The sequence below is a fragment of the Macaca mulatta genome, chromosome 6 (genome assembly GCF_049350105.2).
Source record: "Macaca mulatta isolate MMU2019108-1 chromosome 6, T2T-MMU8v2.0, whole genome shotgun sequence".
NCBI lineage: Eukaryota > Metazoa > Chordata > Mammalia > Primates > Cercopithecidae > Macaca > Macaca mulatta.
The window spans coordinates 153,664,946-153,953,303 of record NC_133411.1 but is presented as its reverse complement, the minus strand read 5'-3'; the positions used below and the strand labels follow the sequence as shown (position 1 = coordinate 153,953,303).

The 288,358-nt window shown below is 36.4% G+C and overlaps 1 protein-coding gene across 3 annotated transcripts; it reads left to right on the top strand.

Moving 5' to 3' along the window:
• Positions 1-121,038: 121,038 nt before the first annotated feature.
• LOC144341334 (uncharacterized) lies at positions 121,039-241,489 on the top strand. 3 transcript variants are annotated; one of them, XM_078004486.1, is made up of 8 exons: positions 121,039-121,133; positions 129,518-129,571; positions 156,945-157,021; positions 168,652-168,724; positions 169,717-169,844; positions 220,365-220,579; positions 237,264-237,448; positions 238,980-241,489. In XM_078004486.1, the coding sequence occupies exons 6-8, from the start codon at positions 220,468-220,470 to the stop codon at positions 239,037-239,039; spliced, it is 357 nt and encodes a 118-aa protein (XP_077860612.1). In that variant the 5' UTR covers positions 121,039-121,133; positions 129,518-129,571; positions 156,945-157,021; positions 168,652-168,724; positions 169,717-169,844; positions 220,365-220,467; the 3' UTR covers positions 239,040-241,489. The 3 variants fall into 3 exon arrangements, 2 of the variants coding, with proteins under 2 accessions (XP_077860612.1, XP_077860611.1); XR_013418201.1 differs by lacking the exons at positions 168,652-168,724; positions 169,717-169,844 and adding an exon at positions 229,677-231,499 and having other exon boundaries at positions 237,264-241,479; XM_078004485.1 differs by lacking the exons at positions 168,652-168,724; positions 169,717-169,844.
• Positions 241,490-288,358: the final 46,869 nt, after the last annotated feature.

Below are 288,358 nucleotides of genomic sequence, written 5' to 3'. Positions count from 1 at the left end.
CACCAGTGAAGTTGTTCTGAACCTCTTCTGGTTGGAATAGTGTAGCGGGGGGTGGTGCTTAATTTGTTAATTGTTCTTTGGTCAATTAAATTCTGATAAATTTAATTTGTCTTAAGTTCTTATTTTAACATTTATACTTCAGTGTCCAAATTGTTTAATTAGTAAGAATCTATCTACCTATCATCTCTCTAATGTACCTTATATATATCTTATATCTAATAGATACATTAGATATTTAGATAGTATATAAAATATTATATTCATACGTGTGCAGAGAGGATGAGGGAGAGAGTAGGTTAATGCAATAATAATAATACAGACAGAGACTTCTATATGATTATCTTAATAGGTTTCTATTTTCTTCCTCATTCCCTATTTTCTAGCAGTTTCAACACACTCTTTTATGTCTACTTTGATCCTCGATCGACCCAGCCACACCATGAGCACAGCTCTCTTGAAGGTCACCAATGCCCATCATTTGGCTATATCTAGTGGATACTTTTTACTGTCTAATGATGACAACCTCTTTCTTAAAGTACCTTACTTTTTGACTTCTATAGCTCTAGTGTTTCATAATATTCCTCCTCCATTTGGGTAAGTTTTTTCTAACTCCTTTTTGGGCACATCTGCCTCTACCTCATCTTTAAATACTGGTGTTGTTCAAGCCTAAGTCCTAAACTCTGTGTTCTTCTTGTTCCATAGTTGCCTCTTGAGAAACATCACTGATCTATGTCATGGTGCTTCTCAAGTTCATATTTTCTTCTGGATCTTTTTTTCTGAGAGTCAGACTTGTATATCTAATTTTCTACAAAAATTTCAGCACGACTGTCTCACAGATGCCCCATTCTTCATACCTTCACAACTGGGTTCACCATCTTTGTGCTGGCAATACCTCAACCTACTTCTCCTTATCTCAATTAATATCCCCTTTGCCTATGTCATCTAAGACTACTCTCTTGCTGAACTGTCCGTAAACCTCATAAATCCCTCTGACGTCGTCTATTCCAAGGTACTGTCATCTTCTGGATACCTTTTAACTAGTCACCAACCCTTTCTCTGTATAAACTGATATTTTAAAAATTATCATACTATAGTATATGTTTTTCCTCAAAATCTATATTCCTCACCTGTGAAATCCTTGAGAAGAGGACCTGTGTCTTCCATGTATGTATTTCCAGGTATTGGCCATAGCAGGGACTCAATAAACTTATTAGCAGGGACTTAACACATTAGCTAGTAGATATGATGTTATTTCATTTTGTAAGTAAAGAAGCCAGGCTTAAGAAAGTCAGATGATTTTCTGAATATCTGTTGTTAGAAATCTACATCATTTAACTTTTCACTGTACCTCATTCCTTCTTCTTGGCCCTGGATACTGAAATTCAAAATAATTCCCAAAGTTTCAAGCACCAGAACCTCTACTATTCGGTCTCTTCTGTGATGGTGTTATGCCCAGACCGTTTATTCCCCGAAGAAGACCACCAGAGTCCAGAGTCAAAGCTAAGCAGCAAGGATCTTTATTACAGGTTCGAACCTGGAGCTCTCACTTGCTCGTGAAACGAGACAGGCAGGAGAGCTCCCCCACTCAGCTCCGAACAATGTTATATAGTCTAAGAAAAGTGGGCATAGAGTTATTATACAAATCAGATATATGATTGGCTAGTGTTTGAACAAGGCGATTTGGCTAACTATGATTGGTTCCCGCCATTTCTGATATTTTGGTTCAAACTTTGAGGCTTGAGAGCAGGTTTATGGCAGCAAGAGTTTATCTTACTTAAACACGTCTTGTGACTTTGCCTCAGAACTTACAAAATCTCTGGTATGTGCAAAACAAAATCTCTGGTACGTGCAGAAAACCAGGTACTCACAGAACTTACGAAATCTCTGGTATGTGCAAAGATTAGAGAGCAGAACAAGGGTGTAGCGGGTGGGGGGCGGGTACACATCTATCTTTGTGTCCTTTCAATGGTCACAGGCAATAAAATTACCAGATTATAGTTTTGTCTACTTTCTTTCACCTTTTATCACTTTGAGTGGAAACTCTAATAATATATTTGAAACTAAAAGTAAGATAAAAAAGGAGAAGAGTAAAAAAAATCTTGTGTACTTTGCTGACGGAATAGCAAACCCGGTATAATTGAGAACAGCCTGGGTTTTTAACATGCCTCAAATCTCCATGAATCAGGAGGCATTTGCACTTGTATGAGTAAAAATGTCAGGAAACGATTTTGAAAGGCTCCGTTTGAGGGTGAAATGTTTCTGCATCTGAAATCCATTTTACTGAGCAAAGTACAGTAGTTATAAAGGCTAAGAGGTTTTCATTTCCATAATTTCATCTTTTTTTTCAAAAAGAAGTAGAAAAATCCAAGCTTATAAATTTGGACCTGCACAGCTTAGCAAGAAATATATTTTAAATAATTGTTCTGACTGGCTTAACCAAGAAAATAGAAAACTATATGTGAGGTGTCCCATGAAGCTTCATCTAGTCTCTTAGCTGGATAGATCCAACAGTCTTCGAATTTTCTGTTGTATAGCATTCAAAACTTGAGGTAAGCTCCTTTTGCTTTCTGGATTCCTGAGAACAGCAAAAGATCCAGTTCATTCACTGAATTCATCCAATAAAACTTTATTGAGCATCTTCTATGTATCAAGGAATTTTCTAGAAATTAGGCAAAAATCCCTGCCTTTGTGGAGTTAATAGTCTTGTAGAGGTAGGCTGACAATAAATAATGAAGAAATAAGGACTATTTGATCTTTGTAAGTGGAGAAAAATAAAGCAGGGGATTATGGTAGACAACCTTTGGGGTACAAGCAAACTGGGTAACATTTTAAATAAAATGATCAGAAAAGACTTTACTGAGATAGTTGAACAAAGAACCAAAGGAAGTGAGGTGGTGAAAAGTACAACCTATGAAACACCTAATATGCAACGTGGAAGACACTGTAAAATAACTGGCTAATACTTTCAAAACCTCAAAGTCTTGAAAGACAGAAAGATGAAGGAACTGTCAAGAATGGAGGAGACTAAGGAGACAGCGCAACTAAATACAATGTGAGAACCTGGATTGATTTCTGGAATGGAAGACAAGGGGTCTTAATTTATGAACTGGTGAAATCCAAAGAAAGTCTGCAGTTCAGTTATAGTATTACACTAATATTAATGTCTGAGTTTTGATAATTGTACCAGGATTATCTAAGATACTAATATTAAGGGAAGCTAGGTGAAGGATATATGGCAACTGTATACTATTTTTGTGACTCTTTTGTAAGTCTATAATTATCTCAAAATAAAAAGTAAAAGTAAAGGTACATACTATGAAAGAGTCTTCTGAAGAGAGGGAATAGCTAGTGCAAAGCTCTGTAACTTGTTAAAAAAAATCAAAGATGCAGTGTGGCTGGAGCCCAGTGAGTGGTGGGGGAAGATAGCAGAAGATATAATTGGGGCAGTGAGTAAGGCTCTTCAGGCCATTGCAAAGGACTTTGACTTGCACTCTTGGTTACACAGAAACCATTAGAACTTTTTGAGCCAAGGAATGCCATGATCTGACTAAGACAGCAGAATCATTCTGGCTGCCGTGAAAATGGCAGGAAATCAGGGGAGAAATGATAGTAGCTTAGATTAGGGTGGAGCAGTGAGGATAAATTACAATTCTCAGTAAAACTATAAAATCCTTGATTTTGTTTTTCCATGTCTCTGGCTTATGACTTCTATCTTCTTCCATCTTGTCAATTCATATCTGTAACGTAGGGGTGGGAGTGTATTGAATTGAGCATTCTCTAAGTTTCTTCTAGTTCTAAATAAATAGGTCTCCAGTACTCATAACACAAGGTTTTTTTCTTCTAAAAAAAAATGATCGAATAATTAACTCTATGGTATTACAACTTGGTATGTCCTTCTTCCTAGGAAACAAGAGGCTACCAGGGAGAAGCAACATATACTCAAAAGAATGAAGAGCTAACTTTGTCTGATACATCAGGGAGAGAAAGAGATTTGCATGTGAGGCTTTCATGGCACCTCTTGCCATCCCCCATTGCATAGACTCTCCGCTAGTTTACTCAATGTGCATTTGTGAAGTGCACCACTATGCTCTCCCTTAAAAAGATTAGTGACACCTGGGCTGGGCACAGTGGCTCATGCCTGTAATCCCGACACTTTGGGAGACCGAGGCAGGTGGATCACTTGAGGTCAGGAGTTTGAGACCAACCTGACCAACATGGTGAAATCCCGTCTCTACTAAAAGTACAAAAATTAGCCAGGTGTGGTGGTGGGCGCCTGTACTCCCAGCTACTCGGGAGGCTGGGGCAGGAGAATCGCTTGAACTCAGGAGGTGGAGGTTGCACTGAGCCGAGATCTCACCATTGCACTCCAGCCTGGGTGACAGAGCAAAAAAAAAAAAAAAAGATTGATGACACCCTCAATATTCACCACATGTGCTGAGTGAAAAACTTGCTCTTCCCAGATGGCCCCAACAATGATTATATATTGGGTTACCAGGGCCTATCCATTTCTGCTCAAAGTGGGACTTCTCCAAAGGGCCATACTTCCCAGGGAGCTCTCTTTGGGGTCAGTTCAGTCTTAGTCAGACCTGCTTGTTATCTCAGACAACCCTGCTCAATCTTGTTCCTTCTTTCCCTGCTCAATCCTACCTCCTCATACGTTTACTGTTTCCAAGTATACCCTCTCCCCACAATAAACCTCTTGCACCCCTAATTCTGGTTCAGTGTATGCTTCCTGGAAAACCTAACATACTCAGCTTGTTCTTAAAATCAATCTTGTCTTGCCTCTGCCTCTTCTGCCTTTTCCAGTATTTTATGCTTAGGCTATTATGTAATTTCTGGCACATGTAGATAATAAATTCATGGGCCCTAGTTCCAGTTTTTCTACAGGTGTTGTGTGTCACAGGATAGTTAATATCCTTAGAAAAGATCCATCTCTGTGTGCTTTCCATACTTCTGTCCAGAGGAGACCAAGCCTAGTGCCTCCATACCTCTGGAAGCATAATTTGATCTGACAATAGATGGAACCCATTAATAACCATGTTGAGTTGCTTTCATTAAGCAAACAAGTTTGATAGCAGAGGCTCTGCTGGCAGAATTGTAACAGACCAGTCACTGCGGGTTGGACAGTGATAAAGCAGAAAGGTCATAACCAAGCCTTTTAGGGCATGGGTTGGCAAGGTTTTTCCAAACAAAAAGCCAGATAGTAAATATTTTTGGCTTTGTGGTTCACATACAGCTTCTGTCACATGTTCTTCTTTGTTAATTTTCAAAACACTTTTAAAATATAAAATCCCTTCTTAGCTTGAGGTCCATACAAAACCAGATTTAGCCATTGGGTCATAGTTTGATGATCCCTGTTCCAGATAAGAGTTTTTTAGGTATAAAATATCCTGGGTAAGCACAAAAACAAACAGGCATTGCATCTTCTTTATATTTAATGTAAACCCTTGGTTTCACCTGCACTATTCTCTGAGCTGGCAGGGCTTTTGTTTGCCGTATGGGGGTCTTGTTCCCAAGATTACCCTAACTAACTGGTTTCCAAATTGTTTCTTGGGAACTTCACAGAGTGCCTTAGTGGTTAATCAGGGAGGAATCGGATAAGAATCATGCACCCCCACCCCCGCAACCTGCAGCAATCCTGAGCGCTGCTCTACAAATGCACTATATGGGGTTCCTATTCCACACCTATTTTCCTTCCCTCTCTTCGTTTCTTTTCAAAAAATATATTCTTTTAAATCAAGAGTTTAAAAATCTCTACGTAAGAGAGAAACTACTGTGTAAGAGAGGGCAAGTTCCTGAAGTAGCCAGATTAAAGAAAAGCAAAATGCAGAGCAGGTGGGTAGGCCCTGGAATCAGGCCCACCTGGTTTCTAATTTAGACCATTTTTCCTTAGTGGCTGAAACAATTCACTTACTTTCCCTGTGACTCAGTTTCCTCATCTCCCTTTGGGGATTATTATATTATTCTTACCCTCTAGCTTATATATGAGGAATAAACTAGTCAATTCATATAAAAATGCTTATCAGTGTACTTAGTTCATAGTAGGTATTTCTCTAATATGTACCATTTGGTGATCATTGTAATACCCAGAACATGTGCCCTCCCAAACTCACAACTATAGCATATGCATTTTCTATTCATAGGCAAAGCTAAAAAGACAAGCAGTGAGCCAAAGTGATTTGAAAGCCCCCAAAATTTCATCATTTACACCTATTTATCCACAAGTCTCATAGGTCTCATATTCTCATGAACAGAAGCACTTATGATTACCTACTGCTTGTTGAAGGGGTAGGGGCAAAGACCCACACTTTTAGCCTTCTCTCTCTTCTACAATATATGCGTGAAATATCCCCACATGAAGGCATTAGGATCTCTGAAGTCCCTTGAGAAGCGAGCGTTGTGACAAATTCCTATCAACTCCAATAGAGATGGCACCAGATTTGAGAGGACTAAGAAGAAATTCAGAGACAGCAAACAAGACATGGGGTTTTATTGGAAGCTTACATACAGAGGAGACAGCCCAGTGGCCACAGACTGGACAGGAGAACCATAATCGTTTGCAGAAGGCGTGCAGTTTACATGCCATTTTCACTTAGCACCTTCCCTCTAACAAACTCCACCTGACAACCTTAATTCAACCCAAAACTCAGAACCTTGATCCTCTGTACAGTCGGTGTTCCACAGGACAGACAAGAAGCTCAGATGTTTTTCAAAGGCAAGGAATGAATCTACAGGTTGGCCACTGCCATATTTCCTAGCTTGGAACACACATTCAGATGCATTTGCCATATAGGGTAGTTCTCAGGATATGCTTAAGTTATTGCTAGCAAGTGCAGTTACCCTAGAGCATGAATATCCCAATAAGAGCAAACACATTTATCCATGAGAGCCACTGCTGTGTTTGTAGAGTTTTGTTCTTTGTATAAATCTATAGGCCTCATTTTTTTTTTCTCATCTGATAAAGATGATAAAGTACTCCATTCTCTGGCTTTAAATTTGTGTCTGGCAAATCTGAAAGGTACATAGGACTAATCAGTCCTGACTGAACTCGGAGATCTGCTTATAGAATGCAGTTTGTTTGGTAAACCATCTTAATCAAAAAGAAGTATAGACAAGGACATAAATCTAACTGATTTCTAAATACATAGAAGGCCTTATAGCAGGAGAGATGGAGGAGGTGTATTAGTGTATTAGCCCATTCCCACACTGCTAATAAAGATATTCCCAAGACTAGTTAATTTATAAATAAAGTAACTAGAATTCCATGAATTCTCTAAAGATTCTGGATCATTGGAGTTCTTCTGTGAATAAGGAGCATGAAGATAAGAGCTATCCCTCCAACATGATTCCTTTTTAGCCTTTCAATTGGAATTTTATGAGGGTAAAGTGAGATATGAGTTTATGTAAAATACATAACCCATGACTACACTCAACTAGGCACTTAATATTCCTTTCATTCTCAAATTCCTTCATTGCTACAAGTTTTTAGTCTCTAGTGATCTCTAACAAGAAAGACTACCATAAATGCAGAGAACCAAGATGACTATTTCCCAAAATAATCTAGAATGTCATGAACAGGGAGTCTGTCAAGACTGAACACATTTTGTACTTAAGATGTTTCTGTTAAATATGCTAGTATTTTAGTGCCATTTAGGTATGCGCATAACTGTTAAAAAATGTGGAATGCCAAAGTTTTACAACTCTATAAATGTACATTCTATGGGATGAATAATCTGATAAATTTTGGTGGAAAAGTATGGTCACCATTTGCTGCTTGAAGACACCATTTTAGTCAAAAGAGATCTACTTGATTAAGTCATGTCATCAGAACCTCTTGGGAGTTTTGTGTCTTCTTGCTGCCCCTCACAATAATGCTGCACTTCTTATTTACCATTAAAGAGCTTTTTAGATATCATTTTCCATCCATAACTCTGTGTTTAATTTTTAATTTGAACCATCATACCACTGGCTAGAGGGTGAATCTTAAATACTGCCTTTTAAGAGTATGCCCTGCCCCATCTCTTCATGGTTACTTTCTCATTACTGCCTGGGTTATTTGGGTTCTTATTTGGAATTAGCGCATCAGAATGGCCTTACTTTGGTAGTGCTAATAACAACTAGATACTATTCTGGTGTAACTGCCCCTTTATAGAATTCTGATGGACAGTTGACCTTCTCGTAGCTTCTTTTGCCCCAATTTCCTCCTCCAAAATGGTTGTTTGTCACTGAAACCCTCATTCACAGTCCTTTCAGCAATATGTCAACCCTGACTCCTTTGACATTTCTGATATGTACCGTATCATGATAAATTGATAACTGAGGCTTTTTCTCTTTGACAACAGGAGTAGAATAGGGTCAAGAGACATGAGACCCAATCCGTGTGCATGCTTGAGCTGACACTAATGACTTTTAATTCACCTGCTGTATCTGCTTGTCACCTAGAGATCTAGCTAGTGTTTCCAAAGGAGAAACCTTCCTATTAAAAAATTTAAAAAATCATTCCAATATCCTTGGATTTTTTTCTACTTAACCAAAATCTAATTCATCTAATTCAAACTGAGAGTAACTCTTTGATCTACTTCTGGTTAAAAGAAAAGAAGAAGGAGAAGGAAAAATCGCTTGTCCTAATATTACCTGTATGGGACTATAATATGGTTTCATATTTATAAAACAAACTTTTTTATCTAAATAAATGGTAACCAGTTTGCAATTGGAATTTATTCCCTTTACTTCTCACCACTCCTACAAACAGCTCCAATCTGTGTGTACCAAGACCTATTGGCTCTAGCTTCAAAATACATCACCTTATCAGTACACTTCTCTTTATATCCACTGCTACCACCTTAGTCTAAATCACTATTGTGTCTTACCTAGAACATAGCAATAACCTCTAACATGTCTCCCTGCCTGCTAGCACATAATTAATTCTAAATAGATGCCTGTTGACCATAATCTAAGTAAAGATCCCAAACACCAAAAGACCATTAGATTTACCATCGCTTATAAAAAGGCATTAGGTGGCTAGACATCTTTCAATACCAAGCTCTCTTGGTACATTTAAAGTTAGATTCAATTTTTAAGAATTCTATTTTCACATTATTTATTTGTTTGTTTATTTATTTCAGAAATAACTTTATTTGTGGCTTAGAGATTGGGAGGTGGTGATGTGTAACTGGAGCAGAATCTAGCAGACAACGGGAGGATGGGGGTCACCGAGGCTGATGGCTAGGAGGGCATGCTGGAGTAGCTGGATCTTGTTAGTGAAGGTGCAGTCCTCGGCATGCTGTTCCAGTGCTGCACCCAGCTGCCGGGCTCAGTGAGCAGAGTGCACAAGAGCTCCTCACAGGGCTGTGCGCTCTTCCTGCAGTGGCTCTTGGCCTTGATGGCCCATTACTCATTGTAGGCCAGAACATTCTTGTAGCAGTTTCAGGTCTAATTCTGGCTGGGGAAGTGTGAGCAAAAGGTGGCATTGGCCTTTCACATTCTGAGGTACTAGGGTTTAGGATTTTAACATACGAATTTTGGGAGGGCACAAGTCAACCCATAACAAAGGGTTTGCAAGGATGAAGTAGCATGATCAGTCAGAAGCACTTAGCAGAGTTGCTGGTTCATTGTAAATCTTAGGTTTTGCATTTATTATCTTTTTTTCTATGAAACAACTTTTGTTTTTGTTGGTCAATGCATATAGCTGTTATAATCAGGGAGAAGGAAAACATCAAATGCTAGAACTAGAACTGAACTTTTTAACAAGTGATTTCTAGGGAAGAAGCCTTGATGGGACCCAGCTCAGCAGTCAATTGTCTGGGTCATAACATACCACTTTCTGGGTCTTAGAAACACAGTCTGGTTTCCTTACTGGCTTATACAAAAGATATAAAGTTCTGCAAGCCCATCTCATTTAATGCACAGAGAGAAATGTCCTTCAGTAACAGCTGCAGCTAAATATAGTTCATGCTCATTGAAAATACAGCTCTCAGCTTCACAAGCCTCTCCCAGGTTTCTGAAATTTCCCTGACTTTTAGGTGGCCAAGCTAAAAGAGTCTAACTACTCAGCTTTTGGCAAAGACTGATATAATGTATATGTACTGATGTCTCATAATTTAATTCAAGTTAGCATTTAAGAAATTTAATGAAAAATACTAGTAACCATAACAGTAACAATAACCATGCATTCATTTGCAGTAGTCTTACAATATGTTAGATACTGTGTGTAGTGACTTATGTATGTCATTTAATTCTCTCATGCAATATTTATTGAGTACTTACTACATACCAGACTCTGTTCTGGTTCCTGGAGATACTGCAGCAAATAATACACACAAATTTTATTCCAACGGGAGATTATACATTAGAGAGAAGATAATGACATGGAATTCATATAGATATAGATAGATAAAATAGTATGTCAGTTGATGGAAAGTATTACAGAGAAAAATAAGGCAGGTAAAATAAATAGAAGAGTCTGTAATGCTAGAGAGTTTTGGGCAATGGGGCTCACTGAGAAGATAACTTTGAGAAAAGACCTACAAAAGATGAGGTCATGAGCATGTCTTGGAAGAGAACATTCTAGAAATAATGGAGAGTATTTAAATAATATGAGGAAGTAATGTACCTGTGTGCTCAATTGTCAGTACACATATGGTGGCTGAAAGGAAGTGAGAGAGAAAAAACTTGTGGATGATAACATCAGAAGTAATGGGAATGCACCATTTAAGTAGGGTACTATCAGACCTTGCAAGGATTTTAAATTTTATTTTTTAAAGATGGGGAGCCAAAAGAGGATTCTGGGCAGAGGAGTAACATGGCCTGACTAGCATTGTAAAAATGTAAGCCTGGCGCTCCATTGAGACTCTAGAGGTCATGGATAGGATATTCAGTCCGACCTCTCTGATAGTCATTGCACTGAGTCATATCTTCCAAACGGTTTCATTTTTACAACTTGTATTATTTCTGTAATATTAATTGTGCAATGGAAAAATTTAGAATGGATAAGAAGTGTCTTTCTTCAGGTGCTCACAACATCATCAACCTCCTCACCCAGTCCTGCCTTCTAATCATTCTACTGAAAAGTTGTCATGTTTGGTCAATAGGAGCCCATTCTTACATTTTAGTCCAATCCTGTGACTGAGTGATATTTTCATTCCATATTGAAAGTAACAGCAACAGATGATTGAAGGGGAAAAAGGAGGAAGACCACCATCTACTACCAAAACCTGACAATTATTCTCTGAGAAGTATGTCATCTTGTACTGTCTTTACTTGTGTAGTTTTTGTTCACATACTTAATAATGAATTATATAGTTGCCTTATTGACTTCAAATTTCATTGGCAACTTCTTACCACTCACTATGGCTAGGTCCCCCTTTTCTTCCTAAACTCTAACTGTAAAAGTGACACAGGGATCACTTGTCTATATAGCCTCTCTAGGGAATCTCATCCCATGCAATGGTTTTAAATATTACGGAGACCCAGTAACTCCCAAGTGTAAATCTTCAGCTCTACCTGAGTCATAGACTTATATATCTGGTTCAGATCTCTTCTCTGAACTTCAGCTTGTATATTCTTCTAATTACTTGACATCATATCTTGTATGTTTTTGAGGCATCTCAAGCATAACATATCTAAAAGACTCTTTCTTGATTACCTTTCGTGAAATGTTTTCTTAATCTATATATACTATCTCAATATGAGTTACTATCATGACCTAATTGTTCCAGATTCATCTTTTTCTCTCATATGTAATGTCCAATTTCTCAGCCAGTCCTTTTATCTGTACTTAACCCTGAAAGTCGTATCTTTAAGTTGACATTTCCAATGATGGTCGTGAGTCCTTCATGCAAACTGCTATCATGTCTCACCTTGACCACTGCAACAGCCTTCTTCATTGCTTTTCTGTCTTCTATTCTTACCCACTATAGTCAGTTTCCATTCAGCAACAAGAGCAATAAGTTCAAAATAAATCTGAAAGGCAACAATCAAAAATAGATAGAAACACTTGCAGGTGAAGATGCAAAGCAACGGGAACTTACACATTGCCCGTGAGAATGCCAAACCATGCAGCCACTTTGGAAAAAAAGTTTGGTACTTTCTTCTAGAATTATACATATACTCATCATATAACCTAGTAATTCTTATAGGCATTTGCTTAAGTGAAATGAAAGCCTACGTTCACTCAAAAACTTACATGTGGATGTTTATAGCAGATTACTCTGTATATGGATGTTTGTAGCACATTACTTTGTAATTGGCAAAGAAAACTAGAAAGAAACTGTGGAACAGATAAATTGTGGTATATCCATTTATAACAATAAAAACTCAGCTCAGTAGTAATAAGGAATAAATTACTGATACTGTCAAGAACATGGATGAATAATGCATTATGCTAAACAGGAGAAACAAGACTCAAAGACAAAATATGGCATTATTTATATGATATTCTGAAAAGGCAAAAAACTATGATCGAAAACAAATTTAGTGAAAGTGAAAGTGACCACAAAGAGAAATGGGGGAATTATTTTGTGATATGCAACTGTTGCATATCTTGATCATGGGGATAATTACGTAATTATGTGCATACATCAAAATTAGGAGAACTGTACATTTTTTAAATGGTAAATTTTACCATTAATAAAAATAGAAAAAAGATTAATCTAATTCATTTAATTCACAGTTTAAAACATGCAGTGACTTCCAATTTGACTCAGACAAAATACAAACTCCTTATGTATATAATCTGACCTCGGCCTACTCTCTGACGTCATCTTGTTGCTCTGAGAAGATATGAAATTAGTTTTCACCTCCAGATGTTTGTATTTTGTTTCTTCAGAACATCTTTTTTTAGATCTCTCCATGGCTGAATACTGAATTCAGATTCTTTGCACAAATGTCTTCTGTGACCTCTTAAGATAAACAACATACTCTTTCTTTTTATTCCCTTTTTCTTCATAGCATTTAACCTGAATTAATTCTGACTTACTAATAAACTTCTTTACCCAACTGAAATGTAAGTTTCACTAGAGAAGGGACTTAGTCTGTTTTGATCACTAGTTTTCCTTAGCACTTAGAATGATAGAAAGGAAGCATCATTAATATATATATACTGTTAAAAAGATGTTGAAAAAATTGACTGTTAGAAGGCCCCATGATTACAGCTGAATAGTTTCCCAGATTCTTGTAAAGCAGCTGTTGAATTGACATGTATTTTATTCTCTAGTTCCCATGGTGCTGCTACAGAAGCAAATGAGGCATGAAACCCTTTCCCACATACTGCACATGAGCTAACTGGTTCTTTAGGAATACAGAAGGAGTTGCCTGGGAAGTCTCCTGGCTCAAGTGACAGAACAGTAACTTAAGATACTTACAGTTGAATACTAGTTCTGTGTCTATTTTCCTGTGTGAATTCCAGGGATACAAGAAAGAGAATGGAACCAACTTACCTCCCAGAATTGTTCAGTTGAATAATAAATTAGACTCTTTATTTTTTTGCAAAAATGAAGCATTGTTTTCTTTTTTTCCCTTCAACCTTTGATTTCTCTGATTCTACAATTAGGGTCCTCAGATTCAGTGATTATGGTGTATCAGGATGTTGCCTACGGTGATGGTCATGTGCACATAAGCATACCGTGAAAGAATTTAAGCATTGCTGAGATGTATAAGAATGTTATTTAACCGGCGGATGGTACCCTGTGCTTGCTATAGTTTGGATGTTTATCCCCTCCAAATCTAAGGCGGAAATTTGATCCCCAGTGTTAGAGGTGGGACCTAATGGGAGGTATTTGGGTCATAGGTGTATATCCCTCATGAAGTATAAGATATATATAACTAACACATAATTGAGTAATTCTATTTATAACATTTATAACCTTGGTAAGATCTGAAGCTTTCTTCTTTAAGTTCCAGATTTAACAAATTCGAGTCAAATGGAGAAAGTCAATCTGGAAAACAACATTAAATTAAAATTAATATAGAAAAAGGAGAGAATAGAATAGTCTGTAATTGATAATTTATATTGTTGAAGTATAAATGATGATACTAAGTGGTCAAAGATGCTAAAGATAAATTTAAATTAGATTACACTCTTCCTTTTTATTCAGGCTATTAAGCTACTTAGAAACTGCTTTATACAACATGGGAGCAAAAGGAAATTTAAGTTGATATGAATAATCAAAACTCTAAGTTAAAAGTGTAATCATAATAACTAGATCTTATTGAGAATGAGGTCAATAGTTGAACATCAAGCCCTGCCCCCTCCATCCAATCTTGGAGGAGATAAAAAGAGGTGAAGGTAATTGGCTAAGCTCAGCTAATTCCTGAGAAAATCCCTAGGACATCAGAGAATAAAAATAATTCTATAAATATTTGTAAAATAATGTTATTTCCAAACTCAGTGCTTAGCTGACGCCCAATTAACTGGCAGGACTTTAGATCTCCAGGCATCGCCTTGGGATCAAGGGGAGGAAAAAAAGGAGAAAGGCTGACTTAATTTCTTTACTGATTTATTGCTCTAGCCAGGAACATATTCATTTCTAAATAGGGTTATAGTGTGTTTGATTAGTACATGATGACAAACATCTGAACAAAACCTTAAATTACAACCAAAATGTCCTTTGTTTTCTATGATGACTTACAGATGATCATACCATTTCTTGGTAATTGAGGTCTACTTGAGATTCTGGGTGCTATGAAATCTGACTTTTTTCCATGAGGGGTGACACTTGCCTTATCATTAGCCTAATTTTGCACTTCCACCCTCTTGGTTTGTGATAACAAAACGTTTACACCTTTAGATTCAGGTCTAACTCTCTCCTAACTCAAATCAATTTTAATTTCTCTGTCTCTGTATACACTTTGAAATCCCTGTAGGGGATTTAAAAGAAAAATGGACTTATGTCAGGCACTATGGTAATCACTTACAGGCCATATCTCCTCTAACCTTCAGACTCCAGAGTGGAAATTATTTAAAGATGGAAAAACTGAGTATTACGGAGCTGTAACATTTTCAAAGTAATACAGTTAAAGAAAAACAGAAATACCTGCTTCAAATACACTTCTGTCTAAAACTTATATCCTCCTTTCATATCATGATTTCATAAACCAAATCTCATGTCAAGGAACAAAGTAATTAACAAGTATTTATAGAGCTCCAGGCTCTGGTTTAAGTAAAAGTATTCAATTTTTACTTTTGCTTCATCCAATTCTGCCTAATTCTGTTCACATTCATATGCTCACTCACAGTTAATAAAATCCATTTTAAAAGTTCCAAGCCATGAAACCTACAACATTGGTTGCTAATAGAGTTGCAAAAATGAAGCACATTTGCTTTAACTTCATTTACTTGGTTTTAATTTTTACCTTTCTTTGTCAGGAACATTGTTGGATTAGAACACAGGTGTTGAATTTCATTCACTTAATGTCAGCATCACGGGTCAACCATACAGTTTTATCCCAGTAAGAATTTCAGCAAGTTGGCTGGCATTCTAGCTCTGTGAAAATTCTAACTTAGTAGAAAGCCAAAAGTTTCCCCAAGAACTAAGGAAAAAATCAAATCAAAGGGATTTAATGAAAAGTAAAAGTGAATGCACTGATCTTTTCTATACTGGAAACTCCCCTTCTATACTCGAAATATTATGGAAACTTACAGCTGGAAAAGAAATTCAACACAATCTAAAAGTCTCATTTTACAAGTGGGAAAACAGGATCAGAGTTCATGGATAGCCTGTAGTACCACTATTGTTCTCATTTCACACAGTTTACATGCTTAGCTGGTGAAGAACTCAAAAACAAGTATATATGGCACTATTTCACATTCAAACATGTCTGGAAGTACCCTATGTTATGAAACTGTAAGTCAAAAAGGAAAGCAAAAGGGATCATTTTAACAATAAGAGAACAATCAAGAAAATAGAAATGACTATCAATGATATCTTACTTTTCTCAATTCCCATTTTATGTTATCTTGGCTCAGAGACAACACCTCAGATGATAATGATTGTTTTTATGAAGGGTAACCCAAATTTTCATTCCTCAAGTCTCAGTCCTTAGAAGTCACTTCTCTGGTGGGTTGCAGTGATCTTCTCTTAACATTTACCTCTGTAAGTGAAAGTAGACCTCGATAATCCTTTTGGTTCCAAAAATATCCAGACTTACCCCTTATGTTGAAACAATCTATTTTCCGTTCTTAGTTGGGATTTTTCATCGCATCCTCTTTTTTTCCTATTGATTTAGTGGCGTAGGGAACCCAAAATGACCAGGTGATATTCTTAACTTCTGGATCCATTCTGTTTTCCCTTGTGAAAATAGATTTTGTTTGTTTGTTTGCCTTGAGAATCAAGACTTCACAGGTCCCAAAGGTGTAGAAACATGCAAGAACAAAACACAAAAGTTGCGTGAATCTACCATTAGGTGGAATAGTGAAAACAGTTACCCTTTCTTTCACCCGTAGTTACAGGAGAAAATACACCAGACATTGGTCACTGGTTCAAAGCATATGCCACAATTTATAGGGTTAGCTTTCCAAAAATCCTAAGTGTTGTCACCCTGTTGGCACTACAACTGGATCTTTAGTAGCACTTCCACATTTTCTTCAGTCTGTTGCTTCTGGATGATGGGGAGCATAGAGAAGTAAATCTCAGAGGAGCAAGCTCATCGCCTGACTTCTAAAATGAGTTCCTGTGTCAGGGCAATGAAGTGTATGAGATCAAGATGGTGCATAAAGCATTAATAAATCCATAGATGGTGATATTGGGAGAAATTCATGTCCTACATGTTTATTTCATTTGAAACAAATCATGATGAGAGGGGGCTTAGAGGAGCAACCTGCTGCTGGAGAAATGATGTGCCAGTATTGGTCTCTGTCATCAGCAAGTTAGACCCTCAGTACTGGTGGTAGCCAGATCAGCCTTCGTGAGGGAAAGCCTAGACAATATCTCTGTAACTAAAGTCCTGACCACTATCTCTGTAACTAAAGTCCTGACCACTTTATTATAAAAACCGTTTTATCAAACAGTGGGCATTTGGGAAAACGGTGTGTATGACATGCATAGAGTGGGTCAAGTTACACATTTGGTTTTTGAGATTTTGAGATTCTTCTATAAAGGGAATGGTCTTTGATTTTTGAGATTCTTCTATAAAGGGGATGGTCTTGGAGCACATGAGATGCAAATATTCTCACAGTCCATGCCCATTTCCAAGAGGTCTGTCCACAAAAACTTCTCCATTTTTGTTACTCCAAAATATCTGCCATATTATCAAACTGTTGGCCACTGGCCATGTGTCATTATAGACTACATTTCTGATCATCTTTCTTTCCAGAAAAAAATGGCCAACAAGATCACTGATCCATGCTCTGCTCCCTGGGAATGTTTCCTTTCCAAACAGTATTTTAAGGCCACCCTGAGTGAGGTTTTAATGTTACAGCCATCTGTTTCTAGCCAGTGCCAGCATATCACATAATATACTCAGTAATGAGGCTACAATTTTTTTTTCTCCTTCAGTAATCTGATCATGTGAAAATCTCTACTGGGTCACAGGTGTGGGTTGATGGAAGAGTACAATGCATTAGTCACAAGTGTCACGCATGTCAGAGTCAATATTCATCTAACTTTCTTGCACCATAAGAACATGCTTGAGCCTATCCTCATACTTACCATTTTAAATTAACAATAGAGGGCTTCTCTCCATGCTCAAATATATGACCAGTGAACACCCAGTTAATGAGTGGAAGCTCAGGTTCCAGGGTCAGTTACAAATATTGTCCCACAATCAAGCATTTAGTTTCAACCAGTGCCAACAGAAGCTATCTCTCAATAGAATAGTTTTGTGAGGTTTTCCCCCAACGTTTGGCGATCTCCTATCAGAATTTATCAGAAGTTCCATACTGCACCCTGGTAAGTAATAGACCCCTGAGTACTGTAAGCCTGGTCACAGGCCCAAATAGAACACCTTAAAATCCAGCCTGGATCAATTACAGACCTTTTTTCTTGCTCTGAATTTCACTCAAAACAGTCAACTTTACAGATCATTTCAGAAACGGACTGAAGAAATACATTCATATATGGTGGCCAGTTATTTGGAATCTGAAGAGGTCTTACAAGTATTATGGGTTTTTTTCATATTAAAGAAAGTAATAGGTGCAGCAACTTGTCCTTTGGAGTAGAGGAACTGCAAAGGTATGTCGTAGACCAGTAGACCCCTAAGAACCTCAGTGAGGTCACAGGTACTGTATTTTTTTCTTATTTTCATCTCCTACCTTCTGGTGCACATTAATTTCACCACATCATTCCTGATTAGTAGATCTGATCATCCTTGTGTAGACCAATAGGATGCCATGTGAGATGGCAGGGTGCTCAAGATTTCTGCATGCCAGATTTTAAAAGAAAGTTGGTAAACCTAAGGTAAGATAGTAAAGTAAACTGCTTGCCCTGTTACAGATGAGAAAATAGTGTCTGGTGGATTTTGCTCATTGGTACAAAGGAAAATAATTTGACAGATTAATAGCTGCAAGTTGAATGCTAGGATTTATGTTGATTTGCTCAAATAAAGAGACAATGCTTAGAACAGCAGCTAAAATTGAGGTTACTATGTTATTAAATATATGAGAATCCAGTCTAATTCCCCAAGACAGGTCTGTCTGCAACATAGGCAATAGAAGTAAATTAAATGGTGTAGGCATCACTACTCTATATTTCAGTCTTTGATACAACTGATAATCTCTAAAACTTCTCTAGGAATATAGTATTGCTTTTGGCTTACTATATTGTGATTATATGTGTGCATGTCTTTGATCAGCGGACTGGGGAGCAGTTCTAAAGACGTCAGTTTATCCTTCCTACCATAGTAGCCCTCACCCCAATAGGTCAGGAAGTGAAAGCAGGGATTCATCCAACATTCAGGTATGTCTGATTCTACTATGCATTCAGGAACTGAGAAATGACCCCAGATGCATTCTTAAATCCATCTGGTTTTCTGTAAGATGGACTTAAGAAACGCTTTTATTACTAAGCTTAAAAAACCCACATTTTTCCTGGTGAATTATAATGGAGTTTTAATTTCTCAGGATTAGTATAGTCTCAGAGTCCATAGCTAATGATCCTTCAAACATTGGAATGTTTCTTTTTCCCTTGGAAAATGGTCTTGGATTTCTTTAAGAAAAGTTGGGTGAAAGACTTGGGATATTGAGTCTTTCCTCAAAGAGACTTGGCCTACCTTCTATTCAAGGAATTCTGAATCTGTGAACAGGTTCAGGTCTAAAAGTTGGGTGGGAGATGACAGAGTAGGTTATATTATTTTCAAAACCCCACTTCCCTGGCTGTCAAGTGGACCAGAATGCTTGAGTTAGCTTTAACAGCAGAGGGGAAGCCAGACCCTCAAAAGATTAGTTGGTGAGGATGGAGTCAGAAGAACCTAATGTTTAAAATACCTTATACTTTATATAATTAGTATAAGAACAACCTTCACAGAAGAGCAATATATGCAAAGTTACGTGCCGTAAACTAATATTTTTTTAGACAGGACCTATGGGGGTCCTGATTAAGGATTTCTCTATATTCTCTCACGGTTGTCTACTCATTTTTTTTGTTCTCATTTATTTTTTCAAAACGATGATACATGCATTTCATTATTTTTTTTACAAAACACATTCTAGTCCTGAATTTGAAATTTTCCAGAAAAATTGTATTCAAGCTTTTAGAATGCTTCTGCTAATTTGTTCCCACAAATGGATCACGGTCCTACTATGATACTTTTATGACTTTAAGATAGAAAAAGTCACTTTATTCCTAATTTGGGGTGGTATGTAGAGGAGAGGGACACCTCACTACAGCTCTTTATGGCAATCAAGGGGACGGACACCTCACTACGGCTTTGATGGCAATCAGCAATAGTAGTCTAAACAAATAGGTACCTAATCCTGACAGAGCAAAAGGTTTGTGTGTATTACGGATCAGTTTTTTTTTCCTCCTAGATAGTAGGTAAAACCAATCTTGAGGTTTAATAGTCTCAGAATAATTTTCTCTCTCTTTCTCCAAGTTCATAGAAGAAAGTTCTTCTGACTAAAAAATTGATGAGCATGGAATGAAATCCTTATCTTCACAGCTGATCTATAATAATAGTGATATTCACTTTGTGTAAACCTATTAAAATGAATAATGGTGCCTAATACACTATTCAAGTTGTTTTACTATGGGAAATCATTCATCAAAAATGCGTATAAATCTGGAATTAAATTAATCATCTCATACAATGGGCTAGTCTCTTGCAATTTTTATTCTAATACATTTTTTCTTTAGAAAAAAATGTAGTTGTCACTGGAAAAATATCAAACCGGCACTTCTGAACAAATACATATGGATTTATAATTAAGCCCAGTAAAACCTATGATGAAATATAAAAGGTAGAGAGCAAAAGTCCAAATAAAATTGTTATAGAAAACAGTACCAGATTTCTTTTGGGTAAAGTATAACACATTTTGGTTTTTAACAAAACACATCAGGAGTTTTTAAAATAAAATGTAACATGCAATTTCATGATATATTTGGTGAATAATTGATAGCAAGAAAAGCATGGCAACTATTAGAAAATTCCTATGGTTGTCTAATGTACTCTATTAAAATAGCCAGGCATACTACATGTTAACTTTAAAAATACCTTATGGAGCTAAAAGAGACAGTTGTCTGTCTGCCAGAAAAAATCCATATATTAAGGCCAGGACTATGCATTGCTAGACAAATAAAGGCAAACAGAATTGATTATCAAGGTTTTATTTTTTCCTTTCTTTTCTTTTTTCTTTCTTTTTTCTTTTTTTTTTACAAATGGTAAAATGTTGCTGCCAACCACATGATCAATTAAAATAATACCAAATCGGAAAAATATGGGAGTGACTAATTTTTATTTCTTATTATTTTCTATTTAGTGTAATTCTTTATTTATTTTTTATTTATTTTTTTTTTTTTGAGGCAGAGTCTCGTTCTGTCGCCCAGGCTGGAGTGCAGTGGCCGGATCTCAGCTCACTGCAAGCTCCGCCCCCCGGGTTTACGCCATTCTCCTGCCTCAGCCTCCTGAGTAGCTGGGACTACAGGCGCCCGCCACCTCGCCCGGCTAGTTTTTTGTATTTTTTAGTAGAGATGGGGTTTCACCGTGTTAGCCAGGATGCTCTCGATCTCCTAACCTCGTGATCCGCCCGTCTCGGCCTCCCAAAGTGCTGGGATTACAGGCTTGGGCCACCGCGCCTGGCACTATTTGGTGTAATTCTGATATCAGTTCAAGTCATTAAACTATTTTGTTAATTTACAACCAAAACTACTTTGACCTCAAGTACAATTTGTAAGAAATTCTGATGGTGCTACTATCTGCTTCAATCCTTCTCCCAAATCCTCTGGAATAAACCCAATTCACGTTTATTTTTCAAAACTGTTTCTACATCCAAAGTGAAAAATATATATCCATCATTTCCAATGTTATTATTACTACTATCTATTCTTTTTGATACACTTGAGATATGAATTAGGTAATAGTGTTTAACCCATAACACTGACACTGTAAGAAGTAAAAATTACAGTGCACAAGTCTGTATATTAAACATCATGTAATTATTCTAGTTTCATGTGAATATCAGAATATCAGAAAGACGTATTATGATACAAGCAATTTTTGTTGTTTATTTAAAGGATACATCTTCCAATAAGCCAGGTGAGTCCGTTCTAAGTAGATGACACGGGAACACAAATAGAAGTTACATTTATTCACACCCACTCTGTCCTGTTCCTGAAAACCTTTTTTATGAGGAAAAGCTGAAGTATATTTTACCGTTTCCTATTGCAACTGTAACAAATTCCTACAATGATAGTGGTTTAAAACAACAAAAACGTCTTATGATCTTATAATTCTGGAGGTTAGAAATCCTAAAATCAATTGTCAGTGAGACTTCATTACATATGGAGGCTGTAGGTGAGAATGGTTGCCTTGCCCTTTTAAGCTTCTAGAGGCTGCTACCTGTTGGGCTTAGCACCTGACCCCATCCTCCATCTTCAAAGCCTGACTCTCCTTCTGCCATTACGTTGTCTTCTTTGACTTTGATACTCCTGCTGTTCTGTCTTAGCTAAGCCAGGATAATCTCTCCACGTGAAGATCCTTAATTTAATCATATCTGCAAAGTCCATTTTGCCATGCAAGGTAACAAATTCATAGGTTCTGGGGATTAGGATATGGGCATCTGGGGAATGAGGCATTCTTCAGCCTACCATAGGTATATTTATGACATCAACTTGTTTTATTTTCAGCCTCCTTTTACTTAGAAAAATCTGGTCAAAATATTGATTCGTTCAGTTTCAGTATCTTCTAGACAAGATCAATATTACTTTGCCACAGTGATCCATTAATTAAATGAAATCATATTGGGCATTCGTATGTGCTAAACACCATTCTAAGTGCTGAAGGCACTATGACGAATATGACAGATCCCTGCTCCCAGAGAGTTTATAATCTTGAGGTAAAGAGCCATGTAAAAGACAATTGTGTTATTTATGAAGGGCTTTGGGATCAATGAGGAGGGATGCCTAACACAGACAACATTTCAAAGAAGCCTGCGTAGAAGAGGTGTCATTTAGGTTGAAACCTGAGAGAAAAACAGCATTGTAGGGAGAATTCCCGGCATTGTAGTGAGAATTCCGGGCCATGGGAACAGCATGGGCAGAGACCTAGAGGCATGAGGGAGAGCAAGTATGTTTGAAGATGGCAGATCGTTCTGGAATGCAGTTCGTGGGGGAGGAGTGAGAAAAGGAATGATTGTGGAGAAGTAGTCAAGGGCCAGCAGTGGGGAGCCATTAGGAGGTATAAGTGAAGGCATCATATAATTAGATTTTTATTTTATGAAGATTATTCTGGTTTACAGTGAGGATAATATATTCTAGAAATAAAACAAAATTGGGGCCAGAAATCATTGTTTAAAGGCTTTCTTGATAAAACTACCCCCTGTAAATGTCTGGATATCATTTTTGAGACAATATATCTAGTTCTATCTTGAAACAGTCTCCCATTCAAGCTTTGGGTGACTTTGTATTTTTGTTTCTATAAGATGCCAACTTCTTTCCTGTGTCAGGGACCTCATGAAAATTCTTCTTTCTGCTTGGAATGCTTTTTCCCCCCTCTCTTAACCTGGAAGATTTCCTGATCTTCATCTTGAATTCCACTTTTGCAGATAAATCTGCCTGGAGCTCTCAAACAAAGGCAGGTCTTCTGTTATAAACTCTCATGATATCTGCCACCTCTTCCTTGTGTTACATAAGTACTGTTTTGTTAAATAAATTCATCAAAAAAGAATTTAATAAATTAATAAATGAAATAAAACAAATTGAACTACAGACCCAATATTTTTTTCTGGGAAAATTATGACTGTTTCATTTTGCTTGTTAATTCCAGATTTTCTATGTTTTTACAATTCTTGTATCTTTGTTAATAATCTCTATTGACAAGAAATTGTTATAGCTTCCTTGATTCTTTAGGATGGTTTCCTTTAATTATTTGAATATTTTTATAATAGCTACTTTGGAATCTTTTTTCTGCTAAGTGTGTCACCTGGGTCCCTAAAGTCAATTTTTATTTCCTGTTTTTTTCTTGTGCATTGATCATACTTTCCTACTTCTGTGCTACTGCATTTTTCCTACTTCATTTTTACATTTTGAAAACTAGACATTGTAGATAATATTGCAGCAATTTGGGGAGACTGATCCGCTCTCTCCACTCCAGAGTTTATGGTTTGCTTGGTCATTTGCTTATGTGTTTAGTGATTTGAGTGAACTAATTATTGAATTCTACTCCCCACTGCCCTCCCGACACACACAGTTTACATGCTTAGTCTTTTTTCTTCCTGTTTCTCTTAGTCTGGTTTTGTATACACTCTAGACAAGTAAAGTCAGTTCCCTCAGATAGAGCTGCTCTTCTTCCTTATGGCTTGAACTTTCCCCTGGGCAGAAATCCTGTACCACTGCACCAGAACTGAGGGCAGGGATTTGCTTTCCTGAAGTGACATCTCCTGCCCTAGAAGTGGACACTGTGAAAATGACAAACTCTGAACTTCTCAGCTTGCCCCTCCTGTCATGCAACCTCTACCCTAGCAAGTTGGGGCAGAGGCAATCAGGGCCTTATGAATAATGATGCCTGCTATGCTAGAATAGAGCTTCTGTCCTACTAGTCCACAAGTGAGGACTGGATGGAGGAAGGTAGACCTGATCACCTCTGCCATGCCTGCCTGAAACAAAGCTTCTGCAACACAGAACTGAGTGTGGTCAAGGAAGGCAGGCAGTCTTCTTTCCTCTCCCAGGATAAAACCATAGTCTCAGACTAGAAGCTGTGAGGAAAATGATCCCAGGTTTTCTTGGCCTCACTTGTTGGAATAGGGCACCAGATGTAGAGCCTCCGTAACACAAGTTGGGGAGGAAAAAGGAATGGGTCACAGCTCAAATGCCATAGACTCATTTGCCTTTATATGCCCTTATCATATTTTCTTGAGACTTTAATGAGTTTTAAAAAATAATTTTTACCTGTTAAATTGTTGATTTGTGACATTCTTTACAAAACTAGAAGAAACTATTTTAAAATTCATATATTATAGAACCAAAAAAAGAGCCCAAGTAGCTAAGGCAATCCTAAGCAAAAAGAACAAAGCTAGAGGCATCATGCTAACTAACTTCAAACTATACTACCAGGCTATAGTAACCAAAACAGCATGGTACTGATATGAAAACAAGCACATAGACCAATGGAATAGAGTAGAGAACCTAGAAACAAGGTTACACACCTGCAACTATGTGATCTTTGACAAACCTGACAAAAACAAACAATGGGGAAAGGATTCCCTATTCAATAAATGGCACTGGGATAAATGGCTAGCCATATGCAAAAAATTGAAACTGGACCCATTCCTTACACCATATATAAAAATTAACTCAATATGGATTAAATATGTAAATGTAAAACCCAAAACTGTGAAAACTCTGGAAGACAACATAGGCAATACCATTCTGGACACAGGAATGGGCAAAGATTTTATGACAAAATCACCAAAAGCAATTTTAACAAAAGCAAAAATTGACAAATGGGATCTAATTAAACTAAAGAGCTTCTGCACAGCAAAGGAAACTATCAACAGAGTGAGCAGATAACCTACAGAATGGGAGAAAATTTTTGCAAACTATGCAACCGACAACAGTCTAATATCCAGCATCTAGAAGGAACTTAAACAAATTTACAAAAAAAAAAAAAAAAAAAAAAAAAAACAAGCCCATTAGAAAGTGGGCAAAGGACATGAACAGACACTTTTCAAAAGAACACAAATATGTGGCCAAAAATCATATGAAAAAAAAAGCTCAACATCACTGATTATTAGGGAAATGCAAATCAGAACCACAATGAGATATTATCTTACACAAATCAGAATAGCTATTACTAAAAACTCAAAAAATAACAGATGCTGGTGAGGTTGTGGAGAAAAATGAATGCTTATATGCTGTTGGTAGGAACATAAGTTAGTTCTACAATTATGGAAGACAGCATGGAAATTCCACAAAAACCTAAAAACAAAAGTATCATTCAACTCAGGAATCCCACTACTGAGTATATACCCAAAGGAATATAAACCATTCTATGGTAAAGACACATCCACTCGTATGTTCATTGCAGCACTATTCACGATAGCAAAGACATGGAATCAACCTAAATGGCCATCAGTGATAGACTGGATAAAAAAATATGGTACATATACACCACAGAACACTATCCTGCCATTAAAAAAATAGGATCACATTCTTTGCAGGAACATGGATGGAGCTGGAGGCCATTATCCTTAGCAAACTAACCCAGGAACAGCAAACCAAATTCTCACTATAAGTGGGAGCTAAGTGATGAGAATACATGAACCCACAGAGGGGAACAACACACATTGTGGCCTAATGGAGGGTAGAGAGTGGGAGGAGGGAGAGGATCAGGAAAAATAACTAACTGGTATTAGGATTAATACCTGGGTGACAAAATAATCTGTACAACAAACCCCCACAACATAAGTTTACCTATATAACAAACCTAAACATTCATCGCTGGACTTAAAAGTTAAATAAAAAAATTGAAATTGTTGATTTGCTAGCGTAGTGTCCGTCAATTTTCTTACTTCACCATTCTGGAATTCCTACTCTAACTTCTTCTCCCCATAGTTTGTTTATACTTGTTATTTATAACCAACATTGTATAATAACTCTTTACTCCACTGAGTATATATGCCAACAGTTATCTATCCATTTCATGTTGACAGACACTTAAGTGGTTTCCCCAGTGTTCCATGTTATAAACAGTCCTGCTATTGTGGTATATTCAGGTCCTTTTGTGAGCTAAGTAGTTTTCTAAGATTGTTATACCAATTTACACTCCCACCAGAAGTGTATGAAAATTCTGGATGCTGCACATCTTCAACAATATTTGGTGTATTTTGTCTATTGAATTTCAGTTATTCTGGTGTGTGTGTGTATGTGTAGTAATGTGTTAAACTGTGGCTTTTATTTATCTGATAACTAACAAAGTTGACCACATTTTTATAAATTCTTTGGCCATTTGTGTTATGTGCGTTGTCTGTCTTGTCAATCGATTTATACAAATTCTTCACATGTTCTGAATGCCCTATTATGTTTTAAAAGAAATAAGAGGAAATACATGAATAGCGAGTCTGTTAGATATATTTTGAGAAAAAAATTAAGAAAATTTCAAAACCAGGAGGTTATGCAGAAAACAATTAGTGGACAGGGTTAAAAAAAGACAGGCAATTTAGGAGTTGAAAAATATTCTGAAGTTAATGTGGTTATGGTCATCTGGAATCTTGAATATTACTAAGACTGGATTTCTACTGCTAAAATTCTCAAACAGTAAACACTAATTTTAAATGAGTTCTAGGCACCAGGCTGAGCAGTTGTATTTAATTCTTCATGATCTTGTAGGGAAAATTTTATTAAGCCCATTTTAAAGGAGGAAATTGAGGCTAATTTTCCCAAACACACTGGGACCAAGGGCTACTAATGATTCCAAAGTCTAAGCAATGAGTATCATAGTACATGAAAAGACCAATTGGTCTTTTAGATACACAGAACCATTGATGAACAAAAGATATTTAGGAGAAAAAAAATAGATTCTAAAAGAAAGTCTTAAATAAAATGAGTGTTCTTTATCCTGAAGAAGAGGAGTTTTATCTAAATGAACACTTTTAAGTACAAGTAGACTTTTAAGGGAGAAAATATCTTTGGAAACTGTAATAAGAAATAGAAATTGATGCAAATCGAAGCATGGTAGATTTCAGTTATTAATTCTCCTGATAACCATTGATAGCAATTTAAAAATTATTGATCATAGCATTCAAGGTCCAGCCTCATTATCTTATTGCTCAATCTTCTCTTCAGCCTCCTATGAAAGTCCAATAAATTGCTGGTCCTAAGTCTATTTCCATGTCTCTCTGACATTTTGTGTACACAAAATGTTTTATCTCACTTTCTTGATCTGACAAGTCTTACTTCTTCTACAAAACCATGTTTAAATCACCTCCTCTATGAGGTCTCCCCAAGTTCTTCCGTTGTATTCAGAGAAATGCTCTTTAAATAAGCTTTAGCGAAAGCACATATCATGAGCTATAACAGAATAAATTTTGATATCTGTATCTCTTAAATAAACGTACGAACTTTAAGTGGGGAAAAAGGGGGGTTTCATAATTATCCGTAGCTGGAATGTAGTAAGTACTTAAATAATATTGAATAAGTGTCAGCACCACAAATATGCAAGCAATTAGGGTTCTTAGACAACAAACAAAGCATGTGAATATAATAATACATGGCAGCAGATACTCTGTCCCAGCACCAAAGGACAAGAGGGAGGGTGAGGACTCATGAGTTGGAGAAAGCCCTCTCAGGCTGAAGTGGAACCCACTACTGAGTTCTGGCTAACTATTGCTATGCTGAAATGCAGAGCCTTTTTTGCTACATCCTCAGATTTGTTCACAAGAAGCCAAAATCAAAATCAAAATAAAAATCCATCCACCCATCCATCCACACATCCATCCACCCATCCACCCATCTGTCCGTCCATCCCTCCATCCATCCATCCATCCATCCATCCATCCATCTATGTATGTGTGTATATGTGTGTACATATGTACATATGTGTATGAAACCTCCTGATGTTTACATACTGCTAAATTATTAAAACATAAATCATTTTGCAAGACAAAAAATGACAACCAAAAAACATATCTGTAGGTCGTATACAAATAAGAATGTGTAACTCTTGGCACAAAGGGATACTTATGAGAATTTAGTACTAAATTCTTCTGATACCTCTGCTTTTCAGGGACTTATGGAAACCTTGGAAAAGTCTCTAATGAAATCAAGAATACTATAGCTTGTAGTGGTCCACAGCGGGCCAGTAGTCAAAATGCCTTAAATAACTTAGTCATTAATTTTTAGTCTTTTCAGGACAACTGATCTTGAAGGGCTCCTCTTATTCTAGGATCTGAAAATTTGTCAGATGAGTCACTGAGGAAAAGTATTCAACTAGGCAAAATATGACCCTACATTTGTACTTTCTGTTTCATAATGCATATCAAATTATATAAGGATCTTAAATAAGCACTGTGTGTGCATACCAGCCTTTTGAGGAAGCCTGAGGCTTGATACAACATCAATAGTAAATTGGCTTATAAGCACGTAATTAGCTCATTTTTCCAGGCTTACAAAAACTAGACAAAACAAAGCCAACAAGAACAGCAAATCAATGTCATTCTTGTAAGCATGACATCTCATGAATCCTGCAAGAGGGTCTGACCCTAACCTTTACCCTACTTGCAGTAGCTTAGTTCAACTAAGCTTTCAGTGACTAAGGCAAAGAGTTTCCTTCTTTTGCCTAAATATATTTAATCAAACAAATCAAAGTGACAAACTCTCACTGGGAGTAAACATAAACCTTTTGATGTCTTAAGATTCATTCATTTGCTGGCCTCATGGAGTTTTTGTTAAGATTCAGGGGACTGCTATAAAGAAATAACATTGCACCCTGGAACACAGTATAGCTTTATAACTACTGGTAATTATTTTACTTTTGTTATTAATCAAGCTAGCCAGACATAAAAACATGTGATGGTTTAAGAAATAATAAAAATTATCGGTTTATTTTTAAAGATAATTGTAGGAAGTTCCTTATGCCCAACATGATCTAGAGTGTTGTTTCAGGATATTAATCAGAAATCATCAGAAACAGCAAACAGAGGAGGGAGGGGGGATGAGTAGACTCACCTGGAGGCTGTCTCACTTCCATTTGAACTCTCCAATCATTTTCCACGAATTCCCTGATGATCTGGATAATATCTTCCCCCTGCCCCAAAGGAATATAAAGTGCTTGAGGGGAATGGGAATCTATTTCAAATATTCACAGTGGGCTTCATGTTGAGAATTTCAGATACTGTACCAAGGTGAGTGTTGCATCACATGACCACAGAATCTATAATAAATTATGTTATAAAAATAAATTCTGTATTTTTGAGCACAGAATACTACATTACATTGAGTTGTAATTTTCATGGCTAAATTGTGAAATGTAAAAATTAAAACTTTATTATAATTTTGGAAACTCTATTTTGGGATGTCTTCATTTTTTAAAAAAAGTACTAGGTTAGTTTAATAAGTGAAATGACCCAGGTCTCACTCCTTTGAGAAGCTCGGTGGTCATACAGCCCTTTCCATATAATAGCTTCATTAGATGATAAGCTCCATGAAGTGTCAAATGTCCATTTCTGACATAGAGACAATTGCTTCATTGGTTTATTCTGTCTTGTGTCTTCCACATAGTCATTTCTCCATGGAGACTCCAAGAACAAATAATTTAACTGTAGAGAAGGTTGCTGAGCAGCTAGCTCCATTGGTTACACTGCCTTAGTTTACAATGATGCTAGCAGAGGCAATAGAGAAAATTACTTTTCTTTCTAGCAATTTTGGTGATATTTTTGATACACAATTGATGTTAGAGGTAGAAACTGTGCAATTATTTGGAAAAAATGAAGCCATTACAATAAAATGAAAAGTGTTCTGATACTCTTATGCAGCATGACTGGTATATAAAACATTCTGAAGTGTTATGCTTTATTCCTCTTGTTCTCTCCACGCACACACACTTATGCACACATATCCACACATTTTTATATAAATGCACAAATAAATGGGCAATAAACTCTTATGGAAAGAATGAATCACTAGAAAGAAGAAAGCCTTCAGTTTTGTCTGAGAGGCACAGCGTGTGCTCTGCTTGAAGCCAGATAAAAGACAGGATGCCCAGAAAAATTTGAAAAAACAAATAGTTTTCTTAGCTTAAATGTATAATATATATTTAGTGTAAATATATTTCATATAAGGCTAAAGTTGGTAATCCTAACTTGGAGATAAAGAAGGAACAGAACCACAGTATTTGAAACAGCTGTGTGAGGAGTGGGTGAGGGAATGCGCAGGACACTGAGGCATATGGCTGTAACCAGCACATAGTAGGTGCTCAGTAAATGTTAGCTTCTAACATTCGCCCAGGTACATGTGATAAGTGGCAATTCCTCCTTTCAGATCCTCTTGGAGAATAAGAGAAACCTGAAAATTTTCAAAACAAAATCATATAACTCATTTTTAAAATATGTGTATTTAACAAATCAACACTGCCAGTACCATTAAAACCCTGAGGTGGTATGTTATTTATAATTACAGAATTTCTTTTTCAATATTAATTCACAAGACTCTAGATACTGCATGGTTCAGAGATAGCTAGAAGTTTAAAATTGGCTGACATCCTCCTTCAATGCTGTCAGATTACCTTTTTGACTATTAAATTCAGGTGGCCCTTGTGGGCATAGGGCCTGGGCCTATAATAGGCTCTATTTCCATGTTACAAGGAGGAAACTGAGTTCTAAAAGTGCCATATGAAGACCAGACCCAGTGAACTAGAAATGGCAGAACAGGGACTAGAATGTGGAATCCCGATTGGCTATATAGGCTGAGACCTGACCAGTTACATGGGCCCTGGGCTTGGGGCTTAATACTTTGCAATCACAGTTTTGAAATTCTTACTGATTTTATTGTTGAATCTGTGTCTTGTAAGTGAAGTCTGGTGGGACAGTGGCCCATGTCCTGGGGCTGTGGCACCTTAGCTCACACTCATCTTTCCTCCTACAGCTTCTCCAGAACAGGCTCTTGGCTGCCTGCTTCTCCACTCCCTACACACACTCCCACCTCCATCCACTGCCACTCTTCGCCCTGGCAGGGGCCAGGGTGCTCCCACAGGGAAGGTCCCACTGGGTGAACAGAACCTCAGTGGTCCAGGGCAGGGCATGGTAACAGCTGTCCTGAACCTGGGACAGCATGGCACAACTGATGAGGGGCCAGAGGTCACATTTTTATAAAGACTATGCCTTTTGTTTCTATGATTCAGGTACTAAGCAATCTTAGCATGGAGGGTGTGATGTCCTTAGGAGTCACTTTGTCCCCATGTTTTGGGGAAGGAAATGGGTCTGTGGGAAAAAGACACAGACACCCCTGAATCATTGTCTCTAAATCCTGGCCCCGACTGGGGTACCATATGCCAATCTGCAGCTGGCAGGTGAGGATCCCAGCAGTCTTCAGGCCTGAACAAGCCCGCATATGCTCCACCTTCAGGGACAGGGACCCTGGCACTGGTAGGGGTCTGCACGTACCCATAAGTATCTTTGTCCTGAGGAAACACTCCTTTGGGCTCACTCCATGTCTGGATTGGGGAATCTTCTCCTCCTCCTTCCAGCCTTCTTGAGTCTCACCTGTGTTTGTCTCTTCTGGCTTTCTCAGGTCGTCCTTTAGGGAAATGCAAAAATGTAACTTTCATGATTTTGGATATGACTTAAATATTCTGATGTTTGTACTTAAAACTAGCCCTGCAAACTACAAAGATAAAACAGTAAAATTCATGCTAATAATTTCAAATTTCAAATTTTCTTTGCTCAAAATGACATTGAATAATAAGAGTCATCATGAGAAGTTTAAAAAGAGACTGCAGAAGACAAGGAAAAGTTTTATATTTTAGTATCTGTTAATGACACTTTTCCCGTTACTTTTAGAACAAAAGCCCTAGAATTTACATTTTACACTGTGTCCTACAAATTACATATCCAGTCCAAGAGAACCTCAATTCATGGTTGAATGGGCATTCTAGCCTGCAGGATTAACCATTTAAGAGATGGTTGGCCTCAATGTCTCTTTTCTCTTCCTCATGTAGATCAATTATCAATTTAATAGACTATGATATCAACAGAAAATCTTTCTGAACAATGGTCCGTTTTAGAATATCACAACCAAACTAAAGATAGTGATCAAATCCTTTTGCTGGTTTTGATACTTTCATGTTGTTGGGTAAATTGCAATGTATTTCAGAGGGTGTCCATAAAAGCTAAAGGTGCATCTTCCATTTATAATAGTATGACACATAGGAGAGGTTCAATAAAGGAGAATGAATACATGATTAATTTGTAGGAAGTAATATTGCATGGTGATTAAAAAGGATTTCTTTAGAATCAGTCAGACCGCTAGGTATTTTTCCTAAAATGACTTTTTCCACATTGGGTTGGCAAGTGAGTGCAGTATAATACCAGAATTATATGATACACAGTGGTGGAAAGAACCCAGGCAATATAATCATATAGGCTTCCTCGTGGCCATACTGCAAATTAAGTGAGGTAACATGCAAAGTGCTGGTACTCAGCAAGTTTTTATTCCCTTGAACGGTGTTTTAACTTCTTTTACTGCTTACAAGTATTTATTAAGTAACTGCAGCTGACACTCATTTTACTAGTTGCTTGAAATACATCTGTAAACAAAACAAATTACGATCTCTGTTCAATGGAGATTACATAGCATAAGTTTTATTATTAGCATAGTTTTGTTTGTTTGTTTGTTTGTTCTGAGACAGAGATTCCTTCTTTTTGCCCAGGCTGGAGTGCAGTGGCACCATCTCAGCTCACTGCAACCTCCGCCTCCCGGGTTCAAGTGATTCTCCTGCCTCAGCTACTTTTAATCTCAGTAGCTGGCATTAAAAGCAAGTGCCATCATGCCCAGCTAATTTTGTATTTTTTGTAGAGACGGGGTTTCGCCATGTTGGCCAGGCTGGTTGGGAATTCCGAACCTCAGGTGATCCATCTGCCTGGGCCTCCCAAATTGCTGGGATTATAGGTGTGAGCCACTGTGCCCAGCCTTAGCATAGTTTTTATTACTATATAAATTTTAAAACATACATTAAAGTAGAAGAAATGGCATAATGAGCTCCTGTGTACTGATCATTTGTCTTCTGTAATTGTTAACTTTTGCCAATCTTGATTGCCATATCTCTCACTGTTTTCTTGAAATATTATAAAGCAAATCTCAGGTATCGTATCATTTAATTTGTAAATTTTTCAGTTAATCAAACATACTCTCTCTTTCCATATATGCACAACCTATCTATGTACACAGATATACTTGTATGCATAAAGTATAACAACATAGAAATAATTACATAAGTCATTGAATATCCAGTCCATTGTCAAAATCCTATAATTATTTCAACAATGCCTGTTTAGTGGTTGGTTTGCTTAATTCGGGTTAGAAACAACTCCTATAAATTGCATTTGATTGTCATTTTAGGTCCCTTTCATTGTATAGTTCTTACCTCTCTCTTTTCTAATGTCATTGATTTGTTGGAGAGACGAATTTCTTTTTTGGCCTTGTATTATGTTTTATATTCTGGATTTTCCTGAGTTATTAACCATTGTGGCAGCCGCCTGGCACTGGGCAGCTAGAGCCTATCCAAAGAGGTCTAAACGTGAAGAAAGAAAAATCAAGAGTTATTTCTCATCGACGTCTAAATATTGATGATTCACAAATCTTATCTCTAGTTCAGACCTCTCCATTAAACTTCTGATCCCATATTCTACTGCTAACTTGACATCTTCCCTTCCTTCATATGTCCAAAACAAAGTTTGATTTTAACTTCTCTCAAAAGCATGTATTGCAGAATTCCCCATTTAGTAAATGGCAACTCCCTCTTTTCAGTGCTTCAGAAACTTTGAAGTCATCTTTGACTCTTCTGTTTTACCAAAACCCTACATGTTTTCCAGCAACAAAACCTGTTTATTTTACCTTCAAATCTGTACAGAATCTGAGCACTTTTTACCATCCCCACTCCATGTCTGATTTAAGACACTTCCATGTCTCTCCTGTATTATTGGAATAGCTTCCTTTATGTCTTTCCCCTGGGGATCTATTCTCAAGACAGCTGTTAGAATCACCTTGATGAAATATAAATCTGATCAGGGCCGTTGTCTGCTGAACACCTTCCAGTGTCTTCTCATCTCATTCAGCATAAAAGCCAGTGTTCTCACTATAAAGTGCCGTGAACTATAAACCTTTCATGAGCTGGCCTCTCATTAACTCTCTGACCTTATATCATGTTTTTATGCCTCTTGTCCATTTTGTCTTGAGCCATCTACTTTTCCTATTGTTCCTCAAACATGCCAGGCTTACGTCCGTGTGAATTTGCTATTCCCTATGCTTGGAAGGTTATTTCTCAGCTCCTATTTTGATAAATTCCCAATAAAATATAAACTACTTCAACATTTTCCCCTGCCTGCTTGAGCTTTCTCTTCATATTTATTTCTCTATATAACTTACCTTGTTTGTCTCTTCCACTAGAATGTAAGCATCATGAGTGTGGGATTTATTTTTCTATTTTATTTCCTAGTATAGTCCCAAGCATTAGGAATAGAAGAACGACATACATGAAAGATACTAAATAAGTCATTGTTTAGTAAATAAGACATAATTGTCATCATCATGATTGTCATCATCATCATCACCATCATCGCTTTCAATATTTTCTGTTTGTGAGAATTTTTCTTTCATTTCTACCTGTGTGGTGTCTCCATCCTCATTTATACATCTGCTTCTCTTTTAATTTTACATTTTATTCTTTGCAGAAGCAGGTTGACAAAGATCCCTTAGAGCTGCTGTGTCCTCAGTTTTTTCCACGCCAGTGGTCATCAAGATAGGAGGAACTGTAGCAGCAGCTCTAATTACCTCACTTGAAAATTATTTCTTTAGTGAGCAGAATTGCTTCAGTTTCTGGTCCTCCAGGCACAGAGACACCAAGAAAACAGAGTTAATTAGGCACTTCTGAGTCTAGACAATTGCCTGAAAAAATCAAGCCGGAGGATTTCTATTTTACCCTGAAGGTTGGTAGAGTTAGATTTTGAGAGAAGTGTTTCAAAGTTGCCCTGGTAGAAAATGATGCTAATCAAGCTAGCGTTGAAAGGCAGTTCAGCCATGAAATAGATGGTCTGCCCATCTGTCTAGAGTAAAGGCTGCTGATTTTCTGTTGATGATTCTCAACCTTCTTGATAGGGGACCGGCTCTGCCTTAACTCTAAGGCTTTTCTTCTGCCAGTAATGCTAGGCTTCCAACTTGGCTGGGGGTAAATAAAAGGAATACTGTATGTTAGAAAATATGTAGAGCAGTGCTCCTCAACCAGGGAAAATTACATCTTCAAGAAGATTGGCAATACCTAGAGATAATTTTTATTTCACAATTTAGGGCACTGTACTAGCATGCATATATATAGGCACACACACATTACACACACGCACATATATACACATACACGTGTGTGTATATACATTTGTGTGTGTGTATGTGTGTGTGTGTATGTATGTGTGTATAATGACCAGGGATGTTGGTAAGCATACTGTAGTGCACAGAATAAACACTCACAGCAAATAATTATCTGGTCCCAAAATGTCAATTTTGACTTGGTTGAGAAACTGTGATGTAGAGTCATCATACCATTGTCTATAAGTATTACTCAAATCACTTGAATTAGAAGCAGCATATAGAAGAATTGCTATCTTCTCTGGGTCTCAGAAATCATAACACATTCTCCTGTTTATTCTTTTTCCTCTTGGCAATCTTTCTGAATCTCCTTGACTCTTTCCTCTTATCTCCCAGACCTCTTAAAGCTGTCATGCCTCAGGGTTCAATTCTCAAATCTTTTTGCTCTACATACTTACTCCCTAGGTGATCTCATCCAGTCTCATGACTTTAACCACCATGGACATGTTAAATACTCCCAAGTTTATGCCATTGCTGATAACTCCAGACTTGTACATCCATATGCCCACTTGGATTCTCTATTGGCCTATTAGACATTTCAAATCTCACATGCCTAAAATTAAACTTCTTCTTCTTTTTTTTTTTTTTTTTTTCAGACAGAGTCTTGCTCTGTCACCCAGGCTAGAGTGCTGGAGTGCAATGGTGCTATCTCAGCTGACTGCAACCCCTGCCTCCCAGGTTCAAGTGATTTTCCTGCCTCAGCCTCCCTAATAGCTGGGATTACAGGCATGCACCACCATGTTTGGCTAATTTTTGTATTTTTAGTCGAGATGGGGTTTCACCATGTGGGCCAGGCTGGTCTTGAACTCCTGACCTCAAGTAATCTGCCTACCTCGGCCTCCCAAAGTCCTGGGAGTACAGTTGTGAGCCAACGCACCCTGCCCAGCCTAAAATTTAACTTCTAATCCTTTCCTACATCCCAAATATGTTTCATCCACACTCCGTCAGTTAACGTTCCGGTGAAAAATGTTGCTGCTATATTTGATCTGTCTCTTTCTCATTGCACATTCCATCTGCCAGCAAATTCTGATGTCTTTAACTTCAAAATATCTCTAGAATCAGATCAACTTTTATTATTTCCACTATGAGCACCCAGGTTCAAGTCACTGTCATCTGGTGCCTTGGTTAATGCAATAGTCTCCTCACTGTTCTTTGTACTACTGTCATCCACTGAGGCAGAGACTACCAAACATCTCCCAGTATTTTATTTTAAACAAATGTTTATTTGTGACTTACACAAATTAGTCATATGCAAAGAAGTACTATCCAATGAGAAATAATTATTATTGCTAAGTGTATTTATTTCCTATTACTAATACAACAGGTTATCGGAAACTTAGTGGCTTAAACAACCTAAATTTATTTTCTTATAGCTTTGTAGGTCAAAAGTCCAATACAGGTCTCACGGGGCTAAAATCAAGGTGTCCACTGGTCTGTATTTCTTTCTGGAGGCGCTCAAAGAGCATATATATTTGTGTATATATGTATATATACACACATACACACAAACACACATATGTGTGTGTGTATATATGCTTTTACAGGTATATATAGAGTACATATATGTACATATCATATATAGCAAATATACACACATATATGCACATATTATATATAGTAAATATATACATATATATGCATGTTGGTAAAGTACCCCAGTTCTAATAATCAAAAATAAAAATATCTCCAGATAATGCCAAATTTCTTTGTCTTTTTTTTTTTTTTTTTTTTTTGAGACAGGGTCTTGCTCTGTCACCCAGGCTGGAATGTAGTGGCATGATCTTGGCTCACCTCTGTCTCTGCCTCCCGGTCTCAAACCTGTCTCAGTCCCCCAAGTAGCTGGCACTATAGGCATGTGCCACCACACCTGGCTATTATTTTTTTCCCGGTAGAGATGGGGTTTCACCATGTTGCCCATGATATTGAAGTCTTGAACTAGTCTCCAGTTCCTGAGTTCAAGCAATCCGCTGACCTTGGCCTCCTAAAGTGCTGGGATTACAGGCGTGAACCACTGTGCCCAGCCCCCAATTTCTTTTATGAAGAAAAAATTTCCTCTGGTTAAGACCCCCTGCTCTACATATATTCTAACATGTATTACCTTTTTCAGATTTGAGAGGCATTCTGGGTGCCTTGGTTTATGGTTTTTTTCTTCAATTGAAGTCAGCAACAGTGAGTCTAATCGTCTAATCTTTCTCACATCACATTACTCTGACTTCTGCTTCTGTTTTTCTACTTTTAAAGACCCTTGTGATTCTATTGGTTCTGCCTGGATAATCTAGGAAAAATTCCTTATCTCAAGATCAGCTGACTATTTTTTTCACGTGCATTCTTAATTCCCTTTTGCCATGTAATGAAACAGAAACACAGTTTTCAAGTATTAAGACACAGACATTTTAAGGGTGATCACGATTCTGTCTGCCACACTAATGAGAGCTTTCCCTGGTCCAGTGCTAACATTTTGATACTTGCAGCTCAACTCCCCCAATTTAATTTAATTAGAACAAACACTTGATATTGCATATTTACAAAATAAAATAACAAAATAATTTGTCATAAAGAAAATATTGAATTTTAAGCATAGTAGTATTTTCTTGGGAACATGTCTTATTTAAAAAAACTCAAATCAAAAGGAAAATGTTATTTTGACATGGAATTTGTTCAAAGCCAAATTTTCAAGACAAGGTACATTGAGAAAATGGAGTAGTATTTCAACTTATTTCTTCTCTGATTAATTCAACTACTTAACCATATACCTGTTTCTATGAGACAATAATAATAACAGTTAGCTGAGTGTCTACTTTGCGCCAAGCTCAGTACTGAGTGTTTTAATGAATATTTCATTTAAGCTCACAGGACTTTCTGAGGGAGGCATTATTCCCCTCTCACCATCAACAGAAACGAGGCCTAGCTAGTTACTTGCTTGCCCTAATGAGAGGTAGCAGGGGGCTTGAACCCAAACAAGAAGGCCTAAGAGCGTTAAGTTACTTTCCAGGGGGAATTCAGAAAGATAGTAGCAGAGACAGAACTGGAATCTAGGAGTCGCAAGTCCAATCCAGACATTTTGTCACTAATCAGACCAAAAAAAAAAAAAATGTTATTAAGTGAGTTTTTTGTTGGTTTGTTTTAAAGGGCCTCTCCTGTCTGGGAGAACACTTCTTCACAAACAAGCAGTGTGGGAAAAGCAAAATCTTAATGGTCATGTTTACTGTATTCTTCATTTAGAGGAAATATCAAATTGCAGGCATAGGTTCACCAGCGATAAATTTACTTTAACTGGAAAAGTTACAGAGGATTATCTTAATTACTGCAGAACAGAAAAGACAAGTCAGAGAAACTATCCATTTCATTCAGTGGTAATTGGATACAAAGTGCTGATCTTAAAAGTTCGTGTTCCAATAATGCAATTATTTGCCAAAAATCTTAATAAAAAGCACATTTTGTTCCCTCATGCTTCTCAGACGAAAGTCACTTAAAACATTCCAACCAAAGACAAATGCAAAGGTTCAGAATACTTGAGATTCTTGTTACACACTTGCTTTCTAATCTTATGGTAAAAATATTAATATAAATGGTGTTATAAGGACCAAAACATTACTAAATGTGACACCATAAATCATCTCCATTACTAAATGTGTGTCAGGTTCTTATACATTTCAGTCTATTTTAAACTCACTCTCCAATATTTTATAGTATGCCTGAATGAATCCTGGTGGTTTGATATGGCAACTGAATCAGCAATCAAATCAACTCATCTTTCCTGGCCCAACTCCCAGCAGGTCCTGGAGGCTGAACTCCCAGTTTCAGCATACATCACCTTACCCATTCCTTCAACTATTGGATCAAAGGGACCCTTTCTCTTCTTTTTCAGAAACTCTGTTTTATCTTTTTTCCCAATTCAAGGGTGTGAGGATAGACTAAGGTTATGCATGTACACTTCACTGGTTTTACTGCCCAGGTGGAAACTGGGTGTCCATTTCCTTTTTCTTTTTTTTTTTCTTTTCTTTTTTTTTTTTTTTTTTTGAGAGGGAGTCTCACTCTGTCGCCCAGACTGGAGTCCAGTGGCGCAATCTCGGCTCACAGCAAGCTCCGCCTCCCAGGTTCACGCCATTCTCCTGCCTCAGCCTCCAGAATAGCTGGGACTACAGGCGCCCACCACATCGCCTGGCTAATTATTTGTATATTTAGTAGAGACGGAGTTTCACCGTGTTAGCCAGGATGGTCTCGATCTCCTGACCTCGTGATCCGCCCATCTCGGCCTCCCAAAGTGCTAGGATTACAGGCATGAGCCACCGCGCCCGGCCTGGGTGTCCATTTCCTAAACCGGAATGACAGCATGACATTTTCACTCCAAAAGTCTCTTCCTTCTTTAAAAACTTTGATTTGCAAAAGCAAGTTTCCTTGCCTTTCATGCTTAAAGGTTGAGATTTATCAGGGGATCTTAAAGATAAACAACTTCGGGGGCCTGTAAAGTCCTAGAAATTTTGCACAAATTTTATGTGTATATAGGGGGAAATGTGCTTTTTTAAAGGAGAACAATTAATTAGATTATCAAAAAAATTAAAAAGCCCCTGTGATCCATAGTAGTTAAAAAAAAAAAAAAAAACTGGAAAGAAGATTGATAAAGGCTTTTTCCACTCTAAAATTGAAATGTTAATTCTAAATTTGCCGATGTCGCAATTTCCTTTGACAGGAACTGATGAGTATTGGTGTTTGTGCCACAATTTGAACAAGGCTAGATAAATATATATATATATATTATATATATAAACATATATATAATATATAAACATATAATATATATAAACTATATATATAAATAAAAAGAAAATCAAATAAGTAAGTTAGGTGTTTGTGATAAGAGGAAAAAAAATCTCCAATTCACGAAGTCCTGTGAAAGGAATAGGGCTCCCCAGTATAAACAAGCCTGCGTCTGCATTTTATGCCGTCAGAGAGAACAAGGAAAAGCACAGCTTCCCAAAGCTTGCCATGATTGAGCATAGAGATGAGGTCCCTCCTTTACCTACTGTTCCCCCTATGTATGGATATCAGTGAAAATACGTCAAGATAAGCACCACCACAAGGCTAAGCATAGAATGTTTTGAGTAACTATGGAGCACCTAACCTAGTTTAGGGAGTGGTTAGGTGCAGGAAGGGTCTTTAGAGGAGTTGAAATTTAAATTTAACAACAAACCATAAGGTCAGAATTAGCTAGGCAAAGGCTGGATGTTACAGATAGGAAGAAAGAACATTCCTTGGCAAAATGAATAGGATATTTAAGAGCCAAGGAACTGGACAAAACATGATCTTGACAAACTGAAATAAGCTCCAAATGGCTGAAATTCAGAATGGGAGTCTGAAACCTTCTTTGATGGCACTGTCCAAGTGCCCTGCTCTTGTTTATTTTATTTTATGAAAAAAATAATTTTTTTAAACAGAGGCTCGTTCTGTCGCTCAGGCTGGAGTGCAGTGGCACAATCTTGGCTCACTGCAAGCTCTGCCTCCCGGGTTCACGCCATTCTCCTGCCTCAGCCTCCTGAGTAGCTGGGACTACAGGCACCACCATGCCCAGCTAATTTTTTTTTTCTTCTATTTTTAGTAGAGACGGGGCTTCACCATGTTAGCCAGGATGGTCTCGATCTCCTGACCTTGAGATCCACACCCTCCTCAGCCTCCCAAAGTGCTGGGATTACAGGCGTGAGCCACCGCACCCGGCCAGTGAATGTCCATGTTGAATTCTTGAATTACTTTATAGTACATATGGTCGTCTTAAATTACCCTTATTCAGTCAGTCATTCCACATTCAGTCAGCCATTCAACACCTACTATGTTTAAGGTTCTATGCTTGCTGTTGGGGATAGAGCAGTAAATAAAACAGATTATGCTCCTGCTCTCATGGGGCTTGGCATCTACTTCCTTTACTCATTTATCCACTTAACGCATATTTCCCCCACACTCAACAAAATGTCAGTTCTGTGAGGGCATCTTGTGGATTTTCTACATTATTCTCTCTTCAGTGTCTAGGACAATGCTTAGCAGGTAAGAGATGTTCAATGTTTCTTGAATAAATGAATGAAAGACAGAAAGAAGGATTTGGTGAGAGAGATGACATTGGAAAAGTGACTGGAATTCAGCTCATGGAGCTCCTTGTGAGCCATGTTAGGGAGATCAAGCTTTATTTTGTAGGTACTGTAGAGCCATAAAATATTTTAAGGAAAAACATAACATGATCAGATATTTGCTTAGAAAGTTCTTTCTGCCATGTTGTGGAAAATGGGTTGGTATAGGCAAGAATGGAGATAAAATGCTTTGTTCTTTGGATTCCAGGCCATCATGCTCATCTGGTTTTCTCCCTGCCTCAGTTGCCACTCCTGTTGGTCTCTCCTCCCACCATCTTAACACTGGAAAATCCCACTTGCTGTCCTTGAACTTCTCTTCTCCATCTTGCTTCTTCTTATTTGGTAGATCTTATTCCATCTGCTAGTTCTAAATGCCATTTGTATGCTGACAAGTCCACATATTTATCACCAAAGGGATCTCTTCTTTAAACTCGAGATTCAGCTTAAGGATTTCTCATTAGCCGTTCTTCTGTTTGGAATATTCTTTTCCAATAAATGTACATAATTTATTTTCTCATCTCTTTTGAATCTCTGTTTAAATGTCACCTTCTAAGTGAGGCCTTCTTTGACCTCTTGGTTCAAAATGGAACCGTCTCCTTTATTACTCCTTAAATGGTTTTCATTTTTATCCATACTATTTATGACCTTCTAACATACTATATGAGCTACTTATTTAGTTCATTTATTGTTTTCCTCCCTCATGTGTAATATAAGCTCTTGGAGGTTAAGAATTGCTAACTATTTTATGCATTTATGTGATACAGTGGCTGGAAGTGTAACACATACCATACACATACAAACATATATGTATAATGATGTTGAGTTGCCATTATTAATAATATACAACCAAATGAATAACAAAAAAATGAATAAATTATCAAGGGCTAAAGTGTGCCAAGAAAGAAGCTAGATCTTAAGACTGTAAGGATGAGTAAGTCATCATCATTGTTTTAACAGACTTTGGTCTGTGTATATAAGTATGTGTTCCCTCCAACAGCAAATAGTAAAATAGGTACCTAATAAATATTATTTTATTGAATCATGACCCAAAATATGCTTTTACTTTTTTTGAACTATACTACATACAAGAAAATTGAGAAAGTGAGACATTTTACAAGTTTTAAGAATTTAAGGGGGTAGGGACATGTTGTGTGTCTATGCATGTCTGTGTATAAATGTAAGTGTGCAGAATTTGTACACTAGGTGAAGTTTTTTACAAGCAGCTTTAATTTCACTCTCACTTTTTGAGTAGTTTTAAAAATCATGGTTAAGCATTAGAAAGACTGGATTTGAATTGTAACGGCAGCTGTGTGAACTAGGGTAGGTAACGCCATCTTTTTTAGCTTCAGCTTCCTTATTGTCAAGCTGAAATTATAATATTGCTAACTGCACGGTTTTTTTTTTTTCTTTTCAGTGTGGGGAGTGAATGGTAAGAACAAAGTGAGATAATATTTGTAAAGCCCTTACAGTGCCTAGTGCCTGGTGAAGATTCAGTATAATGATATTCCACAAATATCAGATATATACCGAAATATTTGGCACTGTCTTTAGTTTTGAAAGACAACACTAAAGTGACAAAGAACTTGCATGTTCCCTGCATTTATTGTTGTAATCATTGTCATAATTATCATGTATTAACCCTTCAGGTGTATCTTTTCCTTTCTTTCCCACTTTGGCAACTTGATCCAACTAAAGAAATTCAACTTCACAAATATGCTGTGCTGCTCTGGTATAGAAATAAACTCAGTATGGCTTGAGCGCTGTCTATATTCGCATTCAGTTAGTTTAGAGTCATGTCATAGTGGGGCACTGTCAGTGACTTGGGGCCTTTGTATGGTGCTGATATTGACGGAGCCTCTGAAAGGAAGGAAACATGGGAGCCATTTGTGTAAAATGGTTCGAGTTCCTTGAAGTAGTCTCTCATATTTTTCAATCTTGTGAAAGTAAAAGGAGAGCAATATTCCAGCTCCTGAGGGAACACATTGTTTATCTCTGAGCCAACACATTCTGTATAGAAGAGCTTTGTAGGACAGGGTATTGGGGTGGACTGACTTGAAGGATGTGGAGCTCTGCTCTTCCCTGGAAGCTCTGCCAGGCTTGCACTGATGCAATTATTAACTGGAATACGGTATAGGAATCAAAGTGGCTGAACACACAAACAGTGCTTTTTGACAAGGAAATAAAATATTGGATTTTAAAAATCAACACTCAATGAAGGACTTCAAGATCATATATCTTTAGTTTATGACAATTAGCTTATGCTCCCTTAATTCTGTTCTAGCCTGCGTTATTCTATTCTACTTCCTCCCTAAAAGATACGACAATACATACATCTGACAGAAGACTTGCATTTAGAATTTATAAATAGCTCTTATAACTCAATAATATGACCAACAACCCAATTTAAAAAATGAATAAGGGATTTCAACAGACACTTCACAACAGAAGATATATGAATGACCAACTAAGCACATGAAAAAATGCTCAACATCATTATTTATCAGAGGAATGAAAACTAAAACCACATGAGATACCATTACACACAATTAGAGTAGCTAAATAATAGAACAATTTGACAGTCTCTTATAAACATAGATATGAACTTATCATATGACCAGCAATTCTATTAGTAATACTTAGCATTTACACAAGACAAATGCAAACATATCTCTACATTGAGACGTAGTCACAGCAGTTTTGTTATTAATAACTAAAAATCATAATGTTGAACAACAAATGATTATGAAAACAAATTATTATATAGTCACACAACGGAATATATTACTCAGTTACATAAAGGAATGAACTGATACACAAAACAACATGAATATTTCTCATAAACATGTCAAATTTTAAAAAGACACAAAAAACCACATACTGTATCCTTTCATTTATGTAAAACTCTAGGAAAAACAAAACCAACTCTGTAGTGATAGAAAGCAAATCACACATGGACTTTGATGGGAGATGAGTGGTACATTGTTTGGGAAGGGACACAGGGAACTTTTAGAAGAAAACAGAGGAGTGTTCTATATCACTATATCAATAAAACTGTTGCATTTATTGCATATAAATTATAAGTTAACATTGTATATAAATTATATGCAATATATGCATTAAATTGCATATAAATTATAACTTTCAATCCTCTTAAGGAGGATTGAAAACAATGAATAAGTAAATTAGATATTATGGCATAAGACAATGAATAGAATAGAAAAAAGCAAAACTATAACACATTGAAGGTGAGATTCCTGAGGATGGTTGACAGTTGGTAACAATAAGTAAGTTAGATAAGGTCTTCAATTACAAAGCAACCTGTGAATAAAGGTGCAAAATACCTAAGCAAGTTATCTCCCTAGATATTTAAGGAAAGAATATTACATACAGAAAAAAAAAAAGCAGCTAATGCAACATTTTAAAGGCAGAAAAATGCCCAGCATATTTGAAGAACAGCAGAGTCCAAAGTGATAGTAATATGAAGTCAGGTTAGAGTGTGAAGTGAGTGGAACATGAGGTCAGGAGTTCGAGACCAGCCTGGCCAACATGGTAAAACCTCGTCTGTAATAAAATTACAAAAAATTAGCCAGGCATGGTTGTGCATGCTTGTAATCCCTGCTACTCAGGAGACTGAGGCAGGAGAATTGCTTGAACCCAGGAGATGGAGATTGCAGAGAGCTGAGATTGTGCCATTGCACTCCAGCCTGGGTGACACAGCAAGACTCTGTCTGCCCCACCCCAACAAACCCTGGAAAAGAAATTAAAAAACAAAAAGAGTGATGTAGAAATCAAATCATATAGGAATTTATAGGCCATCATCAAGATTTTTAGACCGTTTCATTCTTCCTGTTTTATTCTTTGTAAAACAGGAAGCTATTAGAAGGTTTTAAGCAGAGGAGTTGACTTATAAGTTTGTGGTATCATTCTATCTGCTGTGTTGAAAATAGACTATGAGAGACAGACAAGAATAGAAGCAAGATGATGAATTAGGCTACTGAAATAATTTGGGTAAGAGCTGAGAGGTTTTTTTTTTGTCTGTTTGTTTACTAGTGTGGTAGCAATGGCAATGTGGAAAAGTAGCCATTTTCTGAGTATATTTTGAAGGTAGAGACAATGAGATGTTCTGTTGGATTAAAATTTGAGGGAAAAAAAGAGTCAAGATTCGTCAAGCATTTGGGTTGGAGCAATTGTAGTCAACTGAGTTGTGGAAGGCTATGAAGGGGATGGTCAGGAGTTCACTTTAGGATGCATTTAGTTTGCTATGTCCAACTACACAGCCACATGTAGGTGTTGAGTAATTGTATACAGTGAGTGAACAGTTTAGAGAAGAGTTCCGAGCCAGAAGTATAATTTTGCAAGTCAGAATTTAAAGTGACCTGATATGATAAGAATCATTATGGAGAGAGTGTATATAAAAGAGAAGGTAAGGGAATAAATTTTAAAAAAGGAAGAAAAGAGCAAGAAACAGAAAGAAGAAAAAAAGAGAACGACTGATCCTGGATTGTCAACATTAAAACAATTAAGAAAAGAAGAGGAATTTCCATAAGGAACTGAAACAAGTGACCAATGGAATAGGAAGTAAATCAAGAGAGTGTGGTGTTATCAACATCAAAATTAAAAAGTATATCAAAAAGGCAGGAATTATCAAATATATCAAACACTTCTAATAAATAAGATGACAACATGAGTGCCCATTGTAGTGAACAAGCCATAGATCATTATTAACTTTGACAAGAGTGGTTTCAGATGAATGGTGGGGATAAAAGCACTATCAGAGTGAATTTAAGGAAAAATTTAGAAGTCAGAGGTGGAGTTACCTTAGATGACTTCTTAGAAATGCTTCGAAGCAATAATGAGCAAATATAAGAAATTGTTTTCGTTTTTCAAGATGATAACATGTTCACATGCTAATGGAAAAAAAAATACAGGAGAAAGAGGGGAGAATTTCTGGAGCCCTGTTCTTGAGTAGTTAGAGGAGCTAGAATCTAGTACACAGTAGAGGGATTGGCTCTAAAAAGTAACATGGAGGGCCAGACATGGTGGCTCACACCTGTAATCCCAGCATTTTGGAAGGCTGAGGTGGGTGGATCACCTGAGGTTAGGAGTTTGAGACCAGCCTGACCAACATCGAGAAACCCCCATCTCTAATAAAAATACAAAATTAGATGGGCATGGTGGCACATACCTGTAATCCCACCTACTTGGGAAGCTGAGGCAGGGGAATCACTTGAACCTGGGAAGCAGAGGTTGCAGTGAGCCGAGGTGGTGCCATTGCACTCCAGCCTGAGCAACAGGTGTGAAACTCCATCTCAAAAAAAAAAAAAAAAAAAAAAAAAAAAGTAACGTGGAGATGGAGAGTTCACTTGTGTTAACAGGTGAGAAGGTAGGGTGTGGGGGTGTGGGCAATATTAGGAAGATAAATTGTTTCACCAAATCCTTACATTAATGTCAAGGTTTAGAAATTATTTAACTTTTTGGAGTCTTTTGCAGTTCGAAATATTTTTTTTAAATCTCTTTCTGTGAAAAAAATGTAATTGGAATTTTGGTAGAGGTTGCATTAAATCTTTAAGTTGCTTTGGATAATATGAACATTCTAACAATATTCTACTAATCCATGAACATGGAATATTTTTCCATTTATTTGTTTTTTATTTTATCAATATTTGGTTAAATTTATTAAGTGTTTTATTATTTTTGATGCTATGATAAATGGGATTGTTTTCTTAATTTCTTTTTTGAATAGTTTATTGTTAATGTATAGAAATGTAACTGATATTTTATGTTGATTTTGTATCCTGCAACTTTACTGAATTCGTTTAGGAGTTGTAGAAAAAAAATTGTTTTTTTAGATGAAGTCTTTCTCTGTCACCTAGTCTGAAGTGCAAGTGGCACGATCTCGGCTCACTGTAACCACCGCCTCCTGGGTTCAAGTGATTCTCCTGCCTCCTGAGTAGCTAGGATTACAGGCACATGCCACTATGCCAGGCTAGTTTTTTATATTTTTGGTAAAGACAGCATTTCACCATGTAGGCCAGGCTGGTCTTGAATCCCTGACCTCAAGTGATCTGCCCGCCTTGGCCTCCCAATTATATGTTTTAAAGTATATACTATGCACTCATATTATATATATATATATATATATATATATATATATATGCATAATGTGTTTATATAATGGAATATTATTTAGCCATAAGAAAGAAGGAGATCCTGCCATTTACAACAACATGAATGAATCTAGCGGACCTTATGCTAAGTGAAATCAGCCAGACAAAGACAAATACTATGTGGTCTCACATGTGGAATCTCAAAAGTGGATCTCACAGGAGCTGATAGTAGAAAGGTGGTTTCCAGGGGCTGGGGTTGGGTGGATGGGGAAATGTTAGGCAAAGGGTACAAACTTTTAAAGTAGTAAGATGAGTATGCGATAGAAATCTAACATACAGCATGGTGACTGTAGTTAATACTGTATTTTTTACTTGAAAGTGGCTAAGAGTGGATTTTTTTTTTCTTTTTTAATACTTTAAGTTCTAGGGTACATGTGCACAACGTGCAGGTTTGTTAAATATGTATACATGTGCCATGTTGGTATGCTGCACCCATTAACTTGTCATTTACATTAGATATATCTCCTAATACTATCCCTACCCCGTCCCCTCTCCCCACAATAAGACCCGGTGTGTGATGATCCCCATCCTGTGTCCAAGTGATCTCACTGTTCAATTCCCACCTATGAGTGAGAACATGTGGTATTTGGTTTTCTGTTCTTGCGATAGTTTGCTGAGAAGGATGGTTTCCAGCTGCATCCATGTCCATACAAAGGACACGAACTCATGCTTTTTTATGACTGCATAGTATTCCATGGTGTATATGTGCCACATTTTCTGAATCCAGTCTGTCACTGATGGATATTTGGGTTGATTCCAAGTCTTTGCTATTGTGAATAGTGCCGCAATAAACATACATGTGCATGTGTCTTTATAGCAGCATAACTTATAATCCTTTGGGTATATCCCCAGTAATGGGATGGCTGGATCAAATGGTACATCTAGTCCTAGATCCCTGAGGAATCGCCACACTGTTTTCCACAATGGTTGAACTAGTTTACTGTCCCACCAACAGTGTAAAAGTGTTCCTGTTTCTCCACATCCTCTCCAACACCTGTTGTTTCCTGATTTTTTAATGATTGCCATTATAACTGGTGTGAAATAGTATCTCATTATGGTTTTGATTTGCATTTCTCTGATGGCGAGTGATGATGAGCATTTTTTCATGTGCCTGTTGGCTGTATGAATGTCTTCTTTTGAGAAGTGTCTGTTCATATCCTTTGCCCACTTTTTGATGGGGTTGTTTGTTTTTTTCTTGTAAATTTGATTGAGTTCTTTATAGGTTCTGGATATAGCCCTTTGTCAGATGAGTAGATTGCAAATATTTTCTCCCATTCTATAGGTTGCCTGTTCACTCTGATGGTAGTTTCATTTGCTGTGCAGAAGCTCTTTAGTTTAATTAGATCCCATTGCCAATTTTTGCTTTTGTTGCCATTGCTTTTGGTGTTTTAGATATGAAGTCCTTGTCCATGCCTATGTCCTGAATGGTATTACCTAGGTTTTCTTCTAGGGTTTTTATGGTTTTAGGTCTAACATTTAAGTCTCTAATCCATCCTGAATTAATTTTCATATAACGAGTAAGGAAAGGATCCAGTTTCAACTTTCTACTTATGGCTAGCCAATTTTCCCAGCACCATTTATTAAATAGGGAATCCTTTCCCCATTTCTTGTTTCTCTCAGGTTTGTCAAAGATCAGATGGCTGTAGATGTGTGGTATTATTTCCGAGGGCTCTGTTCTGTTCCATTGTTTTACATCTCTGCATTCATACCAGTACCATGCTGTTTTGGTTACTGTAGCCTTGTAGTATAGTTTGAAGTCAGGTAGCGTGATGCCTCCAGCTTTGTTCTTTTGGCTTAGGTTTGACTTGGCAATGTGGGGTCTTTTTTGGTTCCATATGAACTTTAAAGCAGTTTTTTTTCCAATTCTGTGAAGAAAGTCATTGGTAGCTTAATTGGGATGGCATTGAACATATAAATTACCTTTGGTAGTATGGCCATTTTCACAATATTGATTCTTCCTATCCATGAACATGGTATGTTCTTCTATTTGTTTGTGTCCTCTTTTATTTCACTGAGCAGTGGTTGGTAGTTCTCCTTGAAAAGGTCCTTCACATCCCTTGTAAGTTGGATTCCTAGGTATTTTATTCTCTTTGAAGCTATTGTGAGTGGGAGTTCATTCATGATTTGGCTATTTTTCTCTTATTGGTGTATAAGAATGCTTGTGATTTTTGCACATTGATTTTGTATCCTGAGACTCTGCTGAAGTTGCTTATCAGCTTAAGGAGATTTTGGGCTGAGACAATGGGGTTTTCTAAATATACAATCATGTCATCTGCAAACAGGGACAATTTGACTTCTTCTTTTCCTAACTGAATACCCTTTATTTCTTTCTCTTGCCTGATTGCCCTAGCCAGAACTTCCAACACTATGTTGAATAGGAGTGGTGAGAGAGGGCATCCCTGTCTTGTGCCAGTTTTCAAAGGGAATGCTTCCAGTTTTTGCCCATTCAGTATGATATTGGCTGTGGGTTTGTTGTAAATAGCTCTTATTATTTTGAGATACGTTCCATCAATACCGAATTTATCGAGAGTTTTTAGCATGAAGCGCTGTTGAATTTTGTCAAAGGCCTTTTCTGCATCTATTGAGATAATCATGTGGTTTTTGGCTTTGGTTCTGTTTATATGCTGGATTATGTTTATTGATTTGCCTATGTTGAACCAGCTTTGCATCCCAGGGATGAAGCCCACTTGATCATGGTGGATAAGCTTTTTGATGTGCTGCTGGATTTGGTTTGCCAGTATTTTATTGAGGATTTTTGCATCGATGTTCATCAGGGATATTGGTCTAAAATTCTCCTTTTTTGTTGTGTCTCTGCCCGGCTTTGGTATCAGAATGATGTTGGCCTCATAAAATGAATTGGGGAGGATTCCCTCTTTTTCTATTTATTGCAATAATTTCAGAAGGAATGGTACCAACTCCTCCTTGTACCTCTGGTAGAATTCAGCTGTGAATCCGCCTGGTCCTGGACTGTTTTTGGTTGGTAGGCTATTAATTATTGCCTCAATTTCAGAGCCTGCTATTGGTCTATTCAGGGATTCAACTTCTTCCTGGTTTAGTCTTAGGAGAGTGTAGGTCTCCAGGAAACTATCCATTTCTTCTAGGTTTTCTAGTTTATTTGCGTAGAGGTGTTTATAGTATTCTCTGATGGTAGTTTGTATTTCTGTGGGGTCGGTAGTGATACCCCCTTTATCATTTTTTATGGCGTCTATTTGATTCTTCTCTCTTTTCTTCTTTATTTGTCTTGCTAGCACTCTATAAATTTTGTTGATCTTTTCAAAAAACCAGCTCCTGGATTCATTGATTTTTTGGAGGGGTTTTTGTGTCTCTCTCTCCAGTTCTGCTCTGATCTTAGTTATTTCTTGCCTTCTGCTAGCTTTTGAATGTGTTTGCTCTTGCTTCTCTAGTTGTTTTAATTGTGATGTTAGGGTGTCAATTTTAGATCTGTCCTGCTTTCTCTTGTGGGCATTTAGTGCTGTAAATTTCCCTCTACACACTGCTTTAAATGTGTCCCAGAGATTCTGGTATGTTGTATCTTTGTTCTCATTGGTTTCAAAGAACATCTTTATTTCTGCCTTCATTTCGTTATGTAGCCAGTAGTCATTCAGGAGCAGGTTATTCAGTTTCCATTTAGTTTTGATTGAGTTTGTAGTGATTTTGATTGAGTTTCTTAGTCCTGAGTTCTAGTTTGATTGCACTGTGATCTGAGAGACAGTTTGTTATAATTTCTGTTATTTTACATTTGCTGAGGAGTGCTTTACTTCCAACTATGTGGTCAATTTTGGAATAAGTGTGATGTGGTGCTGAGAAGAATGTATATTCTGTTGCTTTGGGGTGGAGAGTTCTGTCGATTTCTGTTAGGTCCCCTTGGTGCAGAGTTGAGTTCAATTCCTGGATATCCTTGTTAACTTTCTGTCTCGTTGATCTGTCTAACGTTGACAGTGGGGTGTTAAAGTCTTCCATTATTATTGTATGGGAGTCTGAGTCTCATTGTAAGTCTCTAAGGACTTGCTTTATGAATCTGGGTGCTCCTGTATTGGGTGCATATATATTTAGGATAGTTAGCTCTTCCTGTTGAATTGATTCCTTTACCATTATGTAATGGTCTTCTTTGACTCTTTTGATCTTTGATGGTTTCAAGTCTGTTTTATCAGAGACTAGGATTGCAACCTCTGATTTTTTTTTTTTGTTTTCCATTTGATTGGTAGATCTTCCTCCATCCCTTTATTGTGAACCTATGTGTGTGTCTGCATGTGAGATGGGTCTCCTGAATACAGTAGCAAACTGATGGGTCTTGACTCTTTATCCAATTTGCCAGCCTGTGTCTTTTAATTGGACCATTTAGTCCTTTACATTTAAGGTTAATATTGTTATGTGTGAACTTGATCCTGTCATTATGATATTAGCTGGTTATTTTGCTCTCTAGTTGATGCAGTCTCTTCCTAGCATTGATGGACTTTACATTTTGACATGTTTTTGCAATGGCTGGTACCTGTTGTTCCTTTACACGTTTAGTGCTTCCTTCAGGATCTCTTGTAGGGCAGGCCTGGTGGTGACAAAATCTCTCAGCATTTGCTTGTATGTAAAGGATTTTATTTCTCCTTCACTTATGAAACTTAGTTTGGCTGTATATGAAATTCTGGGTTGAACATTCTTTTCTTTAAGAATGTTGAATATTGGCCCCCACTCTCTTCTGGCTTGGAGAGTTTCTGCCAAGAGATCTGCTGTTATTCTGATGGGCTTCCCTTTGTGTGTAACCCGACCTTTCTCTCTGGCTGCCCGTAACATTTTTTCCTTCATTTCAGCTTTGGTGAATCTGATAATTACGTGTCTTGGAGTTGCTCTTCTCGAGGAGTATCTTTGTGGCGTTCTCTGTATTTCCTGAATTTGAATGTTGGCCTGCCTTACTAGGTTGGGAAAGTTCTCCTGGATGATATCCTGCAGAGTGTTTTCCCACTTTGTTCCATTTTCCCCGTCACTTTCAGGTACACCAATCAGATATAGATTTGGTCTTTTCACATAATCCCATATTTCTTGGTGGCTTTGTTCATTTCTTTTTCTTCTTTTTTCTCTACACTTCTCTTCTTGCTTCATTTCATTCATTTGATCTTCAATCGCTGATACTCTTTCTTCCAGTTGATCGAGTCAGTTACTGAAGCTTGTGCATTTGTCATGTAGTTCTTGTGTTATGGTTTTCATCTCTGTCAGTTATTTTAAGGTCTTCTCTGCATTGATTATTCTAGTTATCCATTCATCCCTTCTTTTTTCAAGGTTTTTAGTTTCTTTGTACTGGGTACGTAGTTCCTCTTTTAGCTCTGAGAAGTTTGATGGACTGAAGCCTTCTTCTCTCAACTCTCAAAGTTGTTCTCTGTCCAGCTTTGCTCCGTTGCTGGCAATGAGCTGCATTCCTTTGGAGGGGGATATGCACTCTGATTTTTTGAGTTTCCAGCTTTTCTGCCCTGCTGTTTCCCCATCTTTGTGGTTTTATCTGCCTTTGGTCTTTGATTATGGTGACGTACTGATGGGGTTTTGGTTTGGGTGTCCTTTCTGTTTGTTAGTTTTCCTTCTAACAGTCAGGACCCTCAGCTGTAGGTCTGCTGGAGTTTGCTTGAGGTCCACTCCAGACCCTATTTGCCTGGGTATCAGCAGCGGAGGCTGCAGAAAATAGAATATTGCTGAACAGCGAGTGTTGTTGTCTGATTCTTGCTCTGGAAGCTTCGTCTCAGGGGTGTACCCCACTGTGTGAGGTGTGAGGTGTCAGTGTGCACCTAGTGGGGGATGTCTTCCAGTTTGGCTACTCAAGGGTCAGGGACCCACTTGAGCAGGCAGTCTGTCCGTTCTCAGATCTCAACCTCTGTGCTGGGAGATCCACTGCTCTCTTCAAAGCTGTCAGACAGGGGCATTTACCTCTGCCGAGTTTTCTGCTGCTTTTTGTTTAGCTATGCCCTGTCCCCCAGAGGAGGAGTCTACAGAGGCAGGCAGGCCTCCTTGAGCTGTGGTGGGCTCCACCCAATTCGAGCTTCCCAGTGGCTTTGTTTACCTACTTAAGCCTCAGCAATGGTGGGCACCACTCCCCCAGCCTCACTGCCGCCTTGCAGTTAGATCTCAGACTGCTGTGCTAGCAATGAGGGAGGCTCTGTGGGCGTGGGATCCTCTGGGCCAGGTGTGGGATATAATCTCCTCGTGTGCCATTTGATAAGACCCTTGGTAAAGCACAGTATTAGGGTGGGAGTTACCCGATTTTCCAGGTGTCGTGTGCTTCAATTTCCTTTGGCTAGGAAAAGGAATTTCCTTTCCCCTTGCACTTCCCAGATGAGGTGATGCCTCACCTTGCTTCAGCTCTCACTGGTCATGCTGTACCCGCGGACTAGCGCCAACCGTCTGACACGCCCCAGTGAGATGAACCCGATACCTCAGTTGAAAATGCAGAAATCACCTGTCTTCTGTGTCGTTCACGCTGGGAGCTGGAGGCTGGAGCTGTTCCTATTCGGCCATCTTGGGCATGCCCTCAAGAGTGGATCTTAAGTGTTCTCGCTTACATACACACACATGAGGTGAGGTATGTGAGGTGATGGGTGTTTTATTTAGCTTGATTGTGGTAATCGCTTTAGAATGTGTTTATGTCAAATCATCATGTTTTGTACCTTGAACATACACAATTTTTATATTTGTCAATTATATCTTATTAAAGTTGGATTTTAAAAAATCAATCATTATTTAAAAGTTGCTTACTCAGGAGGAGCTCAGCATATATTTATTGCCTCTTTCCCCTTTTGAAATAATCCGATTCTGTAGGCCTATTTACACTAAGATGAAAACACTGAGTTAGAACATTAGACAATAACATTTAGATGATTAAGTTAAACACTCACGTAGAACCGGAATGCTGTCTTCAACATCCTTGAGAAAGTTTAGAGTGTTAGCTAGAACACTGTTCATGACAGAGAGATCTCTACCCTGAAACTTGTCAGGAACATTTAGTGGATTCAGAGTCCAACATTATAATACCATGGCTAGCCTAATTCTCTCTTTGGGAGCAGCAGAGTCAAACCACCTGAGGGGCAGAACTTCCCAAGTCCTTATCCTGAAAACACTCTTCTGGGAGATGCTTGGCATTTCAGAAATAGCAAGTTCTGTTCCCGAATATGTGGGGAAATATCATCACACACATTACCATACGCAAGCTCTGAAAGGCCATGTAGTAAAGGAACATTTTCACACTGTTTAATTTAGTGTTCCAAAATTTTACCTACACGTGGAACCACACTCCCCTGGCTTTTTTATTTAGTACACTGCATTAGGCACCTGTAAAGCAGTGCTCCCCTGAACAGCGAGGTTGGGACACTGACTTTAAAGGGCAATACTGTAGGCATCTGCCCTTTCACAGAATCAAGGCCTAGAGACTGGGTCTCTAAATATGAACTTGTTAGACATGCAAATTCCAGGGTCTACTGTGTCAAAATCCCTGAGGGAGAGGCCAAGAAATTTGCATCTAACAAGTGCCACTGGTGATTTTTATGTACATTAAAGTTTGAAAACTATTGCCTTCAGTCTGGGCTATTAAGAGAGTGGTCTGTGGAGCAGCAGCATCTATATCCTTGGGAGCTTGTTAGAAAATGCAAAGCTCTGACTCCATTCAGACTGGAGTCTGTGCTTTCACGAAGTCATCAGGGAACTTGTATGCACCTTAAAGCCTAAGGAGCATCGTACTGGCCAGTATGAAGCTCTCTCACACAGAAGTTTTGTTGTTGTTTTTGTTTTAATTCTTAACTCCTGGTCCTTTTTTTTGTCATTTTAATCACCCCAGAGAAGTAGGTGACACAATTAGTAGGCCAACAATGTCACTTAAGATCACAGTTAGAGAATTTCTGAAATTTGAGTGGTTGACAGAAGAAAGCTATTCCCCTGCCAAGTACCCAACCTCATCTTAATCAATTATAAACAGATTACTATCAAGAGTATCTACAGCAGAGTAGTAAGCTTAATAGCATACTGTATGAACAATAAGAAAAGTTGCTAATAGTGAGCTGTGACTGTGTGTGCCTTGGCACCATTTTAAGTGTATGAATGGTCGGGCATAGTGGCTCACACCTGTAATCCCAGAACTTTGGGATGCCAAGGCAGGTGGATTGCTTGAGCACAGGAGTTCAAGACCAGCCTGGGCAACATAGTGAGACCCCAGTTCAAATAAATAAATAAATAAACAATATAAATAAATAAATAAATAAATAAATAAAATTAACCAGGAGTGGTGGTGTGTGCCTTTAGTCCCAGCTACTTGGGTGGCTGAGGTGGGAGGACTGCTTAAGCCCAGCAGGTAGATGCTGCAGTGAGCTGTAATTGCACTACTGCACTCCACACTGGGCAACAGCAAACCCTGTCTCAAAAATAAAAATAAATAAATGAAAATTATGTGTACAGTGTGTGTGTGTGTGCTCAAGTGTATGTGTAAAACTAACACCATGACCCTAAGAAGTTGGTACTGTTATTATCCTCAGTAGCCTGAAAGAGGTAAGGCTTTTTATGAAATTTATTACCAGGCAAAATGAAAACAAAGTTAAAAAAAATTAAACTACTTGAGGTGTTTTTTCCTGGACAAGTACATTAGAATGCAATAAAGGCTTAACTGTAAATAAAGTAAAATCCAAGACATAGAACTTTCTTAAAAGAAAGGGAATTTGTTTTACAGTTTAATTGATTTGGAGACAGAAATTTGCTGAGCAGGTTCTGATTATCTTGCTGAAGATGCAGCCAATTGGCAACAATCATACCGATTACAAGCCATTTAAGCAACCTCAATTAAATTAGTGGTAATTCTAAACTACTCTATCTTGCATAGAGATTGGTTTAATTTTTATGTAAATTCAAATTCTGGTTGTGCAAAACCTAATTGGCTGACAAGGAATCATGCTAGATTATTTTCATTTCTTTTTGTGGAAATCAAAGCTGTGTTCAAAGCTCTGGTAGGTATATACACAGACTGAAAACATTCTTGCAAGAAAGTCTTGCATGGCCGGGCGCGGTGGCTCAAGCCTGTAATCCCAGCACTTTGGGAGGCCGAGACAGGCGGATCACGAGGTCAGGAGATCGAGACCATCCTGGCTAATCCAGTGAAACCCCGTCTCTACTAAAAAATACAAAAAAACTAGCTGGGCGAGGTGGCGGGCGCCTGTAGTCCCAGCTACTTGGGAGGCTAAGGCAGGAGAATGGCGTAAACCTGGGAGGCGGAGCTTGCAGTGAGCTGAGATCCGGCCACTGCACTCCAGCCTGGGCGACAGAGCGAGACTCCATCTCAAAAAAAAAAAAAAACAAAAAACAAGAAAGTCTTGCAAAGAAGAATCAAAGGGCCATTTTCTTGGCTTAGTGTGACAGGCCGACTATATAAAATAAGGAAAGTGGCAGATTGAGGATCACCAGGACTTAAGAAAAAAATAGAGTAGGAAATACACTGGACTTGGCAAGGGGACAGGGCGTCTGGAGCCCTGAATTTTAATGCTGATTCTGCCATCTACTTACTGTGTAGTCTTGAGAAAGTCTCTATTATGTAGCTGCTGTGTAACAAAGAAATACAAACTTTCAATGGACTGAAACAGCATGCATTTATTTCTTGCTTAAGAATCTCCATAAGTAGGTTGACTGGGGTTTGGCTGATCTCAGTTGACTTCACCTGGACTTGGCTCCAAGCTGTAGCTTGATTCTAGGTCTGCTTTATATGTGCGTATCCTCCTTGGGCCAGCATTACCTAAGAGGCATTGACAAAAAGAGCCAAACTCTGAAAAATATTTCGAGAGATTTATTCTGAGCCAAATATGAGTGACCGTGACACAGCCCTCAGGAGGTTCTGAGAACATGTGCCCAAGGTGGTCAGGGTGCAGCTTGGTTTCATACATTTTAGGGAGGCGTGAGACATCAATCAAATACATTGAAGAAATACATTGGTTTGGTTCAGAAAGGTGGGGCAACTCAAATGGGGGAGGAGCTTCCAGACTATAGATAAATTTAAACATTTTCTGATTGACAATTGGTTGAGTTTATCTAAAGACCTGTAATCAATAGAAAGGAAATGTTCAGGTTAAGATAAAAGATTGTGGAGACCAAGGTTCTTTTCAAGTATTATAGTGGCTGCCCTTAGAAATGATAGATGACAAATGTTTCCTATTAAGACCTTTAAAAGGTGCAGGCTGAGGTGCGTGGATCACCTGAGGTTAGGAGTTAGAGACCAGCCTGGCCAATGTGGCGAAACCCCATCTGTACTAAAAATACAAAAATTAGCTAGACTTGTTGGTGCATGCCTGTAATCGCAGCTACTCTGGAGGCTGAGGCAGGAGAATCGCTTGAACCCAGGAGGTGGAGGTTGCAGTGAGGGGAGATCACGCCATTGCATTCCAGCCTGGGCAACAAGAGTGAAACTCCATCTGAAAAAAAAAAAAAAAAAAAAAAAAAAATTCTTTACACATGCAAAATTTTCCCCACAAGGGACGGCTTTGCAGGATCATTTCAAAATATGACAAACATGTTTGTAAAATATTTGAGTTGGTAAACATGTTGGTAAAATATTTTGACTTTCTTTTTTGCCACGTAATTTTATGCCAGAGTCAGACTGGAAAGTAAGTCATGATTATACGGTTAAATAAAACATACCTGATAAGAATTTATGGTTTGTAGAGCATGACTCCCCAGACCCCTTAGATAGGAATTTGGACAAGATTTAAAAATCAGAGCTTAGTCCTCAGAGGCATCCTACCCAAAGCCAAAGGCAGGAATGCAAAAGAACAAGCTCAACCATGCAAGCTCCCTTCAATTCCTGCCGTCATGTCTGTCTGCCCAATAATTGGTAAAAGCAAACCACAAAGTCAATCCTTCCTAAATTCAAGGGGAAAATAAGTCTATCTTCTTGGCCATGATGAGGGCATAACATAGGTGTGAAAGATCCAATAATTCAAGCTATCGTTTTCTTCCACTTCTAACATTTATGAGCTGTGGTAGATGGATTCCATGACTATTCAGGACACTTACAGCTCTTAATGTCAGTGTGCAATTTTAGGAGAAATATTATGAGATTCTCTAGCATTACGTATAAATGATTGTCCTGCAGGCTAGATTCAGCCATGTTCTGGTTTCTCTGCAGAGAATTATCCAATAATTTTAATTAGTTGAAAGTATTTTTAAAACCAGGTTGTTTCACCCAAACATTAAAAATACTGATTTTTCTTGAAGACTCGGAGTAGCAGGTGATGGTGATTTTGACTAACAACTGACCCTTTTATGCAGAGCATTCCTCTCCAGATGAGCACGCACATTCCATCCATCCCACGCACTTTCTAGCTATTGTCATACACCTGGACCACTTCATTTATCTATATTAATTCCCTGAACCTTGTTAGCAGTTTTTGTTTCTGTCCTACAATTCCAGGTTTGAGCTCTAGCACTTCCTCTCTCACCAGCTACTTGCATGGCAAGATAAGTCATTTAATATATCTGGGAAGAGAAACAAAATTGTGGAGGTCTTTATGGGCTTTCCTGCTGTACCATCCTGTGATTCTAAGGAGGTTAGATCAGAGAGTATCATATGTTTCAGGGCATCTCATGAAAACAAGAAAGTAGTCTATTTCAAGAGACGACTGGACGACTCTTCAAATGAAGATATACAGACTGAAAGCTGGAAACTTAAAGCAAGCAGGGCAATCAGGAATGGTGCTTGGCTCTGTGGATCTCACGGGAGCTCAAGAGGGAGAAGGAGCAATTAAAGAAAAAGAGAAATTGTTGAGTTAGGCTGAATATCAGCAAGGTTTTAATAGGCAAGTCTTTAAACTGGCGTGCTTTCCCAGGAGAAGTGGCAGAAAGTTACCTAAGATAGAGCCACACAAAGCATTTTAATAACCCACTGTAAACAACATTCTCACTTAAATTAGAGCTATTGACTCAAAGGTAGGTTGTTTCTTTCCCTTCATTTTGTAAGTTGATTTAGATTTCTGTTGCATAAATAATGAACAAGATTAAATTCTGGAATGGAGGCTTGGAAACAGACAAATCCAGGCTATGCTCACATGCATTCTTCAGGCCTATTAGTTTAATGCAGATGGTTGAGGTATCTCAGAAATGATCTATTTTGCACCAGGCATCTGTGTTAAATAAACATATACAGAACATGAATGTAGTTATATTGTTTTGCACGTTGTCATGAATGTGTAGTTTCAGACTGTCATCCAGTTTGCTCTATAAAATTCAGAGCTTTTTGCTTTCCTCCTTATCTTCTGCACATCTCTTTTGGAGGTATTTTGGGATAATAGTGCTTGTTATTCAATTATTTAAGATAGACTGTTTGCTGACAATTCAATATTCTATTTTTTTCTCTCTTCTCTTTGAAAAGTGCAAAATGGGCAAAGTAAAATAACTGGCTTGGCTTTGGGATAGAGTAAGAGAATAAACAAACAAACTAACTAAAAATAAGCAAAAATGCTTGTCATCTTTTCAGCCAAGGTATTCAGAGTGACGAAGGTAAAAACTTAGGAAAGCATTTTGAAGTGCTGCATGCAGTTCACATACTCCTAGAGGATTAACATAATGGCAGCAAGTCGGCCCCTGGAATCAGCTCATTGACATAAGGGGAAAATTTGATTACAGACATACAAGAATGTGAGCTGATTACATTTGTAATAATCCATTATCCTAAGCAGTATCATATTCACTCATTGAATAAATAATTTCTATGCATCAGAGTTATTCTCCTAAAACTTGAGAGGCTGAGAAAAGTTGTTTTCTGTATATCCTCCCCCACCTCCCTTTCTGTTGCAGGACACTCCCACCTCCAAATTCATAAGTTCTTCCTTGGCCTTTTTGTGCTGCCAGGGCATCACCTGACACTCATGGAATCCTTTGATAAGTGTGTTAATAATTAAATGAATTCCACCTTGTAGATCTAGAAAGGAAACTAATTAAAAACAATGCTGTGAATCATTAATAGGAATCATAGTGGGGAGGATCTGGTTGGGGAAAAGAGGAATATTTCAGAGGACAAGGCCATTTAAACATTTTGGGGCTGGGTGCAGTGGCTCAGCACTGTAATCCCAGCACTTTGGGAGGCTGGGGCAGTAGGATCACTTGAGGCCAGGAGTTTGAGATTAGCCTGGGCAACAAAGCAAGAGCCCAGCTCTACAATAAATAAATAAATAAGCCAGGCATGGTGGCACGTGCCTGTAATCTCAGCTAGTCTGGAGGCCTAGGTGGGAGAATTACCTGAACCCGGGAGATCAAGGCTGCAGTGACCTGTGATCGTGCCATGGCACTCCAGCCTGGGTGACAGAGTGAGACCCCCATCTAAAAATAGTAATAATAATTGGACTCTTCTCCTCTGTAGAAGGTTGTCGAAAAATAAGTTTAAGGAATTCATAGAAAAGGAAACACAAGCCACTGATAAACATAAAAGAGGTGCACCTAACAAGTCATCAGTAAAGTGCAAAACAAAATAACAAAACCCAACTATAAATGCTTAAATTGGAGAAAACGCTATAAAGTATTAAAGAAGCCATAAGGAAATAAGCATTGTCATGTGGCAGACGATACTGCAGATTGATTCAGGCACCTTGGGGGGTAATTTGGTCACATCCATTAAAATGTTAAATGTCTCTTCCCTATGATCTAACAGTTTCACATTCCCAAATCTAACCTAGAGACACTCCCTGGTCTTTGATGGAAGACATGTTCAAGCACTGTTTATTTATATTAGCAAAAAATTGAAAAAAACCTAAATATCCATCAATAAGAGAATAGTTTAATTTAGATTTGTCTATGGAATCTCCCAATTAAAAAACATTGCCAACTAAGCTGAATCTGTAAAAAACAAAGTACATACAGAAAACAAGTAACCACATAGAACAAATAAAACATGGCTGTAGGCAGAATTCAGTCCACAGGTCCCCAATATAAATCTTTGGTTCAGTAACCATTCAAGTCCTTTAAATTCTGAAATTCAGAATGTGCCTTTGGAAAGTGAATAATACTAATTAGTAGATTATTTTTTACTCTCTGCTAAGTGTCCATTACCATGTTTGGGGTTTTTATGTGCTTTTATTATCTTTGCAACAACCCTGAAAGATAGTTACTTTCTAAGTTTTACAAGTGGAATGGTTTGAGAATTTCCATCTACGGAGGACAAGCTGTCCTTGTCACCAGCCTAATCTTGAAAGAGAGTCTCAGCCAGAGTGGCGCTGATTTATGTTTCCAGAGAACTGAGTCTGAAAGTCTCAATAGCTTTACAACTGAGCAAATCCAAAGAGGTGCCCGAGCCATTTATGCAGTTGCTCACACAAAGACAGTGCTTGGGGGAACATTCAGCATATCTCACATTGCCTGACTAAGGGGGCCTTAATGTTTTTTCTCAGCTTGACAAAACTTAGGTTTCTTACAGATTCTAAGCTCTGACTCTTTGCTTAGAGCATTTTTCTTAGAAAACTTGAAAGTATAAATTATTTCTCTGCCCCTTTGAGATGTAAATCTTTTTAACGTTCCCTTTCTACCTAGGACAGATTTTTTTCAAGGACCAGGGTGCTAGCTCTTTGAAATGTAAATATTAACTGAGATACCACCCCTATTTCCATAGTTTCCATGGGAGAGTAGGAACCTGAATTAGGTGGACTTCTTGCTCCATGTTGTAAAACTACCTTTGGTCACAAAGATATGAGAAAGAATGTTTTCATTTTCTTCTTTGGGTAAGGCCAACTAGCAACCATAGATGGCCTAAGATCTCCCTTTCCCTGATGCCACCCAGGCACTCTCCTGCCCTTTGTTCCAGTGGAATTAATTCCAGACCGAGTTCTGCCTCTCTCCTTATTGCAATAGTCTAGAATAAAGTCTCCTTTGCTTGTTTAACTTTGGTGAAATTTTTGCTTTGACATAACTTGCTTTGCATTTCAGGCTGACAAAGCTCTGATTGGAGAACCTCAGAGGTTATCAGGGAAAAGTGCCTAAGGGAAATGGATAGTAGAGTTCAGTCAACATACAGACATATCATGTCTTCTATATTAAGAAGAAAAGGAGGAACAAACAAAAAATCCCAAAACACATATATGTAAAGCCAACAAAAGTAATCTAAAGTCTGGCAGGCTATATAATAAAGCCATCTTACATTTTTGTAGCAGTTAGTAGTAGTTAGGTAATTTGATGTTTTCTCTAATCTTTGTTTAAATGTCCAGATACCATCCATCTTTTAAAACATGTCTTTCAACAAAGTCTCATTTCTTTGCAAGTGACAGAAGAGCTGATTCAGATGGGCTTAAGTATAAAAGTAATTAATGTTTTGCCTTAATAATGAGACAGTAGAGTGGTATTTAAGCAAGGTGGGATCCAAATACTCCTCAACGTCTTCAGTAGTTGTTCTCTGTTTTTAGGCCCTGACCTCTTTCTTTACCTCCAGTTATAAGCTGGAGCTGTCTCTCCATGAGGCCACAAAGTGCATGCCAACCTTAGGGTTATATCACAGCGAGTTGAAAAGGGTAGTTTTCTCAAGTAGTTTCATCCAAGGTCCAGAATTTGCTTATGATAAAAAACAAAACAAAACATAACCAAAAACTGACTTGTATGACAAAATTTTCTTTGAACTCATCAATATGGCCTAAGGCATGCAAGTGTTCCAAATTACTAGGCATGAAGAAGATGCCATCTCACTAAAATCACAAATACTAAAAATAGGGGAGAGGGTTCTTCCAGGAGAAAAGCAAGGTGTGGTGACAGAAAAAGAGGAAATGGAAGCTTATCAGTCTGTAGCAGGCCGATTACACTCTACTTTAATGACAAGCAATGTTCTCTGCCTCCAGTCAACATACGGAAAACATTGGTTGTCCTTCTTTTGAAGCACGAAGCTTCTTCGACTTCATATTACAGTTAATTGTGCCACCCTGAAAGCGACATCAAATTTATGATTTTATCTCCAATATCTACTTTCAATCCTTCTAAGGATGCCTTATATGTCTCTGCTAGGCAAGAGGCAAATAAACCTTAGTAAGTTCTTCAATTTTCCTATGCCCAAGAGGCAAATGAACCTTAGTAAGTTCCTCAATTTTTCTATGCTTTGATTTTTCCATTTCCCAGGAGCATTCATATTCATTTCTATTCAGACATTGACTTATTAATTCAAAAGTAATTTATTAGTTCTAAGAAAATAACAAATAAAACTATAACATGACAATACTAGCAACTAAACTGGCTAATATTATTGAGTTACTACTGTGTGCCAAGCAGGATTTTAAGTATATTTTGGCTTCTGGCTCTTTCTCTCCCACTGTCTAACCTACAATATAATAGTACCTCTAATTTCTTTCTTGCTTATTGTACTCTGGCCACACTGGCTTTCTTGCTGTCTCCGGTTACCCAAAGCTCATTTCTATGACAGAGGCTTGCTGATCCCTCTGACTAGATTGTTCTTCTCTCATTTACTCACTCACATGGCTGGTTTCTTCTTGCTATTTAAATATCAGCTTAAATACCATGTTCTCAGAGAGGACACCCTTGAACACTTGGTATAAGCTTATCCAAATATCTGATTCCCTTTACTTTTCACACATTAACCTTTTTTTCTTTATCCTCCTTTTCCTCTTCCTCTTTTGTTCTCCTTCTTTAAATTTCACTGATCATTTCTTAACTTTATCTTGATTATTTGTTTATTTATTTTCCTCCTTTTATTTTCCTTCTGGAATATGAATTCACAAGAGCAAGGACCTCATTTGTCTCAGTTACTATCATGCCCCCAATCCCTAGAAACATGCTTGGCATATAGCTGCCAGTGCTTTAGTTGCCTTATAAATTCGTCTCATTTAACACTCAAATGATTCTGTAATGTAGGTATAATTAATTATCTCCATTTTATAGATAAAGAAGACCAATGCTTAAAAACTAAGTGGCTTGCCCAAAGTCACACAGTTGGTAACTGGCAAAGACAATATTTTAACTGAGGAATTCTGACTGTTACTACGGCTCAGAACTAGGATTCTAAACTTTTGTGGCCAGGCTCTGTGTAGTGTGTTGGGCATAGAGACGTGAATAAATCACAAATCTCTATAGCTCATGGGCTTACATTCTAGAGGTAGCTAGAATTCAACAAGCAATAAATAACTGTAAAATTACAAATTAATAAATAATAGGAAGGAAAAGCACAGGACATTATAAGAAACACATAAAACCAAGACTTAATCTATGGAGAAATTAAGTGAAGTTAAGGTTTAAGAACGATTAGGTTTTAGCCAAAAGGAGAGTGTGAAGAGAGCTTATCAAATAGAATGGCATTGGCAAATCGCTGAGTCATTTGCCTAGTGCCAGGCTGGAGACAAGGACTGGGGATAGAAGAATGTGACCCTTTCATTACCCTTGAGGTGCTTTCGTTGATGATGTGAAAACAAAAGGTATACAAGACATTATTAGGCTTTAAAGGAATTTCAAGTCATTAAAAATAAAAAGGGCCATAAATAGTTATGAAAATGGAGAAATAAACAATTAGCTTGATTTATAGCTAATATTGAATTTATTTACCTTAAAAACTGAGAATAGATCTTCTTTTAAGGACTCATTGAATATTTGCAAAAGATTGACCTTGTTTCAGGAGCATAATTTCAATCAATAAATCAAGAATCAGGAAATGTTATAGTCCACATTCTCCATAATCAACGCTATGAAACTAGTAATTAATAATATCAGCATAAACAAATCACTTCAAATCACTTGGAAATTAGAATAATAATAGCTAATGTCTATTGAATGTTTACTATATACTCGCAGTTTGCTGAGATTTTTGTCTTAATCAGCTCATATAATCTTCACAAAATCTTTATTAAGTTATTATTTTCATTTTATAGATGAAGAAGCTTATGACAAGAGAGATATAAGATGTGTCCAGTTACAGAGAGAGTAACTTATATATGTGGAATATAAACAAAGCAGTCTAATTACAGTGTGTATGTGTGTGTGTGTTCAGCCACTTTGCTATTCTGCCTCCCTTAATTAGCTTCTGGGTTAAAGAAAGAACCAAAGTGCAATAGCAGTTAGAGGGGAAAATGATAATATAAACAAACTAAAGAAAAGCAAGAAGAATTAAGAGGAAAGTATGCTAATAATTATTGAAGGTGTGTAGTAGGTACATGAGGGTTTATTGTACTGTGGGTTTTTTTGTGTGTATATTTGAAAGTTTCCATTATATAAATTTATAAATAGAAGATAAAAACAGAGATTAAAAAGGGTCTTTTAGCTCCAACAGGACTTCAATCAAACCTTTTTTTGTGGTGCTTATTGCTCCCTCCTTTTTATTGTAGATATTCAAGCCTAAAACTCTTCTGTAAATTATGACCTTTATTAAACATTTACTATTAATAATATTATATTATTGTATTTTATGCTCATAGTAACATGAAATAAACATTATTTTCTCCATTTTAAAAATGAGGGGAAAGGGGGTTCAAGAAGTTTTAGCAAGTCGCCCAAAGGCCTCATTTAAAAATAGAAAAATTAAAATTTGAGTTTGAATCTTTTTCATTCTGAAGTCCTTCCTCTGTACACTCTACCATGTGGCCACAATTATACAATTATAAACGTTTTGATGGCAAGACACTTTTCTAACTTATCTTTTCAGATAATTCCTGTATCATCTAGCATAGAAACTGTCATAAAGTAGGCATTCAATAAATACCCTATGATAGGAACAAGGGAGAGAAGAAATGAAGGTGAGTTGACAGTCTCACTTTTTTATAAATAATATCAGTGGGAATTTTATTTTGTCTCTAAGATAAACTGTTAACTGACTTGCCTAAGATTGAACCCTTTGTTTTTGATGAGTTTAAAATGGCAGCCCAATAATTTCAAATTTCATGCAATTCTGTGAACAGAAACCCTTTGCTTCATTAACCAAGAATACACAATGTGAGCCAGGAGAGGCTTGCCATAGCAACAACTGTAAGATTTTAAGTTTAGGATTGATCAAATTTCTATTAATGTTTCACATCACTCTGAAATATTTTGAATCTGCACCCAATTGTCCTCCCTAATTTTGAGTCACCTGAAAAACATAATACAGATTTCATCTTTGATTTCACCTCAAAAACTGTAAAAACTTCACAGAGAAAAATGATTAAGGGATAGCCTGAGACTTATTCCTCTAAAGAACTTAGAAACTGGTAGTTCACACATCATCTTACCTAAAACCAGAGCAAGGATGACTTTTTTTTTTAAATTTTGCTAATTTTTCTGATCAACTATATTAACAAGATTCTTGTAATCTGCAAATTTAGCGAAACAACTTAAAAATTAGACTGTTAGCACAATATGATTTGTCATAGTAGATCCCCATGGGTGTATCGTGGACACAACATTTTTTCCTCGGTATACTCATAAGTCTAGTAGTACATAAGCTATTTATGACTTCATCTTTGTGATCATAATCAGGTTTGCTGGTTTGTAATTCTGAAATCGAATTAATTATAAACTGGGATTCTATGTACATACAAGTTTTTGATGACTCGTCTCTTTTGCAATATTTCGTATGCATTCTGAAATGTATTTTTCTACTTGTGTGAGTTAAAATAAAACAATTTATCAAAATGGAATTCATCTTTACTTTCATTCTTCTCATATCATGCTCTTCTAATGACTTTTTGCCTTAAATCTCAATAATATGTCTTGAGTGCCTCCATTTTTTTTCCTACATCCACTGTACTGTCTATTTCATCTGATGGTAAATGTCATTGAAATATCTTCATTTATCTCATTTTGACACATTTCTCTCTTTCAAGATATATCCTGCAAATATGTGCTTAAACTTTTGCTGTGATGTGGGCAAAGAACACTCTGGCCTTTAAAATATGTACTAGCATTTAAGTGGCTTTAGGATGTTTAAAATACTATCTTATTCATTATTAATCTAAAAAGACATATCAACCCCACTATATGTCCTTTATTAATTCTGACAAAATATCACAAAAATTGGCAACCATTCTCTAGCATGTAACTTTATTTTATTATAATTTGAGATCACTACAAGTTTGAAATACACTTAACATCCTGTACTATTATGATAAATAAAATTATAGTTTATCAAAATTATGGAACACTATGTGGAACTTAAGAATAATGGTTTTTCTCTGTGTAATGATGTATAAAAGTCTCTGGGTCATACTACTGAGCCAAATTAAAGATGACTCAAAAATACATATTTATGTATCTATACATATAAGTACACATTTTAATAAATCTGAAAGAGTAAATCTTGGAGTTATAAAATTAGGAGAGAAGTTTGCTTTTTATCATTAACTTCTTACTTTAAAATTTATCAGGAACATATACTAACATTATCACTAGAAAACAATATAGACTTTTTCTATTTGAAAAGAAATGTAGTTTTTGTATTATTTGTGAATAATCTCCCTATAAACACTTTTATGTTTTCATAGGTAATTTGGTGTTACAGACACCACAGAAATAATCTCTTTAATTAGAAAAAGTCCTCCAATAGTAATAATGCCAATGAAAATAGATAAGTGTAATAATTCATTGAACTATTAGCATGTGCTAAGCCTATGTGTATTATCACATTCAATCCTAAGGACGTTAGGAAAAATTATTATCTATATTTTACAAATAGAGTATAGCTGAGATTCAAATCTCATTCTATTAAATATCAAACCCATTACTATTCTACTAAATAATGTTCATTATGAAGTTATGAAGTGCAAAACCAACAACAAGTTTTCAGAATTTAGGCCCATAAATGTCTTTCAGTTATTTTGAGTAAATTTAGTAGAGCTGGTAAACAATTAGAATAAAGTACTTAATAGAGATGAGAATTATAATTTGTTCAGGCCTGCAGCCTTCAGATCTGTTTTCTTGATGAAAATGATGAAGCTGCAGAGCACCAGTTCAATCCAAGCACCAGCTCTATTCATTCTCCTTCCAGAGGCTGTGCTGTGGTGGACCCCACTGTCCCATTCTAAGACCAGACCACACTTTGACTTTCACTCTTTAAGAGAAAGCACCACGGTTCTATGAGAAGTCTTCTGGGAGTCTGGCTGAGAGTCTCTAATAAAGAAATTTCACTTTCAGCATCTTGGCCACCATGAACCTTCTCCTTGACTGCCATTTCCAAAATGGAATGTTTGTGTGAACAATGCCAAGTTTGAAAGGAACCTAATTAGGCATAAGGTAACTAAGAATGCATGGTGCATCCCAGTTAGTTTGCTCAGCTCTGGAATGTAAGAAAATGTGAAAAGGTAACATCCAACAACCCTAGACCAAAACTGTCTCACAGTGTTGTATTTTAATATTTAACATTTCTATAGTAGGTCTCCTGAGCTACTTCTTGTTCTCAAAGATCAGAATCACCATATCTGTAAAGTAAGAAGACAGAGTCCTTCTAAAGTTTGGCAATATGAGACACACTGTCTAAAAATAGCCAAAAATGGTGTTGCAGTGGCAATTGCATTCTGACTGATAAAATAATATTATTTTGCTGATACATTGCTTATAGTAAAGAGAATATGCTACTTACAGTAAATAGAATATCTTTTGGTGGGGTAATTTTGTCTTAGTATGAATGAACACAGAGTGATCCAAATATACAATTCCTCTGCATATTTCCTCTCTGAAAACTGCATTACCATTCCTTGCTACTCTGCTGAATGCTGTCAACAGAGAGATAAAAGAGAATTTTAATATCATGTAATGCTTTACTTCAGAATTTTAAGCTCCCACAGTGGTTGCTTTTGGTTTTTCTTTCTGAAATGCTTAGTATTTTTGTTTCCAGTGTAGCATTTTATGTGTAAGTGGAATCTACATTGGCCGGTCAGTTTAGATTCAAAGTCAAGATTTGCCTGTAGCTCTCTGTAACTTTCCTTTATAGTTGACTATATCTCAAGCATGATGAGTTAAAATAGAAGCTGGTCTAAGAAATTTTTTAAATGTCATAGTTAGAAGTATATTCAGCCATGAAAAGATGCACGTGGAAAGTTCAAAGAGTACATACTTGTGATGGCTCCATTTCTTTGTCCACGAATACTCATCATTTCTTTTAAATAAGCAGGTTTTTCTTTTAGCCACCTACCTGAAGGTATATCAGAATTCCTTCTACTGGGTGGTGGTGTTCCATTGGTTCAAAAATATTATAGGGTTACAGGTGTTTTACTGAATAAATGCAAGACAATTCTCAGAATTTTCACAAGTAAGATACCTGCATATTGATGATTTCTAAAATGTAAACAATTATAATAAAATAGTCTGACTGACAATGACACTTTGGTTATAAAGAAGGACTATTGTTGAAGTTTTTTAGCTTATGCTCAGTCTGTTTTTTAAAGCAAACTGGTAAACATAGTAAGCTTTATACATGTATTTTACCTCCATAAAAAAAGTTTTAAAAAACTTTTAAAAATCAAATGGCATGTGCAGGAAATTATAACCTATTTCTTACTTCTCAGGAGATAATCCTGTAAATAGAAATATGGTATATTCTTTGAAAACTACCCAGAGTGGAAATAAATAGTGTAAATTATGTGGCCTTTGAATACTAATAGGTTTAATATAATACCATGGAATCAATCTTTAATTGGTGCTAAGATACAAAATAAGCATTTAAACTGGTGTGCTTGTCATTTATTTCTTGAGTTATAACCATATTAATTGAATTTTAGAACAGAAGAGGACTCCACGACCAGTTATGGATTCATAGAATAAGACCTGCCTTGAATCATGGCATGCTTAAAAATATCAATGATGGTCCAGTAGAAAAGGCATAAGCTCTATCATTCTGATTTATTGTTTTATCAATTGTTTAGGTTTAAGAAAATGGTGCAAATTAAATTTAAAAGTGTGTCTGGTCTGTAGCTATAATGTTGCAACTAACAAATAATTGAGAAAATACTCTTCTGGTACTTGAAAATTATCTTATTCAACAAAGAATTTGCTTAGGGTGATTGATAAAGAGGTAATGTTCTAAAGTATGTCTTTATTGTTTCATTTATGTATTTTTCATCTTGTTAATGTAAATGAAAATATTAACAAATATTCATGTCTGCACTATATTTAGAGAGCCAGTTATTAAACATCTTCTGCATGGAGCATAGTTCTCACCCAAACTTGGAAGGTTCTCGTGGCTAGTTCTACTGCCCTTATACTTCAGAGGCTGCAGCAAGACTGGAATTAGGAGGCACACACAGAGGAATGTGCAGTGGCAGCTGCAGCAGGAAAATAAAGCTACACAGTTGGAGAATCTCTTAAAAATACCTTTCTGTATTTTGTAAATTTTCTGTAATAAATATGTAGCACTTTTGGTTGAAAGTATGTTTTAATTTTTAAAGAAATTAAAGAGATGGAAATTGGGCGATGTGAGTATAGATGGAAAAGTTGAGGTGTGACCTTTGAGAAGAGGTGTGTGTGCACACATGTAGTGTACAGGGCCTGGAAGTGCAAAAAAGAATGCATGTATGTATTCAGAACACATGTAAGTGTTCAGAATTACATGTCTGAGAGCTTCAATATAAAGTTTTTTTTCCTGTACCTGGACAATTACACATTTAGCTGTGCAAAGTGTTTTTGTAAAATCTGAAACTTAGTTCTGCAGGTAACAGTTTGCCTTGATGCACAAAGTTATTTTAACCCTATGCAGGGTTGATAAAAATGTAACCATTTCTCCTTATGATCTTAGCGTTGAACAAAGTAAACATTAACTCAACTAGAGGTTGACGAATTTGCCAGGGATAAGTCTCCAACTAAAGATTTTGTATTACTCAGATTTCTTACAAAAAAAAATATATATATATATATTCAGTCAAATGATCCAGACTGGGTTTTGGGTCTGGGTAGGGGTGGGGAAATAAAGAGGGTAACCCTTTGATGAGCCATCAGATTGTATAAATGCCTTCTTTTCAAACCTTAATACTTTCTAGGAGTAAAATTCTCAGTTTTAAGCTGTCATCCAAGGGATTATTTTACACTGCTAGTCCTCAGGACCAGGAACTCTCTCCCCAAAGCCTCTGTGTTTCTCAAGGCCTGTTTACCTGATTTAATGTAGAAATAAACCATTTAAAGTTAATTCTCATAAAACCTTGAAAGCTTTCCAGTGAAGGGAGCTTTTCAAAGAAAATTTATAATAGGAGGCTTTTCACATCTTGCCAATAAGATTCATTTCTCTCTATTCTCTATGTTCATTGCCTTTGAACCTTGGAGATGAGTTTATCCATTCAATGCCACCACATTCAGCACCTGCTCTATGGTAGGAATTAACACAGCATTTTCAGGGTGGCTGTAGTTACTTTTACTGCTGCATAACCCACCACTCTGAAACTGAATATCTTACAATAACAATGTATTATTATTTTTCACATTTTACTGAGGATTGAGGGAGCTCAGGTGGTCAGTTCTCGTTAGAGAACTCAGGTTTGCAGTCAGCTGGCACCTGGGACTGGCTGAAGGCTCAATCAGGCTTGAATCCAAGATGGTTTCCTTACTCCCAGATGTGGTGCTCCCATCTTCCTTGTCCTCTTCTTTCCTTCTTTCCACATGGTCTCTCATATTCCATGGGCATCTTCACGTGGCTTGCTCTTCTGACAGGATGGTGGCCTTAGGATAGTCATACTTCTTACCTGGTGTTTGACTTCCAAGGGAAAAAAGAATAAAACTGATGGATCAGTTGAGGACTATACGCAAAATGGACACAGTATCATTTTGGCGATATTTTGTTGATCAAAGCAGTCACAAGATAGGCTCTACCTCTTGATAGGGGAATGACAAAACTCTATTGCAGAAGAGCATTGTTATGGGGAATTTTATTCTGGTTATCTTTGGAGGAAACAATATGCTTCATTTAGTATCTCAGGGATGGAGAGCAGCAGAGCTATTCTCTTTCCATATCACATATCATGTTTCCAAATCCTTGAAACCATAGGGAACAGAGTGCCTTCCCTGTTTCTGCCTTTCTCTTCTCTGTTTCTCATTCACAAAAAGTTATCAAATTCTCACAGAGGCATAGCCTCTCTATTACAGTCACATAATTGGACTCAGGTATTGGTCTCAGTTGTTATATGTTGTTTTTATGAACAAACTATATTCCTATGTCTTCTTCCTTTTTTAAGTCAAAAATTTATGGTTAAGATAGAAGAGAAGAAATAAAGGAATAAATCCTTTCATGTTCAGAAGATAATCCCCATACCAGCTAGCTTTGGCTCAATAAATACTAGAAAACATCATTCATCTCTTTATTTACTTATTGCTGTGTCACTGTTTAGCAACTGGAAACACAATGGTGGGCAAAACAGACATGATCCCTGTTATAGGATGAATTGTGTCCCCCAAATATATATGTTCCCCAGAACATCAAACTGTGACTTTACTCAGAAAATGAGTCACTGCACATGTAATTAGTTAAAATGGACTAAGGACCGTTATTGTGGACCTTAATCCCATATGACTGGCATCCTTATAAAAAGGGGAAATTTGGACACAGACATGCATAGAGGGAAGACTATATGAAGAGACATCAAGAGAAGACAGCCATCTACAAATCAAGGAGAGAGGCCTGGGAACATATACCTCCCTCACAGCCCATGAAGAAACTGACTCTTGCATTACCTTAATTTCAGATTTCTAGCCTTCGGGAAAGTGAGACAATAAATTTCTGTTGTTGAAGCACCTCATTTCGTAAATAAGTATTTGGTTACAGCAACCCTAGCAAATGACTACAGTCTGCATTCTCATAAAGCTTATGAGCCAGGCCTTAATTAAGTAATTTCAAGTAAAAATTGAGCTAGGAAATATGAAAGAAAAAAATGAAATTATATGACAGCAGAAGCCAGAAGAATCTTTCCTAGGCTTGTGGGTCAGAGAAAGTTCCCATAAAGAAATGATGTTTGAGTTCAGTCATGGTGGTTCACACGTCACCCAGCACTTTGGGAGGCTGAGGCAGGTGGATCATCTGAAGCCAGGAGTTCAAGACCAGCCTGGCTAATATCACCTGAAGCCAGGAGTTCAAGACCAGCCTGGCTAATATCACCTGAAGCCAAGAGTTCAAGACCAGTCTGGCTAATATCACCTGAAGCCAAGAGTTCAAGACCAGTCTGGCTAATATGGTGAAACCTCATCTCTGCTAAAAGTACAAAAATTAGTCGGGTATGGTGGCTGGTGCCTGTCATCACAGCTACTTGGGAGACTGAGGCAGGAGAATCACTTGACTCTGGGAGGCAAAGGTTGCAGTGAGCCAAGATAGCACCACTGCACTCAAGCCTGGGTGACAGAGCAAGACTCCATCTCAAAAGAAGAAGAAGAAAAAAAAGTAGAAGTGATGTTTGTGATGAGAGATGAAAAGTGATAAGCAGTAACTTGAATAAAAATCAAGACAAACATGTCCTGGGTTGGAACATGAAGTGGTGTGATGTGGGGGCAGCATGTGGCAGAAACCTCTGTCAGGTGACAGCATGATGCAATTGAGAAACAAAAAGAAGGGCAGTGTGGTGTTAGTACAGAGAAGCCAAAAGGCCCACGCTCATGTGCGCCTTGTTAAGATATTTTGCAGTATCACAGCTCATTGAGAATCCCTAAAAGGTTTTTAGTTAGAGGTAATGTGATTATATCTGAGTTTAAAAAGATCATTCACACTGTCTTTGGGAAAACAAGTTGGAAAGGGTGAAGACTAGAGGAAAACCTGGACTCAGGGAAGACAAGGCAGGAGGCTTGTACAGGTGGGACAGAATGCTAGCTCAATACAGAGAAGGGCTGGAAATAAGACACAGAAATGGATGTATTTGAGATATATTTTAGAAGGAAAAAAGGATAAGACTTGCTGATGGCAGAAATCAAAGATGACCATGGCTATTTCTTTCTACCTTCACTCAGTTTGAAAAATGAGAAGACCCATTTTGAGGGAGAAGCTTGTGGATATTGTATTACTCATGTTTTATTTGCACTGGAGAGCTGCAAGCTGAGAATTCAAGAGGCAATTGGATATACAGGGAGCTCAAAAAGTGAGTTCTGGGTTACAGATATAAATTTGAGGATCATTAGCAAATGGATGTTGATTGGGGCTTTGTGTGTAGTTCAGATTGCTAAGCAACAGAATAAAGAGAAGAGAAAAGGGCCTAGAACTGTGACCTAATTAATTACAACATTTATTTGATTTGTTTCTTATTTTGCCATTATATCATAATGGCAATACTAGAGTTTGTATTAAATTGCTCCCGTTGGATCATTTCTTAAAACTTGGAGGCTTCTGAAACAAGCCATATGTCTCCAAGTTACTGTACAACCTTGGATATTTGTTAACTCCAGGTATTTTCATCAAACACAAAGACAAAAACAAAAAGATATTACAGTTCCTTTTTCCATTTCAGATTACAAAAGTAGAAAAATCTTTTTATGAATATTTTAGATAAAAATAAAGTAAGAATTGATTTTACTTTTCAAAACTTAAAAAAAAAAAAAAAAAGGATATCTAATTGTATCTTTAAAAACAACCTATTGCCCACAGGGAGAAAGAGGCCTTATCTGATTGTAATAGTGATTGGATTTTTTTTTGTATGTACTGACATTTGGTACAGGCCTTATCTTTGAATCCTTCAATTTCTAGCAGCATTATGACATTATTTGTGTTTATTGTCCCTGTTAAATAGAAACACACATACATAAGCTGTTTCTCTCTTAAAGAAAACCCATTAGAGTTGTACCATTCCGTTGGCCTTCAGAAATTTTTAAATTATGCCTTTGCTAGTAAAAGGAGAGAATGTAAGCTTACTTAACTTCATCATACTAGGAGAAATGCTCTTATTAGGCTTTCAGGTGCCCACTGCTGCTAACTCCAGCCTTGACACAGGTATAGCTGAGAAGAAAACAGGACTAGAATAGGCTTTCAACAGAGTAGACTAGGCAATGATATTCCATCTTTGGGATAGGTTGGTCAGACCACAGGGTGAACAACACATATCCTTTGAGTTTACATATCCACTTTAAACACTTTTTAATTGTTTTAATGATGATGCCCAGTAATAGTGAGAATAGGCGAAAAGTGCTCATTCTCTAAGTATTCTTGGCTGTAGTGGTTTGGTAATATGCCACTGTATGTTAAAACTTTGCACACCATTTGCACCAGCAATTGTACTTGTAGAACTATAATAAATTCCGTCCAAAATTTGAAAGGTTTAATCTTGGAAATTATTAACTTTTATTAGGATTTTAGAAGCCACAACTTAGAAACAGTTGCCTATCCAATTATAGCACGTGAGTTTAAAGCTGGCAAGGTTCATCTACATGATGTAATAACTTGCAGCTATTAAAATTACGATGTAAAAAATATAATGAATAGAAATGCTCAATATATAAAAGTAGTTTACAAAGAAGTTTATAAAGTACTATTTTTTTGTGAAAATGGCTATTTACAGAAAAATTTTGAAATCGTATGCATTAAATTCTTTCTTTCTTTTAACTGATGAATAAAAATTGTGTATATTGATGGTATACAACATGTGTTGATATATGCATACATCGTAGACAGCTAAATAAAGCTAATTAACATATCAATGGCTTTACACATACATTTTTTGTTATAAGAACATTTAAAATCTACTCTCAGTAATTTTCAAGTATATAATACATTGTTATTGACTATAGTTACCATGTTGTGCAATATATTTCCTATGTTCATACCTCCTATCTATTGAAATTTTGTGTTATTTGACTCTCATCTCTCTGCTCCTTCTTCCTCCTAACCCCTGGTATAACCACCATTCTACCCTCTGCTTCTACGAGTTCAACTTTTTTAGATTCCACACATCAGTAAGATAATGCAGTATTTGTCTTTTTGTATCAGTCTTGTTTCACTTGGCATAATGTTCTCCAGGTTCCTCCATGTTTTTGCAAATGACGAGGTTTTATTATTTTTTAATGCTGAATAGTATTCCATTCTATGAATATATCACATTTTCTTCATCCATTCATCTGTCAGTGGACACTTAGGTTGAATCCATAGCTTGGCTATTGTAAATAATACTGGAATGTACATGGGAGTGCAGATATTTCCCTGACTGATTTCATTTCTTCTAGATACCTATATAAGTGGGATTGCTGGATCATATGGTAGTTCTATTTTTAATTTTTTAGGAACCTCTATAGTGTATTATATAATAACTGTACTAATCTACATTTCTGCCAATGGTGTATAAAGATTTCATTTTCCTCACATCTTCACCAACACTTAACTCTTCTCTTTTTGATAATAGCTACCGTAACTGGTGTGAGGTGATGTCTCATTGTGGTTTTAATTTTGTATCCACAAAATTTGGGTTACTTAAGTCTGAGCATTACGTACATAGGTGACATTCAGATTTTCCTCAGTGGATGTATATGATTTTTACATAGATATAGCAAAAAAATGTAAAATATGATTCCTGTATGCAAAAGCATACCTATCCTTTTGTCTATTATCTGCTTGCTAATGTTTGACATCCTAAAACTCTTATTCTTCATCAATCCTGAAAATTACACTTGCACCCCATGAATTTATACAAATGAAAAAAAGAGGATTTACAAAGCCATATCAGTTGCTTACACCTCAGCTAAAATAACCTCATTAGCATCTTCCAGTGAGCAGTTTGTTGGGTCTAAATGAAAATGAAAAATAGGACAATAGGACACTTGAGAAGAAGCCAGAGTGCTCACAATATAAACTCACTAAGGCTCAGTCTTCCCATGGGAACCTCTGACGTTTTAGTATTTTTCCCATCTGGGGGAAATTGATAGTAACTTATTAATGTAGAAACTCTGGTCAAGGTCTTGGCGTTTTGAAAATTTTATCAGTATGTTTTGAGTTCCTTGTTTGTTTTTGAGAAGATTCAAATGGAGACTCTACCTCTTATTGCCCTAAAAGTAAAAGAATAAACACAGATTTGAGATCTGTGCATCTACTGAATAGGTTCTGCCACATTAATTCTGTTGGTCTTCAACTGTTTAAAATAACCTGGATTATTCTTAATCTTTTTCTTCTTTTGGAAATTTTCATTATTTATTCATTTCCACTGGGAAAATTGATTTTTGAGTAGAATATCATCCAAACAACCTAAATATTCGTCAGTTTTAGACAGGTTAAAGTAGAATTAGGCTACATCATTAAAAATAAAAATCACCCTATTTCTAGAAGTTTTATTACTATTACTACCAATGCTATGGTGATGATGATGATGATGATGATAAAGGAAGAAGGATTTATTGATTATCTTTTATGATTCAGTGACTAAAGAATTAAATTACACATCAAATTATTTATATAAGATAATTATATAAACCAGTTTAACTATATAGTTTTTAAAGTCAATGATTCGTTCTTGTTATACAGATGAAAAATAGAAACTTGAAGACTTTAAGCAACTTGCCCAAGTTCACACAGATAGTAAGTCCCAAACTAGATTTAAATCTTCATCTTCCTCCACTCTAAATTTCTGCTTTCATTCCGTATGCTGTGCTACTTATCTAGATTTTTAGAAGACAAAAAATAGAGACTCTATAACATGACTACTAGCACAGGCATCACTCCTGCTACCACCACCAACTAGCATGTGAAGTTTAGGAATGTTTTTACTGGAAAATGTATCACTGTAGCCAAGCTAACTGATTGTCACTCTGAATGCTTTTTAATGTTAAAAACTTAAAGTCAATCACAGTGTCTGATTCCTAGGTGATCTGTGCTATCTAAAGTGCTCAGATGGCCTTAGAGTCACTCAGAATTCTCTGACATCCATCTCCATTTTTTCTTGGCATAGCTGTCACTTCACACTTGAGTTTGTTTTCCTCATCTATCCTTAGAATCTTTGCAATCAAGTTACTTTAGACAATTGATGACAAAGTGGCACTTAAGTAACCATTTTGGATGATTTGAAGCCCTTATTTATTTTATCTCTGGTAGACATTTATTTTAGCATCCCGTAAGCTTGTACATATAAATGACAACTTAGGTTGAGTATATTTTCACTGTACTTGACAAGCTCACTTGACCAAAAGACCTCTAGCCCAGGTGGGAATAAACATGTGGAAATGTCTAAATGGCTGAAACATATTTTCTCTCAATCAGAAATGTGCTTTCTCACCAGGTTTCTTGAATGCAATTGGCCATTTTAAGGCCCATAGGAAGGAAAAAGAAAATAGTATTTTAAAGAATAGATGAACAATCTTGCTGACATCCTACCTGATTTCCTAGGCAGGCACGTTTGATTGTTGATTTGGTGGGGCTAGAAGAGAAACAACAAGAAGACTAAGGTATGGCCAAGGAAAAATGTATTTTTATATTTTCATTTAGAGTATATTAAATACACACATATGCACACACACACACACATATACAATTTGTATGTATAATTCTCAATATTTCCCAATTAATTCCCATTTTACAGATAGGTAACAGACTCAAGCTGAATAATAAATTCATTCAAATGCAGATCATGGTTAGTAAGTCACAAAACCAATAATGTAAATGCAAGTCTTTTGTCTTTTGGCTCCACAGTGATGATACTAATCTATGTACTACACATCTTCCATAGTGGTATCCTGTCACTTACCGACATTTCTCAAGTTGTGGCCTGATGCTGTCTACATCAGATTCCCCTAGGGTACATGCCAAAACAATTCTGAGGCTCTTTCACTTACTTTTCAAATTAGAGTCTCTAGCGGGTAGGGAACAGCTTCAAAGATCAACATTTTAATTTGCTCCTTGGGTGACTTTCAAATAATGGAAATATTTCAGAACCAGTATGGCTAACAGGTAGGCCTATGACTGAAAGTAATACAGTGGAAAGAGCATAGTATCAGAAGTCAGGCATCCTGAGTTTTAATCCCTACTCTGTTAGTAATTAGCTCTGTGACTTTGGAAAAATCTCTTCACCTTTTGGGGGCTACTTTATCCCATCTGTAAAGTGGTAATGTTAGAGCAGGCATCTGCTCTATGTCCCATATTGTATGAGTCTATTGAAAATATTCATAAAATGTTAGAGCAGGCATCTAACATTTTATGAATATTTTCAATAGACTCATACAATATGGGACATACTAGTTCTGTTATGCTTCGCATTGATCATTCTATATATACGTAAGTCCTGTTACAGAACCAGTGACTATTTTAAAAGGGACTTTGACTGTCTGGAGTAGAGTCAAGAACTCCACTCCAGCACTGTAGCCGTTATAGACTCTATATAATCTGGCAGCAAGAGCAATTGGCTTTTTCCAGGATTTTCAAAATGCCATCAGGTATAATTAAAGACAGGTGAGTGAGTGCTGCCATTCCAGACTAATAGGGTTTAAGCATACCGGGTAGTTTTCTGTGACCAGTAGCATACTTTCATGGAAAACAAGCAATGTTTCCTGTTTGAGAAAACAGAAGCCTATAGAACTGACAGCAACTGCTTCCTAATCTATTTCAGTGAAGAGGTAATCATTTCCAGTCTGTGAAACTATTCCTGCAAATCCAGCAGCATGCATTCATTTATGGCCCACACAACTGTACTGGCCTTTACAAGGGAAGTAAATATGTCCTCAGTGGCTGTTTTGTGTTTGCAATTAACTGATCTGTCAGAAGAATTTGGCATCTGCATATGCAAATGCACGTTTAGCAGTACACTGTGGAATGCAGGGACACATTTCATTTTGCAGGCATATTTTGGGAGCTTGGAAGAAAATGTAGTCTTTATTTTAATCTTCAGTGGCTTGTCCAGTGCTTTCCATACCAACATTTTACTAAATGAGTGTTTGATATTTAGATCCTGAAATAAACAGCTACTGAATATTCATGTATGTTGAATGCAATCAGAGAAAAATCCAGGAATAGAACCTCAGAGTGCACACTCCTACTTCCCATCTGTAGCCATTAGGATAAGAGGACTACAATGCCACAAGCTAGGTATAGTGTTATTCATTCAATAAACAATGTATTAATTGCATATTATGTACAAGCCACTGACATAAGTAATGGAGGCTTGGGCTCTTTTTTAATTTCAAGGAGGATAAAATACCTGAAAGTAGAGAATTATAGCTAAGAGTATTCAACAAATATTTATTGAATTCATACTATATAACAGGTACTAATATAGGCACTGGGGTTCAATCAATGAATTTTTAAGAAGTGACAAAAATCATTTCCCTCATAGGATCTATGTTTTAGTTTCAGAAAGGCAAAAAATAAAAATAAAATATACAATATGATAGACATATATAACAGAGTAGTGAATAATAGAGGATACCAGTGAAAGCGGATTGGTTTAAATAAGGAAAGCAGAAAAGTCTTACCAAAAAGATAAAATATTAATATAGATATGATGGAAATAAAGGAGTGCGCTACGGGGGTGCCAGTGAGAAGAGCATTCTAGGCAGAGGATGTTGTAAAAGCAATGTCTCCAAAGCAGGTGGATATTCAGTGAGTTAGAGGAACAGAAGGGAGGATACTATGGCTAAAGTAGAGTGAGTACATTTGAAGAAAGAAGAGAGAGAACAGGATGCCAGATCATTGGAGGTCTTGTAGACCATGAAAACTCCTTAACTCTGATTCTGCATGAGGTGAAAAATCCATGAGATTTGAGCAGAGAAATGATATGATTTAACTTATATTTTAAAATAACGGCATTAGCTTTTGAGTTGAAAGTGAACTCTAGAGGAATAGGGGCAGAAGGAAGTCCAGGTGGGTGGCTAACGCTGCTAAAAAGTTAATGAATGATGAAGGCTTGGGTCAGTGGAATAGTGGTAAAGGTTGTGAAACATGGTTTGGAATATGTTTTGAATGTGGAGCTTATATAATGACTGAAACACTAAACTACCTACTTTATTTTTTAATAAGATTTTACAGCTTTATTGAAGTATAATAGACAAATGAAAATTTATATATGTGTACATTCCAGAATAATTACCACAATCAAGTTAAATAATACTTCCTTCACCTCACATTGTTACCTTTTGTGTGTGTCTGTATGTGTGTGAGACAGAACACAACATCTCTCAGCAAATTTCAAGTATACAATCCATGATGATTACATACAACTGTGTTGCTGTACATTAGATTACTGAACTTACCTATCATATTAGTTTATACCATCTGATCAACATTTCCTTATTTTTCACACCTCTCAGCCCTGGTAACCACCATTCTACTCACAGCTTCTGAGTTCAACTTTCTTAGATTCCATATGTGAGTGAAAACATGTAATATTTGTCTTTCTGTGCTGGGTTATTTCACTTAGCATAGCATCCTCCGGCTTTTCACTTTAACACAAATGACAAGTTTTCTTTCCTTTTATGATTGAAAAATATTCAGTTGTGTGTATATATGTATATATATGTGAGACACAATTTCTTAGAGTACTTGGCCATCCTGACACTCATCTAATGATTACAATTTCTTTTTTTTTTTTTTTTTTTTTTTTTTTTTGAGACGGAGTCTCGCTCTGTCACCCAGGCTGGAGTGCAGTGGCCGGATCTCAGCTCACTGCAAGCTCTGCCTCCCGGGTTCACGCCATTCTCCTGCCTCAGCCTCCCGAGTAGCTGGGACTACAGGCGCCTGCCACCTCGCCCGGCTAAGTTTTTGTATTTTTAGTAGAGACGGGGTTTCACTGTGTTACCCAGGATGGTCTTGATCTCCTGACCTCGTGATCCGCCCGTCTTGGCCTCCCAAAGTGCTGGGATTACAGGCTTGAGCCACCGCGCCCGGCCTACAATTTCTTTATTGATTCATCTGTTGATGGACACTTAAATTGATTCTGTATCTTGGCTATTCTGAATGATGCTGCAAAGAAGATTGGAGTGCAGAGATCTTTTTGAGATACTGATTTTATTTATTTTGTATATACACACAGAAGTATAATTGTTAGATATTATGGTAGTTACACTTTTAATTTTGTTGAGGATACTTTATACTGTTTTTTATAATGGGTATGCCAATTTACATTCCCACCAACAGTGTACTAGGTTTCCCTCACCTTAATAGCCTTGCCAATACTTGCTGTCTTTTGTCTTTTTGATAATAGCAATTCTAACAGGTATGAAGCGATATCTTACTGTAGTTTTGGTATGCATTTCCATGATGATTACTGATATTCAGCACATTTTCATATACCCATTGGCCATTTGTATGTCCTTCTTTTTAAAGTCTATTCAGGTTCTTTGTCCATAATTTTATTGGTTTATTTGTTGTTCGCTGTTGAGTTGTGTGAGTTACTTATATATTTTGCATATGTACCCTTTATCAGATATGTGGTTTACAAATAGTTTCTCTCATTCCTTTTCATTTTGTCAATTGTTTCCTTTCCTGTGCAAAAGCTTTTTAGCTTAGGAAAAAATGTAACCAAGCAGGTAAAAGATCTCTATACTGACAATGATAATAAATTGGTAAAAGACATTGAAGACAAAAAATGGGCTGGGCACGGTGACTCACGCCTATAATCCCAGCACTCTGAGAGGCGGAGTTGGGCGGATCACCTGAGGTCAGGAGTTTGAGACCAGCCTGGCCAATGTGGTGAAACCGTCTCTACTAAAAATACAAAAATTAGCTGGGCATGGTGGCACATGTTTGTAATTTCAGCTACTCAGGAGGCTGAGGCAGGGGAATCACTTGTACCTGGGAGACAGAGTTTGCAGTCAGCCAAGATTGCACCACTACACTCCAGCCTGGGCAACAGAGCGAGAGTCTGTCTGAGAAGGGGACGGGAGGGTAGGAGAGGGGACTCTGTGTTAGTGGATTAGAAAAAGTTATATAGTTAAAATGTTTATACTACTCAGTGTGATCTACTGATTCAATGCAATCCCTATCAAAATCCCAAAGGCATTTTTCAAAGAAATAAGAAAATCTTAAAGTTAATATGGAACCACGAAAGACTAAATAGCCAAAGCAATCTTGAGAAATAAAGAAAAAGCCTATTTTCTGATTTCAAACTATATTATAGAGCTATGATAATCAAAACAATATAATATTGGCATAAAAACAGACACATAGACCAACAGTATAGACTATAGAGTCCAATAATAAACCCAGGCATACATGGTGGATTAATCTTTGTTAAGTTTGCAAGAATACACAATGTGTAAAAGATAATGTCTTCAATAAATGGAGTTAGGAATTTCAGCTTCTATTTTGAAACATAACACACATGTAGAAAAATACACAAAATATAAATGTAAAGTTTAACAAATAATGTGAAGCAGATACCAAGTATCTACCACCTTGGTTAGGAAATAAAATGTTGTCAATATTCAAGATATCTATATATTCAACAGCTTGAAAGAAATTTTAAGCATAGTAGGTAGAAGCATAAGAGATATAAAAGAGACCAAATCAAACTTATAACAATTACAATGTCTTAAATAAAAAATTCACTAGATGGAATGAACAGCAGACTAGTCATTGCAGGATTAAAGACTAGTTAATTTTCCAAGAGATATATTTAATGATAAGGGATGGAATGACATTCTTGAAAAGTATGATGAACATCTCTCAAGAAGTAAAAGCTACTCCTGAGAGCTCTGTCACTTGCTTAAGAAATGTTTTCTTCACAGTGAAAAATGCAGATTGGATTAAGATAATTATTATTCAAACCTGTATATAATCATAGTGGCCACAAAATCTAGGGAGAAGAAAAAAATGCTGGCCTACATTCTAAATATTTGTTAGAAACTTCCAGTAACTTAAATGTTCTGGAATACAAGTTACATGATTATGGCCACAGTCAAGTCTCTTCCCAAGAGCCTGCTGGCATAGGAGTGCCTGCTCATTTTTTTCTAACTTCAAAGGGACAGTTACAGTGGCAGGAATTTTTTTAATTTAAAAATACTCTCCTAGTTTGGCTGCTATAACAATACCATAGACTTGGGAGCTTAACAATACATTTAGTTTTTATAGCTCTGGAAGCTTAAGTCTATGATCAGGATATCTCTAAGTTCTGATTCTGGTGAGGGTCCTTGGGATGGTTAATTTTAGGTGTCAACTTGACTAGATTAAAGTATACCAAGATAGCTGGTAAATCACTATTTCTGGATATGTCTATGAGAGTGTTTACAGAAGAGACTGACATTAGAATAAATGAACTGAATAAAGGAGGTCCATTCTCATCCAGTTTGGGTGGGCACAATACAATCAACAGAGGGCCATAATAGAACAAAAAGGCAGAGGAAAGGTGAATTTTCTCTCTCTCTTTCCTGGATCCAGGTCATGTAGGTTCTCTAACCTTTAAACTTGTACCAGCTGCACCCCAGGCTCTCAATCCTTTGGACTTGGACTGAATCACTCTAATGGATTCCCTGGTTCTCCAGCTTGCAGATGGCATATTGTAAGACTTTTCAGCATCTGTAATTGCATGATGCAATTTCCCTAACATATCCATTTATCTGTGGATATCCTGTTGTTTTTGTTTCTCTGGAAAACTCTAATACAATCCTCTTCTGGGTTGTAGACTGCCCTGTTCTTATTGCATCTTCACATGATAGAAGAGGACTAGATAGTTCTCTGAAGTTTCTATTACTAGGGCACTAATTTCATTCATGAAGGTTCCACCTTCATCACCTAAATTACCTCCTCAAAGCTATACCTTCCTAATACCATCACATGGAGGGTTAGGATGCCAACATATGAGTTTGCAAGAACATTCAATCCAAAATACTCTATCCTCAGCTCCTCAAAATTCACAACTTTCTTACATGCAAAACACACTAATTTCACTCCAACAATTCCCACATTCTTAACTCATTATAGCATCAACTCTAAAGTCTAAACACAAGTGTCTCATCAAAATATCATCTAAATCAACTATTAATGAGACTCAAGGTGCAATTATTGAGACAAAATTCCTGTGAAACCAAATAAGTTATGTGCTTCCAAAAACAATGGTGGAGCAAGCATAGGATAGACATTTCCATTCCAAAAGAGATAAATAAGAAACGAGGAAGGAATGAACAATACCAAGCAAGCTAAAAACCTAGCAAGACAAGAACCCCGAAACTTTAAGGATCAAGAATAATCTTCTTCAGCTTGAAGTTTTGCTTTATAGACCAACGTGGGTGGAGGAGGTTCCACCTTCCAGACCCACAGAGGCAGGAATATCACCTCCACAGCTTGGCAGGGCGCTGTTCAACTTTGGCTTTCTGTGGCAATTCCACTATGCCTTTCTTCTCTTTCACAAGCAGTGGGGGGTCATGTACCTAGGACTTCAACAGGCAGCCCTGCCCTCACAGCTCCACTGGGCATGGGTCCCACTCTTTGAAATGGAGGTGGGAGAGCTGTGCCCTACAGGCCCATTCACTTTTGGCCTGTGGCAGGAGTGGCAGCCTTGATGATCTCTGAATTTCCTTTGAAGTTCTTCTGCTCTCAGCTTAAACAATAATACATGTTCACAGTTTAATAGCTCTATTGTCTGGTTCTACAGGGTCTAAGAAATCTAAGTCTTTCTTTATTTTGTCCCATTTTCTTTGTTTCCTTCAATCCCAGCTGGCACTCTTTCTGCTGGTATAATCCCATCTCTATTGCTGGCTTTTGTTGAGATTGTTATTTAAGTTGGTTCATACTATGGTTCATACTAATCTGCTTATCGAACAATTACTTGGCCATGCCCTTAGTATTCTCTTCTGAACATGCTTTCTTACTTTTTACAATACTGATTGGCTGAGAATTTTCCAGGTGTTTAAGTTCTGGTTCCTTTTTGCTGAACAATTTCATTTTCAAATTATTTCCCTCTTTTTACATTTTACTATAAACAGGCAGAAGGAACCAAGATGCTTCTTCAACACTTCACTTAGAAAGCTCCTCAGCTTAATATCCAATGCCATTTCTTATGAGCCCTACTTTCCACAAAACACTAGAACACAAACAATTCAGCCACATTCTTTGTGACTTTGTTACAATAATCATATTTTCTTCATTGTTCAATAACTTGCTCCTTATTTTCATCTGAAGTATCATCAGAATGGCCTTTACTATCCATATTTGTAGCAGTGTTCTGTTCATAATTACTCAGGTATTGTCTAGAAGAGTATGGTGAAAGCTTTCTCTACAGTTCTTTTCTTTCTGAGCTCTCACCAGAATTGCCTTTAAAGGTCCATTCATAGTAATATAGGCTTTTTTAAAGCATGCACCTCAAAACTTTTTCATCCTTCACCCGTTACCCAGTTCCAAGCTGCTTTCACATTTTCAGGTGTTTGTTAAAACGGCATCCCTGATTCTTAATACTAATTTTGTTTTGGGTACGATAACATGGAACCATAGACTGGATGCCTTATAAACAACAGAAATTTATTTCTCACAGTTCTGGAGACTGGAAGTCTGAAATCAAGGTGCCAGAAAATTGAGTGTCTGGTAAGGGCCTCTTTCTGGGTTCATATATGGCCATCTTTTTGTGTCTTTACATGATAGAAAGAGAACTAGATAGCAATTCGGGGTATCTTTTATAAAGGCATTAATTAAATTCATGAGGGCTCTACCCTCATGTCCAGAATTATCTTCCAAAAGTCCTACCTCCTAATAACACCACAGTGGAGGCTAGAATTTCAACATATGGATTTTGAAAATGTGCAAACATTTAGTTTATAACAAATATGATTAAACAAAAGATCCTATTCCAGACTCTTCTTTTCAAGCAGCTATTGTGTTCCAGTAGCAGAAACAGTACCATAACAGTTTGGAAGAAAGAGCATGTAAAAGATGCTTTTGAACATATAGTGACAGTTTTCATCAGTGCCTCTATCTGTGGTCAGTTAAGCATATGAGAGAATATAGAGTGAAGATCTAACACATTTAATAGTATCAAAATACAGAGATGGCAATAATAATCAGGTCTGATTCTGAAAATCCCCTGGAAATTCTATTAAAAGTTTTAGATATTTTAGGTGAGGAATCTGTTGTTGAAAACTCAAAGGGCTACAAGATGGTGCTACCTTATTTTAGAGTTATTCAATAGAACCGAGTAGATATTTAATATCTTACAAAAATAGTAGAAGGCATGAAACAAAAAACAAAAATGGGGCATTAAAGATATTACCTTCTGTTCTGTTGGAGCTGTGCTACATGTTAACAAGAGATATCTGAAATTGTTCCTTCAAGTTTAGTTATGTTGCAACCAAGAGCTTTGGAATGAACGCCTTCAAGGACCCATTTGCTGATCCCAATAAAAAGTCCCCAAGGGTCAACTACCTTTACATAGGATACTAGCAGACAATTTTGTTACACTTGAGGAAGGGAAAGGAGATGTTGAGGAATATGTTCATGATCTCCCTACTGTCTTCAAGAATGGGAAGGTAACAAAAAACTATTCATTTGATGAAGTGAGAAAAAGTGCACAGCTCATGATGGAACTGGAAGCAATGCCTCATTAGGCTTTATTTTATGACTAGCTGTGTGTGCATGCGGGTGTGTATGTGTATGCATGCACACACTTATTCACCCCTGAGTGTATGTAATGCGTAATGATCATTGTGTGTATATATATATATATATATATATATATATATATATATATATATATATATGTGAAGTTTCTTTGTGTTTTATAATATGTTCCAGGCAAATTATTTGATGGTTTATGAACACACTGTCCTTATATTGTTTTTCCTTTTTTTCTTAATGTTTTGGTAATCTCAAATTAGAAAACTCAAATTAACCATGAAGAAAAGTAATGCCAACATAAGATTTTGAAGGCCCTGTATCAATAGATAGTAGATAGTAATTCAATAGATAGTAATTCAATTTGGTATTTTTTCACAATAGCAGAACTGTGAAACTTTTATATATAACTGAAGATTACATAAAATAGATTGGCATTAAATTATCATCATTGACTTTTGTTTACACTTAATTTGTATTTTCATACCAACAAAATTATGTAAGATATATTAAAACTTTCAGTGATTTGTCTTTCCAACTTTTCATGAGAGTAGACTTTAAACAAAATCCTTGAAAATAATTTTCATAGCCTTTTGTCCACTGACCAGCAAATGAAACATGGTCTTAACAAAGTTGTTTGTGTTATTGTATACTTTAAAAATTATGTCCAGGCATACCCTATAGAATTTCTAACCTAACTGCCCCTTGTAGAATATGTATTAATCATTCTATGTTAAGAAAAACAATGGTTCTTACAGGAAAGGTTGGGCATTCTGTAGTGACTAAATATGTATTAATCATTCTATGTTAAGAAAAACAATGGTTCTTACAGGAAAGGTTGGGCATTCTGTAGTGACTATATACCTTTGTCTTTATATTATACCAGTAAAATTTCAAATTTGAAAGACCTGTAGTGCAATTTTATATGCCAGATATTGCCTGTTGCTCTAGCATGTACTGTATAATGCTTTTAGAGAGAATTATTGTTTCTAATGTATAATATATGTAATTTTACAAAATGGGAAATAGTGTATTTGAATTAATTATACTTCTGATTTTATTTTTTTCATATTCTGCATTTGATATGACTTGAATTACTGAAATGAAGAGTTATTTTAAATGTCTCATTTATGTTATATTTTTAATTTACATTTTAAAAATGTAAATTAGATATTAAATTGAAAATGATAGTGAATTTGAAGACATGGTAATGGAAATTATGAAAAATAAAATAGAGAAATAATACTGGAATAAAAAGAGCATCAGTGAACTGAGGAACAACTTCATGTAGAGTCCCCAAAGTTCCCAAATAAAAGAAGATAATAAGGGGAAAAGAAAAATGTATTTGAAAAATAATGGCTGAATAATTTTCAAGTTTGATAAAAACACAAGCCCTCATATCCCAGAAGCTCAACAAATCTGAAGGACAAGAAATATGAATGAATATACACTAAGGCACATTGTAGTCAAATTGCTTGAAACCAGTAAAGAAAGAAAATCAGCTAATGTAAAATGGATATATTATAAACAGAGGAACAAAGATAAGAATGACAGCCAACTTCTGATTGGAAGAAAAGCGTAAAGGCACTGAAGAAGCATCCTAAAAATACTAAAAGAGCAACATAAACAAGAGATGTCAACGTAGAATTCTATACCAGTGAAAATATATTTCAAAACTAAAAATCAGAAAGCCATAAAGACTCAGCTAAAAGGCTCCTGGAATGAATAAATGAATTCAGTAAAGTTTCAGTATACAAAATAATTATGTAAAAATTATTAGCATTTCTATACACCAATAATGTTCTAGCTTATGACCAAATTAAGAACACAACAATATTCACAGTAGCCACAAAGAAAATGAAATATTAGGAATTCAACTAACCAAGGAGGTGGAAGATTTCTACAAGGAGAACTACAAAACACTACTGAAAGAAATTACAGATGACACAAATAAAAAGAAAAATAATTCATGCTTATGTATTGGAAGAATCAATATAAGTAAAATGGTTATGCTGCCCAAAGCAATCTATAGATTCAGCACTATTCCTATCAAAATATCAATGTCATTTTTCACAGAATTAGAAAAATGTATTTCAAAATTTGTTTGGAACCAAAAAAAACATGCCGAATAGTCAAAACAATCCTAAGCAAAAATAACAAGGCTAGAGGCATCACATTGCCCAGCTTCAAACTATACTATAAGGCTACAGTAATCAAAACAGCATGTTATTGATACAAAAGCAGACACATAGACTGATGTAACAGAATAGAGAACCCAGAAATAAGCCCACACAACTTCAACTATCGGATCTTAAACAAAAATAAGCAATGGGGAAAGAAACCCCTATTCAATAAATGGTACTGGGATAATTGGCTAGCCACATGCAGAAGAATGAAACTTAACCCCTACCTCTCACCATATGCAAAAATTAACTCAAGATGCATTAAGCATTTAAATGTAAAACCTCAAACTATAAAAGTCTGTGATGGTTAATACTGAGTGTCAACTTGATTGGATTGAAGAATACAAAGCATTGATCCTGGGTGTGTCTGTGGTGATGTTTCCAAAGGAGATTAACATTTGAGTCAGTGGGCTGGGAAAAGCAGACCCACCCATGATCTGGGTGGGCACAATCTAATCAGCTGCCAGAACAGCTAGGATATAAGCAGGCAGAAAAATGTGAAAAGAGAGACTGGCCTAGTCTCCCAGCCTACATCTTTACCTGTGCTGGATGCTTCCTGCCTTCAAACATCGGACTCCAAGTTTTTCAGTTTTGGAACTCAGACTGGTTCTCCTTGCTCCTCAGCCTGGAGACAGCTTATTGTAAGATCTCGTGGTCATGTAAGTTAATACTTAATAAACTCCCTTATATATATTCCATTGGTTCTGTCCCTCTAGAGAGCCCTGACTAATACAAAATCCTAGAAGAAAACCTAAGAAATGTCTTACTTGACACAGGCTTTGGCACAGGGTTTATGGTTAAGTCCCCAAAAGCAATTGTAACAAAACAAAAGTTGACAAATGGGACATAATTACCCTGAAGAGCTTCAGCACAGCAAAAGAAACTATCAGGAGAATAAACAACCTACAGAATGGGAGAATATATTTGCGAACTACGTATATGACAAAGGTCTATTATCCAGAATCTGTAAGAAATGTAAACAAATCAACAAGCAAAAACCAAAACATCCAATTAAAAAATGGGCAAAGGACATGAACAGACACTTCCCGAAAGAAGATGTACAAGTGGCTAATAAACATGAAAAAATGCTCAACATCACTAATCGTTAGAGAAATGCAAATAAAAACCACAATGAGCTTCCATCTCACACCAGTGAGAATTGCTATCATTAAAAAGTCAAAAAACAACAGATGTTAGCAAGGATGCAGAGAAAAGGGAACACTCATACAACTCATACACCGTTGGTGGGAATGCAAACTAGTTCAGTCACTGTGGAAAACAAATTGAAGACTGTGCCAATAACTGGAAATAGAACTACAACTTGACCCAGCAATCCCTCTACTGTTGGATATATACATAAAGGAAAATAATTCATTCTGTCAAAAAGATATATGTACCCATATGTGCATTGCAGAGTTATTCACAATAACAAAGACATGAAATCAACCTAGATGCACATCAACAGTGGTTTGGATAAAGGAAATAATGTGGTACACATACACCATGGAATACTCTGCAGTCATAAAAATGAATGAGATCATGTCCTTTGTAGCAAAATGAATGGAGCTGGACGCCATTATCTTAAGCAAACAGATGCTTAGGATAGAAAACCAAAGCACCTGGTTTGATGCGAGAACAAAACAGAGTTATTCAAGAACAGAAAACCAAATGCCACATGTTCTCACTTATAAATGGGAGCCAAGTACTGAATACACATAAATGTGAAGATGAGAAGAACAGACACTGGGAACCATTAGAAGACTGAGGAAAGAAGGGGGCATGGGCTGAAGAACCAGTTGTTGTATACTATGGTTACTGCTTGGGTGACAGGATCACTGGGATCCCAAGCCTCAATGCCACACAATATACCTATGTAACATAGCTACATGTGTATGCTTTGTTCTATAATAAAGTTAAAATTATAAAAGAATTATTAGGTATAATTACAATTAATTAGTAAATCTTTAGCATTTAAAAAAACAAACAAAAAAGAGAAAACATAAAAAACTCTTAAAAATTATTGAGAGAAAATTGCCCCAATTTGTTAATGGGCACAGTTCTTAAAGTGCCATTGTGTCTGTATGATATAAATATCAACGTAGTCAAAAGTGTATAAGTAGTCATCAAATAAAGTGAAGTTAAGACAACAAGACCCTTTCCTATGCATCAACTGCAACAGATAAAATAAAAAAATTATTTAACATAATAAATGTTGGTAAAAATATGGAGCAACTGAAATTTTCATTTAAGAGATGGAGTGTGGTTTGGTAAAAATACTTTGGAAAGCTGTCAGCAATGCTTAAAGCTAAACGTATGTTATCCTATGATCTAGCAATCCACTTCTAAGTATATATTCAAGAAACATCAGTGTATTCGTACACCAAAAGAAATGTACAATAATGTTCATAACTTCTTTATTATAATCAAATTATATAAATAAAAATAACTATCAACAATAAGAAAGCTGAAAACATAAATTGTGATGTATCAAGTCATGGAATACTACATATAAATAATAATAGTAAAATAACTGTCATACTTGCAGTAAGCCAGATACAAAAGAGACCATGATGCATGATTTTATTTATAGAAAGTTGAAGAATGGGAAAACTAATTAATGATGATATATGATGTTATTGACTCGAAAAATGTCCAAAGGGGCTGTAATTCATGCTGTACCAACATTCTATATCCTGATTTGGAAGACAGTTAATTATATGTGTGTATACATAAATAATCGAGCTGTGCACTCAAAGTTTAGAATTTTATATGCGTTATACCTGAATAAAAATTAATTAAAAATCAAAAGTCGGATGAAGACTATTCCAACACACAAAAACCATACATAGGAATTTACTATTTGCAGACCTTCAGTACAACAAATGCTAAAGGCAGTTCTTGGTACAGAAGGAAAATGATGGCCAAAAAAAAAAAAAAAAAAAAAAAAATCTAGATCTTCAAATAGGAAGAAAGAACACTAGAAATTGTAATTATATGAATAAATATTGAAACAACTTTTTTCTTATTATTTAAATTTCTTTTAAAATAATTGGCTATTTAAAGCAAGATAACAATATACTGTGGCTGTTATACATAAAATAATAAAACATAATAATAGTAGCTCACTGAATAAGAGAGAAGAGAAAGAATTATAGCATTATAAGGTTCTTATGCCATACGTAAGATAGAATATCATTTCAAGGTTGAATGTGATAAATTACAGATACATACTGTAAACCCTAAAGTCCAGTAAAAAAATCATAAGAAAGATTTATGTCTAAAAATCAATAATAAAGATAAAGAAAAATCATTTTAAAATTATTTAATCACAAGGAAGGCAGAAGCAGAAGAAAAGAACCAAAATTGATAGTAAATAAAAACAAATTGCAAGATAGAATTAATGCAACTATATCAATAAATACAAGAAATGTACATCATTGGAACACTCAATTAAAAGACAGAAACTGTCAAGTTGAATGATAAAACAAGACTCAAGCATATTATTTCATTAAGACATCCCGCGGTGGCTCACGCCTGTAATCCCAGCACTTTGGGAGGCCGAGACGGGCGGATCACGAGGTCAGGAGATCGAGACCATACTGGCTAACACGGTGAAACCCCGTCTCTACTAAAAATACAAAAAACTAGCCGGGCGTAGTGGCGGGCGCCTGTAGTCCCAGCTACTCGGGAGGCTGAGGCAGGAGAATCGCCAGAACCCGGGAGGCGGAGCTTGCAGTGAGCCGAGATCAAGCCACCGCACTCCAGCCTGGGCGACTGAGCAAGACTCCGTCTCAAAAAAAAAAAATATATATATATATATAAAACATATATATATAATTTGAAGAATATAAATTATGCTAATGTTAGAAGAATGGCAGATGAGTACATAAATATCTGGCATAGTAAATTTTAGGGCAAAAAACAAAAAAAGAGGGTTACTTCACAGCAATGAGGCCGTTATTTTATCATGAAAATAATCCTTGATGTATCTAATAACAGAGATTTAAAGCACACAAAGTAAAAACTAATAAAATCTGAAATTTAAATTACACAATTCAGTGATAAATGATGCTTTAAGCATTCTTCTCTCAATAGTTGATTTAAAAACTAGAAAACTAATAAGAACTTGAATGACATCATTAACCAACTTTACCTAATCGTCACTTTACGACTAGTCTACCCAAACAGAAGAATACATTTTCATTTCCTGTGGAGACAGAGCATTTAACAAAGTAGACCATATTCTCCACCAGGATCAGCTAAGTGCCATCTGTAGGCAAAATTTGGCCTACTGCCTATTTTTGTAAATGGAAGTCTCAATGAATATATCCATGCTCATTAATATACGTATTTCTGTGACTTCTTTTGTTCTACAAGAACAGAGTTGAGTGGCACAAAGAAACCATATGGCCCCAAAGCCAAAAATAGTTACCATTTGAATCACTATAGAAAATGTTAGCCAGTTTCTAGAACGCAAAACAAATCTCAATAAATTCAAAAGAATTTAATATAAAATATGCCTTATGGCTATAAATAAAATAAAATTTAAAATCAGTATTTTATTAATAATGAAATTACAAATTAATGGTGAAAGATAACTAAAAATTCCTCCAGAATATTTGGAAATTAAATATCATGCCTCTAAATTACTTATGGTTCAAAGAAGAAATCTAAAGAAAAAATAGAAAATATTGTATATAAAATAAAAATATAATACATCAAAATTTATGAGATACAGCTAAAGTAGTATTTCAAAAAAAATTACAGCACTAAATGCCCATATTAAAAATATAAAAGTAATTGAATCAATAACTTCAGTTTCATCCTTTGAAAAAAAAACTAGAAACAAAAGAGCAAATTAAGCTCAAACTTACAAGAATAAAATAATAAAGACTAGGGTAGAAAAAGAGGGGATAGAAAATAGAAAAATAGTGAATAAAAAATTAATCAAAACAATATTTTTTAGATAATCAATAATATTGATAAACTTATAGGTAGAATGAATAAATAAAGGTGACACAAAGTATCAGTATTAGGAATGGGAGAGGTACCGTAACTACTTATTCTATGGATATTACAAGAATAGTAGAGAAGTTTTATGAGTAACTTTATGCCAATACATTTGACTATTAGACAAAATTTTAAAAACCTTGGAAACCACAAACTGCCAAAGCTAATTCAAAAAAATATAGATAGCCTTACTAGCTCTACATCTTCTAACCAAATGAATGTGTACTTAAAATCTTTTCTACAAATTAGGCATCAGATTGAGGTGATTTCACTGGTGAATTATACCAAACATCTAAAACAGAATAATTAAAATTCTTCTGGAAAATTAAAGAGAAGGGACTACTTTCCAATTCATGCTCTAATGTCAACATTAACCTGATATCAAAAACAGATAGGGGTAAGGGATGTAAAACACATCAGTAGCCCTTGTGGACACACACACACATATGCAACATACCCACACTCACATACTTTCTCTCTCTCTCTCCAAATTAAATTTTAGCTAAATTAATTCAAGAGCATGTAAGGATAAATGCATCATGACCAAGTGCGGCTCATATCAGCAATGAAAGGTCACTTTACATTTGAACATTAATCAATGCTAATTTTTATATTAAAATAATAAAAATACATATGAAAAAATAAAATATGTCACACTTATCATGATAGACTGAATGATTTTCTTTTTAGATCAGACACAATCCAGGAATATTTGTTCTTACCATTTCTAGTCAACAATATACATGAGGTTCTAGGTAATGCAATAGGAAAAGAAACCAAAGAGAAAAATAGCATCTAGTGTGGAAAGTAATAAGTACATCTATGTTGATTCACAAACAACATAATTCTCTATGTAGAAAATTTACTATCATCTACAAAAAAGTTTTCAGAATAAGAATGCAAATTCAATGTGCAAAAATAAAGTGTATCTCTACTAACAATAATCAAACTAAAATTGTGGGATAATATCATTACAAAAGCACTAAAATATGACAAGGATAAATCCGACAAAAATGTGCAAGATTTGCTCACTGAAAACTGTAAAATACTACTGAGAGATATTAAGTAAGACCTAAATAAGTAGTATGGATTAGAAGACTAAATATTATTAAGATATCTATTTTATGCAAGAATGATCCATATATTTGATGCAATATAAATAAAAATTCTAGTCACCCTTTGTAGAAATTGACAAGCTGGTTTTAAATTTATATGAAGATGCAAAAGATCTAAATTAACTAAATTATTTTTGAGAATGTAGAGTCTAGATATAGATTTATACATACGTGGTCAATTGAGTTTTGATAAAGGTACATAGACACTTTAGTGAGTTTTCCACTAAAAATGTTCTAGAAAAATTGGATATCCATACGAAAAATATAATCAACTTCATTTCAAACTCATATACAAACTCATAAAAATAAAAAACCTTGAAATAGATTATAGGCCTAAATTTAAAACCTAAAGCTCTGAAACTTATAGAAAAAACCATAGGAGCAAATTTTTGTGACTTCGGTTTAGGGAAGATTTCTTAGCTGAGACATCAAAGCAATGAATGCTAAATGACAAATTTGAAAAATTGAACTTAATGATAATTAGGAGTTTCTGCTCTTTGAAAATCATTGCTGAAGAGAATAAAAAATCAAATCACAGATTGGGATAAAATGTTTTCAAATGTATCTGATAAAAGAATTGTGCCCAGAGTATTTAAAAATATTCCAAAGCTTTAAACAACAAATAAAACAACTCAACAAAGAAATGGGAAAAATATTTGAACAGGCATTTCACCACAGATATAGATGAATGGCAAGAAACAAAATGAAAAGATGCTCAGGATTATTAGATATTAGAAAAATACAAATTAGGCTGGACGCGGTGGCTCATGCCTGCATGTAACCCCAACATTTTGGGAGGATGAGGTAGGCAAATCACCTGAGGTCAGGAGTTCGAGACCAGCCTAGCCAACATGGCAAAACCCTTTCTCTACTAAAAATACAAAACTTAACTGGGTGTGGTGGCACATGCCTGTAGTCCCAGCTACTCAGGAGTATGAGGCAGGAGAATCACTTGAACCCGGGAGGCAGAGATTGCAGTGAGCTGAGGTGGCACCACTGTACTCTAGCCTGGGCAACAGAATGAGACGCCAAAAAGAAAGACAGAGAGGGGGAGGGAGAGGGAGAGGGGGAGAAAGAGAGAGAGACCCCAGAACATACCTATTATACCATCTAAAATTCAAGTCTGGTAATTACAATTATTCGTAAAGATAGGTAGCAACTGGAACTTCACAGTTTGATAGGAATGTAATATAGTAAATCCATCAGCAAAACAGTTTGGCAATTTTTAAAATAATTTAACCTACAGCTGCCAGGTGATCTAGCCATTCTTCTATCAGCACTTACCCAAAGGTAATTAAAATGTATGTACATACAAAAGGTTGCACATGAATGTTCATAATACCTTTATTTGTGCAAGCCTCAAGCTAGACACAATTCAAATGTTCATCAACAGATAATGGGCAAACTTTGGCATATTCATAAAATAGAACATTACTTTGAAATGAAAAGGAAAGAACTATTGATACATTAAGTAACATTGGTAAATCTTAATATGCTAAGTAGACATTCTAGAATACTTTCTCCAAGTTTATGTTCCATTATTTAAAATTCTACAAAGTACAAACCAATCTAGAGTGACAGAAAATCAGATCAGTTCTTTCATGGGGATCAGGGCAAGGGATGACATGAAATGGCAAGAGGGAGAAAATACAAAGGGACATAAGAAAATTCTTAGAGGTGATGAATATTAGTTATTTTAATTATAGTGATGATTTCAGATATATATATATATATATACATGTTAAAAATTATGAAATCTTATATATGAAATACATGAAATTTATCATATGTCAACCATAATTCAGTAAAGCTCTTGGAAAATAAAAATATATATGTGTGTGTGGGACTATTTCTGAATGGTTTTTCTGTTTTAATGATCTATTCATCGGTCCTCACTCTCTTTTTTATTTGTATTTTTATAAATTCAGGGAGTACAGGTGCAGATTTGTTAGATGATATATTGCATAGTGGTGGACTTTGGGCTTCCAGTGTTCCCATCATCCAAACAGTGAATGTTGTACCCAACAGGTGATTTTTCAACCCTACCCCTTTTTGTCCTCCCCTCTTTTATAGTCTTCAATGTCTGTTATTATCCCTTGTGTGTATGTCCATGTGTACCCAATGTGAATATGAGATATGTGGTTTTCTGTTTCTGAGTTACTTCCCTTAGGATAATGGCCTCCAGCTCCATTCATGTTGCTGCAAAAGACATAATATTTTTTCTTTTTTATGGCTGTGTAGTATTCCATGGTGTATCTATATAGCACATTTAAGTATCTTTTGCATGTAACAATTTATTTTCCTTTGGGTAAATACCCCATAGTGGGGTTGCTGGGTCAAATGGTAGTTTTATTTTTAGTTGCTTGGGTATTTTCAACACTGTTTTCCATAGAGGTTGTACTAATTTCCGTTCCTACCAACAGTGTGTAAGTGTTTCCCTTTTTTAGCATTTCTACCATCTGTTGTTTTTTGACGTTTTGATAATAACCATTCTAACTGGTGTGAGATGGCATCTCACTGTTATTTTAATTTGCATTTCTCTGATGATTTGTGATGTTGAGCATTTTTTTCATGTTTTATGGCCATTTGTATGTCTTTTTTGAGGAATGTTGGTTCTTGCCCTTTACTCACTTTTTAATGAGGGTACTTGCCTTTTTCTTGTTGAGTTGTTTGACTTCCTTAAAGATTCTGGATTTCATCCTAAAATTTATATGAAACCAAAATGGAGCCTAAATAAAGCAATTTTAAGCAAAACTGTAACAAAGTTGGAGGCATCACATTACCTGAATTCAAATGATACTACAAGGGTATAGTAATCAAAAGAGCATTGTACCAATATAAAAATAGAGACATAGATAAATGAAACAGAATAGAGAACCCTGAAATAAAGTCACACACCTACAACCAATTGGTCTGTGACAAAGCTGACAAAAGTATACACTGGAGAAAGAACACCATATTCAATAAATGGTGCTGAAAAAGTTGGATAGCCACATGCAAAAGAATAAAACTAGACCCCTATCTCTCACCACATACAAAAATTAACTCAAGATGGATTAAAGACTTAAATGTAATAACTGAAACAATAAAAATCATAGAAGAAAACCTAGGAAAATCTCTTCGGAACTTGGGCATAGGCAAAGATTTATGACTAAGACCTCAAAAGGCAAATGAGATAAAAACAAAAATACATAAATGGGACTTAATTATACTAAAAATGCTTCTGCACAGCAAAATAAACGATCGGCAGAGTAAACAGACAACGTACAGACTTGAAGAATATATTTGCAAACTATGCATCCAACAAAGGAATAATATCCAGAAACTATGCATCCAACAAAGGACTAATATCCAGACTCTACAATACCACATTATATGAATTAATGCAGCTTTATATTAAATTGTAGCATAAGGATATTCCTCCAAATTTGTTATCCTTTGTCTAAAAATATTTTTTAGGTTTTAAAGATAACTTTTAAGTTTCTTTGCATTTTCATGTAAATTTTAGCATCAATTAGTCAAGTCATAGAAATATGTGCTGGAAATTTTGTTGAATTAATACCCCAATTTTAGAAGAATAATCTTTGCAATACTGGGGTCTTCAAATCAATGAAAATGGCATATCTATTTAGGACTTTAAAAATCTTCTTTAGGTCTTGTTTAGCAATGTTTTGGAGTTTTCAGTGTTTAAACTTTTTGTATATCTTTTGTTCACTTTGTTTCTTATTTATTTATGTAATTATATTTTAAGTTCTGGGTTACATGTGCAGAACGTGCAGTTTTGTTACATAGGTATACATGTGCCATGTTGGTTTGCTGCACCCACCAACCCATCACCTACATTAGGTTTTTCTCCTAATGTTATGATTGCCCTATCCCCCCAACCCCCAACAGGCCCAGGTGTGTGATGTTCCCCTCCCTGTGTCCAAATGTTCTCATTGTTCAACTCCCTTTTATGAGTGAGAACATGCAGTGTTTGGTTTTCTGATCTTGTGGTAGTTTGCTGAGAATGATGGTTTCCAGCTTCATCCACGTCTCTGCAAAGGACAAGAACTCATCCTTTTTTATGGCTGCATAGTATTCCACAGTGTGTATGTGCCACATTTTCTTAATCCAGTCTGTCACTGATGGATATTTGGGTTTGTTCCAAGTGTTTGCTATTGTGAATAGTACCAAAATAAATATACGTGTGCATGTGTCTTTATGGCAGCATGATTTATAATCCTTTGGGTGTATGCCCAGTAATGGGATGGCTGGGTCAAATGGTGTTTCTAGTTCTAGATCCCTGAGGAATCGCCACAGTGTCTTCCACAGTGGTTGAACTAATTTACAGCCCCACCAACAATGTAAAAGCATTCCTATCTTTCTACAACCTCTCCAGCATCTGTTGTTTCCTGACGTTTTAATGATCACCATTGTAACTGGCATGAGATGGTATCCCATTGTAGTTTTGATTTGCATTTCTCTAATGACCAGTGATGATTAATATTTTTTCATTTTTTCTGTTGGCTGCATAAATGTCGTCTTTTCAAGAGTGTCTGTTCATATCCTTTGCCCATTTTTTGATGGGGTTGTTTGATTTTTCTTGTAAATTTGTTTCTTTGTCGATTCTGGATATTAACCTTTTGTCAGATGGATAGATTGCAAAAATTTTCTCCCATTCTGAAGGTTCCCTGTGCACTCTGATGATAGTTTCTTTTACTGTGCAGAAGCCCTCTAGTTTAATTAGATCCCATTTGTCAATTTTGACGTTTGTTGCCATTGCTTTTGGTGTTTTAGACATGAAGTCTTTAACCAATGCCTATGTCCTAATGGTATTGCCCAGGTTTCCTTCTAGGTTTTTTATGGTCCAAGATCTTACGTTTAAGTCTTTGATCCATCTTGAGTTAATTTTTGTATAAGGTGTAAGGAAGGGGTCCAGTTTCAGTTTTCTGCATATTGCTAGCCTGTTTTCCCAACACCATTTATTAAATAGGGGATCTTTTCCCCATTGCTCGTGTGTGTTAGGTTTGTCAAAGATCAGATGGTTGTCGATGTGTGGTGTTATTTCTGAGGCCTCCGTTCTGTTCCATTGGTCTATGCATCTGTTTTACTACCAGTATCATGGTGTTTTGGTTACTGTAGCCTTGCTGTATAGTTTGAAGTCAGGTAGCGTGATGCCTCCAGCTTTGTTCTTCTTGGCCAGGATTGTCTTGGCTATGCAGGCTCTTTGTTGGTTCCATATGAAATTTAAAGGAGTTTTTTTCCAATTCTGTGAAGAAAGTCAGTGGTAGTTTGATGGGGATAGCATTGAATCTATAAATTACTTTGGGCAGTATGGCCACTTTCATTATATTGATTCTTCCTATCCATGAGCATGGAATGTTTTTCCATTTGTTTGTATCCTTCTTATTTCCTTCAGCAGTGATTTGTAGTTCTCCTTGAAGAGGTCCTTCACATGCCTTGTAAGTTGTATTCCTAGGTATTTTACTGTCTTAGTAGCAATTGGAATGGGAGTTCACTCATGATTTGGCTCTCTGTCTGTTATTGATGTATAGGAATGTTTGTGATTTTTGCACATTTAATTTGTATCCTGAGACTTTGCTGAAGTTGCCTATTAGCTTAAGGAGATTTTGGGCTGAGATGGTGGAGTTTTCTAAATATACAATCATGTCATCTACAAACAGAGACAATTTGACTTCTATTTGAATACTCTTTATTGCTTTCTCTTGCCTGATTGTCCTGGCCAGAACTTTCAATACTATGTTCAATATGTGTGGTGAGATAGGGCATCCTTGTCTTGTGCCGGATTTCAAAGGGAAAGCTTCCAGTTTTTGCCCCTTCAGTATGATATCGGCTGTGGGTTTGTCATAAATATCGCTTATTATTTTGAGATATGTTCCATCGATACCTAGTTTATTGAGAGTTTTTAGCATGAAGGGGTGTCAGACTCCCACACAATAATATTAGGAGACTCTAACACTCACTGTCTATATTAGACAGATCAACAAGACAGAAAATTAACGAAGATATTCAGGACTTGAACTCACCTCTGGACTAAGCGGACCTAATAGATATCTACAGAACTCTCCAACCCAAATCAATACCATATACATTCTTCTCAGCACCTTATCACACTTATTCTAAAATTGGCCACATGGTTGGAAGTAAAACACTCTTCAGCACATGCAAAAGAACAGAAATCATAACAAACAGTCTCTCAGACCACAGTGCAATCAAATTAGAACTCAGGATTAAGAATCTCACTGAAAACTACCTAACTACATGGAAACTGAACAACCTACTCCTGAATGACTACTGGGTAAATAAAGAAATGAAGGCAGAAATAAAGATGTTCTTTGAAACCAATGAGAATTAAGACACAACGTGCCAGAATCTCTGGGACACATTTAAAGCAGTGTTTAGAGGGAAATTTACAGCACTAAATGCCCACAAGAGAAAGAAGGAAAGATCTAAAATTGACACCCTAACATCAAAAGTAAAAGAACTACAGAAGCAACAGCAAATAAATTCAAAAGCTAGCAGATGACATAAAATAAATAAGATCAGAGCAGAACTGAAGGAGATAGAGACACGAAAAATCTTTCAAAACATCAATGAATCCAGGAGCTGGTTTCTTAAAAAAAAAATCAACAAAACAGACCACTAGCCAGACTAATACAGAAGGAAAGAGAAAAGAATCAAATCGATGCAATAAAAAACATATGTTCTCACTCATAGGTGGGAACTGAACAATGAGATCACTTGGACTCCGGAAGGGGAACATCACACACCGGGGCCTATCATGGGGAGGGGGGAGGGGAGAGGGATTGCATTGGGAGTTATACCTGTTGTAAATGATGAGTTGATGGGTGCTGACGAGTTGATGGGTGCAGCACACCAACATGGCACAAGTATACATATGTAACAAACCTGCACGTTATGCACATGTACCCTAGAACTTAAAGTATAATAATAATAATAAATTAATTAAAAATAAATAAATAAATAAATAAAAGTTTGGGCCAGGCGCGGTGGCTCAAGCCTGTAATCCCAGCACTTTGGGAGGCCGAGACTGGCGGATCACGAGGTCAGGAGATCGAGACCATCAAAAAAAAAAAAAAATGATATAGGGGATATCACCACTGATCCCACAGAAATGCAAACTGCCATCAGAGAATACTCTAAACACCTCTATGCAAATAAACTAGAAAATCTAGAAGAAATGGATAAATTCCTGGACACATACGCTTCCCAAATCTAAGCCAGGAAGAAGTCGAATCCCTGAAAAAAACAATAACAAGATCTGAAATTGAGTCATAATTAATAGCCTAGCAATCTAAAAAAGTACAGGACCAGACGGATTCACATCCAGCTTCTACCAGAGGTACAAAGAGGAGCTGGTACCATTCCTTCTGAAACTATTCCAAACAATAGAAAAGGAGGGAATCCTCCCTAACTCATTTTATGAGGCCAGCATCATCCGGATACCGAAACCTGGCAGGGACACAACAAAAAAAAGACAACTTCAGGTCAATATTCATGATGAACAACAATGAGAAAATCCTCAATATAATACTTGCAAATCGAATCCAGCAGCCCATCAAGAAGTGTATCCACCACGATCAAGTTGGCTTTATACCTAGGATGCAAGGCTGGTTCAACATACACAAATCAATAAATGTAATATATCACATAAACAGAACCAATGACAAAAACCACATGATTAACTCAATAGATGCAGAAAAGGAATTGTTCATTTTATTTCAAAGTACTTTGTAGTTTTTAGAAACTTTTCAAATTGTATTGATTTTTAAATTTTGTTTTGTGATTCTTTGTTACAAGATCTTACCATAATTTGTTTGTTTGTTTTCATTTTGGGACAGGGTCTCACTCTGTTGTCCAAGCTGGAGTGCAGTGGTACAGTTATGTCTCACTGTAGACTCAAACTCCGGGGCTCAAGCTATCCTGCCACCTCAGCCTTCTGAGTAGCTGGGCCTACAGGTGTGAGCCACCATGCCTAGCTGATTTTTTAATTTTTTGGTGGAGATGGGCTTGCACTATGTTGCCTAGTCTTTCTGTTCTCAAACTCCTGGGCTCAAGTAGTCCTCCTGGCTTGGCCTCCCAAAGTGCTGTGATTACAGGTGTGAGCCACTGTGCCTGGCCCACAATTTGCTTTTGTTTTGTTTTTGTTTTAATGATTATTATGTGTTGGTCTGTGTCCCCTCAAAACAAATATGTTGAAGTCCTAACTCCCTAACTCAGAATGTGACAATTGGAAACAGAATCTTTACAGAGGTAATCAAATTAAAATTAGGTCATTAAGGTGGGCCCTAATCCAACATGCCTGGTGTCCTTACACAAGGAGAAATTTAGACACAGGGATGGACACATACAGAAGGAAGGTGATGTGAAGACACACAGGGTGAATGCCATATGAAAACAGAGGATTGGAGTGGTGCATTTATAGACCAAGGAAAGCCAAAGATTACTAGCAGATCACATAGAAAATAGGAAAATATAAGGAAGGCTTCCTCTACATATTTTAGAGGGAATGTGGCCCTGCTGACAACTTGATTTGGGACTTCTAGCCTCTAGTACTATGAGACAATAAATTTCTGTTGTTCTAAGCCACCCAGTTTGTGGTTCTTTGTTATAACAGCCCTAGGAACCAATGCAGTGCCTATAGACCACTTCATTCTCTCTCACATTTCAAAAGACATATGACTTCTCTAGTTAAATTCTCAATGTTATTTATGTACTTATCCTTATATATTTTAAGCAGATTCTTTGGCTTTTCTGGTGTGTCTATGATCCAATTATAAATTTATTTTCTGCTTTAATTATCTGGAGTGTTGTTTCTTGTTTGCAACAAAAACCCCTTACAGATACACATTATTTTCAATTATTTAAAGTGTAGAGAGGATTTTTTTTGTCTGTGGTTTTTCAAAATTACTAACTCTGCCTTATGAAGAAGGTAAGTGTTTGGGAATAGGTATTAAATACTTCCAAACATCACTATTTTGATAATAATGTATTATATCATTTTCAGTCACCATCAACAATTGTATTTTTCTGAAAAATCACTATTCTGTAATAATTACATTTGTGTTTGTATGCTGATTTATATTTTTCAAAATCCTTGCTAAGGAATGCTTGTTCCAATAAACTTAATTACCTTTTTCATTAATATTTAACTAGAAAGCCATTACTACTGCCAAATCTGTCTAAAAATTCTGTGTTTTTTCTATTGTCTTAATAAATTCAGAGCAGTATAGTGGCAGTTCTACACATACTCCGAACCAGAGGTTGAGGATTAGAGGCCTAAATCTCTCTAAAATTCTAACTTTATTTAAGTTGCTATCTTAGCTGACTTTTCTACAAAATGGAATTAACATTAACACCCATTTTGCTTATCTGACAGGACTCTTGCATGGATTGATAATAATATGTGTGAAAACATTAGATAAATGTATAATACTAAAATTTGGTTATTATTTTGTGTTTTTATATTAGTCTAAGCTCTATTGAACTTGAGTCTGATCTCCAAAAGATTTAAAAAAAAAGAATGTGTATTTGAATAAACAATAAAGAAACTAATAAATAAGTAACAAAAACTCTGAAGCATACTGAGGGCAAGACAACTGCTGCTTCTGTAGCCTTCCCACAAACGTTAAAACTGAGGAGGAAGAAACATTTTAACTTATTTGGTAACTCCTATTTCCAGGATTCCCATGCTATTATACTTTAGTCAAATTTAGCAAAGTTGCAGTTTTCATCTCCTGGTGTAAGTTTCAGGGCCAGTTATAGTGTCAATAGAATTGTGGCAACATCTTGCAAGACCCAGTTAGTTCTTTTTTCCTTTTTCTTTTTTAGATTTTATTTGATTGTGATAATAACACAAGATGAGATCTGCACTCAACACAGTTTTAAGTGTATAATACAATTCTTTAAGTGTAAGCACAATGTTGTGCTTCTACCTAAAATGCTGTTCAGCAGATCTCTAGAATTTATCTTCCATAACTAAAATTTTATGCTCACTCATTAGCAGCTCCTCATTTTCCCCTACCTTCTGTCCTTGGCAACCACCACTCTACATTCTATGAGTTTGACTACATTAGATATGTCATATAAGTAGAAACATGCAGTTGTTGTTCTTTTGTGACTGCCTTATTTCATTTAGGATAGTGCACTCAAGATTCATGCTTGTTATTGTATAATGTAGAATTTCCTTTTTTTGAAGCTAAATAATCTCATCATATCAATATACCACATTTATTTATCCATCTATCCACTGATGGACATTTAGGTTGTTTCTACCTCTTGGCTATTGTAAATAGCCCTGTAATGAATATGAGAGTGCTAATATTTCTTCCATATTCTGATTTTAATTATTTTGAATAAATACGGAGAAGTGGGACTGCTAGATCATATGGCAGTTTTATTTCTATCTTTTTGAGAAGGTTTCATACTGTTCTTCATCGTGTCACACTATTTTGCATTCTCACCAACAGGGTACAATAGTTGCAATTGCTTCACATTTTCACCAGTAATTCTCATCTTTTGTTTTTTGGTAATAGCCATCTTAACAAGTGTGAGATGATATCTCATTGTAGTTTTAATTTGCATTTTTCTGATGATTAGTGACATTGAACATCTTTTCGTCTACCTTTTGGCCATTTATATGTCTTCTTTGTAGAAATCTCTATTGAAGGCTTTAGCCTATTTTAAAATTAGATTATTAGTGTTTTTGTTATTGAGTTGTAAGAGTTTCTTACATATTTTGGAAATTAACTCATTATTGTACATGGGGTTTATAAATATTTTTTCTCAATTATAGGTGACCTTTTCATTGTATTGGTTACTTCCTTTGTCTGCAGAAGCTTTTTAGCTTGTTGTAGTCTCATTTACTTATTTTTGCTTTTGTTGCCTGTACTTTTGGTATCATATACATGAAATTATTGCCCAGATCATTATCTTGACATTTTTTCCATATGTTCTTTATGTAGTTTTACAGTTTTAGATCTTGCACTGAATTACATTAATTTATTTTAGTGGATTTTTTTTGTGTGTGTGTAGTGTAAGATAAGGGTCCAATTTTATTTTTTTCATTTGCATGTCCAGTTTTCTCAGTACTATTTGCTTTAGAGATGATCTTTTCTCTACTGTGTACTCTTGGCACCCTTGCCTAAGATCAATTGACCATATATGGGTGGATTTATTTCTGAGCTTTCCGTTCTGTTCCATTGATTTATATGTTTATATTTATACCTGTTTCATAATTTATAAGTTACTGTAGCTTTGTAATTTGTTTTGAAATCAGCAAGGGTTATGCCTCTAGCTTTGTTCCTTTTTCTAAAGATCAATGTGGCTAAAAAATTGTTTCTTTATTTTTAGAAAAAATACCATTGGAATATTCATAGGGATTGCATTGAATCTGTAGATCACTTTGTTTAGTATGGACATTTTCACAAAAGTAAGTCTTTAAATCTATGAACATGGGATGTCTTCCCATTTGTTTGTGTTTTCAGTTTTTTCATCAATATTTGTACTGTTCAGTGTACAAAGATTTGTAAGATTAACTAATATTTTACCGCTTTAGTTAAGTTTATTCCTAGGTATTTTATTTCTTTGATGCTTTTAGAAAATTTTTTGGCTACTTTCTTTTAGATACAATGGAATATTTTTCAGTCTTAAAGATACATTGTTATGGTATAGAAATACAACTAATTTTTGTATGTTGATTTTGTATCCTGCAACTTTAGTGAATGTGTTTATTAGTTCTAACAACTTTTTGTTAGAGTGTTTTCTATATATAAGTTAATGTTATCTGCCATCAGGGACAATTTTACTCTTTCCTTTCTAAGTTAGATGGCTTTTTTTTTTTTTTTTTTTCTTGGCTAATTGTTCTGGCCAGGACTAGAGTGAGCATTCTTGCCTTGTAGAAGAAAAGTTTGTAATTATTCACAACTGAGTATGACATATGCTATAGGCTTGCCATATATGGTTTTTACATTTCTGTTCCTAATTGCTTTTTATTGCATAAGATTTTTATTATCAAATTTGTAATTGATACATCATTGTACATGTTTTTGGCATAATTGTGAAATTTTGATACACACATAGACTGTGTAATAATCAAGTCAGGGTATTTAGGATATCTGTCACCTGAGCATTTATCATTTTATTGTGTTGGGAACAATTCAAATATTCTCTTCCAGCTATTTTGAAATATAGAATACATTGTTACCTGTAGTCACTGTACTGCGCTATCAAATATTAGAACTTACTCCTTCTATCTAATCACATATTTGTACACATAAACCTACCTCCACTTATCTCTCCACCCCCCTGCCTCCACCACACATACCCTTCCCAGCCTTTGGTAAATATTGTTCTACTCTCTACTTCCATGAGATCAGCATTTTTTAAAACTACCCCGTATGAGTGAGAAAATGTGATATTTGTCTTTCTGTGCCTGGTTTATTTCACTTAACATAATGACCTGTAGTTTCATCCATGTTGCTGAAAATGACATACTTTCATGCTTCTTTTTGTCTGAATACTATATAAAAGAATTTATTTCTATTTATAGTGTATTGAGAATTTTTATCATAAAAGGGTGTTGAATTCTGTCCAACCCTGTTACTGCATCTGTTGAGATAATAGTGTGATTTTTATACTTCATTCTGTTAATGTGGTATGTACATTAATTGATTTGTATCTGTTGAAATTATACTTGTAGTCTAGGGATAAATCTCACTTGATCATGGTGTATAATCCATTTGATGTGTGGCTTATTCATTTTTCTAGCATTCTGTTGAGAATGTTTGCATCTGTATTTATCAGAGATATTAGCATGTAGTTGTATTTCATACTTTGTCTGGCTTTGGAAGTGGTCATTCCTCTTCAACTTTTGGAATTTTTTTTAAAGGATAGGTATTAATTATTTTTTAAAAATTTGGTAGAATTTACCTATGAAACCATCTTGTCCTGTATTATTTTTGCCAGTGTGATTTCATTTTTCATCCTGGGGAAGCCTGAGAAATATCAGGTTGCAAATCTAAACCATTTGGAAATGTGGGCAAAGGGAATAGTAGAACAATCTCAATAATTAGGTTCTAGGTAGACAACATTTTATTATACTTTAGTTGGTGAATATGTTTTATAAAAATGCCTTTATTCTCCCCAAAGAGGAGCCAGTGGTGTGCTGGATCCAGTTCACAGTGACTCCCCAGAATCCACATGTGCATCTTTCCCAGATCACCTTTCAGTGACATCATGTTGATAGCTTGAAATCAGCCATGATGACAGCATTTATGCCATGAAAATTGGGAAATGTTACAGAATAGGATTCTTTTTTCTTTTTGAAAAACCAGTCATTTAACACTTACCAGTGCAACATTTGGAGGACTAAGAGGCTAAAACACTATGCATTACAGGTATTGAGACTTAAGTCATTTTGTACCTGGCTCCCAGGCAAACAGACTCTGAGATAAAGATTTCTATGTAGAAAATTATATTAACCACATCTTTTATTTTCCATAATGTCAAGTTTGACAACTGAAGTGGTTTCTTGTCCTTCCTCGGAACTAAGGTATCCATTCCACTAGCTGCTGAGAATATTGGTGATTCATAGTAATTATCAGATCCCTCTCTGGGTAATGCCCTTAGGCAAAGAGCTTCTTCAAAGCCCAAGGTCAAGTCTCCTCTCTAGAGTCTGGACATGCCCTATTCTCATCAATACTGGGTTTCTAAACGTTTCTGAGGGAGGGCTATGGAGGTGTACCTCTGCTCATACTATATTATAGGAAGACAAAATCATCTGCCAAATACTATCTAACTTATACAATTGATGAACTTTCTCATGAAGTCAACATCACTTAAGAGAATAAATGCTGTAGTTGAATAGGTGCTAAAAGTTTATGCCAAATGCATAGTCAAATATTTCCCTTCAGTCTTGGCAGAAAAATAAATTAGCCATTTATAGCTTCGCAAAATCCAGCACACTGTGAAGATTTATCAGCTAGATCATGAAAAAAAAATTGATGTCTTTGACAAAACAATTAAAATTAAAAATTGGTGCAACTGAAGTCCAAACAAAATAAGCTTCAAGAGCATAGTAAATGTGGAAATAAAAGTTGGTTGGATCTTGCCCTCTCTTTCTCCCTCTCCTCTTTTTCTTGGCTCTAGCCTTTCATATCATTTTGAAGATTGGTGATTGACTGAACAGGATAGGCCTGAATTTAAGGACTGCTAAGTGTTAGGAAAAGTTGACAAAGGCTGATTAAAGCTGTTCATCCTCTAACACTAGTGAGCATGGGGCTCACTAGCCAGTGTAGATTCTGAGTGGCACCAGTGTGATTCTAAGAAAATTTTTTGTTCCTAGTTGTTTTACCTTCAGCATTTAGAAAATAAAAGCTGTGTAATTTACACTGACTATGTCTTCATTATTTTAACAAGCAATAATAAAAATAAAATAAAATAATTAAAAGATATCGTACTTGAGTAACAAAGTTATACGAGTTACTTAAAACCGATAAGAACCATTAAATCGTTAGAAAACATACCAAAGAGAATGAGCTTCATTCAAAGAATGTTAGCAACTTTATATAGAGGAAGCAAACCTTGAGATTTCATAAGTATTCAAAGAAACAACTCTAGAGGTGCAGAGGGAACCGAGTCAAGGGGGTCAAAAGAAGACTACATTTCATCATGAAGTTGAATATGTGGAGGTGTCTCTAAGGATACATCCTCTTTAAGATATGTTGTCTGAGTGCAATGTCTTAGTTGCTTCTTAATTCTTGCTTTGCATTCTATTCTAAATATTTATACAGCTATTCTAAATATTATACATGATCTTTTACTAGTGTCTGTACAATTCAGCACATATTTACTCTTCTGGTTCTATCTTTGAAGCAGTAGAAGATACAAAGTTGACTATTAACATTAGCTAATATATTTGAACATTTACTGAGGACTTGACCCTACATATATTTCTTTAAACCCTCAAAGCAGCTTTTTGGTGATTAGCTTATTATTATTTTTATTTATAGATGAAAAAGGTGAAGCTTGGGAATATTAAATAACTTGCCCAGAGTTTGTAAGTTGGGTAGGACAGACCAGGACCATAGTCAGTGTGACTGCAGAGTTTGAATGTTAAATCATTCTATTCTGTATTATGTAATCTATAGGGAGAGAGTTATTGTTACAAATATGTTTCTAGGAGATAGGAGAAATTGATTTTAACTTTGAAGAATTAGTTGGAATTAGGTCAGAAAGTGGTAGTTTCAGAGGGAGAAGAGTTTTGCTCAAGACACAGCTTCAGAATATTGTAGGACATCCTTAGAGAACACTAGTGGGAGTTGTATCAAGAATTAGTAGAAAATAAGATTCAGCAAGATTATAAGAGTTCTAGAATTTTTCCATATGTAAATAAATCCAGTAACTATTCTGAGCAAATGAAATGTTTACTTACATTTGATATTTAGAGGGATAACTGCATTGTCACTGTAGAGACCATATTACTGAGGGCCATATGTCAATGGAGACTTCTTAGAAACCAGCACTGCAAAAAGGTGGGAAAGTAAACTAAGCTTGTATGAGCCAGTCCTGTCATATAGATTGAATTGTTCGTGCGAGCTGACCTGTTGGGGTCAACTGTGGCAGGAAAGCACAGTGTGGTTGTATATTAGTGTGAAGGAATACCAACCATTTATTTTACATACCATTACTATTATACTGTTCTCCTAGCATCACTTGAGAGCCAAAGCATGGTTCTTCCTTATATGACTCATTTGCAGTAGGGTGCTCCATATTTAGGTTAAACGCCTAAAGAATTTTCATACGTAACATTTTCTAAGGTGCCAGATTTAAATAACAACCTTTTATAGACAGGGTAATTAGAAGACTGAAATTAGAAGATTGCAATGGTGGCATTTGTATTTGTAATAAGGGATGTAACTGGGGCATTGTATTCCTTGGGCCTGCCCCTCACAGGTTCTGGAATATAGTAAATGATCAGTGGATGTTTGTTAATTTCCTGGTCACCCATAAAACATATCCACCCTCCCTTTTGCTTTATTATTGTATGTTAAAGCCAGAAAAAAATCTTGGTTCATAGCCCTTAGAATGCCCCTCAAAGAAAAGGAGACTCAAAGAAAAGAATGAATAAGGTAAGTTATTTTCCTACAAGCTATTGATTCTAAATGTTATTTCCTCTCCCTTGAATCTCCTTGTAGGTTCTCAGACCTGTCGATGGCACTCACCATGGTGAGAAAGCAGTTTTCCCTCCTGACTCCAGCTGATCTTTGATTTTACTGTCTACCCAACATCTACCCAGACCACCAAATGGATAAAAAGGCCATTGGATGGGGCTATTTTGAGAGGTTGTCTCTGGCTGTACAGAAACCATTAGTCCGAGTTACAGAAAAAGACTTATGGATTCCTGACTAGGGTGAGGAAAGCAGATCAATATGTCATCCTGCCAGTAGCCCTCAACTCTGATTTCCTTTTCTGGCTGCATTCTGGAGGTCACATATCCTCAATAGTAAAGAAAGAGGGAACATTTAAGAAAGCCCAAATTCCAGAGTAGACAAAGCAGAATGGATTTTACTTCATATAGCATCTCTGCTACACATTATCCCTTCAGAAGAAAAAATAAGCATGAACTCTCTCTCCCTCTCTCTGACAAACAGTTAAAATGTTTGCATTTGTTCTCAGAAAACTAATAGAAAGCAACTTTGAAGGGAAGTTGAGCTGATAGTTTTGGGTTGCCTCTTGTATTAGTCTGCTTTCATGCTGCTGATAAAGACATACTCAAGACTGGGAAGAAAAAGAGGTTTAATTGGACTTACAGTTCCATATGTTTGGGGAGGCCTCAGAATCATGGTGGAAGGTGAAAGGCACTTCTTACATGGTGGTAGCAAGAGAAAGATGAAGAAGCAAAAGTGGAAACCCCTGATAAACACATCAGATATAGCGAGACTTAGCTCACTCTCATGAGAATAGCATGGGAAAGACTGGCCCCCATGATTCAATTACCTCCTCCTGGGTCCTTCCCACAACACGTGGAAATTCTGAGCGATACAATTCAAGCTGATATTTGGGTGGGGACACAGAGAAACCATATCATTCCACCATGGCCCCTCCAAATCTCATGTCCTCACATTTTAAAATTAATCATACCTTCCCAACAGTCCCCAAGAGTCTTAACTCATTTCAGCATTAACCCAAATGTCCACAGTCCAAAGTCTCATCTGAGACAAAGCAAGTCCCTTCTGCCTATGAGTCTGTAAAATTGAAAGCAAGCTAGTTACTTCCTAGATACAATGGGAGTGCAGTTGTTGGTTAAATACAGCCATCCCATATGGGATAAATTGTCCAAAATGAAGAGTTTACAGGGCCCATGGAAGTCCAAAATCCAGAGGGGCAGTCAAATTTAAAATCTCCGAGATGATTTCCTTTGACTCCAGGTCTAACATCCAGGTCACACTGATGTAAGAGTTGGGTTCCCATGGTCTTGGGCAGCTCTGCCCCTGTGGCTTTGCAGGTTATACCCTCTCTCCTGGCTGCTTTCATGGGCTGGCATTGAGTGACTGCAGCTTTTCCAGGAGCATGGTGCAAGTTGTAGGTGGTTCTACCATTCTGGGGTCTGCAGGATGGTGGCCCTGTTCTCACAGCTCCACTACGTGGTGCCCCAGTAGGGACTCTGTGTGGGGTCTCCGAACCCACATTTCCCTTCTGCACTGCCCTAGCAGAGGTTGTCCAGAAGGGCCCTGCCCCTGCAGTGAACTTTTGCCCAGGCATCCAGATGTTTCCATACATCTTCTGATATCTAGGTGGAGGTTTCCAAACCTCACTTCTGTGTAGCTGCAGGCTCAATACCATATGGAAGCTGCCAAAGCTTAGGGTTTCCACCCTCTGAAGCCACAGCCTGAGCTCTACGTTGGCCCCTTTCAGCCATGGCTGGAGTGACTGGAACATAGGTCACAAAGTCCCTAGGCTGCACACAGCATGAAGACCCTGGGCCCTGCCCACAAAGCCACTTTTTCCTCCTGGGTCTCCAGGCCTGTGATGGAAGGGGGTGCCATGAAGTCCTCTGACATTGCCTGGAGACATTTTCCCCATGGTCTTGGGGATTAATATTAGTCTCCTTGCTATTTATGCAGATTTTGGCAGCCAGCTTCAATTTCTCCCCAGAAAATGGGTTTTTCTTTTGTGCTGCATAGTCAGGCTGAAAATTTCCCAAACTTCTATGCTCTGCTTCCTTTTTAAAACTGAATGCCTTTAACAGCACCCAAGCCACCTCTTGATTTCTTTGCTGCTTAGAAATTTCTTCTACCAGATACCCTAAATCATCTTTCTCAAGTTCAAAGTTCCACAAATCTCTAGGGCAGTGGCAAAATGCTGCCAGTCTCTTTGCTAAAACATAACAAGAGTCACCTTTACTCCAGTTCCCAACAAGTTCCTCAACTTCATCTGAAACCACCTCAGCCTGGACCTTATTGTCGATATTGCTATCAACATTTTAGGCAAAGCCATTCAACATATCTCTAGGAAGTTCCCAACTTTCCCACATTTTTCTGTCTTCTTCTGAGCCCTCCAAACTGTCCCAACCTCTGCTTATTATCCAGTTCCAATGTGGCTTTCAATTTTTCGGGTATCTTTTCAGCAACACCCTACTCTTTGTATCAATTTATGGTATTAGTCTGTTTTTACACTGCTGATAAAGTCACATCTGAGACTGGAAAGAAAAAAGTTTAATTAGACTTACAGTTCCACATGGCTGGGGAGGCCTCAGAATCATGGCGGGAAGTGAAAGGTACTTCTTACATGGTGGTGGCAAGAAAAAAAATGAGGAAGAAGCAAAATCAGAAACCCCTGATAAATCCATCAGATCTTGTGAGGATTAATTCACTATCATGAGAATAATACAGGAAAGACTGGCTTCCATGGTTTGATTTAATTATCTCCCCCTGGGTCCCTTCCACAACACATGAGAATTCTGAGAGATACAATTCAAGTTGAAATTTGGGTGGGGACACAGCCAAACCATATCAATTCTCCAGCATTTTTCCTTCTTTTCTGTCAACATCACCATTTGTTTTTTTTTTTTTTTTTTTCAGTAGCCTGCTCTTTCTATTTTAATCAGTGTGGTTTGAATAGGATTGATAGCATTCTTGAGGCAACTATCCTATGACATTCCCCTGGTCACAGTACTCATTTAATAGATGAGTACGTAACACCTTCATGACAAATGATAACAAAAGAAACAAAGAGTATTTTGAGAAGGCAACATTTCTTCTTCACCATGTAGGGATTATAAAAGGGATCCTTCTGTATTTTCTTTAGGGCTTGGTAGAAGGATGATAGGAAGCTTGAAGCTATTACAGTGATTTTTGTACCACAGAGATAAGGCAAATTAAAGGAAATGTAGTTGAGAAATGAAGTTTTAATTCAGGGTCAATCTATACCTGAAGGCATATTTTAGATTTTTCAATAAAGTGGGCCAATACTTTTAAAAAATATAGTTGAGTAGATTTTTTTATGTTTTGCTAGAAGTGACTGTGGTAGGGCCCAGCAAGGTCTACCACATTCCAGTGTTCCCAGTGTTCTCTACAGGTCTTGTAGAGAACTGATTACACCAGTCTAGAGTCAGCCGCAATGTAATTGGACTTCTGTAATGCTCAGTAATGTCAAAATTTAACCAGGAATCTAGATGTTAGAGTTCATCAATATCATGTGAAAGGGAGGTTTCCACAAAGGTAATTATACTTTAATTTTAGGGTGGCGTGACTGTGTGTATATGAGGCTTGGCAAGTCCCTCTTAGTGTTTCTTTTGACTGAGCAAGTCTTCTCTGTAGACAAGAAGAATAACTGGAGTATCTCTCCTGAGGAACTGCAGAAGCTCCAATACTCTTGCTTGCTGATTGCCCTGATGTTGTATGGTATGCTCTGGTGAGAGTAGATCATCTTAAGTTATCAAAATATACTTTAACTTTCACTTGACTTATGTGTCAGAGAAATAATTTGTGCCAAAACTCTACACCAGTGAAATCTGAGACTTAGGTGATTCAGGATAGATTCAACAGGAAAGATGGGTCCTGATCTGTTCAAAGCTGGGAGGACATTAAAAGATGATGGTTACATTTTTTAACACTGGCTCCTCTATGGGTCTTAAATGGACACATAGAAATACATATTTCTACAGATTGTGACACCTTAAGGTCAACTCAGGACACAAATAAGTGGAACTGCTGTCCAGGGTAAATCCTCATGGAGAATCAACTCAACCATTCTTTTCTAACTGTGAGTCATTTGACAACAGACAGATATGGTCTGTGTATTCTCTACCCTGCTAACCCTGCTGGCCTTTGTTCACAAGTCACAGAAAAGGGAAATTTGAGGATACTTTTTCATATTGATTCTTCCTAAGGCAATTTTCTTTTTGTACTATGCTCCATCATTAGTTTCTGTGAACCCCCCTAACATCTAATCACCTTTCCTTTTAATGTCTTGCTATTATATAGCCTCCACATCCTCTTGGGTCTGGAGTTCAATGGGCTTCTACCTTTGTGTTGCTCATATTTTCCAGACTATTCCCTACATTCTATACTTTTAAAAATCTTCCTCATTCTTTGGGTCCCAGTGAAAATGACTCTTACCCAGCTAGATCAAGCATCTCTGCTGTAATCAATCATTATATCTCATAATTTTTATTTGGAGGCCATATCGTGTTTTGTATATATACATGTCTATGTACATATGCATAGACATAATTGTTTAACTCATTGCATATTGAACTAAACTTTAATGTTATCAAGGGTATGAACTTTGTGTATTTGTTTATTGCTATATTCCCAATGCTTCACATAGTGCTTGGCATTTAGTAGACATTGAGTAAATAGTTTGTTATTCAGTGAAATGATTATAGATTTCTTATTACGTCCTCTGGGGGAAGGCTGTATTAAGAACCACGTGAATATGAACTAGTGGTTTAATAGCAATTGAATGCATTTTTTTTTCATAGACACTCTGAGCTTGCACAGCAGCATCTCTTGCACTTTTGCCAGTTGCAGTCTGGCCGTCAGATCTGCAGAGCTTTGAAAGGGGCTGTTGGGGCAGAATGAGACGATCTACCAGCCCATGAACCCGGACCTCAGCCTTTCTGTTGTTGCTTTCTGAACCTGACTTGGTTGCTTCGCGTAAATTTATTATTCTCTTCCTGTCCAAGAACATTTGGGAAAGAACAGTTGCAAAGCCTGATGAGTCCTGGAAGAAGCAAACAAATCTGGATACTGTTGACTTGTCAGGGTGCATTGCAAAACTTTTAAAATGCTTGCAGCTTTGGCATTTGATTACTCTCAGCACAGTCTCTGAAGAGGCATTATCTCAAATGTACCTTTAAAAACAAATTTAAATACAACTTGATGGCTTCATCCCCTCTCCTCCTTTGCTTGCACTTGGGAATAAGCCCAGTCAGATTTTGGGCAACCCACTCTTCACTGTTCTGGTCAAATGATACAACCTGTTCCATGAGAATGACTCTCAAATACTGTTACTGCCTGACAAGTAACAACAGGAACCATCTTTACCCTCTTTTCTTCCCTCTGGAGCAGTCATCTACCAATACCAGTTGATCTCCATAGGCAGTCTATTTATAGCTGGTATTTCATGATTTAAGAGGTATCATGTTTTTTCAAGGGACCATTTCTAACCATTCTCTCTATATTCCAATGGCAACTCAAATTTTTTTATTTTTATTTATTTTATTTTTATTTATTTATGTATTTATTTTTGAGATGGAGTTTCACTCTTGTTACCCAGGTTGGAGTGCAATGGTACGATCTCGGCTCACTGCAACCTTTGCCTCTCGGGTTCAAGTGATTCTCCTGCCTCAGCCTCCTGAATAGCTGGGATTACAGGTGCCCACCATCACACCCGGCTAATTTTTTGTAGTTTTAGTAGAGATGGGGTTTCACCATGGTCAGGCTGGTCTTGAACTCCTGACCTCAGGTGATCCGCCCACCTCAGCCTCCCAGAGTGTTGGGATTATAGGCGTGAGCCACCACACCCGGCCTTTTTTTTTTTTTTCTTTTTAAATTTTCAAATGCTCTAAAGAAAAATTGAACAAAGTTCTTAGGAAACAGTCTCCGACTTCACTTTGTGAGTATTTTCTCCAATCTCTTATTTCCAAGAAGAATGTTTTTTATAAACAAAATAGCTATATTAGACCTGGACAAGGACTGTTAACTGAGTTGCAGTCAACCAAACCAGACAACCTGTTGTTTTAGAAAGAAACAGTGGCTGGTCTCATTTGTCTTTTAATTTTCACAGTATCTGTTAGGTGAAATTTGATTTTAGATTAAAAGATGGGATTAAATGGATTTGTTCTTGAATCTTCTCTTTTTTAAAAAAAACCTCACTATATCCATTTACTCTAAGAAAACTTAATTGCAATAGTTTAGCATGGAGGGAAGTTTACTTTTGCTTTTCTAATAAATTATTCATACAGCTTAAGGGATGCTAGGAAAGATTTATATGAGTATACTCAATAGGCATGCACAGCACAATATATTTTGCTGTTTGCCTAATCTTCTGGTTTTATGTTAAAACCTTTAATTTAATTTTCCCATTAACATCTAAAGCTTGACTGTGCACAAAATGATACAATATTAAGGGTAGCTTTGTGGCATTTAAATTCCATTTCCCCTCTTATTTTACCCATTCATAGTAAGGGAAATTTTTGAAATTAAGTATATATTTAGGTATAAATGGGACAGGAGGCCAAAATCAAAGTAGTGTCACTTGCAAAGACTCTCATAGTCTGTTAGCAAACTATGATTTCTCTTCACTGTTTTTGGGATGACAGAATTAAAACTTGCAAAGGAAATTGTCAGCATATTTGCCAAAGAGTGCTTCCAATTTATTAAATTTATGCCAGGCTCCCCTTTTATACTAAGTCTTAAATCTCATTCTCAGAACTCAGAAATCTTTTTTCAGTGTGAAGGTCATTAATTTTAATTAAATGGAAATCTTTTTTTTTACACTAACAAGAAAATGAGGATTAGTCTCAATAACTTTCATTAAATAAATAGTGCAAATTAAAATTTATAATACATCTTTAGATAGATCTGAAATGGTCTCATCAAAAGCCTATTAGTTGACAGAAAGGGAAGTGTCTCAGTAGGTTATAGTAAAAATGTCCCTAAAATCTAGAGGAAAGAGCATTTGTTTGCTGAGCTAGTTTTCTGTGGTTGATTTTACTTCACAGACATTATATTATACTTTCATTATAACATCATAATAAGAAGGCAAATATAGCATTAACTTTATAGGCCTTGATTAAAATAACTCATTTACTATTATCACAATCTGTATTTGTATAACTTTTGGCAATTTACAAAGCACTTTTATAAATGCCGCCTCTGTTTGAGTGGCTTACTAAAAATAGTATACACTTTAGACATAAATGTGTGTATTAAAATTTTTAATCTACCTCTTATTAGCTCTCACTTCAGAAAAATGACTTCAAATTTCTGAGCCTCAGCTGTCTTATCTTTAAGTAGGGATAATAATTCCAAACTTGTGGGGATGTTGTTATGTATTAAATCTTCCAATCCATGAATGTGGGATGTCTTTCCATTTACAGTCATGCACCTCATAATGATGTTTTAGTTAATGATGCTTTGCATATACAATAGTGGTTCCCTAAGATTATAATGAAACTGAAAATCTCCTATCACACAAATGCTATCATTGTGCTACTTTTTCTTTATACAATTTGGTACAGTGACATGCTGGATGGGTTTCTCGGTAGAAGCAATAGGCTACACCAAATAGTTTAGGTTTATAGTAGGCTACACTATCTAGGTTTGTGTTAGTACACTCTATAAAATTTGCACAATAATATAGTCACCTAACTATGCATTTCTCGGAATGTATACCCATTGTTAAGTGATAAATGACTGTATTTTTGTCTTCAATTTATTTCATAAAGTTTTCTAGTTTTAGTATAGAGATATTTCACATTCTAGGCTATGTTTATTCCTAAGTATTTTATTCTTTTGGTGCTATTGTAAATGTTTTTTTTTCTTTAATTTCCCTTTCAGAAATTCATTGTTGGTGTAAAGAAAGAAACACTACTGATTTTTATATGCTAATTTAGCATCCTGCAACTTTACTGAATTTAAAAAAAAATCGTGGGCTTATTGTGTAGTCTTTATGGTGTTCTACATATAGAATCATGTCATTTGCAAGGAGAAAAAATTTTATTTCTTCCTTTCCAATGTAGGTACCCTGTGTTTCTCTGTCTTGCCTAATTGTTTCAGCTTATACTTTCAGTACTGTGTTGAATAGAAGTAGCAAGAGTGCATGTCCTTCCCTTTTTCCTGATGTTAAATTAGAAGCTTTCAGGGGGCGGAGCAAGATGGCCGAATAGGAACAGCTCCAGTCTCCAACTCCCAGCGCGAGCGACACAGAAGACCGGTGATTTCTGCATTTTCAACTGAGGTACTGGGTTCATCTCACTGGGAAGTGCCGGACGATCGGTGCTGGTCAGCTGCTGCAGCACGACCAGCGAGAGCTGAAGCAGGGCGAGGCATCGCCTCACCTGGGAAGCGCAAGGGGGAAGGGAATCCCTTTTCCTAGCCAGGGGAACTGAGACATACAACACCTGGAAAATCGGGTAACTCCCACCCCAATACTGCGCTTTAAGCAAACAGGCATACCAGGAGATCATATCCCACACCTGGCCGGGAGGGTCCCACACCCACGGAGCCTCCCTCATTGCTAGCACAGCAGTCTGTGATCTACCAGCAAGGCAGCAGCGAGGCTGGGGGAGGGGCGCCCGCCATTGCTGAGGCTTAAGTAGGTAAACAAAGCTGCTGGGAAGCTTGAACTGGGTGGAGCTCACAGCAGCTCAAGGAAACCTGCCTGTCTCTGTAGACTCCACCTCTGGGGACAGGGCAATAACAAACACAGCCCAAACCTCTGCAGACGCAAACGACTCTGTCTGACAGCTTTGAAGAGAGCAGTGGATCTCCCAACACGGAGGTTGAGATCTGAGAAGGGACAGACTCCCTGCTCAAGTGGGTCCCTGACCCCTGAGTAGCCTAACTGGGAGACATCCCCCACTAGGGGCAGTCTGACACCCCACACCTCACAGGGTGGAGTACACCCCTGAGAGGAAGCTTCCAAAGCAAGAATCAGACAGGTACACTCGCTGTTCAGAAATATTCTATCATCTGCAGCCTCTGCTGCTGATACCCAGGCAAACAGGGTCTGGAGTGGACCTCAAGCAATCTCCAACAGACCTACAGCTGAGGGTCCTGACTGTTAGAAGGAAAACTATCAAACAGGAAGGACACCTACACCAAAACCCCATCAGTACATCACCATCATCAAGACCAGAGGCAGATAAAACCACAAAGATGGGGAAAAAGCAGGGCAGAAAAGCTGGAAATTCAAAAAATAAGAGCGCATCTCCCCCGGCAAAGGAGCGCAGCTCATCGCCAGCAACGGATCAAAGCTGGACAGAGAATGACTTTGACGAGATGAGAAAAGAAGGCTTCAGTCCATCAAATTTCTCAGAGCTAAAGGAGGAATTACGTACCCGGCGCAAAGAAACTAAAAATCTTGAAAAAAAAAGTGGAAGAATTGATGGCTAGAGTAATTAATGCAGAGAAGGTCCTAAACGAAATGAAAGAGATGAAAACCATGACACGAGAAATACGTGACAAATGCACAAGCTTCAGTAACAGACTCGATCAACTGGAAGAAAGAGTATCTGCGATTGAGGATCAAATGAATGAAATAAAGCGAGAAGAGAAACCAAAAGAAAAAAGAAGAAAAAGAAATGAACAAAGCCTGCAAGAAGTATGGGATTATGTAAAAAGACCAAATCTACGTCTGATTGGGGTGCCTGAAAGTGAGGGGGAAAATGGAACCAAGTTGGAAAACACTCTTCAGGATATCATCCAGGAGAACTTCCCCAACCTAGTAGGGCAGGCCAACATTCAAATCCAGGAAATACAGAGAACGCCACAAAGATACTCCTCGAGAAGAGCAACTCCAAGACACATAATTGCCAGATTCACCAAAGTTGAAATGAAGGAAAAAATCTTAAGGGCAGCCAGAGAGAAAGGTCGGGTTACCCACAAAGGGAAGCCCATCAGACTAACAGCAGATCTCTCGGCAGAAACTCTACAAGCCAGAAGAGAGTGGGGGCCAATATTCAACATTCTTAAAGAAAATAATTTTAAACCCAGAATTTCATATCCAGCCAAACTAAGTTTCATAAGTGAAGGAGAAATAAAATCCTTTACAGATAAGCAAATGCTTAGAGATTTTGTCACCACTAGGCCTGCCTTACAAGAGACCCTGAAGGAAGCACTAAACATGGAAAGGAACAACCGGTACCAGCCATTGCAAAAACATGCCAAAATGTAAAGACCATCGAGGCTAGGAAGAAACTGCATCAACTAACGCGCAAAATAACCAGTTAATATCATAATGGCAGGATCAAGTTCACACATAACAATCTTAACCTTAAATGTAAATGGACTAAATGCTCCAATTAAAAGACACAGACTGGCAAACTGGATAAAGAGTCAAGACCCATCAGTCTGCTGTATTCAGGAGACCCATCTCACACGCAGAGACATACATAGGCTCAAAATAAAGGGATGGAGGAAGATTTACCAAGCAAATGGAGAACAAAAAAAAGCGGGGGTTGCAATACTAGTCTCTGATAAAACAGACTTTAAACCATCAAAGATCAAAAGAGACAAAGAAGGCCATTACATAATGGTAAAGGGATCAATTCAACAGGAAGAGCTAACTATCCTAAATATATATGCACCCAATACAGGAGCACCCAGATTCATAAAGCAAGTCCTTAGAGACTTACAAAGAGACTTAGACTCCCATACAATAATCATGGGAGACTTCAACACTCCACTGTCAACATTAGACAGATCAACGAGACAGAAAGGTAACAAGGATATCCAGGAATTGAACTCATCTCTGCAGCAAGCAGACCTAATAGACATCTATAGAACTCTCCACCCCAAATCAACAGAATATACATTCTTCTCAGCACCACATCGTACTTACTCCAAAATCGACCACGTAATGGAAGTAAAGCACTCCTCAGCAAATGTACAAGAACAGAAATTATAACAAACTGTCTCTCAGACCAGAGTGGAATCAAACTAGAACTCAGGACTAAGAAACTCAATCAAAACCACTCAACTACATGGAAACTGAACAACCTGCTCCTGAATGACTACTGGGTACATAATGAAATGAAGGCAGAAATAAAGATGTTCTTTGAAACCAATGAGAACAAAGATACAACATACCAGAATCTCTGGGACACATTTAAAGCAGTGTGTAGAGGGAAATTTATAGCACTAAATGTCCACAAGAGAAAGCTGGAAAGATCTAAAATTGACACTCTAACATCGCAATTAAAAGAACTAGAGAAGCAAGAGCAAACACATTCGAAAGCTAGCAGAAGGCAAGAAATAACTAAGATCACAGCAGAACTGAAGGAGATAGAGACACAAAAAACTCTCCAAAAAATCAATGAATCCAGGAGTTGGTTTTTTGAAAAGATCAACAAAATTGACAGACCACTAGCAAGACTAATAAAGAAGAAAAGAGAGAAGAATCAAATCGACGCAATTAAAAATGATAAAGGGGATATCACCACCGACCCCACAGAAATACAAACTACCATCAGAGAATACTATAAACACCTCTACGCAAATCAACGGGAAAATCTAGAAGAAATGGATAATTTCCTGGACACTTACACTCTTCCAAGACTAAACCAGGAAGAAGTTGAATCCCTGAATAGACCAATAGTAGGCTCTGAAATTGAGGCAATAATTAATAGCCTACCAACCAAAAAAAGTCCAGGACCAGATGGATTCACAGCTGAATTCTACCAGAGGTACAAGGAGGAGTTGGTACCATTCCTTCTGAAACTATTCCAATCAATAGAAAAAGAGGGAATCCTCCCTAACTCATTTTATGAGGCCAACATCATCCTGATACCAAAGCCTGGCAGAGACACAACAAAAAAAGAGAATTTTAGACCAATATCCCTGATGAACATCGATGCAAAAATCCTCAATAAAATACTGGCAAACCGGATTCAGCAACACATCAAAAAGCTTATCCACCATGATCAAGTGGGCTTCATCCCTGGGATGCAAGGCTGGTTCAACATTCGCAAATCAATAAACATAATCCAGCATATAAACAGAACCAAAGACAAGAACCACATGATTATCTCAATAGATGCAGAAAGGGCTTTTGACAAAATTCAACAGCCCTTCATGCTAAAAACGCTCAATAAATTCGGTATTGGTGGAACGTACCTCAAAATAATAAGAGCTATTTATGACAAACCCACAGCCAATATCATACTGAATGGGCAAAAACTGGAAAAATTCCCTTTGAAAACTGGCACAAGACAGGGATGCCCTCTCTCACCACTCCTATTCAACATAGTGCTGGAAGTTCTGGCTAGGGCAATTAGGCAAGAGAAAGAAATCAAGGGTATTCAGTTAGGAAAAGAAGAAGCCAAACTGTCCCTGTTTGCAGATGACATGATTGTATATTTAGAAAACCCCATTGTCTCAGCCCAAAATCTCCTTAAGCTGATAAGCAACTTCAGCAAAGTCTCAGGATACAAAATTAATGTGCAAAAATCACAAGCATTCTTATACATCAGTAACAGACAAACAGAGAGCCAAATCAGGAATGAACTTCCATTCACAATTGCTTCAAAGAGAATAAAATACCTAGGAATCCAACTTACAAGGGATGTAAAGGACCTCTTCAAGGAGAACTACAAACCACTGCTCAGTGAAATCAAAGAGGACACAAACAAATGGAAGAACATACCATGCTCATGGATAGGAAGAATCAATATCGTGAATATGGCCATACTGCCCAAGGTAATTTATAGATTCAATGCCATCCCCATCAAGCTACCAATGAGTTTCTTCACAGAATTGGAAAAAACTGCTTTAAAGTTCATATGGAACCAAAAAAGAGCCTGCATCTCCAAGACAATCCTAAGTCAAAAGAACAAAGCTGGAGGCATCACGCTACCTGACTTCAAACTATACTTCAAGGCTACAGTAACCAAAACAGCATGGTACTGGTACCAAAACAGAGATATAGACCAATGGAACAGAACAGAGTCCTCAGAAATAATACCACACATCTACAGCCATCTGATCTTTGACAAACCTGAGAGAAACAAGAAATGGGGAAAGGATTCCCTATTTAATAAATGGTGCTGGGAAAATTGGTTAGCCATAAGTAGAAAGCTGAAACTGGATCCTTTCCTTACTCCTTATACGAAAATTAATTCAAGCTGGATTAGAGACTTAAATGTTAGACCTAATACCATAAAAATCCTAGAGGAAAACCTAGGTAGTACCATTCAGGACATAGGCTTGGGCAAAGACTTCATGTCTAAAACACCAAAAGCAACGGCATCCAAAGCCAAAATTGACAAATGGGATCTCATTAAACTAAAGAGCTTCTGCACAGGAAAAGAAACTACCATCAGAGTGAACAGGCAACCTACAGAATGGGAGAAAATTTTTGCAATCTACTCATCTGACAAAGGGCTAATATCCAGAACCTACAAAGAACTCAAACAAATTTACAAGAAAAAAACAAACAACCCCATCAAAAAGTGGGCAAAGGATATGAACAGACATTTCTCAAAAGAAGACATTCATACAGCCAACAGACACATGAAAAAATGCTCATCATCGCTGGCCATCAGAGAAATGCAAATCAAAACCACAATGAGATACCATCTCACACCAGTTAGAATGGCGATGATTAAAAAGTCAGGAAACAACAGGTGCTGGAGAGGATGTGGAGAAATAGGAACACTTTTACACTGTTGGTGGGATTGTAAACTAGTTCAACCATTATGGAAAACAGTATGGCGATTCCTCAAGGATCTAGAACTAGATGTACCATACGACCCAGCCATCCCATTACTGGGTATATACCCAAAGGATTATAAATTATGCTGCTATAAAGACACATGCACACGTATGTTTATTGCAGCACTATTCACAATAGCAAAGACTTGGAATCAACCCAAATGTCCATCAGTGACAGAGTGGATTAAGAAAATGTGGCACATATACACCATGGAATACTATGCAGCCATAAAAAAGGATGAGTTTGTGTCCTTTGTAGGGACATGGATGCAGCTGGAAACCATCATTCTTAGCAAACTATCACAAGAACAGAAAACCAAACACCGCATGTTCTCACTCATAGGTGGGAACTGAACAATGAGATCACTTGGACTCAGGAAGGGGAACATCACACACCGGGGCCTATCATGGGGAGGGGGGAGGGGGGAGGGATTGCATTGGGAGTTATACCTGATGTAAATGACGAGTTGATAGGTGCAGCACACCAACATGGCAAGAGTATACATATGTAACAAACCTGCACGTTATGCACATGTACCCTACAACTTAAAGTATAATAATAATAAATAAATTAAAAAATAAATAAATAAATTAGAAGCTTTCGGATTTTTTTTTTTTTTTTTTTTTTTTTTTTTTTTTTGAGACGGAGTCTCGCTCTGTCGCCCAGGCTGGAGTACAGTGGCCGGATCTCAGCTCACTGCAAGCTCCGCCTCCCGGGTTCACGCCATTCTCCTGCCTCAGCCTCCGGAATAGCTGGGACTACAGGCGCCCGCCACCTCGCCCGGCTAGTTTTTTGTATTTTTTTTTAGTAGAGACGGGGTTTCACCGTGTTAGCCAGGATGGTCTCGATCTCCTGACTTCGTGATCCACCCGTCTCGGCCTCCCAAAGTGCTGGGATTACAGGCTTGAGCCACCGCGCCCGGCGCTTTCGGATTTTTATTATTGATTATGACATGAGTTGTAAGGTTGTCAAAAATGATTTTTACTGTGTTGAGATAAGTTCCTTCTATACATATTTTATTGAGAGATTTTGTCATGAATAGATGTGCAACTCTAACGTTCCTTCCACATTTATTGAGATGTTCATATGATTTTTACCTTTTATTCTGTTAATACATTGTATCACATTAATAAATTTGAAAATGTTGAACTATCTTACATTCTAGGAATAAATCCCACTTGATCATGGTGTACAGTTGTTTTAATATGCTGTTGAATTAATTTTGCTGTTATTTTATTGAGGATTTTTACATTTATATTCATCAGAGGTATTTGCCTGTATTCTTTTCTTGTGTGAATGCTTGTTTTATTTTTTCTTTTCTTTCTGGTCTTGGTGTCTGTGTGATGCTGGCCTCATAAAATCAGTTTAGGAGTGTTTCTTCTTTTTTCTATTTTTTTGGAAGAGTTTGAGAAGAATTGCTATTAATTATTCTTAACTGTTTAGTAAAAATTTAATTGTGAAATCACGATAACTGAGGTTTTTTACCCTCTTCTTCAGTGTAATTCAATTTGTCATCATATGATTGTGCATAATCGTCCCTTTTGATCCATTTTATTCTGAAGCACCAGCTGTAATGCTTCTCATTTTATTTCTAATTTTCTTTATTTGCCTCTTCTCTATTTTATCTTAGTCTAGCAAAGGGTTGATAAGTTTTATTTATCTGTGTAAGAAGGTAACTCTTAGTTTTGTTGATTTTTTATATTGTTTTTCTATTTTTTAAATTTATTTCTGCTCCAATTTTTATCATTTCTTTTCTTCTGCTAACTTTGGGCTTAGATTGTGCTTATTTTTATATTTAGTTTAGGTATAATGTTAGAATGTTTATTTGATATATTTTCTTTTTTTAATATAAACCTCCCTCCTAGTACTCCTTTTGCTACATTCTATACATTTTGGCATGTTTTGTTTTCATTTTTATTTATCTCGAGATATTTTTAAAATTCCATTTTGATTTGATCTTTGACCCATGGATTGTTCAAGAGTGTGTTTATTCACAAGAGGTTACCATCATCTCCAGTGCACTTTTGACAATTTGATTATAATATGTCTTGGTGTAGATCTCTTTGGATTCATCGTATTTAGTGTCCTTTGAGGTTCTTAAATCTGGATGTCTATTTCTTTCCTCAGATTAGGGAAGTTTTGAGTCTTTTTTTTTAAATCAACTTGTCTATCCTCTTTTCTCTGTCATCTCTTTTTGACTTTTATAATGAATATTTTTGTCCTCTTAGTAATTTTCCATATTTCCCTAAAAGCTATCCTTTTCATTCCTTTTATTTTAGCTCCTCTGATTGGATGGTTTCTAATGACCCATCTTCAAGTTCAGTGATTCTTTCTTTTGCTTGATCTAATCTACTGATGAAATACTCTGTTTAATTTTTCAGTTTAGTTGATACTCTATAGCTCTATATTTTTTGCTTGGCACTTCTAATATTTTCTATCACTTTGTTAAAAATTTTACTTTATTCACTGCTCTCCTGAACTTCATAAGCATTTTTATAACTATTATTTTGAGTTATCTGTTGGATACATCAAATACCTCCATTTGATTAGTATTTGTTTTGGAAGATTTATTCTATTATTTTATTTGGAACATATTTTCATGTTTCTTTCTTTTCTTTGACTCTCTGTGTTGGTTTCTGTGCATTAGATGAAACATCCACTTCTCCCAATATTCACATGCTTTTCTGATATAGGAAATGATGCTTGCCAATCAGTCTCATGAGAGATTCTGGTGCCTTTCAAACCTCTGTGCTTGTCCAGCTGCTATTTTTCTTCCTAGTGACCTCTAAGAAACTAGAGTATGCCAAGTCCTGTCAGTGCCCTGAAACAGATGAGATAGGATCCACTCCACTTATTAACCACTGGAAAAGTTCAGTACTAGATATGTGATTCAATTTTTCTCTTTTCAGGTAGAAGCTGGAAGCTGGAGCTTGTCACCCACTATCTCTTAACTGAGCCAGGAGGTAAGCTATGTCAAACGCTCGTACAATCATTCAGACTTTTTGCTCTTTCAAAATGTTGCTTTGTTCTCTGTCACCCTCAAGGGGTCTGGAGAACGCCAGGCCTCATTAACTTTCAGATACAAGTGGGTTAGAGGCCAGTTCCTCAGGTAGCAAGCAGAAAAGTTGTGGAGCTAAAGGGGTAGTCAGACTCCTTCTGTGGAAACGCTGATTTTTTCACTGAAAGGAGCCAGGAGGAGGAGCAATGGGAAGTACCCACATGACCATAAATTCCCAGGGAACTACTGATTGCTTTCTCCATCAGCTCCAAGAAATAGGCAAGTTACAAGTTGGATCTTCAGGTAGCAGCTGGAAAAGACAAGGCTCCAGATGTGTAGTCTAACTTCTCCCAACTAGGAGCTTAGTTTTACAACTGGTGTAAGGCAGAGAGAAGAGTTGCAGAAAGCACCTATAGGGCCATTTAAAATGTCACTTTGTTTTCTACAGACCCTGGGGGATTAGTGAATCCCAAGGCCCTATTAGCTCTGGAAATTTAGTAGCCAGACCCTCAGACAGCAGCTGGAAAAGTCAAGGAACTAATTGTATAGATCAATTTCCAACATGAAGATGAAAGGCTTATTTTTTTTTTCAATGGAGCAAACCTAACAGAGCAGTCTTGGAAAGTGTCCACATGTCCATTCAAGTTCTCAGAAAACTAGTGACTGCCTGCCCCTTTAGCTTCCAGATGTGGACTAGTTAGACTAGACTCTCAGGCAGCATCTGAAAAAGTTGAGAGGTTAGACATGCAGTATAACTCCTTCCTGGGAGAAGCTGGATGCTGGGGTTTATTGCTTTCTGACTGCACTAAGCAAGAAAGAATAGGTGTGTTAAGTGCACCTGTGCCTGTTTTAAAACCATCTTATTTTCCCTTCTGTGGTCCCAGAATACTATTGCCTACTGGTCTTTGTCAGCTTCTAGAGATAAGAAAGTTAAGAGTCAGTCTATTGGGTAGCAGCTGTCAAAGTTGGTACATTAGATGTGTAGTCCAAACCCTTTGCTCCTTAGGGAAAAACAGAGAGGAGGGTTCTCTCCCATTTACCTGGTGCTGTGTTGGAAACAGAGTTTACAGCCAAAGTAGGTCTCAGCTTTTCTTACCCATTTTTAAATGGAAATTTTCTCAGTTATTTGGTATACAGGAGTCTCTTAACTAGTTTCTGAATTTTTCCCGGAGGGAATTGATCTGTACGTAGTTGTTTATTTGGTTCATCTGTAGGTGGAGAGAGAGTCCTGAGCCTCCTCTTCTGTCATCTTGCTGATGTCTCCAATTCTCTGATAGTTGTAAGGAGGTAAATGGTTTTGAAATTTGTGAGACAGTTCCCAGGTAAACAACCAATTTAGTAGCAAGACACGGCCTATCTGGTTCAAAAAGATCCTAGAGAAACCACTGATTTCTCCTCATTGTGACACTATATATTTATTCTAAATAAAATAGATTGACATTATAAATGATCCAGGCTTGCAATTGGAGTGGTCTCTGCTCTTTTCAGATGGCTCCATTCTTCCACTGTGTTCAACATAAAAATCACAAAACTGGTTTTTGCTCTCACGTAAATTTTATTTTTCATCATAACTGTCCTTACTTTCTTTTAGATCAATAAATAATAAAATACTTATTAAAAATACTGTATTTTAATACTCATTCATAGTTCTTATTTGTTAATAAATACTAACATGACCATACAATTCAATTGACACAATTCAGGTTTTTATTTGTTTGTTTTTAGAGATGGCCTCTCACTCTGCCACTCCTGCTGGAGTGCAGTAGACCAATCACAGCTCACTGCCTCCTCCAACTCCTTGGTTCAAGCAATCCTCACATCTCAGCCTCCTTATTAGTAAGACTACAGGCATGTGTTAGTATACCTAGCTAATTTTTTAAAGTTAATTTTTAGAGACAGGGTCTCGCCATGTTGCCTAGTCTGGTCTTCAACTTCTGACCTCAAGTAATCCTTTGGCCTCAACTTCCTGAGTAAGACATAATTCAGTTTTAATCCATGTGGACTACTTAGGCATGATACTCTCAGGCAGCATATTTTCACACAAAGGTGGGGCTTTGTTTGTGTATGTGTGTATATATATTGACGGTTTAAATTATTTTTAAAAACAACAAAAGGGAAATTAAGAGTCATTTTGAGATATGTTTCTTCCTTTATCCTTTTTATTGTTTTGATAATGGCAAAAATGAAAATAAAGATAAAATAGCTTATTTAATCAATCTGGATTATAAACATGTGACTTTGTTTCTTTTTTCTTTTACTGCTTTAGAGTTGTAAAGACACAGTTTCTATGTTGGTGAGAAGTAGAATGGTATATTGCATTATGAAACAGGTAACAGATAAGAAACTATTTTAAATAAATAACTTGAGAATCGAGTGGCCCACTTTTATCTTATAGATTTCCATAATTGTAGTATCTATTTCTGGAAGATGAGAAGGAACCTGTTGTCAACTTTGCTGCATATCATATCATAAGATAATTTTGATACTATCCCATTCCTGTGGGAGCACAACTAGCTCACTGAATTGACGAGAAAAACAAATGCTTTATTGATCAATCAGAACTTTTTCTTACTGCCAGAGCCAATGTGTGTGGTGGCCTTATGGTTTGTAAATAATTTTTGCTTCACAATGCACATTGGTGTGTACATTACTGGAAACTTTGTTTTATTTTCTACTACCTTCACTTTTCTGTTAACTTTCAGTAGTTAATAATGACTATAAAAATAAGTGAGATTCTAAACACTATACAACTGTTAATTCATTTAGTTTTTCATAAAAACACCATGAGACAAGTAGAATTATTGACCTTATTTGATGTGTTAAATAACCTGTTAGTGAGAGTCAACTAAGGAGTGGCCAGACCGTGATTCAAATATTGGCTACCTGGCTCCAGAGACTGCATATTTTAAATATCATGATTAAGAAAGTCCATATGGAGAAGCTAACATTTGAACAAAGACTTAAACTACTTGAAAAGTAAAGTATGTAGGTATCTGAGGATACTGCATTCCAGGCAGTGGAAAAGCAAGTACAAGTACCCTGAGGCAGGAGCATCCCTACGTGAGAGAAAATGGAGTAATGGATGAGTCTCAGCATTTTTGCTGAACATCTGGAAGAGTATACTTGCTATTATTGAAAATGGGGGAGATTTGGGTGCTACAGGTGTGATGGGACAGCCAGAAGTTCATTTTTAAAGAGGTTAAATTTGAGAAGTCTATTAGATATTCAAGGAATGTTAAGTAGGCAGTCCAATACAGACTGGGTTTAGAGGACAGAAAGAATATGGGCTTGGCATTAAATAAAATAAATGAGGATGGACAAGCAGTCTAGGAACTGACTGTTCAACATTTATAGCCAGAAGATAAGGAGTTAGTAGCAAAGAAACTGAAATGCAGCAGCCAGTGAGGCAGAAGGAAAACACGTGATGGTGGAGTCCTGGATTCCAAGTGAAGAAGGCCTCTCAATAAGGAGAAGCTGAACAGGTTTCTCAAATGTTGCTGGTAAGTCACATAAGGGAAGGACTTAGAATTGAGCACTGATTATAGCAATATGGACAATATCAGTGACCTTGACAAGATAATTTTTATTATAATGATTAAAGCAAGAATTTAATTAGGAGTGATTAAGAATTTTTCCCAAATCATACATCTAAGATTTGTTAGAGAACAAGTCATTTTCCTTATCCTTATTGATAACATCCAACAGTTCTGTGGAAATGTTTTAAAATGATAAAATTTCTAAATAAAATATAGAACCCGGAAAAAAAAGAAAAAAGTTAAAGGACAGGGATGAATGTGCAAAGTCATGATCAGTAGAGAGATTTAAAAGAGAAGTATATCTTGAAAGGGTGGGTTGGATAAACAGATATGATTGGGGTATATTCTCATATTTGGAAGTCCCAGAGCATCAGTTAAACCTAACTTAGGGAAAAGAAATGCAGAAAGAGGTGGGTGGGAATTTATTGGCTAACATAATTAAAAAATGCAGGCATAGCTGAGTCGAGGTGTTACATACTATTGTCTGAATTCAGTGAGGCTCCATTTTCCAGCTCTGCTGCCCTCTGTTTGAGCTTTCATTTCATGCAGTCTCCCTAGTCAGGTTGGTAACCAATGGCTCAGGGCTTGCCTCTCACTGTCTAGCAATCCCTCTGGAAGGAGCTTTTCTTTTTCAATAGTTCCTGTAAATGTCACATATTGATTCTGATTAGCTTGTGTTACATGGAAGTTAATAAGTATTTGCTGTGTCCATGGAAATGGATTAGCTAGATTTAGATTTTTATCTGTACTTATTGGAAGTGGTGTAATTAGGCCAACTATTTCCAAACCATAAGGAGTAACAAGTAGAGAATTATCCTTAGGAAAAGTAAGGTTCTAATACTATATAAATGGGGAAATCGATGTTGGGTATATTTTTAAAGAGATGTTCATTATGTGAAAGAAGGAAAATGATTTGGAAAAAGAGAATGGAGAAAAGTGGTTATGTAGAATTTGCTATATACTTTACCTACATTTGTTGACAATTTCTCATTTAGTGACAACCCCAAGAGATGAATGCTTATGTTGGATAAAACTGAGAAAAGGGAAATGATCTCTAATATTTACTTCAGAGAAAATATGCCCACAGGACTAAATTATAATCTAATCTTTCAAGCTTTAGGATATTTATATTCATAATTATACACTGAGAAAAATATGTATGGTTCATCTATGTAGCATTATAATCAACAGTCATAAAAACAGCCCTAAGTAAATAAATATAACAGAAAGATGTAGTCATATGATTTGATATGAGTCTAGAGGCTCTCCAGCTCAATTTCCCCAGCAACTGAACCTTTCAGCTTCTGAGGGTGAACACTAAGTGATCAAGGTGTGTTAAGGGGTAATGGAGGAGCTCTAGGTTCAGGCGGGCAGGGGCAACAGCATTATATATTGTTATATGGTTTTCTCAATTTAGCCTCTCCTCTCTTCACTTCCTTATGGAACTACACAACACCTCCAACTCCTAAACCTTTCTGTTTATATGGCAGACCCCGGCTTGTTTCCCACTGGCTGCTGCACTTTAAGTAGGTAGAATTTATCTTGTTTTGCTCTGCTAGTTTGTTGCTATCCTTCCATCCACTTCCTTCTTTTGAATGCTGTTGACACCTTTCATCCCAAATCCTCTTGTCTGTCACTCTTTCCTTTTCTTTGTAGACTCACATCTTTATTTCTTCCACTGTCATTTTTTTCTTCTACTGGTGTTTTTGAGAGGTAACAGGCATTAACATGTACATTCAATCTACCTCATTTGACCAGAGGCCCTTCCATCCATTTCTACATCCTCCCTTTACATGCTTAATAATTAGTAATACTAAACATGTTATTACAATTAGTAATATTAAGCATGCTATTATAATCTTAGTTAGTTGTCAAAAGCCCCATCTCTCAATCTCAGTAAATCTTCCCACCCCTAAGGTGTATATATTTCAGTCTCTAAAGCCTAACAACATCCATACATTCCAGCGTATTCCTTGGACTAAGTCCTACCCCTATATTTATTTGATTACCCTATTTATAGGTTAGTCCCAACTCTGAAGTATCAATGTGTCAAAGAGAATTTGCATTCATATAACACTGTAGTTAAGATGGTAAAAGATGCATGGTGAAATTTAGATTCAATGTTTTTAGCTGTGGTCACCTATATTTCCAAGCACGTGAATAATGTGATTCATCCAAAGTTGATTGTCATTTATCTGGAGTTTTCTAACCTACTATTGTAAATCCGTAATTGCCACATCTATATAAAGCACATATAAGGCACAGTGGAAGATCAGAAAGGTTGTTATAAAATGGTGCTCAAATGAAAATGTCATGCATCTCTCCATGAGACTTTAATAACTAAGAAAAAATATACATTTGGGAAGGATACTGAATCATAGCCCCAGGAAAAAAAAGCAACTTGAAGCAGCTCATTTCTTTTAGTTGTCAGTGAATTTTTGGTTGTTGCTTTGCTTTGTTTTATAGCTTTCTTTGGCTCTATAAAGTATCTTGACATACTGCCTGAGATCTCTGGCTTGCTATCTATTCCATTTTTTTAAGGAAGTGAGATGCCATTTTAAAAGGCACTGAGACATCACTGTTAAATTACACCCACTGTATGTGCAGACAGCCATGTAGTGAGATCACTCCTACTTACTTGTTTGGCTTTAATTTATTTCTAGTTTAGGAGAGCAGTGGTGACCACTATGATGTCATGAAGTTGATACTTAGACAGATTCGATACATGGAGAAATCTTCCTAATAATGTCTAATTATTACTTAATATTTTACAGGTCAACAATTTTACTGGGAATTCAGGTATTCTAATCAAATAAAAAATAAGTAATAACTTGGAACATAAGTTAATAACCTGGCATATTGACTGGCATATAGTTGCTCAATAACTATAAGTTACTCAATTTCATTGAACACGTATTGCCAGTTCCTGCATTAAAACCTCTATCTTAGCTGTTCCACTGTCCTAAATGCCCTTATTCCAGATATTAGAATAGGTGTCTCTTTCTTAACTTTCTAGTATCAGTTTAAATATACCTTTCTCAGAGAAATCTCCACTGATCACTGTCTCCAGAGTCGACCTCTTTCAATACACCCATTTTATTTTACCAGGGCTTGATATTTTCTTGATTATTAGTTCACTTATTTCATAAGAAGATATAATTCTATTTTGTCATTTGCTTTATTCCCAGTGCCTAGGGCAGTTCCTGGAATATATAGGTTGTGCATGTCTTCACATTTCACAGAGAAGGGGACCTTGCCTGATTTGTTCATTGTGGTAGCTTTAACGCCTTGTATATGATATATCCTTTGTATGTGCTAAATTAATTAATAATGACTTTCCCTTTACAGTTTAATGTCTAATTTTATTAGAGTTTTAAAAGTAAAATACTTGGGAGATCACTTGAGCAGATCACTTAAGCCCAAGGTCAGATCACTTGAGCCCAAGGCAGGAAGATCACTTGAGCCCAAGGCCAGCCTGGGCATTATGGAGAAACCCTATCTCCACTAAAAAAAAAGAAAAAAAAAATCAGCTGGGTATAGTGGCACATGTTGGTAGTCCCAGCTACTGAGGAGGCTGACGTGGGAGGATTGTCTGAGCCCAGGAATTCAAGGCTCTAGATCCACCACTGGACTCCAGCCTGGGTGAAGAGAGAGGCCACGTCTCAATAAAAAAAAAAAAAAAAAAAAAAAAAAATAAATAAATAAATAAATAAATAAAGTAAAATGCCCCGTTCTTGAGATTTACCCAAGACAAATGAAAACTTACATTCACACACACACACACACACACACACACACACACACACATACACAGACACAAATGTTTTTAGAGGCTTTATTTGTAAAGTGCTGAATGACAGGATAAAGCATAAATTCTAGTGAATGGATTAAGAAACTCTGGTATGCATTCAACAGCATACCTCTTAGCAATGAAAAGAAACTACCAAAACACAAAACGAAATGCTTGAATTCTAAATGCATAATTCTGTGTGAAAGAAGCCAGACTCAAAAAGCTACCTACTCTGTGGTCCTGGAAAAGGAAATACTATAGAAACAGAAAATAGATCAGTGGTTGCTAAGCCATGGGGATAGGGTGGAGTTTACAACAAAGGGCAGAGTGAGAAAATTTGGGAGAGTGAGGGCTCTGTTCTGTATCATGATGGCAGTGGTGGTTACGTGCCTGCATGTGCTTGTCCAAACTAATAGAACTCTACTCAAAAGAGTGAATACTACTTTACATAAATTATATCTCAATATTTAAAAAGTAAATAGACAAAACATTATAATTCACTATGGTTCAAAATGACTAGGCTGTGATATAGCTGCCTAACTATTCTGCTCTTCTAGCTTTGCCTTGCCTGTCCAATCTCTTCTCAAACAACAGGCAGTGTGACACTAAGAAAACGTTTTACTCCTCCAACATCTTTCCACCTCAGTTCTTAAAATGGCCGAGAAGGCCTTCCCTGATCGGCTGCCCAACTGTTTCACTGATGCCATCTCAACTACTCTTTTCTCTTGCACTCTACACCAGCCAGAACAGCCCCCTTGCCTATCTTGCAAGACACCAAGCTCCAGGAGGGCGTTGCAGTTGCTATTCTTTGCTGGGCTGCTCACCTCCTGGATATCAACATGGCCTGTTACTTCACACCCTTCAGCTCTATTTGCAAATATCATCTTAACAGAGATATTTTCCAGGACTATCCCATACAAATAATACCTCCTTCCTTATATTCCATTTTACTTTTGTCTACAGAAAGACGTATTTAGTTTTTAAAAATCTGAGTACTCTCATTAGAATATAAGCTTTAAAATGTTTGAAACTATTTTTTATTTATTACTATTTCTCTATAATTCACATGTATGAATAAATACATGAACTTGGTCACTAATGTAAATGTTTTGGCAGAGACTGAGTAGATGCCCAGAACACCCACTTCTTCTTCCTGAGCACATAACTAATTCTCATTTCCGGTCAGCCTTGCATCTAGGAGATCATATGACTAACTCTCATTAATGTAATGTAAATGAAAGAGATACCTTACTGTTTGGTCTATGAGCTATAATCAGTTTGCTTTCTGTTTGATCTCTCCCTCTTCCCTTATTCTGTCACATGGATGACACCATATGATGTTAAATTCCTGAAGGCATTTGTTGAAGTTGACAGAGCCACACCATGAAAAGAGTCTAGGTCCCTGAAGACTGTGTGTAGCAGAGGTCTTCCCCGCCTCCTCCAGTATACATTGTACTATGTAACATTAATAAGAAATAAATCTTTATTGTGTAAAGCCATAACACCTTCAAATCATTTGGTATGGATAGTTTTACTTAAGATGACTAATATACCTGGATTTAGAATCAAAAGATGTTTCCAATCTGAGGTTTGTCATATCTGACAATGTAGATGCTATGTATGACTCTATTTCCAGATTTTACAGTGGGGATAGAATACGCTAGCACTTCATAGAATGAAAATGCTGCGAACATAATTTGTATATTTTTAAAAGAATATCACAAATGTGAGTTCTGTAAAATGCCACTGTTTATACATTGCTAGTTTAGGTTCTTTTTTCCTAGATAGTTCTTCACTGATTTGTTCAATATTTAATATTTACTTATTTAGGTTTATTCTCTGTGCCTACCACTATGATGAATAGGAAAGATAATACCGACCTTTACTGTCAGTGAGTGGAGAAAACAACAATGAGATAATTAGTCACTGTGTGAACAGTACTTTCATAAGGGAGTCTACAGAGTGATGGCAATGAAAAGTAGGGAAACCGAACCCATACTTGGGATATTAGGGGTGGGTGTTGTTCCACAGGAAGAGACTTTAAGTTGTATAAGGAATTTCTCTATTTCCTGCAGGTTTTCGAATCTGTTCGTGTATAGTTGCTCACAGTAGTCTGCAACGATTCTTTGTATTTCTGTGGTATCCATTTTAACATCTCCTTTTTTTCTTTCTGATTTCATTTATTTGGCTCTTCTGTATATTTTATTCTTAGTTTGTCTAGCTAATGCTTTGTTGATTTTAATTATCTGTTCAATAAACCAGCTTTGTTTTGTTGATCTTTTTTATTGCTCTTCAAGTTAAAAGCTGACAGAGACAAAGAAGGGCATTATATAAAGGGATCAATTTAGCAAGAGAATATAACAGTTATAGACATACATGTACCAAACACCGAAGCACCCAGATATATAAAGCAAATATTAGATGCAAAGGGAGAGCTAGATTCCAATACACTACTAATAGGAGATTTCAACACCACACTCTCAGCATCAGACAGATTATTTAAACAGAAAATCACCAAAGAAATATCAGATTTAAATGGCACCATGGACCAAATGGACCTGAGAAACATTTACAGAATGTTTCATTCACCCAACAGCTGCAGAATACACATTCTTTTCTTCAGTACATAGAACATTATCTATGACTGACCATATGTTAGGACACAAAACAGTCTTCAAGAAAATTAGCAAATTGAAATCATATTAAGTATGTGGTTGGAACACAATGAAATAAAACTAGACCAACAACAAGAGAAACATTAAAAACTATATAAGTACCTAGAAATTAAACAACAGGTTCCTAAACAACCAATGGTGAAGAAAAAAAGTTAAAAATAAAATTAAAAAGATTTATTGAAAAAAATGAAAATAGAATCACAACATATCAAAACCTACGGTACAGAGCAAAAACAGTATTAAGAAAGAAGCAGGTTCATAGTAAAAAATGCCTATATCAAAAACTAGAAACATTTTAAATAAACAACTTAATGATGCACTCCAGGAACAAGAACAGCAAGAACAAACCAAACCCAAAATTCATAGAAGAAAATAAATACTAAAGATCAGAGCAGAAACCAACAAAATTGAGACCGACTCATTTTTATCACAGGTGCCAAGAACATACATTGGAGAAAAGACAATCTCTTCAATAAATGGTGCTGAAAAAACTGCATAACCAAGGATAATTCAACATATGCAAATCAATTAATGCACAAACCACCATGTTAACAGAATGAAGGATGAAAATCACATGATTTTGTTAATAGATGCAGAAAAATAATTGGATAAAACACGCTTTCATGATAAAAATTCTCAACTACAGAGATAAATCATTTCTATATACTATTTGACCATAAAAAGAATGAAATCCTATCATTTGTAGCAACATGCATAGAATGTAGCAACATGCATAGAACTGGAAGGCATTATGTTACCTGAAATAAGATAGGTACAGAAAAAGAAATGTTACATGTTCTCATTCTTATGCAAGAGCAAAAAAAAAAAATGATCTCATGGATGCAGGGAATAGAATGATTGTTACTGGAGGTTGAGAAGGACAGAGACAAAAGGGGGTTAAAACAAAATTGGTTAGTAAGTAAAAAAATATGCTTAGAAGATTAAGTTCTAGTGTTCAATAGCACAGTAGGAGGATTATAGTTAACTATAATTGATTACATATTTAAAAATAGCTAGAAGAGAAGCCCTCAAATGTTCTCAACACAATGAAATGACCATTGTTTGAGGTGCTAGATATTCTAATTTTCCTGATTTGATTAATATACATTGTATCCTTGTATCAAAATATCACATGTACCACATAAATATGTATAACTATTTTGTATCAAAAATATATAATGAGAATTCTCTGAAAGAAGGTTAACAAAGGGAGGTCTTCAATCACCCCAGATATCTGCTTAGAAATACTTTCCCAAATCTTCTATAGGGAGGGGAAATCTAAACAACAAAATGGATATTTTGCTTAATTAAGGACAAAGAGATAAAATTTAAGTGGGGCTGAAGCTCCAAAGAGGAAATAGATATGTAAGGAAAGAGCTCCATAAATCTGCGTGGAAATACTTTTATATGTTTTGCTGAATACTAAGACATGCAAGTATAAGGTTAGGTGAACATTTTTTGTTTAGATAAATTCTGCATTCTTTTTTGTTTAATAAAATGTTTGGTATAATGGTGATTCAATCTCGAGTTATGTCTCCTTGACCCAAGGCAGTAAGTTGAAAAGTATAAAATGTATTCACTTTGGTGGTTGTCTTCATATTCAGCAAGTTTGTTTTCCCACTGAATTGGTGCCTTCCTTTGTTCTGGAAGAACAGAAGATTGACCTCCAGAAATATCTTGTTTTAGCAAGTGGACAGATGAAATGATTAGGCTTGGTATGGCTCTTTTCCATTTTAAATCCCAGTGATGATTGCTGGCAGAAGGCAACAGTTATGTAGGCTCCACCTCAGGTGTGCAAGCACACTGCAATTAAGGAGAGCTACTCCTAGCCAGCCAGGAGGAAAGAGGCTGATCAAAGTGTCACATTATTTACTTCCAGTGTAAACCATAATTCCCAACCCAAAATACTATGATTTATTTAGCAAAAAGAGGGTATCAACAAAACCCAGACACGTATTATTCACAAATTGTAGTCTAAGGGAATGCGAATAGCATAATTATTTTCAGACAGGTAAACACATCGAGTGGCTTCTCCACATGCATCCTTATTATAAATAATTGTTCCAATTAGTGTTATCCAAATACTGTGCAAAGGCTCCAGTAAAGATGCAATTTAAAGCAATATAAGCAAGATGATTTTTTATACTCAGTGAGATAAATCCAAGTCAGGGACGGGGCTCATGGCAGAGCAAAAGAGATGCAGGTAGCAAACTAATTTGAAAATTCCATCACCAGATTAGGTCAACAATAAGAGTATAATCTGTAGGCAAATAAGTGTAATTATTACTATCATCAATACTTTATATTGAGGAACTATGATCACTAGTTAATTTTATTTGAAATAAATCCCAAGATGTAAGACTTCCTTGACTGTATAGTGTAGAAAATAATAATTGTGTACAAATGACCACAGTGTGTGCTTAATATTCACATTGTGTTACTTTTTTCAAATGGCATTTAATGTCTACTGTATCATTTTAACTTCACAATGACAGTATAATATTAAGAGCTTTTGCTCTGAAGCTAGACTGCCTTGAGTTCAAATGCTGACTCTGAACATGAACCTCTATAAGCCTCAATTTTCTCAGCTATGAAGTTTGAGCTAATAAGAGGATTTACTTCTTAAGGATGTTGATGATGAAAATCAATGAAGGACGTGCAGAGAGTTTAAATAACTACAAGAAGATATTGGCTCTGGTTGCTGATGCAATCAGGAAACAAAACACATAACATCTAGAATTAACTCTATCAACAATGCATACTGCCTCTTCTATCCCAGGGGTTTGTGAGGATTTAGCAAGACTATGCAAGTGGGGCACTTAGCCCACTGTGTGATGTGCAGCATTTAATGTCCAGTATCTAAGAGGAAGAGAGAGAAGTTAGAGGAAGAGAGAGAAGTTAGAGGAAAAGAAGATGGAAGATACCAGCTACTAGTACTAGATTAGAGGATTGTTTTTACAAATTTCTGCTGTAAAGGGCCAGAGAGTAAATATGTTTGGTTTTGTAGGATATATATTCTGTTGCAACTATTCAAATCCGTCATTATAGCTAGAAAGTAATAATAGATACATGTACATGAATGGGTATAGCTGTACCCCAATAAGATTTTATTTACAGTAACATGAATTGGACTAGATTTGTCTCTTGGGCCATAGTTTGGCATCTGGATCAGAGAATGAGAACTTGAAAACAGTCTTTTGTTGAAGTTCAGTATTCTTTGCAGCTTCTCCCAGCTGTCACCCTCTGGCCTATTTTATTACCGGGAACAGTGAGGGAATGAAACTATATAACCCCTTATGCTGTTTTCAGAACTGATGGTCTAAGAGTCTATGGTATCTCAATGCATCTGAAAATGGTTGAGTGACTGTTAACCAGAGAAAAGATTAAAATAATTAAAATGAATTATAAGCATGGTGGACATGGCTCCGACCATGGTAAAAACTATTTCTTTGACCCTCATTCTCTACTAAAATTAGAATGTTATCTTTGTTCAATGGGAGATATTATTACCTGGAAGCCTTTACACTTTACATTCACTGGCTTCTAGGTGTTGTTTGTAGGTAGAGTGATCATATGTCATTTGCCTTTGAATGCTCCAGATTATGCCTAACTACTAATAGCATCTTTCTCTCTTCTAAAATACTGCAATTTGCATGAAAAAAGGCGATTACTCTACTAATAGAAGATGAAACTCAATGCTGTAGGCTTCTACTTCTCTTTGGAAGCTGCAAAATTTCTACACAAAAAGGACAGAGAGGGCACATCTCAAGGAATACTTCCCGTCTTAAGATTTCCTCTATTTTAGCAACAATTTATTGAGTATCTAATATATATCATGTACTGTGAAAGACACTGAGAATCAAATGTGCTCTCAGAAGTTCTCATTTTAGTTTTGAAGAAAGGTTGTGAAGGTTTACATAAACTAATTCTCCACGTGAAATCTTTAAATTCCACAGGCTTCGGGCTGCTTCATATATTTTCTTCATCATTATGTATTCCACGTGAGCCAAAGCCACACAAGGGCAAATGCAGGGTATACCCTTTTACCCCTGTCACCAGCATCTGTTCATGGTTGCTCTGTACTAATTGAACCCTATGTAAACACTCTGGAATAAATTTCAGCTTTAGTTAAAATTTCCTCATTAAGCATTGATTTCTGTTATTCCTATATTGCACTGAGAAAGGGAAGTGAATTATTTTATAGAACTTGAAAGGCTCATATGAGTAGCTATAAATACTTATCTTCATACTCTACATTTTATTGTTTGTTGAGAGTTTACTACATTCCAGGCTCCAGATTAAACTCTTATATACTATATAGCACTTAATCCTCACAATTGCCCTATGAGGTAGAAGCTAGTATTTTCCTCTATTTTATGAATAACAAAGTTAAAGCTCAAAGTGTTTAGAAAATGTATATGAGGTAACATAGCTAGTGAGTGGTGAAGACAGAATTTCGCCTCCCATTTCATTTTTATGAAGACTGAAAATACTATGTTTGGTATACTATAATTTATAAAAGTTAATGATAGTATTGACTAAACTGCTTGATTTAATGCTACTAGTATCACTTCTACAAATATTGCATGGATTGCATTTATCCTAAAAGTGATTCTTGTTTATCTAAAATTCTAATTTAACTAGGTATGCTGTAATTTTATTTGCTAAATCTGGCAACACTATCTGTTACTCATCCTGTATAGGATATTAAACTAGGAAAACATCAAGAAGCCCTAGCACTGTTCCCATCTCAGTCGTTCTACATCACATCACTGATTTCATGGTCATAGCTATATTTGTACAAAGAACATGCTCCCAGTGTAGTTCCAACAAAAGACAATGAAAACATTGTTTATCTTGTATTCAGCTCTCGTGGTGTAGATTATTTTATCAACCAGAAACTGAGTACCCAAATGTCCCTTGAGCAATCAATATATCAAGCGTTGTTTCCCCACTGCTCAAGTTAATACCTGAGTATAATCCCTCTAGATTTCTTTTTGTGGGGGATGAGATGCAGTAGAGTTCAGCTGTATAAATGAACTACATGTAAACTACAGCCATAGCCACAAGCAAATATGAAGGGTACCAGCCAGGAGCCTAACATATGCTGCCAATGTGAAGCCTACAAAGAAAGCCAAATTCCTTACTCAAAAATCCTGCCATCTTCTTCCAGAGAAATTAAAACAATTGCATACAAAACTTCTTACATGAAGAATGTTTGCCATGTTTTTGGCCCCTAGGCTTCTAATTCCAACTTCCTAAAAGTATACCAGATTTCCTTTGTAAAACCACCCTTCATTTTAAACCAGATTTGTTTAAGTCAATGACTGTAAAATTCATGACATCATTCTAGCTAAACCATTTGCTCAAAGAAAGCCTTATGATACAATCTGAACCAATGAGATGGAAAGAGGCATTTATTTCTGGAGAGAAGAGCATCTCCTTTATTCTGTGAAAACAATCATAAGAAACATTTTCTCTTGTGGGTTTGGTGGTTCAGATGCTCTGGATGCATGCTCTGTTTCACTACCATGAGGAAAGACAGGCTAGAACCTCCAAGGGCCATATTTGTGATGTCTGAGTATAAAGCTGATGCCATGGAAGGCAGAAAAAAGTGACTCAAGAAGTAGCCATGCCCTGGGTGACACCATTTGAACTTCTGGATCAAGATTCAGCCAACGTCTCTAGATGTTTTTCCTCATGAGCCAATAAATGATCTTTGCAGTTTAAGCCCATTTGAGAAGGAATATATTTTGTCACTTGCAATACAAGGAGACTTAAAATTGACAGATACACCTGTGTTTATTCATGTGTATTTCAACTTGCACCCACCCCAGAAAAAAATGTAAAGAATAGAACACAGATTAGAACTGTGTGATAAAGAAAAGATGTGTGTGTGTGTGTGTGTGTGTGTGTGTGTGTATGTGTGTGTGTGTGTGTGTGTGTGTGTAGAGGGGGAGACATTGGATATAAAATGGAGTCAGAAATTAGGGTCAGATAGAAGTGCTCACTGTGAAGTTTTTCCTCTTGCCATGAGTAGCCTAGATATTTGTTATAAACTTCCTAGCATGCAACACAAAGAAATAGATTGTTTATTTATCCAATTTGATGTCTTTCAGCTAAATGTTGACAAATTGCTCAGGAGAATCACAAGTTGTAAATATCTAAAAGGAGAAGTTAATAGAAGGGAAAATAATCACTTTCTGGTGGAGGGTTTATGAAAAGTTCCCCATAGAAGGTCAGTCTTGAGCTAAGCCATGAGAGAGGGGATAGGGTGTGTATGGAGGAGGACAAGGAACATTTCAAGATGGGGAAACACCATGAGCAAGCTCATATCTGGGGTGAAGTTGCATAGAGGATGGTAAGATTAGCATAAACAAAGTTTGGAGACATGAACAGCTATTTTAGAACACAAGCTCAACTGCAGAGTGGTGTGAAAAAAAATCCCACAAAACTGCCAACACATACACACGCAACTCTACTCTTAAGAGTAGATGTCATCTAAAGGTTATCAACTAAGATTAAAATTGCTTAGAATCTCAAAATATATTCATGTCTGTAATATTGGTTTGATTAAAGTAGAAACAGTCTACAATGAATCTTGATGAAAAATAAAACTGAGAATAAACACACTCCCCTGCAAATAATAACATATGGAACTTAACTCTCCTGCTGTGTAAATTAGCCCTTAGGAGTAATTGAGGTAATTTTTACTCCTTAACCCAGAGATTTAAATATTTAATAAAATAAGTCTTATTTGCACTGTGTCAAAATTATACATCAGAAGTTTCAACACTGTTTTTGTAATCTCGTAGTATACAGAGTGGAAAATAATAATAGAATTATATGTTCAGAGGTAACAAATTCCCACTGTCATCATTCTAACTGGAATGCTCTATTAACTGGTCCTTTCACATACTTAAATTATAATGCCCATAAGTTACTCAGAAATCATGAATTATCAGTGGATAGTGTGTAACACATGCCCACTAAACACTTGTGGATTTCAATAATATTTTCATATAATTATCATACTAGCTCTATGACCTTGAACAAGTGATTTAACTTTCCTGAAACTCAGGTCTCTACTTTGCAAAATAGGTGCTATAATAACTTCCTCCCAGAATTTTAGGAGAATTAAGTGAGAAAATATACAGTAAGTGCCTAGCAGGAGTAACTGTCATTTGAACAATTACTATGGGCCAATGTCCTAAGCAACTTAAAGAAGTTATGTTAATTCTCATTAAAACCCTAAAGAGGGTTTTCCCTCTTTATAAATGAGTAAACTCAGACCCATAGAGGTTTACCAATTTACCTAATGTCATTTGTTTAAAAAAAATCATACCTATTACTTCTCTCTTTAGGAGATTACTAAAGTGACACCATTCACATGCCAAATTAACAAATATCACTTGCAACCCGTAGAGCTCTGATACAGATGGTTTTCATCTAAATTTAGGGCCATAATAGATAGAAATGCACTGGGTGGCAGGTTTTAAAGAGAGAGCCTTCTAAAATTGTTTTAAGGACAGTCATCAGGGTCTTATGCTCATTAGTGATTCAGGAATTTTAAAAAATACTTGTGAGTATCATTAACTGAGTATACTACATCAGAACTTATGCTAAAGACTATAACCTTTAATATCAAATAAACCTTTTCTGGTAAAGACTATTATTATCCCTATTCTACTTATGAGAAAAACGAGGCTTAGAAAGATTAAGAAACTTGTCCAAGATCATGCAGTTTGTAAATAGTCGAGTTGAGATAGATCCCTTGCTGCCTCACTGAGATGTTCACCCCTGCAGTATATCAGCTCTAAAATGTTTAATAGTTTCAAGCTAGTGTAATTAGGCTTGCTCAGGAAAATGAAATGCATTGGAGAATTTGCTTTTTTTTTTCTGAATTTAAACCGAAACTTGACTCCTTTATTCGGGACAATGGGAATTTATAACACATTAAACCGATCTTTTTATTATTCATGGCTGGCGGATCATTGTTTATCTCAGTTGCTTCCTGTTTTCTAGTGGTTTAACATGTTTCATGACGGACCTGGAGTATGCTTTTGATCTTGTTGTAGGTAGAGTGATGCGGATGAAAAGAAATGGTAGTGAGGATTGCCACATCTACATGTGCTCCAAAGGGCCTTATCCTTCCTTCAGGCTTCTATGTATTCTATATGCTTATAAATTGATGCTCTTCTGCCTTTTGTTCAATTACTTTATTATCACTAGCCCAATACATGTTTGTATGTGCATCAGAGTGTACATTCAACTAGACAGCAAACTGGCCAGCCCACAGATTTAATGATTGGAGTAAGTTGATTTGATACAAAGGGACATGGCTTGCTGATGCCCTGGATGCTAAATGCAGCATCTGCTTGTGATAAACATTACTACTTCTTGTAGCAGAAACATTTGATGCTACAATCTGCCAATTTTAGTATGTATTTGGGTTATTGAAAGGAAACTGTTTTTTAATTACCTGGGAATTGTTTTTGACTAGTCAACATTTGTGATGTTATATTCAATTATGAAAGTAACTTAGAATGTCAATGTTAATGTGTTTTAGATGACAGAAATTACAATGATGATACTTACCTAAATGCCAAGCCATTATTTGTGTGTTTTATACGTTTTCCCATTCATTATAGACAGATTGAAAATAATGGCTCAGGAAGTAGAGGTTCAGGGTGGTTCAGGGACTTGCTAGTGCGTTGTGAAGCTTTGATCAAATCCATATCTGTTTGTTCTTAAACTTTTAATCATGTATTATATTATTTAATCCAGTGTTTCTCAGTTTAGTGCATATCACAATCACCTGGAGGGCCTTTGAAAACACAAGTTGCTGGGTCCCACACCAGAGTTTCGATTCAATCAATCAATGGGCGACTTGCTGCGATAATTTGCATTTCTAATAAATTCCCCAGTGGGGCTAATGTTGCCTACCTGAGTACCATACCTTAAGATCTACTAATATGGTCCAACTGCCTCACTTTAGAAATATAAAACCCAGACTTGGCAAAGGGAAATGACCCCCTCAAGATCAGAATGTGAATTAATGGGCAAAAGAAAACTCAAATCTAAGGTCTTCTCAGGCTCAGTCTCTTAGATCTGAGGAAGCAACTGTCCTGCATCCCTTGTACATTTACAACACAGAGAAGTGTTTGACTAAAGTCAGAAGTAATAACTCCTCTGAGTGATGCCCTTATTCAGCAAGTCGGCAGTCAATTATGAATTATAGTTAATTAACTTTCTTTAGTCTTAAATTTCTATAAAATTGGGGTTACCGATTCCTACTTTGCAGCACTGTCATAAGGATTGGAAATAATTAGGAATTTTCCTCACTGGAATATAAGCTCTGTGAAGTCAGGTGCTTTGTTTTTCTTTGTTTCTACCTGCATTTCTACACCCAGGAAAAGTGCCTCACACATATTAGGCATTTATAAATAATTTTGATAAATATAAATACTCAATGCATCATAGGAACTCAATAAGTGATGGCTTTATTGCTATTTTAATATCATCTTGGTTATCAATTGCCTGAGTTTCCTGGTTGTTTTCCTGTTCTATTTTCTCCCTTTCAGATTTTTTAGACACTCACTTTACCTGCCAAGCTGTATCATATTTTCTGGTAATGATGTTTCCATTTTATGACTTCTGAAAAACAGACCAGATGTTTAGCTTGCTTTTTTGTTATTCTTTCAGCAAATTCACACTGCAGCCATTGATCTCTGGTTTTCAAATGGGGAGCTCTAAATTATTGCAAACATTGTGCCTTGGCTGCCTTTTAAATCTTTTCAAGCAGTCAGCTTTGAAGGGAGGATGGCCATTAGTCATTTGGGACATATTTTAATCTGTGAGATAATAGTTAGGCATCTTCTCCTACAGGGTTGGAAGTGGCTCTCCCATTGCCCCACACACCTGTCTCTCTTGCCTCAGTAAACAGTAAAACAGGAAAGAGGCTTTACTGAATTTATTTTGTAGCACATCCTTCAAACCCAAGATGGTTGGCACTAAGTATCCAAGCTGCTTGTGAAAGGAAGCATCCATGTGCACTGATCTAAGACATAGCTTTGAACAGCTAACAGTTTCTGGAGAAAAATAATGACAGAAGGGGAATAGTGTCCTGTCAGCTCTAGATCCATGGTTCTCAATCCTGGTTGCATGGTAGATTCATTGGGAGAACATTTTAAAAAATCTGAAGCAACAGACGTTATTTCAAGACTACTGGAATCAGAATCTCTGAGGGGTGGGTTCCAGGCACCTGTGTTTCTGAACATCTCAGTGGTTGCCCACTTCACTCCGAGGGCCTGTTTGAGTGTTGCAGAAATTTTTCATGGATCCTCAACATGGTGAAAAAACTGAAGTCAAACTAGCAGGATTTTCAAAATTCTAAACTTGGTCCTTTAATAAAGCTTGTTCTTTATTCGGAGAAGCCATTCTCCTTTGTATTAAAAAATCATTAACCATCATTAAATAGACAAAACGCTGCTACAACTCAGTTTGAAGCAGTCTACATATTATGAGAAGGAGCAAGATTGTAATCAAGCCTGTAATTGAGAACATCTGCCCTTCTGGCTTCAATCTAGAGATCATGTTTGAAGTCACCAGTTTCCTTTGTTTGGAACAGAGACATGTGACAATCTCAATATGTATTGCCTGTGTCTTACTGTCAGCCATTACGAGGGTGTCTCTCTGAGCCTCAGTTTTAGCTGTTCTGGCAGAAGGATAGCTATTGCTTTTGGGTGCAATGTAGGTTTTCCAACATGACTTTCACGTGTGACAATCAGCCTATACTTTAAATCAGATTATGCTAGATATACACTGTAAATATTCTGAAGATCCAAATGGCGACATATATGAAATGTATTTAAGGACATAGGAAAGAACAACTTAATTTTATTTACATTAATTTTGTTCTTCCTGTTTTGCCTTCAAAATATTATTTAAAAAAATAACAGCAACAGTAATTGCAGCTTCAAAAAATTACACATTTGTGTGATAAAATAAAAATGTTGATAATACTCTTAGTGAGAGACCTTTTAGTTTATTTATTTTAGTTGTACTGATTTGTTTAATACAAAAGTCTGGAGTGCTACAGTATGAAAATACTGAGAATATGGCCACTGTCAATCCTTGTTCTGCCAGGAATCACTGGTGACTGTGTGCTATTCAAATGAGCTACTTAGAGAAGGTTCTAATTTTCTCTTGTGACTCAAGAAACTACCAGACAACCACCCCTTATACATGTCCAGTTTCCATTTCATACAATTCTGAAACTCAAAATAGTTCCATTATAACTGAGTACAAGTATCAAATGACAACAGGTAAATAAATGCTTTGTGAGAAGGACACTCTAGCGACAGCCTTGAATTGCTCCTTAAAATGCAATCTTTCTCTCTTCTAGCCTCCTGTGCCACCTTATCAGTCCTCTTGACTGGCATTTATCACTTGCTTTCTTGAGATATATGTAATTATATACAAGAAGATTCTTGGCATCTTGTGAATTTAAAATTTCCAGTTTTAACTCTTCTTAAGTGACCCTGAAGAGTCTATAATTCATATCATTTGTCAGGTTGTTATATGAATTCAAATCATATATATTTTGGGCTGGTTTAAAGATGAGTGACTTAGCTACTGCAATAGCCTGGACAACCATCCAACATCTCCTTTCAACACAGCTCTGTGGTTTCCTCTTAGTAAAAACTGAAATAGTAGTTAATAGGTGGTATGAGGGTGTTTGCAGACAATCTTTGTGTTTTGATAGGAATGAGACTCAGAACAAATAATAACAAGCGATAATATTGAGTGCTTACTGTATGCCTGGCACTAAACAAAGAGCTTCACATTCATATCATTGGATCCCTTAGGAAATGATACTTGAACTATAACTGAACGAGCACGCAGATAGCTGAGTTAGAAAATGCATAAATCCATAAGTAAGTTATATTATTAAATCCATTCTGCAGAAGAAAATGAAGGTTAGAAGGTTTGGCTTCGTCACATAGGTATAGCCAAGATGTGGGGGTAAAAAGTATATCTGACTCCAAAATATGTATTGTTTAACTGCTACTGATCTGAACCTGCCTCCTGCCAATAACTCCTCACGATTTCTCATATTTCTTCTATTGGACCATTAGTTCAACTTTATTTATATATTTATTGAAGGACCTACATCAGAATCTTTGTTATAACCATGATTTGCTGAATATAATAAAGAATGATGAATTTGCTAATTTCATTCACTTGCCTTCTTTTTACTTCATCAGCAAAACCTGAATGAGAACAAAATACCCTTCCATATGCATTTATTCCATGTACTTCAGTAATGCAGAAATTCTGAATGTTGCATAAGAGAAATTCCAGCTATATTTTTCAGGGCTCTCAGGTTTAGAAAGTAATAAGATATTTCTTTGATTAAAGACATTAAACACTATGAGTCAATCTCTGGAGCTCATCCCACTATCATTTACAGATTTCCAAGAGACCTGTGATCTGAACCCAAAAAATACCAAGAAGTCCCTGCCTACTCTACCGGAAAAGAAAGGAAACAATACCTGTCACCCATTCATGATAAACTGGAAGACTCTAAAATAACACATAGTTAATTTCTCCATCCACACATATTGCCATGAAACTAATTAGAGAGTTACTGGTTATAATTATAATAAAGAAGAAGGACAGAGGGTTTTGAGAGTACATAACAGGTGCTCTACCCTATTTTGGGGGTCTCTGGGAAAGCTTCCCTTAGGAATTGATACTTGAACCGGAACTGAAAGAGGATGCAGATAGCTGAATTAGAAAATGCATTTAATGACAGTGGAAGTTGAGTTGCTGAAACAGAGAGAAGTGCCCAAGGAGATGAAGTATCATGTGTGAAAGTTTAAAGCAGAAAGGATCAGGAAGCACTTGATCAATTGAAAAAAAAAAAAAGTGGGTGAATTTTGGGGACTGAAGACCTAAAACCATACTATCCTGAGAGGGAGGGAGGTTACCAATTGAGAGAAAGAGAGAGACAGAAATAAAAAGAGATCACTCAGGCGTAGTCTCCATATTGTTAACCAATGAAAATAAAATAAACTATTCTTCAAAATGATCTCCTCCCCTCAAAAACCCCTTAAATACTTGCTAGTAATTATTGAATAAAAAAAAAAAGAAAATCAATTCTAAATTGAACTTTTAGAAAGCTGTGAAAAGAACACACCTTGCCACAACCTGTAAGACAGGGCAAAGCTTGTATTTTGAAGGTAATTAATAGTTTCAAATGCTTGATTACTAAAGAAAAAAACATTTAAAATGAGAAAGTCCTCATTTCAAAAATTAGTAAACAAACAAGAAAATACGTTAGAATAGATAGAAACTGAATTGAAAATCATGAAACTGAAAATAAGGAGTTAGCAATACACAAAAACAACAACAAAAAACGTAATAGAAATAAATTCACCAAAAGTCTGGTTCTCTTAAACAAATAAGCAAATAAACAAAGATGATATATTACTTCAAGAAAATATTGATACTCAGTACCGTTCTGGAAAAATACTTGCCCATGCTTGTGAGAGCCAACTGTACATATCTCTTCGCATTTCCACATTGCTTAGCATCATACTGATATCTCGAAATTATCAATGGAGGAAGAATTTATACCACTGAAATTGGTAAAATGCTATCAGTCAGAATACTCTTTTTTCCTTCAGAGATGGGGTGTATATATATATATATATATATATATATATATATATATATATACACTTCATGAATCTTTATGGAAATAAATTTTTAAAGCCAGGAAAAAATCTATGGTTTCTTAGCAGAATATAAGTTACCCAAATTACACCAATAAAGAAAACTAGGAAAACTTGAGACCAGTTATCAAAGATGTTGAAAAGGTATTTAAACCTGCCATTTTAGTCAGGACCATTAGCCAAGTTATATTTGTCTAATAAAGAGCAGATGACTCTAATGTCAAATAAACTATTTGCCTATTAAATATTTTTAAATCACTTTAAACAGTTTTATAAAATCATAATTTAATGCCAAAATATGATAATGTTTATATTTTTATGGAGATGCCTACTTTGATATATTAACCAATAGAATCTGACACTATCACAGAAATGTACTTCATTATAACAAAGTGTTTGTCCTGGAAATGTAAGGTTTGTTCAATATTAACAAAAAAGTCAATACAAAATTTTACATCAAGAAACTCATAGAAAAATCCAGGTCTATGATTATATCAATAGTTGTGAAAAAAAGGCAGTTAATAAAATATATTTTATTGGAAATACTTTTTGTAGCATTTTTTACAATGGCATACGTGCTATTTTCCTGTTAGGAATTATATAAAATTACATTAAAATCTGTATAGAAGAATACATATCTGGAAATTGTTAACAAATGTCTGGTAAGGATAAATAGTAAAGAAGTATATAACTCACCAAATTTTAAAGTCATGTAATTATGTATAGTTAATGTAATTGAGTAAACATTGTCTGGCCAGATAAACTGATCACTGGAGGAGAATAGAGAATCTAGGAACACAGCTCAGTATTTATGACAATTTAATTTATATCAAAATTAAAAGACCAATATGATGGAAAAATGATATTTTTAACAAATGTTTCTGGCATAATTGGTTAGATATCTAGAATAAAAAATGTTAAATCTTTAATTAGTACTATAACTAAAAATTCCAGATGTACTCAATACTTGCATATAGAAATAAAATAATAAAAATTATAGAAAATCTAAGAAAAACTTAGTAAAGGACCTCTTCTTTTTTTAAATTATAGATTCAGGAGGATACATATTCAGGTTAGTTACTTTGATATATTGCATAATGGTCAGGTTTGGGCTTACAGTGTACCCATCTCACAAATAATGAACCCTGTACCCAATAGGTAATTTTTCAACCCTCACCCTCCTCACAGACTCCCCCCACATACTCCCCAGTGTCTGTGTTTCTGAATTATTTCACTTAGGATAATTGCATCTAGCTCCATCCATGTTGTAGCAAAAGACATGATTTCATGATTTTTATGGCTGCACAGGATTCCATAGTGTATATATATCACATTTTCTTTATCCAATCATCAGTTGTTGGACATGACTTTGCTATTGTGAACAGTGCTGTCATAAACATATGAATGTGGCTGCCTGTGGGATATAATGATTTCTTCTCCTTTGGGTAGATACCCAGTAGCGTGGTTGTTGAGTCAAATGGTAGTTTTATTTTTAGTTCTTTGGGAAATCTCCATACTGTTTCCCATAGAGGTTGTAGTAATTTACGTTCCCACCAACAGTGTATACGTATTCCTTTTCTGTGCATCCTTGCTAATATCTGTTACTTTTTTATTTTTAATGATAGCTATTCTGACTGGTGTAAGATGGTATTTCATTGTGGTTTTAATTTGCACTTTGTTGATGATCACTGATATTGAGCATTATTTTCATATGTTTTCTGGCTGCTTGTATGTGTTCTTTTGAGAAATGTCTGTTCTTGCCTTTTGTCCACTTTTTAAATTGGGTTATTTGTTGTTTTCTTGTTAAGTTGTTTGAATTCCTTGTATATTCTGGATATTAGTTCTTTGCTGGATGCACAGCTTGCAGTATTTTCTTTCTTTTTCTAACATTTTTCATTAAAAAAAGAAAAGAAAAAAATTGCCACATATACACTGTGGAATACTATGCAACCATAAAAAAGAATGAGTTCATGACCTTTGCAGGGACATGGATGAAGCAGTTTGCAGTCTTTTCTCCCATTTTGTAATTTGTCTGTTTACTCTGTTGCTAGTTTCTTTCATGTGCCGAAGCTTTTTAGTTCAATTAAGTCCCTTTTGTTTATTTTGTTTTGCTATATTTCCTCTTGAAGTTTTGGTCATAAATTCTTTGCCTAGAACAATGTTCGGAAGTTTTTCTTAGTTTTATTTCAGGATTTTATAGTTTCAGGTCATACATGTAAGTCTTTATTCCATCTTGGGTTAAGTTTTATATATGATGAGAGATAGGGGTCCAGTTTCATTCTTCCACATATGGCTAGCAAATTCACCCAGGACTATTTGTTGAATAAGGAATCCTTTACCTATTTTTTGTTTTTATTGAGTTTGATAAGATCAGTTTACTGTAGATATGTGACTTTATTTCTTGGTTATCTGTTCTGTTCCCTCAATCTATCTGTCTAGTTTTATACCAATACAATGCTGTTTTGGTTACTATAGCCTTGTAGTATAATTTGAAGGTATGAAGTCAAGTAAGTAAGGCTTCTAGCTTTATTCTTTTTGCTAATAATTGCTTTGGCTATTTGTGCTTCTTTGGGTTCTGTGTGAATTTAAGATTCTTTTTTAGTTCTGTGAAAAATGCTATTGGTAGTTTGAAATGAATTGTGTTGAATTTGTAAGTTGCTTTTGGTAGTATGGTCATTTGAACAATAATGATTCTTTCATTCCATGAGCATGGGTTATTTTTCATTTTGTGTCACCTATTATTTATTTCAGCAGTGATTTGTAGTTTTCATTGTGGAAAACTTTCACCTTCTTGTGTAAATGTATGCCTGGGTTTTTGGTGTTTTCTTGGTGACTATTATAAATAGGAGTCAGTTCTTGATTTGGTCCTCAGTTTGAACATTGTAATTCTGTTTCTGTGATAAATCAAATATATTGATTTGGCATATTGAACCATCTTTGTATTCCTGGAATAAAGTCCCCTTGATTGTGATGCAAAATCTTTTAAATATACTGTTGGATTCAGTTTACTAGTATTTTGTAGAATTTTTTTGCCTCTATTTTCATTAGGAGTATTGACTTGTAGCTTTCTTTTTTGTTGTTTTATTGCCTGATTTTGGTATCATGATTTTGCGTAATGAGTTAGAGAGAAATCCTCTTCCTTGATTTTTTGGGAATAGTTTCAGTAAGATGAGTACCAGCTCATCTTTGTATATGTGGTAAAATTCAGCTGTGAATTCATCTTGTCTTGGGCTTTTTCTTGGGATATTTTAAATTACTGATCCAATTTTATTACTCATTATTGGTCTCTTCAGGATTTCTGGTTTGAAAATATATTCTCCCATTCTATAGCTTGTCTTTTCAATTCGTTGATTGTTTCCCTTGCTGTGCAACAGCTTTACAGGTTGATACAATCCCATTGCTTATTTTTGCTATTTTGCCTGTGCTTTTAGTGTAATATTTTAACAAATAATTGCCGAAATCAGTGTCAACAATTTATTTTCTGTGTTTTCTTCTAGTAGTTTTAGGTCTTATGTTTAACTCTTCAATCCATTTTTGGTCAGTTTTTTTGTGTATGGTATGAGATTATTGTTCAATTTCTTTCTTTTTCATGTAGATATCCAGTTTCCTCAGCACCATTTATTGAAGAGATAATCCTTTCCCCATTGTGTGTTCCTGGAAACTTTGCCAAAGGTAAGTGGTTTTATTTCTGGGCAATTTTGTCCCATTTGGCCTATATGTCTGTTTTTATGCCAATATCATATTCTTTTGAGTTCTATAGATTGGAAGTGTATTTTGAATTCAGGTAGTGTAATGCCTCTAACATTGTTCTTTTGCTCAAGATTTATTTGGCTATTAGGCGTCTTTTGTGGCTTCATATTAATTTCAGGATTTATTTCTATTCTTGTGAAAAACACCATTGGAATTGAAATAGGGAGTCTATTATATAGGTAGATTTATTTGGATAGTACTGTTGGTATTTTTGCAGTATTATTTCTTCCAATCCATGGACACAGGCCATCTTACCATTTGTTTCTTTTCTTCAATTCCTTTCATCAAAGTTTTATAGTTTTCAATATAATAACTTTTACCTCCTTTCTCCTCCTCCTTCTCCTTCTTCTTTTTCTTCTTCCTCCCCCTCCTCCTCCTCCTCCTCTTCCTCTTTCTCTTTGATGAAGTCTCACTCTGTTGCCCAAGCTGGAGTGCAATGGCATGATCTCAGCTCACTGCACCCTCCACCTCCCTGTTCAAATGATCCTACTGCCTCAGCCTCCTGAGTAGCTGGGACTAAAGGCACACACCACCATGCCTGGCTATTTTTTTTTTTTTTTTTTTTTTTGTATTCTTAGTAGAGATGGGGATTCACTATGTTGGCCAGGCTGATCTTGAACTCCTGACCTTGTGATCCACCCACCTCAGCCTCCCAAAGTGCTGGGATTACAGGTGTGAGCCACCATGCCTGGCCTACCTCCTTATTTCTAAGTATTTATTTTTTTGAAGCTACCATATATTGTTTTCTTAATTTCTTTTTTAGATAGTTCACCGTTAGTGTTTATAAGGGAAACTGTTTCTGTATGCTAATTTTGTATCCTACAACTTTACTGAATTCATTTATTCTAACAAGTTTTAGTTGCGTCTTTAGTGTTTTCTCTACATATAAGATCACGATATCTGCATACAGAGACTATTTTACTTCTTCTCTGACTCAGGTAACTTTTCTTTCTTTTTATTGCCTGATTATTCTTGCTAGGACTTCTAATAATATGCTGAATAGGTGTGACAGAGCAGGCATCCTTTTACTATTCCTAATCTTTCAGTAAAATGTTTCAGCTATTTATGATTATGTATGTGAACTGTGGGGCTATCATATATGCTTTTTATTATGTTCATGTACATTTCTTCTGTAATTTGTTGAGAGTTTTTGTCATGAAAGGATGTTGAATTTGTCAAATGTTTTTCTGCATCTATTGAGATGATCATATAGTTTTTCTCTTGTACCCAGTTAATGTAGTCTGTCACATTCATTGTCTTGTCTGAGTTGAAAAGTCATTGTATTCCAGAGATAGGTATAATTTGATTGTGGGTGTTATCATTTTGATGTGCTGTTGAGTTTGATTTGATAGCACTTTGTTGATGATTTCTGCATCTATATTCAACAGGGATATTACCTTCAATTTGCTTTTCTTATAATGTCCTTGTTTGGCTTTGGAATCAGAGTAATGCTGACCTCATAAAGTGACTTTTCCAGTGTTCCCTTCTTTTTAACTTTTTGGAAGAACTTGAGAAAGATCGTAGAATTCACTTGTGAAGTCATCTTGTCCTCAGCGTTTCTTTGTTGGAAGAATTTTGTTTACTATTCAATCTTTTCCCTCATTATTGGTCTGTTCAGATTTTCCATTTCTTCATGATTCAGATTTGGTAGATTATATGTTCCTAGGAATTTATCCATGTATTTCGAATTATCCAATTTGTTGTTGTATAATTGCTCATTGTACTTTTTTATGATCCCTTGCATTTCTGTGCTATCAGTTGTAATGTCTCTTTTTAATTTGTAATTTTATTTGTTTTAGTCTTCTGTGTCTTTTTCTTAAATACTCTAAATGTTTGGCAGTTTTGCATATCTTTTCAAAAACCAATTCAGTTTCATAGTTATTTTATACTATTTTCTATATGATTTATTTCTGCTCTCATCTTTATTATTTCCCTCCTCCTGCCAACTTTGGGCTTTGTTCTTTTTCTAATTCCTTGGGATAATGATAGGTCATCTGTTTGAGATGGTTTTTCTTAATGTAGGCATTTATCACTGTAACCTCCCTCTAGGACTCTTGCTCTGTAAGTTCTGGTATGATGTGTTTTCATGTTCGTTTGTCTTAAGATTTTTATTTTTATTTGACTTCTTCCTTGACCCATTGGTTATTCAGGAGTATGCTTTTTAATTTTGACATTTTTGTAAATTTCCCAATTTTATTCCTGTTTTTGACTTCCAGTTTCATACTACTGTGGTCAGAAAAAAAATACTCTATATGATTTCAATCTTGAACTTGTTCATATTTGTTTGGTGGATCAATATATGATCTATCCTGGAGAGTGGTCTGTGTGCACTTGAAAAGAATATGTACTCTGCTGCTGTTGGATGGAATGTTCTGTGTGATTGTTACATTCATTTGCTATATAGTTAGGTTCAAGTACAATGTTTCCTATTTGGTTTTCTATGTGAGTGTTCTATACATTGTTGAAAGTAGAGTATTGAAGTTCCCTACTCTTGTTGTATTATTGTCTGTCTATTTCTCTATTCAGCTCTTCTTATACTTTATTTATTTAGGAGCTCTGATTTGGATATGTTTGTGTATATTATGTAATTACATACATAATTACCTGTCCTCTTGATAAATTGAAGCCTTTTTCATTACATAATGGCTTTCTTTATCTCTTGTGAAAGTTTTTAACTTAAAAGTCTGTTTTGTCTGATATAAGTACAGCCATCATGCTCTCTTTTGATTACCAGTTGCATGAAATACTTTTTTTATTCCTTTACTTTCAATCTGGTGTTCTTAAAGTGAGTCTATTGTATGCAGCATACAGTTGGATTTTTTTTTTTAAATATCTTCAGTCACTTTATGTTTTTTGATTGGATAATTTAATTCATTTATATTTAAAGCAACTATTGATAAGAACAGTAAGTGCTTATGATCAGCATTTTGCCGATTGTTTTCTATTTTGTAGTTTCTTTGTTTATTCTTCCTCTCTGTCTTCCTTTGTGATTTGATAATTTGTTTTGTAGTGATATTATTTTTATATACATATATATATTTATACTTTGACTCCTTTTTCTTTGCCTTTTGTATTCTACCATTTTTTAAAATTTGTTATTACAATTAGGCTTACTTAAAACATCTTACAGTTTTAACAATTTTTTAAGTTGATAACAAATGAACTTAAATTATACACAAAATGCTACACTTTAACTTTCCCTCGTCTCACATTTATGTTATTGATGCTACAACTTACATGTTTTCTATATCATATATCCATTAACAAATTATTGCAGCTATAGTTACTTTTAATGCTAGGCTTAAATTTATTTATGTACCACTCTTACTGTATTAGAGTCTTCTGATTTTTACTAGATCCTTACCTTTACAATGAGTTTTATATCTTCATGTTTTCATGTTATTGGTTATAATCCTTTTGTTTCATCTTAAAGAATGCTTTTCAGCATTTCTTATAATATATGTCTAGTGGTGATGAACTCTCTCAGCTTTTGTTTTTCTGGGAAAATCTTTTTTTCTCTTTCATTTCTGAACGACATCTTTTTCAGCTATTTGAATATATAATCCCACTATTTTCTTGCCTGCAAGGTTTCTGCTAAGAAGTCTGCTGATAATCTTAAGGGGATTCTCTTGAATGTAAATAATTATTTTTCCCTTGCATCCTTGAAAATTTCATCTGACTTTTGAGAGTTTGATTATAATGCGTCTTGATAAACATCTCCCTATATTTAATCCATCTGGGGTCTCGTGCCTCATACATTTAAATGTTCACTTTTTTCCCTACAGATTTAGGAATCTTTCTTTCTTTCTTTCAATAAGCTTTCAGCACATTCTATCTTCTCTTTCTGAGATTCCCATAATGTGGATTTTGCTGTGCTTGATGGTGTCTTAAAAGTTTTATAGGCTTGCTTCACTCTTTTTCATAATTTTTGATTAACATTTTTCTAACTGGGTAATTTATTTCAAAATATATATTTTGGAGACAGAATCTTGCTCTGTTACCCAGGCTGGACTGCAAAGACACAATCAGAGCTTACTGTTACCTCAAACACCTGAGCTCAGGTTTTGTTGCTCCTGTGTTAGCTCCCTGGGCATCTAGGACTATAGGCATGCACTACCATGCCTGGTGAATATTTTTTTGTACATATGGGGTCTTGTTATGTTGCCCAGACTGGTCTTAAACTCCTGGCCTCCAGTGATTCTCCCAGTCTGACCTCCTAAAGTGCTGAAATTACAGGTACAAGCCACCAATCCCAGCCTGGGTAATTTCAACTGATATGTCTTCACTGTTTTTCTTTATTTCTGCTTTACCAGGTCTGCTATTGAAGTTCTCTATAGAATTTTTCAGCTCAGTGATTGTATTCCTCAGTTCTAGAATTTTTGTTCATTTTTATGTTGTCTATTTCTTTGTTGAACTTCTAATTTTGCTCATGTATTGTTTTGTTGATATTATTTACTTGTTCATCTTTCTTCTCTTATAACCCATTGAATTTACCTAAGATGATTACTTTGAATTATCAGTCAATTTGTAGATCTCCGTTTCTTTAGAGTTCGTTACTGGTGCTTTATTTTTTTTCCTTTGATGATGTCATGTTTCCTTGATGATTTGTGATCCTTGCTCTGGTGCCTGGGTATTCAAAAAAAAAAAAAGGCATCCTTTTCAATATTTACAGACTGACTTTAGTCACCCTGTCCAGAGGTTCTGGATGGGTAAGCTATTGGGGTCTGCTGATGGGCTTGCTGCTGGAGTTCTCAGGTGGGCCAGCCTTGTGCCTAGGTCAGTGACTGTGCAGCTCTGATGCCTGGGTCCACAAGGACAGGAATAGTGCCTGGCTATTGTGGTGGGGCCTGGAGCCTATGTTCGTGGAAGCAAGGCTGAAACCTGGGTACACAGAAGCTGGTCTTCAACTTGAGTCTGTGGGTTGTGGCCAGACATCATGGTCCACTAGGGCAGGCCTGGTCCCCGGATCCTGTGGGAATGTCTGGTGCCTGGGACTGTGAGGACCTGTCTGACACTGAGGTAGGTCTTAAGCCTGAGTCTGCAGTTGAACCTCTGGAGTCTGGGTCTTCTGAGAACAACATGGAGTCTGAGTCCATAGGAACTAGTCTGGAGCTTGGGGCTGTGGGGAGTAGACTGGTGCTGTTACAGGGTTGTCCTGGTACTGGGAGAGACCCGAATCCTGGGGCAACTGGAACCAGTTTCACACCAGGATTCACTGAGTGGGCCTGGTGCTGGGGTCTGTGGCAAAGTTGAATGATCACTTCAATCTCCTTCCCAACATGGAGGGAGGGTGATATGAGTAATGTGAAATAATCCTTCCCACTCTCTTCAGTGTGTCATCCTTTCTTATTTTCATGCTACACACAGGTGCTGCAATCTCTCATCTGGATTCCTTAGGTCCCATGCCGGTATTTTTATTCATGGATGGTTGTTTAGATTGATGGTTCTGTGAGGGGTCAAACACTAAGAATTCCCATTCTGCCATTTTGCTGATGCCAGTTCGCACACTATATAAAGACATTTTCACAATATATTTTTAAGGGCAAAAGGACTAAGATACAGGAAAGTATATGTAATAGGGCTATCTTTATGTAGTGAAGCAAACAGATGTTTCTTAACTATTAATGTGTATGAGTGTGTTAATATGCATTATGTATATTGTTATATAAACATGAAGATAAGTATAGAAGGGACACCAAGCTATTTATAGAAATGGTTAGTTTGAGGAGGAGGACACAACTGAGGGAGATGGAAAGTAGAGAGTAGAAGATGAGGATTACGTTTCGTAACTGGGGAAAAAAGCAATTAAACAACTTATGAATGATTTCAAATTATATAAAAGTATACATAGCTGTTGTATAGAAAAAAGGGAGAAAAATTGATAGCTACTTTTATATTTACCAAACTGTAACACTGGTCAAGATATGGTCACATGAATAAAAAAGTTGCAATGTAATATGTTTGCTCTATTTTGATGATTCTATTTATTTAAAGCAAAAACCTACAAACAAAAATGATACATCTACATTAGTTGATAAGATCTTATATTTTGTATCTATCTTATATAACTCTCTCTATCTATTGAGAAAGGAAGTTGTAGAATGATACACCTTATCTTAGAGGACTAGATGTGGTATTCAGCAAAATATTATAATTTTACTCAGCACAATATGTACATACAGACATACCTCAAAGATACTGCAGATTTAGTTACAGACCACTGCACTCAAGCAAATATCACAAGAAAGTGAGTCACACAAATATTTTGGTTTCCCAGCACATATAAAATTTATGTTTATATTATTCTGTCTTATATTGTTTATAATAGTATTTTATTTTAAATTGTACATGCCTTGATTAAAAAGTGATTTATTGATGAAAATACTAATGATCATCTGCGCTTTCAGTAAGTTGTAATCTTTTCGGTGGTGGAGGGTTCTTGCCTCAGTGTTGATGGCTGCTGACTAACCTGGATTGTGGTTGCTAAAGGTTACTGAGACTGCAGCAATTTCTTAAAACAAGATAACAATGAAGTTTGTCAAATCAATGACTTTTACTTTCATTAAAGATTATATGTAGCATGTAATGCTGTTTGATAGCATTTTACCCACAATAGAACTTCTTTCAAAATTGGAGTAAAACCTCTCCAATCCTACTGCTATTTTATTACCTTAGTTTATGTAATACTCTATATTCTTTGTTGTCATTTCAACAATGTTCACAGCATCTTCACTAGGAGCATATTCTGTGTAAAAAAAGCAAAACAACTTTTTTTTTCTCATTCATAAGTAACTCCTCACCCATTCAAATATTATGAGATTGCAGCAACTCAGTCACATCTCCAGGCTCCACTTCTTATTCTAGCTCTCTTGGTATGTCCACCACATCTTCAGTGACTTCCTCTACTGAAGTCTTAAACCCTGCAAAGTCATCCATGAGAACTGGAATCAACTTCTTCCCCACTCCTGTTAATGTTGATATTTTGCAAAGTCATCCATGAGAACTGGAATCAACTTCTTCCCCACTCCTGTTAATGTTGATATTTTGACTTCTCCCATGAATCATAATTGTTTTTAATGGTATCTGGAACAGTGAAATCTTTCCAGAAGGTTTTCAAAGTACATATTTTGCCCAAATCCATCAGAAAAATCAGTATCTATAGCAGCTATAGACTTACAAACTAAATTTCTTAAATAATAAGACTTGAAAGTCAAAATGACTTCTTGATTCATGGGCTTCAGAATGAATGCTGCATTTGCAGGCATGAAAACAACAACAATCTCCTATGTCTCTATCAGAGCTCTTTGGTGACTGGATGCGTTGTCAATGAGCAGTAATATTTTGGAAGAAGTCTTTTTTTCTCAGCAATATGTTCAAAATTGGACTTTAAATATTTAGTTAATCATACTGCACCTAGATGTGCTGTCATCCAGGGTTTGTTATTCCATTTATAGAGCACAGTCAGAGTTGACTTAGCATCATTCTTAAGGGCACCAATATTTTCAGAATGGTAAGCAAGCATTGGCTTTAGTTGAAGGTCACCAGCAGCATTAGCTTTGAACAAGAGAGTCAGCCTGTTTTTTGAAGCTTTGAGTCCAGGCACTGATGTCTCTGTAGTTATGAAAGTCTTAAATGTTATTTTTTTTATAGTAGAAGGCTCTTGCCTCTACATTGAATATATGTTGTTTAGCATAGCCATCTTCAATTATTTTAGTTAGATATTCTGGATCATTGTTGCAGCTTCCACATCAACTCTTGCTCCTTTACCTTGCACTTCTATGTTATGGAGATGGCTTTTTTTTTTTTTTTTCTTAAACCTCATGAACCAACTTCTGTAAGTTTCTCTTTTTTTTCTACAGTTTCTTCAACTATCAGTCTTCATAGAATTCCAGAGACTTAGGACCTTGCTCTGGATTAGCCTTGGTCTTAAGAGAATGTCATGGCTGGTTTAATCTTACATCCAGACCACTGAAACTTTATCTATATCTGCAATAAGTCTGTTTTGCTTTTTTATTACTTTTGTGTTCACTGCAGTAACACTTTTAATTTCTTTAAGAACTTTTCCTTTGCATTCACAACATGGCTGTTCGGCACAAAAGTCCCAGCTTTTGGTCTGTTTTGATTTTCAACATGCCTTCCTCACTAAGCTTAACCATTTCTAGCTTTTGATTATTTAAGAAAACTTTTATTTTAGGTTCAGGGTTACATGTACAGGTTTGTTATATAGCTAAACTGTGTGACACAGGGATTTGACATGCAGATAATTTTCTCACCTGGATAAGAGGCATAATATCTGATAGGTATACTCCAACCTCAAGTAGGCCTCAGTATCGGTTTTCCTACTATTCATGTGTTCTCATTGTTTAGCTCTCACTTCTAAGTGAGAATATGCAGTATGTGGTTTTCTGTTTCTGTGTTAGTTTGCTTGGGAAAATGGCCTCCAGCTCTATCCATGGTGCTGCAAAAGACACGATCTTATACTTTTATGACTGCATAGTATTGGATGGCATATAAGCACCACATTTTCTTTATCCAGTCTGCCATTGATGGGCATTTAGGTTGATTCTGTGTCTCTGCTATTGTGAGTACTGCTGCAATTAACACATAGCAATATATACGCCCAATATTTTGGGTATATACCCACAAATGGGTATATACCATTTATATACCCATTTATATACCCTGGGTCAAATAGTAATTCTGCTTTGAGTTATTTGAGGAATTGCCATACTGCTTTCCACAATGGCTGAACTAATTTCCACTCCCATCGACAGTGTATAAGTATTCCCTTTTCTCCACAACCTTGCCAACATCTGTTATTTTTTGACTTTTTACTAATAGCCATTCTGAGTGATGTGAGATGGAATCTCATTATGGTTTTGATTTGCATTTCTTTAATTATAAACGATGTAGAGCATTTTTTCGTATGCTTGTTTCTTGCATATGTCTTCTTTGGAAAAGTGTCTGTTCATGTCCTTTGCCCACTTTTTAATGGGGTTGTTTTTTGCTTATAAATGTGTTTAATATCCTTATAGGCTCTAGTATTAGACCTTTGTTGGATGCATACTTTGCAATATTTTCTCCCATTCTATAGGCCGTCTGTTCACTCTGTTGTTAGTTTCTTTTGTTATTTGCAGCAGCTCTTTAGTTTAATTAGATTCCATATTCCATTTGTCAGTTTCTGTTTTTGCTGCAATGGTGTTTGGCATCTTCATCGTGAAATCTTTGCCAAGTCTTATGTCAAGAATGATATTTCCTAGGTTATCTTCCAGGGTTTTTATAGTTTTAGCTTTTACATTTAAGTCTTTAATCCATCTTGAGTTAATTTTTCTATGTGGTGTAAGGTTAAAAGTGAGAGATGTGTGACTCTTTCACTTGACCACTTAGAAACAATTGTAGAATTAATTGGCCTAATTTCAATATTGTTATGTCTCATACAATAGGAAGTCCCTAGGAGAGGGAGAGAGATGGGGGAACAGCTGATTGGTAGAGCTGTCAGAAAATGTATAACATTGATTTATTAACTTTGCCATCTTTTATGGGTATGGTTCACGTTGTCCCAAACAATTAAAATAGTAACATCAATGATCACAGATCACCATAATAGATATAATCATGCTGAAAAGGAAATATTGCAAGAATTACCAAAATGTGACACAGAAACACAAAGTAAGCACATGTTGGAATAATGGGGCTGAGAGTCCTGTCTAATGCAGGATTGCCACAAACCTTTAATTTCTAAAAACATAGTACCTGCAAAGTGGAATAAAGTAAAGCATAACAAAATGAGGTATGACTACATATGTAATTTTTAGTAATAAATCTTAAAATATATTTTTCAGCGTGTGCATAATGAAGTCCAAGATTCTAGCATCAGTAATAAAAAGTTGACAAGATGATATAAAGAATGATAATTCAAATGATTAAAAAGTTTCCATTTGGGCAAACTACTTTCTGGGCAGTAACTTAAGGTGCTCTTCAGTTCAAGGGCACCCAATCCATTAGGACTTAGCAGGATCTCACAGAGAAACAGAACATTTGGAAAATGATCTCTGGGTCTTAACTGGAAATTTGGACTTAATGTTCATGGTTATTGATAAAACTACACATCATGATATTCTCAAATGTATCTAAATGTTATTTTGACAAGTGAAGAACTATATTGCCTTAATTTATTAGTGGTACTTCACATCTGACATATCTCCTCCCAGGCATTGGTGACAGTCATCTTTAAAGCAAACTGTTATCAGGATTCTGGGCAGGAAAAGATAAGAATTAGCTGTCTGAATGCCTTTCTATTTATCTTCCAGTGTCAGCACTCTGATCTGGAATATTTGATAGGTGGGGATCATCAGTTTCATACACAAGCATTAGTTGAAAACTGGGGCTCAAGAAAATTTACTTGAATCATATTATGACAATATAAGTGGTATATGCTCACAGAAGGTCAAAAGAAGTAATACATGCAATATTGTGTAACAGCTAAAATGATAGTCATGTTTGCTTCTAGATAAGACATTTCATCGGTCTAGTGCCGGTTACCACATATAAGCCATGGAACCAAGAAAAACAAACAGGAAGCATCACAAATCACTGGAGCTGAGCTAGATTGACTTATTGTCAGTGGTGCAATTGTTACTTCTCTGAAATTAATGAGCCATTGAGCACTCAGTTCTAATTATATCTCCGCTCAATATTCTATAGCTGTTTGCTATTGTGAATTGGATTAAATATGTATTCATTTGAAAGATGTTTAGGTTCTCCATGAATCAGCTTTTGTCTAGTTTTCCAACCTCGTTGTCATAGTTTACATCCCAATATTACCAAATTATTTTATTGATCTTCAAAGACACTTCGTTTTCTTATACCTCTAAATAATTTATTATGTTTACTTAATTTACTTTCTCAAATCCTGTTTCCATGAAGCCTTCTTTTCTGGTCCAAATGTAGGCACATCTTCCCCATATTCTCATCCATCTTATAAATATAGTAGCTATATCATGGCAACTGTCATATTGTGTTGTAATGTTTTTCTTTACATGGCTGTTTCTCCATGAATCTGTGGGCATTTTCAGGATAAATTTCTTCCTTTCAGTGTCTTCAAGACCTAGAAGAGTGGGAGACACATTGTAGATATTGACTAAATGGTGGATAAGTAAATGAAATGAAAATTTATTGAGTAAAAACTGTTCTAATTAAAAGAAAAATTATGTTATCATGGTTTTTATAAGAATCTTTAATATTGGTAAAAATAAATTTATGTCCATAGTTCTGAATCATCACTAAGAGATCAAGTTGTAGTTATTCCAAATGGACTTGTATAACACAGTTTCCCATGCAAACTGATTAGGAAAATCATATGGTTAAAAAAGTTAATTATCTACCTTAGAAAATAGAAAGTACAATAACAATTCTTTTGATATCTGTATTGCATAAAATTATCCTTTAACAAAATAGATAATTCCTCATTACTTGTCTTGCCTTGAGAGAATGAATTTTATTTTCCATATTAATGCAGTTATTTTTAATGGTAACTTTATCACTTTATGAAGGCTTTCGATGAAAAGACAATGATTCTAGGAGAGCAATGCCAATGATTACAATCCCTTGAAGGAAAACTTTTGGGTAAGTGCAATTCCTTTTCCAGAAAAAGATAATCATAACTACAGTTTTTATTTCAGAAGGGACTATAAATAAGAACAAATATAGAGAAAGGACATATAAAGAGAAACTAAAACTTTATGACCTGAGGTTTCCAGAATAGTCTATGTATGCCAAAATATTACAAAATAAATACGTATTCCAAAGTATTGCTCAACAGACAGAAACAACAAACAACAAATGGAGATTAAATAAATAATATAAATATCTTTAAGTAAAACACTGATAACACTAGAGAGTTAAATTAAATTTACCGACAGACATTTTTTATGCAAAGCAGTACTCAACTGGATATTTTTTGAAAATGTATAGTTTAGTTCAATGGAATAGACGTTTGTGCTTATTACCTAGCAGGCACTTTATTAAACACTGGGATACTTCAATCAATAAAACATAGACCCGGACATTGAATGTCTCACAGTCTGGGAGGATGCAGAACAGTACAGTGAGTAAAGCCCATATTATGGGGTTCTATGGACTTGGACTTAGATACCATAACATCAAATTATTATCCGTGTGACTTAGGCTACTTAATCTTTTTAGGTTTTCATTCATTTTCCTGTGGAAGGCAAACAATAATTGTCAATCACAAAGTATTGTGAAAATTATATAAGAAAATTTCTTGTAAAGTGCTTGGAAGTACCTGACTGGGAGCAAACACACAAATATATTTTAATTAATAAAATTAAATAATCAGGTTTTTAATTTACATTTGTGTAGTTCCAAGTCTAAAAGGAATAACAGAAGTCCATAGTAATCTAAGAAATTATAAAACAGCAGCATGTTTTATAATTTCTTAGATTATTTTATCTACGAAATTATCAGTTCCAAAGATAATTTTTAAAATTACTAAAAATTGCACCTCATTTCTGAAGAAGAAGAAAGGGTCAAGTAATGATTCCATATGGACTTTGTGAGAGGTGGATGTGAAGAAACAGTTTTGTGTTCGATTCCAGGATGTATCTACAGCCATCAGAATCATCTGTCTAAAAACGGAATGAACTGCTTCATGAGTTAATACATTCTCTGTCATCAGATTTATTAAACACCATTGAAGAACAATCTGAGATTGTAGAGAGATAAGGTAAGTAATCATTTAGGAATAATTAGTAATAAGCAGTTGATCCAACTAGATGCTATGAAAAGCCTTCAACATTGAATTTATGACCTGACTCTCCATTTATTTTGCCACAGAAAAAAAGCCATAATCAAGTTTTGGCCATTGCCTCACCAATCACACTGACTGTATTCTGGTTGATTATGCACTAATTTTAGAGCAACTTACTAACCATGCTGTGAAACTATTGATTTCCTAATGACTGGTCATCATTTTGTTTATCTGGTCTCCCCCAATGGGATCAACAAAATCAAAATAATTATAAATCATTGATGAAAGGGCTGTGCATTATTATTATATACTGAGTCCGCTCTTTATTTGGACTTGTGCTTGAAGCGCCGAAAACAATGTTTTCTTTTTTTCCATTATCAAGGACATTCATCAGCGCATATTTTGTACTTTTACCAGAAAAAAACAACTGGTAGGCAGATTCATCACTGATTTGTTTTTTAAAGCATAGTCACTGAAAGTTATCATTTGGTATTGAAGATGATGGAGTTTAGAATCAGACAGACCCAGCCTTGAGCCTCAGCTTTATCTAGTATGACCTTTGGGAAAGTTAACTTCTCTGTGACTCAGCTTTCTTACTGATAATATGGGGCCAAAATACTTACTGCACAGGAAACTTATGGGATCTTAAAGATACAATGTTTTCCCATGCCTAGAATGGTATTTCCCTTTTTTAATATTAAGTTATAAAAAAGGCTTTTTTAAAATTAATGTATCTTCTTGTTTTCATATCTTGGTATCTCCTACCATCGACTCATTCTGTATACTATAGAAAAAAACTAGAATCATAAAAGTCAGAGGTGGGATAAATTAAGAAATTATTTAAGCCTCTCTTTTTGAAGAGTGAGAAATCAAGATGCAACATTCCAGAGCTAAATAAAGGAAGATGCAGAATCCATCTACCTTCCAGCCCAATGCTGTTTCTACAACACAAGCTATTTGTGGTAATGTCACAGTTTTGAAAGAAATTTTAAGAAAATTGTAAGTACAGCAAAAGGGAATAAAAATAACTGGGGATATGGAGTCTGATGGCTCTGGATTTGCCTCTGAGGATCTCCTATTTGTTGATTGGGTAGATCAACAATCTTTCTGACCCTCTATTTTCTCACCTAAACTTAAGGGTAATCATGTGTACCTTATGGAGCTTCTGTAAAAATTTGAAATGAAGGATATCATGTCCTTAAAACAGTGTTTTTCACATTGAAAATTCTTGCTAAATATTAGCTATTAATAAAAACAATAATAGAGGTTTAGGTATCCTAGCATGTCAAAAATAAGACAGAGGACAGCAAGTCCTCTTGGTTTTCCCTCAGTCCCATCGATGTTGGGCTTATGCTTGGAATAGGAATTAGCTTCTACAACAAGGAAAATCCAGTATACTGTGTCCTCCTTTTCCAATAGTTACAGGAAAAGCACAAACATTTTTCTTAGCCTGTCCTGTCAGCTTTTTAAAGGTATAGTTCTTTCTCCACTCCTAATAAATATTCTCCTCAGGAATGTGACTGTATTGTTTGCAGCTCTATTTCTGGTCCATCTCTGTTTCTGAGGCACATGAGCACCCACGAGCACTGCACATCCAGGGCTGAGGCATCTATCAAAATCTTTTCAGATACTGTCACTGCCTCCAAGGTCTGTTCACTGTTCTGGTGAATTAACTTATACCCACAGCTAGAACTAATCCTGCCGAATTCTTCAAGGAATTCAGAGCTCCACAAGTTTAGCTCTCTAATCTCTACACACCAACATGCTATGTTCAACCAAATAGTGTGCACAATTTTACAGTATATTCCATCTGATTGCATCTTCTTGAGTTGCTTTGCTGTCCTCCACTTTCATAAGGATGCCTTGATCTGTGGATTTAGTTCATGTACGTATTTCCTTGTTTGTCAAATATTTCCGCTGAATAAGTTGGCCATAGAATGATTCCTTCATAGAAAAAAAATTCTCATGAGTTTTATGATAGATCCAAAGTTGTTTCCACTAGAATTTTTTACAAATCACCCTAAAAGGAAGCTAAATCTTTTAATTTGAATATTGAAAACAACTAGTTCATTTGTATTGTGTCCATAATACTATGCTTACCAGGAGTCTTTATAACAATTTCAGGAAGTTTCTTAACACTGGTAGCTACTGCCTACCACTTTCTCTTTTATCCTTCCTTCATTTATGAATTGTCTAACTTTACACTTCTTCTTCTTCTTTACCCTTGATACACACTAAAATATGTAGATACTTTATTTCTAAGGCCAAGGTTAGAAGATGTATTCTAGAGTCAAATAAACCTGATTTGAATTCTAGTTCCTCCCTTTACCTTGTGATCTTATACAAATGGCTTAGCCTTGTCTCAATTTTCTAACATGTTAAGTGGCATTATAATGATAGTGCCTTACTTATAATATTATGAGGGTTAAAGTATGCATGTGAAATGCATATGAAAAGACTGTATAATACTTTTTCAGGGAATATATGTTCAATAGTATTTATTTTTAAAAAGACTAAAAGCCTTACCCTAACATGGTTAAAATGTGATAGGACTCTAGGAATCAAAGGCATAAAGAATTTTGAATTACTTTAGTTTATAACAGTCATCATGTCCATTACAAAATTTAAATATATTGTGCAATTTTTACAACAATTCCAAAAGTTAGGCATTTTTTTTTTTTCACAATTGAGTTAACTGAGGATCAGGAAATTTTAGTAACTTTCCAGGATTATTCAGTTAAAAGGCAGTAGAGGGGGAATTTGAACCAGATTGTATTAAAAGTTTGGGTTTGTAATCGTTGCTCTACATTACTTTTGTAAAGTTGAAAATTCTGGACAAATGTGTCAAACTGGCATCCCATGAATATCTTTTGATCTGATAAGGATTAAAAAAATCTAACATTAAAAACTTTGAAAAAAATCAGGATATCTTAACATCTGTAAGTTACATTTCTACTTGAACCCAGTTGTCTAAAACTCGCAGTCATTGCATCTATCAATGAGACATGCTTCTCCAGTTCTTACCACTCCCAATTAATAGGTTCACTTATTTCCATCATTTGCTTGACCTCCATGGTCACGTAAGTTTTGTAGCTCATTTAAGGATATATAAGTTATGCAGTGTGTATTAGTTTCTTAGCCTATCAGAACAAAAATTTTAACCTTATGTATTTTATTGAATATAAACTTGAATGCATTTTAAACTAGGAACACTGTAGGTACCATCTGTCTTTCAATAATAGTGGAGTTCCATTATTATTGTTTCATTCATTGATTAAGGATTGATATATTACCCTGTACAATTTGTAATGATATACTTCAATTCTGGTCCATATAGAAATATTTAAAATGGATTGCTTCATAGACACTGTTGCCTCCCTGTTCTAGTCCCTTGTTTAGATCATGGAAATTTTACGTTATGCAAACTTAAGGATGGGCTGCCCGAGTTGTCTCAATCCAGCAGAACTTATGAAAGTCACTAGGACAATGAGTGCTGTAATTTTCTCAGTCTGTGGTTCCTTCCCAGTAGCAATGCAAAGGGTAGAGCAGTTGGGATAATGTGGATATGCACACACATGATGTTCTATCTACACTGGTTCAGCTATTATCCATTAAAAGAAAAAAATCGCACAGCACAACTCGAGGCTTTGTTGAGCATGAAAGTGTAAGTTAACCACTTTATACATTTTTATATAAGTAATAATCTTATAAATTCACTTATTGTCTAAAGCCCAATCTCCTCCTAAACTCTTCTCTAGACCTTACCTGGCATATGCCTTTACCTGTAAATATTTTTCAAATTTTGTTTGTTTCCAGTTTTTCTCATTATAATAGCATTATCCTAGAGACAGTTTTGACAGAAGCTTTAAATATTTAACTCTAGGTGGTTAGATTATTTTATATTCTTAGCTTTCTTTATTTTTGTGTCAAGAGCAAACTATTTCATAGTCCCACCAGTTTTCTTTTTCTCCTCTCTTTCCTAGTAAAGTCAGGTTAACTTCCCTTTTCTTCCAAATGTATTGATTTAACTCTTTTTTATTTCTAGCAATCTTTGATGCTATATGTTTGACATTCCACTTTCCTGAATGTACCTTCTAATTAGCATTGCTTATTTATGCCTACATGTCAATAATAATATTTTGACTTTTCCTTATCCACAAAAGATAAATAGATGATAGATGTCAGATGGATATACAGAAAGATATATAGATAAATACAAGTAGCTATATGATAAATAGTGATGGATGATTCATTGATTGATATATAGATGAACAGAGAGATATTGTTAAGCAATAATTTCCATTCTAAGCAAGAAAATGGAAACATGCTGATGCACCTATTTTTTAAATTAATCTTTTGGTCATTCAGCAAATTCTGTGTGGTCTATATTACTAAGAATTAAGTCACTTCACCACTACTGTCACCTCCATGCCAGTTCAGGATGCAGCATCCTGTCTATTCTAAACATACCAGCCAGAGTGATCCTGATGAAGCACAAGTCAAATTACAACAACTCTTTCTTGGAAACTTTCCAATGGAGTCTTATCTTACTCATAGTAAAAACTAAATGCTGTATCATGACCTTACAAAGGCCAACATAGCTTCCCCTCTTGACCCACCTTACATCTCTGACTTCATCTCACATTACTGTTCTACTCAATTGCCCACTCCAGGAACACTGGCTGCCTAGCTGTTCCCATGCATTTGGCTTGCAGCTGCTGCAAGTCCCCAGTATTGGTCTTTTCCCCTGCCTGAAACACTCTTCCCTAAATTATCCCTATGGTGTTCTCACTTCTTTCAGTTTTTACCCAATAAACAACTCCAAGAAGCCTTCCTTGGCTACTCTTCTAAAGCTCCAAACTCCCACCCCAACAATTCCTATTCCATTTGTCTGCTTGATTTTTCTCCTAAGTTCTTATCACTATTTAACAAATGTTGTTTTACCTATTTCTCCTATTTATTATCTGTGACCTTCAGTAAGTTTCATGATGGCAGGAATATTTGTCATTTTTGTTTGCGGTGGTCACCAACCCATAGAATAGCACCTGACACTGAGAATAACTTTATTGAATATGTGTCAAATGAATGAGTGATTAAATGAGATAATACATGCCAAGCCCTTAGAGCATTGCATGATATCTATTCACACATTTTCTTGGTTTAGACAAAATGGAAAAGAGGATGAGAACAACTTATCCCTTTACTTCTTATTTTCAAAGATCCATTGCTCTACAATATCTTAGAAGTGTACTGCCCAAACTGAAGTGTAACCTGCTAAACTTTCTTTCTCAAGTCTGTTTTGGAAAGGTTATGTCATTCACTGTATCATGGGAGATTTTGTCCAAAGCCAAGTTCTTACTGACTCACTTTTCCTTCCACTGTGAAATGAAAACTAAAATAAACCAAAGTAGCATCTCAAGTGTCCAGTACAGCCCTAAACTATAAGTGCAAATGAATATGCTCCCTGATAAAAGAAAAAAAGTCAGGTGAGAAATTTATTTCAACTCCTGGCTCCTAGGGATTTTGTGTAAACAAAACCAAGGCAAGTTTTACACAAACTGGACTTCAGGATGCTTCTTTATTTATTATTCACAACTGTCAAAATGTTAAATAAGCATCAAATTTTATAAACCCTGAAGAATCAACTGTATATTTATTTTTTTCATTCAATAACTTGTCAAAATCTCAAGATACCAGAAGTTTACAAACAAAGCAATTAGGCTCAGAGTGCTTTTTTGGCTTTTCTTGTGCTGACTGAGACTAAAGACCAATAAAGAACAAGGCGTCACCTTTAATAGATACAATAGAGTTTAAATAAGTTAGCAAAAACTCTCTTGTGCTTTTCTCAAAGCATCATTTGATTTTCTTACATGCATCATAACAGATTTGTGAAAATCAATACCTTTTGCAGATGTGAATCCTGGGATAACTTTTTTTTTCAATGTCAACCTACTTTTACCATAAAATCAACCTAATTTTCAATATCTCCTTTATGAAATTCAGTTTCATAACCTTATAGGTTATGGCTGACCTTATGGTTTATGGCTGGCCTTATGCAGCCCACATCTGATAAAAATATATGAGAAAGTCAAATCGAGTTGTAATTCCCTGCATTGGCAACTCTAGGTGACATTTGTTATTCCTTGCCTCTCTAGCTTTGAGTAGCCACTCTTCTGCTAATGTACTCTAATATTCTTACAAGAAATCATATCTCCTTCTTCAGTAGAGTTTTGATAGTTTCATTAATCAAGGTGTCATGCTTGGCCCCTTGGGCTTTATCTTTAGAATCTTACATATAACAATACTTAATAATTTTGAGTGTGTACTGTGGATTTGACATTAAGCCTTTGTGTCACACAACCCAATAAATAGATGTCATTATTATCCACACTTTATAATTGAAATGAATAGCTCAAGACCAAAGAGCCAGTATTTAAGTGGTGGTGGTAGAATTTAAACTCAGGTCTGTCTGATGGGAGTGCAGATGCTTTTCAGCACACAGCTGTCCTGCTTCTCAGCATACAGGGACTCAAGAACAAATAATTGGTGAGAGATTATTTGTCCCAGTAGTAACTTCCCGATCAAGTGGTTTATCTCTTATTGCTACCCGAAACCTTAGGGGTACCTGGATTTTCTTTTTTTTTTTTCTTTTTTTCAGATTCCCTTATTTGTGTGAGCTGCACCATATCCTTCTAATAAGTTGACTTTTTGATTAAGATATCTAAAATCAGTGTTTTATATCAATGCGTCTTTTAAAAATTGATGAATAAAACTATGTATAGTCTTATGATGTAAAACATGTTTTGAAATATGTATACACTGTGGAATGGCTCAATTAACATATTCATTATCTTACGTACTTATTTCATTTTGTGTTGAGACATATATTTACTTTTAGTGATTTTCAAGTATCCACTAAATTTTATTGACTATAGTCATCATGTCTTACAATACATCTCTTGAATTTATTCCTTCTGTCTAACTGAAATTTTGTATCCTTTAACAAACATCTCCACACTTTTTCCACAGCAATTTGTATCTACCATTCTCCTCTCTGCTTCTATGGGTTAGACTTCTTTGGAATCCATATATAAGTGACATTATATATTATTTGCCTTTCTGTGTCTGCCTTATTTCATTTAACATAATGTCCTCCAGGTTCATCCATGTTGTCACAAATAACAGGATTTCCTTGACTTTTAAGACTACATTATATTCCACTGTGCATATATAGCTCACTTTGTGTGTTCAGTCATCTGTTAATAGACACTTAGACTGATTCCATGTCTTGGCTATTATGAATAATTCAATAGTAAGCATGGGAGTGCAGACATTTCTTCAACACATTGATTTCATCTCCTTTGGTGGTATACCCAGAAGTGGAAGTGCTGGATCATATGATAGGTCTGTTTTTAAGTTTGTGAGGAGCTTCCATAATGTTTTTCATAAGGAGTATACTAATTTATATTCCCGCCAACAAGGTATGCCAGGTTCCCTTTTCTCCCCAAATTCAACATTTGTTATCTTTTGTCTTTTTGATATTAGTCATTCTAATTGTGATTTTAACTTGCATTTTATGGATGATTAGTATTGTTGAAATATTTTTCTCATATACCTGTTGGCCATTTGTATGTCTTTTTTTTTTTTTTTGAGATGGAGTCTCGCTCTGTTGCCCAGACTGGAGTCTGGAGTTCAGTGGCGCGATCTCGGCTCACTGAAAGCTCCATCTGCTAGGTTCACGCCATTCTCCTGCCTCAGCCTCGTATGTCTTATTTTGACATTGTTTCATAGTGTTTATCTTTATTTGACTCTTCCAAGAGGATGTCGATGACAAGGTCTGGAAATTTTTGTTTTTTAAAAATCTATTTTAAAAGACTACGTCAGGCTGTGCTGGTCTCTCACCATGGGCTCTGTATATTATGGGGTAAACACTGTGCATTCCTGCTGTGTGAAAACCTGCTGTTCAGGGAAGGGCAGAGCTCTGCTATGCAATCAATAAAAAAGGAGTGGATACTTTAGTTGCCTCCATTAATCCCATTCTGGGTCAAAGGAATTGTTTGATTTTCTTAACTTCCAAACCATACATTTGTTTCAGCTTCAAACTCGTTACAAAGTCCCAGCAGAAGCCCACATCTTATCAGTCACGGGCTGCCGCCATCATACTCTGACATCCCAACCAGAATATTACAGCTCACAGGTGGCCAACCTAAGAAATGTAAATTCTCCAATATCATCAGTGAAGATATGTTATTTCTCTCGCAATATTTCTCTCTCAATATTGATGCCTACAAGAATATGTTATAAACTCCTTTTAAAAACTGCTGGGGAACAATCAGTCCTGTTATTAATTTTTAAATTGGCCTTTTGAGAACCATACCTCCTCTCTTCTGTGTGCTATTTATTTATTTATTTGTGTGTGTGTGTGTGTGTGTATGTGTGTGAATGTGTTTACTATCATGGATTCTGTTTTAAAAATTATACTTAACTTCTGGGATACATGTGGAGAACATGCAGGTTTGTTACATAAGTATACGTGCACCATGGTGGTTTGCTGCACCCATCAACCTGTCATCTACACAAGGTATTTTACTAATACTATCCCTCCCTTTGCCACCCACCACATGACAGGCCCCAGTGTGTGATGTTACCTTCCCTGTGCCCATATGTTCTCATTGTTCAACTCCCACTTAATGAGTGAGAACATGTGGTGTTTGGTTTTCTGTTCCTGTGTAAGTTTGCTCAGAATGATGGTTTCCAGCTTTATCCATGCCCCTGCAAAGGACATGAAATCATTCTTTTTTATGGCTATATAGTATTTCACAGTGTATATGTGCCACATTTTCTTTATCCAGTCTATCATTGATGGACATTTGGGTTGGTTCCAAGTCTTTGCTATTGTGAATAGTGCTGCAATAAACATACATGTGCATGTGTCTTTATAGTAGAATGATTTATAATCCCTTGGGTACATACCCAGTAATGGAATTGCTGGGTCAAATGGTGTTTCTAGTTCTAGATCCCTGAGAAATTGCCACACTGTCTTCCACATGCTTGAAGTAATTTACCCTCCCACCAACAGTGTAAAATCTTTCCTATTTCTCCATATCCTCTCCAGCATCTATTGTTTCCTGACTTTTTAATGATCGCCATTCTAAATGGCATGAGATGGTATCACATTGTGGTTTTGATTTGCATTTCTCTAATGACCAATGATGATGAACTTTTTTTCATATATTTGTTGGCCTCATAAATGTCTTCTTTTGAAAAGTGTCTGTTCCCATCCTTCACCCACTTTTTGATGGAGTTTTGTTGTTGTTGTTGTTGTTGTTAATTTGTTTAATTTCTTTGTAGATTGTGAATATTATCCCTTTTTCAGATGGATACATAGCAAAAATTTTCTCCCATTCTGTAAGTTGCCTGTTCACTCTGATGATAGTTTCTTTTGCTGTGTAGAAGCTCTTTAGTTTAATTAGATCTCATTTGTCAATTTTGGCTTTTGTTGCCATTGCCTTTGGTGTTTTAGTCATGAAGTCTTTGCCCATGCCTATGTTTTCTTCTACAGTTTTTATGGTTTTAGGTCTTATATTTAAATCTTTAATCTATCTTGAGTTAATTTTTGTATAAGGTGTAAGGAAGGCGTCCAGTTTCAGTTTTCTGCATATGGCTAGCCAGTTTTCCCAACACCATTTATTAAATAGGGAATCTTTTCCCAATTGCTTGTTTTTGTCAGATTTGTCAAAGATCAGATGGTTGTAGATGTGTGGTATGATTTCTGAGGCCTCTGTTCTGTTCCGTTGGTCTATATATCTGTTTTGGTACTAGTACCATGCTGTTTTGGTTACTGTAGCCTTGTATTGTAGTTTGAAGTCAGGTAGTGTGATGCCTCCAGCTTTATTCCTTTTGCTTAGGATTGTTTTGGCTACACAGCCTCTTCCATATGAAATATAAAGTAACTTTTTCTAATTCTGTGAAGAAAGTTAATAGTAGCTTGATGAGAATAGCATTGAATCTATAAATTACTTGAGGCATTATGGCCATTTTCACGATATTGATTCTTTCTATCCATGAGCATGGAATGCTTTTCCATTCATTTGTGTCTTCTCTTATTGCCTTGAGCAGTGGTTTGTAGTTCTCCTGGAAGAGGTCCTTCACATCCCTTATAAGTTATATTATTAGACATGTTGTTTTCTTTGTAGCAATAGTGAATGGGAGTTTGCTCATGATTTGGCTCTCTGATTATCTATTATTGGTGTATGAGAATGCTTGTGATTTTTGAACGTTGATTTTGTATTCTGGGACTTTGCTGAAGTTGCTTATCAGCTTAAGGAGATTTGGGGCTGAGACAATGGGTTCTTCTAAATATGCAATCATGTTTTCCGCAAACAGATAATTTGACTTCCTCTCTTCCTATCTGACTATGCTTTATTTCTTTCTCTTGCCTCGTTGCCCAAGCCGTAACTTCCAAAACTACGTTGAATAGGAGTGGTGAGAGAGGCCATCTTTGTCTTGTGCCTGTTTTCAAAGGAAATGATTCCAGCTTTTGCCCATTCAGTGTAATATTGGATATGGGTTTGTCATAAATAGCTCTTCTTTTGAGACATGTTTCATCAATAGTTTATTGAGGGTTTATAGCATGAAGGACTGCAGAATTATATCAAAAGCCTTTTCTGCATCTACTGAGATAATCATGTGGTTTTTGTCACTGGTTCTGTTTATGTGATGGATTATGTTTATTGATATGTGTATATTGAACCAGCCTTGCATCCCAGGGATGAAGTCTACTTGATCGTGGTGGGTAAGCTTTTTGATGTGCTGCTGGATTCGGTCTGCCAGTATTTTATTGAGGATTTTTGCATCGATGTTCATCAGGGATACTGGCCTGAAATTTTCTATTTTTATTGTGTCTCTGACAGTTTTTGGTATCAGGTTGATGCTGGCCTCATGAAATGAGTTAGGTAGGAGCCCCTCTTCTTCTATTGTTTGGAATAGTTTCAGAAGGAATGGTACCAGTTTCTCTTTGTACCTCTGGTAGAATTTGGCTATGAATCCATCTGTTGCTGGGCTTTTTTGGTTGATACGCTATTACTGCCTCAATTTCAGAACTTGTAGTCAGGTATTTGACTTCTTCCTGGGTTAGTCCTGGGAGGGTGTATGTGTCTAGGAATTTATCAATTTCTTCTAGATTTTCTAGTTTATTTGTATAGAGATGTTTATAGTATTCTCTGATAGTAGTTTGTATTTCTGCGGGATCAGTGGTGATCTCCCCTTTATCATTTTTTATTGTGTCTATTTGATTCTTCTCTCTTTTCTTCTTTATTACTCTGGCTACTGGTCTATTTTGTTAATCTTTTTTTAAAAAACAGCTCCCAGATTCATTGATTTTTTTGAAGGTTTTTTCGTGTCTCTATCTCCTTCATTTCTGTTCTGATCTTAGTTATTTTTTGTCTTCTGCTAACTTTTGGATTTGTTTCCCCTTACTTCTCTAGTTCTTCTAATTGTGATGTTATGGTGTCGATTTTAGATCTTTCCCACTTTCTCCTGTGGCCATTTAGTGTTATAAATTTCCTTCTAAACTCTGCTTTAGCTATGTCCCAAAGATTCTGGTACATTGTGTGTTTGTTCTCATTGGTTTCAAAGAACTTATTTATTTCTGCTTTAATTTTGTTATTTACTCAGTAGTCATTCAGGAGCAGGTTGTTCAGTTTCCATGTAGTTGTGCAGTTTTGAGTGAGTTTCTTAATCCTGAGTTCTAATTTGAGTGCACTGTGGTCTGAGAGACTGTTATGATTTCCATTCTTTTGCATTTGCTGAGGAGTGTTTTACCCCCAATTATATGTCAATTTTAGAATAAGTGCTATGTGGTTCTGAGAAGACTGTATATTCTGTCGATTTGGGGTGAAGAGTTCTGTAGATGTCTATTAGGTTCACTTGGTCCAGAGCTGAGTTCATGTCCTGAATATCCTTGTTAATTTTCAGTCTTGTTGATCTAATATTGTCAGTGGGGTGTAAATGCCTCTCACTATCATTGTGTGGGAGTCTAAGTCTCTTTGTGGGTCTCTAAGAACTTGCTTTATGAATCTGGATGTTCCTGTAATGGGTGCATATATATTTAGGATACTTAGCTCTTCTTGTTGCATTGATCTGTTTACCATTATGTAATGCCCTTCTTTGTCTTTTTTGACCTTAGTTGGTTTAAAGTCTGTTTTATCAGAGACTAGGATTGCAACCCTGCTTTTTTTTTTTTCTTTCCATTTGCTTAGTAGTCTTCCTCCATCCCTTTATTTTGAGTCTATGTGTGTCTTTGCACATGAGATGGGTCTCCTGAATACAGCACACCGATGGGTTTTGACTCTATCCAATTTGCCAGTCTGTACCTTTTCCTTTCTTATCCTTAAAGTCTGGGATACATGTGCAGAATGTGCAGGTTTGTTACTTACGTATATATGTGCCATGGTAGTTTGCTTCACCCATCAACCCGTCATCTACATGAGATATTTCTCCTAATGCTATCCCTCCTCTAGTTTCCTGTCCTACAACATGTCCCAGTGTGTGATGTTAGTTTCCCTGTGTCCATGTGGTCTCATTTTTCAACTCCCACTTACGAGTGACAATGTGCAGTGTTTGGTTTTCTGTTCTTGTGTTAATTTGTTGAGAATGATGGTTTCCAGTTTCATTTATGTCCCTGCAAAGGATATGAACTCATCCTTTTTCATAGCTGCATAGTATTCCATGGTGTATATGTGCCACATTTTCTTTATCCAGTCTATCATTGATGGACATTTGGTTAGTTCCAAGTCTTTGCTATTGTGAACAGTGCCACAATAAACATACATTAATTGGGGGCATTGAGCCCATTTACATTTAAATATTTAAATATAATATTGTTATGTGTGAATTTGATCCTGTCATTGTTATTTTAGCTTGTTATTTTGCTAATTAATTAATGCAGTTTATTTGTAGTGTCAATGGTCTTCACATTTTGGTTTGTTTTTGCAGTGGCTGGTACTGGTTTTTCCTTTCCGTATTTAGTACTTCCTTCAGGAGCTCTTGTAAGGCAGGCCTGGTGGTGACAAAATCTCTCAGCATTTGCTTGTCTGCAAAGGACTTTATTTTTCCTTTACTTATGAAGCTTCGTTTGGCTGGTATGAAATTCTGGGTTGAAAATTCTTTTATTTAAGAATATTGAATATTGTCCCCCGTACTCTTCTGGCTTGCAGGGTTTCTGCAGAGAGAGCCCCTGTTAGTCTGATGGGCTTCTCTTCGTGGGTAACCCAACCTTTATGGCTGCCCTTAACATTTTTTCCTTCATTTCATCCTTGGTGAATCTGACAATTATGTGTCTTGGGGTTGCTCTTCTCAAGGAGTATCTTTGAGGTGTTCTCTGTATTTCCTGAATTTGAATGTTGGCCTGTCTTGCTAGTTTGGGGAAGTTCTCCTGGATAATCTCCTGAAGTGTGTTTTCCAACTTGGTTTCATTCTCCCCGTCACTTTCAGGTACACCAATCAAACGTAGGTTTGGTCTTTTCACATAGTCCCATATTTCTTGGAGGCTTCGTTCATTCCTTTTCGTTCTTTTTTTCTCTAATCTTGTCTTCATGCTTCATTTCATTAAGTTGATCTTCAATCTCCGATATCCTTCCTTCCACTTGATTGATTTGGCTATTGATACTTGTTTATGCTTCATGAAGCTCTCACGCTGTGTTTTTCAGCTCCGTCAGGTCATTTATATTCTTCTCTAAACTGGTTATTCTAGTTAGCCGTTCCTCTAACCTTTTATCAAGGTTCTTAGCTTCTTTGCATTGGGTTAAAGCATGCTCGTTTAGCTTGGAGGAGTTTGTTATTACCCACCTTCTGAAGCCTACTTCTGTCAATTTGTCAAACTCATTCTCTGTCCAGTTTTGTTCCCTTGTGGGCTAGGAGTTGTGATCTTTTGGAGGAGAAGAGGCATTCTGGTTTTTGGAATTTTCAGACTTTTTGCACTGGTTTTTCCTCATCTTCATGGATTTATCTACATTTGGCCTTTGCTGTTGGTGACCTTCGGCTGGAGTTTTTATGTGGTTGTCCTTTTTGTAGATGTTGATGCTATTGCTTTCTGTTTGTTAGTTTTCCTTCTGACAGTCAGGTCCCTCTTCTCCAGGTCTGCTGGAGTTTTCTGAGTGTCCACTCCAGACCCTGTTTGCCTGGGTATCACCAGCAGAGGCTGCCTACTCCTTTTTTCTGGAAGCTTTGTCCCAAAAGGGCACCCGCCAGATGTCAGTTGGAGCTCTCCTGTATGAGGTGTCTGTTGACACCTGTTGGGATGTGTCTCCCCATCAGGAGGCACCGGGGTCAGGGACCCACTTGAGGAAGAAGCAGTCTGTCCCTTAGCAGAGCTCGAGCACTGTGCTGGGAGATCCACTGCTCTCTTCAGAGCCGGCAGGCAGGAACGTTTAAGTCTGCTGAAGCTGCGCCTACAGCCGCCCCTTGCCCCGGGTGCTCTGTCCTAGAGAGATGGGAGTTTTATCTCTAAGACCCTGACTGGGGCTGCTGCCTTTCTTTTATATGTGCTATTTACAAGGCTATAAATCCCCATCCTTACTTCCCAGACACAGGAATGGGACTCTGATCCAGACTGGGCAATCAGATCACCCAATAAATAACAGTTTGGCAAAAAAAAAAAAAAAGTATGTCCTTCAAGCAGGATCAATTAGTGTTTAAGTAATTGATGCAGCCACCAAGAAGAGGAGAATTCTAGGGATTATAACATGTCAAAACAGAAGTTTAGGACAGCTTATACAGTCTGTATAATCATGAAGAGAGATCTAGAGAATAAAATAACTTGAGGGAAATAGAGAACAGCACAAGGAGGAGACTAAAGGCATCATTTGAACCTCCATACCCTACGTTGCCTAAAGCCAGAAATATCTCCTTGATTTCCCTTATAATGTCCTTTAGAGTTCCCCCTCCCTGATTACCACTTTGCCTAAAGAAATTTGACTTGAGCTTTTGTTACTTGTAACTTAAAAAGTCTTGAATAATCTTTGTGTGCCTGTAAACTAGAATATTTATTTAGGATTTTTAAGCATATTATTTCTTACACTGTAAATACAGTTTGTTTACACACACACACACACACACACACACACATTTTCCTCAAGGTTTCAAGAAACTCATGGTTTTATGGCTATGAGTTACCCCTTTTTCACTTAGAAACATTAAATAGAAATGTTTTCCTCTAAGACCCTAAACATTTGAAAGAAATTTTTTTAAAAAGTCATTTAGAAGCATGTTTCAAGTATCTATATGGTGTCATATGGTACAAATACCTTTCTTAATGATTAAAATTGATGTCTTTTGTTTCTCATGGTGAAAGGCTTTGGTATTTTTTTCCTCTTTACTTGGCTTCTCTCTTTATTACTTACTTCCATTCAGATGTTTGAGATGATTCTCTTCCTCCACAATCAAGCAGTTTTTCCAGGAATTTGGTGGACCCATTAAATATTGCAATTCATTTTGGATCTCTCCTATCTTAGAAGGCCTATAAGAAGATAGTCGTATACGTAAGCTGATGTTTGCCAATCTGCGTGCACTGAACATGGACAGAATATTAAGACAATTCCCAGTAAAAATAACATTCTATAATTCTATAGTACACATTTTTTAGATGTTGTCAATGCATTGCCTCATTTATTTTTCACAGTGCTCCCTTGCAGTAGGTACATTGAGATTATCACTTGTACTAGAGAAGGGAACAGATACTGAGAAAATCAAGTGACATGCCCCAATTTACTTAGCTATCAAAAGCCCCAATCTATTAGATTCAAATCCAAGTCTTCTGGCTCTAAGTCCAGTGATATCTTCATTCAGAGCCCTTGTCCTTTTATCTGCTCCATATGCAGGTATCCCGTTATATTTTATTAGAACAATAACTTCTTTTCTGCTGCATTACAAATTTTGAAAAAACTACATAATTGCATAATGTTTTTTTTTTCAAACTTTTCAAGAGACTGTTATGATGACAGCCTAACAACAGTGACTACAGCATATGCATTTATTGCTTGAGATTTAATTTTTAAAAAGTTTAGGTGTTAATTTGGGCCAAGGATTTGGAGGAAGGGAGAAAGCTTTCCACTTTTCCAGCATAAAAGAAAAACTGTTAGATTTTCCTTACATGTCATCTATCATGACAGTTACATTCTTTTCTGTCTAATCCTGGTCAGTTAGATTATTCATGCTGCCCTCTGTATTATAAGCCACATTCATTCCCAGACATTTTTTGACACAACAGCAGTTGTTAAGAAGTATATGAATTGGCTCTGAAACTAAAAATACATTTCTCTTCTGCCTGGTTAAATCAGTTGAACTCCTCCTCTGTGAGTAGCCATGATCTAACTTTATCTTTTGTTGTCCATTAATATCTGTGTTCTGATATCAAGTCACCCCCGCTGCTAGTGGGTTCATGCTACAGAGCAGAGTTTGGGGCCAAGGCTGAACTCCCCAGGTAGTTTGGTCTGACAATAGCTCAAAGTCTCTTGCCTCTCAGTGAAAAGGAAGAAAATCTATCATGAATTCTATTATTTTCTATTATTTTCAGGTGAATAGGATATAAAAACCTTCTTGCCAGTCGTAATCTCTTCCATGTTACAAATTAAATAAATGTGTTGTAATGTCTTTGGCTTGCAACCTCCTGTCTTCTGTTGTAGAACAACATGGTTTGCTGGGAGTTTGATCAACCCTATTGTAGGAAAAGGTCATATAAATCTCAGTGGAAAATGTCACCAAACCAATCCTTTTCAAAAGACTCTGAAATGATGATCCATTAGCTGCAGTAAATTGCTATGCATTTATTATCTTAGTGTATTTGCCATGTTATAGAGATGTGATTGAATTTTGCCCTTAAAATTACTTTACAATGGTATTTAAATTTAAATTCTGAGAATATGATTCTTGCTTTAAACTCCCTCCTTGGTTTTAGGGTAAAGGACAAACAAGTAAGTATACACACACGTGGACACACACACATTTTTATAACATTGACAAGCAATAAAGATAGTATAAGCATCTGGTTTTGGATTACACATTCCTGACTTAATGATGGTTTGACTTAGGATTTTTCAACATTACTATGATGTAAAACTGTCCGATTATGACATAATATACAGTATTTAATAAGTTACCTGAGATATTCAACACTTTATTATAAAACAGGCTTATGTTAGATGACTTTTTTCCTAACAGAGGCTAATGTAAGTGTCCTGAGCATGTTTAAAATAGGTTAGACTATGATGGTTGCTAAGTTAGATGTATTAAGTGTCTTTCAACTTACGATCTTTTTAACCTACTATGGTTTTATCGAATAAGTTGAGGAGCATCTGTCTACCAGGAATGATAATGATTTCTAATCTTCTTGACATTATTGTATCAAAATACTATTTTAATTTTTTTAATACAAAATTGGGGAAAAATTAAGAATGTGTAAAACAGTCATCCCATATTTTTGCCAATCCAGCAGCATCCATTTGGTTCTCTTAAACTAATAGCACCCCATTATAATTTTGGAGGCCACCACTTCTCCCCTCTGTGCCCATGTGGTTCAGCTGGGCTTGACCCTATCTCATATTCCCAGAAGAGGGAAATTATCTAGATGTGGCCCATCAAAGTATTATACCTACTCTAGACCCCATGACTAATTCAGGGAAGGCTGTGAACAAAGCAGAACAGTGGCATTCAACCCTAGTACTTCTTATGGAAATTAAGTGAAGTTCATTTTCCACTGGGGTTACTGAATTGCTAGAATGCAAACCTATGATGCTATTTATTTTACATTCTCAAAGGGAAAACTTGACTGAGAATGAGCCAATATGAAACAAAGCAAAACTGAGATTGAGAGATACATTGATTATTTGCCTTGATCTAGCCTTGCTCAAACAGTCTGCCCTTAAAACATTCAATTACATAAGCCAGTAAATTTCTACTTTCCCCTTTTCTTTTCCTACTTCTTTCCCTCTCTCTTACCCAAGCCACTTTCAACTGGATTTCTGTCCCTTGCAATTGAAATTATCCAAACCAACATAATAATTCAATAAAATTTTGATAAATTATTTACCATAGTAATTCATCAACTTTTAAAATACTTTTATATTAAGACATATGGCAAAATGTTTTTGAGAAGAAAGAAGTTGGAGTAATGAGGAAAGCTGATTTGTGAGTCAAAAACAGCTTTCTTAAAGTAATAGTGAGAATTGCACAAGTAGCCTATATAAAGTAAAGGATTTTAAAATATAAAGATTTCTAGTCAAAAAGTTTTATGGGGGTGGGAGAACTGGAAAACTGGACTTATTCCTAGAATAGATTCAGCATTTTATCCTTATGAAATCACTGTGTGTTATAGATACAGATTGATTAAATCATGAGGAAATTTGGCTGACCACAGTGTTAGGACACATAAATCGTTGAGTCTAGGGTGTATGTTGCATGTATGCGTACCTGAATTGTACATAATCAATTCTACTAAAGTTGCATATTAAATAAATCTAAGTACTTTTTCTAGCTCTATTGCATGTCCATAACTGATGAAATAAGAGAGTAACAGTCACCATTTATTGAACACTTCCTATGTGCAGGAAACTGCTTTATTCTGCACACATCTCAAATTCTTCATTATGACCCTCAAAGGCTGGTGCCATTATTTTTCTTTTATAGATAAGGGAATTGAAGCCTAACAGAGTTTTTTTTAGCTACTTGATCAAGGACACATTGAAACAGAAGGAAAATCTGAGACTTATACCAAGTCTATCAGTGCCATGTGTACAGGTCGAAACACATAACCACCTTTAATTTCATGGGATCAGAAATGTTTTCATTTTATTTTTCTCAGGCATATTGATGAATGATTGCCCTATTGATGAATACCAGACACTGTATGAGAAACTAGGGATTCAGAGTCAGACAAAGTAAAATCTCGGTGCTCAAGATAGTCACAGTCAAGAACTCTCTTTGAGAGCAAAAGCAAGAAGATAAGCTACTCTACTTGATATTACAATGTTATTGCCTCAGATTTTACTGTAGGACACTAGACTTCCCAATAGCATCTGTAAATCCCTAAACCAGGATAAAATGAGCAGAAACAAGGACAAGAGGGAAAGGTGTTCTGACCTGAAACTTTCCAGAAAAGTCAAGGCTGAATAGGAGATTTGGAATATTTGTTTGCACCCCTGTTCACCAGTAACTGATATAAAAACTTTAATGAGAGCAGTATCATACAGCATTTAAGGCATGAGTTACGATATCAAACAAAATTTGAATCTCAAATTTACTACCTTTTGGTGTTATGATTTTGTGAAAGTTATTTGCAGTTTTTGACCTTCAGTTTCTCTATCCTTAAATGGAGAAAATAATTTCTAACTCAGAGGGTGGCTGCAAGGATTAAATGAAAAACATATGAGGTAGTAGACTTTTGTATTTTCCTGCTCAATATCCATTTCCTTTTACTTGAATTAGCAGCAACATGCTGGCTGCAAGGATTAAATGAAAAAAATATGAGGTAGTAGACTTCTGTATTTTCCTGCTCAATATCCATTCCCTTTTTCTTGGGTTAGCAGCAACTTGCTCCATAGGGAACCACCATTTCCCTTATCATCTCATTGTCGTTCATAGGAAGGTTATTAATTGTTTAGCTATAAAGTTTGACCTTTGATCCACACTTCCAAAATCAGAGTAATATTGATTTGTCCAAAATTAAATGTATCACCGAACATGGGTCAATAAATGAAATCCCAGGACTTTTGCTGGGACTATTGAAAAACTGCAGTTATGTTTCTTCTGGCATTGCTAATTGTTAGCCGAAATGTGGTGAACTGTAAATAATAAGCAGCTACTAGACATCCGCCACCTTGCAGAAAGGGCCAGCTTGATGACAAACACAAAATGGAGGAAAATAGAGCCAAAATATGGACAGACATATCTTTTTGAAGGTATTGATTGAGCCACTGGATCCATCCGTACTTGAAGGTGGATGCATCTCTGGACTTCCTTGACCTTTGGCATGATTTGATTATGATTTATCTCTTGGCAACTGAAAAAAATAGTGAGTACTCTGTGTACACCACTTATTATAATAATAGTGTACTTCCTCATGACATATCTTTAATTCTTTCCTAGAACTATTATTACTCTTTACGCTTTTATTAATTTTTATGTCATATTATTTATTGCCAATTCATCTGTGAATTTGAATTTTTTAGGTCAGGCACATACTTCTGTGTCTTCCCAGCCATCTAGCAATTAGGTATCAAATTCCTAACAATTTTATTCATTCTTTATTATAATTATTATAAGACACTGCCATTCTGGAAACAATAAGCTTCTGATTTTCATTTATCTTAGTGCTATGTTAGCCAGGATTTAAAATGACATCTAATGAAAGTCAGAGAAAATATTTTCAAAACATTACTCAGTCATTAAAATTATTTCCATGTTTAAAATCATGAAAAATATTGAAAACCAAATACAACAATAATGATTTTATATTTCAGATCTAGCACTAACAGTTAGGATTCACTTTTATAAGCTGATTTTTTTCCTTTAGATATACAATCTAAGTTGATGTTATATGGCCATTCCAGGGCAAAATCCATTTATGTAAAACATCAGGCTAAGTGTAAAATGGCAAAGCCCAAATTCTTACTTTTTGAGGCACATTCCCACTGACATCATGCAAATAGAATATGGGGACTATGTTTGCTTACAATTCTGGATATAGAGCACTTTTAAAATGTGGAGTATGCAAAGCTTTCCCAAGGTTTTAGTGATCTGCCACAAAAAGATGTCCTCAGTGCCTGCTTCCCATTCCAACATAATGCAATGGAATCATACAATCTCCTGTCAAAAATCATGGCATGATTTAATAGTCAGAAGACTATGTGAGGCAAGAGTCTTCAGAAAGAAAAGACCTCCATAACTACAATAATTTTTGCCTGTTTTCCTTTGAGGTTTTATCTAAGTGCTTACAAGAGTGGCTGTAACATAACAAACATTGAATATTTTTTCAATGAATGGATGAATAGTATTTTTCCTGTTTATAGGGATAAATGTAGTTAAACATGGAAAGAGAACGTCATCTAAATTTTAGTTCTATCACATACAAGTCCTGGAAATTTTATTCTGCCAGAATGTTGGGTCTTAGATTTCTATTACATCAGAAGAGAAAAAAATGAGAGAAGAAATGAAAATGTACACTTACTCTGTACCTTCTTTCACTATAAGATAATTTATGGTAACAAAACCTGGAAACAATCTAAATGCCTAGTAATAGGATACTAGTTAAAAATTATCGTATATACATATTATAGAATATTAATCATTAAAATATTTAAGATGTTTTAAAATGAACAAATATAACTATATAAAAAGTAGAAAAGTAAATTGAGATAGTTATATTTTTCACATTTATGGTACTGTATGTTTTAAAATGTATTCTCTAGATAGTTGAAAATTAACATTGAGCATTTCAATGGTTCCTGATCTACATAATAAACATGTTTAATATATGGATAGCTCTGGTAAGTGAAGACTTTATGAGCACAGTTGCTAGTGGTTTTCATTGTGGGGAAGGGCACTGTTAAATAATCTGGGGCATAAAATGTCTCTAAATATGTTTCAGAGGCAACACTATTGGTTCAAACTCTTCCTTCTTTCAATCAATGGTTTCTGAGGATTCTTGCTTGAAGAATTAATGGAAAGGGGAAATAATTTTATCTCCCCTGAAAAAGAAGGCAGAACAGATGGGAAATATGCTGTTCCAGTTTTCTTCCTTTCCCATAAAGAAATAGAAAGGTAGAATCAATATCTTTTCTAGTGGAGATGCTCAAATTCATTTCTCTTTGTTTAGATGAGCAATTATAAGGGCCACAGTTATTGGGTTTTTGGAATTATGGTTCTGATGTTTCCAATATGATAGTATTGCCATGAATAGTATTAATATTTTCTTGAATAGGGAGTGTGTTTAATTTTCTCTTTCATCAATATTTACTTGATGGTTGTTCCTGTTCTATGATGAATTTGTAAAGGTTCAATAAATTAACCTCTAATGTAGTCATATAATACACCTCCTTTTAAATAAATTTTGTAATTGTCACTACTAATATTTCAAAGCTCAGACCAAGGTTTTTTGACTCAGGGACTTTGTCAACTCTTCTCTAATGTGAAAATTGTAACCTAGACTTGCAGATGTGTTCATTATTCCTATATTATTACTTGTCTTACATAATTTTATATTTACATTAATCAAGTTTTGGCTCTATTAATAACCCTTGTGTTGTATAATATAAATGATGACTACATTAAAAATGGCAATGTAAGGCTGGGTGCGGTGGCTCACGCCTGTAATCCCAGCACTTTACGAGGCCGAGGCAGGTGGATCACGAGGTCAAGAGATCGAGACTATCCTGGCCAACATGGTGAAACCCCGTCTCTACTAAAAATACAAAACTTAGCTGGGCGTGGTGGCACATGACTGTAGTCCCAGCTACTTGGGAGACTGAGGCAGGAGAAACACTTGAACCAGGGAGGCAGAAGTTGCAGTGAGCCAAGGTCACTGCACTCCAGCCTCGTGACAGAGTGAGACTCCATCTCAAAAAAAAAGGCAACATAAAAGTTATATTTATAAAATTTCACTTTTGGATCATATTCGAGTCCATATTCCTAATATGTTTAGTGCTTTATTCTAAGGCAATAAGCGAAGTTTATATCACTGTGAAATTACAGCTTACCTTCCCTTAAAGTACTTAAGCAGCACAGGTATCTAATAGCATTGCATTTGATCAATTAAGAAAGATTTATCTGGCTGGGCGAGGTGGCTCACACCTGTAATCCCTGCACTTTGGGAGGCCAAGGTGAGTGGATCACCTGAGGTCAGGAGTTTGAGACCAGGCTGGCCAACATGGTGAAACCCCATCTCTACTAATAACACAAAAAATATCTGGATGTTGTGACCTGCACCTGTAACCCCAACTACTCAGGAGGCTGAGGCAGCAGAATTGCTTGAACCAGGGAGGCAGAGGTTGCAGTGAGCCGAGATCACGACATTGCACTCCAGCCTGGGTGACAAGGGTGAAACCCTATCTCAAAAAAGGAAAAAAAAAGTAGATTTACCCATCATTAAAAGATTTCCTGGCCCATCATCACTTGTAGCATTAAAAAAAAGGCCGATAAAGAAAATTAATCAGTATTGTCTTTGCCCATAACCAACAGAGTTTTATTCTATTACTTGAGCTATTCAAGTACCATATACTCAGGTCGAGTAGCATTCTGAACTCGAGTTCAGAATTAACTGACTTTAAAAGGTATTAACAATAACGTTCAAGGACAGTTTTTTCACCATGACTGTGAACTTGTTGAAAACCGTGACTGTGCCATGTTCACGTTTGCATTTTTGGCATCCAGTTAATTATTTAGAAAGTTCTATTAAATTTAGTTCAGCAGTCAAGTAAACAACAAAGTTCCCATCTATTCTGTAGCTATATTGTACATTCAGTACCATAGACAATGGCTCAAAACTTTTATTTCTTTTTATAATTTTTTAATTTTTTAAAAAAATTTTGTTGTTACATAGTAGGGTATATATTTATGGGGTAAATGAAATGTTTGATATAGGCATGCCATGTCAAATAAGCAAATCATGGGGTATCCATCCTCTCAAGCATTTCTCTTTTGAGTAACAATCCAATTAGTGAGTATAGTCACTCTGTTGTGCTATCGAACAGTAGCTGTTATTCATTCTTTCTAATGATTTTTTGGTACCCGTTAGCTATCCTTACCTTCCCCCAGCCCCACAGTGTCCTCCTTAGCCTCTGGTAATCATCGTTCTACTCTCTATGTCCATGAGTTCAATTGTTTTGATTTTTAGATCCCACAAATAAGTGAGAACAAACAAAGTTTGTCTTGCTGTGCCTGACTTACTTCACTTAACATAATGAGCCCCTGTTCCATCAATGTTGTTGCAAATGACTGAATCTCATTATTTTTCGTGGCTGAATAGTACTCAATGGACACTTAAGTTGTTTCAAATCTTAGCTATTGCAAACAGGGCTTCAACAAACATAGGAGTGCAGATATCTCTTCGATATTCTTATTTCCTTTCTTTGGGATATATACTCAGCAGTGGAATTGCTGGATTCTATGGTAGCTCTATTTTTAGTGTTTTGAGGAACCTCCAAACTGTTCTCCATACTGGCTGGACTAATTTACATCTCCACTAACAATGTGCAACAGTTCCCTTTCTTCCACATCCTTCACCATATTTGTTATTGCCTGTCTTTGGATATAAGCCACTTTAACTGGGGTGATGATATCTCATTTTGACTTGTCTTGAGATGATCCATGTGCTGAGGAAAAGAATGTGCATGCTGCAGCTCTTGAATGAAATGTTCTGTAAATATCTGTGAGATCCCTTTGGTCTATAGTGCAGATTAGCTCTGATGTTTCTTTATTTTCTGTCTAGAAGATCTATTCAGTGCCAAAAATGGGGTGTTGAAGTCTCCAGCTATTATTGTATCGGGGCGGCCTATCTCTCTTTTTAGCCCTAATAATATTTCCTCTATAGATCTGGGTGCTCCCATGTTGGGCACATATATAATTGTTATATACACTTGCTGAATTGATTCATTTATTATTATTGTTTTTTTATTTTTTTTTAATTTTTCTTTTTTTCCTTTTTTTTATTATTATACTTTAAGTTCTAGGGTACATGTGCACAATGTGCAGGTTTGTTACATATGTATATTTGTGCCATGTTGGTGTGCTGCACCCATCAACTCGTCAGCACCCATCAACTCGTCATTTATATCAGGTATAACTCCCAATGCAATCCCTCCCCCGCCCGACCCTCCCCAAAACAGGCCCCGGTGTGTGATGTTCCCCCGCCGAGTCCAAGTGATCTCATTGTTCAGTTCCCACCCATGAGTGAGAAGATGTGGTGTTTGGTTTTCTATTCTTGCAATATTTTGCTGAGAACAATGGTTTCCAGCTGCATCCATGTCCCTACAAAGGACACAAACTCATCCTTTTTTGTGGCTGCATAGTATTCCATGGTGTATATGTGCCACATTTTCTTAATCCAGTCTGTCACTGATGGACATTTGGGTTGATTCCAAGTCTTTGCTATTGTGAATAGTGCCGCAATGAACATACGTGTGCACGTGTCTTTACAGCAGCATAATTTATAATCCTTTGGGTATATACCCAGTAATGGGATGGCTGGGTCATATGGTACTTCTAGTTCTAGATCCTTGAGGAATCGCCACACTGTTTTCCATAATGGTTGAACTACTTTACAATCCCACCAACAGTGTAAAAGTGTTCGTATTTCTCCACATCCTCTCCAGCACCTGTTGTTTCCTGACTTTTTAATGATTGCCATTCTAACTGGTGTGAGATGGTATCTCATTGTGGTTTTGATTTGCATTTCTCTGATGGCCAGTGATGACGAGCATTTTTTCACATGTCTGTTGGCTGTATGCATGTCTTCTTTTGAGAAATGTCTGTTCATATCCCTTGCCCACTTTTTGATGGGTTTCTTTGTTTTTTTCTTGTAAATTTGTTTGAGTTCTTTGTAGGTTCTGGATATTAGCCCTTTGTCAGATGAGTAGATTGCAAAAATTTTCTCCCATTCTATAGGTTGCCTGTTCACTCTGATGGTAGTTTCCTTTGCTGTGCAGAAGCTCTTTAGTTTAATTAGATCCCATTTGTCAATTTTGGCTTTTGTTGCCGTTGCTTTTGGTATTTTAGACATGAAGTCTTTGCCCATGCCTATGTCCTGAATGGTATTACCTAGGTTTTCTTCTAGGGTTTTTATGGTATTAGGTCTAATATTTAAGTCTCTAATCCATCTTGAATTAATTTTCGTGTAAGGAGTAAAGAAAGGATCCAGTTTCAGCTTTCTACTTATGGCTAGCCAATTTTCCCAGCACCATTTATTAAATAGGGAATCCTTTCCCCATCAAGTGGACCTAATAGACATCTATTGAACTCTCCACCCCAAATCAACAGAATATACATTCTTCCCAGCACCACATCGCACTTATTCCAAAACTGACCACATAATTGGAAGTAAAGCACTCCTCAGCAAATGTACAAGAACAGAAATTATAACAAACTGTCTCTCAGACCACAGTGCAATCAAACTAGAACTCAGGACTAAGAAACTCAATCAAAACCACTCAACTACATGGAAACTGAACAACCTGCTCCTGAATGACTACTGGCTACATAACGAAATGAAGGCAGAAATAAAGATGTTCTTTGAAACCAATGAGAACAAACATACAACATACCAGAATCTCTGGGACACATTTAAAGCAATGTGTAGAGGGAAATTTATAGCACTAAATGCCCACAAGAGAAAGCTGGAAAGATCTAAAATTGACACTCTAACATCACAATTAAAAGAACTAGAGAAGCAAGAGCAAACACATTCAAAAGCTAGCAGAAGGCAAGAAATAACTAGGATCAGAGCAGAACTGAAGGAGATAGAGACACAAAAAGCCCTCCAAAAAATCAATGAATCATTTATTATTATACAGTGACCCTTTTGTCTCTTAGGGTTTTTTTCTTGAAATCTACTTTGTTTGATATAATAAGCATAGTAACTCCTGCTTTTTTTTTTGGCTTCCATTGCATGGAGTATCTTTATTTTTCACCTATAAAGACAAACATAAATATTCTATCACTTTATTTTCAATCTATGTTTTAATATGTGAAGTGTGTTTCATATATGTAACACGAACTCTTGTTTATTTTTTTAATCCATTCAGGCAGCCTATGTCTTTTGATTGGAGAGTCTATTTACATTCAATGTTATTATTGATAAGCAAGAACTTACCCCATTTTGTTATTTGTTTTCTGGTTGTTTTGTGACCTTCTCTTTGTTTCAGTCCAGTTTTTCTCTAATGAAGCTGATTTTCTCTAGTGATATGATTTCGTTTCTTGCTTTTTATTTTTTTTGTGTGTATCTATTGGTTTGAGGTTACCATGATACTTGCAAAATCTATCTTATAACCTATTATTTTAACCTGATAACAAGCAACAAGAAAAACTAATAAAACTTCTATGCCTTAACTTTGTTGCCCTGCTTTTAAGTTTTTATTGTTCTATTTATATTTTATTGCACTTCATGAAAAATTGTTGTAGTTATTATTTTTGATTGGTTCATCATTTAGTCTTTCTACTTACAATAAGAATAGTTTACATACCACAATTAACAGTGTATTATATTCTGTGTTTTTCTGCGTACTTACTATTACCAGTAAGTTTTGTACCTTCAGATGATTATTTATTGATCATTAATGTTCTTATCTTTCTGATTGAAGTATTTGCTTTAGCATTTCTTATAGGATGGGTCTGGTATTGGTGAAATGTCTTAGCTTTTGTCTGGGAAAGTCTTTATTTCTTCTTCATGTTTGATGAATATTTTTGCCAGACATACTATTCTAGGATAAAAGTTATTTTCCTTCAGCGCTTTAAATATGTCATGCCAATCTCTCCTGGACTATAAAATTTTCACTGAAAAGTCTGCTGCCAGATGTATTTGAGCTTCATTGTATGCTATTTGTTTCTTTTCTCTTGCTGCTTTTAGGATCCTTTCTTTATCCTTAACTTTTGGGAATTTGATTATTAAATGCCTTGAGGTAGTCTTTTTTGGGGTTAAGTATGTTTGATATTCAATAACCTTGTACTTGGATATTGATATCTTTCTCTAGGTTTGGGAAGTTCTCTGTCATTATCTCTTTGAATAAACTTTCTACCTCTATCTCTTTCTCTATGTCCTCTTTAAGGCCAATATCTCTCAAATTTGCCCTTTTGAAGGTATTTTCTAGATCCCTTAGGCATGCTTCATTGTTTTTTATTCTTTTCACTTTTGTAAAGTAAATTAGTTTTTACTTCTGTCTCTCCTCTGACTGTGTGTTTTCAAATAGCCTGTTTTCGAGCTCACTGTCTTTTTTCTGCTTGATCTATTCTGCAATTAACAGACTGATGCATTCTTCAGTATGCCAATTGCATTTTCAGCTCCAGAATTTCTGCTTATTTTAAATTATTTCAATCTCTGTTAAATTTATCTGACAGAATTCTAAATTCCTTCTCTGTTATCTTGAATTTCCTTCTGTTTCCTTAACACAGATATTTTGAATTATCTGTCGGAAAGGTCTCATTCTCTGTTTCTCCAGGTTGGTCCCTGGTGCCTTATTTATTTCATTTGGTGAGGTCATGTTTTCCTGGATGGTGTAGAAGATGTCCTTCAGTGTCTGGGTACTGAAGAGTTAGGTATTTATTGTAGGTCTTCACTGGCTGGGTTTATTTGTAGCCACCCTTCTTGAAAAGGTTTTTCAGCTATTTGAAAGAATTTGGGTGTTGTGATCTAAGCTGTATCTTCTTTAGTGGGCACCCCAGACCCAGTAATGCTGTAGTTCTTGCAGACTCTCAGAAGTACCACCTTGATGGTCTTAGACAAGATCCAAGAGAATTCTCTGGAGTACCAGGAAGAGACTCTTGCTCTCATCTCTTACTTTATCCCAAACATACAGAGTCAGTCTCTCTGTTCTGAGTCACCTGAAGCTTGGGGTGCAGTGACACAAGCACCCTTGTGGCCACCACCACTGCGATTGTGCTGGGTCAGACTTGAAGTCACCACAGTGCCGGGTGTTACACAAAGCCTGCCGTAACCACTCCCTGGCTCAAGGCCCTAGGCTCTATAATCAGCAGGTGGCAAAGCCAGCCAGGCCTGTGTCTGTCCCCTCAGGGCACTGAGGTCCCTCAGGCCCCAGGTGGGTCCAGTAGTGAGTCAGGGTAAGGAGTCAAAAACCTGAGAAGTCTACCTGGTGTTCTATTATGTTGGGGCTGATTTCGCATTCAAGTCACAAGCCACAGTCCTTTCCACTCTTCCCTCCCTGTTTCAAAGACAGAAGAACATAACCCATAGCCACCAGCACCCCGGCCATGAGGAGTACTGCCAGACTTCCACAAATGCTCCCTTAAGGCCCAAAGTCTCTTATGTCAGATTGTGGTGAATGTTGCCTAGCCTGGGACTCACCCTTCAGAGCAGTGGACTCCCCTCTAGCCCAGGGCAGGCACAGAAATGTCATCCAAGAGTCAACCCCTGGAATCAGGGATCCCTTGAGCCCACTTGCTCTAACCACCTGTGGCAGTTTTGGTACCTAAGGAGCAAGACAAAGTCACCTTTACTTTAGCCTCTGCTTTTCTCAACCAGAAAGAGTTTTGCCCTGTAGCCACCACAGCTGATAATGTGCTGAGTCTCCCCTGAAGCCAGCAAGTCTCAGTGGCTCATCAAGGCCCTAGATATAGTTCCCAGGCATCACTGCTGGTTATACAGGGCCCACCAGCTCTTCAGTTAGCAGGTGATGAATGCTGCCAAGACTGGGTCCTTTTCTTCAAGGCAGCCAGTTCTCTTCTGGCCCAGGGTATGTCTAGAAATGTCATCTGGGAGCTAGGGCCTGGAATGGGGGCCTCAAGGCTCTGACCAGTGCCCTATCCTGCTGTGGCTCAGTTGGTATTCAAGGTGCAAGAAAAGTCCTTTCCACTCTTGCCTCTCTTTTCCTCAAGCGGAAGAAAGAGTCTCTTTTGGAGCCACAAGCTATGCATCTTCGGGTTAGGGAAATGGTGATGGCAGCACTCCCTTGGCTGCCGCAGATAGTGTCTCAGTAGGTTGTGTGCCCCCAAGTCCACTGCCTCTGAACCTAGTTCAGCCCTATGACTCACCTATGAGTTGCAGCTTTTATGGCGGAGACTGCCTTTCAAGTTTACTTGGAGACACAGAGTGGCTGTGGTTCTCAGTGGTGAAGTTTGCAGGCATTCAAGTAGAGAATGCTGGGATGGGAGATTCCCTTCTGGCTAGGGCTGGTTTCAATGCTCTCTCTGTGGACAGGTGTCAGCTGAGATTGGTTGGGTTTTCCTTTCCGCTTTAACAGGGCAGCACTGAGTTTGATGCCTCACAATTGCTGTGTTCTCTCTTCCCCAGAATCCAGAGGTACACTCCACACTCCACAGCTGCTCCTGGGGTGGGGAAGAGGTGGCACCTGCAATTCAGGACTGTGTTTTTTTTTTTTTTTTTTTTTTGAGATGGAGTCTTGCTCTGTCTCTCAGGTTGGAGTGCAGTGGTGCGATCTCGGCTCACCGCAACCTCCACCTCCTGGGTTCTGGGTTCAAGCGATTTTCCTGTCTCGTAGCTGGAATTACAGGCATGTGCCAAAACACCTGGCTAATTTTTGTATTTTTAGTAGAGACAGGGTTTCACCATGCTGGTCAGGGCTGGTCTTAAACTCCTGACCTCAGGTGATCCACTCGCCTGGGCCTCCCAAAGTGCTGGGATTACAAGCGTGAGCCACCGTGCCCGGCCAGGACTGTTTTTTTCAATCTCTTCAGTGCCTCTTTCAGCGACATGAGGTTAAAACTAGGTGCTATGAGTGCTCACCTGTTTTTGGTTCTTATGAAGGTGTTTTTTCATACAGATAGCTGTTAACTTGGTGTCCTTGCTCGGGGAAACACTAGGTAGAGCTTTCTATTTGGCTAGCTTGCTCTGCCTCTCAGCTCTTTTCAATTAGGACTTCAACAAGCTACAAACCAGATGTGAAAAAAATACGGTTCAGTTACTTACCACCTCCTTTCAGGCACACTGAAAAGACTCCATTTCTCTTTAAAGGTATCTAAGAAATCCTGATGTGTGTGTGGTAGAACTCCAGTTGTTTGGAAAGTAATGGGCTCACTGCTTCATAAAAGGGAGATAAGGGAAAATAAATGTCATTACTTGTCAACTGCCTTATTTCTTCACACATATGGAAGTTCCACAGTTGCAGGAACTTTGTCTTGTTTGTTGCTTTATCTTCATTGCTCAGCCATAGTCTGTAACAAAATAGGTAGCTGAAGAAATGATTCATGTGGTGCCTCTCTAGTAAAAATCTCATTAGTGAGCACAACAAAAACAACAAACAACTACAAACAAGTTGCTAATACTTGTTCATTAGAATGCCAGTAAAGAGACTTCGAAAATTGATGTGACTTGTGTAGCTGGCTTCCTTCAAATTAAAGTTCAACAGAGAACTCATAAATTCAATGTAACCAACAATCTACTGGGCTCTTAATTCATAAGTTCAGTGAAACCATTTTGTATAACTAAAATGCTTCCAAAGAAGAACACCATTAAAAATACATATCATTGAAGATTTATATCTGTGAAGTAGAGTAAAAACATATTATTTAGAGACTATGACAGTATAAATATGAGAAGATAAGTAAGATGCATGGCAATGTATCATGTCATGAAATGTTTAAACCTCCACATGGTGCAGAGATGAGTAGAGATTTATATACTTGCAGAACTGCACTGATGCCATTGACATGCATCATTGGAGAATGACTGCAACTATAAAATAGATATTGATGACTAGAACAACCCAGTATGTTTCAAACTAAGGTGAACAAAAATTCAAGAGGATGTTAAGTCACATGACACATTTTTGAATATGCAGGAGAAAAAAATCATACTCTGGTAAAGCCTGGTAGACTAAAGGCATTATACGTAGCTAATAACTGGTAATAATCTGGATATAACTCTTCATTTTGCCCTAAGCCCACAGTTACTATGAACTGAATACTAGTCTTTTTACCTTGAAAGTAAAAGAGATTGTTAATATATCACTTCTTTCTATTAATATTCATGGCATTATTTGACTCTAACCTGGAGAATTTCAAAGTAGACTTAAACAACAAAATGTAGAGGGATTTTGCTTTGATATATAGCCTATATGATTTGGGGTGCAGGGGTGATTGATAGGCTGCTTAACTTACTACCAGTGGCTTCAGATGTCTCTATAAACCCTGATGAAATGCTGACTGTACAATTCTGGATGAATGCAGTCACCATATACCTCCTTCTAACACCCAGAAACACATCTCTCCTGAAAACTTCTTTTCCTGTTTTTAAAACTGTGTAAGTTGCTGTTTTCACAGAATAAAAATATAGTTTATGTGAAACAAACAATTTCTGGTTGAAAGTTGTAAAATATCAGTTGATCATTTACTGATGCAATGCCAAGCAACTGATTTCATTGTTTTTTTTCTTTTTTTTTTTCTTCACTGAGCTATTTACACACACCTAAATCAGTGTTTTAGAAAAAAAGCAAACACAGTTAAATAAAATTTTTAAATGCCCATCAGATCTTGTGCAACAGGTTTAATTTCTTAAATAACCTATATATTTTGGAATGACTTCTATCAGATTTTTATTCCAAACAGACTTCTATGTAAAAGCACTTCTAGTAATAAACAGTTGACTCACATTCCAATAGATATAGCCTATATGGGTAACCACCACTACATGAAGTACTAGTTTAAGATAAAATGAGCATGTTCGAGACCATCCTGGCTAACACGGTGAAACCCCGTCTCTACTAAAAAATACAAAAAACTAGCCGGGCGAGGTGGCGGGCGCCTGTAGTCCCAGCTACTCGGGAGGCTGAGGCAGGAGAATGGCGTAAAAACCCGGGAGGCAGAGCTTGCAGTGAGCTGAGATCCGGCCACTGCACTCCAGCCTGGGCGACACAGCGAGACTCCGTCTCAAAAAAAATAAAAATAAAAATTAGCATATGCTCATAGGAGAAAGAAAAGCACCACCGCAGAAATTGAACAATGAGAACACATGGACACAGGGAGGGGAACATAACACACGGGGGCCTGTTGGGGAGTGGGAGACGACGGGAGGGAGAACATTAGGACAAATACTTAATGCATGCAGGGCTTAAAACCTAGATGATGGGTTGATGGGTGCAGCAAACCACCATGGTACATGTATACCTATGTAACAAACCTGCACATTCTGCACATGTATCCCAGAACTTAAAGTCAAATAAAACAGTAAATAAAGAAAAGACCACTTCTTTCACAAGACAATGACAGCATTGGTCAGTGAGAAGAGCCAACATTTCACTTTTCCATCTTTACCACATGTTTATAAGGCATTAAAGAAACAGCATAAAACTAGCAGACAAAATTTAATGACTAAAATACTGGGCTTTAGATTCAACCAGAATAAATTTGTGTCCAGATTCTTCCCCTTTATCTCGGGACCCATTTAGGTACTATACCTCCATTTCCATATCTGCAAGTTAGATAATGCTAGTACCTGACTCTTATATTGTGAGTGTTAAATGAGATAATATATCAAACACATTATTTGGCACAGTGCATGACACATAATATTCCTAAAAGATATCTCTTAATCTTGGTAGACTTTATGTCATTAACCAGCACTGTAATTTTTAACTGGTTGCTTACAAAATAGAGAGGTTAATGAATCTTATTTTTGGCCAGAGTCTACATTAAGAATTTCATCTGGATTAAATTAACATAAAATTAAATTTGCAACATAAACACAATTTCTCTTTTTATTTTTCATATGGAAAAAATTAAGTCACAAAGAGATTGAATAATTGACACTAGATGACAGGTCAGGTATGACTGATATCACAAATTTGAACCTAGGCTATAAGTTAGAGTACACACATTTGCCAGCACATTCCTCACTTATTAAAATAGAGACAAGGGAAAAGAATACAAGAGGAAGTTATTCCTACCAAGAAGATAGAAGAGAAAAAGAAGAGGACAGAAACTTCTTGAAACTCTAGTCTGCATGTGTTTAACCCTATGATAATTGTTTGAAGTGTACGGTTCATTTATTTTTCACTAACATTTTTAAGAAGTTATTACATCTATTTTTAATTATAAGATAATATGAAATCTGTGGAAAACATATAGAAGATAATTTTTAAAAGACCCACCTCAAAAAAGAACACGTTGCCAACAGAATGAAAATTTCCTGACAATCTGATGAATGCACTCCTTTTCCTCATCCTTTGTTACAAGTGTCCAATATTCAGAATGTAGGGTTTATATATCCATCAATTTTTTATACTTTTCATATATATGTTTATCCAAAACAATATAAAGCAATGTTTAGTTTATTTTAATTTCCATATGCAGTATTATAATTCATGCATTCTTCATAACATTGCTTTTTCATTTAAATGTATGCTACAATGTTCATCCATTTTTATATGTATAGCTGTAGTGCCTTCAATTTTACAATTGGATATTATTCAGTTTTAATAAAACATTACATTGTATTTATCTATTCAATTTTAAGAAAACACCACAGTTTGTTTAACTATTTTATCTGTTGAGGTTCTTTTTTTCCCCATACTGCACTAGTGTTTCTCTAGATGTTTTCTATATATTACCCAAGTGTCCACATGGAAATCTGCAGGATTTTCTCTAGAACATATACTGAAAACTTGAATCATGGGAATGAACATTTCAACCATTCTAGTTATTGACAAAAATATTTCACTTCTTCAACTTAACTAGGTATTACTGAATTGTTCTCCAAAGCAGATACACTAATTTATAAGGATTTCTCTTATTCCGCATACTCCAATAATTGACATTATCAAACTTTGACATGTTTGTAAACTAATCGGCATGCATTAGAATTGAATATTTAAATGCCATTTCATGTATTACTAGTGAGATGAAACACAATTTTCAGGTTCATTTGGTATTCACGTTTTTCCCTTCTCTACACTTCTGTTCTTACATTTGTCAATTCTTTTAATTAGGTTATTTTGCTTTTCTTATCAACACGTTGGGGTTCTTTTTATTCTGGATTTTGCTCTTCTGTGAGTTATTTGTATTGTCTGTGTCTTCTACCAGACCTTGAACTTTTAAATTAAAAAAAGGTTTTTGATAAACTTTTTATTGATAATATTCAAATACATAAATATTGTCCTTATCATTTGCACTCATTGTGTCTTATTTTAAAGCCATTTCCTACTAGAAGTCAGAAACATTTCCTAGATTTCCCAGATTTTTCTCTAAAAGTGTTAAAAGTTGATTTGTATACTTTAGTCTTTAATCAACATAGAACTGATTTGTGGATATGGTACAGGTTAGGAATCCTACGTTGTTTATTTCCACATGTGTTTTAAACTATTAAACCACCCAAAGTGAGGTCAGTAAGTCAAAGCCAAATGTAGGAGGACACCAGATTTATCAGGATTATCATGCCAAGGAGATTGCATTTTATCCCAAGGCCAATGAGGAACATCGCTGAATGATGTAAACAGAATAGTGGTTTTCACCAGATAGGCAACAGAGAGAGTAACAAGGAGGCAGTTGTATTGTGCAGGTGACAGATAACAGGAGTCTGACCCAGGCGATGACATAAAAATCATTATCATTGCTACAGCTTATGCTGGGAGTTACTAGGGTCTCTGTGGAGACTCAAACCTTGACGGCTTTTGCCATCTTGTGTAAATATTTATCTGTACATCTGTCTTTTCCCCAAAAAAATGAATTTCAGGAGGACAGAAAAACATCTGAACCGTCTGTGGGCCAAGACTGGAGCATTAAAACTGCCTTTCCAATTATCTCTCTTTAGCCTGCTGTTCAAGCAGTAAAAGAAAAATAATCAAACCACAAGGGGATAATTTGAGGAATTTAAGACAATGTCTACTACTGGTAGGATATTAGGTAACTACAAATGACAGTGCAGTTTCTTAGGACTAGTAACATCTGGGGACAGTAACCATCCCTAGTTCTGAAAGGACAAGAAGAAGTGAAATGGAATCTCGAGAATGAGAAGAGCTGAGAGGTTACCCCTTAGGAGTTGTGACTTTGATAATTTGTGAGTTTAGACAAGCCAAACTAAAAGAACTCTGGCATAAAGGATCTAGGTAATAGAAACTTTGATTTTATTCTCCTTCTCTCTAGAACACAGCCAGTGCCCACTATGGTCAAACTCAGTAGGCAGGTAGATGGGAAGGGAGCTTGCTGATGCCACCCACACGGATCATCCTTGGAGGTGCAGGGTAGGGTGAAGAAGTGTGAGAAGGAGGTCTGGAGATGCTCAGAGCTGTGTCGTTCTCAAACTTTACAATGTAAGTAGAAACTGTATACTTACAAGGCAAATGCAATCAAAGACTATGCTCCAGTTCTCCCTCCAGTCACATTCCTTCTTTTGAGTGCTAACGCCAACATCCAATACTGAAAGATTTCAATAAACTTTTCTTTAATCAATTTTGTATCACAGTGACATAAAAATAGGTTTTGCATTATCTTATTTAGTCCTTTTAGTACCCCATTACCTTAGATCATTTTTATTTATAGTATTACAGATGAGGAAACTATAAGAGAAGAGAGATTACTAAGGAGAGTTACAGAAAGCCAAAAAGAGGTTAAATAATTTTTGAAGGCTGTAGACTTCACTCATGGAGAGGAACCTAATCCAGGTCTTCAGATCCCAAAGGAGCAATAGTATAATATTTCAACTGCTCTACCAGAAAGTCAGAGCAGTGGCCTTGATACAAGGGAAGAAAACTACTCTGGGGTCTGTGTAATCTGATTTAATTCTAACTCTCAACTAGGCCACAGGACTTCCACGCTTCACTTCAGATGATAATTATAACCACTGTAGAGCTAACTTGTAAAACAGAAAGCACAGCTTTACTTTGAAGAACTGGTTATTTTGCAAAAAAAAAAAAAAAGTGGTAAATAAAGTTGAAGAGGCTGCTGCTAATTAAATTCAGAAAACATGTAGAATTTGCCTTAACCTGAACACATAACAGACATTTTTTTATCCTCATTTATCACAAAAATCCTGTCATCCAAATAAATAATAGATGACTAAGATGCAGAATGTTCAAGAGTCTCTTCTTATATTTGAAAGATTAGGGTCATCACAAGTGATAAATATTACAAATATGCCTATGAAGGAAAAGACAAATATTAAGATTGGAAATTGAGGAAATTAAAACTCTGTATTAAGGGAAATAAAACACTGGAGTCTTTTTTCCCCTCAGATAAAGTAATTGTGAAATATGAAAATTGGAGCAGGATATAATGTGCAATTAGGCACTATGAGGAAAACTAATTCCAGGGGGAAAAAGTTAGACAAGTAAAATTAGGGCTTACAGACAAAACAATTAATTATAAAGAATTATTTGGAGGCTAAATGTATTATTTTAAATAATACACTTTCCATGAAAAATTAGCACACTACAACGATAAGGAGGCTTTTTTTTTTTTTTAAACAGAGATTCTACTGAATAATCATCAGAAAGTAAGAACCAGAAAGCGTAGTAACAGGTATAGAGAAGACAAAAGGTTAATGAAGGTTCCAGTACTGGCTTAAAGGCAAATATGTCTGTTTTGTAATTTTGTATTATTGGTAGCAGTTTCTGTTAGGCCAAGATTAAAGCAACAACAGAATGTTCACAGTTCTCGTCACTGGTTAGGTGTTTATTTCAGGAAAGACATTGTTTTCTATAACCTTTGTTTTCATTATCCTTTGTTAAACAGAGTCACTAAATATATTTTTCCTATTTTTTCCTGCTTGCTTAATCCCTGTGTTCCCACACAGATAAATCTCATATAATTAGCTTGAGCTTTGGAAAACTGTGTTGCCTGGCACACATGAAATGAAGTTTTATGCCATGCCAGAGGAAGTTACAACCTGTTATGGGAATAGAAATGCTTTACTGGGAGTTCCTTGCCCATGGCCATACATGAAATGAAGAGAACAGAGGAAATTATTCAGCACTGAAAATTTTTCCCCAGCCCCCCAAAAAGTATAATATTTTATTTTCATTGATTGTCCTTGATATCTCACATCTAAAATTATAATTTTGACTATACTGCAATCATATTAACAAAACTAATTGTAAGAAAAGATTTTAAAGAATTAGTCAAAATAGGTGATTTATTTATGTCTCTTCAGGGCCTAGCACAGGGCCTGGCACACAGTGATAATTTTTTATAAAAAAATGAAAGATATAGTATCAACTCTCTGAGAGTATTCATTGATAATACTTTTATTTTTAACTTCTGGGTTCAGTATCCCAACATTGTATTTTTTTTTTCATTCTCATTGTAGACTTGGTCAGCTGCATGAATTCACTGCCATGGGGCATAAGCATAATTTCTAAGAGACAGAATAATAAGTTCAAAATATTATGCAGTAATAAATACGCACCTACATACATACACATACACGATGTACCAACGAACCAGGCACCAACAAGCAGAATAAACATAAATGGACATTCCATTTGCTCATTCAGCTCTTCCAAGACATACAAAAACAATATTAGTAACAGGCTGGACTTTGCATTTCTCCATTATCTGGAAATTTGATATCAAAGATTATACAGCATAAGGTAAAAACAGAAAATAAATTTTAGAACAAAAGACAGAATCTTTGATTACAAATTGATATGGTTTGGCTCTGTGTCCACACCCAAATCTCATCTTGTAGCTCCCATAATTCCCATGTGTGGTGGGAGGGACCCGATGGGAGATGACTGAATCATGGGGGCGGGTCTTTCCCATGCTGTTCTTGTGATAGTGAAAGGGTCTCACGAGATCTGATGGTTTTAAAAACGGGAGATTCTCTGCACAAACTCTCTCTTTGCCTGCCGCCATCCACCTAAGATGTGACTTTCTCCTCCCCACCTTCTGCCATGATTGTGAAGCTTCCCTAGACACATGGAACTGTGAGTTCTCCCTTAAACCTCTTTCCTTTGTATGTTGCTCAGTCTTGGGTATGTCTTTTATCAGCAGCATGAAAACGGACTAATACACTAATGTTGTTTGGTTTACATTATATAGGCCAGTCATTTTCCAAGGGTGGTGCCTATCTCCACAGCATCAGCATCACCTGGAAACTTGTTAGAAAAACACATTCTTGGGCAACTTAGTCTTCTAGAATCAGAAACTCTGGGCACAGAGCTCAGCAATCTGTGTTTTTTGAAGTCCTCCATGTGAGTCTAATATGGGTTCAAGTTTTAGACCACTCATCTAGCTTAACTCCCATATACTTGGTGTTTGTTATAAGTAGAGATTGCTATTTAATAAAGTATCCATTATTTTAAATATTTTTTGGAGAGTGTTCTTATGGGAAATAGCAAATAAAAAGATGAGCAAAGCATATTTTGCATGCTAGGTTGTTATTTTTACATTTTGCACTGGAGTAATAGACACACCTGCTATGTCGGTGCTACTTCATGTTCTGAACTATGCCAGCTAAAAGAAGGACAAATCATCCAAGCCAGATGAATAAGAGTTCTTGCCTAGGATTCTCCTTGTGGAAACTGGGATGAGAAATTCTCTTTCCTCGTTGATTTCTTGAACTAAAGGATCTGTGCTGAGAATTGCCTTCAGCCATATTCCTTGTTACGAGTTTTATTTATAATATTGATGGCCCCAAATCTCTGTCTCCAATGCAGACTTCTTTAAACACTAGACTCCAATGGCTACAATCTACTTATCTCTCCCTTTATGGTTGATGAGGATGTTGAACTGTATTCTTGATTTCTCCCAATAGTGCTCTTTAAACCTTCTCCTCCTCCAGTTTTTCCAATATCAGTAAATAGCCCAGCTAACCACACATCTACCCCCTCTGCTCAGGGAAATGTCCTTTGAATTGCATTGCTTATTTCTGTCTATGCTCTCATATTCAATCCATTCACAAGTCTCTTTGGCTCTAATTTCTTTTTAATTATTATTATTATACTTTAAGTTCTAGGGTACATGTGCATAACGTGCAGGTTTGTTACATATGTATACTTGTGCCATGTTGCTGTGCTGCACCCATCAACTTGTCAGCACCCACCAACTCGTCATTTACATCAGGTATAACTCCCAATGCAATCCCTCCCCCATCCCCATCATAGGCCCCGGTGTGTGATGTCCCCCTTCCCGAGTCCAAGTGATCTCATTGTTCAGTTCCCACCCATGAGTGAGAACATGCGGTGTTTGGTTTTCTGTTCTTGTGATAGTTTGCTAAGAATGATGGTTTCCAGCTGCATCCATGTCCCTACAAAGGACACAAACTCATCCTTTTTATGGCTGCATAGTATTCCATGGTGTATATGTGCCACATTTTCTTAATCCAGTCTGTCACTGATGGACATTTGGGTTGATTCCAAGTCTTTGCTATTGTGAATAGTGCTGCAATAAACATACGTGTGCATGTGTCTTTATAGCAGCATGATTTATAATCCTTTGGGTATATACCCAGTAATGGGATGGCTGGGTCATATGGTACATCTAGTTCTACATCCTTGAGGAATCGCCATACTGTTTTCCATAATGGTTGAACTAGTTTACAGTCCCACCAACAGTGTAAAAGTGTTCCTATTTCTCCACATCCTCTCCAGCACCTGTTGTTTCCTGGCTTTTTAATGATCGCCATTCTAACTGGTATGAGATGGTATCTCATTGTGGTTTTGATTTGCATTTCTCTGATGGCCAGTGATGATGAGCATTTTTTCACATGTCTGTTGGCTGTATGAATGTCTTCTTTTGAGAAATGTCTGTTCATATCCTTTGCCCACTTTTTGATGGGGTTGTTTGTTTTTTTCTTGTAAATTTGTTTGAGTTCTTTTTAAGTTCTGGATATTAGCCCTTTATCAGATGAGTAGATTGCAAAAATTTTCTCCCATTCTGTAGGTTGCCTGTTCACTCTGATGGTGGTTTCTTTTGCTGTGCAGAAGCTTTTTAGTTTAATTAGATCCCATTTGTCAATTTTGGCTTTTGTTGCCGTTGCTTTTGGTGTTTTAGACATGAAGTCTTTGCCCAAGCCTATGTCCTGAATGGTACTACCTAGGTTTTCTTCTAGGGTTTTTATGGTATTAGGTCTAACATTTAAGTCTCTAATCCATCTTGAATTAATTTTCGTATAAGGAGTAAGGAAAGGATCCAGTTTCAGCTTTCTACTTATGGCTAGCCAATTTTCCCAGCACCATTTATTAAATAGGGAATCCTTCCCCCATTTCTTGTTTCTCTCAGGTTTGTCAAAGATCAGATGGCTATAGATGTATGGTATTATTTCTGAGGACTCTGTTCTGTTCCATTGGTCTATATCTCTGTTTTGGTACCAGTACCATGCTGTTTCGGTTACTGTAGCCTTGTAGTATAGTTTGAAGTCAGGTAGCGTGATGCCTCCAGCTTTGTTCTTTTGACTTAGGATTGTCTTGGAGATGCGGGCTCTTTTTTGGTTCCATATGAACTTTAAAGCAGTTTTTTCCAATTCTGTGAAGAAACTCATTGGTAGCTTGATGGGGATGGCATTGAATCTATAAATAACCTTGGGCAGTATGGCCATATTCACGATATTGATTCTTCCTATCCATGAGCATGGTATGTTCTTCCATTTGTTTGTGTCCTCTTTGATTTCACTGAGCAGTGGTTTGTAGTTCTCCTTGAAGAGGTCCTTTACATCCCTTGTAAGTTGGATTCCTAGGTATTTGATTCTCTTTGAAGCAATTGTGAATGGAAGTTCATTCATGATTTGGCTCTCTGTTTGTCTGTTACTGGTGCATAAGAATGCTTGTGATTTTTGCACATTAATTTTGTATCCTGAGACTTTGCTGAAGTTGCTTAATAGCTTAAGGAGATTTTGGGCTGAGACAATGGGGTTTTCTAAATATACAATCATGTCATCTGCAAAGAGGGACAACTGGACTTCTTCTTTTCCTAACTGAATACCCTTTATTTCTTTCTCTTGCCTGATTGCCCTAGCCAGAACTTCCAACACTATGTTGAATAGGAGTGGTGAGAGAGGGCATCCCTGTCTTGTGCCAGTTTTCAAAGGGAATTTTTCCAGTTTTTGCCCATTCAGTATGATATTGGCTGTGGGTTTGTCATAAATAGCTCTTATTATTTTGAGGTACGTTCCATCAATACCGAATTTATTGAGCGTTTTTAGCATGAAGGGCTGTTGAATTTTGTCAAAAGCCTTTTCTGCATCTATTGAGATAATCATGTGGTTCTTGTCTTTGGTTCTGTTTATATGCTGGATTACGTTTATTGATTTGCGAATGTTGAACCAGCCTTGCATCCCAGGGATGAAGCCCACTTGATCATGGTGGATAAGCTTTTTGATGTGCTGCTGAATCCGGGTTGCCAGTATTTTATTGAGGATTTTTGCATCGATGTTCATCAGGGATATTGGTCTAAATTTCTCTTTTCAAAATATAACCTGAGTTGAGTAATTTCTTGCCAACTTTACAGTTTTTACCTGAATTCACACCACTGTAGTTTCTCCCTAGGACTGAAGTGTCCTACCTCCTAACACTTGACTTTTTACAGCCTGTTCTTCACTAGAAAGATATTTTTAACGCTTATACCTGAGTTTTTCATTTTCTGCTTAAAAGTTTCCAATGACTTCCTCTTAAAACTAAAATACAATCTAGATTTCTTACCATAAGCTAGGAAACCCTAGATAATAGGTTCTTGTCTATTCAACAACTACATCCTACTTCCCCCTAGATCTTTTTGCTCCACCCATATGAGCCTTGTCTCTGCCCCTCAAATACACTAAGGTCATTTTCACTTTTTTAGGGTCTTTATATTTTTGGATCCTTCTTTCTGGAATGTTCTTGCCACAGAGCTCTGAATGACTGCTTCTATGTAATGCTCCAGGTCTCAAGTCAAGTATCATCTCTTTACGGAAGGCTCTCCTGATCACCTTAATTAAAGTACTCCATTGTCTTCCTCTAGCCTTAGTCCCTTACTTTATCCTACATTGCTTTTTTATGAAATATTTTACTATTTGAAAGTAGATTATGTATGAATTTATTTTTAGTTTAAATTCTTCCTTTACTCTCTAGAAAAGGGTACAAAGTGCTATATACTTGTGCATATAATTGGCCTGACTTGATTAGCACTTTATCCAGACCTTAATACAGTGTTTCATACACAAGTAGTTGCTCACTAAATGTTTACAGAATTGATTAAATGAATCAATGAGACAAACCCGAATGCAGTAAGAAGTATCAAGTTTATGCAGAGAGTGGGAAAGAATATTGATGTCATTCAAGCTCTTGAATGTTTTCTATACAGGGCCTTCCCTATTCTTCCCCTTTCCATATTTTGACCATGTAAACCAGTAATGCAAACACATAAGCAAAAAGGCATGATTTACTTTGAATTGGTTTCCTACTTTTTATAATAGAAAAAGGTAAGACTGACAAAATTGCTTTCTCCATGTGAACATTTTAAGGGCAAAGCTACTTAAATTTGCTCCTTCTTACATGGATAAATTCCTTGTGATCCTTACACATCTAGAAAACTGATTAATAGAAATTGTTATTACATATGATTAGAGGAAGACTTAGTCAAAGCAGTGTAGAAATGATCAGCCCTGGGCTCTGCCTGTGTAAAGAGAAATGGAGGATTAGCTATGGTCTGCTCATCTAGGCCAATAACTTGAAGCCAAATTCAGATTATAATGCAGCAACTGGTTATTGAGATTGCCAGAAGAACTTTTTCCAAAACAACTGGACTGAATAAATATTATCAAGTGGCCATACATAGTTAGGGTCTTGGTAACCTTCTCAAAATGAATATATTTTACTCTTTCATACAATTATTGGATGCATAGTAATCTCTTTTTGTCTGAATGAGATTATAGAGTAAAACAATATCTGAGTCATTTTAGATTAAATCACTTTGTATTCTTATACCATACTGTAAAAGATACTCAGGGCCTCCTATTCATTCAGCCCCCCCCCCAAACACGTTGTCTTAGCTGTGCTCAATTACCAAAGCTTGCTGAAATCCCAGCACCTCTGACCTCTCACTGCCCTCACTGTGTGGAATGTCCTTCTATCTTTTTTTCCCCCCCATGGGCATTCCCTGCTGATCCCTCAAGTATTGGCTTAAATAGCACTTCTTCTGAAAGACCTTTCTTATTCGCCCTAACAAGATCTCCCTGTTATCGTTTGCTTTTGCTGCATCATTCTTTTCTTCATAGAATTGGCCACAATTTATGATTATTCGATTTACTTGTCTGTGTACTTGTTCATGATCTTTTATTTTCTACTAGTATGAAAGCTCATTGAGTACAGCAGAGACAATTTCTATTTTATTTATTATTCCATCTGCAACACATCTCATAATATACCACAAGAAAGAGCTGTCTAATAAATGAAACCAAACCAGTCAAAACAGGATCAGAGAATGAATCGTGTAAATGATATGGAGTCTGGATCCCCTTAAAGAGTCCCCACCCAAAACTATGCTTCTGTGTGAAATATTTGCTATGAAGTGGTACCAACACGGAAGGGAACCACTCTTCAGTAAGGAGCATGGGGGCAGTCTTTGTGACCTCTGCTCTGCTTAACTGAGGGTGACTGACATTGATGAGAGCATCGAGATTGCATATTATAAGGGTTTTTATCTTAGGAAATAAATAAACTCTTCTCTTTTCTTGTCCTGGCTGTTAAGAGCCATTTTCAGCTAAGTAGCCATTTACAACAGTGTCTTGCTTCATCCAGGGGTTAAATTTCAAGTCTTATCAACAAGTATCGTATCAATAAAGTAAGCTTTTTATAACCAGATTGGTTGTGTCAGTTTGGACAAGTTTTATAACCTCTTTAAATTTCAGTTTTCACACCTGTAAAATGAAGGAAAAGAAGAGTTTCTACTTTATAGAGTCGTGAGGATGAAATGAGCAATTAAACACAAAGAACTTAGAACATTGCTTGGTTCATAGTAAGCACTCCTCTCTTTATCTGATTGTAAAACCTCTCCCTGGCTGTTCTCATCCAGTCCCATGGCCCTCAGCATCATCTCTGTGTTGATAATGAGCAGACCTGTCCCCTGAACTTCAGATTCATATACCCAGCTACTAGGGCACCTAATAGTCATCTCAGAATTCACATATTCAAAACTGAGCTATTGACTCCTTCACCTTTTCCTCCAACACTAGCAATCCTCAGTCTTCCTCATCTCCATAAATGACAATTCACTTTAGCTGCTCAAGCCAAAACTTTGCATTTACCCTTAGTTCCCCTTTATCTCACTCTCCACATGCATTCCATAAGCAAATCTATTGATTTTTCCTTTGAAATAGATCCAGAATCTGACCACTCTTCTTCACCTTTATTGCTACAGCTAGTGGAAAAGCCTGCATCAACTTGCCTTTGTATTATCATTAATAGTCTTTTTATTTATCTCCTGCTTCCACTCTTGTTCTCTTTAACTAGTTTTATACAAGAAAATCTAAGTGATATTTTAACTGAGCTAAATTGCATCATTTCTATGCTCAAACCTGCCCAATGCCCAGTAATTTCTCAGATCACTCAGACTAAAATCTCGACTTGTCACTATGGTTTACAAGACCCCACATAATCTGGCACCTGTCACTTCTCTGACCTCAAGTCCTTCTACAATCTCATCATGCTATGCTAGTCACGCTAGCCTCCTTGCTGTTCTGAAAACACACAAAGCAAGCTTGTGACTCAGGGCTTCCGTATGTGCTCTTCCCTCTGCCTCAATGCCTTTCCCCCTGCTTCTCAATTTCCCCTTCAGCCTCTCCCTAAATGCCACTGTATTGGAGAGAGGCTTTTCTTTTCTTTTCTTTGAGACAGAGTCTCGCTCTGTCACCTGGGCTGGAGTGCAGTGGTGCGATCTCTGCTCACTGCAAGCTCCGCCTCCCGGGTTTATGCCATTCTCCCGCCTCAGCCTCTGGAGTAGAATAGGACCACAGGTGCCCGCCACCACACCCGGCTAATGGGTTTCACCGTGTTAGCCAGGATGGTCTTGATCTCCTGACCTCGTGATCTGCCTGCCTCAGTCTCCCAAAGTGCTGGGATTACAGGCGTGAGCCACCGCGCCCTGCCTTGGAGAGGCTTTTTCTAACCCTCTTGTGTAAACTAGCCCCCATTTACACTTAATTCCAAATTAGGTTTCTTCATAGCCCTTATTGCCACCTGGAGGGTTTTATATTTTGTCTTTTGACATCCCCCTACTAAGGCATAAAATTCATAAGAGCAAAGATTTAGTTTTGTTCACTGTAATTTCCCTAGCACCTAGAACAGTGCCCAGCATATGGTAGAACCTAAGTAAATATTTGTTAAGTAGGTATATGAAGAAAATAATTATTATTACCTTTTGTTAAGAAATACTTCATCTATTAACTGAAAGCATTCCAGACATCAGAAAGAAGTCTGAGGAAAGTATTCGGCGGAAATGCAAAGTCTCTTGAACATTTCTGAAAATTTACTAAAAGAAAAACAAAATAATCTGTCCTGGCTTTAAATAGAACCCCCCTCCGCCGATATATTTGTCCAAGTACTGTCTTATAAGGACTGTCCAAATTCGAATTCTCAGGACATAGAAGACAGCATACAACTACACACACACACACACACACACACACACACACACAAATGAGTGCATGTAAAACTAGTGAAATCTGAATAAAGTCTATGGATTGTGCCAATGTCAGTTTTCTGGTTTGGGTTTTATACTATAGTTATACAGTATGTTACCACTGGGTAAAAGCTACATAATATCATCCTGTACGTTTTGTTCAAATTCCCATTATCCGATAATTATTTCAAAATTTAAAAGTGCAAGTCTTCTTGATTCTCAGCACCAAATAGCAGTCAATATATATGGGGCTCCAAACAGATTCTTAGATATTAGAAACAAGATCAGAAAACTCCATTTTAAGCTCAAATGTCACCTACACTGGGAACTAATCAGATAGAAACATTGCCTCTGAAACTGGAGCTAACTGAAATCAATGTGAAAGAAGGAAGCCCTAGTGAACTCCAGTAACAACTCTCAGAAATGGTCCTAGTTATTTTTTACAAACTTAGGGCTAAGGTTCTCAACATCTGTTCTGAAGAAGAATATCCATTCCATGAGAATTTGAGAGGAAAAAACAAAAGTAAGAACCAGAAGGTACAGTGGCTTAGTTTTAAAATAAATTGGGGAGCTTGTGTGTTTTAACTTTCTCCTCTTACAGTCTCACATAGCATTATCATGGTCAAGCCTTTGAGAAGTCCTTAAGTAAAACTTTATTTATCCCAGCACTTGCCATACTCACTGAACCACTAGAGATGATGGTATCTTTTATAGCTCATCTCAGAAAAATAGGGTAGGGTTTTCATAATAAAGGAGGTTATATAATTAATTATGATACATCTAAGTCTGTATTGTCACAAGAGACCTGGAAGAATAACATGCCACTCTTCATAGGTGTTGAGGCTATTGTTCTAATAGCTGGTACCAGCTTATCTTATCAGAAGTAGTATGAACATAGACAATGAAAGTATTTTGAAGACACTGCCACTTGAATTTTAAAATGGGGTTGCTTTGCTTTTAATCACAGTAACTCACCTCCCAATATCATTTGCTCTCCAGAGTACACCCGACAGAGGTCTCCCATTTAAATGAATTATAATGTTCATCTTGCTAGACAAACAATTCCCAGTATAAATTTTTAGTTAATAAATCATTACCTTGTGAGTTGAGTTAATGAATTTCCCCAGAACTTGATCAGTTTTTGATGAAGTTATAAACTCTAATTTCTTAAAGTGCCAATGTTGAAGGGGATGAGGCTCTGGAGACAATATAATCCATCTTCCCTCATCCTAATCACCCCCACCAATGACACTTTCATCAAAGTCCCCAATATCAAGTGGCCGTGCCTTTGTCAGTTAGCTACACTTTTGAATAAATAATGCCCAAATAAGTATGTCATGTGTTTTACTAGTGATTATCTACTTTTAACTATTTTTAATTATGTCTCCTTTAACCAAAGTTCATCATGTGCCTAGGAGCAACTTTTATACGAAGTGACTTGGCTTATGTAAGTCCACCTTTACACTTCTATTGTATTTCAATATGGAAATGTGGTATGCAGGCATACAAAAACATCTATATGCATTGTTTAAGGGGGTCAAATTGACTAAGCATTCTCGTTTTGGGTTTTTTTCAGAGGACCTGGGCTGAGATCTATTCATTGGAATGAATGGTAGCTTCCCTTCCCAGATTTTTCACCAGCTCTGCCTGTGAGTTGGAAAACTTGGGCCCCCTGTTTCCCATTGTTGCCATAGCCTGATGTCTCTGCCAAAGTTAGAACAATGATTCCAAAGCTTGACTACTTTGGTTGGTTCTGACATTTACATTTATCTAATTTGTTGGGATTCTGTAGGCAGTCAGCATACTCCTTCTGGTATTTCATGATTCACAAGATTCTAAAATGAATAATGGCAGGTGGAGAAACTGTTAATATAATATCATTTGGTCTATTTTACAGGTACAGCCATCGACAGAATAGTTATTTGCATTTGAAGTGCTGTTCAGGGCACATAGATTATTAGATAGTAATATCATAATAGAAGTAACATTTTGCTTGCTAAAATAAACTTATCTGTTTCCAGGAAGTGTTTGGATTTTGTTTTATTTATTTATTTATTTATTTATTTAATTTATTTATTTATTTTGAGACAGCAACTCGCTCTGTCAGGCTGTCTGCCACGTAGTGGCATGACCACAGCTCATTCCATCCTCAAATTCCTGGGTTCAAGAAATCATCCTGTCTCAGCTTCCCAAGTAGCTGGGACTATGGATACACACAACTTTGCCCAGCTAATTTTTTTATTTCTAAAAGTTTTTTTGTAGAGGCAGAGACTCACTATGTTGCTTAGGCTGGCCTTGAACTCCTGGCCTCAAGCAATCCTCCTACCGCAGCCTCCCAATGCCAGGAAGTATTTTGAAATAACTTAAATTTGAATTTATGGTGGTAAAATAAGTCGCTTAAATTAAAGATAGTATAGATAGCCTGAATATTTGCCAATGTTCCAACAAGATTATGTGAATCAGTTACATTTTTTTAAGTTTGGAAGTGTTTTCTTTACTAATATAAAAATCTGTTCTTTGTTTTCATAATAGGTCAGTTCTACATTTTTTTTTTTTTTTGACTTTGTGAACATCTGGGAGAATTTGCTCTTTTATCTGAAAGACTTGGCCTTGAACCCAACAGTTCTATTCCCATACATAGTTTAGAACATGCCTTGCATTCATGAGGTAGTGTTACAAAAAGAAGCTGAAAACATGTAAGTGGAGAGCTCTGTGTAAAAATGTATGTGCCGTTCATCCTACCACATGTCACATCTCTATAAGCCCTGGTCACTGTCAAAAATTATAGGCACAGTCAGCCCTCTTTGCAGACTAATGTTCTCATCCCCGTACTTGGCCATGCTTCCTCTCTCCTGACACAATCTCTTATGGCTCCCTTGTCTCTAGTCTTTTATTTGAGCCCCTCTGAAATCCCAGGCACATGGTGAAATTAAAAATTCATTTTCATCCACACTTGGTCACAGAAATTTCCTTCTGCCTCCCACCATAACCAAGCCTTGGCCTTTCACGGAGGATGCAGTATATGAGGTATCTCCTGAGAATTTCTCAGGAAGAGCTGCTCAATTCCTAACAAACCTCATACCGTGAGGTCAGAGAGTGGAACCTGCCTCTACACTAACCTCCAGCTCTTGAGTAAGCATCTCAGCTCTTAAGAGGACCAAGTCACAATGACAATGACCTCTGCACCCTCCCCTCCAAGTTGCCTTCTATTGATTTTCTGATCTTTCCACAGCATCCCCTGAAACTGCATCTGCAGGGAGAGCTAGGCTGGCTAAGCACAACAAGGGAGGGAGGCAGTGACCTTGTTGACACTTTGGCTTTACTTACTTGCCTGTTGTTCTCTAATTCTTGACTCTGTGGTTCTTGATGGTAGGTGCTTTGCCTAATTTGTCTTATTTCTCCACTGATTAGCATAGTGCCTGGCACTTAAACGGTATTTAACAAAGGGTTATTGGGAGGATTAATTAATCATGGAATGATATGACTATATGATATAGTAGCTCACCTTTTAGGAGCTCTTACTACATTGCAGGCTCCATCCTAAGCAATTTACATACATTGGCTCCTTTAAATCCCCATACCAACTGTAATCAAATGTTATTATTGCAAATTAGGAAATTTAGAGTTCATGAAATTACTTCACTCAGGTCATACCATTCATACATAGTGAAACTGGGATTTGAACCTAGGTGGTTTGCTTTCAGAGATCACAATCTTTTCTTTTCTTCCTTTTTTTTTTTTTTTTTTTTTTTTTGACAGGGCCTCATTCTGTCACCCAGCCTGGAGTGCAGTGGTGGGCTCACTGCAGGTTTTGTCTCCCAGGCTCAAGCTATCCTCTCACCTTAGACTCGGGAGTATCTGGGACTACAGGTGCATGCCATCATGCCCAGCTATTTTTTTTATATTTTTTGTAGAGACAGGGTTTCACCATGTTGCTTAGGCTGGTCTCTAACTCCTAAGCAGAGCTCACAATCTTGATGCTCTAAAACTTTTGGTATGACCAGCACGGTTAATGAAAAACAAGTTCATACTGAAAAGAGTCCCACTTTTTCTTTCTCACTGAGGACTTTTCTGTAGCGGTTGAAACAGGCATCCCACAAAAGCTCTGCCAGTATCTTGACATGGTGATGACAAGTGCTGTGGCCCCACAGGAAGGAGTCACCACTTTCAGTATCAGGGGACAACAATAGCCAGAGTAGCCTCCATGATGGTATTTAAGGCTATTTCTACTCTTCACAGCCTGGAAAAGGAGGAGGAGTGATAGAGGAAGGAGAAAAGAAACTGGAAAACAAAAAAGACAAAGCACCAAAGCACCAAATCAAGTAATACAGGAAATATTTACATGTTGGGGGATCAGCTGAGGAGAAACATCAAAGAGTTAAAGCTTTCAGTGATACCAGAGGAAGAGAAAGAAGAGGCAGAGATCAAAGTGAGAGGGGGAGATTCTGAGCCAGGTAAGAAGGGACAGGGGGAGGTAGGGCCTGGGTGAATGGGAACCATGTGAAGGCAAACTTTTGTAAATGACAGTGAGGTGCATATGATACTGTTTGATTTCTAAAGTCAGTACATAGTCAAAAATCACCTGGGGTCAGTTTCATCATTGAAAATTGCTAAAAATTCTCCATAAATGTAAATAAGGAGTTAGATATGTTCAATCCTATAGAATCACATTAATGTAGAATATAAAGCATACATATGAAAATCTTATTTTATAAGATAATCTTATAAGATTTTCATAGCATGAGACACAGTACGTGTGGTTTGAGACATGTTAAAATGTTTGCATGATGAAATGCTACTGTATTTACTGCTTTCTTTGGCAAACTCAAAATACTCACATTTTGCATACTCCCATTTGAAAATACTGGTGCCCCCTGAAACATACCTCTTTTGAGAGAAGACAGCCTACACAATATTTGCTTAAAATGTGCTTCACTCTTGACTCATTGGGTAGTAGGAGGTTTTCCACCTGTTATGGAATTAACGTGATGTTCAGGCCTCCGAGTTGGCAAAAGTGGTGTATCAATGCAAAGGCAGGCTAAGGTTAATAATGAGCTCTGCATGTCATAGAGTATGTATTCAGAATTATTCAGTTCTGAGGTTTGTAAACTTTGACATTGACATTAATCAACATTGAACTCTAGTATTCAATTTTCAAAACACACACACACACGCACACACACACACAGCTAAAATATTATTTGGAACTTTTTTGCAAACCTCTTTCAATATCAGCTTGTTTATTGAAAATTCCTGGGAGCTACAACATGCCATCTGTTTCCTTATCAAATTTTGCCCCCACAATCACAGGCAAATATGGTGGCTTTTTTTATTCATGAGGTTGCTTAGGAACAATGTGGCCGTATTCACAGGTCGATTATGATTGAGTCTCTGATAACGGGTCTGATGCAAGTATTAAAAAAAAAACTTTCCTAAATTCCAAAAATGACTTGAAATCAGCTTCCAATCCAGAAACATATCCCAGAGCAAACTCCCTACGGCAGCATCTCACACAGGCACACATATTTAGAATGATGTCTTCTTTAGAATCTATCAACAGCCATGTAGCCTGATGGGCATTTTCTTGTCAGTTGGGAAATTTAGCAGTGGGCTCCCTTTGCAGGTGATCTTCAAAAAGCGTTAACAGTGTGCTTTTTCAGCCTCAAAAAATTGAACTGACTATGAAGAGCACCCCCAAAGAGTCCCCTCAGAAATGGGTTTCTTAAGTGGAAAATGGTTAGATGATCCTTTCACCAACACACCAGGGAAGAGTCAATATTCCAATTCTACTAGCTTCAATGAAAATAAAGAGAGATGTGAACAAACAGTGCAGAGAGTGTCAGAACATACATTCTAGAAGAAAGGTGGCCTCTCTGGAGAAAAAGGAAAAGGAGTAAAGAAAATCCAATGAATAAAAACGCTGTAATTTCCATGACTATTTATTCAGAGAAAAGTACCAGTTTGAAAAAAGTGAACCTAGAGGATTTTCTGTAGCATTGTTTTACCAAAGAGTTGATCAGATCAAACTATTTCATTTAAAATGTCTGAAAAAATCTTTTGCAAATTCCCAAAATAAGAAATAGTTATATGTATAATCTTAAAGCATTTTGCTGGACCTAATATTATTCCAAATATCTGACACAGAATTAATGTATCAGCAATAAGCATGATACTCAATCTATTCTGAACAATTGGGTGTATCAGATTGTGTGCAAAAGCACTGATTCAGAAAAATATATCCCGCTAACCAATTATGTCCTTTATTTTTAATTTTTATTTATTTATGAATTTATTTATTGAGACAGGGCCTCACTTTGCCCAAGCTGGAGTGCAGTGGAATGATCAAGATTCACTGTAGCCTTGACTTCCTGGGCTCAAGCGATCCTCTTGCCTCAGCCTCTCAAGTATCTAGGACTACCAGCATGAGCCACTATGCCCAGCTAATGTTTTTATTTTTATGTGTTTCTGCAGAGACAAGGTCTTCCTATGTTGCCCAGGCTAGTCTCAAACTCTTGGGCTCAAGCAGTCCTCCCACTTTGGCCTCCCAAATTGTTGGGATTACAGGCATGAGCCACTGTTCCCAGCCTGAAATTTTGGCCTTTAAAACATCAGTTCTGTACAGTTTAGTCATGGCTCTTTTGTGCCCTAAGCCTTTGACAATATCTGAATTTCTATTTAAATTTATTTACTTTTCAAAGCTAATTTGAGCACCGACTATATGCTAAGGACTATGCGAGGTACTCCATGTGAGTTCAATTTTCCTAATGGTTCCATGGTACAGTTTATATTAGCCTTCCCATTTACAAATGAGGATACTGACACTCCAGATCTTAGAAACTTTCTTCATATTTGTTTGATTACAAAGTGGATGGTCTTTCCACCACATTACAGAATAATGCATTCATCCACGTGCTTAATAGCCAACAAAAAGTAGTCCTGTGCCGTTTAATACATGAAGCTCAGAAGTTTTCAGTTGAGCATTACAGCTAGAGTGAGTCAATCAAAGTAGAATACAGCTCAAGGTAAAAATACATACAGTAACCTACTACATTCTGGAAGCATTTTAGAGTTAGGGCAGGTTGCCAAGTGGAACTGAAATCAGATCAGAGTCTGCCAGGAAATTAGATTCAAGGGTGACTAGCCAAGAGAAGCAGACAAGGGCACCTTTACTAGCAGCCTAACCCTAATTGAATGTCTCTATATAATGTTGGTCCTTATTACATCTCCTCTGCAAGCTGTAAAGTGGGAGGAAGTAGAGGCATGGAAGTTACTCTTCACATGCCAAAAGTCTGAATGCACTAAAGTTTGTATTTGCACCCAGCATTATATAATGTTCTCAAAGTTACCAAGAATAGATGTCATCCTATGTTGTTGGGAATCCAAGAAAGAATGAATGTAACTTTTATATTGCAATGCTGTTAAAAAAGACCCATTGACAAAGTAACTGATCTCAACTGCATTGTTCTATTATTTTTTCTTTTTTTGTTGTTAGTGATGAGCACAGGTGGCCGAGAAGATCCTGTTCTTCTGTTTTAGGCACTACAATTTAATGTGCCAACATTTGAGGGGCTTTTATTTTTAATGTTTTAGTTATCTTGTTTGGCCAAGAAAGAAAAGATGTTTTACTGTCCCCAAACGATCTCACAAAAGAGGTATGGTGAAAAGTGTTGTGTAGCTTTTTTCATGCCAATCAAAACCCAGGAGTTTTAGCAATGGAGCAGCAGTCTGCTTCTTCTCAATACAGAAACGGGTTATACTTCCAAAAGTTAGAGACACTCCCAAAAGTTATGGATTTCTGGGCTATTTTCATCCCGTCATTATGTCCTGCAATGTCTAAAAGGTTAGGGAAAGAGTCCTATGCCAGACTGAAGCCAATTGTTCCCATTCTTGATTAAACCATACTCTGTGCTTCTTGAGTGATACAAAAAGGTGACTCTTCCTGTTGGATTATGTTAGTGCAAGCAAGCTTTCCATTAGAGGAAATATGGAGAATTCCTTAACCCTTGGCATTCCTTTCAACTTCAATTTTCGCTTCTCTGCCGTTTTCTTCTATTTGTGTCTTGTTAATGGCTGTTATGTATGAGGCCATAGATTCCATTATCATTAAGTCTTCCCATTCTTTAGAACGGAGCATCTCCAAGGTACACCAAAAATCCCTTGCTAGAAATGATGGCCTCTAATTGTTTTATAATAAATAAATCCCTCCCTTCTAGAAATGAGAAGGAGGACTAGGGCACAAATTACTGTTTTATCTCATATTCTCTAACACTTGGGATTGTGTCATTGTGAGGAATAAGATCTCAAGGGGACCTTCTAGTTAGCAAGTCAGACAAGAAGTCTGCAATGTCCTCTGACAGCTATGGCTACCTCAAATTCCATGGGAGCAAAGTAAGTGAAGGGCGACATGTAATCATTCTCTCATCCATTCATTTATTCATTCTTTAGTATGTTCATTCAGCACATACTTGTCAAGTGCCTACCATCTGCAAAGCAATAAGCAATTTTTTGTTTTTGTTTTGTATTGAGAGGAAAAATTCACAAGCCCATAATTCTATACCTTGAAAGACTATTCTTCAAAAGTGAAAAAGAAGTAAAGACTTCTCAGACAGACAAAAATTCAAGAAATTTTTGTCAGTAAACTGCCTTGTGAGCAATGTTAAAAGTTCTTTGGGGAGAAGGAAATAACATAGGTCACAAACTCATATCTTTTTAAAGACAGGAAGAAGTGAGTAAGTGAGAGTACAAAAAACCTTTTATTTTCTAATTCTTTTGTTTTAAAAAATAATGGTTTATACTAATAAAAATTAGTTTGTTCAAAATAATAAAAGCAACAACCTATTTGAATATACATTATGTATGTAATATGTATGTATGTTTTATGTATAAGTAAAATGAATGACAGTCATGTAAGGGGCAGGATAGAACACATAGGAATATTTTGTTATTATAAGGCAGGTGCTTTGAAGCAGTGTTGTGTGTTATTTGAAAGCAGATTTTAATTGGCTTCTAATGTATATTGGAAATTCTAGGGCAGCCACTAAAAATGGAAGATAAAAAAGTCTCACTGATATACTAAGAGAAGCAAAAAAAATGAATCATATAAAGTAATCGATTAAAACCACAAGAGGTAGAAAACGTATGGCAGATAAAAATACAAGGAAAAGGGAAAACAAACAGAAAATAAAAACATGTGTGATAGACAGTAAGTCAACTGTATTAATAATCACTTTAAACATCAATGGTCTCAATATAACTATTCAGAGACAGAAATTGCAAGGGTTCAAACAAAAATAAGATCCGACTATATGTTGTTTACAAGTAAACCATTTTGAATATCAAGACATATATAGATAAAAAGTAATGGGATGCAGAATGACATATCATGCCAACTCCAATCAAAAGAAAGTGGAAGTAGTTATATTAATTTCAGACAGAGATGACATCGGAGAGAGAAAAGTTATCAGAGACAAAGAAGGCATTACATAGTAATAAAAGTCTCCATTCTTCAATTATCCATAACAATATTTAATGTGCATATACCTAACAACAAAGCATCCAAATATTAATATGCAAGGCAAAAACTGATAAAACTGCAAGAAGGAATAAATAAATCCACTAGTATAGTTGAGTGCTTTAGCACCCTGTTATCAGAAATAAATAGATCCAAAAACCAGATAATTAATAAGGGCATAATTGAACTGAACAGCATCATTAATCAACTGGATATCATTAACACCTACAGACTACTTAACAAAAGCAAAATAAACATTCTTCTCAAGCTCACAAGGAATATTCACTAAGATATCCCACATCTCAGTCCATAAAATGCATCTTACCAAAATTTTTTAAAAATAGTAATTATATAATATCTACTCTCAGACCACAAGAAATTAACTTAGAAATCAATCATAGATATCTGAAAAATTCTAATATTTGGAGATTAAGCAACACACTTGCAAACAACACAGGAGTCAAGGAAAAAACTCAAGAAAAAATTTAAATATATATTTTAAACTAAATAAAAATGAGAATACAACTTATCAAAATTTATGGGATACAGTGAAAGCAATACATTGGATGCATATATTAGAAAATAAGGAAGATTGAACATCAATAATCTAAACTTCCACCTTAGTGAACTAAAAAAATGCATAAATTAATTTTAAAGTAAGCAGAAAAACAGAAATAACAGTAGAGCAGAAATACATAAAATGGAAAACAGAAACTCAATAGAGGAAATTAATGGAACCAAATACTATTTGAAAAGATCACTAAAATTCTTAAGTCTCTGGACAGATTAAGAAATAAAGAGAGAACACACAAATTACTAATATTAGACATGGAAAAGGTGATATCACTGCAGATACCATGGATATTAAAAGGATAAAAAATATATTTTGAACAAGTCTATGCCCAGAAATTTGAGAACTTAAATGAAATAGATCAATTTCTTGAAAGGCACAATCTGCCACAACTCACACAAGAAGAAATGGACAATCTTAACAGGCCTATATATATTAAAGGAATTAAATTATAATGAATAATTTTTGAAACAGAAAGCAGTAGGCCCAGATGGCTTCAGCAGTTATACTGCCAAACATTTAAAAAATAAATGATACAAATCCTCCACAATGTCCTTATCTTCCAAAATATAGAGGTAAAACTATAAAGACAGTGAAAAATAAAATCAGTGGTTGTCTGGTTGAGGGAGGTGGGAAGGTTGAATAGACAGAACACATGATTTTCAGAGAGGTAAAACTATTCTGTATGATCCTACAGTTGTAGGTGCATATCATCGTACACTTGTCCAGACCTATAGAATGCACAACACCAAGAGTGAACGCTAATGGAAGTTATGGACTTTGGGTATTAATGATGTGATAATATAGGTTGACTGGTTGTTACAATTATACCACTGTGGTGTGAGATGTTGATAGTGGAGAAGACTGTGGGTGTGTGAGGATAGGGAACTTTCTGCACTTTCAGCTTAATTTCACTGTGAACCTAAAACTGCTACAAAAAAATAAAATTTATTTTAAAAATAGTTTTTAAAAAGAACAAACAAGGCTGTTCCCTCGAGGAACATAATATAATATCTAGTAGGTTTATAGCCTTCTAAGCAAGAAATTTAAAAATTCAAATGAAGAAACAAATTTTAAAGGAAGTAGAAAGTGTCAAAGCACAGAAGAGGAATGTCTAACCAGGATTTTGGGACATGTGTACTCATTACCTACGTTGCCATATTTAAGCAGCAACTAGTATTTGAACAGTTGTGCTGGACCACTGGCAACTGATCTCTTCTCTTACCATAGGAAAGTTTGGAAGTATAAATAGCATCCCGAGTTAGTCATGGGACTTCTAGTTCTGGCAAAATGAAGACTAATTATATCAATAAACCCTTCTACTAAAAAAGTTAAAAGAGAAAAAATGTTGCATGAAATAAATTATAAAAAAACAAAATCTCAAATGTGTTAATCAGAGGTTAAAATTATTATCCCTGATTGGTTAAAAAAAATCTGGGTTTGGCATTTTCCTGAAGAACATTTGTAGGATCTGAAGACCTAATCAGGGTCTTGCAAATGTAAATATAAAGCATATAAAGCTAAGTGTGCACCAGTGATGGGAAATTTAATTAGAGATCTCACATGTTAGAGCTGTGATCTTAAAGGGCATACCTTCAGGTTAAGTGAGAAATAGAAATATGTGTCCTCCAAGTAACTACAAGAAAAATGTGTTGTCTTGAAACTTCACATTGAATGATGAAGAAAATAAACCTCTTCTGTGAATTTCAAAAGATATAATGCTTTTTGCAGGTTTGCATCATGAATTCATACTATCTGGGTAATCTGAAAAAATTGAAACAAGCTTCTTCAGTTAGGGACTAAAGAATTATTACAAATGAAATTTTATGAAATATAAAGTTATTGTTAAAAATAACAAAACACACAATGAAACAAGATGCCTTTACAAGGGCCAGTGAAAACAACAGACAGTAAATCCAGACCTAGCAAGATTTTAGATATTGGAGTTATCTGACCCAAAATTTAAATTAATAAATGTGTTTAGTATACTGACATCAAACAAAAACCTTGAGTAAATAACAAGATGCTATAAAAATGGTATTCCAATACCAATAATTGAAATAGATCAAATAGAAAATTTAGGTATTAACATATATAATTAAAATTAAAGCTTCAGTGAGTTGGTGAGTTTATTAGGAAACTCTTCTCAGAAGAAGACATAGCTCTTAACCTGTGAGATAGATATGAAGAACTGAGCAAAAATTCAGCACAGATGGATGGATATAAAAAACACAGAAAAGAAGAGGCATGAAGAACAGAGATGCAATATCTAACATAAAATGTAATTCTATCAGAAGAATAAAGGGGTTGGCAGCACCAATATATAGAGATAATAGCTATAGCATTGCAAAGTATGAATGTATCAGGCTTTAGTTATCAATTTTTTTCTGAAGTGTTTATACTATTACAAACTACACAGTGATGAATAGGCATATCACATCCGATAGCAATGAATGACTGACTCAGTAAGTTTCTAATCTGTACCAGGACGGTAGGAATCCAAAAAGAATCTTTCAAACTAATGAATTAAATAATTGGTTTCAATTAAGTAGGTAAATAAATAAAAAATTACCATAAAGGTGACAGGTTATGTGTTCTATTGGGGAACTTGAAACTGTGGTTAAGAAGTCTAAAATTCTATCTTCTAGATTATATTTACCTATTAAGACTTTGAAGCTACCAACTTTTAAAAACTTGTTTGTACCTAAAACTGAAAAGGAAGCAGACATTTAATCTTGAGAACAAGGATACTATATGATTCCCTTTTGTTAATGTTCTCATAACTGTGGAAGTGAACTCATGTGAGTCAACGATACCACCAGAAACCTTCCATGCTGCTTAAAATATTTGGTTACTATCTAGTTCTTTTTTTCAGGCGGGAAAGGGGAAAGCATTCATGTGAATAAAGTTTATACTAAGGTTTATTACTAGAAATATGGCCACATGCATCATGCAAAGTTTCTAAAAAGTCAGAGTGGTCCAATTTCTTCTTCACTAGAAAGGGAAATTATGAAGGCAAGTGACTGACAAAGCATAAATGTTGTCACTGCAGCCCTCATATAACTAATACCATCTTATATATATGCACACAAATACACAAATGTCAAAAAAATCTGAATGTTTTCATGTGACATTGATAATTTTACAAATTTCAAAGTCGAAGATTTTTTATTAAGCTGTCATATCTGGTAGCCAAATGAAAATCAGTTTTTGTTTGTTTTTCTCTTTCCTCTTTGCCTGACATGGCAGTTTTATGGAAGGCCTGTGATGTAAAGCAAACAAAACAGAAAAGAATCAAGCAAACAAAATACAGTCACTTACTGGAAGCTCCTGGGTGAAATGGCCAAGGGTTATATAAACCTTATACTGGAGTGGAATTCAAAGGGATATCAAAGCCGACAAATTAAATGTGCCTCAAACACACAGAGAACATACTGAGTTAAAGATGTGCTTCTTCTTGTCATTGCAGAGAGCTCAGATCCACTCAGTCAAATACCAGAGAAGAAGAAAGAAGAAAGGAGACTCCTATGGATGCTCAAGTCAATGTAAAAGGGCATCAAAGAACTTCTGGCTTAGGGAAGATGAGATGTAGACCCATTACTCTCTGTTTCTCTTTGTGAAGCAGCACAGCTACAGACTCTGGAAATAATGCAACAGGCAACCAAAGAGGAACTATGAAAGATGATAAGAATAAATTTTTGGCTTTCAACCCTAGAAAAGGAGGAAATTCACAGCAGAATACAATCTTATGTTGCCTTACCCAACGGAAGACCAACTCAGACACAACAGTCCACAACCCCTGATCCAGCAACTGAAGGAAGCTCATTCAGGCTTATTCCTCTCCTGGATAGAATAGGAGAGCTTGTGATATCAATCAAGGCTAACATAATTGTCAAGAAACATTGATCAAAAGTCCCACAAAAAATAAGTGGCCAAAATGTTCTTCTCTGACACGTCTAAGACTTTTCTCTGCTACTGATAAATGCCAAGGTGGTAGGCTATATCAATAAGAGGAACTCAGGCACAAAAGTGACCTGATTCAGGAAACCTTTTCTCTACTGTGGGTCTGAGACTTCCCTCCTTTATGGGAACACATCAGGTGGCCCTGCCTGAGTAACCACCTACCACCCTCTCACCCAGCACCAACAAGTACTAGGGAAGCTCCAGTAGCAAAGATAAACCATGCACAGCAAAATAACACTGCAATAACTTTGAAAATTAAAGTGTTTTTGGAACCACACTCCACAAAAATAGTCCAGGACCTGTATGCGAACTTGAAACACCATGACTACTTGCTAAAATAAGATTTGAATGAGACACTTGAGTATTTTAATATAACAAACAAAATGACCAGAATGCAATAGAAAATCATCTATCATACAAAAAAAAAAGAAAGAAAGAAAAAGAAAATCACAACTGAATGAATAAAGGCAATCCACTGATGACAATACTGAGATGAATCAGATCTTGAAAGGCATTTTAAATCAGTCATCATATAAATGACTGAATAACTAAGAAATTCCATTAAAATAAATTCCATTAAAAAAATAGAAATTAGAACATAAAAAGAAGCTGCATATAAAGAACCAAATGGAAATTACAAAACTGAATAGTACTCTAATAGAAATTAAAAGCTCACTAGATGGGCTTGATAGTAGAGTGGAGATGACAAAGGTTCGAATCAGTAAACTTGAGCATATGACAATCGAATTTAGCCCATGTAAACAACAGAGATAAAATACACTGAATAAAAAGCAAAGAGGAACTTATGGGACAATAATGAAAGATCCAACATTTGTATTATCAGAATTCCACATGGAAGAGAGAGAGGGAGAGTGGTGCTGAACGAGTCTCATAAAAGTAATGGAGATAGTCTTCTACATTTGGGGAAATATACAAGATTTAAGAAACTGACTTAAACTCAGATAAGATATCCATGACAAGACACACTGTATTGAACTTCTGAAAACTGGCGTCAGAGAAAAAAGAATTGAAAAGAGTCAGAGAAAATCCAAAGGGGAAAACTGATTTGAATGACATCATCTGAAACCATGGTAGCCAGAAGGAATTGGTGAGACAAAAGTCAACTATAAACTCTATAACCAGCAAAATTATTCCTTAGAAATGAGGAGACTATAAAGACATTCTTAGGTAAAGAGAACTTAAAATAATCGATACTAGCAAATCTGTTCTTAAAAAATAGCAAAAGGAAATTCTTTAAACAGAAAGAAAATGGTAAAGAATCTTGGAGAATCAGGAAAAAATAAAGATACAATGAAAAAAAGCAGACATGTAAGTACATAAAATAGATATTTTATTTTTTCTATTGTGTTTGACAAAACATATTTGATGATTGAAACAAAAAATTATAATACTATGTGCTATTCAGTACAATAATATTAAAAAGTGAAGAGATTTTAGAGTCCAGAAAATTACCAGAGCTAAAGGGAGATATGGAGTAATTATAAAAGGATCATTCTAACAAGAAGACATACCAATTTTAAGTGTGTACACAGCAAACAACAGAGCCTCAAAATATGTGAAGCAAAAACAAAGATTTGAAAGGAGAAACAGACAATAACTCAACGTGTCATCTCAGCAACTGGTAGAGCTAGTGAACAGAAAATTAGCAAAGACATGGAATATTTAAATAACACAGTCAAGAATATAATTGACATTATAGAATAGTCCTGTAACAACAGCAGAATACATATTTTTTCAAGTGTCCAAGGAAGTTTTCCAAGATAGACCACATCGTATGTTATGTATCAAATTTTAACAAATTTAAAAGATTTTAAGTTATACAGAGTGTATTCAATGACAACAATGGGATCAACCTAGAAATAATAATAGAAAGATAGTGGAATCTCTGAAAATGTAAAAATTCAAAACATACTTTAAAATAATCTATGTATATCTAAAAGGAAATAAAAATACTCATAGAACTAAATGAAAAGGAAAGAAATATAAAAAAATATGTGGGATACAGCTAAAGCAGTGTTGAGAGAGAAATTTATAAACTAAATTCTTATACTAGAAATGATAAAAGTTTTCAAAGCAAACATCTAAGAGATTATACTTCAAGAAATTAGAAGAAAGCAAAATGATCCCAAAGCAAGCAGAAGGAATGAAAGGGAAGAGATCAACACAATTTAGACTAGGAAGTGAATACTTAATGGAATCAAAACCTGATCACATGGAGGAACCTGAAAGGCATCATGCTAAGTGAAATAAGCCAGGCACAGAAAGACAAATACCAAATGATCTCACTTATAAGTGGAATCTAGAACATCAAACTCACAGAAGTAGAGGATAAGAGAGTGGTGGCCAGAAGCTGACAAGGGGTTTGGGGTCAGGTGAAGAAAATAGAGAGATGTTAGTCCAAGGGTACAAACTTTTAGTTGTGCTGGTTGAATAATAACTAAGCACAGTGACTACAGCTAATGATGCTGTGTTGTGTACTTGAAATTTGCTAAGAGATTAAATTTTAAATGTTTTTACCACAAACACACACAAAAGTAGCTTTACTTTTCAAGTATGCAAGACTGGTTCAACATTGCAAATCAATGAATATAATCCACAATATCAACAGAGTATTGAAAAATTATATGATTATATCAATTAATATAGAAATAATATTTGATAAAATCTAACATGTTTTTCAAGATAAGAATTCTCTGAAAGTCAGCTGGGCGCGGTGGCTCAAGCCTGTAATCCCAGCACTTTGGGAGGCTGAGACGGGCGGATCACGAAGTCAGGAGATAGAGACCATCCTGGCTAACACGGTGAAATCCCGTCTCTACTACAAAATACAAAAAAGTAGCCAGGCGAGGTGGCGGGTGCCTGTAGTCCCAGCTACTCGGGAGGCTGAGGCAGGAGAATGGCGTAAACCGGGAGGCGGAGCTTGCAGTGAGCTGAGATCCCGCCACTGCACTCCAGCCTGGGCAACAGAGCAAGACTCCGTCTCAAAAAAAAAAAAAGGATTCTCTGAAAGTTGAGATTAGAGGGATATTAGCCCAAATGATAAAAATTACCTACCAAATTCTATAGCTAAAATACTTATTAATTATAAAAGATTATTAAATGATTTCCCCTAAGATTGGGAACAAACAAAAGATGTCTTCTCTCGCTATTCCTATTCATCAGAGTACTGGAAATCCAAGACATTGTAACAAACCAACAAAGAAACTATGAAGACATACAAATTGAAAAGAAACGAATAAAATTGGTATCATTGTCTATGAGAAAATCCCAAGGAATCTACCAAAAAAAAAAAAATTATTAGATTAACAAATAAGTTCTGCAAGATTGCAGAATACAAGATCAAAACAAAGTCATCAACCGCATTTCTGTATAATAAAAATGAACTTGCAGAAACTGAAAGTAAAGATAAAACACCATTTATAATTGCTTCAAAGAAAATGAAATATCTAAGTATACTCTCAATGCAACATGCACAGTATCTGTGTACTAAAAATTCAAAATGCTGATAAAGATCTAAATAAATGAAGAAACATACAATTTTCATAGATTAAAAGCCTTAGCATGGGTAAAGTAGGCAATTCTCTCCAAATCAATGAACCTATTTAATGCAATTACTATCAAGAGACATTTCACCAAAGAGGATATACAGATAGAAAATAAGCACCTAAAGCATTTTCAATATTCGTCATCTACAATATAAAACAAAAACCACAATGAGATATCACGCTTTTGCTAGACATAGACATATTTATTTCACAATTTTTCAGATAAACCACTGCCCCTAGAATACATAAAAAACATTAGAAAGAATAATAAAGTAACAGGAATCACTTAAACAGATTAAGTTTTACTATAGAGTTACAGTAATCAAGACAGTGTTCTATGTTAGAGAAATAGACAAACAAATCAATGGAACACAATAGAGAAACCAGGATTAGCCCCAAGCAAATATGCTCAACACATTTTTGACAGACGTGTCAAGGCAATTCAATAGAAGAAAGAACACTTGTCAACAGATAGTACTATAGCAATTAGACAACCACAGGCAAAATTGAACTGTAGCTTAAATCTCACATCTCATACAAAATTGGCTCAAAATGAATAATGAAAAATATAAAATATTTAACCATAAAATCTTTAAAAAAATGAAACAGGGATAATTTTTGGTGATCTAGGAGTAGGTGAACATTTCATATGAAGTCCAAACTTAAAATCAAGGTCATGGTTTAGAAAAGGAAAATTTGATAAATAGGACCTCATCAAAATAAAAAATATTGCTCTGCAAAAGACCCTTTTGAGAGAATAAAAAGATAAGCTCCAGAGTGGAAGAAGATACTTGCAAATCACATATATGACAAGGAACCATTATCTATGCTATATAAAGAAGTCTCAAAACCCTACAGTTCAAAGCTTTCACACTAAAATCAGGAGCAAGGCAAGAATGTTTCCTCTCACCACTGCTTTTCAACATCCAATTGTAAATCCTATCTAATGCAATAAGACAAGAATTAGAAAGAGTATACTGATTGAGAAGGAGGAAATAAACTGTTTGCAGATGACATGATCGTCTTTGTAAAAATTCCCAGAGAATTTAAAAAAAAAACTTCTTGAAAGGAGGTTATTATAATAACTTGTTAATAAATGATTATAGCAAGTTTGCAGGTTAATGTACAAAAATCAGTTACCTTAAAGAACAATTGAAGTTTGAAATTAAAAACATATTACCCTTTACATTAGCACTCCCCCAAAATGAATTAAATAGGTATAAACATAGCAAAATATGTACACAGGCTGGGCACGGTGTCTCGAACCTGTAATTCCCGCACTTTGGGAGGCTATGGCAGGTGCATCACTTGAGGTCAGCAGTTTGAGACCAACCTGGCCCATATGGTGAAACCCCATCTCTACCAAAAATACAAAAATTAGACAGGTGTGGTGGTGTGTGCCTGTAGCCCCAGCTACTCAGGTGGCTGAGGCAGAAGAATTGCCTAAACCCGGGAGGCGGAGGTTACAGTGAGTGGAGATAGCACTACTGCACTCCAGCCTGGGCGACAGAGCAAGACTCCATCTCAAAAACAAACAAACAAAAAAAACAAACAAAAAAAAAAAACAAAAACGTAATCTATAAGAGAAAAATCATAAAACTCTGGTGAAAGAAATAAAAAACGTAAACAAATGGAGATATACTCCAATGTTCATGGCTAGAAAGACTCAATTTGGTCTATAGATTCAAGGTTAGCCTAATCAAAATGCCAGCAAATTATTTAATGTGTGTTGACAAACTGATTCTAAAATTTATCTGGAGAAGCAAGAGACCCAGAATTTCTAAATTAACATTTGTGAAGAAGAAAGTCAGAGGACTGACACTACATGACTTCAAAACTTGATATAAAGCTACAGTAACCAAGGCAGTGTGATGATGATAAAATAATAAACACGCAGATCAGTGGAACAGAACAGAGAGCCCAGAAAAAAACCCACATAAATACAGTGCACAGGTGAAATAGATCTTTGACAAGGGAGCAAAGGTATTAAAATGGCACAAAGATAGTTTTCAACAAATATTGCTAAAGTGATCGGATATCTATATGCAAACAAAACAAAACAAAACAAAAAACAGGAAAAAAAGCTACAGACATAGATATTACCCCACAATTAACCCAAAATGGTTTATAAATCTACGTATAAAACCATAAACTCCTAGAAGATAACACAGGAGAAAACCAAGATGACCTTGGGTATGGCAATAACATTTTAGATTCAGAACCAAAGGCATGATCCATTAAAGAAAGAATCAATACACTAGAATTTATTAAAAATAAAACCATTGAGTTTTGACAACATCAAGGAAATGAGTAGACATGATATTGCACACAGTGCAAAAACCCAAGGAGGTGGCAGTCTTACACTGCCAAAACCATCAGAAAGGTGAAGGAGAAAAGGCAGAAGGAAACCATCGGGCAGATGCTGAGGCCAAAATTGCTGCCAAGTGGAACCTCCCATTAGAAATACTTATGGAAGGACCCTTGGTATGGACCAACCCCCTCCAAGAGATTAAGCCCCACTATTCCCCAACTGAAACAGAATGGGGACATTCATGGAGGCATAGTTTTCTCCCCTTTGGGTGGTTAATGACAGAAGAAGGAAAGGTACTTATACCTGAAGCCAGACAGTGGAAAATACTTAAAACCTTCCACCAAACTTTTCATATAGGTGTTGAAAACACTCATCAAATGGCCAAATCCCTACTTACAGGGCCAAATCTCCTCTGGACCATCCGACAGGTAGTCAAAGTCTGTGAGGTGTGCCAAAGGAATAGTCCTTTGGTCCATCATAAGGCCTCTTTTGGGAGAACAAAGAATAGGTCACTATCATGGAGAGGACTGGAAGTTAGACTTCACCCATATGCCTAAGTCAAAGGGATTTCAATACGTTTTGGTCTGTGTTGATACCTTTACAAATTGGATAGAAGCTTTCCCCTGCAAGACAGAGAAGACTCAGGAAGTGATTGAAGTCCTAATTCATGAAATAATTCCTAGATTTGGGCTTCCCCAAAGCTTACAGAGTGACAATGGTCCAGCTTTTAAAGCCATGATAACTCAGGGTATTTCCAGGGTGCTAGAAATACAATATCATCTTCACTGCACTTGAAGGCCACAATACTCAGGGAAGGTCGAGAAGGCAAATGAAACACTCAAGAAGCATTTAAGGAAACTAACACAAAAAACTCATCTCCTGTGGCCTACTCTTTTGCGCATGGCCTTGTTGAAAATCCAAAATTCTCCTCACAAAATGGGGCTCAGTCCATATGAAATGCTATATGGACAACCTTTTCTCACAAATCACCTCCTACTTGATCAGGAAATGGCCAGCTTGGTCAAAGATATAACTTCCTTGGCAAAATATCAATGAAACCTTAAAAACCTACCTGAAGGATGTCACAGAGTAAAGGGAACAGAGTTGTTTCAACCAGGAGATCTAGTGTTGGTCAAATCTCTCCCCTCTACCTCCCCATCTATGGATTCTTTGTGGGAAGGACCATACTTGATAATCCTCTCTACCCCCACTACAGTTAAGGTGGCAGGAGTGGAATCTTGGATTCACCACACCCGAGTTAAATTTTGGACACCCCCTGAGGAACCTGCGGGACCGCCAGCTCAGGAGTCCCAAGATCTGCCAGACCAGCCTCAATACACCTGCGAACTGTTGGAGAACTTGCATCTCCTATTTTGGAAGGAAACATCCCAGATTAAAAAGGTTCCTACCACTAATCCTGAGGAAAAACCCCTTCCTCCTTAAAAAAGATAAGTGACCTACATAATCTTTAACACCTCTTCTTGCCCCTTTAATGGAATCCTTTTACTATTTCACCATATTATTAAGCAGCATACTAACCATATTCTTTGTGATAGGACTATATACTGTAGCTCCTGCTGGAATGAAAATCCTAATCACATCAACCTTCTTTCTATCCTTCCTCCTGACAGCAATTTACTCCTACCTTTAACTCAGCCTGGATAAAATGATCTCATCTTCCAGAGCACCCTCTTTACCTTCCTATTTACTCTTTGCCTATCTACCCCTCCTGCTTCCTTGGATACCTTATACAATCACTCCCCTCCCTTTCCACTAGCTCCTAATTACCTCTACAAGACTCTCAACTCAACCCACTCTCTGTTAAACCAGTACCCCGTCAGTGTAATTACATCCTACAACTTCAAGCCCCAACTGATCATAATAACTTCTGAGTTACCCAAACAACTCCATTCAGACGGCTTGTCCATTTCTCAGGGCCTCCAAAAATCATCACCTCCTCCCTGCTTAACAAATAGTCGGGGTTTTGTAATGGCAAACATACTCCCTGCATGACCATTCACCCCTGGACCCACTGCAGCAGCACCCTCACCACTATTGAATGCCTTCTCATCCTCTCTTTCAGTAGCTCTCTCGAATGGTTCCTAGTAGATACAAAACAATTTTTTCTCCAATGGGAAAGTAGAACACAGTGAGCCACTCAGTTTACTCCCAACAACCCTTTCCAGCCGCTCACCGGAGCTACCTTGGCAAGTACTCTAGGAGTATGGGAAAATTAAAACAACAAACGCACACACCTTTTTAACATACACAAGCAGTTCTGTCTACCCAGCCAAGGTATATTCTTCTTATGTGGAACGTCAACCTATATCTGCCTCCCCACTAACTGGACAGGCACCTGCACCTTAGTCTTTCTAAGTCCCAACATTAACATTGCCCCAGGAAATCAGACCTTATCAGTACCCCTCAAAGTTCAAGTCCGTCAGCACAGAGCCGTACAAGCAATACCCCTACTTATAGGGTTAGGAATGGCTACTGCTACAGGAACCGGAATAGCCAGTTTATCTACTTAATTATCCTACTACCACACACTCTCAAAGGATTTCGCAGACAGTTTGCAAGAAATAATGAAATCTATCCTTACTTTACAATCCCAAATAGACTCTTTGGCAGTAGTGACTCTCCAAAACCACTGAGGCCTAGACCTCCTCACTGCTGAGAAAGGAGGACTCTGCACCTCCTTAGGGGAAGAGTGTTGTTTTTACACTAACCAGTCAGGGATAGTAAGAGATGCCTCCTGGCATTTATAGGAAAAGACTTCTGAAATCAGACAATGCCTTTCAAACTCTTATCCCAACCTCTGGAGTTAGGCAACATGGCTTCTCCCCTTTCTAGGTCCTGTGGCAGCCCTCTTGCTATTACTCACCTTCGGGCCCTGTATTTTTAACCTCCTTGTCAAATTTTTTTCCTCTAGGATCGAGGCCACCAAGCTATAGATGGTCTTACAAATGGAGCCCCAAATGAGCTCAACTAACAACTCCTACCAAGGACCCCTGGACTGACCCACTGGCCCTTTCACTGGCCTAAAGACTTCCCCTCTGGAGGAAACTACAACTGCAGGGCCCCTTCTTTGCCCCTGTCCAGCAGGAAGTAGCTAGAGCAGTCACTGCCCAATTCCCAACAGCAGTTGGCTGTCCTGTTTAGAGGGGGGATTGAGAGGTGAAGTCAGCTGTACTTCCTGGATGGAGTGGGGACTTGAAGAACTTTTCTGTCTAGCCAGAGGATTGTAAATGTAGCAATCAGCGCTCTCTGTCTAGCTAAAGGTTTGTAAATGCACCAATCAGCACTCTGTAAAATGGACCAATCCGCACTCTGTAAAATGGACCAATCAGCAGGACCTAGGCAGGGACAAATAAATGAATAAAAGTTGGCCATCCCAGCCAGCAGCAGCAACCTGCTTACGTCCCCCCATCCATGCTGTGGAAACTTTATTCTTTCACTCTTCACAATAAATCTTGCCGCTGTTCACTCTTTGGGTCTGCACTACCTTTATGAGCTTTAACACTCACTGCGAGGGTCTGTGGTTTCATTCTTGAAGTCAGCCAGACCTCGAACCCATTGGGAGGAACAAACAACTCTAGACGCGCCACCTTTAAGAGCTGTAACACTCACTGTGAAGGTCTGTGGCTTCATTCCTGAAGTTAGCGAGACCATGAACCCACCAGAAGGAAGGAACTCTGGACACATCTGAATATCTGAAGGAACAAACTCCAGACACACCATCTTGAATAGCTGTAACACTCACTGCAAAGGTCTGCGCCTTCACTTCTGAACTCAGCAAGACCAAGAACCCAGAGGAAGGAAGAAACTCCGGACACATCTGAAAGAACAAACTCCGGACACACCATCTTTAAGAACTGTAGCATTCGCCACGAGGGTCCGTGGCTTCATTCTTGAAGTCAGCAAGACCAAGAACCCACCAGAAAGAACCAATTCCAGACACAATGACACATATTGGGAGAAAGTACCAAGAACCCACCAGAAGGAACCAATTCTGGACACAATGACACATACTGGGAGAAATTATTTGCAAAACATAAAGGACGTTTATACAAAATGTACAAAACACTCTTAAAACTTGACAATAAGAAAACAATCAAATGGGCAAAAATGGGCAAAAAGGTCTGTACAGATACTTCACCCAGATACACAGATAGCAGATAAGCATAGAAAGAAATGTTCAACATCATATGATGTTAGGGAATTGCAAACGATATGTTACCACTACATACATATCAGAAAGGCCAAAATCTGAAACACCAACAGCACCAAATTCTGGCAAGGATGTAGGAACAACAGGAACTTCCACTTATTGCTGGTGTGAACAAAATGGTACAACCACTTTGGAAGATAGTTTAGTGGTTTCTTACAGAATGAATCAGAGTCTTCCCATATAACCCAGAAATTGTAGTCCTTTGTATTTATCCAAATTTATTGGAATCATATCTACACAAAAACTTGCATAAAGATGTTTATAGCAGCCAGTTTTGTTGGTGATTTTTTTAAACCTAGCAGCAACCAAGATGTCCTTCAGTAACTGAATGGATAAATAAACTGTGGTACATCCAGTCAATGGAATATTATTTTGAGTTAAAAATACATGAGATATTAAGCTATAAAAAACATGGAGGAACCTTAAATGCATATTATTAAGATGAAATGATTCAATAATGCTACACATTGCACAATTTCATCAATATATTAGAGTATTATGGAAATGAAAGCTATAGATACAGTAAAAAGATGAGTGAGGACCCAAGGTTAGGGAGAAGGATGGTTAAATAGAAAGAACACAGAGGAATTTTGGGGAAGTGAAACTATTCTGCCTGATACTACAAATCATGGATGCATGTCATTATACTTTTGTGCAAACCCTTAGAGTGTTCCACATCATAAGTGAACCCTAAGGTAAATTGTGGACTTCGGGTGATTATAATGTGTCAGTGTATGTTTGTTTATTGTTTCAAATGTTCTACTGTGGTGCAAGATTTCAATTGTGGGGGAGGCTGTGAGTGTGTGGGACAGGGTTATATGGGAACTTTCTGTACATACAATCCACTTAATTTTGCTGTGAACCTAAAACTATGCTAAAAATGAAGTTAATTAAATTTAAATAAAACTGAACAGTTAAAAAAATCAAATATTCCAATTAGAACGTGGAAAAAGGACTTGTAGAAATATTACCCAGAGAAGCAATATGATAAATAAGCATAGGAAAAGAGGTTCAATATAATTAGTTATTAGCAAACTTGCCAATTAAAATCACCCAGTACACACCTGTTAGAATGACTAAAATAAAAAATAGTGAAGCACCAAAAATTGTCGAGAATGTTACTGATTTGATCATTAAACTTTGTATACATATATTAAAATATTATTGTGTATCTCATAAACATAAACAACTATTACATGTTAACTAAAATTAAAATGAAAATAAAAGAAACTAGAACCGTGATACATTACTGGTGAGAATATAAGTTGATATGACACATTGAAAAACAGATTATATCCTTATAAAATTAAACATTCCCTTACCATGTGACCTAGCAATTGCACTTTTGGGTATTTATTCCAGAAAATTACCTGTCACTTTACAGATAATTTACAACAAATGTAAGATTGTGCACTGATGTTCACAGTAGCTTTATTCATAATAGTAAAAAATTGAAAACTATGCAGATGTCTTTAAATAGAATGGTTTTGTCAAATTATGGTACATTCATATCCTGGAATACTAATCAATACTATAAAGGAACAAGCTATTGATACAAACTAGAACTAGGATAATTCTCCAGATAGTATGTTGAATGGAAAAAGCCAATTTCAAAAGTTATATACTGAATAGTAGCACTTATGCAGCATTATTGAAATTAGAAAATTTTACATATAGAGATCATATTAGTGGTTGCCATTGGTTAGGAATGGGAGGTAGACACGGGTGGGAGGTAGACATGGTCATGAGGAGTAATATGAGGAAGCTTTGTGGTGATGGAACTGTTCCAAATCTTGACTGTGATGGGGGATACGGAAACCAACACATGGTAAAATTGTGTAGAACCAAACACACACACACACACACACACACACACACACACACACACCCGAATACAAGTAAAAGTGGGGAAATCCTGAGTAACATTGATGAATTGTATCAATGACAATATCCTAGTGGTGATATTGTAGCATAGTTTTGCAAATGTCACCTTTTGAGGGAATTGGGTAAAGATTACATGGGATCACTTTGTGCATTTCTTATAAATGCATGTGAATTTGTAAATTTCAACAAAAGTATACTGGTAACTAAGTTTGAAAACTAAGAAAAGAGAGAGAAAGCAGGAAGAAAATAGATAACATCAGGTTTCTAAAGCTGCTTCTTATTACCCCTGCTCAGCTTTATAAATCATTTTCCAAAGCTTGTAGATCCAGTAAGTCACAGCTTTTCATAAATGCCAACATCATTATCCTGTAATATAAGCAAGACACTGTAATATGTTTCTCAACATCTGCATCTCCTTCTTCATTATCTTTGCATTCAAAGATGTGAACAAGATATTTATAATACATGCATAAAACAAAGGATTTGTATACAAGAATATAGCAAGAACTCACTCACTTCTCACCCAGGGAGAATATTAATCTATTCATGAGGGATATACACCTGTGACCCAAATACCTCCCATTAAGTTCCACCTCTAACACTGGGAATCAAATTTCAGCCTGAGATTTGGAGGGGATAAACATCCAAACTACAGCAAAAACAGGGTACCATCCTCCAGGATGCAGTGTATGGGTGAAACAAAAGTATTTGTAGGGCAGTGTCCCCAGTGGGAAGAATGCATGGATCCAAAAAGCAAACTATAGCAGGGCCCCAAACCAGAAACAGCCGTGCAACAGTCTAAATTGTAATTAAATATTCTGCTGCTTACTCCATAAAATCCAGCAGACTCTGTGGTGTTGATGACATCCGAGGGGCAACTAAATGTATCAATTCTGTGGCAGAGTCCAGTAGGAGAAGAACATCTCAGGTCAAAGGAGACTAGAGTAAGGCTATGCTATATGTGGTAAAGAACTATATACACATTGAGAAAAGACCAACCCTTGGCCTGCTACTGAGCACTGATAAAGTTGGAATTTCAGACCATCGGCCTGTGTGCCCAGAACCAGCAAACCCTACAACTGAAAAGTTCAGGCCAAGCAACAAGCCACTGTAAGATGGAAGTGACACATTCAAGATTAAGCATAAGTAGGATTAGAAGGCCCAAGCAAACGTTATGATCAGGTAACCCAGACCCACAACTTCTGTACCACTGCTGCTTCCCTCAGTTAATGTCTATGACTACATGAGAACCCCTTGCTACTGATGATAGAAGAGGAAAATAATTCGTATTCATCTTTAACTGTCTTTCATTGGTCTTCAATTGTCTTAATATGTGGTTGCAAGTTGAAATGAATGATGGCAGCACTGAGCCCCACTTAAGGGTGGCCTTCAAGGGGTGCTGAGGGGATATGTTCTCAATGGGCGGAGTATTGGCCACTGCACCTGGTTATTCAGCTATATATAATATATATATAAAATATTATATATAATATAGTATAATATTATGTATCTACACCTTCCAGATGTAAAATGAAACAGGTACTAACAACCAAGTAGAAAAATTACCCTAGTCTGTTGGCATCAACCAATTTTTGTTGTAGGTTCCTCCACCAGTAACTAACCCAATGGGCATGTGAATGAATGTGCCCAAAGTATAAGAGATGAGAGCTTTTCAAAGACAGAACAATTTGAACTTGTGATTACCAAGACTGGTTTAGTTATAGCTGTTGGTAAATGTCCAAACTGCCAAAACAGAGACTAATGCTGAATCTTCAGACTCAAGGAGACTCATGTACATCTTGGAGCAAATTGACTTCACTGGGGGTATGTACATAATGGAGCTGTCAATGATTTGTAGAAGTAGACATGTTCCAAGTATAGATTTTCTGTTCCTGCATGAAAGACCTCAACCAGCACTACTATCTGAGGGCTTAAAGGTATTTGCTCCAGGCCAGGAGCGGTGGCTCACGCCTGTAATCCTAGCACTTTAGGAGGCCAAGGTGGGTGGATCACCTGAGGTCAGGAGTTCAAGATCAGCCTGGCCAACATGGTGAAAGCCTGTCTCTACTAAAATACAAAAAAGAAAAAAAAATTAGCCAGGCATGATTGTGTGTGTCTGTAATCCCAGCTACTCTGGAGGCTGAGACAGGAGAACCGCTTGAACCCGGGAGATGGTGATTCCAGTGAGCCGAGATCACATCACTGTACTCCAACCTAGGTGGCTGAGTGAGACCCCATTTAAAAAAAAAAGATATTTGGTCCAGTTATATTTGTTATAACATTGCATTGGACCAGGGTATTCATTGTTCACTGCCAAGGAGGTGTGGGGTGAGCTCATGACCATGGATTCCCTGACTGCATTGCCCTAAACTGATAATAAATTTTAACAAGCTGCTGAAGAAACAGCTGAAGCACTAGTTTAGGAGTAAAACTCTGTAAGCATAAATGTTATCCTCCAGATACTATCCTCCAGGATGCAGTATATGCATGAAATGAAGATATTTGTACAGAGCTGTGAACTCAGTTGAAAAAATGAATGCATGGATCCAAAAAGCAAGGGTAGAAGACAATGTGGCTCTAATTTCCATTGCTTCCATATATTGACTCTGCTTCTCCAAAGTGAGGGATCAATGGGATTGAAGATCCTGGTACCCAACAGAGATGCACTGTTACCTGCAAACACAGTAAGAGTTCGACTGAATAAAAGCTATGGTTGCTTTTATTCAAGCACTACAAACTCCTTGTGTCCAGGGACCGACAGGCAAATAGTCATTGTCGTGAAGGGGTGGTAGATGGGATCATTAGGAGGAAGTAGACATATTGTTACCCAATTGGAAAGAATAGAGTAAAAAAGCAAGGTGATCCACATGTTTGTCTCCTGCTACTCTCCTATGCATTTGTGACTATAAATGGAGACATTCAACAACCCTAAGAAGGACATGGTGACCGGGGGTTTGGAAACCTCAAAAATAAGGTCTGAGCAACCTCTACCAGGTAAGGCAATGAGGTCAACAGAGGTGGTAGCTGAGGGCAAGGTGAATCTAGAATGGATGGTGAAGAGAGGAAACAATGAATATCCACTGCAGTCCAGAAACCAGATTCACTGAAGCTGTGGAAGCTGTAGTTTTTCCCAACATACCTCTCTCTCCTAAGTTTCTCCTCAGAAAGAAAACCCACATGAGTCTTGGAGAAGAAATTGCTTCTCAAAAATACATGGAGAAGTGATTTTGACTGCACAGTGACAAGAACACAGAGGCAGACGCCCCAGACCCCACAGCAAAGAGGGACTTGCTGCCTGTTGGTGGGAAGTGCAGTCAGTGGAGATCATTCAGTGGCCTGTGTACCTCAGATATAAACAGCTACTCTCTTCTCAGGGCAGCCTGCATTTGATGACTGAACAAGGTGGTGCTCAAAGGCTTGGCCATTTTAGTCTGATATAGGATACTCTGAAGGAAATGCTTGCTGCCAGCTTCTTCTAGGCTTTGTTGGTCCTGCATTGCAATTTGAGTTTTTTCTTTGAACAATCCTTTTTCCTCTCTCTCTCTCTTTACAGGTGTTGATCTCTAATAAATATCCAGTTCCCAAACTCCACAAGAACAATTTAAAACTCACATGGACCTAATATTATTGCCTTGGATTATACTAAGGAAAAGGTTAATAGAACTATAAAGAAAAAGTAGAACATTCACCCACATAGTAAGATATTTTAACATGTCTCTATAAATGGTACTTTAAATAGCAAGTCTAGTAAGATTAGTGAAGTTCTTAAGAGTATAATAAAAACTTTGATCTATGGGATGGAATAGAATATTACACTTAAAATGGAAAATGCATATTCTTCTCAAGCACTTGAGGAAATTGACTATGTCTTCTACCCTTGTGCTAACTTCATAAAATTCAAAAGGATCGCTACAGTAAAGACCATATTAAAAAATAATAATACTATGAAGTTAGAACTTAACAACAAAAAGAATTTTTAAAAACCCCACGTTTGAAAATTTCAGAAAAATTTAAGAAACTCATAAGCCAAAGAAGAAATCATAGTACAAATTTGAAAATACTTAAAATTGAAATTTAGGAATTCCATGTCCAACCATAATAAAGGAATGAGTATTGAACTTACCATCTCTTAACAAACAACTGTAAAACTAAACCAAATGACTATTTTCTGCCATTGGACAACAAGTATAGGCGAAGCAGAAATATAATCCCTGTGGTCCTTGACAAAGAAAAAGGGAAACATGTAGGTAAGTCTCACTTTTCCTACTGTGATGCAGGAAGAGGCACACAAACTGAGAAATCGGAGATTGGGTTCAGGACTAACAGGTGAGCTGGAAGTTAAGGATGGTTACAGGAAAAGGGGAGATATACAAAAGGAACCCCAGAATTGTGCAAGGGGGCTTACCATGGCTTCTTGACTGGGTTTGCATGTGTAGTGCAAAGTGCCACAAAACTTAGAAGAAAACAGCTGATTTTTGCTGGTAGAAGAACAGAGATAGTAATAGGTATTTCACAGAAGAGGAAACACAGATGACTAAGAGAATATTAAAAGATGGTCAACCACATTAGTTGTTAGGAAATGAAAATAAAATTACATTGGGGTATTATTTCATACTTAACTCATTGCTCTACCTTCCACTCTCCTACACCATCAAAAATATAAATAAATCAAGTCCAGCAAGATCAGGTATTGGTGAGGCTAGGGCAAATAAGACTTTTATACACTGAGAATATGAAAAGTCATTTGTTACAACTAATATGGCATAGTTTGGGCATTAACTAGTATATCTGACATAGTGATTCTACCACCAAGTAGACCTTAGAGAAACTTTTGCCCATGTGTCCAGGAGATATGTGCTTGAATATTCACAGCAGCATTGTTTATAATTGCTTATAATAGCTAAAAACAGAAAAAGTAATGCCTATCAACTGTAGAATAGACAAATAAAATACAATTTTGTTAATACACAGAAATATTATATACCAGCAAAATGAATGAAATGTGGCTTCATTCATAGATCTACAAGAATAAAACTCAAAAATAAAAGTACATCAAAACTTTAATAAACTACATACACTATTACATAAATTTCAAAGTAGAAACAATGAATAATATAGTGATTAGGTATACTAATATATAATCAACATATTGGAGGGGATATATAAATAGAAATGTAGGTAGGTAGGTAGGTAGGTAGGTAGGTAGCTAGGTAGATAGATAGATAGATAGATAGATAGAAGGATAGAAGGATAGATAGACTATAATACATAATTGACATGTTAGAGGCAAAACCATAAAGGAAAGAAAAGAAATATATAAAATTAGGTTATTCATTACCTCTGAGGAGGGAGATGAGCTATATAATTAGAGAGGGGCACAGAGAGAATATATACTGGTATGCTGTCATATGTAATCTGATTGATGGATCACAGTTGCTAATGTTATTCTTTTCATTAGTTGTTTATTAATACTTTTTACCTGTATGTTTGTATGTGTACAATAAACAGTTTATATATTTTTGTATGTATGATACATTTCATAATAAAATAAGATTTGGTAGAAGAATTGAGATTTAAATTCAGACAGAATATCTCTAGATCCCATGGTCTTAATCAATAAATATACATACAATGAATTAGCAAATGGATGGAATTATCTGTTCACATTTGCTTTGCTTTCACAGATGGTCTTTCCTTTGACATCTTTCTGTAATTTTGAGCCTAATAATTCATAGTCACCAAGATATGCTTCTAAATCTTCATTCAGTGTTTGATGCAACCACTTTCTGTGAATTGTCTCTTTTAATCTCCTCAACAAACCAACATGGGAAATGCCATTTTTATTTCCAATTTACAGATGGCAAAATACCAGAGAGGTCACATAGATGTAAAAAGCAAAAGTAGAGATTTAAGCCCTGCTTTATCTATGTCCAAAATGAGTTTTCCTAAGCACTACCAGATATTGTCTAAGAAAAACAAAGGTTAGCTTTTCTGTGTTGCTGCCTCTTTAAGAACAGAACTACTGGTCCACATATATAATTCAGCACTGGTGACTATTTCAGTTTTCACTTTTCCAGATTTGCCCCATTTTGTACAGCTTACTCGTATACAAAATGGACATATTACAAACTCCATTAGACCATGATCTTTGTTTTAACTTTATTTTATTGACAAGCTTTGTAATTTGTATTTAAGCAAAAATTTGTAAAATTGAGAAAGGAATATATTTCATAAATTAAATTAATCTAAGTATTTTTGTTTTCCATATGCAGATGTATTCAAATTGACTGCAAAGTGCTGAGTATGGCAAAGTGCTGGCTGTGGCAGCAAATTTTTCTGTATCTCATTCACACTTTCTTTTGCTAGGCTCTTTCAGTTATTTCAAATTGGACTAATTTGTGTATTTGTACACACATATCTATTTTGTCCTCTATGAGTATCTTTCTAAAGGATAACAAAAGAAAGAGAATAAGACCTTTAAAAATCTTATTCCTTATTTTTATCACTTTACTTGATGGAAATTTGGGGGGACAATTTAATGTATTTGACTCTTCCAACATTCTGAAGTTTTATTTCTGAGATACTAATGAATACTAATAAGTCTTTAAGAGATTTATTGGAAAAAATTAGGAAGAAAGCAACAGATTGCAGCATCGTGAGGATACAGTTCAAAATAAAGAAATAGTTATTTTCGTTTCACATTAAAGTATAAACTAAAGTTCTCTCTCATATTTATTTCTTTCTGTTGCAAAACATAAGAGTTGAAAATAAAACCCACAAATTCCCAATAAGGAGAGCCTGGGGCTTGAAGTTCCTAGACACCTGCAATATACACATACATATGTGAAACTGGCTTAAGTAGCTGGTGATTTTAGGAGTGAAAATAGCCTCAATGCAGCTGTAAAAAGGACTCAAAAGGACTTTCTTTCTCACTATCTCCCCATCCCCATCCTCACCATTTCTCAGCAATACTTTCTCAGAACCATCTTCTTTCTCAGCATACCTCTTCCACATGATCTCAAGATGACTATCAGCATATCAGCAGTTCCATATTTTTTTTCAAAGTCCATATAAGGAAGAAACAATCTTTTTTTTCCCATAGCCAAACACCACTGAGTTTCACTGACTTTGAATTAACCTATTTTGTGTCTTGTGCCCATGTCTGAGTTTATTGCTATTGCCAGTAAGATAAAAAGTTGATTAACTGTGTTAGCCAGGATGGTCTCGATCTCCTGACCTCGTGATCCGCCCGTCTCGGCCTCAGGTGGCGGGTGCCTGTAGTCCCAGCTACTCGGGAGGCTGAGGCAGCAGAACGGCGTAAACCCGGGAGGCGGAGCTTGCAGTGAGTTGAGATCCGGCCACTGCACTCCAGCCTGGGCGACAGAGTCAGACTCCGTCTCAGGAAAAAAAAAAAAAAAAAAAAAAAAAAAAAGTTGATTAACTTAAGAAAATTTCAATTCAATTATAAAACTAGCAGTGAAATCAATTCCACTCATTTTTATAGCTGGGAAATTTGGAGTACTGCTAGGAAGAAAAAAGAGAAAATGATTATAAAAGAGGAAAACATCAAATGACCAGTGAAATATTTATGTGGAAATTCAAGCTAAATGTGAGGAAATAAAAGTATCATCTTAGGTCAGTCCATGGTGGATAAAACTAGAATTCCGTCTCTGAAGGTGGCACATGCCAAAAAAAAAAAAAAAACACTAAACTAAAAAAAAAACGTTAGGACAAATGTGTGCTAGTCACAGTGTCTTCCTTAGAGATCGGGGTAGTCCCCTAACTCACTTAATCAACTTTTCATCTTTTGATAGAGTTCAACTACTTTAATTTTCAGAATAAATTTCTGTGAGATAAAAAACACACATTTCTTGTTCCTAGAACCATTGTGTTTGTTTGTTTATGTTTGTTTGTTTTGAGATGGAGGTTCTCTCTTATTGCCCAGGCTGGAATGCAATGGCATGATCTCGGCTCACTGCAACCTTCGCCTCCCTGGTTCAAGTGATTCTCCTGCCTCAGCTTCCCGAGTAGCTGGGATTACAGGCCTGTACCACCACGCCTGGCTAGTTTTGTATTTTTAGTAGAGACGAGGTTTTTCCATGTTGAGCAGGATGGTCTCCAACTCCTGACCTCAGGTGATCCACCTGCCTCGGCCTCCCACAGTGCTGTGATTACAGGCGTGAGCCACTGCGCCCCCCTAGAATCTTTACTGGAGATGATTAGAAGCCTAGTGATCAAGTAAACATGACTTTATTTTGCACCCTGCTGAATTACCTGCATCAGATTACTATGTGAAAGAAAAAAAAAATCCCACTTTGAAGTTGGCACTAATTCTGGGTGTGTGCCTAATTGTCAAATGAAGAGAAAAATCAGACACCTTGTGCTTACAAATAAAAATAACCCTTATATGAAATTCCCTCTATCCTTAACTAAACCCCTTATAATCTAATGGAGGAGGTAGATGTATTTCCCTGCAATATTTGAGGCAAAAAAAAAAAAGAGGATGTTTAGACAATGATTTTAAAGCTAATGAAATTAAATATATTACCCATATAGGAAACTATCTCAGAAAGTGGGCAGATAGAATACGTAACTAATTTGTTTGACTGAAAGAACATTCAGTCAAATGTGTCTATCTGCACAAAAATGGGTCTGGTCTTTAGTTGCTTCACTGACAAGATTAATTCCAATACTATTTTTAAGTACTTTCTTGTGCTGGTTACTGGGAACATGAAGATGGAACAGAAAAGACAAAGACCCATACTACATTGGAGCTGGGATGACTATCTTTTAAAATAATTCCAACCAGGCAGCAAATATTTCTCAAGATAGTTACAATTGTACTTACAGCTCTTTTTGTCTTTTTCTGAAGCATGTTTATTGGTAGAATTGGCCATGTCAAGATTATAGACCTTGGACTCAAAGGGTCTCCCCATTATTACTTGAGCTTTAGTGAGAATGCTTTAATCTTAACACTGGTAATTTTCTCTTTTGAAAAATGTCACTTTTTTGAGTGATTTACTTTATAATAAAGTAATTCTTTATAATGAATAAATAAAATTTAAGGTAGGTAAAGAGCTGAGCAGAGTTTGTGGTACAGAGTAAGTGTTCAACAGATGTCAGATATTATTATAATTTTTATTATGACGGGTAATTATATGATGGATAATTGTAAGTGTCAACTTGATAGGCTAAGGCATGCTCAAATGACTGGTAAAACATTATCACAGTTGTGCCTGTGAGGGTGTTTCTGGAAGAGATTAGCATCTGAATTGATAAACTGAGTAAAGCAAATGTCCCTCAGTGTGGGTGGACATCATCCACTGAAGTCCTGTATAGAACAAAGAAGTGGGGTAAGGGTAGGAGCTGAGCTATTTATCTTCTACTACACTCAGACTTTGGTGCTCCTGGTTCTTGGGCTTTTGGACTTAGAAATAGACTTCTTACATCATTACCTCCCCAGATTATCAGACTTTTAGACTGAGACTGAATTACATGCACCACTGGCTTTCTTGGCTCTGCAGCTTGAAGATGGCAGACCATGGGACTTCTCAGCCTCCAGAACCACATAAACCAATTCCCATAATAAATCTCTTATCTATATTTCTATTTACCAATGTATATATGCATGTACATAGATATCTATCTATCTATCTATTTATCTATTAATGTATCTCCTATATATCTTATTGATTCTGAAAAACCCAATATGATTTATTATTATTATTAATAGAGATGGACTTTTGGACTTTCGCTCTTGTTGCCCAAGCTAGAGTCCAATGGCTCCATCTTGGCTCACTGCAACCTCCGCCTCCCAGGTTCAAGTGATTCTCTTGCCTCAGTTTCCCAAGTAGCTGGGGTTACAGGCATGTGCCACCACGCCCAGCTAATTTTTTGTATTTTTACTAGAAATGGGGTTTCACCATGTTAGCCAGGCTGGTCTCAAACTCCTGACCTCAGGTGATCCACCTGCCTCCGCCTCCCAAAGTGCTGGGATTATAGGCATGAGCCACTGCACCCAGCGTGTTATTTTCTATAATTATCTGGCCACATAGATAATTGAACTGAACTTTAGGGACCACATAGATAAATAAAGCTGAACTTTAGGGACTAGTTCTCTTGACATGTAATATTAAGCTTGTTGTATCAAAATATTAAGTTTATGTATCAGAAATTATCTGGAAGGAGGAGTTTTCATGGAAGACTGTGTGAAGTATATTTATTTTTTTCTATTCCTCCATATGTTTTCTGAATCTACCTAGATAGGTGGAGAACAGAATGTATATACTATATCATACTGGTCATACCAATGCTTATTTTTAATGAATTGTACTAGATAGAGTTTCGCTGACCGTTATGTAGAGTCAGTGAGAAAAAATAATACTATAAATTTTGTCACTGTATCCCCTTTTTAGAATGTTGTCATGTGTGATGTTCATTGTACCAAAATGGCCACTTCATGATTATTGTCGAGAAAGATTCCATCTCAGTGAGACTACCAAAAAACCTGTGCTTCCCTCTAAACATTATGTGTGTTTTTGTATTGTGGGAACTATAATTTGTACAACTGACCTTTTTTTTTTCTCCTTTACCAAGAGTTTAGATCCAAATTTTTCATGCATCCATAAGCAAATATATAGACCATGAATGGCAAATTATGAGTCATAAATCCCCCTTCAGTCTCCAATGCAGATGCCACAAATCAGACACAGTACTATTACCCATTATATGTGGCCTGAGAATCCTTTGCAACGTAGCCCTTCTGGAAATTGCTACCAAACAGTGAAAACTGGAACAATGGCTGAAACCCATCTGGCATTCTTAGAACAGTGCACTGTGGCTTGCATTTTAAGTCTCATTTCTACTAATATTTTATGTTTTTCTGCTTTTTTTTTCTCCTTCTGTATACTAAATTGGGCTTGTGTTATCTTTCATAGATTCACATTTACAAGTCACTTTAAATTCTATCCAGACCAAATTGTGGAAATCAATCAAAGCACACCTAATCTATCCCTTCAAGGAGTTCCCAATACTATGGGGACTAAGATATGTGAATAGGCAAACTTCTCAAAGCATGAAAATTGCTGTGATACAATAAAGCATAGAGTTATTAAATGGATGTTAGGAGATGTATATCCCCACCAGAACTCAGGAAACTTTTACTCATGGTGAATGGTGAAGTAGGAGCATGCATATCACACAGCCAGATCAGGAGCAAGAGAGAGGGTGAGGAGACACATACATGTCTAAACAACCAGATCTCATTTGAATCCACTCACTGTCAGGTGAACAGCACTGAGCAATGAGGCATCCCCAGAAGCCAAGCAGATGCTGGCACCATACTTGTATAGTCTGCAAAACTGTGAGCCAATTAAACCTCTTTTCTTTATAAATTACTCAGCCTTGGGCATTCCTTTGTGGCAACACAAGGACAACTAAATACAGATGTATTCATGATTCCTGTTTCTAGCATTCCTGTGAATGCTGATGTATTTGAAGGAAGTTGAGGCCAGGGTGGTGCTAGTAAATCAGATCAAGCAAAGTCAGAATCGATAGAGCTTGGCACAGTAGACCTGGAAAATGCAAGGGAGTCTTGGTTCTCCACTCAAGTCTACTTCCTGACTCACTCTCTCCTTACTCTTTGCTAAATCACAGTATTGAATTTCTATGTTCTTAAAAAACATACCCCAGATAGAGCTTATAATATTGCATAGGCTCCCACTGAAACTTGATTGCTTCTCGGTGACACTCAAAGAAAGCAGAATTTGAAGAGATAACCAGGTCCCCAGTGACCAATCACCACATAGACCAGAGTCCAAAGCCAGGAAATAAACAGCAGGCATCTGCCTTTCCAGGCAGTTTCTGAATGAGATATAACGAATTCTCTTTTGTTTATTTCTAGGGATTTTATATAGGATAGAAAGGAAAATGTGCTCTACTGCATATCTGAGTTGTACACTGCATGTGGGCAGAGCTTCCATTTTACTTTTACTACCCAAAGGTTCTGAAGTAAATCTCATTGGAACGTAAGATCCCAAGGGCAGGGATTTGGCCTGAATCATAAACAATAGTATCCTCTCTCTAGAATTGGGTTTGGCTGGTGATATTTACTCAAAAAGCATTTCATAATAAATATGTATCAGTTAGGTAATTTTAGCTGCAAGTTACAGAAAACTCAACTGAGATTGCCTTAAACACTTGGAAATTGATCAGTTTGAAAGACTGGAAATCTAGGCATAAGACAGGTTAAAAGGAAGATATAGGGAACAAGGGCTTACCAATCTCTGAATTGAAAGTGGTATTTAGTACTTCAGAGGATAATGCTCAGAGGAAGACTGTGATAGTCATTAATTTTGACCAACAAATATTTCTGGTTTCTTCCCCAGCACATATAGATTTGCATACCCCTGCTCCCTTGAAGTTAGAGATGATCATCTTTGCTAGTACAATGTGAATAGAACTAATGGGAGGTACCTCCTTGGTGTGGGCTCTGAAGGCACATGTAGATTTGCATTTTCCTGCTCCCATGAAGTTTGAGATGGTTACCTGGCTCACTTTTGCTAGTGCAGTGTGAATGGAATCGATACGAGTTTTTTCTGGGTATGGGCTCTAAAGGACATTTTTCTCCACTACAGTGATAAACATTGTTCTAGATAGGGGCTGTTCTGCTGGCGTATGTCCTGGGGAGAGGACAGCACGGAACTCCCATCACACCTGTGATAGAAATTAATATGAAAAGTATATAAATCTTTGCTCTTGTAACCCACTAATAACCTAGGCTATCCAGATGAATAACAAAGAGGAAGTTATTCCTGAATGATCTCTCAGAAAAGAAAGGGAAGTTTTAATGGGAATTCCCCCAAGTCTGCTCCTTTCATCTCATTGGTGTGAATTCTTGTTACTGAGTAAACCATTGGCAAAGGGGATCATTGCCCTAAGATCAGTCAGCCAAACCCTAGATTTTGAATGTTGGATTCTAATCGTTTGAGTTTCATAAGGTATGTGTATGGATACATCAAACCCCAAATAAAAAAAGGATTTTGATAGGTAAGAGGAAGACAATTTACAACTACAAATCAATGTGATTGTTTTTCCAGCACTTGGTTTGAGAGGGTGCTTAGCAGCCTGTCCCTTAAATACAACAAGTAGAACTCTCTTCCTGCACATTTCCCATAATCTCAGCTGGACCTTTCAAAACAGAAAAACACTCTCTCAAACAATGTGTTTCGGTGATTTCATCTCCTTTTGAGATAAGAGTTAGAGGAGACACAGAACTTACTATAAATTTTCATGTTACCTAATAAGGCACAGGTAAGATATCCACATAATAAATTTCAAGTATCCAAGAAAATCCAATTGCCCTTATTGGATTCACTAGTAGTACCATTAGTGCAGACTATCAGCAAATGGTGAGGACAATCTCTGTAATTACTGTTTATAAACTTTTAATTGTAATTTGTCTCATATGGTCATCTTCCCAGATATATTCTAATAACAAACACGGAACATACCAACTACAAATGAACAAGATTTCAAAATCAAGAATTTATTTACAATAGAAATTATAAAAGTATTAAGTCCTCTGAGCATCATATGTAAATTAACTCATTCCAAATTTCAACATTAGAGTGAGTTACATGAGGAGCACGTAACTATGTATATTTGATTCTAAAATCCTATCCTAAGATTTTACCAAGGTGGCTAGTAACCTCTATGTTTTGTGTTCTCAAGTCTAAAAAAAAATATAAGTCAGAGCACAATATGTGAAATACTCCTTGAGAACGTAAAGACCTTTTTAAATAAAATCATGTGCATGATAAGTTACCCTAACTCACTTTACCTTGAGTCTGATTTATGGGAAGTAATACCACCTCCAATTATGCACAGTGAATTTGAAACTCCTGAAAAGGTACAGTATTAAAACAAGACTGAAGTCCTAAATACCGCTGACAATTTGGAGATTGCTAAGCCTTTGTTCCGTATATCTTCCTTTTAGCTCACGGAAAATCTTCCAAAATTGTCTGTTACATCAACCGTGAATCTCTAATACATTTGTTCATTTATTCATATATGAATTCACTTGGAGAAGTGAGAGAAGAGGAGAGAGTGTCTTGGTTGTGAATATAGTTAATTGGATAAGCACTACTGTGCCAAAATGTGTATAATAAGGTTTTTGGAAATGTTATGTTTTGGATTATGTATTTGAGTAATGTTGCTCATTTTATTTCTCCAAGATGTTTTCAAAATGGAGCAGAAATTTCAAAAAAATGTACCTACAGCCCTGAAAATAATCCTTCTGCCAGGCATCAGGGTCTAAAAAATTCAGGGCAGCAGACAAACAATTCATTTCCTAACTTATTTCATTCCATGTCTTCTAGTAAGAAACACATCGTCTTAATATCTGAAAAAATATCCTGTATGTCTAGAAAAAAAAAAGTGGGAATGATTTAAAAATCTGAGACAATGCAGCAATCTAAATATAATGTTAGAACCTTGGTTAACCATCATTCAGCCAAGAGGAACCTTCACATAAGTTGAAAACCAGAAGAAAGTCCAGAGGCAATTTAGTCCAACCTCCTGGCAACATAGTCATCTCTTCCACAACATCCCTTTATTAGTGATCGTCTTTCCCCTGCAGAAATGTTTCCAGGAGTGACAACTTACTTCTCGAGATTGCCTATTTGATTCTCACACAGCTCTAATTATCATATCATTATTTATCAAGTTCTAGTTAAAATGCTCTTTCCTCTAGCTTGGCTATCGTTTTTCATTCTAAAATGACAAACATAAGTCTTCTCTTTCTTAAATTAATATGATACTCTAATTTTACATGTAGGTGAATAAAGGAGAAAGAAACAAGTCATTAAAAAGCGAGTATTAAGTGAAACAAGCCAAGTACAGAAAGACAAATATCACATATTCTCACTCATAAGTAGATGCTAAAAACTGTTTTCACATGGACGTAGAGAATGGAATGATAGATAATGGACACTCAAAGGGGTAAGTGGAAAGAGGGAAAATGATGAGAAATCATTTAATGGTTATAATGTATGTTATTCAGGTGATGGATACCCTGAAAGCCCTTACTTGGCAACTATGCAGCCGATGCATGCAACAAAATTGCACATGTATCCCATAAATGTATACAAATAAATAAAAGTAAAAATTATTTTTAATTACATAATTCATTTTTTGACATATTCTGTAATATCTCCATATTTACTTTCAAATTCTTACCCTTATATGCCCATAGCAGGAATGATACACACAAATTTAATTATGCTACTCCTCTGTTTAGACTCTTTCAAAGGGTTTTATCTTATCTTAGGATAATGTCTAAACTTAACTTCCTTCCATGTTTTATAAAGACCTAAACACTCAGGCCTCCTGCTACCCCTCTCACCTTCTGAATGCACCTGCCCACTTGTAGACAGACAGTCCCTTTATAGTAAAAGTATTTCAGTACTTGAAAACCAGTCTCTCTTACTCCCCGCCTCTCTCTCCCTTTCTCTCTCTCAGAATCACCTCAAGATTCTTTCATGACTCTTGCTCTGCATAACTAATTCTGGTCTCATCTCAAGCAACTTCTCTTGTGAAGCTTCTCTGACCATCCAAACTTGCATTTGGTGGATCTTCCACAAGCCCTCCTAGCATACTACAGTCTCATTAACATAGATATTGGTATGTTGTATTATAGGCTACTCACTAGAATTGCAAGTTATAGCGATGTCTAAGGCATTCACTGCTTCAGTTATTTGTTGTTATTGTTTGAGGTGGAGTCTTACTCTGTTGCCCAGGCTGGAGTGCAGTGGTACGATCTCGGCTCACTGCAACCTCTGCCTCCTGGGTTCAAGCTATTCTCCTGCCTCTGTCTCCTGAGTAGCCACCACATGTGGCTAATTTTCGTATTTTTAGTAGAGATGGGGTTTTGCCATGTTGGCCAGGCTGGTCTCCAACACCTGACCTCAGGTGATCCGCCCGCCGCAGCCTCCCAACCTCAGGTGATCCACCTGCCTCAGCCTCCCAAGGTTCTGGGATTACAGGCATGAGCCACCATGCCCAGCCTTCAGTTCTTAATCCGATAATGCCTGGCACATGGTTGTGTTGGTGAATATTTGTTAAATGTATCCATAAATGATCAAATATGAAAAATAAATGTAAGCCAGTGCAAAGTCTGTCACCCAAGAACAATGAAATTATTTCTAGCATATTCTTCCTAATAAAGCTGGGAATAAACTATTTTAGAAAGTTTCAAATAATCAAAGATAATAGCAGAAAACAAGATTTCTAGCTAATTAAGCTGTAAGGTTCTTGTGGTTAAGGTCTATACCAAGCTTGTACAACCCACAGTCCATGGGCTGCATGTAGCCCAGAATGGCTTTGAATTCAGCCCAACACAAATTTGTAAACTTTCTTAAAACATTATGAGACTTTTTTTTTTTAGCTTATCAGCTATCATTAGTGTTAGTGTATTTCATGTGCAGCTCAAGACAATTATTCTTCCAATGTGGCACGTGGAAGACAAGAAATAGAGCGTCTGTGGTCTCTATCTTATATTGAATTTTCACAGTCTTTGACACAAGGTGGTTGTTCGGTTATATCTTTGCTGGTGGACGTAAGTCTTATTGTGTTGTGATTAAATTATGGACATGTTTATAAAGAGTTACAGTTTCATGACCAGTTTTTAACAATAATTCAAAAAGGCTCTATACACACTCAACTATTATTCTTGACACTAGAAGGACATAATTTACCCCAAATCAATGTTTTCCTTCTTTTGACAATGAATAAATTGGGTTGGTAAAGAAGGTTGCTTCCAAATCTCACACTTAGGGTGGACTATTAAGTCACTACATGTTATCTGTTACAGGATAAGATCATAAAAATAAATTAACAAAAGGAGTAAATAAATGACCAAGAGATGTATGTTTGTCTTGTAAACCTTAAGCACATATCCAGCTTTCCTTATTACTTACCCAGCACGGACCTACAAAACAGTAAGCCAGGAAAGAAGCCTGGAGCTACATTTTATGTAATCAATGCCATGAGTTATTGCCTGGCCCCATTGCACAAAGGCTGTTTCAACCTTGAACATGGCCTTTTGTTTGAATGTATCACCATATGTTCTCAAATTGCTATGCAAAGATGGATTGTTCCACAGTCTCCTATTAATATTTTGCCTGGGCATAATGTTCACTTTTATTTGTCTAAAATGTTTTAAATTGCCAAGTGATTTTTAAAGTAATTGTTAAATTTTGCAAGTAGAATCTTCTATTCTGTGATTGAATTGTACAGTTGAAATACATGAAGGCATCATGATCTGAGTTAGAATGGCATAGTAAAATAAAGATGACAACTGTCACTTTTCAGTTAAAGAGGTTGGGGCTGAAATCCAGGAAAAGACTTGGAATTTTTTTTTTTTCTTCTTTCCATTGCCCTATTGTTCATATTCAGCTCATTAGTCTTGAACTAACATAGTAGAATGATCTTTTAGGGAATTTAAATCACTTGAACAATACTCATTCCAGAGTTTCAGTAAAGGGTAGTATATGTTCCTAGTAAAATCTTTAATATTAATGGTCTCAATTCTTCCTTTGTTTTCTTCAAGGACACAACCAGTGTGACTCCATTTCTCAAAGGGTAGGGAGGAGTCTATTTGTAGATAAGGACTTCATTTTCCTTCTACCTATGGCAGCCTACATGCCCTCTGTCATGCTATCTTCTCTATAAAGTGGCACCCGAGTAGTCTACAGCAAATGTCATCTAAGAAAAATCACATACCGTAAGAAGCAACAACATAAGAAAGGTCACACACACACACATACAAACAAATTTTAATATCCTCTTGGCAAAGTGTGAGATCAGGACACAAATGAGACATTGAAATGGTGCAACTTTTAGTCGTTTTGCATCACCATATCATAGTGTTAAAAATACTATTTCTGACTGGGCATGGTGGCTCATGCCTGTAATCCCAGCACTCTGGGAGGCTGAAGCAGGTGGATCACCTGAGGTCAGGAGTTCAAACCAGTCTGACCAACATGGTGAAACCCCATCTCTACTAAAAACACAAAAATTAGTGGGGCATGGTGGCGGGCACCTGTAATCCCAGCTACCTGGGAGGCTAAGGCAGGAGAATCGCTTGAACCTGCGAGGTGGAAGTTGCAGTGAGTCGAGATCGTGCCATTGTACTCCAGCCTGGGTGACAAAAGTGAAACTCTATCTCAAAAAAAAAAAAAAAAGAAAGAAAGAAAAAGAAAAGAAAAGAAAAAGAAAATACTATTTTCTTATTGCTCTCCCCCCAGGGAATGAAAATATTTTATGGTTGTTATTTATGTTTCTAGTGCCTCCTGGGAAGAGAAAGGCCTAGTGACTAAAAACATAAATTTTAGAATCAGTCATACTTGAGTATGAACCCTGGCTCTGCTACTTAAAAGCTGTGTGGTCACAATTTTCCCCATTTGCAAGAGGTAAAAATAATAGTGCTCCGTTGATGTGATGTGATATGATGAGGGGGTGATGTGAGGAATGAACACATTTTACATATAAAGTGTGTAAGTCCGTACCTAACTCACAGTGAGTACTCAGTAAAAGCTGAGCCACGATGACAGTAAGGAGGATGAGCTACTTTAGCTCAGAAACACATTGGAGAATGCTACAGGATACTTCTATTTCTCTATCTTAAATAAGGATCTAGAACTAGAAATACCATATGACCCAGCCATCCCATTACTGGGTGTATACCCAAAGGATTATAAATCATGCTGCTATAAAGACATATGCACACCTATGTTTATTGCAGTACTATTCACAATAGCAAAGACTTGGAATCAACCCAAATGTCTATCAGTGACAGACTGGATTAAGAAAATGTGGCACATATACACCATGGAATACTATGCAGCCATAAAAAATGGTGAGTTCGTGTCCTTTGTAGGGACATGGATGCAGCTGGAAACCATCATTCTCAGCAAACTATCGCAAGAACAGAAAACCAAACACCGCATGCTCTCACTCATAGTTGGGAATTGAACAATGAGATCACTTGGACTCTGGAATGGGAACATCACACACCGGGGCCTATTATGGGGAAGGGGGAGGGGGGAGGGATGGCATTGGGAGTTATACCTGATGTAAATGACGAGTTGATGGGTGCTGACGAGTTGATGGGTGCAGCACACCAACATGGCACAAGTATACATATGTAACAAGCCCTCACGTGATGCACATGTACCCTAGAACTTAAAATATAATAAATAAATAAATAAATAAATAAATAAATGTGTGAGCCACCACAAAAAAAAAAAAGTTACATACCCAGCGGTATGTGTAAACTGAGGCTTAGAGTTATTTACTATATTACCCAAGATCAGACATCTAATAAGTGGCAGGGCTTAAATTTAGGCCAAGATGTGTCTGAGTTCATTGCTCATATTGTTGATTGGTCTACCACATTTACAGCATGGCCCTACATACACTGGGGAAGTAAGTGAATCTCTCATGATAATATGAAAAACTCTCATTCTAGGTCGTTGTCCAATATTCTGGCACCTTTGCTTGGGGTGATCCTATTTTACTGTCATACTGTACCTCTCTTTCCTCAGATGTAAATGGGTATTTTAGTAACACTAATAGCTATAGGATTGTTAAGGGGATTCAATGACTTGATAAGCCCAAATCTGTTAGACTTTTGCTGTCACATAGTAGCAAACACTATATTCCTTAGTCTAGGTTTCTAAATGCTTTTATTATTATCATTATTGTTACTTTCAGCATTAAGGGAATGCTTTCAGTTTTGAGTAACAGAGATCCAGCTCGAAGTGACTTAAGTAAATAGTAACATAGCTTTTCCTCATGTAATTAAAGGTGTAAATAGGCAGCTCCTGGCCTTGGTTTCATGGTTTTATGATATCCTCAAGGACCAAAGGTCTTTCCGTCTTTTTACTCCACTACATTTAGCTTGTTGCTCTTTAATTCTAGAAGTCTCAGGATATCTTCCCGAGATCCAAGATTTACACTTGTATTCAAGTTAGGAAGACGGGAATAGAAGGAACAAAAAAAAAGTAGTACAAGTGGTGACTGCCCCTTTCATGACAAAAATGAAATTCTCCTCAGAAGACCATCTCTGCACCACTATAAGACATCTACAGATTTTTCCTTGCCAAAACTAAGTCAAATGGCCTCCAAGGTAGACCAGGAGAGTGACTTTAGGTTTTTTGGGTTTTATGTTGGAGATGGCCAGGAGGATGGAATTAGGAATGGATGTTGGGTGGAGCGACTAAACCTGCCTGCTATGTTCACACAGATCAATTTAAAAGTCTTGAAATATAAAGTAAGTTGATAGAAAAGGTATCATCTGTACTGATTTAACTTTAAGCTTTTATTTCAAAAGCATGAATGAAATACAGAAAAATTGTATATAACTGAAATACAGACAATGTTCTCATTTTTTGGCAGTGTGTTCAAGTTAACAGTGAATATTTAGACATTCCTGGGTCCTCGGGACTTATCTAGAGAGACAACTTCCAAACCAGCTTTGAAATCCATGAACACCATATGTAGAATCCTACAAACTGGTTACCCTTGACACAAACCTTGCCTGGAGGAAACTGACCATGAAACCCTGAAAGTTTATAAAGACCAAACACTCCAGAAAGGCTTTCACCTGACTTGTTTACAAAATAATGTAACTTGCTATCCCAGGAAGTTAATAAATCAACACACACATAGAAATTGTTTTTGGTTGATAAATTAGACTTAAATTAAGTGTTTTTCTGCGACATCTTTCACTGGAAGTACTCTTTGATTTGTGAATTTAATTGTTCTATTGTCTTTGTCAAAAAATTCTGTAATTTAGGCCGGCCACAGTGGATCATGCCTGTAACCTCAGCACTTTGGGAGGCCGAGGTGGGTGGATCACCTGAGGTCAGGAGTTCAAGACCAGCCTGGCCAACATGACTAAACCCTGTCTCTACTAAAAATACAAAAAATTAGCTGGGAGTGGTGGCGTGTGCCTGTAGTCCCGCTACTCGGGAGACTGAGGCACAAGAATCACTTGAACGTGGGAGGTGGAGTTTGCTGCCGTGAGCCGAGATCGCACCACTGCACTTAAGCCCGGGCAACAGAGTGAGACTCCATTTCAAAAAAAAAAAATTAATTCTGTAATTTAAAACAGCATATAAAGTTGTGTTTTAGATAGGCAAACAGGTACTTGTAAAGGCTTAAATTTAATACCTAGTTATTTCAAGATAGCTGCTTGCTAAGTATGTATTTGAAACCAAATTTTAATGAGAAAAAACAGACTCATATTTGCAAACACACATATTATGAGTGACTGACCAAAATTATAGAGAAGATACAAAATATTTTGGAAAATGCAAATGAGAAAAATTAACGACACCATCATTAAATAGCATTATCTGTGTTGTGCCTATTTGTAATAAAATTATTATATACTATTTGCTTAAGTCATTCCTGGCTGGATCACTCATAACAGAAACATTTCTTTCAGTAATAAGCACAATGTAATAAAGATATTTAATAGACTTTCATATACTAGAGCATGTGTAAATGAGATGTTGGTGAAAGAAAAAAATAAAAAGAAATAAAAAAGTATGTTGTTCAAAGAAATGCCACAAATGGTTCCCTCTAAGGTCACTTTCCAACTGCAGGACTTTTCACAAGACACTTTTTGACATTTTTTCCCCATAAGTAGATTAAGAATAATGACTGCTGTCCTGATAGGTGGTCAAGAGAATTAAAATGTGAACATAGCTAAAAACCTTCACAATACTTGGTATAGAGAATGTATTTAATACATCTCAGTCCTGCCTCCATTTCCTCAGAAATATCAGCAGGGATTTTATGTCACAAGTCTATGTTTAACTGTTATAGATAACGAACTGTTATTTAACTTCTCTGTACTTTGATTTCTTATTTGTAAAGAATAAATAAAACAGTACTTTCCTTCTTAAGACTTTTTGTAGGAGTGGTGGACATGCCTGTGGTGGTCAATTTTAATGTGTCAACATGAAGGGTATTTTTAGATGAAACTGACCTTTAAAATGATAAACTCGGGGTAAAGTAGATTGTACTCCATAATGTGGGTAGAGTTCAACCAATCAGGTGAAGGCCTGACTAGAAAAAAAAGATTGACCTCCCCAAGGAAGCAGGGGATTCTCTAGCACACTGCCTTTAGACTTCATCCGCACTATCAGCTCTTCTGGGTCTCTAGCCTGCCTGTTGTTAGACTAGAACCACAACTTGCTCTCCTGGGTCCCCAACACACTGGCCCATAAGACAGATTTTTAACTTGTCATCCTCCATAATTACATAAACCAATTCCTTAAAATTAATAAACAAACATACATACATGCATACAACCTCTTGATTCTGTTTCTCTGGAGAATCCTAATCCTAATTAATACAACACTTTACAATGCTTCCCATGATTTTCTCCCCCTAATAATATCCCATGAAATATCAACAGTTTCTTTCTCTCTCTCTCTCCCTCTCTCTCTCTCTCTCTCTCTCTCTCTCTCTCTCTCTCAATCTCTCTGTCTCTCATTGCAGGATTTTTAAAAAGACATTACTATGACATTTTCAGCCTTAAGGAAAATAATTCTGAATTATCAAGCTTGTAGTTATTTTTTACACAGCAATAGAAAACTAACATATACCTGTCATTATTAAACAGAATGAGCTTCTAAATTTTTTTCTCATTAACTCTGCAATTTTGGTTTCTACTATTTCAGTGGTTTTAATTCCCAGAGATTTGATTTATATCAAACCAGCATACTGAGTTCCTTTCCAAGGGCAAAGGAAAAATGGAGCAGGAAGTGGAAGAAAGAAGTTGTAAATATGAATCAAGAGACCAGTTCAGAAACAAGGACTGTAATCATGTTGTGAATTTTTTGTTTTCTTTGCTATTAATATGTTTGCATATATTTGTTAATTTTTTTCTCTCTCTCAGCTCCATACTATCTAATATAAATGTGACAATCACATTTCAACCCACATCTCAGTATCTAAGTATTAGAATGTCAAAGCAGGAGTGAAACTCAACTGGAAGAGCAATAAGTTTCTCCAAAGATGGATAGAATCCATGAGATTAATGTGTCCTCTTTCAGGGAGCAACTAATTTGTCTTTAGTTGTATGTGGAATACATGCAGTTGTGTATGGGATATGGCATCATATGAAGCAGAAGCAGGATATTGTTCATTTTATTTGGAACCTAAATATGAATAAAAGGAAATAAAAATGCTAAATTGACAGAGGGCAGTGTACCAGAATGGGCGAATGAATGCTGTCCACATGGCAACATCACCACCAACCCTTTTTGTATTAGTTAGGGTTCTCCAGAGATACAGAACCAATAGGAAATAAATTTATTATGAAGAATTGTCTTATGCAAGTAAGGAGACTGAGAAACCCCCATGATTTGCTGTCTGCATGCTGGAGGCCCAGGAAAACCTGTGGCCTAAGAACTCAGGAAGTCAACAGTATAGGTCCCAGTCTAACTTCAAAGGCCCAAGAACTAGAAATACTGATGTCTGAGGGAAAGAGAAGATGAATGTCCCAGCTCAAGCAGAGAAGGGAAGAGAAAAAGAGAAAGAGAGAGAGAGAGAGAGAGAGAAAGAATGAATGAATGAGACATTTGCTTCCATGGGATATTATTATTAGGGGTAAAAAATCATTTTGCCCTTTTGTTCTGTTAAGGCCAAAAATATATCAGATGATGCCCACCCAAATTGGTAGGGGAATCTTTACTAAGTCTACTAACTTAAATGGTAATTTCTTCCAGAAACACTCTCAGAGACACACCCAGAAATAATATTTTATTAGCTATCTGGACATCCCTTAGGTCAGTCAAGTTGATACATGAAATTAGCCATCACAACCATCACTCCTGTTGAGACTAGAAGCTATACTTTCCAGAATCCCTTTTACCATACAGGCCAGTTTTGAACTTTCGAATGAGAGGAAGTCGTGTGAGATTCAACAGGCAAGGTGAGGCAGAAGCTACTATTTTTGGAGGCTGTGGTAGTCAGAAGTGGTAGGCTTCCACATCTCTTTACAAGTTCACCTCCTTGGTCTTGGTGCTATGCAGATGTACTCATGACTGGTGGCTTTCTTTTCCAAATGCAGTGCTTAGGGCTGTGTAGTGACCATTTATGCAACCCTCCAAGTGTGATTTCTCATATTTTCATTCTCCCAGACCTCTCCCCATTTACATAAGCTCTAATTTTAGTTCCATAATACTTAGAATGGGTCTTTTCTGCTGATTAAGTACACATTAATGTGATATGTAAAGTGTAGTAGATGTTGTGCTAGTGTTAACTTATTATTTCCAAGTATTATATCTTTGAGTAAGTGCATCTTGGCTTAAATCTTTCCTAAGAACATTCTTGCTTTATGCAATAAGACATCAAATTATGTACTTATAAGGGGCCTTTCTTTTCTATTAGAGGCCAAGAAATTAAAGCAAGTCATGATTTGACTTCAGTACACCTCTTGACAAGATGATTTGTTGTGCATGGGTATAATGGAATGTCATCTACAGAGAAAGCAGACACTTTGAGTGACAGTTAAAAAACTGTCAAACTGAAGTTTCTGTTCTGTGATAAACCACTTTGGAGCACAAGAAAAATTTGGACTCATGCATTTTATTCTAGACAAGTTGACTCAATAGAAGGAGAGCTCAGGGCCAGAAAGCACATCTCCAATTGGTCAAATGTCTCGGGGGCCCCTGGAAAGTCTTTTTGGCAGGCTAAGGCCATCAATATTTGCCATAATAGTGCTTCTGCCACTTTTCTACAGGTGGTCTTGCTGAATTGGTATTTGGAGGGCAGAATATTATAAGATGTGGCCTGGTGTGGTGGCTTACACCTGTAATCCCAGCACTTTGGGAGGCCGAGGTGGGCAATCACCTTAGGTCAAGAGTTTGAGACCATCCTGGCCAACATGGTGAAACCCTGTCTCTACTAACAACAACAACAAAAAATAGTTGGACTTGCTGGTGGATACCTGTAATCCAGCTTGGGTGACAGAGCGAGACCGTTTAAAAAAAAAAAAAAAAGATTTGTGCCATTCTTTTGCCAGATGATAATCTAAATAAACTAAAGCAAGGGTGTGGAAGGAAAATAGTTATCTTTATATCTTGCTTTATATTACAGCTTAAGAACTTTACACATGGTAATATTACTATTTCCACTTGGTAATGCTGCTATTAGAAAATGAAGATAGCCTGTTTCTGAGTCCTCCAAACTACAATAGGACATTTGAATTGGATGGCATTATTGTAATCATCTTAGGTTTAAAAAAAATTAAGAGGGACTCTTCACACTGAAAAAGTAGTGAGAGTTCAGGTACATGGATCTTAACAGTAGATTAAATTATTTCCATCTAACTCTCCTTAGATATAATTTCATTCTTTATACTTTTGAAACAATTTAAAGAAAGAAGTCTCACAAATTAAAATTGTATGCTTAATTCCTGAATACTATTTAATATTAAAAAATAAATTTGGTCCTAAAAGTATAATGTACATAGATAACTGAAATAATTATAAGTGTACAGACTATTGAATTATCATGATTAGATTGTGACCACCAGATTAGGATTGGATCTGCCTTCCCCAGCCTACTAGCTCAAATGTTAATCTCTTTTGGCAACACCCACACAGACACACCCAGGATTAATACTTTGTATCCATCAACCCAATCAAGTTGACCCTCAGAATTAACCATCACAACGTGGAATCATATAGTTAATATGTGTTCTTCTGTGGCTGGTTGCTTTGCCCGATATTATGTTTACAGAATATGCCTATGTTGTTCCATTTAGTAGTAGCTCATTTCTAATTGCTGCAACCATTACATTGCATAAATCTACTACATATTATTTGTCTATTTTAATACTTATTAGAAGTTGGGTTATTCTAATTTGAGGCTATTATATAGTGCTCCTTTCTTAAACAGTCATAAAAGTTAGTCCCTGAAGGCTGAGCACAGCTGAAAATATTTTGAGTCATCTAAAGTGGTTTTATCAGGGCTCAGTTTTTTGGAAGAATACAAGAGTTTCCGTTACTCAGGGAGCATCTCAGTATCTCTCAGAAAATGCCCAATATTTTCTCATAAAGTAACTTCTATGTAGTAGTTTTTGTCTTGTTTTTGCCTTTGTTAGAAAAAAAAAAAAGACAACTCCTGTGGTCCAGTTTATAAGCAATTTTTAAAAATGCCTTCACAAGAAGAGAATTGGAGAAGTTATACTGTTTTGTTCATAATGCAATCTTATCAATCATAGATGCAAGGCCCCTTTTTATTGATTTATCTATTTTTCTATGATTGTCTACTTTAATAATACAGTAAGCATCTATGAAATTGCCATCCAACTCAAAAGGTAGAATCTTGGCAATAACTCAAATCTACCTATGTTTTCTACCCAGGCAGATTGAAATCCTGCCTTGTCAACCTGTGCTAACCAGTATTGTGAATCCTATGTATATTAACCTGATTACCTTTTAAGGTAATCTTCTCTATATATGGGTTCCAAAAATATGATTTTCTTAAGATTTTCTAAATTGTTACTAAAATAAACAAGGAATATTTATGTTTCAGAGCTTAAAATGTTATTATATATTGCTGGGTTTCTGGCCACTATAGAATAATTGGTACTGGACCAGCTTTTCTGTTGTCAATATCTGAAATTCATTAAAAATATTTGGGTCCGGGCACAGTGGCTCACGCCTGTAATCCCAGCACATTGGGAGGCTGAGGCAGATGAATCACCTGAGGTCAGGAGTTCAAGACCAGCCTGACCAACACGGTGAAACCCTGTCTCTACTAAAAATACAAAAACTAGCCAGGCATGGTGGCGGTTGCCTGTAATCCCAGCTACCTGGGAGGCTGAGGCAGGAGAATTGCTTGAACCCCAGAGGCAGAAGTTGTAGTGAGCCGAGATCGTGCCACTGTACTCTAGCCTGGGTGACAGAGCAAAACTCCATCTCAAAAAATAATTTAATTTAATTTAATTTAAATAATAATAAAATAAAAATATTTGAAGTAACTGTTTTCAGGCACCAGATGACAAGCAGCACATGACAACAATCCCTGAGAAAACTCATAGAAAACTCATAAAGTTCCTATTTTGTCCCATCTTTCTGCATAGGAACAGTTTCCAGAATGTTTCAGACAGACATGGAATACAAGCAGAAAATGGTGGTCCCACTGAGCTGAGATGGCAGAGGGTAGAATTCCAGGCTGCTGAAATGTCTGAAAACTGTAGGGCAGGGTACTAGAGAGAAGGGAGTTTCACAGAGAAAACAAAGCTAGAAGTCTGTGGAAGGAAGTTAAAAGCAATTATTTAGCAGAGGCTAGACTTTAGATGCTTACTAGGGAGTTACTGCTATTGGATTAGGGACAGAATAGAGATAAAAGAATGAAGAGGGTAATGCTGAAAGATAATGCAGTTCTGGACCACGCCAAATAAGCAGACCTTGTTAACGCCCTAGCCATCCAGGTGAGACACCAGATCACACATTAGGACTATGGACCATGCTCTAGGGTAAGGTCTACTCTGGATTTCTACCAATAGAGGCAAAACCAAGCCTCAATAAAAATGGCATGGTCCTCAGAGTTTGGAGTTGAGTCTTGCCAAGCTTGAGAAATTTGGTAAAACTGCATGTTGGGCCATCGGCAATACGTAAGAAATATTTCAGGATAATTTGAGTATATTAGGTAGCCTTAGTATCCCTTATAGATACATTGATTAATCAAAGGAAACTTTGGATCGATAGTTGCTATAATGGATTTTTGTTGGCTTATTTTCCATTATCTACTCCCATGGTTCTAGTAGAAATTCCCTGATATCCTTTTGAAAAGACTGAAAATATTTGACTTCAGTTTTGATAGGATTGCTGAAAAAGATATCCTGCCCGACCCTGGATAAATGGTTTCCATTTCACTTAAGTGAGCTTAGTTGGGCTCTTCTTCTTTACTAAGACCTTGAATTCTCAGCAGAATAAGTACAGAAACAAGCACAGTGAATTCATACCAACATCGATGGCCCCAGAATGCAGTAGGTTAATCATATTAGTCCCTGTAGCGTGTGTCTTCAAAAATGATATAATTCTCCTATTGTTTCACTCTTTTTGAGCCTAGTTCTTCATGTTTCATTTCTTATTACGATACCCAAGTCATTACAGTAAGTTTGCATTCCTAAGAAAAACAATAAAACTGTTTTATGTATCATTGTCCCTCTTTATGTTGCTTATAGCCTAAGAACCTTGGCTAACCAGTATTTAGAGATGTCTTCAGAGTCACTGCCAAGCATTGCATCATTATGAGTTGTCAGCACAACTTCTTGGGAATTAAAGGCATCTTCCTATCTGCCTGGGTTTCAAGTTTACGTGTGAGTTTATTGACATTCAATAGGATTTGAACTTCTTCCAGCTGAACACAAGGGAGAAGCTGCTGAAGGTGACTCAAAAGTCTTTTAGCAATTCTATTCCCTTCTTCCAGTTTGCCTTGGGATGAGTTTGGTTTATGCTCCTCTGACTGGTCAAGCCTCAGCAAGTAAATAACGTGACTAAGAGAGTGGTTGTGGACAACGGTTTTGCATATCTTCAAAGGTAAACTAACAGGTTTAATCTGTTACATTGGCATCTGCCAATCTAAAAGTAAAACCTACTTATAATGCCCCAATGTTCCAAGGGCTCCACATTAAAAAATATTTTTCACCAACACTTATTAAATTTAGACCAAGCAAGTTAACAGAATCACTCTTAGTTGTCTGTCTAAAGGTGGGAATTTTCAATTATATAAACAGTTCTAGGCCCAGATAGGGCAAGGAGGGATGGTCAATGAAAGCGTAATTAGCACAGGTACTAACTCCTTATATGGACTTTTCCAGAAAAGTGAGAGGAATGTTCTTACCCTTTGTTTTACTTTCCGTAGGGCAGAATTTGTTGGTCTTTCACTTTATATATTCACTGATTTCCTTCAGCAATTTTCAGTAGAGAAAGTATTTTACATATATAATTTATATGAATTCTTACAAAGCAGAAAGGGTAAAAAGGCATAATTTCTCATCAAAGAGACTTTCAGCATTTCCATGCAATATATGTTCTCTTCCACAGGGCACAATGAGCAGAGGGACAGCCTCTCTTATGAGTGAGGCACAGAGACTCAGCCTAAGCATATGCTCAGAGCTTAAGAACCATGGATGGAATCTTTTTAGTGCCATCTTTTCCTGTGAGGGGGAGAAAATAACATGAAAGTTCAGATTCTACTTAAGGGATCGTTCTTTATGTCTCCTAAACCTCATACCTGGCTATAGTGACTGTGGGTTTCTTAAACATTCTCTCACTCTTTCTCTTTTAAATCATATGTGGGGAAGGAGATGACAAGGTATTGTGTCCGGCTCTTATTGCTTTTATTTTAGGTTAGATTACTAGAGCATAACCCAGTGGAAATGTGTGGTGGAGGTCAGTATAATTGTTGATACTGGTCACTGTCCAGTTAATATGGTTGATAGGATCTGGCTGAATCTATGTCATTCTATTTAAAGTAACTCATGTAAACTGAACTAACAAGTCCAAGTGACCCAAACATCGAAAAAAACAGTTTTAGTAATCTGTAGACAAATCTTTCAGTTGAGAAAACCTATTACTTGATATCTAAATTTATAAAACTTGCAAACATTTGCCTAGTCCTCCACTTTATATGCTCTCACTGTACAACTGAGTTACAGAAAAAAAATGCACTTTTATTGACTCAACTGGAGTGTTCAGCTCAAACACTCTGTTGAGGCTTCCTTCCTAAAAGTCTACTATATCTGGCCTGTTATGAACCTGTAACCTTTTTCTAAAGTATAAAGATGGAAACCTAACAAATTCTGAAATATACACAATTACTAAATATACAGCTTTTTCTGTAAATTATCTTTGTGTAATAATTTAATAAAGTGATGTGCCTGCATAACAAATGTTCATAGATTAATGTTGCAGGTAGATCACGTTTATCCACATCCCCATTGCCTTATGTCTAATCGATGGTTTTTAAGATAATATTTTTGGCAAGTTCTTTGTCTTCAATGAGTGAAAATGTTGACATTTCGTAATTGGAGTTTATATCATTCCACAAGATTAAGGTAAAGTGACTCACTGAAAATATTACACTGGCTATTTACTGTTATCATGGTAATATTTTATTGTCATGGCACTATTAATTTACTAATCTTTTGGACAAAAGGAACATTTTTCAGATAGACTGTCTAGAGGGCTCTCTTGATTATGATTACTTCATTTATGTTGGTGTGCTTGAAAAGAAACCAAGGAGAATATATATAATGAAATGGATAAAAGACCTAAAAAAGGAAATACAATTATTTTTGTAATTTAAGTATTTTGTTTCTGATTAAATCTGATATACCACAAGGCGAATATAACTAAGAAATCAAACTGAGTTAATCTGATTATAAGGAAATTCAGGAAATTCATAAAATAGGGATATTAAATGGCAAAGTCAATGATTATATATTTACTTGTTAAAATGCTATGTATTAGTAGACATGAATGTTTGTGAAAATAATGTTTCATGTTTTGAGAAAACATACTGTTTGTTATTTACTACTCTAAGTTCTTCTAAACTCATTTAACCCTTAAAACAATCCTATGAAATAGATACTCTTATTATCTCAATTATATGATGAAGAGAAAATGCAAGATTAAAGAACTTGCCCAAGATCCCACAGCAGGTAAGCCGATGGGGCCAGGTTCTGAATTCTGAATCCAGAGTTTGCACTCTTATATTGTCCTCACTGTCCATGTTTCGTCAGAGAAAATGTCTGTGATTTTCTGATTCTGCAAAACCGGAGCATTGCATTTGCTCATAAAATGCATGAACTGATTGCCACAGTGATGGCAAAAAGACTATTTCTGGGGATCTTTAGGAGAAAATGAGCAGCATTAAATTCTCTGCTTTACTGTAAACATAATTTTCTATAGAATAGGAAATGCCTTTAACTTAAAAAAAATTTAAACAGCCTAGGAGGCTGAATGCAAATGTAGTGGAGATATTCTATCTCTTTCTTACAGGTGACAGCTGAGGGCATGATTAGCTTCTGGAATGCTATCTACACATAAGAAATGAGTAGATTAACCATCTCCACTGCTCACTCCTAGGGCACAGACCTGCTCTGAGATAACCATAACTCTAAAATGCCCAATAATTTATCCCAGCTATATTAGAAACTTCTTTGGTAATTTTCTCAGTCTGGTAGGAAAGGTAGTGGAAAAGGGTACCTCTGTCCCACAAGAAGACAATTGGTTTTATTTTTTAAAATTCTAGCATCTTCATTTTTTCGGGTACCTTTCTTTTGTTCCATATACAAAATTCTGAAGAAAGGGTGAGCTGTTTGTTTTCTCTGTTGAACCTGACCTTGCCCTTTCAGAAAATTACTACCACCAGTAAATTCACAGTATACTACTAGTCTAATGGAGAATATTTGAAACTATTTTTTTGGGGGGTAAGGTTTTGGATTTTTTCCTAAACTTTTTTTTTTTTTTTAAGTTCAAAGGTCCATGTGCAGGTTTATTGTATAGGTAAACTCATGTCATAGGGCTGTGTTGTGCAGATTATTTTGTCACTCAGCTACTAAGCCTAGTACCCAATATTTATTTTTTTCTGATCCTCTCCCCTGTTCCACACTCCACTGTCAAGTTCCTGTGTTAGTTTGCTAAGGATAATGACCTCCAGCTCCATCCATGTCCCTGCAATGAATATGATCTCCTTCTTTTTTTATTTAATGGCTGTATTGTATTCCATGGTTTATATATACCACATTTTATTTATCCAGTCTATCATTGATCAGCATTTCGGTAGATTCTATGTCTTTGCTATTGTGAATAATGTTGGCATAAATGTACAAATGCATGTATCCTTATAATGTAGTGATTTATATTCCTTTGGGTATATACCCAGTAATAATATTGCTAGATCAAATGGTATTTCTGTCATTATGCTTTTGAGGTATTGTCACAGTATCTTCTACAATGGTTGAGCTAATTTACACTTCCACCAACAATGTATAAGCATTTCTTTTCCTCCACAACCTCACCAGCATCTGTTATTTTATGTATGTATGTATGTATGTATGTCTATATGTATGTATTTTGAGATGGAGTCTCACTCTGTCACCCAGGCTGGAGTGCAGTGGTGTAACTTAGGCACACTGCTGCCTCTGCCTCCCGGGTTCAGGCAATTCTCCTGCCTCAGCCTCCCAAGTAGCTAAGACTACAGGCACGCATTGCCACGCCCAGCTAACTTTTTGTATTTTTAGTAGAATCAGAGTTTCACCATGTTGGCCAGGATGGTCTTGATGATCTGACCTTGTGATCCACCCACCTTAGCCTCCCAAAGTGCTAGGATTACAGGCATGAGCCACCACTCCCAGCCCAGCATCTGTTATTTTTTGACTTTTTAATAATAGCCATTCTGACTGGTGTGACATGATATCTCATTGTGGCATTTCTCTAATGATCAGTGATGTTGAGCTTTTTTTCATACGCATGTTGGCTGTGTGTATGTCCTTTTTGGAAAAGTGCCTGTTCATGTCTTTTGCCCACTTTTTTGTGTGGCTGCTTATGTTTTACTTGTAAGTAGCTTATAGATGTTAGATATTAGACCTTTGTCAGATGTATAGTTTGCAAAAGTTTTCTCCCATTTTGTAGGGTGTTTATTCTGTGGATAGTTTGTTTTGTTATGCAGAAGCTCTTTAGTTTAATTAGATTCTATTTGTCCATTTTTGCTTTTTGCTTCCATATGAGTTTTAAAATAGTTTTTTTTTTTTCTAGTTCTGCAAAGAAATGTCAGTGGTAGTTTAATATAAATAGCATTACATCTAGAAATTATTTTGGGCAGTATGGCCATTTTAATGTTATTGACTATTCCTATCCATGAGTATGGAATGTTTTTTCTGTTGTTTGTGTCATCTCTGATTTCTTTGAGCAGTGCGTTGTCATTTTCCTTGCAGATATCTTTTATCTCCCTAGTTAGCTGTATTCCTAGGTATTATATTCTTTTTGTGGCATTTGTAAATGGCAGTTTGTTCCTAATCTGGCTCTGGGCTTGACTGTTGTTGTTGTATAGGCACACTAGTGATTTTTATAGATCTATTTTGTATCTTGAGACTTTGCTGAAGTTGTTTATCAGTTCAATAAAGCCTTTAGGCTGAGACTATGGGATTTTCTAGATATAGGATCATGTCATTAAATAGGGAAATGGATATTTTAACTTCCTCTTTTCCTTTTTGGATGCCCTTTATTTCCTTTGATTACCTGACTGCCCTTTACAGGACTTCTAATACTATGTTGAATAGGAGTGATGAGAGAGAGCATCCTTGTTTCGTGCCAGTTTTCAAGGAGAATGCTTCCAGCCCTTGCCCACCCATGATAATGTTGACTTTGAGTTTGTCATGTATGGCTGTTACTATTTTGAGGTATTTTTCTTCAATACCTAGTTTATTGAGAGTTTTTTAACATGAATAGATGTGGAATTTTATTGAGAGCCTTTTCTACATCTTTGAGGTAAGCATGTGGTTTGTCTTTAATTCTGTTTGCACGATGAATCAAATTTATTGATTTGCATATGTTGGACCAAGCTTGCATTCCAGGGATAAAGCCTACTCGATCATGGTGGGTAAAATTTATGATGTGCTGTGGGATTCAGTTTGCCAGTATTTTGTTGAGAATTTTTGCGTTGATTTTCATCAAGGATACTGGCCTGAAGTTTTTTGTTACTGTTGTTTTATCTCTACTAGGTTTTGGAATCAAGATGATACTGTACTCATAGTATGAGTTAGTAGGAGTCCCTCCTCCTCAATTCTAATAGCCATTTTGACTGGTGTGAGGTAGTATCTCATTGTGGTTTTGACTTACATTTCTTTAATGATCAGTGATATTGAGCTTTTTCACTTTTAATTAGAAGTAGTGTTTTTGTATTGTAGTTCTATTTTTAATTTCTTGAGGAACCTCTATACTGTTTTCCATAATGTCTGTGCTAACATACATTCCTACCAAAGTGTGTAAGGATTCTCTTTTATCCACATCCTTGCCAGCATTTATTAACTTTTGTGTTTTTGATAATAGCCATTCTAACTGGAATAAGATGATATCTCTTGTGGTTTTGATTTGCATTTCCCTGATTAGTAAGGTTAAACTTTTTTTCATTTACCTATTGGCCATTTTTATGTCTTCTCTGAAAAATGTCTATTCAGGTCTTTTGCTCATTTTATTATCAGGTTATCTGTCTATTTGCTATAGAGATGTTTGAGTTATTTATATATTTGGGATATTAACTTCTTATCAGATATAGAGTTTGCAAATACTGTAGGTTGTTTCTTCACTATATTGATTGTTTTCTTTGTTGTGCAGAGCCTTTCAGCTTGATATAATTCCATTTGTCTATTTTTTTACTTTTTTTGCCTATGCTTTTGAGGTCTTACCCCCCCCCCAAAAAAAAAAAAAAATCCTTACCCAGAGCAATGTCATGATGTTTTTCCCATACGATTTTTTCTAGTAGTTAAGTAATTGCACCCTAATGTAAACTTTTGTCTCATTGTCTCCTTGTCTCCATGCATTCAGTAAAAGTACCTAGATTCCAAATCCCAATAGTTTAAAATAGGGGTGAAGATTTCCAAACCTTTTTAGTTTTTTTTTTTTTAAATTTGCCTCCATAAAATCTCCAGAGTGAAGTAGGTATATATCCAAAGAAAATGAAATCAGTACTTTGAAGAGATGTCTACACTTCCATTTATATTGGAACACTATTTACAATAGCCAAGATATAGAATCGACCTAAATGTACATCAACAAATGAATGGATAAAGAAAATGTGGTGTACATGTACAGGATGGAATACTATTCTGCCTTAAAAAGTAAAAAGTAAGAAAATTCTGTAATTTGTGACCACATGAATGAACCTGGAGGACACTTTGTTAAATGACATAAGCCAAGTACAGAAAAACAAATACAGCATGATCTCACTCATGGGGAAATTTTAAATGTTGATCTTATAGAAGTAGAGAATAGAATAGTAGTTACCAGAAACCGGCGTGGGGAGGGGAGATGAGAAATTGGTCAAAGGACACATAATGGCAGTTAGGCAGAAGGAATAAATTTAAGAGATTTATTGTATCACAGAGTGACTATAGTTAATATATTGTATTCTCGAGAAATGCAAAGAGAGTAGATGTTGAGTGCTCTCACCACAAAAAAGATAACTGTATGAGATAATGCATTTGCTAATTAGCTAGAGTTAACCATCTCATAATGTATATGTACCTGAAAACATCATGTCATACTTGATAAATACATGCAATATTATTTATCAAATTAAATAATATTTAGCATGGCTAGTTACGAGATTAATCAGCAGCATGTGCCTCCTGATATGATGCACTGAGGACAACTCAGTATTGCCTTCTGGGCTGCAACTGCCAAAAGTACTAAACTTGAATCTATTCATGAGGAAACATGAGAGAATCCATTGAAAGACATTTTACTAAATTATTGACCTACACTCTTCAAAAATGTCAATGTCATGAACTACGAAGTAAAATCCAAGAACTGTAGAGAAAGACACAGTCTAAAAGGAGACTAAAGATACATGAGTCTGAATTAAATGCAATGCAGATTTTCAATTTTCTTTTTCTCTAAAGGAAATTATTGGGCCAACTGACAAAATATCAATAAGGTCTATAAATTATCTAATAATAATTTTGGGTATCAGTTTTCTTATTTTTTTCTTTTTTTTTTTTTTTTTTTTTTTTTTTTTGAGACAGAGTATCGCTGTGTCACCCAGGCTGGAGTGCAGTGGCATGATCTCAGCTCACTGAGCGCTCCACCTCCCAGGTTCATGCCATCCTCCTGCCTCAGCCTTCCAAGTAACTGGGACTACAGGCACCCACCACCAAGCCCGGCTAATTTTTTGTATTTTTAGTAGAGACGGGGTTTTCACCGTGTTAGCCAGGATGGTCTAGATCTCCTGATCTCAGGATCCATTCGACTTGGCCTCCTAAAGTGCTGGGATTACAGGCGTGAGCCACTGCATCCAACCAGTTGTCTTAATTTTTATAATTATACTGTGGTTATATAACAGAATTCCTTATTTTTATGAAATACAAACTGAAATATTTAGGGGTAAATGGGCCAAAAAAATGTAGTGTTTTCTTTGAAATGGCACTGGGAAGAAATTAAAGTATGAATATAATTTAATAAATTGCATCCTTAATGTAAACTTTTATCTCTTTTTCTCTCTGTCTCAATGTAATCAATAAAAATCACTATAGCCCAAATATCAATGGTTCAAAATAGGTCTAAGGGTTTCCAGAAGTTTTTGTTTATTTCTTAATTTTTATTTTGCCTACCTAAAATCTCCAGTCAAGACAGTCCATATACCAACTGATTAGTTCTGTCCACTCTTTAAATACTTTTCTATTATTTCTTAATTATCTTTATGCCAATAATTTCAATTACATCAGTAAAATCCCCTTATTTCTCTGGAAAAGTCTGATATATTAGTGTCATTTTAAAGAAAAACATCCAATAGAAATCTTTCTTTCCTGAGCTATTTACTCTGCTGATTTTTTGTATAATTTTATTTTGTTCAATTACATTTAATTGCAGTATAAATTCCAGTGAACTTTAAATTGAAATTAGACACATACATGAAATATATGTGATTCTGCAAAATGTGTCTCTTGGAACAATTCTTTTCAACCAGAAGGGAATATCTGAAATTTTCTTAAGTGTATCTAAGGCACGTTTATGAAGGTATTTAATTAAAATTTAGTAATTTTTTCTTATCCACCAAAAATGTCAATACATTTCTATCTACACATTTATTCTTCAATAAGTATCTACCAGTATTTATATAAAGATCTATGTAAAATAATGTTATGTGTTCTACCTTAGTTTATTAGGCTAGTCATATGCTACAGAAAATGTTTTCATTTTATTTTTGTTTCTCTCTGCACTAAAATTGACTTCTTTAAAATAAATACATTCAAATTACTTTTCTATAGGGTAACAATCTTTCTACATTATGAACTCTTTGAATCCAGGGTCAGCCACTTATTAAAACATTTTTATTCCAACTTTCCAATTTTCTGTATTCAAGAACTTAGCAGGTTTTTTTTTTTTTTTTTTTTTTTTTTTTTTTTTTTTTAATGTAACAGACACTGATAATTTGTGGAATGATCTCTGTATCTAGTGGAATAAGGAAACCATGATGGAGTTGCTAATGAGATAATGATGATGTTGGTAATAGCATAAGAAGAGGCAGTGTATATGGTAATTAAGTAAAAATTATTTGCATTGAGACAGATCTAGGCTTAGTCTTAACGTCCCATCATTTGCTAGCTATGTCCCTGGGCAAGTTGGTAAACCTCTGTGATCTTCAGTTTCCTCATCTATAAAATGTAAATAATAATAGTACCTGCTTCATAGGGATTTAATGAGGATCAACTGACATGATGTTTCTACAAAACTTATCACAGTGTTTGGCATACTTAATCAATGCTAATTAATGTTGTTTTTAATTGCCACTGTTATCATTAGTCCATTTGCATTAATCAACCATCACATAATTTGTGGTGCTGAATAACTTAATCTAAAATATCCTTATGTATTTATTTATATTTAAAATAATCATTTTCATTAACACACAATCAGAATTTTTACATGGTAGAAATGTTGAAAATAAAGACAAGTGACGTTGTTAAAAACAATAAAAATAATGATAAAAATTTGCATCTCTACCAACGCAGATCTTAACTGATATTATCTTCAGCTCACATGTTTCTGGATTTTCTCTTTTCTAGCATGCTCAGGTACACACATTAACATGTGTGCACAGTTGTTTTTTACTAAAGTGAGGCCATATTATACACACTGTTATATATATATTTCGATTACTTTCTATTTTACCCTTATTGACACCAAATATCCTTTGTCACTTCTTTAAGCCAGTATCTAATCTAAGACCATACCTTACATCTGGTTGTTAATTTTCCCAACTACTCTTCCAATCAAGTAAAATACCTTCTTATAAAATGACTTACTGTAGAGATCAGATAGCAATTTGATTTTTCTATCACTTTCTCTTTTTCAAAGGAGTCTGGCTTAATAGCCATGGCTTCAAAAGTTTATATAATAGAAAGAGAGAAAAGATAGCCCTGTTTCAATCTACCATCTTCAAACAAGATAGTTACCTGTTTTTCTACCTCTTTTAAAAATGTTTTTCTACCTCTTTTAAAAATGTTGACCTGGTGTGGTAGCTCCACCTGTAATACCAGCTCTTTGGGAGGCCAAGACGGGGGTCTCGCTTGAGCCCCAGGAGTTTGAAACTAGGCTCGGCAACATGGTGAGACTCAGTCTCTTAAAAAAAAAGATCACAGATAACATAATAAAAATATGGATAATTGTTAGATAGTTATATAGGATATTCATAATATTGGAGTGAAATAGGGCCTTTGCCCATACCTGGCTCAGATAGAAAAATTTTCACCAAGTTTTATAAATATCAACCACCATTTCAATGTTTTATACAAATCTCTTCTAGTTCTTGACATGTCAGTCTCCCTCATATTAAAGACTGGGGCAAATGTGTAACTTACTATCGTACAAGTGACTTCCATTTTAGATTTGCAAAGTACCCTGGACCAGACACTTGATAAACCCTGGCTACTTTAAAAATTCTAAATTCTAGATGTTTAAGTATAAAATACTAACAGAAATTATCTATTTCCCAGTCTATATACATTTTTATGTAGTCCTAAGACTAGTCTTCAACTAAGATTGCACCAGCCCTTGACGGAACTATTCTAGTATGTAACACAATTGAGAAGTCAGATATACAAAGTCATTATGAATACACCTATTTGTACAAAAGAGAAGATTATGTCCCTAACAGGGAGAGGGGAAAGAAATGTTTCATATTTATCTGTAATCTCTTCCCTTTATGTTTTACTAATATAAAGGCAAAAATTTTGCAATTAATATCAAGATCCTGGATGGTCAAGTTTATGAGTCCTTAAGATATGATGTAACTCTCCAGAGCAACAGCCTTTCGAAACTCCCAGTAGAAAAACTGCAGCTAATCTATGGGTGGGAGATGAAAGTAAAATCAGTTAGGTGGTCTCTGAGAGGCAAGTATACCATCGTTCTGAGTGTCCAATAAACTAGAAGTAGTAAATGGGGTATCCTGATCACCTCTCAGAGCTTCTACCATTTGATCGTCTTCTGTTTCGCCCAAACATGTTTTTTATCCTTCCTAATTCTATCGTACTTAAGCCTGAACCAGTAAATAAGAATACAGAAAACTATAAATGTAAAAAAATAAACAACTGTGCAAATCTCTGTAGCAAAGCTCAGCAATTCCATAGCTAATTATACATGCAACGGAAATGCCCATGTATGCTTTCCAGAAGACACTGTACAAGAATCGTCAGAGTAGCACTATTTGAAGATTAAATTGTTTTAAATTTCAACCTCAAAACTGCCCAAGTGGCATTCAACAGTATAATAGACTTGCAAAACATAACGATGATGTATTCAATAATGAAATATGCTAAAGCCATGAAAACAAATTATAACAGCACACAATATTGGTGAATTTCTTAAATATTATTGAGTAAAAATACTAAGACACAAAAGAATACACATTGTCTGCTTGCATTTATACAAGGTGCAAACCATGTAAAGCCAATCCATTCTATTGGAAGTCAGGGTACTATATCCTCCAGGGAGAGGTTAGTGGTTTGAATGAAGCATGAGAGATCCTGTGGCACTAATAATATTATTCTTCTTGATCTGACATGGGTATGTGAAAATTATGTTTTGTGCATTGATTTATATATATTCATATATGTAAGTATTATGTGTATGTATACTTATAGTATACTCTCATATTTATAGTATACATACACATAATACTTTGATAAAAGTGAAAAGTTATTCTTTTTTTTCTTTAGCATCTATTCCAGCTCCAAGTTTTTGTCATACAAGAGTAGCAGTTCTGACAAAATGGAAAGTACATAAACTTGAATTCAGAAGACTTGAATTTTTTATTGTGTAACCTTGGGCAGGCAACCTCACTAAATATCAGGTTCTTCATCTGTAAAATTGAACAAATTCCTTATAAAGTTATCATGAAGATTAAATTAGATTATGCACAGTAAAGTTATTCTTTACTCATAAAGTATAATATAAATATATTGCATTAATAGAGAAAAAGAGACTGAAGAAATATGTTTCAGATTAACTGAATAGTATTTGACACAATTACAAGCATAGGGAAAATATCTGGTTCTGTTTCGAGTAATTGACAAACACTGCTAAAATTATATACTACTGAGCAGGTGCTACATCATAGTGGTTATGGATATAAAATTTCAAATTATCTATTAACATTTTCATTCTTTATACAGCAAATATTTATTCAGAGTCCACTGCAGGCTGTTCATTCCTTGAAGAACAGAAGAAAATAAAGTATTCTGGGTTCATGAATCATGCATTCTATAGAGGGGAGAGACAAGAGTTACATCTGAATCTCAGTTCTGCTATTTACTGGCCATATAATTTTGGGCATATTACTCCAATACCTGTCCTTACCTGTACAACATAAATGATAACAGTGTGTACCTCAAAAGTTGTTGCATTATAAGAGCTAATGCCTGTAAAGTTACTCGCTAACAATTTATTGTTCAGTAAATAAATACTAATAGTTGTTACTACTCCTACCATGGGCCTAGCATTCACGAAATCATATGGAAGTACTCCCATTGTCACTGTAAAAGAGTCTGTCCCATTTACTTAATCCAGTCTTCATAAGTCATGGTAGCTATCTTGATTTGGATTTGCATAAATTAAAAACATTTAATTCAAAATTCAGAAAGAAAAATTGTATTGACTTTCTAGCCAGCCTGAATTTTCCAAAGTTCCCAGTCTTGGCAATACTTGACTAATTTGCATGTGACAGAAAAATACACATGATATGCACCACTGATACCGCTTCCCAGCTGTTCTCCTTGCCTGTATTTCATTATCTGTCATTTATTTCGGCATATTCGCTTTCATAGTGATCCAAATCAAAACAAAAACTTAGGATTTCACTTTTATCTTCTACTCTTCAAAATTTCCTATTTCCTAGAAGACAAAGTTCTAGCTCGTCAGGATAATACCTAGGATCTAGCAGATTCTGGCTGTCACCAAGCTGCCCAGTGTCATCTTCCAAATGTATGCTCCCAACCCCATACTCAAGACTCCATCAATGAGAACCACAGACATTCTGTATCATTTCTGCTAATGTGTCTTAATTGGGGCAATCTTACCTATTTGACATGTCCTTGTCCCTTCTTCCTGACTCCTCCCTACCAGCTCAGAGGGGCTTGACTTTCCTATACAAAAAAACAAAACCACTAGCCTAATTTACTCAGCTTTTCTCCTACTTTCCTTTTTCATCCCATATAATCATAAACAAAACTCTAATATATGATATGGGTAAGGGCAGGAATCAGGGTTTGCTTCTTGTCTTTTCCTTTATTTCCCAGGGTCTTCAGAACCACTAATTAGAGTGAGCACACTCTTTCTATAAAGGCGTCTGCAGCAAGTATTCAACTCTACCATTGTACGAAAAAAGCCATCCATCCACAACACGTAAACAACTGAGTGTGACTGTGTCCCAATACAATTGAATTTATAAAAACAAGTTGTGGTGCAGACTCAGCTGTCTGCTATAGTTTGCTGATCCCTGGGTCTAGATGATAGTGACAAGGATGATGATGATAGCACTGAAGCAGTCAGCTAAAACTTTTTGAGTGTTTACCATATGTCAGGTATTGTGAGGAATATTATGTCATGTAATACAATAACATTATAGCATAAGAACAGTTATTGCCATTTTATGAATAGGAAAACTAAAGGTCAGAAAATTAAGTACCTTCCCCATGTCCTGCACCTGGAATGTGTCTGACTGCAGCACTTTGCTCTTCTTCACCCCTCCTTACTGGCTAGAGAGTTTCCTGAGGCACTCCCCATTGTAATACTATGCCACTCTTTGACAGCTACTGCAGCAATGAATTTACAGCAGATAATCTTTTCATTCACACTTTGGCAAGTAGCCTATTATCAGGACTACAAATGCCTTTACAAATGTGTAGAGCTCCACATGGGAAATTCCACATAAATTGCAAAACCTTTCCAGGATGCTGATGCTGATTTCAGGAGATGCTAAATTGAATGTTTTTAATGATCTCTGAAACAAGATGGACCAGTTAGTGCATTTAGTTTCATGGGAAAAGCCACCAAATCTCTCAGGAGATGAGGCCTGTCACATCTTTGTCCAGGTCTGGAAGCCTTGTAACTTGAAAACCACTTCTTGAGACAAACATATCAGATGTGAGTAAGACATAAAAGTCTCTCTGAGATTTTCACAGTAAGACTGGTAATAAAAAGTGATTACAATACTACTTGACACTGACTGATTAAGAGGCAGTGTCTGACTCGGATTTTTCTTCAGTTCATGTTAAGAGAGAAAAAGGACCGTAATTCCTAGTACTCAGGGCTCAATCAGAATGATGAATCCAGCCAACTGAAGCTACATCTGAGGTTGGCTGCATCCTCGCAATGCAGCACCTCAAGTTACTTTATTCTCTACCTCTATTTCCCTCATGAAGCGGTGGGTTTTGCTGAAAACCAGACTTCAGATTTATTCAGCTCTATATAAATTATGTAGGAAAAGCAATGACAAAGGAAAAAAGAAGAGAGGAAATTAAGTATATAGAATATCAGTCAATAACCCATAGGACAAAGGGGATATTAAGTGCATTTCTAAACTGAAAATTCAGATTCTTCCAAAAAAATGTAAAGTCTTCTAGATTCATGAAAAGGTTGATGAAACTAGGAGTAATTTATTTTCCTTCACTAAGTTAAACTTCCCTAAGCAGGTTCCATCTTTCCCTCCTATATTGGTGACATGTACCGTAATATTATCTCGAATTATTGTTATTTGGGTATTTGCCTACTCCTCAGTAATATTACAGAGGCAGTCAGGCTTTGTAATGGAGTACATGGGCTTTGAGGTCAGAATTTGTTCGAGTTCCGGATTAGTGTTTACTAACTCTATGACTTTCGGCAAAGTCATTTGTCTTCATTGACCCCCAGTTTCTTTCCTGTAAAGTGGATATGACAACAGCACGTATACTATAAATTTTTAGAAGGATTAAATGAGATCATGCACATAAAATGTCCAGCGCAGTGGCCAGAATATCATAAAGACAGTAAGCAAACAATAAATGCTAGTTATTAGTTATTATTACTATTATTATTATTATTTGAGACAGAATCTCACTCTGTCACCTAGGCTGAGTGCAGTGGTGTGATCATGGCTTAAAGCAGCCTCAATCTTCCAGGCTCAAATAATCCTCCTGCCTCAGCCTCCAGAGTAGCTAGGACTACAGTCACGTACCATCATGCCTATTTTTTTTCAGAGATGGGGTCTTGCTATGTTGCCCAGGCCGGTCTTCAACATCTGGACTCAGGCAATCTTCATGCCTCAGCCTCCCAAAATGCTGGTATTACAGGGATCTGCCACCTCACCCAGCCTTAGTGTTAGTTATTATTGACATTATTAGGAAATTAGGAATGTACATAAAAGCAGGCATTCTAGCATGTACTCCATAAATTATTAATTTGTGTATCGTCTGTGTTTCTTGGGGTACATGTATCACATAACTATATAAAGCTGGAGCTGTAGGAATAGGAATAGCTGTAGGAACGTGATGGATTTCCTAACTGTCCTTTGAGTGAACAGTCTATTTCTATCACTATGTACCCTTTCTTCTAACTTCTCTGTAGCCCTCCTGAAAACAAAGACTATCTCTATCTGTGCATCTACATATTGGAATATTGATTGATGTGGGAACCACATTGGACTGTATGGTTTCTTGCTCCATTCCATTGGATGTCATGTAGAACTAGGACAAATCACCCTACACCCAAATATCTACAGGGACCAGAGCCAGAAAATGGGAGTATGACTATAAGTTGAAGTAGTCCAACTTATTCAAAATTGTGGAGTTTTTTCCAAATATTATAATGGTTTTGTACTAAGTTATACTAAGAGGCTTCAGTAGTGGTCTGATTGGCTTATTTATTTATGTATTAATTCATCAGTTATTTATTAAGAATTTGCCACATGCTAATCAGTGAAAATAAAAGCACAGTCTCTGCTTTCACAGAACTTAAAATATGATAATGAACAAGCCAGAATATTACTTAAAATAAAACATGAACATTGTAATAGGGCATGCACAGGCTGCTTTGACAGCTAATAGTAGAGAGATACTACCCAGTGACACAAAAATATCTTGGCTATGACAAAGTTCTTTTTTCCCACATTGTCCTTCCTCACGTGCAGGCATCTGGGCAGGTCTGTTTTTGCTGCCTTAAGGACAGGATGCTGCTTCAGAAAGCAGAGGACAAAACAGATTTTCCTGACTTTTGATTGTCAAATATACAGGCTCTAAGGAAACAAAAAGGACTCCTGGCCCATACAAATGATTCAGAATGAAGCATCATGAGAAAAAGCAAGGCTGCCTCCTGCCAAATATAACTTATTTATTAAATGTAGAAAAAGAAAAGACCCTTTGGGAGTTCACAGACAAACAGACATTGCTGGGTCCCTGAGAAGGATATTCTGTAATCTATTTCACAGGCAAAACCCCAAATGGATATGTTGGATCCATGAGCGGATCTTTGTTTCCTAAGTAGATCCCAAATAGAACCAAGAGAGAAGACATGACTCTCCGTTGGTTCCAGACAGGCATAAAATGTTAAATTCACAGTAATTTCCTCACTCCATTGTGATGCTGAAGCCAACTTGTTCCTGTGTTAAGGTAGATTCCAGCTATTTGAGCTATTCTATCAGGAATATATGAGGTGATATATTCACACACATGAAAAGGAAAATGTTAGTGAAAAATACTTCTACTAACTAATTTAAAACATTTGAGTGTTCATTGTTTGAATAATGAAAGGCCTGTCTGTGTATATCTACATTTTTAATAAAATTATCTGAACCAAGAGATTAATTCAGATTATAGAAAGAATTAGGCTTTTTTTGAAAAAAAAATAGAATGTATTATTCTACCAATTTTCAAATATCACAAAATCATGAATGGCTGTTAGAGATAGAAAAAGTAACAGGTTAGCTCTCCCATCAGAGGAGACTCATGCAAAGCTTATGTTACATTTTGATTACTAAGTTGTTGCATTTGACATGATTATTTTTATAATCATGAGTAAGGTAAAATTTATTATAAAGAAAACAAAAGAAACTGAAATGATTCCAAAAAAAGAATAGCAATTTTTTAATAGTAGAAATCTAATAAAAGTAATTATATGTGAAGATACCATAGTAAAATATAAAATGCCAGAAATATATATTCAAATGTATTTTCCAATAAAAGATCTGTTGTGGATAATTGAGTAAGAGTTTCTATTTAAATTAAAGCTGAAATTTGTAGTGCTATATTCTGGTGCCAAATCTCTTGCAATTTTCTAATGAGGTTAAAATGTGGTTCGGTAGGAAGACGGTGAATAGAAGACAAACCTAACGTGCAGCCCCCACTAGAACAGACAGAACAGTGTGTGGAGACTCCTATTGTGAATTTTTGCTCCAAAAACCACCACAGGAACATACCAGTAAAACTGAAAGAATTCACTGAAGCTTTGAAAGAAGTGGCATGCCACTGCAAATTCCATAAGACAGATGTAAAACTGGGAGATTCCAAAGTGTGAGAGGGAGAAAACCTTGCTCCGAACACACAACCCCACTGGGGAACCTAAAATTCAGATCATGCACTCTCTCAGACCACACTGGAATAAAACTGGAAATTAACTCCAAAGAAACCCTTAAAACTATGCAAATACATGGAAATGAAATAATCTGCTCTTGAATGATCTTTGAACAATGAGATCAAGATGGAAATTAAAAATTTTTTGAACTGATAATAGTGACACAACTTATCAAAACTTCTGTGATAGAGTGAAAGCCGTGCTAAGAAGAAAGCTTATAGCATTAAATGTCTAGATCAAAAAGTCTTAAAAAGCACAAACAGACAATCTAACATCACA

Coding starts and splice junctions, on each gene's coding strand:
- LOC144341334 (XM_078004485.1), top strand. CDS start 220,468: ATGTTGGGGGATCAGCTGAGGAGAAACATCAAAGAGTTAAAGCTTTCA. Junction 220,580..237,263: donor AGGGGGAGATTCTGAGCCAG/GTAAGAAGGGAC, acceptor CCCCCACTACAG/TTAAGGTGGCAGGAGTGGAA. Junction 237,449..238,979: donor AAACATCCCAGATTAAAAAG/GTTCCTACCACT, acceptor TTTTTCCTCTAG/GATCGAGGCCACCAAGCTAT.